The sequence below is a fragment of the Mytilus californianus genome, unplaced genomic scaffold (assembly GCF_021869535.1).
Source record: "Mytilus californianus isolate M0D057914Y unplaced genomic scaffold, xbMytCali1.0.p SCAF_15, whole genome shotgun sequence".
NCBI lineage: Eukaryota > Metazoa > Mollusca > Bivalvia > Mytilida > Mytilidae > Mytilus > Mytilus californianus.
In genome coordinates, this window is record NW_026262637.1 from 26658481 (window position 1) to 26883894 (window position 225414).

Sequence of the window (225414 nt, forward strand, 5' to 3'; positions counted from 1 at the left end):
CTAGTACTGAAGTCGGTACGAAAGCGCATGGATAACGTAATACCCCATAAGCGCTTAATATTTACAAAAGGTCAGCAGCATTTCTGCATCTTAAAGGCGGTTATCCGTTTGGATCTTTCTTAGTCAAGAAGCAATAATTATCAAAAAACGACAAATATGTTACACTTTTAGAGCATCTGAGATCACCCCCAGTTTTTGATGGGGTCCGTATTGCCCCGTTTTTAGATTTTTATGTTGCGTTTTGTATAGACTATTGTTTGTATTTTGGTGGGTTTTCGTTTTTTGCCACTTCGTTCTAAGATTGTCTTCGACTTTTGAGTGAATATTTCGTATGTATATTCCGCCTCTCTTTGCATTTTGGTATAAGTTTCCTTTTCGGTTTTCCTGTTATAATTAGGCAGCTTCTTTTTCAAGTAATTTACATTTTTCTCATTTAATCGTACTTCCTGAAAAGAATATAACACTCAAAAAACTCAGTTGGTATTGATTTCAAGAGAGGCATTGTCAGTTCTTAATGTGTGAAATCAAGATAACAGTGGTTTAATGATGGTCTTGGGGTATACAATTGTTCTGTTTGCACAGACATCTACGATTATTTCAAATATACAATTCTTACTTAATGCTTTATTCTCTGAGGGTGCATACGAACTTCTCAATGAAAGAATAAGATATTTTATATCCTATTATTAAATATAAAACATTTCCAGCTGTCATGGTGAATTATGTGACGGTTGGTGAGTTTCATAAGTTTTTAATAAATCGCAGATCTGATAAACCACTTTCGAGTTATGTCCTTCACCGGAAAAGTTGGTCAATTATGCGCGCCTTTATGGCGTCATTTACCAGATAGAGGGGACCGCTTGTATCCCTGCACTATTAAAGTTCATCAAGTGTATTCGTGATCGTCATTATGCAGGATAAACTCGAAATAACTGTTGTTCCGTAGGTACTTAATCACAATTTCCTAATGACATAAGTACTGATTATCAATTATAAGAATTTAATTTGCCGAATAATTCGTGCAATATAGCATCATACTTTTTTCAACCGCTCGCTCAACATGAGAAGGAAGTGACGATGCCCCAAAACGCATGAATGATGTTCACTAAAACTCAAAGTTTTTGACGGAAATGCAACGAACTCGAAAGTGGTCTATTGACATTAAAGAAGAAAAAAAAATTAATTAAGAATAACAATTAAAATAATTTGGAAATTTTTTTTTGAAATATCAGTTTTCTTCCAAAGATTATTTTTCTTTTTTTTTCTTTTCCACAAAAATTTGGGATTGACCTTGACGCTGGGCATAAAAATTAGACGGAAGATACCTAGAGGACATTTAACACTGATAAGTTGAAGTTATTACTGTAAACGCCATGGCAAAAAAAAGACGAACGACAACAAAAAGACAAACAAGTACACCAAATAAATACATAGGTAAAGAAAAATGAATGGCTTTTTAAGTTAGGTTATTAGATTCATAAACCATCCTGGATTTTTACCAAACTTATTTAAAAATTATCTTCTTTATCATTTGTTCATTCAATAAATTTATGTTTCAACTCTTTTATAAATCTATAGATTTGATTGCATACTGTATTCATTTTTTACAAGCATAACTTTTTTCATACATTTCAAACGTTTTATTTCATTAACTGTAAATCTATTATGTGCATTCCCCTGTCACATTGAAAACATAGACAACAGCAAAAGTAGGCATAACACTGGGTTCCGCGGAACCCTTACGATTTTTTTAGTATACAGGGTATTCTTCGATCTTCCTGATTCGATGTCTGAAAAATAGATACAACTCATTTTACATTTAGATATATGTTGTAAACAATATAAAAGAGGACGTATGATTAGGACCAATATTTGGCCCTGAAATCGCAAAACAGTAAATTTTTTCAATGGTATGAATATTATGTTTATTTCATTTTAAAATAAATGAAACGGTGATATGATCTGGACACCTCCGTCGAAACTGACATATCTTCGGTAAAACAGTCATTTTACATAGTTTTTGGGTGAATATTGGTATAAGCAACGGTCTCAACTAAACAGATATTTTTCATCATCAACATTTCGTATAGCAGAAGAAATTGTTTTTTTCCAAATTAAAGGTCCGCCAGGGGAAGCATTGAATATACAATAAAATAAAGATGAAGAAAATTACTAAATGATGGACTTAGTATACCATATTGGTAGAATGGTGAATATACACACAATCCTAATAAATAATTTGCATACTTTATATTTTATATCTCATACAAAGATTTATGCATCAATTTTTAAGGCCAAGGGATATGTGTTTTAGTATAATTGTTCTTAACTGTCCATGACTCCATGACACATCAACATATTAAGAAATAGTTTACGCCTTCCATACTCTTGTAAAATAATAAAAATACCGAACTCCAAGAAAAATTCAAATCGGAAAGTCCCTTATCAAATGGCAAAATCAAAAGCTCAAACACATCAAACGAATTGAAAACAACTATCATATTCCTGACTTGGTAATCCTACATATTCTTTGACATCATTTACAAAGGATCAAATTTTACAAAATCACAAATCTGTTCTTCTTTCTTTTGGTATTAACATCAAAGAAAACGAAGAAAAATCTACCGTCATTATACTGGATACCAAATCTTCACAAAACTCCGTATAAAGAACGATACATAGCTGGATCATCAAGGTGTTCGACTAAACATATTTCTAAAGTGCTGACTACTATCCTTTCTACAGTAAAAGATTGCCTTGAAAAATATTGTGATGAGATATATTCAACCAGTGGGGTCAATTAGATGTGGATTCTCAAAAATTCTAAAGATCTACTGCTAAATCTTAGATCACAATCTCTGCAATTTTGCAGCAACATTAAGACCTTTGATTTTTCTACGCTTTACACTACTATTACCCATGTTCAATTGAAAGATCGACTTCACCATCTCATTAAACAGAGCTTTTTCTATAAAAATGGGAATTGTAGATATAAATTTCTTGTTTTGAGTTATGATAATTCTTATTTTGTGAAGAACCACACTGATTCTATCAGAAAATACACCGTAGATGATATTATCAAAATGCTGGACTTTTTTATCGACAATATATTTGTTGAGTTTGGAGGATTGATATTTCAACAGACAGTCGGTATTCCAATGGGTACTAACTGTGCACACCTTCTGGTCGACTTGTTTTTGTACTCGTATGAAGCAGAATTCATCCAGAACCTCCTAAAAGACAAAAAGAAAAAGCACCTTGCAAAATTCTTTAATTTTACTTTCAGATATATTGATGATGTCCTATCACTGAATAACTCATATTTCAGTCAGAACTTGCATCTCATATATCCCAGTGAACTTGAAATTAAGGAAACTATTGATACTAGAAGGACTGCTTCATACCTTGATCTTTTCCTCAATATTGACACAGATGGATGACTTCACACTAAAATCTATGACAAACGGGATGATTTCAACTTCCCAATTATCAATGTCCCATTTCTCAGCAGTAACATACCCTCTGCTCCGTCGTATGGTGTTTACATATCTCAATTGATACGTTATGCTCGTGCATGTTCACACTATACGGACTTTATATACAGGAGTGTGCTCCTTACGCAGAAACTGCTCCAACAGAGTAATATGAGGGGGGAAAGATTAAGAATGACACTTCGTAAATTTTATGGACACCATCACGAATTGGTTGATCGATGTGTCTGTGTCTAAACTAACTAATGACATTTTTGCCACGTCTTAGATTGTGGTTTAACATCTATGTCGTCTGTCTTCTAAGTACCGAACGTGACCTATTCCCGAATATGACTGTTTTGCCGAGTGTGAATTTGCATTGCTATACGACGTGTCTCGGTATTTATACGTCCAACATTCATGTATTTATTTATGATGTTTCTGTTGTGGTTTCGGTTGGATATTGTGTTATCGTTTTTGGTTTGAATTCTGTATTTTCGGTACATTTTCACATATGTCTTATTTGTCAGTATAGTCGAGTTAATTTCCATTTTCCATGGATAAAGTATTGTGTTAGTCCAAATAATTATGACGTCGTCACAGCATTTATTTGAAATAGCCTTTCAATACCGTCATAGTCATGATAATTATTTGGACTAGTATTGTGAAAATAATTGTATGAATTTCAAGATTATATATTCGTTACAAAAATACACCACTGTTTGTGGTGTCCTGTGCTGTCGTTAATGGAAGATGTTCGTTTTTATTCTGCGGTTTACATGTTGTAACGAATATTATATTATTCATTTGTGCGTTTCTCTGTGCTGGGTGTTCTTGCGCTTGTTTGTGTTGTATTTCTGTCACGAAGTGTTGTCATTTTAGAGATATTTTTTAACATTGGCATATAAGCGGGAGGTTTGGCTAGCCATAAAACCAGGTTCAACCCACCATTTTTTTCTTATAATGTCCAGTACCAAGTCAGGAATATGGCAGTTGTTATCAAATAGTTCGTTTCTATGTATGTTGGCGTTTGTTTTTGTTGCACTTCAGTGTTTCTGTTGCTCCGTTATTTTCCTCTTATAGTTGATGTGTTTCCCTCGTTTTAGTTTCTAACCCGGATTTGTTTTCTCTCAATCGATTTATGACTTTTGAACAGCGGTATACTACTGTTGCCTTTATTTATAGCTAGCTAAACCTCTCACTTGTATGACAGTCGTATAAAATTCCATTATATTGACAACAATGTGTGAACAAAACAAACAGACATAATAGGTAAAAATGTCAAAAATAGGGGTACAGCAATCAACATTGTGTTATAATCGTAATCACTATAAAAAAAAAAAAAATATGTCAACAAAGAAAAACAAAATGGCATATAGACAAAGCACATAATCAAAAATGAATGACAAGATTACAAAAAATGACCACAGCACAACAACACAATGGCGGGATGCAAAGGAAAATGTAAAGGAAAATGACAATTTATAAACTTGCTGCATCTGAAACGCTTTTCTAGATTTTAAAGTTCATCGGAAAAAGTCAAATTCTAAAACTTCGAAGCCAATGATACTTGAATACGGGAGGAGATATACAAGCTAAAGGGACATAACTAGAGGTTCTTAAGAGCCTGTGTCGCTCACCTAGGTCTATGTGCATAAACAACAATGGACTCTCTCCAACATTGTAGACAAGAATAGAATTCATGACACACTATTTTTTGATGATCTTGTATTGCTGATCATTTTGTCTGTTTAGTTTCTCTCTATCTTCTTTAGTTTATGCTCTAAACACATATGAGGGTAATAAAATCCTCAAGGGCAACCACTCCTATGAAGAGTGAGTCTACTAACTTTATCTGCAACATTTGACTTGTTTGTGGATCTTGCCTTGCTGATCATTTTTGTAATTTAAAGTTTCTATTTATCTATTGTAATTTTTATCATATAAGGCAAAACGCAAAAACATTGATAAAAATCGACATTAAAGGGCAATAACTCCAATAAGAAGTCGTTGTAAAATTTCTTCTATAATGTCTCTAAAAATGTAAATCTTGTCTTGCTGATCATTGTTGCTTATTTAGGTTTCTGTTGCTCCGTTATTGTCCTCTTATAGTTGATGTGTTTCCCTCGTTTTAGTTTGTAACCCGGATTTGTTTTCTCTCAATCGATTTATTGTCAGTTTTCTATTGTCTGGATTGTCATTCGACATCTCAATGACCAACTGTTTCATGTCATTATCAGAAAAGTGTGAAAGCCATTACAACGCACATAGAACCTTTGAAGTCAGTGTTGAGCTTCATCTATGGGTTTATACATTAATGATCTAGCTTAGTTCACCATGATTAGCTGTTTGTTCAGCTTCTTCTGCCAAATTTTCTTTGTGCTTTCTTCGATCTTTCCTTGTTCTTCTTTTAATTTCTTTGTCTTTAGCTTTATGCACATCATGTAGTTGGTCTTGAACTCTTTTTGATTTTGTGCATTTTTGTTTGGTGATTGTCCTTTCCCGTATCTTTAGCTATGTCCCTGTGTTGAGCCACTACTTGTTCAACATAACTAATAAAATTGAAAATGGAAATGGGGAATGTGTCAAAGAGATAACAACCCGACCAAAGAGCAGAAAACAGCACAAGGCCGCCAATGGGTCTTCAACAGAGCGAGAAAATCCCGCACTCGGAGGCAGGCTTCAGCTGGCCCCTAACAAAACTGTGTACTAGCTCAGCGAAAATGGACGTCAAACTGAACTCCGAAACATATAAATGAGCCAAAATAAAACAAAAAACAAAAAAAACATACAAGTCTAACAAGACTAATAAAAGCCAGAGGCTCCTGACTTGGGACAGGCGCAAAAATGCGGCGGGGTTAAACATGTTTTGTGAGATCTCAACCCTCACCCCTATACCTCTAGCCGATGAAGAATAAACAAACACACAGCAATACGCACAGCAAAACTCAGTTTAAAAGAAGTCCGAGTCCGATGTCAGAATAGGTAACAGAAGAAACTAAGCAAAATGGCACATATAAATGAGCCAAAATAAAACAAAAAACAAAAAACATACAAGACTAATAAGACTAACAAAAGTCAGAGGCTCCTGGCTTGGGACAGGCGCAAAAATGCGGCGGGGTTAAACATGTTTTGTGAGATCTCAACCCTCACCCCTATACCTCTAGTCAATGTAGAATAAACAAACACACAGCAATACGCACAGCAAAACTCAGTTTAAAAGAAGTCCGAGTCCGATGTCAGAATAGGTAACAGAAGAAACTAAGCAAAATGACAATGATATATAAATTAACAAAGGACTATAAGCAGTTACTGACATGCCAGCTCCAGACCTCAATTAAACTGATTGAAAGATTATGTCTTCATCATATGAAAATCAAGCGCAATCCCTCCCGTTAGGGGTTTAGTAAATCATACCATCATACAATATACGAGAAGAACATAACCCGTATCATGCCAACAACTGGTTTTAGAATGAATGTGTTTATTTCCGATGCAAAGACCATATGAGTGAATCAATATTAATTCCAAAAAATGCCATCTTTAATTACCTGGCAACATTATCGTAACTATATCCCTTCTGAATGAGTCTGTTTAAAGGTTTGGTGAGTTTTTGAGATGAATGACGACATTTTTGTGCTTTGTATAGAATATTACCATAAAAGATTGAATGCGAAATACCTGATATAAGATATCTGCACGCTGATTTATATTTACGAATGATGTCCTTGTACCGATGATAAGATTTAATAAATTTTTTGACAAGTCTGTGACATCGAAAACTCTGGCCAGTGTAATAATTTTTCAGTAATACAGATATTTCTTTCGCTAAATTCAAATACGTTGTTACATATACGAGCGAATCAAACAAGTTGAGATATATTGTTCATTGTTCGTATTAGCTTTATTTAAAGTCAATTCAGCAGGATAAATCTCTTTAGTTACATGGCCTAATGTTTTTTTTCTGCTGTTTCAGTATAGTTGTGCTTAGTGAGAGGTCTAGCTAGCTATAAAACCAGGTTTAACCCGCCATTTTCTACATAAGGAAATGCCTGTACCAAGTCAGGAATATGACAGTTGTTTTCTTTCGTTTGATATGTTTGAACTTTTGATTTTGCCATTTGATTAGGGACTTTCCGTTTTGAATTTTCCTTGGAGTTCGGTATTTTTTTTTATTTTACTTTTTAGTGGTGTTTCATTCCTCCTGTACATTATCTCTTCCGTCTCTCAGACTTTGAAGAACATTTGCAGAATTTAAGTTCAGTGCAGAAGGCTTTTTTGACATCACATATATTAATCTAGTAGTTGAATTCGGATGTCAAACTACCTACCTCAAGTGTTTTGACTCCGGATTCATTGCCATTTAATCCGGAATTTGTGTGAACGCATTAAACCTTATCTAAGTTTAATTGTAAATTTTGTCTGGCTTGTGAGTGATTAATACAGGTAACTAGTACGTGTTCTATATCCTCGTTAATGCCGCATGTATTGCATATTGGAGATACGTTGCGGATGTACTGTCCTAGTTGACCAGGTAGTAAAGTAGTACCCAACCTAAGTCTAGTTATGGTTTTTGCATGATATCGATTACCTTGATAAAAAGTAGTTTTTTTATTTACTGTATTATTCATCGAACGACTTCATAAGGAGCATGTGTTATCCCATCTAGCTTGGCACTTTTTCTTATATAATGCTGTTGTTATTGCAATGAATTCGTTTGCACTAATACTCATGTTAAGATCAATTTTATCATTACTTAGAGCTAGTTTTGCTAGTTTGTCAACCTGCACCCGCGGTTGTACGAACGTGGCATTAGCCTAATTGGTCATTAAATCTTCATTAAGCCTTTATGATGCATTAGGCTAATGATGACTTAATGACTCATAAGACTAATGACACGTTCGTACAATCGGCTGCTGTTCATTACCTAAGATACCAACATGCGCTGGTATCCATTCTATGGTAACTTCTATATTTTTCTGTTTGAGGCGGCAATTAAGCTAGTAGTTGAATTGGTTCTAGGATATCGGGTCTACTTGATACATCATTTTGTATAGATTGGATTGCACTATATGAATCAGTGAGAATAATAACTTTTTGCCCTGACTGTTGGTTGAAAAATAACCACTTTAATGATTGATAAATGGCCGTCATCTCTGTGGTGTACACGGAAAGATTGTCCGACGTTCGTTTATAACTTGCAATCAACTTTGAGGGTATAAGAAAGGCGTAACCAGTTTTGCCCGAGGCTTGGTCTTTTGAGCCATCGGTGTATATTTTTACCGTAAATGATTTTTATAAGCATTGTCAATGTACTCTAACGCTTTTGTCTTAATGATATGCGGATTTTCATTTTTACTGATGCTGTCTTTTATGTTACTGGATGTTATTGCTTGGCCTACAATCCATGGTGGTAGATCTTGAATATTTTTAGTTACCAAATTTATGTCTAGGTCGTTATCTTTAATTAGATTTTGAACTCTGAATCCATAGGGTATATTATGGTCATTCCATTTATGATTATAAATTTGATATTCAATACAGTCATCTACCAATTGATTGGCTGGATTTGTTGGATTTTGTTTAGTACGAGCATAATATTTTAGCGAAAGGTGGTCTCTTCTTAGTTGTAATGGCATTTCGCCTGACTCAGCTAGTATTGTTTCAAGCGGGGTCGATTTGTGAGCCCCTAATACTGGCTACTACCTCTATGTTAGCAGTATTAAAATTAAAATGATTGAGCGAAATTAACTTGAATCGAAACATAAATGGCTACTCCTCCTATTTTAGTTCTCTTTTTATTTTTACCTTGAGGTTGAATCGGTATCTTTCTATTCCGGATGATGGGTGGATGGTAGCCTTGTAGTTTTACGTACCTATTATCTTTAAAGTGAGTTTCTTGTACACAAATAATTTCCGGGTTATTACGTCTGTCTAAATAATGTTTAAGGGAATTTGCGTTCGCCTATATAAAGTGAGCGCGCATTCCACTGTAAAATGTGTAACCCCATTACGGTTAATTAATTGTTTTAATTACTTATTGTTTATTATTTCTTTATTTATTTACGTCGATCAATATGTCCGTGCTGAATTGATCTTTGAGAAAGTTTACAAATAGGTGCAGGATGGTAACAGAGCAATCACCTTCTTGAGCCAATATTCCGTATCCCCGAAATAAGGGTTTCCCAGTTTTTAAAATCATTTACGTCTTTGCCTGGTGGTTTCATTATAGTTTTGCCTATATCTGACTTATTTTTTCTATCTTTATTATGAATACTGGGTGTTTGATCTTCTATTTGCGTATTCTCAGTCTCTTTGTCAATAATTACATGTATTAGATACAATACAAAGGTAACAAAGAAACAGGCCGGTAACAACCGTTGCCGGATAGTTTTTCTGCACGAGTAGTCAGGTCAAGGTCCGAGGCGATAGCCGAGGACCTTGACCTGACTACAAGTGCAGACAAACTATACGGCAGGTTGTTTCCGGCCTGTTTTTTGTTACCTTTGTTTTGTATCTGACTTGTACGACGTTTCAAGAAGGAAGAAGTACATTTTGCATTTAGAAGAGGTAGCAAAACTAAAGATATTAGAAACTTAAATGGCCATATACCAGTTAATGTAAGTTACAGTTTAAACTCAATTTTTTTTCTCACTTCCCTTCAGCCGAGAGTTTTTTCTCAAAAAATTCAAGAATCTAATAACTTTATAAAAAGAACCATTTCAAGTTAAAGGTGAATGTTATACACATTTGAGACTTTTTGAAATACAACTTCGCAAGTAAGTAATGTATAAAAAAGATTTCAGAGGTAAGCAAGCTACCATTTGATTTTATTGGGGGGGGGTGTTAAAATAAATTTAAGATAAATAGGCTTCATCCTTTTTTTGTTGGAAAAATGCAGGATGTGCCATGTCCATGTCTTGTTATTATATATATATATATAGGCATATGTTTTGGATTCAAAAAAAAAAATGTTCATGCTTATAGGTTTTTATATGTCTCTGATAGTGTTGATCAGGATTAAACACGTGTCACTATATGATCCAATCAGAGCTTACCGTCCAAAATTGATGACATAAGTTGAATGATTTTCTTTACGATTTGCTGCATATTTGAACATGTATTACACGGACACTTTTTATTTATAGGATCAATCGTGCATTGGTGAGTTGATAGGGATTTTATCTTTTGATTAGATTTGATTTTTATATATTATATATTTCCTGTCTTTTTATTGAAATATAAACGTTGGTACCAGCATTTCTTTCAGCATTGTCCAGAATACTATTCATGTCCATATATTGAAAAAAAATACATTTACGGACCGACCATTTAGCTTCAAAAGGGGGTGTGTTCTTTTCTGAGTAAGAAAATTATTTAGTTTTTCAACGCTATCGCCCAATTATTTTTTTTTTTCGAAATCAGCACTTTTATATACGGTATTCGGAAAATCAGGAGCCAGAACATTATTTTCAGTGTCATCTGCTTGACCATTATATATTTTTTCTCAGAAAATTGGGGATCAAAATGTGTTTTTTTAGGGAAAAACCATAACCGGCCTTTTGAAGTTAAATGGTCAACCCCTTAGTGTACTAATATGAATAGTTACTGGAATTGTTTGAAAAAAAATATAGTTATTGATGCTAACGTAAATATTTTTAATTAAAAAGACAGGAAATATGTCGGTGAAACAAAAAGTTCAAATCTGATTGAAATTTAAAGTGCCCATGAACTCACTGATCATGCACGAGTGATTCTATTCATAAAAAGTGTCCGTGTAACAACTAAAAATTAGAATATAGCAAAGTGCTCTCGACCAATGAAATTGTAGGATTTGATGCCTCTTAATTGTGAAGAATGAATGTAAATCATGTTCTTAGTAAGAGATTATCCTATTATTTGGGTCTATTTACAGTTCAAAACAAAGAGTTTCTATAAATGAGTTACAACTGCCCCGAAGCACATTTATCAGCATGATCGGATTGAAAGGATTTATCACACAGTGATTGAAACTGACTTAAAGTTGAATTGTGAAACAAACAACAAACTTAAAATAAGTTGAAGTTTACTGGTGCAGTAAAATGGTATCATGAATGTAATAATGATAATATTAATAACCTCAAATTACTAAGTTTAAAATAAAAAATAACCTAAATCTTTAGCTTTCCAAAACTTTGATTACAGGATCAGCTGTCGGAAAGATTAGTTATTTCCAATAGTCCGATAAAATAAAAAAAAAGGAATTTAAGTTTTGAACAAATTACAAAATTTTAAAGGCATTTTATTTGAACATTTCCCTGACATAATGAAATAGTATTTGATGTAAAAAGCCGGACCAAAATATTGGCTGTGAAATAAAATTTAGTTGTAACTCAAATGTATTAATTGATTTAAACTGTAAATAATAAAAAAAAAAAAGGATAATTCCTCACTAAAATATTACGTGATTTACATTCATACTCACAATCAGTAAATATATACAATTCTCTTTTCTTTGTACTGTTGTGTCAACTTATATCTACAATGCATTTTTGTTAAAGATATTTCCCAAATGATAAGAAAGTCCTTACATCACTAAAACTAATCCATAAATGACATGCCGAAAAACACAGTCATGCATCAATTATAAACATTGCACTGACAAAGAAACTAATTCTTGAATAAAACCAATCAAGAGATCATTTAAGCATTGAGCACTTTACAATATTCTAAGTTTGTAAGAGAATGATAATCCCTTACTTCATGATAAGTACTCGCTAACGCTCGTACTTAATCATGAAGAAAGGGATTATCATTCTCTTACATATACGTGTCCGTGTAACACCCGTTAATGTACTGTTTTTCTATAGCTCTGCTGGGGGCAAAGTCGTACAACTTTGTTTATTTCTGGATTATCTACCTGTGACTCATTGGCTTCATTGTCGTAAATTATAGCGGTGTCATTATTAATTACTTTTGATATTACACTGTCTAATAGAACTTTATTAACACTCTAGACAGTTTACACTGTTACAAGAGGCAGACAAATGATGCAAATAATAATTTACAATGGTGAACAAGATAGAAAGAAATATACATACACAGTTCATTATACCCAATTCTGTCAGTATATGATTTACCAGGTGTGACATTTTGTGTACTAATTATTTTAGGTATGGTTTTACCTTTTGACACTGGGGAGCTAATTAATTTAGGTATGGATTCACCTTTTTGTTGTGCCTTTTGTTTAGCTTGTTCAAATGACATTTTATAACTGTACATACTTTCCTATACTTGTTTTTGAAATATGTATTGTGGGCATGATTTATCTATTGCCTGATGGTTACCGCCACAGTTGTTACATTTTGTTATTTTATCATTACAGTTTTTGGTCGTATATTTACCAGGACATTTAATACATGTATTAGTAGACATGCCAAGAAATTGCCTCCGTTGAAATTCTGCAAACACCCCATAGAGCAAATTACATGGATGATTAATATTGACCATTTGGTATATGGCCGTGTTCTAAGAGACACGTACATGAAGGTCATAAATTAATTTGTTGAATGAAATCAAATCTTTAGCTACTAATGGTCACTAATGAGTGCCGTAGGAGGTAGACTGGAATTTTTAGCGAGGATTTCTTGTCATGTTTTCTGCATTGTTTGGCATAGTGACCTAAACGCGCATTTAGTACAAAATTTAGGGTTAGGATTATATGGTAATAATTTAATTTTGGATGTAACACGTCTTCTGATTGGCTGAAAGTGTTTTGTATATCAGCTCATAGACATAATTTTGTTATGTGAACGTGACGTCACCAACGTTTTTTTTTCAAAATTTACTCCTTAAAAAAATGGAATTTAGAATTAAATTATAAGGAATGACTGTAATATTTTTTCTGTCTATTCGAAATAACCTAAAAATGTGGTGCACACTTAATAACCCGCGTACTCTTGACCCTGAGTGTTTAAGGGAATAGATTTAAGTTGGGAGTCTCTATCAGCTAGAGTAGCTAAAATTACCCAGCTTTACCTAATTGTTTTACAACTTTGAAATCTACCCCTGTTTGTCTTAGCATATTTTCCTGCTTTTTAATATTTAAGATTTCAGTATCAACAGGTTTAGGTATAACTTTATAGACTCTATTTTTATTAACATTATTTTCGGTTTTTTCTTTTGTACCTGCTGCTTGAATGGTTTTCTTTTTGTGGTCCGTATCAAATAATTTAGTCACCTTTATTTGAAATTTACCAATTATATATAGTTTATTCAAGCCTAGTATTTTCCGTCTTATTGCTTCAGATGGAGCGTAAACCAGCACACTATTCTTAAGTGGTTTGATCTCTATGGCTTGATCATTGACACTTCCTATCATGGTTATTATTAGATAATGTAATGCATTAAGCGTCAATAAGAGGAACTGTTTTGCCCTTGAAGTGATAATGAGTGTTTCACTTGGAGGAAACATTTTTTTGCCCTTTACATTGAGTGACTCGGGGCTTTTGACTTTAGTTTTATTTGGGCTTAACCCTTGCCTTTTTGCATTGTATTTGTGGCGAATTGCCTTCACTTTGTTTGTACAGATTGGATTCAGGTGATTCACCTTGTTGTGGACCTTTTGAGTCAATTTTCCTTTTATTGTTAGTCATATTGTTCATGGTCCTGATTATTTTTTTTTTTTCAACTTTTAATTCAATTTATTATAGTTTTTTTTTAAAGCAAAAATAATATAAACTTTTGTTTAACTTATTATAATCAACATATTTAGCAAAATTAAAAGTTTAAAACCTAAGGATTAATAAAAAATAAAATTATATAAACTTACTAAGACATACAAAGAGAAAAGGAAAAAAATCTTATGCGGAAATAAAATTATTTTATATGCTAACTAAACTTGTAACAATTGAACTAAAAAACAACAGACCGTAATCTTCTCCTGTAATTGCTTTGAAACCGACGCGAACGATGTGGACTCGACGATGGCAAGCGAAGGAATGATGATAGATAAAATAAATGCATCCAGATTATAAAGCAAACTGAGTGCTAAAATTTATATTGCAATTGGTTTGTGCAATTTGCATTAGACATCAGGTTTGTAGAAATTTGGATTTGCAAAAGGGTTATGAAAAAATGATGTATACTCCCAAGTAATAAATAAAATAGTCGAGCCTTAAAATGTATATTCAAATAGTAGCTGTATATATACACTTTTCTATTCACAGCTATCCAACATTGCTTTCAACTGACTCACGCAAGAATCTACAGACAATTACATATTTTTGATAAAGGTGTTTTACCATCGTCATTATCTATTTCTATTCACAGTCAATTATTTCAATTCAAAAGCAAACAAAAATTCAGCAACAATTTCTTGGTTACCAGTCAGCGGTCTTGGGTTCACGAATTGCTTTTCTTTTTTTAAAGAAAGCAACTTGTTTTATATATTCAGACACCCAAATCTGTCTTAAAAGAAAATGAAAACAGAAGTAGAAAAAATACAAAAACAAATGAAAAAAGAAATCTATCTGAATCTAACATGAAATTAATATAAATCTATCATTTAAAAAATGTGATTGGTTCAATGAAATCTCACTTTTATTCATCATCCGGGAATGTGTAATGGCTGCGCCCATGGAGCGATGGCTAGTCAAAATAAGTTCTACAAATTCATTGTGGTCGGAGGAGGAATAGCTGGTGTTTCGTGTGCAGAGAAGGTTTATATTCATATACAAATTACAAGTTCATGGCTTTTAACTAGTAAGGGGGTTGTCCAAATGGATGCATTGTAACCAGGGACAGAAATAAGATTTTTGGAAGTAAGACAACTCGCCCCACTGCCAAATCGCCACAGACCATCTCGCCCCACTCTTGTTCACCAACTCGCCCCAACTTAATGGAAAAAAGTTACATCTCGCTAAATTTAGTCCTGCAATCTCTCCCTACGTATGAAAAGGACGTACATCCCGCTGAATTTAGGCCTGTCAAATTGCCTCTCTAATAAAAATAATATCTTTCTGTATAAATCTATATGTTTCCTGTTCAATACACCTTATCGCCATTACTGGACATCACAAAAGTTCCCGTAAAATTTTGACGTCATAATAGAAAATATCTGACGCCACAATGGAAAAGTGATTGTTGTATGACGTCAAAAGTTCAAGCGGGACAGATTATCTGGTCAAGCGGGAATAGCGATAAGGTGTATTCTATATTTGAAAGCTGTATTTTTGTCTTTGTATTATAGAACTGTCATGACTGTACCAGGATTTTTTTCTCATTTTTTCCAGACTTAGTAATTTTTCAGTAAAGATTTCCATCCTAAAAAGCTATATGTATTTATATAAATTATAAAATTGCAATGACAAGCAAATGACAAGACTGGACTAATGAGCCATAGATTTCTGGGGAAGGGGGTGGGGGGGGGGGGGGCTGGTTATTGGCATGAAGCAACTAATGTCATTTTTTATCTATTTAAATTGACTGTCAAAGGGAGTCATCAAGTCAACTATTCTTTAAACAAAGTACAAAGTACAAAGTTACAAAGAATCAGGTAAAACTATATATATAATTATGTTATAATCAGAATCCGCATGAACAGGATAAATTTCCCTGGGAAGAAGTAGTTCTAATTTGATTTTGTGCACAGCTGTTGAATTAAGCTATAGTAGGGAATAAATAATATGCTACAACATGTACAATGTGTGTTTATTCAATTTCCAAAATTAAAATCTAGTTTGATGATTTGTTAGAAGTTAAAAGTGACATTCATCTGGGACTATTATTACTATTAGAATAATAGTCCTGGAGCATTCATACAAACACAAATTATATGCAAATTAAAAGAGAGTAAGTAGAGAGAAAATTTCTGGTAATTATTAATGTGAGCTCTTGTCATCACTTGGTGTCCGTTGTCATCCTTCGTGGTAGTCGTCATAATTTTTTTCAAAGATCTGCTCCTTTCCTCCTCTGAAATTACTGAACCAATTTCAACCAAACTTGGGGGGAATGATCATTATGGTGTCTAGTATAACGTTAGTGATTTTTATTCTGGTCAGTGAACACACATGGCCACCATGGCTTGAAATAGAACATAGTGGTAAAATGCAGTTTTTGGCTTTGATCATCAGCAGGTCAGGATCTATTAGTGAGAAAATTTTCAAACAAATCGAACAACCCAATTTGAAGTTGTGGCCCCTGAAATAATGATTTTTATGAAATTTCTCTATTTTTAGGTTGTTTGTTATCTTGAAAAGTATTTTAGATGAAGATAAATTTTAAACAGCAAAAATGTTCAGCAAAGTGAGATCTTCCAATCAGTTTAAGAATGGAATTCGTCAATTAATCCTTTATAGGAGTTATTGCCCTTGAAAGTCTATTTTTATTAAAAAAAATTATTTTTTCAGAAAATATTATATATAGACAGAAACTTCACACATCAAAAATATTCATCAAAGTAAGACCTACAAATAAGTCAATTTGACCAAAATTGTCAATTGATCCCTTACAGTACAATGTACATGTAGTTACTGCCCTTGAAAGATGGTAATATTTACCAAATTTTTGAGTTTTTCGTAGAAACTATGATAACTGGAGAGAAACTTCAAACAGCAAAATTGTAAGACCCACAAACATGACAAATAAGTCATTTTGACCGAAATTGTCAAATTTCCATTATACGAGTTATTGCCATTGAAAGATAATTTTGTAGTTTTTCGTACAAACTATGATAGATAGACAATGATAGAGAGAAACTTAAAACAGTAAAAATGTTCAGCAAATTAAGAACTACTAAAAAGTCAACTTGACCAAAAATGTCAATTGATTCCTTATGCAAGTTATTGTCCTTGAAAGATGATTTTTTTTTCCATTTTTAGCTCACCTGGCCAAGTGAGCTTTTCTCATCACTTGGCGTCCGTCGTCCGTTTTCTTTTGCAAAAATCTTCTCCTCTGAAACTACTGGACCAAATTAAACCAAACGTGGCCACAATCATAATTGGGGTATCTACAATGTAGTTTACAAAATTTGTCCGATGACCCCGCCTGCCAACCAAGATGACAGACATGGCTAAAAATAGAACATACAGTACAACCTGTGACTTCCTCTTAGTTATGTCCACCCTATTGTATGTTCACCATTTATTGGGGTATTCAATCTTGAGATGTTGGCCATTTATTGGGGTCATAAAACATAGGTTGATGTTTTATCTAATTATGTTACCTGTTGAAATCAATCAGGGTTGAAGTTTTCAGCTTGTATGTTTCATTAAAATTTACCTGTACAGGTACATGTAACTCAGGTTTCTTCTCAAATTGACATTTCACCTTTTCTTGAAAATGTAGAAAAGAATGTTTGTTTTAGTCTTTGTTAATTCATATCATTTGTTGATTTTTCTGTCTTTAAATTTACATATTTTCTTTTTTTTCTAACATTTTTATTTTTTTATGTTATTATTATTTTTTATTTGTTTTTTTGCTTCTTATTCTTTTAATTTCTTCTTGGAAAGAATCTTGATTAGAAATGACAAAAATTCAAAGATAAGTTATTGACTAGCATTTGAAAACAAAAGAGAGAATCCTTTAAATAATTATTTTTTCAGTTAAATAAAAGTTATTGTACATGATGTACATGGTATTCTATTGTTTGTTTGCATTATTAAATGAATTATTATTAATTATAACTTATAATCATGCAAATGATATGTTTAAAGGAACCATGAAGCAAGTAATTTAACAAGCCAGTTTATTCACAAATTTAAATTATCAATATCATGAATATCAATCCTTTTACAATAAATTTTGTTAACAAAGTTGTACAATCTATTATCATGATTATTATTCAGGAAAACTACAAATATCATTATATGGTATAGGAATAAACTATTTTTGTTTATCTTTGATATTTTTCAAATCTCAAAACGAGTTTTGCATGAAGAATCACTAACATGACTAAAGAGACTTACAAAGAAATTATTTATAGAAAAAATTGTCTTGCTTTTTGAAACAATTGTAAACTTATCAAATATGTTTTCTTCAGTTTGGCTAATTTTGTCAGTTAACAGTCAAAATTTGTCTCCAGAAAAAATAAAGTACACTTCTATATAGATTGTGACATTTTTATGGTCTATTAATTAAATCACTTTTTGTTCTGTGTATTATATTGTCGAAACTGCAGGACCCGGGCATATGCATGATACATATTCTTGGTATACATTTGCAATGAATATTTCATTCAACTCAGGCCTTTTAGATAAAGTTAATAGTTGGAGGGGCTTGAATGAATTCGATTCTTTAAAGCCCTTGATTAAAAATGAATTTTTAGATAAAAAATAAGAATATTTTTGAAAATAAAATAAAAACTTATGATAAAAACAGTAAACTCAAATGCTTCACTAAGTAAAGAATTAGTGGTCATAATTTAGAAATAGAAAATGGTGAATAAAAATTCCTATAAAGGATAGAATTGTTTGTAAAATTAACATAACAACTTAGAGATAATCTATTTGAAAGTTGTTTACCTTCTCATATTAATGTCTCTGACCAGTTTATGAATAAAATCTTGAATCTTATGAATAAAATCTTAACCAAGAACAAAAAGCGAAAGAAATGCTAAACCTCTATAACATGGGACATGTTTAAAATATTGGCTCCTTTATAAAAGAAAGTCATTAGAACTGAGGGCAGAAACCTAATAACTTTTTATACGACCGCAAAAATTAAAAATTTTTTGGTCGTATATTGGTATGACGTTGGCGCCGTCAGCGTCGTCCGAAGACACATTGGTTTTCGCACTCTAACTTTAGTTTAAGTGAATGGATCTCCATGAAATTTTACCATAAGGTTCAATACCACAAAAGGAAGGTTGGGATTGATTTTGGGGGTTATGGTACCAACAGTTAAGGAATTAGGGGCCAAAAAGGGGCCAAAAATAAGCATTTTTGTAACTTCCAGACAATAACTTGTGTGTAAGTGTATGGATCTCTCTGACATTGTACCACAAGGTTCCATATCACAAAGGAAAGGCTTTAATTGATTTTGTGGGTAATTGCCTCAAAATTTTAGGAATTAGGGGCCAAAAAAGGGCCAAAAAACAAGCATTTTTCTAGTTTCATGACAATAACTTGTGTGTAAGTGTTTGGATATTTCTGAAATTGTACTACAAGGTTCCATATCACAAAGGGAAAGCTGGAATTGAGTTTGGGGGTAATTGCCCGAAACGTTTAGGAATTGGGGGCCAAAATAGGGCCAAAAATAAGCATTTTTCTAGTTTCCAGACAATAACTTGTGTTCAAGTGTATGGATCTCTCTGAAATTGTACTGCAAGGTACCATACCACAAAGGGAAGGCTGGGATTGAGTTTGGGGGTGATGAATCATAAGGGGGTTCAAAAAATTTGGGGGGGGGGGATTTTTTTTTACTTTTTTTTTCTTTTTTTACTTTTTTTTTTCTTTTAAAATTTTCCATTTTAAGTTGGTTATTTCTGATTAATATTTAAAAGCAAATAATAATGATATGGTAGGAGATACACACCAAACAGGATGTGTAAATTATTATATAATAAGTATTGTGCAATAGCAAGAAATTTTCAATTGCACAGTATTGCACAATAGCAAGAAATCTTCAATTGCACAGTATTGCGCAATAGCAAGAAATCTTCAATTGCACAGTATTGCGCAATAGCAAGAAATATCCAATAGCACAATATTGCGCAATAGCAAGAAATTGTGAATTGTACAGTATTGCGCAATAGCAAGAAATATTCAATTGCACAGTATTGTGCAAAAGAAGATACTTCGTATAAATTGCTTATTTCTTGATCAATTTCAATGGGGTTTTATTCTTGAATTCTTGGGGTTCTTTAATATGCTGAATCTAAGAGTGTATTAAGTTTTTGGATTTTGGGCCCCGTTTTTAAATTGGTCCACATTGAGGTCCAAAGGGTCCAAAATTTATCTTTGTTTGATTTCATCAAAAATTGAATTATTGGGGTTCTTTGATATGCCGAAACTAACCGTGTATTTAGATTCTTAATTTTTGGTTCCGTTTTCAAATTGGTCTACATTAAGGTCTAAAGGGTCCAAAATTAAACTTAGTTTGATTTTAACAAAAATTGAATTTTTAGTGTTCTTTGATATGCTGAATCTAAACATGTATTTAGATTTTTGATTATGGGCCCAGTTTTCAAGTTGATCCAAATCGGGGTCCAAAATTAAACTTTGTTTGATTTCAACAAAAATTGAATATATGGGGTTCTTTGATATGCTGAATCTAACCATGTATTTAGATTTTTGGGCCCCGTTATCAACTTTGTCCACATTGAGGTCAAAAGGGTCCAAAATTAAACTTTGTTTGATTTCATCAAAAATTGAATTCTTGGGGTTCTTTGATATGCTGAATCTAACCATGTAATTAGATTTTGGATATTGGAATAATTGGACCATAATAGGTGAATGTCCAATTTAAAATTTTTAAGTTCTTAGACCACATTCATTCTGTGTCAGAAACCTATGCTGTGTCAAATATTTAATCACAATCCAAATTCAGAGCTGTATCAAACTTGAATGTTGTGTCCATACTTGCCCCAACTGTTCAGGGTTCGACCTCTGCGGTCGTATCAAGCTGCGCCCTGCGGAGCATTTTATTAAATATTACTGTAAACAATTCAAGCATTTGGCCTTTGTTAGTCTTGTATGTTTTTTTAGTTTTAGTTCATTTATATGTTTTGTAGTTTTGTGTGGGGATCATTTTCACTGAACTAGTACACAATTTTATTTAGGGGCCAGCTGAGGACCACCTCCGGGTGCGGGATTTTCTCACTGCGTTGAAGACCCATTGGTGGTCTTCGGCTGTTGTCTGCTCTTTGGTCGGGTTGTTGTCTCTTTGACATATTCCCCATTTCAATTCTCAATTTTATTTTTCTAGTTTCAGGACAATAACTTGTGTATAAGTTTTTTGATTGCACTGAAATTGTACCACAAGTAGAAGGTTGGGATTCATTTTGGGGGTAATTGCCCAATCCGTTCAGGAATTAGGGGCCAAAAAGGGTCTAAAACAGGCATTTTTCTAGTTTTCAGACAATAACTTGTGTCTAAGTGTTTGGATGTCTCTTAATTTTTACCACATTTTACAAAAAGAAAATTTCTTCAAAATTAAATAAATTTTTTTGGGAGGGGGGGACAATTTTTATACGACCGCAAAAAAGCGGTCGTATATTGGTATGACGTTGGCGTCGTCGTCGTCATAGTCCGAAGACACATTGGTTTTCACACAATAACTTTAGTTTAAGTGAATGGATCTCTATGAAATTTTACCATAAGGTTCAATACCACAAAAGGAAGGTTGGGATTGATTTCGGGGTTATGGTACCAACAGTTAAGGAAAAAGGGGCCAAAAATAAGCATTTTTTTAACTTCCAGACAATAACTTGTGTGTTAGTATATGGATCTCTCTGACATTGTACCACAAGGTTCCATATCACAAAGGGAATGCTGGGATTGATTTTTGGGGTAATTGCCTCAAAATTTTAGGAATTAGGGGCCAATAAAGGGGCAAAAAACAAGCATTTTTCCAGTTTCATGACAATAACTTGTGTGTAAGTGTATGGATCTTTCTGAAATTGTACTACAAGGTTCCATATCACAAAGGGAAAGCTGGGTTTGAGTTTGGGGGATAATTGCCCTAAATGTTTAGGAATTTGGGGCCAAAAAGGGGCCAAAAAACAAGCATTTTTACAGTTTCCAGACAATAACTTGTGTTCAAGTGTATGGATCTCTCTGAAATTGTACTGCAAGGTACCATACCACAAAGGGAAGGCTGGGATTGAGTTTGGGGGTGATGAATCATAAGGGGGTTAAAAAATTGGGGGGGGGGGATTTTTTTTTTCTTTTTTTCCTTTTTTTTTATACGACCGCAAATTTGCGGTCGTATATTGGTATGACGTCGGCGTTGTCGTCGTCGTCTGGCGTCGTCCGAAGACACATTGGTTTTCGCACTCTAACTTTAGTTTAAGTGAATGGATCTCTATGAAATTTTACCATAAGGTTCAATACCACAAAAGGAAGGTTGGGATTGATTTTGGGGGTTATGGTACCAACAGTTAAGGAATTAGGGGCCAAAAAGGGGCCAACAATAAGCATTTTTGTAACTTCCAGACATAACTTGTGTGTTAGTGTATGGATCTCTCTGACATTGTACCACAAGGTTCCATATCACACAGGGAATGCTGGGATTGATTTTGGGGGTAATTGCCTCAAAATATTAGGAATTAGGGGCCAAACAAGGGGCAAAAAACAAGCATTTTTCTAGTTTCACGACAATAACTTGTGTGTAAGTGTATGGATCTTTCTGAAATTGTACTACAAGGTTCCATATCACAAAGGGAAAGCTGGAATTGAGTTTGGGGGTAATTGCCCAAAAAGTTTAGAAATAAGGGGTGAAAAAGGGGCCAAAAATAAGCATTTTTCTAGTTTCCAGACAATAACTTGTGTTCAAGTCTATGGATCTCTCTGAAATTGTACCACAAGGTACCATATCACACAGGGAATGCTGGGATTGATTTTGGGGGTAATTGCCTCAAAATATTAGGTATTAGGGGCCAAAAAAGGGGCAAAAAACAAGCATTTTTCTAGTTTCATGATAATAACTTGTGTGTAAGTGTATGGATCTTTCTGAAATTGTACTACAAGGTTCCATATCACAAAGGGAAAGCTGGAATTAAGTTTGGCGGTAATTGCCCAAAACGTTTAGGAATAAGGGGCCAAAAAGGGGCCAAAAATAAGCATTTTTCTAGTTTCCAGACAATAACTTGTGTTCAAGTGTATGGATCTCTCTGAAATTGTACTGCAAGGTACCATACCACAAAGGGGGTTGGGATTGAGTTTGGGGGTGATGAATCATAAGGGGGTTCAAAAAATTTGGGGGGGGGGATTTTTTTTTTTTTTCATTTTTTTCATTTTTTTTTTCTTTTAAAATTTTCCATTTTAAGTTGGTTATTTCTGTTTTATATTTAAAAGCAAATAATAATGATATGGTAGGAGATACACACCAAACAGGATGTGTAAATTATTATATAATAAGTATTGTGCAATAGCAAGAAATTTTCAATTGCACAGTATTGCACAATAGCAAGAAATCTTCAATTGCACAGTATTGCGCAATAGCAAGAAATCTTCAATTGCACAGTATTGTGCAATAGCAAGAAATATCCAATAGCACAATATTGCGCAATAGCAAGAAATTGTGAATTGTACAGTATTGTGCAATAGCAAGAAATATTCAATTGCACAGTATTGTGCAAAAGAAGATACTTCGTATAAATTGCTTATTTCTTGACCAATTTCAATGGGGTTTTATTCTTGAATTCTTGGGATTCTTTAATATGCTAATTCTAACCGTGTATTAAGTTTTTGGATTTTGGGCCCCACTTTTAAATTGGTCCACATTGAGGTCCAAAGGGTCCAAAAATAAACTTTGTTTGATTTCATAAAAATTGAATTATTGGGGTTCTTTGATATGACGAATCTAACCGTGTATTTAGATTCTTAATTTTTGGTTCCGTTTTCAAATTGGTCTACATTAAGGTCCTAAGGGTCCAAAATTAAACTTAGATTGATTTTAACAAAAATTGAATTCTTAGGGTTCTTTGATATGCTGAATCTAAACATGTATTTAGATTTTTGATTATGGGCCAAGTTTTCAAGTTGGTCCAAATCGGGGTCCAAAATTAAACTTTGTTTGATTTCAACAAAAATTGAATATATGGGGTTCTTTGATATGCTGAATCTAACCATGTATTTAGATTTTTGATTTTTGGGCCTGATTATCAACTTTGTCCACATTGAGGTCAAAAGGGTCCAAAATTAAACTTTGTTTGATTTCATCAAAAATTGAATTCTTGGGGTTCTTTGATATGCTGAATCTAACCATGTATTTAGATTTTGGATATTGGACCATAATAGGTGAATGTCCAATTTAAAAATTTTAATTTCTTAGACCTCATTCATTCTGTGTCAGAAACCTATGCTGTGTCTAATATTTAATCACAATCCAAATTCAGAGCTGTATCAAGCTTGAATGTTGTGTCCATACTTGCCCCAACTGTTCAGGGTTCGACCTCTGCGGTCGTATCAAGCTGCGCCCTGCGGAGCATTTTATTTTCTTTAAAATTTTTCCATTTTAAGTTGGTTTTGTGGATTTATATATAAAAGCAAATAATAATGATATGGTTTGATTTCATCAAAAATTAAAATATTGGGGTTCTTTGATATGCTGAATCTAAACGTGTATTTAAAATTCTTAATTTTTGGTCCTGTTTTCAAATTGGTCTACATTAAGGTCCAAAGGGTCCAAAATTAAACTTAGTTTGATTTTAACAAAAATTGAATTCTTGGAGTTCTTTGATTTGCTGAATCTAACCATGTATGTATTAAGATTTTTGATATTGGACCATAATAGGTAAATTAAAATTTTTTAAGTTCTTAGACCACATTCATTCTGTGTCAGAAACCTATGCTGTGTCAAATATTTAATCACAATCCAAATTGAGAGCTGTATCAAGCTTGAATGTTGTGTCCATACTTGCCCCAACTGTTCAGGGTTCAACCTCTGGGGTCGTATCAAGCTGCGCCCAGCGGAGCATTTTATTTTTCCTCAAAAGAAAATTCTCTTCGAATATATATTTTTTAGGGGGGGGGGGGGGGGGGGGGTAAACAAATATTTATTGGGGGGAGGGGGTCAATTTTTTTTCCTCAAGATTTAAGAAACTCAATTTTGCAAAGAAAAAAATTGGGGGGTCACAATTTATTTTGCTAATTCTTTGTATATAGTCTGAAAACAGATTTACTAAGTATTGCACCCGCACAGTGTATTGCACAACAGCAAGAAATCTTCATTTGAATATAAATTCAAATCATACATTTGGATTCCAGACAATAACTTTAGTTTAAGTGTATGGATCTCTATAAAATATAACCAAAAGGTTCAATACCACAAAAGGAAGGTTGAGATTGTTTTTGGGGGTGATGGTCCCAACCGTTTAGGAAATAGGGGCCAAAAAGGGGTCAAAACAAGCATTTTTCTAGTTTCAGGACAATAACTTGTGTATAAGTATTTTGATTGCTCTAATATTGTACCACAAGGTTCAATACCATAAGTAGAAGGTTGGGATTCATTTTGGGGATAATTGCCCAAATTGTTCAGGAATTAGGGGCCAAAAAGGGTCTAAAATAAGCATTTTTCTAGTTTAACAATAACTTGAGTTTAAGTGTTTGGATTTCTCTTAATTTGTACTAATTTTTTTTTGGGGGGGGGCAATTTTTTTCCTGAAAAAAAAATTCTCTTCAAATATTATTTTTTTAGAGAGGGGGTTAAAAAAAAATTTTGGGGGGTTCATTTTTTTTCCCCCAAGATTTAAGAAATTGTCAATTGTCCAAAGAAAAAAATTGGGGGTCACAATTTATTTTGCTAATTCTTTGTATATAGTCTGAAAACAGATTTACTAAGTATTGCGCAACAGCACAGTGTATTGCACAACAGCAAGAAATCTTCAATTGAATATAAATTCAAATCATACAACCAATTTCAAGTTCTTTGACTACATTCATTCTGTGTCAGAAACCTATAATGTGTCAAATATTTAATTACAATCCAAATTCAAACCTGTATCAAGCTTGACTATTGTGTCCATTTTTGCACCAACTGTTCAGGGTTGTATCCAGCTGCGTTCGGCAAAGCAGTTTATTTTCATATTTGCCTATTATCATAAAAACTATAATAGATAGAGAGAAACTTTAATCTGCAAAAATGATCAGCAAGACATGTTTTACAAATAAGTCCATGGTTGAAATCTTCAGTCAACTCCTTATTAGAGTTATTGCCCTTTGATGACGATTTTTACCAATTATTTTGAATTTTTGCCTTATACAATGCATCTTAAAAATTATAATAGATAGAAACTTAAAAAGCAAAAATGATCAGCAAGACAAGATATAAAAGTAAGATTATTTGGAGACATGTTCTACAAATAAGTCTCATGGTCGAAATCGTCCGATGACTCCTAATTGGAGTTATTGCCCTTTAATGACGATTTTAACCATTTTTGTTTGCGTTTTGCCTTATTTGATGAAAATTATAATAGATAAATAGACACTTTAAATCACAAAAATGATCAGCAAGGCAAGATCCAACAAGTCAAATTTTGCTGATATAGTTAGTAGACTGTCACTCTTTTTAGGAGTGATTGCCCTTAAATGAGGATTTTTTTTTTACCCTCTATTGTGTTTTGAGCAGAAACTAAAGAAGATAGAGAGAAATTTAACAGACAAAATGATCACCAATACAAGATCAACAAAACAGATTTTTTACATGAATTCTATTCTCGTCTACAATGTCCTTTGTTGAATATGCACATAGACCAAGGTGAGCGACACAGGCTCTTTAAAGCCTCTAGTTTAAAGTTTATTGGAGAAACTATGATAGATAGAGCGAATCTTTGAAAGGCATGTTTGAACATGCATTTATATAAATTAAACAGCAAAGTTATCATTGATGCAAGATCTAAGTTGGCAATTCAGGCTCTTAGGAGCCTCTTGTTTTTAGTGAAAAATAAAAAATGCTCCCTGGAATTGGAATAAGTGATATTAGTAAATGACTGCATGCAAAGATATATATATATAGTGAATTTTGGATTTTCTGCATATTAAAACCTTGTAATATGTGGGGAGAATCTGAGTCTTCTTAGACTTGAAAAACTTGTCAAACATTTAATAGAGGAGCTGCAGCATCTTTTGAGAGTCAAACACATCTATTACAGACATCTATGATGTCTTTTGAGGACATAGAAACTGGCCAAATACATCTATTTATAACAACTTATTAAACATTTTTAGCTATAAGGTCATTTGAGAACTGAAAAAAATATATCTAACACATATATTTAAAGAACTTGTAGCATTCTTTTAATACTGATTTCCTTTTTATTTTAGTTATCATCATTGTGTCCTGAAGATGAAATACTGCTTATATCAGCATCAACTTTAGTGAAAACCATCACTAACTACAGAAAGGTACTACTAGTAAATTTTCATCCAGTAAAATATTTACAAGCAAAATACAAAGCTGTATCAAAGAAGAAAGTATGATGAGGCCACTTTTTTCCTGACTTCAAACTCAAAAAGTATTGTAGATCTATATATCCATCAGATGTTCACTGTCAGATATTCATATTATTTTTTTTAATATTGTGTCTTGAAGTTCAAATGCAAAACTGAAAAACTGCCAAAAAAGCCTCATCTGAGATCTTGTTTTAATATTTTGATTTCAGCGAAGACCTTAACCAAAAAGATATTTTGCTACAAGATGTCTCATTCAAAGATGTTAATGTAGGTAAACTATCTTTAGGATAACACCTTTGCTTATTTTATGTTTTTTTGCCAAAAAAATGTGGAAGATGGCAATTAAGTTAATGTTTATTTTGTCGCAGTAACATCACAACTGACATTTCTGTCCTAAAGTGTCAAGAAAATATTATATTTGTTAATCAATAAAACTAACATAATTTTAAAACGATTGCACATTTTTACTGTCATGACTGTTTTTTGTCCAGCCTGCAAAAACATTTTGTTGCCGGTGAAAGACATAGCAATCCTACAATCTGTTGTACATGTAGGTGGCATCAATATTAAGGTTCAGTCTGTCTTTACATTTTAAGCTTGCTTGGTCTAAAAGGCCATGTAAGCGTTTGCCATCACTTGGTTCCGTCATCTGTTGTCGATCTGTCTGTCAGTCCGTCCCTCGTCTTTAACTTTAAAATAAATATTTTCCTCTGGGCCAAATGTAACAAAACTTTACCTAAATGTTCCTTAGGGTATCTAGTTGAAAATTTGTATTCAGGGCTATGATCCATCAAAAAACATAAGTGCAGTTTTTGGTTGATATCTCAAAAATTAAAGCAGGTAGAGCAAAACTGACCATGGTCATGTGATGATTAAAATGATCAGCAGGTCAAGGTCTATCTCATGAAATGAAATGTTCAGAAAAATCACAACCCACTGACCCCTTGTTGGCCTTTGAATGTTGATTTGTACCCATTTTTCACATTTTTTGCACATACTATAATAGAGAGTAACTGTGAATAGCAACAATGTTGAGATCTACTTTTAATTCAACATGGCAGAAAGTGTCAATTTCCCCTTATAGCATGTATAGGAATAATTGCCATTGAAAGATGGATTTTACTAAATTTATTCATTTTTGCAGAAACCATAATAGGTAAAGAGAAATTGTAATTATCAAAGATGTTTATAAGCAAAATAAGTTCTACAAATATCAACATGGTGGAAATTGTCAACTGGCTCTTTATAAGACTTTTTGTCCCTGAATAACCAGTTTATGAATCTTTTGTAGAAACGATAATAGATAGACAGAAACTGTAAATTTCAACCCAACAAACATTTTTCCCTCAAAATAAATAGGATCATTTTTGTTTACTATTTTGTATGAAGATGTAGCTACGTGTGTGAAATAAACTATGTACTGCTAATTATATATTTCAGATTACAAAGACTTTGGAAAGTTTTGATGTAGAAGAACGTCCAATGCTATCTGTCGAGACAGGATGTCCAAACGTTAAAGTTGTTCAGAAATATGTGTCGTTATTAGAAGCTGATAAGCATGTAAGCTTTTAGAATTTAATATTCTTTGAAAGGTGTTGGTTTTTTTTCAAATTATGTTACAAATGTCAAGAAAAAATCTCTCAGGCCTTAAAATTATTATTTTATTTTTACCCATGATGTTTTCCAGTTTGATATTTTTCTTTAAAAATACTTTTCGTAAAATTCTTTTTAATATTAGTGAAAATAAAAAAAAGAATTAAATTCTATCAACCCTCCATCCATTTTTGTTGGGAAGACATATAAAGGTCAAACAATGGTCTAAATCAATAGACACATGTCTCTACAAAATGTCAAGCCCAAAACCATTCTTAGTCTAAAATACTTTCTGTAATCAACACCTAATTCCTTTTTGGAAATAAAACTTTTAGATATACTGATGACTAATAACAACTATGTAAGGGGTTACTGACTATAGACAGGAGCATAAATATGTTGTTAGGTTGAATAATGAATAAAATAGGGTAAGGAGTACATCGTACATGAGTTAGTTTTATCTAAAAGATTTGTGGGGTTTCCTATATCTATACACATGATATTAAGTATGTGAGGTTGCTCTCTGAATTTCCTCAATGGTTTAGGCCAAGAGATATCAATGCTGCTTTCTCCATTAGAAATGTTGAAATGTAACTTGAATAATATGAATATATGAAAATGTTCTTTAATTTGCCAAAAGACCAACGATAAAGATAAAGTAGTCCAATTTACATTTATTCTAGATTTTACACACAGTAGATGGAACAAAGTATCAGTATGGAAAGTTGTGTATATGTTCTGGTGGAAAACCTAAGGTAACACATACATTTAAATGTTCATATGAATTCAATTTATTAAAGGAAAAACTAAATATAACATCACATACTGCAGTATAATGTGATTTAATGATTTGATTGTTGGTGGTTGCTTAACATCCAGTGGCAAATATTTCATGTATGTTCAGGATGATTGATGATTTGAGAAAGGTTTTCTGTTTGGTTGATGCTTTTATCAACATGCCTTACAATATGTATTCTTATAGAGTACATATACATGTATTACAAGTAGTTTGGGATCTCCATGTTATAATGGCCCACCACCATCGTTAAATTTTCTTCCGCCATTGTCAAATCATCCCCGCCATCGTTAAATTATCTTCCGATTTTGTAAAATGATCCCGCCATTGTTAAATAATTGCACTATAATTGAAAGGTGTAGTCAAAATTTGATTTTGTTGCCCTAGCTGCAGCCATTTTTGTTAGCAATTATAATCAATTGCATAACCCCTATTGTATTATAATCCAAAGGGTCCTCCTGATTGCTGTCTTAAAGCCCTGAGGGATATCCGGCTAGCCATCACTAATCACTTGTACAGGTAGTTCGAGACACCTGACAGGAGAACACTTGATTAAGAGAGATGAGTAATTGCATTATTTAATTACTTTCAGCAAATGCTGATGAAAATTCAGATTAAAAAATCAAATTTAAATTCAATTATGAAGAAAAAAGTTTAACAAGTCAAACATGTGCTTGTATTGATTTACACAGTCAGCATCTCCCTTTTTAGCTCACCTGGCCCGAAGGGCCAAGTGAGCTTTCCTCATCACTTGGCGTCCGTCGTCCGTCGTCGTCGTCGTCATTAGCTTTTTACAAAAATCTTCTCCTCTGAAACCACTGGGCCAAATTTAACCAAACTTGGCCACAATCATCATTAGGGTATCTAGTTTATAAAATGTGTCCGATGACCCCGCCAATCAACCAAGATGGCCGCCATGGCTAAAAATAGAACATAGGGGTAAAATGTAGATTTTGGCTTATATCTCTGAAACCAAAGCATTTAGAGTAAATCTGACAAAGGGTAAAACTGATTATCAGGTCAAGATCTATCTGCCCTGAAATTTTCAGACAAATCTGACAACCTGTTGTTGGGTTGCTGCCCCTGAATTAGTAATTTTAAGGAAATTTTGCGGTCGTATATTGGTATGACGTTGGCGTCGTCGGCGTCGTCAACCGAAGACACATTAGTTTTCGCACTATAACTTTAGTTTAAGTGAATAGATCTCTATGAAATTTTACCATAAGGTTCAATACCACAAAAGGAAGGTTGGGATTGATTTTGGGGGTTATGGTACTAACAGTTAAGGAATTAGGGGCCAAAAAGGGGCCAAAAATAAGCATTTTTGTAACTTTCAGACAATAACTTGTGTGTAAGTGTATGGATCTCTCTGACATTGTACCACAAGGTTCCATATCACAAAGGGAAGGCTGGAATTGATTTTGGGGGTAATTGCCTCAAAATTTTAGGAATTAGGGGCAAAAAAAGGGGCAAAAAACAAGCATTTTTCTAGTTTCATGACAATTACTTGTGTGTAAGTGTTTGGATATTTCTGAAATTGTACTACAAGGTTCCATATCACAAAGGGAAAGCTGGAATTGAGTTTGGGGGTAATTGCCCGAAACGTTTAAGAATTGGGGAGCCAAAAAGGGGCCAAAAATAAGCATTTTTCTAGTTTCCAGACAATAACTTGTGTTCAAGTGTATGGATCTCTCTGAAATTGTACTGCAAGGTACCATACCATAAAGGGAAGGCTGGGATTGATGATGGGGGTAATTGCCTCAATTTTTTAGGAAAAAGGGGCAAAAAACGAGCATTTTTCTAGTTTCAGGACAATAACTTGTGTGTAAGTGTATGGATCTTTCTGAAATTGTACTACAAGGTTCCATATCACAAAGGGAAAGCTGGGTTTGAGTTTGGGGGTAATTGCCCTAAGCCTTTAGGAATTTGGGGCCAAAAAACACATTTTTCTAGTTTCCAGACAATAACTTGTGTTCAAGTGTATGGATCTCTCTGAAATTGTACTGCAATGTACCATACCACAAAGGGAAGGCTGGGATTTAGTTTGGGGGTGATGAATCATAAGGGGGTTCAAAAATGGGGGGGGGGTTCCTTTTTTTTCTTTTTTTCCTTTTTTTATTCTTTTAAAATTTTCCATTTTAAGTTGGTTATTTCTGATTTATATTTAAAAGCAAATAATAATGATATGGTAGGAAATACACACCAAACAGGATGTGTAAATTATTATATAATAAGTATTGTGCAATAGCAAGAAATTTTCATATGCACAATAGCAAGAAATCTTCAATTGCACAGTATTGCACAATAGCAAGAAATCTTCAATTGCACAGTATTGCACAATAGCAAGAAATCTTCAATTGCACAGTATTGCGCAATAGCAAGAAATATCCAAGAGCACAATATTGCGCAATAGCAAGAAATTGTCAATTGTACAGTATTGCGCAATAGCAAGAAATATTCAATTGCACAGTATTGTGCAAAAGAAGATACTTCGTATAAATTGCTTATTTCTTGACCAATTTCAATGGGGTTTTATTCTTGAATTCTTGGGGTTCTTTAATATACTGAATCTAACCGTGTATTAAGTTTTTGGATTTTGGGCCCTGTTTTTAAATTGGTCCACATTGAGGTCCAAAGGGTCCAAAATTAAACTTTGCTTGATTTCATAAAAAATTGAATTATTGGGGTTCTTTGTTATGCTGAATCTAACTGTGTATTTAGATTCTTAATTTTTGGTTCCGTTTTCAAATTGGTCTACATTAAGGTCCAAAGGGTCCAAAATTAAACTTAGTTTGATTTTAACAAAAATTGAATTATTAGGGTTCTTTGATATGCTGAATCTAAACATGTATTTAGATTTTTGATTATGGGCCCAGTTTGGTCCAAATCGGGGTCCAAAATTAAACTTTGTATGATTTCAACAAAAATTGAATATATGGGGTTCTTTGATATGCTGAATCTAACCATGTATTTTGATTTTAGATTTTTGGGCCCCGTTATCAACTTTGTCCACATTGAGGTCAAAAGGGTCCAAAATTAAACTTTGTTTGATTTCATCAAAAATTGAATTCTTGGGGTTCTTTGATATGCTGAATCTAACCATGTATTTAGATTTTAGATTTTTGGGCCCCGTTATCAACTTTGTCCACATTGAGGTCAAAAGGGTCCAAAATTAAACTTTGTTTGATTTCATCAAAAATTGAATTCTTGGGGTTCTTTGATATGCTGAATCTAACCATGTATTTAGATTTTGGATATTGGACCATAATAGGTGAATGTCCAATTTAAAATTTCTAAGTTCTTAGACCACATTCATTCTGTGTCAGAAACCTATGCTGTGTCAAATATTTAATCACAATCCAAATTCAGAGCTGTATCAAGCTTGAATGTTGTGTCCATACAAAAATTGAATTCTTAGGGTTCTTTGATATTCTGAATGTAAACATGTATTTAGATTTTTGATTATGGGCCCAGTTTTCAAGTTGGCCCAAATCGGGGTCCAAAATTTAACTTTGTTTGATTTCAACAAAAATTGAATATATGGGGTTCTTTGATATGCTGAATCTAACCATGTATTTAGATTTTTGATTTTTGGGCCCATTATCAACTTTGTCCACATTGAGGTCAAAAGGGTCCAAAATTAAACTTTGTTTGATTTCATCAAAAATTGAATTCTTGGGGTTCTTTGATATGCTGAATCTAACCATGTATTTAGATTTTGGATATTTGACCATAATAGGTGATTGTCCAATTTAAAATTTTTAAGTTCTTAGACAACATTCATTCTGTGTCAGAAACCTATGCTGTGTCAAATATTTAATCACAATCCAAATTCAGAGCTGTATCCATACTTGCCCCAACTGTTCAGGGTTCGACCTCTGCAGTCATATCAAGCTGCGCCCTGCGGAGCATTTTATTGGTTATTATCTTGAATATTATTATAGATAGAGATAAACTGTAAACAGCAATAATGTTCAGCAAAGTAAGATCTACAAAAAAGTTGTTATGACCAAAATTGCCAGTCGACCCCTTTAGGAGTTATTGCCCTTAATAGTCAATTTTTAACAATTTTTCGTAATTTTTTGTAATCTTTTACAAAAATCTTCTTCTCGGAAACTACTGAGACAAATTTAACCATACTTGGCCATAATCATTATTAGGGTATCTAGTTTAAAAAATATGTCCGATGACCCCGCCTTCCAACCATCATGGCCGACTTGGTTAAAAATAGAACATAGGGGTAAAATGCAGTTTTTGGTTTATATCCCTGAAACTAAAGCATTTAGAGCAAATCTGACAGGTGGCAAAAATGTTCATCAGATTTAGATTTATCTGCCCTGAAATTTTCAGATGAATCCGACAACCCGTTGTTGGGTTGCTGCCCCTGAGTAAGTAATTTTACAAAAATTTTGCAGTTTTTTGTTATTATCTTAGATATCATTATAATGTCTAATATCTAATACTATTAATTATGATTTTTACCTTATTTTACATGATTTCCAAAGCATCAGTAAATACAGGTGAGCGACACAGGCTCTTGAGAGCCTCTAGTTAAACGAGTAAAAGGTTATTATCTTAATCGTGAAACAGAACATCATTTCATGCCAAATAACAACAATTATCGATCATAATGAATCACTTTAGTAGTTTAAAAATAAATACTCAAATATTAATTGCAACTTGATAATCTGAAGATATTTTGTATCGTTATTTGGAATTCATTTCGTAAATTACAATCAAATTAATACATCCGGTTTACATTCAGAATCGAAAGATGCATGTTGCATGGTCTACTACTGTGAAATTTGCAATTTTAAGTCAGTAAAACCGTTTCAGTTTTAAAATTTTGCCCTTTTACCCAAAAATGGGTACGAAACTTCTTGTTGTTGACGCTAAAAATCATCAATTCCGGTTTGTGACTTCTGAATTGAATTTGACACTTCTACTACAGGGTGGTTGACAGTGAGAAAAATGAATCCCATTTTTAAGTCCTAACAAATTTACCAAAATAGCGAGAAACCATCTGGAAACCTTCTGACAAGAAAAATTTTGACGTTAACTACATATGAAGGTTAACAGGACAGCTGAATTTTGGTTATCCTTCATTAAGAGGAGCCATGCAGGTTTGACATTGGAATTGTTACAAATAACAATTAAGAAAAATATTGGTTATTCTATAATGAAATGAATGTAATAAACAATATATCAGTTTTCCTTACAATGGTATGTAGGAATGAAATATTTTTGAACACGACACGTGGGGTTTTGTCCTGGTGAGAGCCTCCTCCATTGTAAGATTTTCATCCATGGAGATCCCTGAGTAATTACTAAAGAGAAAACATAAATGCAGTTTGGGCATGTTATTGTAGGTTTTCCTTGAAGGGGAGAAGCAGATATTTATGATAATGTATACTTAACAAAAAAGTTAAGGACAGTTAACTACCAATTACCAGTATACAGGTGAAAATTGGTCAAGTATTGAAATACTTGGGTCATTTAATACACAGACATATAATTGAAACAATTTGATTGTTATCAAATTGCCCAGTATGATCTGCCAAAATTGCATCAATTGACATTTTACTTCTCAATTGTTTAAAGGTATTATTTGAAATTGTGCTGAACAATTGCTTAAAGGTATCATTTGAAATTTATCTTGACTACTCAATGCTAAAATGGAGGCAAATCTGGCCTTTGTTTGTGGGTGTTCAAAATTAGTTTGTCTATTATTGCTTATAAAAATTTGTTTATCTATAATAGCTATAAACCTGTCTTATAAGATCTAGCCTTTGATTGTATAGTTGAACATGAAAATATTATGTACCTTGTTGTTTGTGGGCTTTTGCACGAAAACCACCATTTACGTAAAAGTACTTAAGTGTTTTTGTATAAAAAATGCTTCATTTACAAGTTTATCATGAATATAACTTTTCTGTTTGTAGTTTTATAGCTGGATTCATAATATTTCTCCAACACAGAAGATATAAAAATGAAATTAAAATATTAATCATATTGATCCATGGATTAAACTCAGTGATATAGATTAACATATATATATCTTTCATATGTCATGTATGTCTACAAATTAAAAAAAAGGTACAAAAAGGTTATATATTAAAAAAAAAAACGTTGGGTGTAAAGAAAATTTTGATACTTCTGTTTTTTAACGGAGTATGTGAATTTAGAGCCCAAGTTGCCTTATTAAAAAGTATTTCAAATTCACATGAGTTTTGAGGAGAAGTACTTGAAAAATATGCACAAACTGTCAATTTTAAGGTGTTAATTGGTATGTTTTAAACCGCAAAAGGTGGGACATATTTGATTTTCATGGTAAAGTTGCTATATAAATTTAACATATACTTGAAATAATGAAAGACAGAGCACATGCAATGTGTGGATCACTTATATACCTTTAAATACTAATTACTGGAAGAATGAATCAAGAATATTAGCAGTCAGGGGCGTTACTTAAACAAGTTATTTTTTAGTTACTTATAAGGGTAATTTTTGTTTTAAAAAATGATTCAATTACTTGATAAAGTTATTTTAAATTTCAATAGAAACATGGACTAAATGTGGTTTTTATGAATTTTTACATTGTTTTATTACTTAAAATTAAGAATTTATCAAAATTGAGAAGAGTATAGAGATAAAAGGTTACTTTAAAAATAATGACAAAAGTATTACTTGTATAAGTTATTTTATACATCTTTGAAATAATTAGTCATTACAATTATTCAAGGAACATATGTAATTGTTTTGGGTTACAAATTATAAATAACTTCAAGTTTTAATTAAATCCCAAGTTTCCATCTATTTATATCTGTCTACCTTTAAGAATTTCAAGGAAAATGATATTTTAATAGTCCCAAGAGACCAATCATTGAGCCAGAAGAGTTGATATGAAATGTAAGTGTGTCAGAAAGGCAATTAGTGTTTCAGGAGGATTAGTATTTATATTTCATGGGGAAAACAACCAGATGTCTGTGAAAATTTGTTAAAGCTAGTAAAATATGTATGAATGGACACCTATCAAAATAATATTTACAAAAGTTACTTATATAAGTAATATTTAAAATAGCCTCCTTTTAAACATAAGTTGTATAGGTAATTTAGAAAGTTACCTGTTTAAGTTAATGCCCCTGACTGTTTAGTATTTACATCTTTGTGTTTTGTTTTTCATATTTATTTCAATAATTTTTGTCTTGCCTACCACTCAAGTCTCAGCATGCATATACCTGGATGCTTGGTATACAGATGCCTTATGTTATGAATTTCCTGTCTGTCATATGCCCATTGTTCATGGCCTCATTTTCATGTTTCAGCAACTCCTTAAAAACTGTATAGTTTTTTGTCATGTGCATTTCTCACTTATTGTGAGTAATAAGGATAACTTTATTTTGTATATGGGATCCTTGCAAGGTCAAACAGGGTTAAACTGACCTCGACTTAATTTCATGGATCAGTGATCAAGGTTAAGTTTTCATGATATAGTAAGCATCTCAGATACTATAAGAAATAGGTCAACATTATTTTGTGTATGGAATCATTGTAAGGTGTACAAGTCTGTCTTGCAGGTTTCATCTGTCCTTAATCTCATTTTCATTGTTCAAAAGTCAGTGTTATGTTTTAATGGTTAAGCCTATTTCTCAAAAAGTAAAAGTAATTGGTTGACTATTTGTGCTGTATGGAATGACTGCAAGGTGAACATGTCTGCCTGGCAGAATTCATTGGACCTTGGTCTCATTTTCATGGTTCATTGGTTTAGTGTAGTTTTCTTGGTTAGGTCTGTTTCTCATATTTATACTACAAGTTAACTATATTTGATGTATGGAATAATTGTAAGGCTTACATGTCCCTCTGATATGGTTCATCTGAATTTGACCTAATTTACATGGATGTGTATAACCTTTTTCTCTAAATAAATTCAATTATGATCAGTAAAGCAGGCAAGACATTTCCGTGTGTCCACTCTTGTTTTAAGAAAGTCTGATACACAGTAATCAAAATAATGCATGGTTTATATTTGCAGCTAATTGCTAAGGATCACCCTTATGTTCTAGGAATTAGAGATACACAGAGTGTAAAGGTAAGTATTCAGGGGTCACCGCTTTTCAGAACTTTAGGGAGAAGTGACCTTGGTTTTTTTTACAATTAACAGTCCAAGGTTAAAGTTTTTCTGTCATTAATAACTTTGTCAAACCTTCATAGAAATTTACTGTAGTTGGGCAGATGCTTTTTATGAGCAAAGTATCCAGAGCAAAATAATTAAAAAAAAATGTTTTTATTTTTCCATATTTTACTGATAAAATGACCTAGTTTTTTGCAGTTAACAAATTGACACAGTTTAGGTTTGTTACACATCAATTAGTTTGTCAAACTTTCATAGAATTTTATGAAACTTTAGCAGAAGCTTTTTTTTTTTTGTAATAGATAATGTCTGAATCAAAATTTTAAAAACATTCTTTCATTTTTGTCGAGCCTACGACTTTAGTCGAAAAAGCGAGACATAGCGATCCTACATTCCGTCGGCGTCGTTGTCGTCGGCGGCGTCCACAAATATTCACTCTGTGGTTAAAGTTTTTGAAATTTTAATAACTTTCTTAAACTATCCTGGATTTCTACCAAACTTGGACAGAAGCTTGTTTATGATCATAAGATAGTATCCAGAAGTAAATTTGGTAAAAATAAAATTCCATTTTTTCCGTATTTTACTTATAAATGGACTTAGTTTTTCTGCCGGGAAATATTACATTCACTCTGTGGTTAAAGTTTTTAAAATTTTAATAACTTTCTTAAACTATCCTGAGTTTGTACCAAACTTGGACAGAAGCTTGTTTATGATCATAAGATAGTATCCAGATGTAAATTTTGTAAAAAAATAAATCGATTTTTTTCCATATTTTACTTTTAAATGGACTTAGATTTTCTGCCAGGAAACAACACATTCACTCTGTGGTTAAAGTTTTTAAAATTTTAATAACTTTCTTATACTATTTTGGATTTGTACCAAACTTGGACAGAAGCTTGTTTATGATCAAAAGCTAGTATCTAGAAGGAAATTTGTAAAAAAATAAATCCATTTTTTCCGTATTTTACTTTTAAATGGACTTAGATTTTCTGCCAGGAAACAACACATTCACTCTGTGGTTAAAGTTTTTAAAATTTTAATAATGTTCTTATACTATTTTGGATTTTTACCAAACTTGGACAGAAGCTTGTTTATGATCAAATGCTAGTATCTAGGAGGAAATTTTGTTTTCTTCCAGTTAACATTACATTCAGTCTGCAGTTAAAGTTTTTAAACATTTATTAGATTCATAAACTATCCTGGATTTTTACCAAACTTGGACAGAGGCTTCTTACAATCAAAAGATAGTATCTAGAGGAATATTTTTATTGATTTACTTCCTCATTTTTGTTGAGCCTGTGATTAACAGAAAAAGTAGGCGAGACACTGGGTTCCGCGGAACCCTTACAAATTTTTATACGACCGCAAAAATTGAAAATTTTTTGGTCGTATATTGGTATGACGTTGGCGTCGTCGTCGTCGTCGTCGTCGTCTGGCGTCGTCCGGCGTCGTCCGAAGACACATTTGTTTTCGCACTCTAACTTTAGTTTAAGTGAATGGATCTCCATGAAATTTTACCATAAGGTTCAATACCACGAAAGGAAGGTGGGGATTGATTTTGGGGGTTATGGTACCAACAGTTAAGGAATTAGGGGCCAAAAAGGGGCCAAAAATAAGCATTTTTGTAACTTCCAGACAATAACTTGTGTGTAAGTGTATGGATCTCTCTGACATTGTACCACAAGGTTCCATATCACAAAGGGAAGGCTGTAATTGATTTTGGGGGTAATTGCCTCAAAATTTTAGGAATTAGGGGCCAAAAAAGGGGCAAAAAACAAGCATTTTTCTAGTTTCATGACAATAACTTGTGTGTAAGTGTTTGGATATTTCTGAAATTGTACTACAAGGTTCCATATCACAAAGGGAAAGCTGGAATTGAGTTTGGGGGTAATTGCCCGAAACGTTTAGGAATTGGGGGCCAAAAAGGGGCCAAAAATAAGCATTTTTCTAGTTTCCAGACAATAACTTGTGTTCAAGTGTATGGATCTCTCTGAAATTGTACTGCAAGGTACCATACCACAAAGGGAAGGCTGGGATTGAGTTTGGGGGTGATGAATCATAAGGGGGTTCAAAAAATTTGGGGGGGGATTTTTTTTTTTCTTTTTTTTTCTTTTTTTCCTTTTTTTTTTCTTTTAAAATTTTCCATTTTAAGTTGGTTATTTCTGATTAATATTTAAAAGCAAATAATAATGATATGGTAGGAGATACACACCAAACAGGATGTGTAAATTATTATATAATAAGTATTGTGCAATAGCAAGAAATTTTCAATTGCACAGTATTGCACAATTGCAAGAAATCTTCAATTGCACAGTATTGCGCAATAGCAAGAAATCTTCAATTGCACAGTATTGCGCAATAGCAAGAAATATCCAATAGCACAATATTGCGCAATAGCAAGAAATTGTCAATTGTACAGTATTGCACAATAGCAAGAAATATTCAATTGCACAGTATTGTGCAAAAGAAGATACTTCGTATAAATTACTTATTTCTTGATCAATTTCAATGGGGTTTTATTCTTGAATTCTTGGGGTTCTTTAATATGCTGAATCTAACCGTGTATTAAGTTTTTGGATTTTGGGCCCCGTTTTTAAATTGGTCCACATTGAGGTCCAAAGGGTCCAAAATTTAACTTTGTTTGATTTCATCAAAAATTGAATTATTGGGGTTCTTTGATATGCCGAATCTAACCGTGTATTTAGATTCTTAATTTTTGGTTCCGTTTTCAAATTGGTCTACATTAAGGTCAAAAGGGTCCAAAATTAAACTTAGTTTGATTTTAACAAAAATTGAATTTTTAGGGTACTTTGATATGCTGAATCTAAACATGTATTTAGATTTTTGATTATGGGCCCAGTTTTCAAGTTGGTCCAAATCGGGGTCCAAAATTAAACTTTGTTTGATTTCAACAAAAATTGAATATATGGGGTTCTTTGATATGCTGGATCTAACCATGTATTTAGATTTTTGATTTTTGGGCCCCGTTATCAACTTTGTCCACTTTGAGGTCAAAAGGGTCCAAAATTAAACTTTGTTTGATTTCATCAAAAATTGAATTCTTGGGGTTCTTTGATATGCTGAATCTAACCATGTATTTAGATTTTTTATTTGTGGACCCGCTATCAAATTGGTTCATATTGAGGTCAAAAGGGTCCAAAATTAAACTTTGTTTGATTTCATCAAAAATTGAATTATTGGGGTTCTTTGATATGCCAAATCTAACTGTGTATTTAGATTTTTAATTTTGGGTCCCGTTTTTAAATTGGTCTACATTAAGGTCCAAAGGGTCCAAAATTAAACTTAGTTTGATTTTAACAAAAATTGAATTCTTGGGGTTCTTTGATATGCTGAATCTAAACATGTGTTTAGATTTTTGATTATGGGCCCAGTTTTCAAGTTTGTCCAAGTTGGGGTCCAAAATTAAACTTTGTTTGATTTCAACAAAAATTGAATATATGGGGTTCTTTGATATGCTGAATCAAAACATGTATTTAGATTTTAGATTTTTGGCCCAGTTTTCAAGTTGGTCCAAATTGGGGTCCAAAATTAAACATTGTTTGATTTCAACAAAAATTGAATATATGGGGTTCTTTGATATGCTGAATCTTACCATGTATTTAGATTTTTTATTTGTGGGCCCGCTATCAAATTGGTTCAGATTGAGGTCAAAAGGGTCCAAAATTAAACTTTGTTTGATTTCATCAAAAATTTAATTATTGGGGTTCTTTGATATGCCAAATCTAACCGTGTATTTAGATTTTTAAATTTTGGGTCCCGTTTTTTAAATTGGTCTACATTAAGGTCCAAAGGGTCCAAAATTAAACTTAGTTTGATTTTAACAAAAATTGAATTTTTGGGGTTCTTTGATATGCTGAATCTAAACATGTGTTTAGATTTTTGATTATGGGACCAGTTTTCAAGTTGGTCCAAGTTGGGGTCCAAAATTAAACTTTGTTTGATTTCAACAAAAATTGAATATATGGGGTTCTTTGATATGCTGAATCAAAACATGTATTTAGATTTTAGATTTTTGGCCCAGTTTTCAAGTTGGTCCAAATTGGGGTCCAAAATTAAACTTTGTTTGATTTCAACAAAAATTGAATATATGGGGTTCTTTGATATGCTGAATCTTACCATGTATTTAGATTTTTTATTTTGTGGGCCTGCTATCAAATTGGTTCATATTGAGGTCAAAAGGGTCCAAAATTAAACTTTGTTTGATTTCATCAAAAATTGAATTATTGGGGTTCTTTGATATGCCAAATCTAACCGTGTTTTTAGATTTTTAATTTTGGGTCCCGTTTTTTAAATTGGTCTACATTAAGGTCCAAAGGGTCCAAAATTAAACTTAGTTTGATTTTAACAAAAATTGAATTCTTGGGGTTCTTTGATATGCTGAATCTAAACATGTGTTTAGATTTTTGATTATGGGACCAGTTTTCAAGTTTGTCCAAGTTGGGGTCCAAAATTAAACTTTGTTTGATTTCAACAAAAATTGAATATATGGGGTTCTTTGATATGCTGAATCTAACCATGTATTTTGATTTTGGACATTGGACCATAATAGGTAAATTAAAAAAAATGAAGTTCTTAGACCACATTCTTTCTGTGTCAGAAACCTATGCTGTGTCAAATATTTAATCACAATCCAAATTCAGAGCTGTATCAAGCTTGAATGTTGTGTCCATACTTGCCCCAACTGTTCAGGGTTCGACCTCTGCGGTCGTATCAAGCTGCGCCCAGCGAAGCATTTTATTTAGTATTTAACTGATAGATGGACGTAGTTTTTTGCAGTTAACATCTACAGACAAATTTGGATTAAATTTTTTGACATGATAAATTTGTAAACTTTCATGAATTGTTTTGAAACTTGAGCATAAGCTAATCTTCAAGATCATGAAATAGCACCTAAAAAAAAGTTAGATTTAAAAAAAAAATCTGTATCTTACTGATAATTGGACTTACTTTTTACAGTAAATATTACACTTTTACACTAACAGCAGCAATTGTAGTGGAGATGCATAGAACCCTTTAAGAACTGTTAGTTTCTTTACAGTTCCTTCTCTGTTTTCCAGGAATTCCAGAATCAGTTATCCACTGCCAGAAGAATTATAGTAGTTGGGAATGGAGGAATAGCTACAGAATTGGTGTAAGTTACAGATGGTAATTTTAATGAAGTGTGTTTCCTTTTCATGTTCTCAATTATTTTTAATGCCCCCGCAACTGAAAGTTATGGGGCATATTGTTTTACCCCTATCTGTCTGTCTGTCCGTCCAATTATGGGTATAGAGTTATTTCAGATAACTCCTCCTACAGTTTGAATGCTAGGAAGTTTTCACTTTGCTGGCTGTTTGTACACAGGGTTTCAGCTAGGATTTTGAGGGCTTTAGTAATTTTTTTGCGAGATGAAAATCAACCTTTTTTGGGTAAAAGCAATGGACCAAAGATATGTATTACTAGCTATACATCTTTGAAGGACTTAGGCATGCTCAGGCAGTTATTTCATAATTTGATAGATGTGGTGCTTAAATATGAAGATTATAATAAGATCTAATAAGGATCCAGATTTCTAGTTTTCAATTTCACTTCAGTTATTTTCAGGGGACATTACTGATCAACAAAATTTGGGTTCCTTTTTTTTTCAACCAGGAATCACAGCATAAATGAACCTGTAACGACTATTTCACTGCATAATCATTATCCTTGTAAAAACGGTTAAATCCATCATTTCTATAAACTTAGAACCAAGGATTTGTACAAATCCTTGTTGGAACGATTCTAATGACTTTATATTGTAAATTGATCAAGAATAGATCACGTTTACTTTCAATTATTAAACGAAATGAAAACAGGAAGTGACAGGAGGATAATAAATTCAGAATGAATCAGGATTCATCTACGGATTGGTTCGTTTTTAACAAAAGGCAGGAAACTATCATATTTCTAAATCTCCTTTTATTTTGATACTAAATGATTTCATAGTTTACGTTTTAATGTCTAATTTATAAGAATACTTTCACGCATGTGCAATACATGTAAAGGAAGCACCTGTTTGACTCGTGGAAATATTTCTGAACATTTTGAATGAATTTCTTTACTCTTTAATCGAAATTATTAAAAGTTTTTTATGAAAAGTTATATAAAAGATGACGAAACTACGACAAACGAATTACAAATTGTGATCGTTTGAGAAATATTGAAATTAAAATGCGAACTGTCCGCGGGGGGAAACATTTTGTTCAAATGACAAAACTATGATATAAACGAACTGCAAATTTTGGTCGCTTGAGAAATATATTGAAATTGAAATGCCGCCTGACCCATTTTACTGGGAAAAATAATTATGATGGTCAATAATTTATGAGATTTATTAATGAACGAATTAGTAGCCCATCCGATGGCTATAAGCGGATTACCTGTAATCACAACTTATAACACCTGTTGTAAACATTAATTAGATGAGGTCATAAACTTGTCAAAAACGTAGAATTATAGTATTTTCATGCGAAAATATTTTTACACTTTTCAAATGTAAGTGACGAAATTGATTTGAAAAACTTTTGTCATTTTGAAAACCTTTTCTTAAATGATGAAAAATGACGAGCACTGTGTACATATATTGAAGGTGTGCATGTGGTCAGGGTTTTGATTTTTATTAATATTTGCTCTTTTGGGAGATAGTTGAACTTTGTCATTTTTATATGCCCATTTACGGGATGTATTATGGTATACCGTTGACCGTCTGTCCATTTGTCCGTCCTTCCGTCTGTCCGTCCGTCCGTCGTCAACATGTCGGACATTAACTCAAAAAAGCTTTAACCAATATGCATGAAACTTTGGTGAATTGTTTATATCTATTGACGTGAGCTCCCTTTCATTTTTTATAAATTTCAGATTTACCGTTTCTGAGTTTTGGGTTTTTTTTCATTAAAAAAGGGGGAATTTTCCAGTTTTCTGACAATAACTCAAGAATGCTTTCACCAACTTGCAAGAAATTTTGGTGAATTGTTTATATCTATTGACATGAGCTCCCTTTTGGACTTTTATAAATTTTAGATTTAATGTTACAGAGTTACAGGGTTTTATTCATAAAAAAGGGGAATTTTCCAGTTTTCTGACAATAACTAAAAAATGCTTTCAGCAGTTCTCATGAAACTTTGGTGAATTGTTTATATCTGTTGATGTAAGCTCCCTTTAGTATTTTATAAATTTTTGATTTTACATTTCTGAGTTATGGGGTTTTATTCATTAAAAAAGGGGGGATTTTTCCAGTTTTTGGACAATACCTCAAAAATGCTTTCAGCAGTTCTCATGAAACTTTGGTAAATTATTTATAGCTATTGATGTAATCTCCCTATTGGTTTTCATAAATTTCAAATATGACGTTGAGAAGAAATTGAACTTTAATTGTTTATAGTCTGACAACAGATTTACTAAGTATTGCGCAACAAATTCAATTCATATAACTTATTTCAAGTTCTTTGACTACATTTATTCAGAAACCTATAATATGTCAAATATTTAATTACAATCCAAATTCAGACCTGTATCAAGCTTGAATATTGTGTCCATTTTTGCCCCAACTGTTCAGGGTTGGACCTCTGCGGGCGTATCCAGCTGCGCTCAGTGAAGCAGTTTATTTGGAGTATTTACTTGCATAAGAGATGCATAGCGTTTCCGGATAACTCCTCCTACAGTTTGAATGCTAGGAAGTTTTCGCTTTGCTGGCTGTTTGTACATATATTGAAGGTGTGCATATGGTCAGGGTTTTAATTTTTATTAATATTAGCTCTTTTGGGAGATAGTTGAACTTTGCCATTTTTGGAGTATATACTTGCATAAGAGGTGCATAGCGTTTCCAGATAACTCCTCCTACAGTGAACCATAGACCTATATGCTCCAATGCTCAACTTGTGTATTTTAAAATAACACTTTGCATCTGCGGGGGGATCATTTGTGTCTCCCAGACACAATAATATCTCAAAGAAAGTCCTTCATTGACTTTGTTATAATACAGTTACTTCAGAGTGCAGTGCGGGGGCATCACTTTGTCTAGTTTAAACTAACATCACATACATACTTTTGATGAATATTCTGAAATTCCTGTCATTTTTGATATATTTTTCATTCATTTAATTTTCATTTCCTACCATATATTTCTGACAAAAAAATCCAGAAAATTCTTTTCCAATAATTTTATTTTTGTTTTCTATCTTTTATTCATTGAATAATGTTTTGAATAGCAATAACTATGTGTAAAAAGTAGCCAAGGTTGAATACGTATTGGGTTATAATTTTATGTCTTCAACAAGGGGTACTATTTTGCATAGTCAATGCTAAACTACATTATTTTTACTGACTGTCAATTTTTAACCAAACCAATATATAAAATAATCTAAAAACATCCAATATTTGAACTAAAGCATGAAGCAAAAGAAAAATTCTTAAATTCTTTGAAGGTATCATGCAACATTTTATCCCATGCAGACTACAATGGTTAAATTTTTTTACACCGATTGAACTGCATTTATTCCTTTTATAGAGCACTTTGAGGATCCCAGGTTTGTCACAGGGTTTGTTTTGTTCAGTCCTCAAAAGGAAGGTTGGGATTGATTTTGGGGGTAATGGCCCAAACCATTTATGAATTAGGGGCCAAAAATTTAGAATTTTCTGGTTTCTGAACAATAACTTGAGTATAAGTCTATGGATCTCTATGAAATTGTACCACAAGGTTCCATACCTCAAAAGGAAGGTTTGGATTGATTTGGGGGTTATGGCCCAAACATTTTAGGAACCAGGGGCCAAAAAAACAAGGATTTTCTGGTTTCTGGACAAAAACTTGAGTATAAGTCTATTGATCTCTATGAAATTGAATCACAGGCTCTTTAGAGCCTCTAATTATTGCTATGAATAATTTGGGGGGTGTGACAGGATGGTAGGGCTCAAGCTATTTCCATGCAATAACTTAAGAACTGTTCAAACAATGCTTTTCAAATTCTAATATGTTATACAATGGATTCATTTTTATTTGTTGGATATCAATTTTTGTGGATGCAGGTGTATTACAAATTTAAGTGTTCAACTTACTAATTACAAATTTTCTATAGGCTTGTATGCAGACTTTGGCAACACCACGAAATCAAATATCTGCGAAGTTTCCCTCAATCCAAGAAATTATGAACCCACAAAAATAAAAGAATCCTCAGTATATGATAACAAGTTGGAGGTTGAATACGATATTGTCTATTTGCTGTTCGTAAGTTATTGTTCTTGATTGATTGGGAAATTGCACTTTATGTATTTTGGTGCAATGAAATAAAAACAGTGAAGGGGTGTCCATAGCTCCAATTGTCCCTGTGTAGCAGGGGTATATAATGATATAATAAGCTAGGTATATAAACACCTTAAGATTGGGCCAAAGGAACATCAGTGTCCATAAAAAGGAAAATTAACATTAGATATTAAAAATCATCCCTTTTGTCATAAATTTTTGTGTAGAGTTTCCGATGTGATTGTGAAACTGTATAAAACAATCTAGGCTGTTTATATTTAATTGTTTACAGATAGTTCCTTGTGGTAAATTTCGGTAGTATATTAAGGGAATTCTTGATTATTAAACGAAAAAATATCATTAAGATTACGGTAAGTGTTGTTGAATTTATCAAGCTTATTATGACAAAAATAATAATTTATTTGCCTTCATCAATGTCTAGATTTTAGCTCACCTGGCCTAAAAGTCCAAGTGAATTTTTCTCATCACTTGGCGTCCGTCTGTCCGTTGTCATCCGTCGTCGACGTTAACTTTTACAAAAATCTTCTCCTCTAAAACTACTGGACCAAATTTAATCAATTTTGGCCACAAACATCATTGGGGTATCAAGTTTAAAAAATGTGTCGGATGACCCGGCCCGCCATGGCTAAAAATAGAACATATGGGTAAAATGTAGATTTAGAGCAAATCTGAAAGTTAAAATTGTTCAGCAGGTCAAGATCTATCTGCCCTGAAATTTTCAGACAAATCAGACAACCTGTTGTTGGGTTGCTGCCCCTGAATTGGTAATTTTAAGAAAATTTTGCAGTTTTTGGTTATTATTTTCAATATTATTATAGATAGAGATAAGCTGTAAACAGCAATAAAGTACAGCAAAGTAAGATCTACAAACAAGTCAACATGAAAAAAATGGTCAATTGACCCCTTAAGGAGCTATTGCTCTTTATAGTCAATTTTAATAATTTTTGGTAAATTTTTGTATCTTTTACAAAAATCTTCTCCTCTGAAACTACTGAGGCAAATTTAACCAAACTTGGTCACAATCATCATTAGAGTATTTTGTTTAAAAAATGTGTCCCATGACCCCGCCTACCAACCAACATGGCTAAAAATAGAACATAGTGGTAAAATGCAGATTTTGGCTTATATCTCTGAAACTAAAGCATTTAGAGCAAATCTGATAGGGATAAAAATGTTCATCAGGTTAAGATCTATCTGCCCTTAAATTTTCAGACAAATCAGACAACCTGTAGTTGGGTTGCTGCCCCTGAATTGGTAATTTTAAGGAAATTTTGCAGCTTTTTGTTATTGTCTTGAATATTATTATAGATAGAGATAAACTGAAAACAGCAATAATGTTCAGCAAAGTAAGATCTACAAATAAGTCAAATGACCAAAATAGTCAATTGACCCCTTAAGGAGTTATTGCCCTTTATAGTCATTTTTCTGTAAATTTTTGTAATCTTTTACAAAAATCTTCTCCTCTGAAACTACTGAGGCAAATTTAGCCAAACTTGGCCACAATCATCATTAGGGTATCTTGTTTAAAAAATGTGTCCGATGACCACGCCTACCAACCAACATGGCCGACATGGCTAAAAATAAAACATAGTGGTAAAATGCAGATTTTGGCTTATATCTCTGAAACTAAAGCATTTAGAGCAAATCTGATAGGGATAAAAATGTTCATCAGGTTAAGATCTACCTGCCCTGAAATTTTCAGACAAATCAGACAATCTGTAGTTGGGTTGCTGCCCCTGAATTGGTAATTTTAAGGAAATTTTGCAGCTTTTTGTTATTATCTTGAATATTATTATAGGTAGAGATAAACTGAAAACAGCAATAATGTTCAGCAAAGTAAGATCTACAAATAAGTCAAAATGACCAAAATAGTCAATTGACCCCTTAAGGAGTTATTGCCCTTTATAGTCAATTTTTTGTAAATTTTTGTAATCTTTTACAAAAATCTTCTCCTCTGAAACCACTGAGGCAAATTTAACCAAACTTGCCCACAATCATCATTAGGGTATCTAATTTAAAAAATATGTCCGATGACCCTGCCTACCAACCAACATGGCGGACATGTCTAAAAACAGAACATAGGGGTTAAATGCAAGTTTTGTCTATTAATTTTTGAACCGTCATAAATAGAGAAAATCTGAAAGGAGCAAAAATGTTCAGAATAATGAGCTCTACCAATTGTCCATATATGTCAAAACTGTTACACAAATTCTTATAGAAGTTATTGCCCATAAATGACAAATTTTACCATTTTTGCCTATTGTCATGAAGACTATGATATTTAGAGAGAAGCATTTTTTTCCCGTTATGCCTTATATGATTTTAATTATAATAGTTAAATAAACACTTTAAATCACAAAAATGATCAGCAAGTCAGGATCTATTAAAAAGTCAAATTTTGCCGATATAGTTAGTAGACTGTCACTTTTCATAGGAGTGATTGCCCTTAAATGAGGATTTTTTTTACCCTCTTTTGTGTTTTGAGCAAAAACTAAAGAAGATAGAGAGAAACTAAACAGACTAAAAGATCAGTAATACAAGATCAACAAAATAGAGATTTTTGTCATGAAGTCTATTCTTGTCTACAATGTTGGAGAGTGTCCTTTGTTTGATATGCACATAGACCAAGGTGAGCGACACAGGCTCTTTAGAGCCTCTAGTTTTGTAACCGAGATATTTTGATAAAAGTTCTCTGTCCGTACGGTAAATTATGTTGACAGTTAAGCCTGGATTAATTCCATATTTAATTTTGTCCCAGATGAACTTCTTAACCTAAAATATCAAGGAATATTTTTAATCAAAAAGGAGTTTAATGTTAGGCTGATTAATGAATAAATAACTGAATAAATTTCATTCAAGAGGATTGTCTGAATATTGATGACATTTAATGATAGAAATGATGCCTCTTGCATTTGTGTTAAATCTAGCTCAGTTCTGATTTGCCATTCTGCTCATGAAATCCACATGAGAATCAGTTATAATTGGAAATAAATACGTTTTTTCTGTGTTCGTATCATTGTATAAATTGATGCTGTCCATCTGTACGCATTTTCAGTTTTTTTTATGATAAATTTAATCACATATATCCTCTTAGTCTAACAGGCTTGTGAGATATGAAAATAATTTGACTGAATTTTTTTCTTCATGTTTTAATTCCTTTAATAGGTCATCTAGATTTATAAATTTCTTGAAAAAATGCAATGTCTACAGAAAAAAATTTTTTTCACACTATCGTGAAGTGACAAGAAAAATGTGAAATAGCTAAAAATTATGAAACATCCCTGATACATGTATATCATTGTCTTGCAAGACTTTAATATATCAGGGATGTTTTTGTATTTTTTAGCTATTTGACATTTTTCTTATCATTCCACTTTAGTGTGAGTACATTTTTTTTCTATCTTCTGCAGACATTGCACTTTTTCAAGAAATCTATATATTTAATTATCCATCAGAATGACCACCGTAGACTGCTGATGCTCTAACAACCAGATATAAACATAAATATAAATAAATAGACAAACAAGCACGTGCAATGGTATAATAATGATTTTTCTAGGTCTGTTTGTTTTTCGTGTTATAGATTAAAAGTACATTTAAATCGTTTTTACCTGTATGAGAATGATTTCTTGAGGGCCAGATAAGGCAACAAAATAGTTATTCCTGGTGGCTCCCTTGTTTCACTTTTCAATTCTTACATTCTTTTCTTTTTAATGAATGAACACGCTGAACGCATGTTTAAAGCATGCACAACCCAGATTCACTAAGGTTCAAATTAAAGTTTGCATGAATAAGGATTCAAATGAGGTTCAATTATTGATTTACAAGCCAATCATACATCAGCCATTTTTTATGCCCCCGCGTAGTGGAGGGGGCATCAAGATTTACCCTCGTCCGTCCGTACGTCCCAAAATTTGTTTCCGTTCTCTAACTTTAGTTTGCCTCAACCAAATGTTATGAAACTTATACACAATGCTTATTACCACAAAACACAGATCAAGTTTGAATTTTGGTGGCTTCACTTTTACCGTTCTAGAGTTATACCCCTTTACAAATGCGTTTCCGTTCTCTAACTTTAGTTTGCCTCAACCAAATGTTATGATACTTATGCACAATGCTTATTACCACAAAACACAGATCATGTTTTGATTTTGGTGGCGTCACTGTTCTAGAGTTATGCCCTTTACAAATGGAAAAATTGCTGAATTTTTCGTTTCCATTATCTAACTTCAGTTTGCCTCAACCAAATATTATGAAAACATTTTTGATTTCCCTTAGGTTTCATAGGCAGCTCTTATAGCCTTTCTATGTGTAAGAATGTCATTACAGGCTACCTTTGAAAGTACTACACACAACACTGCCCTTATTTGTATACAGTTCAATACTGTTGGCCTTATTCTATCAAGTTTTGAAGAAGAAAAAAACAATACATTTCTAGATCTGTCTCTTGCATATTTAGTCCTCTACCGACGAAGTTGAAGGGGACTTGAGGTTTGCACACCGTCTGTCTGTCTGTCTGTCCATCCGTCAGTCCGGCAAATCAGTTTTCCACACTTTTTTCTTCGTGCTTGAAGATATTGATTTGATATTTGGTGTATTATTTTATAATGACAAGTTACAGATTAAGTTCGAATTATGTTCTGGTCTGATGATTTTGTGCAGAGTTATGGTCCTTGGACTTAGAAAATTCACTCAAATAATCAGTTTTCCGCACTTTTTTTCGTCATGCTTGAAGATATTGATTTGATAATTGTTATATAGTTTTATCATGACAAGTTACAGACCAAATTCGAATTTTGTTCCAGTTTGATGATTTTGTGCATAGTTATGGTCCTTGGAGAAAATTCAATCAAATAATCAGTTTTCCGCACTTTTTTTCGTCATGCTTGAAGATATTGATTTGATAATTGGTATATAGTTTTATCATGACAAGTTACAGATCAATTTTCAAATTTTGTTCCGTTCTGATGATTTTGTGCAGAGTAATGGTCCTTGGACTTAGAAAATTCACTTAGATAATCAGTTTTCCACACTTTTTTCGTCATGCTTGAAGATATTGACTTGATATTTGTTATATAGTTTACGCCATGACAAGATATAGATCAAGTTAGCATTTTGTTCCAGTACAATGATTTTTTTACTGGTAGGGGACTATGTATTGCCATGCAATACTCTCAGAATGCTTGTTTATTCCGCTGTCTTTCTGTGACAATTATTTGTTAGCTCACAGTTGTCTGCAATTGACATTGGAAAAGAATAAAATTTCAAAGATTTACTTACATCATGTGTTGTTTTGCACCTTCATTTTTATTTTTAAAAGCTTCCAATACAATTCATAATATTTCAGGAGATAAAAAGTAAAATGATAAAAATACTGAACTCCAAGGAAATTTCAAAACAGAAAGTGATAAATAGACGGTTTAACCAATTTTGAATGAAAATAGATATTGATATTAAAGGTACAAAAACAAAAGATTAAATGCAATTAAAAGATTAAAAAACTTAAAGATTACACACAGATAAATTTGCTCTTTCCACTAGCTCTTCATTGTCAATAAAAATTTATATGGCCCTCCTTAGGGAAGCAACTTCTAATAACAGAGTCAAATAGGTTATTGGCAAATAGACAAAATTTTACTGGGTTTGTACTTACATGAGCAATTAATGCAACAGGTGCCACATGAGGAGGAGGATCTGCTTACCTTCAGGAGCACCTGAGATCACCCATGGTTTTTGGTGGGGTTCGTGTCTCTCAGTCTTTAGTTTTCTATGTTGTGTTTTGTGTACTGTTGTTTGTCTTTTGGTCTTTTTCTTTTTTTGCCATGGCGTTGTCAGTTTATTTTTCGACTTATGAGTTTGAATGTTGCTTTGATATCTTTTGCCTGTCTTTTACTTCACCATGTTGTTGTGGACCTTAATATTTTTTTGGGTTCAGATTTCTTTTAGTTTTCCCTTATATTTAACATATGTATTTTTTTACATTCTTCCTTATAGTTTTTCAGTTTAACATTTTTGTAAAGACAGAATAAAGAGTGTGCTTATATTGGAAATGTGAAGTTTTGTATAGATGATATAATTGCTGTCCTTAGTAATTTGGAAAACAGAAGACATTTTTGGCATTAAAAAACAAACTTTGATTTGTAGTGAGTTTAGAGGAACAGTGTTTTGCAACTGATCCAAAGTGATGACACTGAGATTGTAAAAATGCAAACATACACATTTTGAGTTTCTATATAGAGTGCTTATATATCCAAAACTTTGGCATATACATGTATACACCTTTTGAATATATAATTAACAGAGGCCTGAAAAGAACAGATGAAACCACATGTCACCTTTGTTACCTTAGCAGCAGTTAGTAATTGTAAAGACTTCAATATTTATTGTCGATGAATTTATTGAAGTCATGGGAATTGCCTTTAATTCAAAGCACTATAATTGTAATAATAATAATAATAAATTCTTTATTTTAGAGGGTAAACACAGTTAGTTCCAACAAACTAATCTTTCCTGAGGCCCTCACATACAAATTACAATACAATCAAAAACAGATATTTACATATATATATATTTAATTAACAGTCAAGTAGTTCAATGTATTATTATAAACAAGATAACAGATTAAACTCTTCAAGAGGTACATGTAGTAAAAAATAAAAAAAATGAAACAAAATAAAATAAAAAATATACAAATTAAAATAATACATTGTAGAAAACAGAATCTTATTAGGACTGTGTCAAGTACTTCTTGATACTTTGTTAAAAAGTAAAAGTGTTTTGGGCTTTACGCATTTTGTTTGGTAGTCCATTCCATAACACTGATCTAGAATAAACAAAAGATTTCTTAAACAGCTCAGCTTATGGCTTAGGAACTATCAGATTACCTTGAGTAACACCTCTCAAGGAGTAAGGATTATTATCTGATTTCAGTTTAAACTTTTCAAAATTCATTATTGTCGAAGAATTTATTAAAGTCATTGGGTAATGCTTAATTCAAAAGCACAGGCGGTACTTTGACAAGGCTTCAATATTTATTGTCTAAGAATTTAATAAAGTCAATGACAGTATTTTGACAAGCTATATATATATATAAGTCTATCCTAAATTGAGGTAAATTATATGGCCTTTCAAATACCGTTTCGATTCCTAACATCACTGAAGAAACATTTATTGTCGAAATCCGGATATGGTGTACACATTTTTGCACCTCATGTTTGCGGTATATCATCTTTTTCGCAAGTTTATTGTTTTCTGTTTGGTATTAAATTATAATAAAGATCCATTTGGTTACATCTTGTGATCCGTTTATTTGGCAATCGCCAATGGCAGTCAGCAGGGTTTAAGAACATCCGTTGTTCGACCTGTTAGTCAAATGCATTTTGTTTAAATATACTTTTTCACTTTTTTGGTCTTTTGGAAAATGTTGTTTGTGCTGTATTTAGACCCCTCTACCAAGAAATTTGTTTTGCATGCACACATATAAAAATTGCGGTTTTTATCCAACGCAATCATAGGTTTGAACGTTGTTTTCAATTTAGACTTATTTATAAATGCTTCTGTATACAATTTACTTATTGTAACCAAGAGATCTCTTTTAAAAGTTTCTGTCAATTGAGAAAAAATAGTGCTGTTTTGGTTGTTCTTAAATTAGTTTAAATTGGTCTTAATCCTGTCATCAAATTTGTTCTTGTTAAACTTATTTAATCATATTTAGAACAATGTATGCCAAGGAATAAAAACTATTAAGTACATGTAGGCATCTAGATTTGAAGCTGAATATAATAAAATTATGAATACCCCGGTATATGTAGATAAATTTTCCTGGATACTGTAAATTCAGAAACTATTGCGATGTTTATATTAATGCAAAAAATGCGACAGTATCAGGTTCGCAATAATAAAAACTTGTATCATAACTTCAGTAGAGAGTTCTGTCTAAATATTTTTGCAATCACATTAATTAGATTTTGCATTTTTATACGCCCGTTTACGGGACGTATTATGGTATACCGTTGTCCGTCCGTCGTCAACATGTCGGACATAAACTAAAAAAACGCTTTAACCAATTTGCATAAAACTTTAGTGAATTGTTTATATCTATTGACGTGAGCTCCCTTTCGTTTTTTATAAATTTTAGATTTTACGTTTCCGAGTTATTGGGTTTTATTCATTAAAAAAGGGGGGATTTTCCAGTTTTCGGACAATAACTCGAGAATGCTATCACCAACTTGCAAGAAATTGTGGTGAATTGTTTATATTTATTGACATGAGCTCCCTTTTGATTTTTATATATTTTAGATTTTACATTTCCGAGTTACAGGGTTTTATTCATAAAAAAAAGGGGGATTTTCCAGTTTTCAGACAAAAAATCAAAAATGCTTTCAGCAGTTCTTATGAAACTTTGGCGAATTGTTTATATCTATTGATGTTAGCTCCGTTTAGACTTTTATAAATTTTACATTTTACATTTCTGAGTTATGGGGTTTTATTCATTAAAAAAGGGGGGATTTTCCAGTTTTTGGACAATAACTCAAAAATGCTGTCAGAAATTCTCATGAAACTTTGGTGAATTATTTATATCTATTGATGTAAGCTCCCTTTACATTTTCATAAATTTTTAATATGACATTGAGAATTAATTGAACTTTAATTGTTTATAGTCTGACAACAGATTTACTAAGTATTGCGCAACAGCACAGTGTATTGCACAACAGCAAGAAATCTTTAATTGAATATAAATTCAATTCATATAACCAATTTCAAGTTCTTTGACTACATTTATTCAGAAACCTATAATATGTTAAATATTAAATACAATCCAAATTCAGACCTGTATCAAGCTTGAATATTGTGTCCATTTTTGTCCCAACTGTTCAGGGTTGGACCTTTGCAGGCGTATCCAGCTGCGCTCAGCGAAGCAGTTTATTGACAGTGTCAAGGATACTCAAAAATAAATGCACACATTAATTTCTGAATTTACAGTATTCGATGGAACAGGTTAAATTTATTTCAAAACATTTTTGTATAGCCTACAGCATTCTGTCATGGGAGGCAGACATGCGATCCTACATTTTTGTCTGTGGCATCAGCATTTAAGTTCAGTCTGTGGGTGGGGAAAAAGTTACATACATATCATGCCTTTTACTAATTAACGTATTTAATTCACGAAGAGCGTAGCTTTGAGTGGATTACCGGTAAATATGTTAATGAGTAGGATGTGGCTATATATAATTTGTAACATTAATGGGCGATGACACATGTCAAAGGTATAAACTTAACTGTACTTTTCATGAATTAAGTATGTCAATCAAATAGTGGAGCTTTCTATGAGAAAACGTCTCTTATTTTCAGAAAATGAACTCATGGATCAGATTTTTTAGTAGGATTTGATTTAATGATAGGTGTATATATATATATATAGGTTAGTATAAAATATAGAAATCAGAAGATGTGGTATGATTGCCAATCCACAAGAGACCAAATGACACAGAACTTAACAACTTACAAGGTTTACAAGTTTGGCTAGTGTTCGGGTAACCCTCTCTCCCTTTTCCTGAATTTATTTTTTGATATATTGTTGTGGACGCATTTTGTTTAAATTTAATATGACATTTTATGGTCATTTATTTTTTTATCAAGGTCATTGATTTCATTGTTTACTAGGCCAAGGAGGCAGAGCTAGACAGTGAAATAACAACTTCTGAGATGGAAATTTGAGCACTGATCTAAGCTCCTCCGATTCTTTGCTTTTCCTATGAGAAGCGACACACGGCGGGACCGGAGAGTGCAATAACTAATAAATCATTCAGTGAATGCACTCCTCTAAAAATAACAGAATTTAACTCACTCGAAGATCAAAGCAAAAATTACCATTCATGTTACAATGGGTACCTAATTTTTGCAATCAACTTCTCCTACAGTTTTCAACCCAGATCCTTGAAGCTTCACATTAAGATTGCTCATAGGTTGAAGTTGTGCAGCTGCTATAAAAGGAATTGGTTGAAGATTTTTTTCCATTTTTCAAGACTCTGGAACTTTATGGAAAAAATTTATGAAGGAGGGTACATGTTTTGTGTAATCAACTCCTCCTACAGTTTTCAACCTAGATCCCTGAAATGTCACAGGAAGATTACATATATATTGATGTTGTGCACCTGCTTTATTATGGAATTAGGTAAAAAAAAATGTCTCCTACAGTTTTCAACCAAGATCCCTTAGACTTTACAGAAAGATTGTACAATTGTTGAAGTTGTGCACCTGCTATTATAGAATTGTAAGAAGAATTTATGTCATATTTTTCCTGATTTGGGAACTTAGTTATTTTCCAGCAAAATTCCCCTTTCCCTTCATGTAATTGCAACTACATTGTAAACATTCTACATTAAATTGTCACAAATATTACAGCCTGGCCATTTTAGACTTTTATTCATTTTTTCTTAATATATTTCAATATTTTACAGATAAATGGACTTAGTTTTTTCGGCAGTTAACATTGATATATATTTTAAGGTTAAAGTTTTCAAGACATCAATAACTTGTTAAAATTTATTGTAGAATATTATGAAACTTTAAAATCGAGCTTATTTTATGAGAAAATGTTAAAAGCAAAAAATTATGAATATTTTTTTAATCATTTTTCAGTATTTTTTATTGAGCCTGCGACTTGCAGAAAGCGAGTCATAGGGATAGTGATCCCGCGGCAGCAGCGTTAGCTAACTTCTTAAAAGCCTAATATTTCAGAAGGTAGAAGACCTGGATGCTTCATACTTTGTATATAGATGCCTTATGTTATGAAGTTTCTGTCTGTCATATGTCCATTGTCCTTGACCTCATTTTCATGGTTCAGTGACTACTTGACAAAAAAGTTAAGATTTTTTGTAATCTTAATTTCTCTCTTATTATAAGTAATAGGATAACTATATTTGGTATGTGCGTACCTTGCAAGGTCCTCATGCCCGTCAGACAGTTTTCACTTGACCTGGACCTCATTTCATGGATCAGTGAACAAGGTTAAGTTTTGGTGGTCAAGTCCATATCTCAGATACTATAAGCAATAGGTCTCGTATATTCGGTGTATGGAAGGACTGTAAGGTGTACATGTCCAACTGGCAGGTGTCATCTGACCTTGACCTCATTTTCATGGTTCAGTGGTTATAGTTAAGTTTTTGTGTTTTGGTCTGTTTTTCTTATACTGTATTCAATAGGTCTACTATATTTGGTGTATAGTATGATTGTAAGGTGTACATGTCTAGCTGGAAGATGTCATCTGACCTTGACCTCATTTTCATGGTTCAGTGGTTATAGTTAAGTTTTTGAGTTTTGGTCTTTTTTTCTATTACTGTATGCAATAGGTCTACTATATTTGGTGTATGGAATGATTGTAAGGTGTACATGTCTAGCTGGCAGGTGTCATCTGACCTTGACCTCATTTTCATGGTTCAGTGGTCAAAGTTAAGTGTTTGAGTTTTGGTCTTTTTTTCTAATACTGTATGCAATAGGTCTACTATATTTGGTGTATGGAATGATTGTAAGGTGTACATGTCTAGCTGGCAGGTGTCATCTGACCTTGACCTCATTTTCATGGTTCAGTGGTCAAAGTTAAGTGTTTGAGTTTTGGTCTTTTTTTCTAATACTATATGCAATAGGTCAACTATATTTGTTGTATGGAAGAATTGTTAGCTGTACATGCCTGCCTAGCATGGTTCATCTGACCTTGACCTCATTTTCATGGTTCATTGGTCAATGTTTAGTTTACTTGGTTAATGTTAAGTTTATGTGACAGTTGTAATAAAGCTTTATATTTAGGACTATCAACATAATATCAATGATTAGTAAAGAAGGCGAGACATTTCAGTGTGTGCACTCTTGTTGAGTTTTGGTCTTTTTTCTAATACTATATGCAATAAGTCAACTATATTTGGTGTATGGAAATATTTTATGATGTACATGTCAGTCTCGCAGGTTTTATTTGACCTTTACCTCATTTTCACGGTTCATTGGTCAATGTTTAGTTTTCTTGGTAAAGTCTGTTTCTTAGAAACTATAAGCAATAGGTCAACTATATTTAGTGTATTGAATGATTGTAAGGTGTACATGTATTTCTCGTTTGGTTTATATGACCTTGACTTCATTTTCTTGGATCATGTTAAGTTTATGTAATAGTTGTAGTAAAGCTTTCATTTAGGACTATCAACATAATATCAATGGTAAGTAAAGAAGGCGAGGCATTTCAGCGTGTGCACTCTTGTTGTGTTTTGGTCTGTTTTTCTAATACTGTATGTATATTTGGTGTATGGAAATATTTTTTGATGTACATGTCAGTCTGGCAGGTTTTATTTGACCTTGACCTCATTTTCACGGTTCATTGCTCAATGTTAAGTTTTTGTGTTTTGGTCTATTTTTCTAATACTGTATGCAATAGGGCAACTATATTTGGTGTATGGAAATATTTGACGATGTACATGTCAGTCTGGTAGGTTTTATTTGACCTTGACCTCATTTTCATGGTTCATTGCTCAATGTTAAGTATTTGTGTTTTGGTCTGTTTTTCTTAAACTTTAAACAATAGGTCAGCTATATTTGGTGTATGGAATGATTGTAAGGTGTATATGTCTGTCTGGCAGGTATCATCTGACCTTCACCTCATTGTCATGGTTCATTGGTCAATGTTCCGTTTTCCTGGTTAACTTTGTTTCTTAGATACTATAAGCAATAGGTCAACTATATTTGATGCATGGAATGATTTTAAGGTGTACATGTCTGTCTGGCAGGGTTTATTTGACCTTTACTTCATTTTCATGGTTCATTGGTCAATAGATATCTAAATTCTGTGTATGGAATGATGTATTAAAGGTGTACATGTATTTCCAGCTTGTTTTTTCTGACCTTGACCTCATTTTCTTGGATCATAAATGTTAATGTGATACTTGTAGTAAAACTTTATATTTAGGACTATCAACATAAAATCAATTGTCAGTATAGTAGGCGAGACATTTCAGCATGTGCACTCTTGTTTTTTTCAGTTGACATTTAGATACAGTCTGGGATTAATTTTTTATTTTAGACATAACTCACTTTGTCAAATGTCATGGAATGTTATGGAAGCTTAGACAAGTTTTTTCAGAATCAAGAAGAAGAAACTGAAAAAAAAAACGTTTGCGATATCACCGGCCGCGCGGACACCGGGGACTCCGCTGTAATTTTTCTAGACGTTTTGTAAAATTTTTCCTTTTTTGTGATTTTAGATCAAAAACAGATCATTTCAGAATCTCTGTAGCAACAGTTTCTGTTCATTTTTTTATTGTCTAAACCTCTTCATATCTAAATTTTTTGTCAGTATAGTAGGCGTGACCTTCACCTCATTTTCATGGTTCATTGGTCAATGTTCCGTTTTCCTGGTTAACTTTGTTTCTTAGATACTATAAGCAATAGGTCAACTATATTTGATGCATAGAATGATTTTAAGGTGTACATGTCTGTCTGGCAGGGTTTATTTGACCTTTACTTCATTTTCATGGTTCATTGGTCAATATATATCTATATTCTGTGTATGGAATGATGTATTAAAGGTGTACATGTATTTCCAGCTTGTTTTATCTGACCTTGACCTCATTTTCTTGGATCATAAATGTTAATGTGATACTTGTAGTAAAACTTTATATTTAGGACTATCAACATAAATTCAATTGTCAGTATAGTAGGCGAGACATTTCAGCGTGTGCACTCTTGTTTTTTTCAGTTGACATTTAGATACAGTCTGGGATTAATTTTTTTTAGACATAACTCACTTTGTCAAATGTCATGGAATGTTATGGAAGCTTAGACAAGTTTTTTCAAAATCAAGATGAAGAAACTGAAAAAAAAGTTTGATTTTTTTTATATTTTTCTGGAAAATGGGATTAAGTGTTTGGCATTTAATGCTTGAAGATATATTGATTTGATATTTGGTATTTAGCTTTACCATGCATGATAAGTGTTGTAATGTTTGCATGGTAAACCTTCTAAAACAATATAAATCACACTGTCTGTCAATCTGTCTATTAATCTTGTTGATACAACTCCTTTAGTGAAACTTTATTCACAAGAAAAACTTTTCATATATTTTAGTATAAACAGATTTAGTGTTCAATATTTTCACCAGGAGATATTTGGACTTATTTTTATTTAATATAGAAAATATTACAAATTACTGATTAAGTTATCATTTTGTACCAGTATAGTGAATTTTTAAACGGTAGGGGACTACGTATTGCCATGCAATACTTTCAGAATGCTTGTTTTCTTGCACTTGCTCAGGTCTTTAAAAAAAAAAGTTTTTATATAAGGATTTTTGCTAATGAGATCTACTCTACTTTACAGCCACTGATATTACAGTGTGAACACGACAACACGATTTTGTATCAGCAGGTTAAGTACCATGTGTTTGCTCTCTGTAATCATGACCATTCTATTAAAAAGTTGATTTTAAAGTTGTTCATTTTCAAACTGGCAAATGAATAAATGGAGGTATAAAGTACATGTATTGAGACAGCAACCATGCAACACAAGGTAATCAATATATTACATCTGTACAAACTTAACAGATGGATATAACCTGCAGGTTTCATTTTGAATGAATTATTACCTGTTTTCTACATTGCTTTTGTGGGCATGCAAGTACTTTTAAGTGATATAAAATTAATTCTATTTTTAGCTCACCTGGCCTTTTACCTAGCCTAAAAGGCCAAGTGAGCTTTTCTCATCACTTTGCACCCGTCGTACATTGTCGCTGTCGTCTGCCGTCGTTGTTAACTTTTACAAAGTACTTGCTCTTTAATGATGATTTTTACCAATATTTTTAAGTTTTTGCCTACTATCTTGAAAACTATAAAAGATAGATAGCCACTTTAAATAGCAAAAATGATTAGTAAGACATGATCTGCAATAAGTAAAATTTTGCCAAAATTGTAAGTTTACTCTTTATAGGAGTGATTGCCTTAATTGATATTTTTTTACCATTTTTTGTGTTTTGGGCAAAAACTAAAGAAAATACAGAGAATCTGTAAACAGAAAAAATTATCAGCAATGCAAGATCAACCAAAAAAAGTTTTTTGTCATGAATTCTATTCTAGTCCACAATGTTGGAGAGTTTCCATTGTTGAAGATGCTCATAGACCTAGATGAGCAACACAGACTCTTTAGAGCCTCTAGTTTTGTTGTTAAATTCCTTTGATAGTCTTTTCAAATACTATAATCCTTTGAAGTATGGAACTTATTCTTTTTGTCGAGCCTTCGACTTTTGTCGAGAAAGCGAGACATAGCGATCCTACATTCTGTCTGCGTCGTCCACAAATGTTCACTCTGTGGTTAAAGTTTTTGAAATTTTAATAACTTTCTTAAACTATCCTGGATTTCTACCAAACTTGGACAGAAGCTTGTTTATGATCATAAGATAGTATCCAGAAGTAAATTTTGTTAAAAAAAAAATTCCTGTTTTTCCGTATTTTACTTATAAATGGACTTACTTTTTCTGCCAGGAAACATTACATTCACTCTGTGGTTAAAGTTTTTAAAATTTTAATAACTTTCTTAAACAATCCTGGATTTGTACCAAACATGGACAGAAGTTTGTTTATGATCAAAAGCTAGTATCTAGAAGGAAATTTTTATTAAAATTTTGCACTTGTTTATCCATATTTTACTTATAAATGGACTTAGTTTTTCTTCCAGTTAACATTACATACAGTCTGCAGTTAAATTTTTTAAAACTTTTATTAGATTCATAAACTATCCTGGATTTTTACCAAACTTGGACAGAAGCTTCTTACAATAAAAAAATTGTATCGAGAGGAATATTTTTATTAAATTTTTTCCTCATCTCATTTTTGTTGAGCCTGCGATTAACAGCAAAAGTAGGCGAGACACTGGGTTCCGCGGAACCCTTACAATTTTTTGTTGTTGTTGTTGCTTTAACTGCATTGGTACTTTAAAAGAAAATTGTCACAAAATGTAATAAAAAAATTGTACTTTACATGTACTGTTTATAAATGTATTGCCATTGATTTTAGATGTTTATGTTGTGTCGCTATTTGAGAACAATGATACATAACCTTGGCATAAGCTCTATTGTCCTGATTTTGCAGGTTTATTGTCCTGATCTGATCATCATGAGCCATATGTCCTTGACAGTATTGTCTGTGATATATAATTATATTTATCGTTAAAACGACTATAAATGTCAAATTGATTAGGTTTTATTTATGATCGTGAACAGTACATTTATTATGTGTCCTTCAGTTGTTGATGCCATTGTTGTTACTACCAAAAGTTACCATTAGAAATTGATATAGAGTTTATCATTCATCTAATACTTTAATTGGTTTAAAAATACTTTACAAGGATTGTCTGCAGTCAGCATGATCAGAGCAGAAATGCTAAAAGCACAAACTTCAGCAATGTAAACAGTAAAATCACAATGTACAAGCCACTGCTTTATTATCAAAATTAGAAGATGTGTATGTATTTTTTTTAAAGATCTTTTGAACATTCAATTTCATTTGTATAGCAGAAACAGATTACGATTGGATTTAAAAGATCCCCAATTAACTACGGTAATGTGATAAAATTTGCTTCAATTATTGAAAACGGATGCATGGTGGCAGCGCAGATAAATGCCCGATCGGCGTGTTATCACATTCTTGACAAACTGAGTCAGTATCTTTTATTTCCTTGACAACTCAGTAGGGATAAGAATGTGCTAATTTCTCGTTTAAGTTTCTGTTAATATAATACATAGTAAACACATCACATGATGCACTAGTCTCGCTGAAATTATCAAATCACGCGGTCTGCTGACTGCAAGATTTAGGCCGTACCTGTTTTGTTAGTGTAAAGATAAGTGAACACAACAGGGGTCCAGTTTAGGTTTATCACTACCTTTGATAGTTAAAACAAAATAGTACAATGAAGTGATCATTCTTTAGATCCTATCCAGTCAATGTCATGCAATTTATTTATGATATGTTATACTAAAAGATATTAAAGTTACAATATTATGTGTATTTGAATCAATACTTGTCAAGAAAACTTTTTATGCCCCCACCATGGCAGAGGGGGCATTAAGTTTTACCCTTGTCCGTCTGTACGTCCATCCGTCCGTCCATACGTACGTCCCAAAATTGGTTTCTGTTCTCTAACTTTAGTTTGCCTCAACCAAATGTTATGAAACTTATACACAATGCTTATTATACCCCATGTAACGGGTTGCGGAGGGTATAATGTTTTTGACCCATCCGTCTGTCCGTCTGTCCGTCCGTCTGTCAGTCCGTCAGTCCTGTTTCTTGTCATCGCAACTCCTCTCAAACCACAAAACAGAATTTCACGAAACCTTTTTAGATAATAAGGACATACTATGTAGTTGTGCATATCAACAGGAAATTGCGATTTAAATTTTTTTTCTAGGAGTTACGCCCCTTTGAACTTATTTGCTTCAATGTACTACTGCAACAGTTTGTCATCGCAACTCCTCTGATACCACACAACAGAATTTCATGAAACCTTTTTAGACAATAAGGACATACTATGTAGATGTGCATATTGACAGGAAATTACGGTTCAATTTTTTTTCTAGGAGTTACGCCCCTTTGAACTTATTTGCGACAATGTACTACTGCAATAGTTTGTCATCACAACTCCTCTGAAACCACACAACAGAATTTCATGAAACTTTGTAGATAATAAGGACATACTATATGTAGATGTGCATATCGACAGGAAATTATGATTCAATTTTTTTTCTAGGAGTTATGCCCTTTGAACTTATTTGCTTCAATGTACTTCTGCAACAGTTTGTCATCGCAACTCCTCTGAAACCACACAACATAATTTCATGAAACTTTGTAGATAATAAGGACATACTATGTAGATGTGCATATTGACAGGAAATTATGATTCAATTTTTTTTTCTTATACAATTTTTTTTTCTTACACATATTTTATTTTTCCAATGACAATGTGGGGACATGGGGTATGTGAGCGCGCTCACTAAGGTTCTTTAATTACCACAAAACACAGATCAAGTATGAATTTTGGTGGCGTCACTTTTACCGTTCTAGAGTTATGCCGCTTTACCAATGGAAAAAATGCTGAATTTTTTGTTTCCGTTCTTTAACTTTAGTTTACCTCAACCAAATGTTATGAAACTTATACACAATGCTAATTACCACAAAACACAGATCAAGTTTGAATTTTGGTGGCATCACTTTTCCAGTTCTAGAGTTATGCCCCTTTACAAATGGAAAAATGCTAAAATATTCGTTACTGTTCTCTAACTTTAGTTTGCCTCAACCCAATGTTATGAAACTTATGCACAATGCCAATTACCACAAAACACAGATCATGTTCGGATTTTGGTGTTGCGTCACTTTTACCATTCTAGAGTTATGCCCCTTTACAAATGGAAAAATGGCTGAAGTTTTCATTTCCGTTCTCTAACTTAAGTTTGCCTCAACTAAATGTTACGAAACTTAAATATTAGCAATGTCTTTGACGAGTTCGAAAATCAGTGCTGATTAATAATTTTTGAAAGAGTTATGCCCCTTGGAAATATTAATTATATGGAAAATTGCCTTATAAATGCTCTAATGTGTACAATTCTGGCCAGATTTTTATGAAATTTATATTATAGGTTTATATCATCAATGTCTTTGAGGAGTTCAAAAATCAGTGCCGATCAATTATTTTTAAAAGAGTTCTGCCCCTTTGAAATATTGATTTATATGGATAATTGCATTGTTAGCGCTCTCATGTGTTCAAATATTGCCAGAATTTTATGAAACTTATACCATAGATTTATATCAGCAATGTCTTTGACACTTTCGAAATAAGTTCTGATTAAATATTTTTAACGAGATATGCCCCTTGGAAATATTGATTATAATGGAAATCACATTGCATTTGCTCTAAAGCCTTCATTTCTTTAAAATATTAAAGGGGCATTAGCTGTCAAATTCATGTTCACCGATTTGACTCAAATTCTCATATTTGATTTATAACATACTAAAACGTATATCCAAATAACAATAAGTCTGAAATAAACAATGAACAATGCATGGGCCTGATAATATATATCAGCATTTCGTGTGTATTTTAGTCTAGACGCCATCTAATTAACTATCGCGATGACCTCCGAAGACTGCCGACGGTCACATAACCCGATATAAACATAACTATAAATAGATAGTGACCTCGTATAATTGGACTTTTCTAGGTCTGTTTGATTTCATGTTATATGTTAAAAAATGAGTTAATCATCGTTTTTACCTGAATAAGAATAATATTTTGTGGATCGAATCAGTCAACAAAATGGTTCACCTTTGTTTCACTTTCAATGTTGACATTCTTTTTCTTTTAATGGCTGAACACGACTTATACATGCGTAACCAATCTCGAGCTAATGGGTTAAATTGAAGGTCACATGAATACGGATTCAATGAGGTCGAATTATTCACTTGCAAGTGAATAATTCATCAGCGATGTTTCTTAGCTTATTTTGACAAAATTGTACTAAACTGGCTGCTAAAAGCGAATTATTATTTCACTATTTCACTTTCATTAATGATTGAACCAAAAAAATCATATTTAAATGTCACATGTTGAAAATGACTTAAAGCAAATTGTCCTTTGTTTGACTCACTGGTACATGTGTAACAATCTTGACTTAATTTTTGGTTATATCTCGTAGCTAATGCCCCTTTAATAAAAAGTTTTAAAGAACAACAAAAAAGTGCTTTCTTTAGTTATTGCCCTTGTACCTTGGGTAGATAAAATATGTGCAACGCGGGGGACATTGGAACTCTGTTCTTTTATAAAAATAGGTTCAACTACAAATGTACAACCATGAAAATTGAACAAAGGTAGATATCTCCAACTAAAATTTATATTTGCCTAGCTAAATATAATTCAATGTCACAAAATTGCAAAATGAAAGCAATCTTTACCCTTCAGTGCTCACAAGCACTTTGATTATACTAAATGCCTATCGGGAGGGATTGTGAGTGATTTTCATATGATGAAGACATAATCTTTCAATCAGTTAAATTGAAGTCGGGAGCTGGCAATTCAGTAACTGCTAGAAGTCCTTTGTTAATAAATGTTTATCATTGGCACTAACAAACTAGTTTAACCCTGCCACATTCTGTATGTGCCAAGTCAGGAGCCTGTAATTCAGTGGTTGTTGTATATCATATTTGTTTTTCGTTCATTATTTTGTACATAAATCAGGCCGTTTGTTTTCTCGTTTGAATTGTTTTACATTTGTCATTTCTGGGCCTTTTATAGCTGACTATGCAGTATGGGTTTTGCTCATTGTTGAAGGCTGTACAGTGACCTATAGTTGTAAACTTCTATGTCATTTGGTCTCTGGTGGAGAGTTGTCTCATAGGCAATTATACCACATCTTCTTATTTTTAGGGTGAGCTTTAGCCATCACTTGGCGTCCCTTGTCGTCCGTCATCTTCGTAATCCGTCTGGTGTAAACTATTTCAAACATCTTCTCCTCTGAAACTACTGAATAAATTCCAACCAAACTTAAGCTGAATAATCCTTAGGGTATCTAGAATAAAGTTTGTGTTTTATTTTCTGTTTCGTCAAAAAACATGGCAGCCATGGCTAAAAATAGAACATAGGGGTAAAATGCAGTTTTTGGCTTATATCTAAAAAAAAAAAAAGGAGTTACAACAAATCTGACATGGGGTAAAAGTGTTCATTAGGTGAAGTTATTTCAGCCCTGAAATTATCAGATGAATCTAATAACCCATTGTTGGGTTGCTGCCACTAAATTGGTAATCTTAAGGAAATTTTGCAGTTATTATACGCCCGTTTACGGGACGTATTATGGTATACCGTTGTCCGTCTGTCCATCCGTCCGTCTGTCCGTCCGTCGTCAACATGTCGGACATTAACTCAAAAACGCTTTAACCAATTTGCATAAACCTTTGGTGAATTTTTTATATCTATTGACGTGAGCTCCCTTTCGTTTTTTATAAATTTTAGATTTTACGTTTCCGAGTTATGGGGTTTTATTCATTAAAAAAAGGGGGATTTTCCAGCTTTCGGACAATAACTCAAGAATGCTTTCACCAACTTGCAAGAAATTTTGGTTAATTGTTTATATCTATAGACATGAGCTCCCTTTTGATTTTTATAAATTTTAGATTTTACATTTCCAAGTTACTGGGTTTTATTCATAAAAAAAAAAGGGGGGATTTTCCAGTTTTCGGACAATAACTCAAAAATGCTTTCAGCAATTCTCATGAAACTTTGATGAATTGTTGATATCTATTGATGTAAGCTCCCTTTAGAATTTTATAAATTTTAGATTTCCGAGTTATGGGGTTTTATTCATTAAAAAAGGGGGGATTTTCCAGTTTTCAGACAATAACTCAAAAATGCTTTCAGCAATTCTTATGAAACTTTGGTGAATTGTTTATATCTATTGATGTAAGCTCCCTTTAGAATTTTATAAATTTTATTTGTTTATAGTCTGACAACAGATTTACTAAGTATTGCGCAACAGCATAGTGTATTGCACAACAGCAAGAAATCTTTAATTGAATATAAATTCAATTCATATAACCAATTTCAAGTTCTTTGACTACATTTATTCAGAAACCTATAATATGTCAAATATTTAATTACAATCCAAATTCAGACCTGTATCAAGCTTGAATATTGTGTCCATTTTTGCCTCAACTGTTCAGGGTTGGACCTCTGCGGGCGTATCCAGCTGCGCTCAGTGAAGCAGTTTATTGGTTACTTTCTTGAATAGTATTAATGATAAAAGATAAACTGTAAACAGCAAATACAAATATGTTCAGCAAAGTAAGATCTACAAATAAGTTTATATGACCAAAATTGTCAATTGACCCCTTAAGGAGTATTGCCCTTTGAGGACAATTTTACACAATTTATTTATCATGTTTTCTAACTTTAAAAAATCTTCTTCTCTGAAACTACTATACCAATTCCAACCAAACTATTTGGTAATTTTAAGGAAATTTTGCAGTTTTTGGTTATTATCTTGAATAGTATTATTGATAAAGATAAACTGTAAACAGCAAATACAAATATGTTCAGCAAAGTAAGATCTACAAATAAGTTTATACGACCAAAATTGTCAATTGACCCCTTAAGGAGTATTGCCCTTTGAGGACAATTTTACACAATTTGTTTATCATGTTTTCTAACTTTAAAAATCTTCTCCTCTGAAACTATTGAACCAATTCCAACCAAACTTAAGCTGAATGATCCTTAGGGTATCTAGGATGAAGAATGTGTTTTATTTTCTGTTTCGTCAAAAAACATGGCCGCCATTGCTAAAATTAGAACATAGGGGTAAAATGCAGTTTTTGGCTAATATATCTCAAACACTTAAGCAATATCTGATGAGAGGTTAAAATGTTCATTAGGCCAAGTTCTATCAGCCATGAAATTTTTCAGACGAATCTAACATTGTTGGGTTGCTGCCACTAAATTGGTAATTTTAAGGAATTTTGCAGTTTTTGGTTTTTATCTTGAGTATTATTAATGATAAAGATAAACTGTGAACAGCAAAAATGTTCAGCAAAGTAAGATCTACAAATAAGTTTATATGACCAAAATTGTCAAATGTGTCCTTAAGGAGTTATTACCCTTTAAAGACATTTTTTCACAATTTGTTCATCTTGTTTGCTTACTTTAAAAAACTTCTCCTTTGAAACTGCTGAATCAATTTCAGCCAAACTTGGGCTGAATGAGTTTCAGAGTATCTAGTATAAATTTTGTATTTTATTTTCTTGTACGTCAAGAAAACTAGCCACTATGGCTAAAATGGAACATAGGGGTAAAACGTATTTCTTTGCTTTTGAAGAAAATATGACAGATACAAAGAACATCTCAATGGAATTTTTAAGCCACTCATTAATATATATTAAAAAGCAAAAATAATCATTTATGAAAGATTTAAGCAAAAAATTACAGGTGAGCGATTCAGGCTCTTGAGAACCTCTTGTTATATTATATTATTTTTTTGATGAAGCGATCCCTTTTAAAACTTAGCTAATATTGTCAATTAATAAATAAATTAATTAAATTCTTCATGTACTTGGATATGCTGTATCTAACTGTGTATTTAGATTTTGGATATTGGACCATATAGTTAAAGTCCAATTTCAAATTTTTGAGTTCTTTGACCACATTCATTCTGTGTCAGAATCCTATGCTGTGTCAAATATTTATTCACAATCCAAATTCAAATTCAGAGCTGTATCAAACTTGAATGTAGTGTCCATAGACTCCATACTTGCCCCAACTGCTCAGGGTTCGACATCTGTGGTCGTATCGAGCTGCGCCCCATCAGGCATTTTATTATAATTTTGGGATATTTGTGTGTTTCAGAGTTTAGCTTGCCGTCCATTTCGCTGAACAAGTACACATTATTGTTTAGGGGCTAGCTGAAGCCTGCCTATGGGTGAGGGATTTTCTCGCAAAGTTGAAGACCCATTGGTAGCTTTGGGGTGTTTTCTGCTCTTTAGTTGGGTTGTTGTCTCTTTGACACATTCCCCATTTCCATTCTCTTATTTTATTACAAGGCATTATGACTTCATGGGATAATACCTGTTATATTCTTAAAAAATAATTTTGAAAGTAATTTTTGTCCAGATTCTATGACTGAAATGATTATTTATAAAAACTATTTTGGCAAAAGTTGATAATCTACAATCCTAATGTTTGAAAATGTTCTACACTTCATTTCACCTTACAAATTGTCTTCTTCAGCTTGGAGTCCTATCTTTTAAAAATAATTTTCAATGTATTCAGTTCTTTCAAGTTATTGTTTACAATTTCAAAACTGAAGTGATTTTTGTCTCTAACAGTAAACAGTTTTGACAAATGTTTGTATATTTTTCAGGTATGAGGTTGAAGGATGTGAGGTGATCTGGGCCATTAAAAATAAAAGTATATCCAGCACATTTGTAGATCCTGGGGCAGCTGAATTCTTCCTTTCACAACTGAATAAAGACAAATCAAAAGAAGAAGCTCCCTCAAAAAGATTGAAATACACTCTTGAAGGTACATGCTTTTCACATGATTTTTGAAAGAATGATTAAAAGTTTTTGTAGAAATAGGAGAGGGGAATGACATGCTTTTAGGTGTAATACAGTACCACCAAATCATAGTACGTCATATCCGGAAAAAGGGTCGAAAAAAAATATTCCCTTGAATATGCCTGTTTACAAATGGAAAAATTGCTGAATTTTTCGTTTGTGTTCTCTAACTTAAGTTAGCCTCAAACAAATGTTATGAGACTTATACACAATACTTATTACCACAAAACTCAGATCAAGTACAAATTAGGGTAGCGTCTCTTTTACCATTCTTCAGTTATGTCCCTTTATAATTTTATATGACATGCAAGCGGGGGCATCATCGGTGTCCCATGGACACATTCGCCATTTATTTTATTTGGTGTTTCTATAGAATATTTTGGAAACTTGAGGTTAACATGGTTACTAAAGCTTGTTACACAGGAAAAAAAGGGGTGAACATCTGATTGGTTAACTTCCAGTGATGGTTATTTTCTTATATGCAATAAAATGTTATGTGAAATTTTGTCTATAGTACTGGGCAGGATAAAACTTGACTCATGCCAAGTATTTCTTTATTTGAAACAAAGATAAATTCTGCACAATTTTTTGAAAAGTGCAAATTTAACAAAGACTAATAGGGGAAAAACAATGGTGGTATTACACCTTTAGGATGTGGAATATTCTTGCATTATCATTATCATCCCATGTTTAATTTTCTGATATGGTATGTTTATTTTTGAGTTCACTAGATACACAATTGTTATTAAATATGCAGTTATTTTAAAATCCATACATGTCAATTTCATGTAGTATATAAAGCCCTAATCCATCAGTAATGCTTACAGAAGTTTTTCCTCGTGTGTTTCAGATGACAAATCATCAGCAAGTTCCACAACAAAATTAGGAGGAGCTCTTGGTCCAGACTGGTCAACTCATTTACATATGACTGGTTCAATGCAGGTTTGCTTGTTTTATTGGACTCTGAAAAAATTATGAATAAAAAGAGTTATGGGCTTTAGTCCAATAACCTGAAGATACAGAAGCAAACAACATCCAGAGGTCGACATACAGTTATCAATAGACAAGTGTATATGTACAGTATGTTCAGAGTGGTGACATACAGTCTTAAATGATAGACAACTGTCTATAAAATATGTTCACTGAAACAACTGAATTTAGTTTCTCTTGAAACAAAAAGAATTAAGAATCATGCAAAATGTGATTCATAGGTGGAAAGTCTTCAAATGAAATTATTTTATTTCATATTTAGGGTTCGAAAGTCTGTCGAAAGTTATGCATATTTTTCTATATTAACCCATACCAGGTAAAAGATAAAATTCTATAGAATGGATTATAAAACTTATACTGAAGGAGATATCTCCTATCTTATCCTTTAGAAAGTATAGTAAATGCAGGAATCTGATGATCAGTAGTTGTCGTTTGTTGATGTGGTTCATAAGTGTTTCTCGTTTCTCTTTGTTTATATAGATTAGACCGTTGGTTTTCCCATTTGAATGGTTTTAGACTAGTAATTTTTGGGGCCCTTTATAGCTTACTGTTCGATGTGAGCCAAGGCTCCGTGTTGAAGACCGTACTTTGACCTAAAATGGTTTACTTTTATGAATTTTGACTTGGATGGAGAGTTGTCTCATTGGCACTCATACCACATCTTCTTATATCTAATGCCATTTATCTGTCCTGGGAAGGCAGTAAATGGAAAAAATTTATTCATTCTTTTCATTTACACCCATATTTAAACTGATTGACAAAAATAAACATATGTAGACTAACATGAGTTGTATCACAAAATTTAGATTTTGTATGATTCTTATATGGACTTTTACTGTACCAGTATTTTAAAAGACAAAAGTGTGAGACGAAAATTTGATTTGAAAATCTGTTTTCCTAGGCCTGTTATGGCAGACAAAAAGAAGTTAGATTTATTATGCTTACCTGAACAATTTTAAAAGGGAAAGCATGGATGATAACTTGAGAAAGAATCCTTTGAATAGGATATTATAACTTACTATCTTCCATGAAATACAGGTCAATATGAATTTTAGATAAGGACATGCATGTGGGGTATATCTTATAATTTATTATATTACTATCAAATAGAAGATCAGATAAGTTTACAATGTTACCATGCAACACATTAACCTTGCTAGAGGGTTTTGCCCCTCAAGATGGTAAAATTTATGGTTTCTGCATGATATTTTGCTTATGGCTTATATAATGAGAGTATTTTTATGCCCCCGCCGTAGCAAAGGGGGCATTAAGTTTTACCCTTGTCTGTCTGTACGTCCGTACGTCCCAAAGTTGGTTTCCGTTTTCTAACTTTAGTTTGCCTCAACCAAATGTTATGGCACTTATACACAATGCTTATTACCACAAAACACAGATCAAGTTTGAATTTTGGTGGCGTCACTTTAACCGTTCTAGAGTTATGCCCCTTTACAAATGGAAAAATTGCTGAATTTTTCATTCCGTTCTCTAACTTTAATTTGCCTCAACCAAATGCTATGAAACTTATACATAATGCTTATTACCACAAAACACAGATCAAGTTTGAATTTTGGTGGTGTCACTTTAACCGTTCTAGAGTTATGCCCCTTTACAAATGGAAAAATTCCTGATTTTTTTGTTTCCTTTCCCTTACTTTAGTTTGCCTCAACCAAATGCTATGAAACTTATACACAATGCTTATTAGCACAAAATACAGATCAAGTTTGAATTATGGTGGTGTCACTTTAACCGTTCTAGAGTTATGCCCCTTTACAAATGGAAAAATTGCTGAATTGTTTGTTCCGTTCTCTAACTTTAGTTTGCCTCAACCAAATGTTATGAAACTTATACACAATGCTTTTTACCACAAAATACAGATCAAGTTTGAATTTTTGTGGTGTCACTTTAATTTAGTTTGTCTCAACCAGATGTTATAAAACTTATACACAACGGTTCTAGAGTTATGCGTGTTTACAAATAGAAAAATTGCTGAATTTTTTGTTTCTGTTCTCTACCTAAGTTAGCCTCTACCAAATGTTATGAGACTTACACACAATGCTTATTACCACAAAACTCAGATCAAGTTCAAATTTGGGTAGCGTCACTTTTACCTTTCTTCAGTTATGTCCCTTTATAACTATATGATATGCAAGCGGGGGCATCATCTGTGTCCACATGTGGACACTATCCACATTTTCTTTAAAGCTTTAGATCTTGCACTTATTCAAAGTGAGTTATTTATCAACTTCCACAAAAAGGAGGTTAAGCAAGCACTGTAATGTCAATTAAACCTTAATGGCATTTTCTTCATAACTCCCACTGAAAAAAATAATACTATTTACTCTGAATTATCTTACAGCAGTGAAATCTGAAGATTTTTTACCATTTTTAGCTGACCTGCTATGTGAGCTTTTCCCATCACTTGGCATCCATTGTCTGTCGTCGTCATAGTTGTCTGTTAACTTTTACATAGATCATCTCCTCTGAAACTACTCGCCCAAATTTAACCAAACTTGGCCACAATCCTCAATGGGGTATCAAAATGTGTCCAATGACCCTGCATGCTGGCAAACATGGCCAACATGGCTTAAAATAGAACATTTGGATAAAATGCAAATTTTGTCTATTATCTTGAAAACCACTATAGATATAGAAAATTTGACAATGCAAAAATGTTAACCCTTTCAACGCTATACACGGCATATGCCGCGATGAAGTACGCCGCCCTCCACTGCTGTTCGCAGCATATGTTGCGATTACGATGGATTTTTCATCCAGACTCGTAACCATTTGGTATTCATTTGGGACCTCTCTAATTTTTCCTTGTATGAATCGAGGATATACAAGGTCCCGTTTGCGCTTGAAAACGTGGGAATTTTAATGGTAAAAGCATGCAGTAGAAGAAAAATTAAAAAAAATATTTTGACAACTGCAAATGGCGGAAATCGAAAAAGACGCTGTAAATATGGAAATATTTCAGCATTTCTTTGGCGAAACTGACAACGAGGAATAGTTAAAAGGTTTCCCGTTATTTCAATGTGTTAATTTCATTCAATTTGTGTGGGAAATATGATTTGGTCGATCTTTACGAGACGTAGAAAAAGGGGGGGAAACGGAGGTTGATTGAAAATTTTGAGGACGGAGCCACTTATTTGCGCCACATTTACATTATACGTTGTGTATGGTGCAAATACGCTACGGAATCGAGCAACTGGTGTCGTCTTAATTATATGGCAGATAAAACATCAAAATAAATGAAGATTAAAAGTTGTTTTTATTCAAAATTCAACACAAATACAATAATTTACACCTTTTACCTGTTAATTACCTGAAAATGCAGGTAGCTTGATGAAAACTTTACTAAAATAATTGCATAACATTACAGTTCATGCTCTCCTGAGCATTTTTCATGCACTAACTTTGTCTGTATCTCTAATAATAAAAAAGATACAGCAGTCTGAAAAGGAATATAATGTTCTAATGAATGAACACAAAAAAAATGCAGCAGCAGCAGCCATTTTTCTATTTTTTTGTGTAGCGTTGAAAGGGTTAAGAATGATAAGATATACCTAATGTCTATTGACATCAAAACTGTCAGATGACTTCTTGTAGGAGTTATTGCCCTTAAACAACAAATTTAACCATTTTTTTTTTAATTTTGTCTATTGTCGTGAAAATTATAATAGATATTATTGGTGTTATTACCCTTTAATGAAGATTTTTATATTTTTTTTGTGTTTATGCCTAATATCTGAAAAACTATAATAGATAAATAGATAAATAGAAACCTAAATAAGCAAGAATGATCAACAAGACAAGATCTACAAATAAGTGAATAAGGTTGAAATCATTTGACGACCCCTTATTGGAGTTATAACCCTTTGATGATGATGTTTTCCAATTTGTGTGTTTTCGCCTAATATCTGAAAAACTATAATAGATAGATAGAAACTTATTTATGCAAAAATGATCAGCAAGACCAGATCTACTATACATCTTGTGGATAATTTTCAATTGCAGTTTTATTTGACAAAAAACTTATCTCCACAATGTCTTAGATTTCAACTAAGTATAGACTTTGTTCACACGAGCTAAATATTGAATATGGTAGATTCATAAAAAGAGCAAGAAATGAAAGATTATGTATTTAATGTAACCGTGGTGATATCGAAGATGAACTCATTTTATTTTAAAATGTCCAAAATATGACAATATAAGAAAATTGTATATTGAAAGGTATTATTATACAAATGCATCCGTTTTTAAATTGGTTCAGATATTGTCAACAAAGAATGTATCCGAATTGTCTAATTTAGGAAATTATTTAAAATATGCCACAGATATTAAATTTTCAGGACAATCCTTTGAATGATTTATACTATGTAGTCTTGCCTCTGATTGTATTTAAAATGTTCTGTTATGATATACACGCATATATTTATGATATACTTATAAGCTGTATTGCTTCTGGTTTGAAATAAACAAACTAACTAAACTAATAAGTCTACTGGCCATAATTATCAGTTCACTCCTTATTGGAATTATTGTTCTTTAATGGCGATTCTTAGTGTTCTGTTCTGCTGATTATCTTGAAAAATATTATAGATAGATAGCCAATTTATATAGCAAAAATGATTAACAAGACAAGAGATTTTTGTCATGAAGTCTATTGTTTGAGAGTGTCCATTGTAGAAGGTGCACATGTATAGACCTAGTTGAGCGACACAGGCTCTTAAGAGGTTCTAGTTTAATATGACATATATAAGAATTCATAGTTTATTAATAAAATCTTAAAGGGTATATGAAAGTTTTATTTGTAATAAAAGTATAATTTTTGATTAATATCAATAATCCTGTATAGAGAATATATGACCTTTATAAACTATATTAACAATGTGGATTAATTTATCATTAATTTTGACAGATAGTGAATGTGGTCAGCTTTTATGAACAAATTATTCTCTTTGCAATCCTCAATGTAATCTTTTGTGTCTATCCCACATGTTGAAGACTTTTATCCTTTGACAAAGTACAAGGTATGATGAGACCCTTAAGTAATGAAAAGTTTAAAATATGTTCATCTTTTTGAAATTATATATCTGTTTGATTGCTCCAAAAAAATCTGATGACCTGAGCAAATTTAAAAATGTGAAATTTGATGTCACAATGGTGGCACATGTATCTCTTAATTGACATCTAAATTATATTGATTTAAAATTTATTGATTTAAATTATATTAATTAAACTTATTTTGATTTAAATTCCATTAACATACTTGGAAAATCTTCTTATTGCATATTATTTGTTAGATAAGGCTTAATATATCCTTCAATTATTTTGAGGATCACAAAATGAGGCAATTTCTAGCTTACTTTGGGGTTATGCGGTTACTGTTGTCACAATATGTCAGTCAAATAGCATCCCTTTAATTTTCACTGAAACCACTCATTCAATTTCAATTAAACTTGGCAGGAAAAGATTTAAGGAAGGTCCTCTACATATAATACTCATTTGGTTTCAATCAGATAAAAGACATGGCCACATGATGCAATCCTTGATTCTGATAGGCCAATTTTCAAAATATTCTGCTATGCTGCATCAAGGCAAAATGTTTTAACACTTTAAATGAGATTTACCATGGGGACCAAATGTGCTCCTCTTTTTACCAAATTTTAGTTTAAAATCTACAAGAAAGACTCAAAACAGTGAAGAAAACTGTTACATGTGCTTTACTTTAGTTAAATATTTTAAACAGACAATGGCCATAATTACCAACTGTAAACTGTAAAAAAAATGTGTTTGTTGAAAAAATACCATTTTTTAAGTTCCATTTGCCTATTATTTCTAAACAAATTTTTAAAACACTTTTTTAAGTTTTATGATTCATTGTTGATATTTTTATGGAACATCAATATAAATAGCATCTTCGTAGTTGATATTAGTTTTATAATTACATGTATCTGATAATGATGAGTTACAGATAACCTATGAGTTTAGTTTTGGTTGACCTTATTATGGACATTAGACCTAGAAATTTCAATTAATTATTAGTTTCTTCTCAATATTATCCTTCTTTGTTCATATTGAGCTGGTATTTTGGTTATAATTGTATAATGATCGGTTTCATATTACATGTATGTTTCAATCATCTGGTTGACTTACTCTTTACTTTCGACATAGAAAAATCGTGAAAATAATAATTTTCTTTTCCTTTATGGACTTCCTCAAAGATAATGAGGTGAAATTTGGCATATTAATGTATTTAGAAGTTGCAAATTATATTTGTGTTTTGCTACTGTTACATCTTTGAACCTAATTAGGGCCATTGGACTTGAAAAATCATGAAAATAATAATTTTCTTTTCCTGTATGGCTTTCCTTGAAGAAAATGAGATGATATTTGGCATTTTTATTGTATTGAGAAGTTATAAATTATATTTGTGTTTTGCTACAGTTCCTTCTTTGGACTTAATTATAGCTATTGGATTTGGAAACTTTCATGAAAATTATAGCTTACAGGAGTATTATAATGCTAAATAAGTATTGTAGGTGCATTTATTTTTTTGATGGTTAAAGAAAAATTGCTATTTATAATTAATGTTTCGTTGTTTGCTCTTATCAAATTAAAAAAACAATGATTTGAAGGGTTTTCTTTCACTCAAAGAATTGTGTTCAGCATTCAAATGCTATAATAATAGTATCCCCTAGTGTAACACTGTTGGACAATAAAAGTTTGATATGAAGAATGGCATTTCAGAAAAAAGTAATAAAATCAATGTTTTCAACATATTACTACAGTACTACAGTACTTCAGTACTTCCATGCAGCAGACAAAAAAAATCTGTTGAACAATGTCACCAAGTTTTACTGAAAAAAGAATTTCAAAAATCAGATTAAATTTAATCATTGTAACCTTGGTAATCTTAATGATTGTTTTATTTCTGAAAAATCATGAGATATTAGATTAATTTTGCCTTTTAAGGATAAAAGATACATAAATGTTAAGATTTATCAGACTTAATGAGCATTTCAGAGTAAAAAATGTCGTAGAAAATGACCTTATTGAATTTAAACAATAGCAGACAGGGAAAAATAAAGGATTGTCCATTAACTGGAAGATCCTGTTCAAAGGTTAAAAAATTATAAAGCAAAAATTGATAGTTATCTGTTCTTTTAGGAACAATGTACAAAATATTCTTTTATTTTCACTGCTGATGAGACCCAAACTGCATACATGTATTTTTGGAATGCAAAATGAGGAAGCATGTATTAATAGGTGTTTCTTCCATTATGAAAAAATAATTGTAAAAAAATCAATTCTTAAATCAGGAAAAGAAAATTATCAGAAAAAATTTGGTGCACTATGGTTAGGTATTGGTAGATGAAAAAGATCAGTATATTAAGCCTTTAAAAAGGCAAACCTTAATTCAGTTATAAAAAATCAAAACAACACAATATAAATTTCATGAGTTCGAGGTACTTTTCTGAATTTCCCTACATCAGGAACTCTCAAAGCCGAATATTTGAAAGCCAAGAATGTATATGAGCTTAAACAGTTGAAGAGCTGCTTATTTGACCTCAAAATTGCTGGCAGTAAAATGGCTATCCATTCAATCTGCTCAGATAAATACAAAACAATAGATAGACAAATAAGTGTGTAAGATACAGTAAACCTTAGATACATAAATAAGAGTGTAGGAAACAGCAAACCTTAGATACATAAAGAAGTGTGTAGGATACAGCAAACCTTAGATACACAAATAAGTGTGTAGGAAACAGCAAACCTTAGATACACAAATAAGTGTGTAGGAAACAGCAAACCTTAGATACACAAATAAGTGTGTAGGAAACAGCAAACCTTAGATACACAAATAAGTGTGTAAAATAAGTAAACCTTAAAAATTATATTCATAAATAAGTGTGTAAGATACAGCAATCCTAAGATACATGAATAAGTGTGTAAGATACAGCAAACCTTGATTACACACATAAGTGTGTAAGGTACAGCAAACCTTAGATACATAAATACGTATGTAAGATTGATTTCTATATGCAGCCACTCTATATTCTTTCATGTTGAAGATAGTCATGTCACCTGTGTAAAATTGATCATACACTTTCAAAGGTTAACTATAATTAGAAATAGAACATTGGAATACCATAATACTGACTACAGTTACAGGTTATTTTAACAAATATTTGTGAATCAATCCTATAATGGTAAAAAGGTCCGATTTACCCATTTACTAAAATGGCTGCCATATTTGTAAATATAAATATTTTGTATAAAATTGTTCAACTCCTCCTAAGCAGCTAAACAGACTGATCAAATTGTATACAGTTGTCAAACACTACATGAGGATAGTCATAAAGGAATTTAGTCACAGTCCTACATGTTGAGTGGAGATGATCAAACTTCCTTACTTCAATATTGTAATATGTGGTAATTGTAGTTCTTTAGTACAACTCCTCCTAAGTGGCTTGACAGATGTTGATGAAGCCTTGCACAGTTGTAGAACACTATCTGAGAAAAGATTTAAGGAATATAATCATGGTCCAGTTTGTTAAAGCCTAAAGGGGAGGTATCTTTTGTGAGTTCACTGAAATTCTAATTTCAATTTATACTTGGCAACTGAGGAATAATTCCTAACTGGAAACCATTAGAATGATGCCTGCTGCTACTTAACAGTTTCACAGAGGGCTTGTGAATGATACATTGAACAAATCTTTGTCCTCACAAACTGCTGGGCCATTTAAAACTAAACAGATATGATCAGTCTAAGGCTTTCTTTCTTTTATTTGATATTCCAAGCAGCTAATTGTCAGTTCCTGTTTCAAAGAGTATGAATGGAAATTCAAAATGGCCACTTATGTTGAACATGTTTTGAATGGTAGAACCTAATGCAAAAACACATTCTCACTGAAATCATGAGGGACAAATTACAACAAACATATTAAAATCATTCATGAGGAGAAGTTAAAAACAATTGATTCAATCTGACAATGAAAACTTGGCTTGTAGGTAAATAAAAAACTTTTCAGTGGAACCTTGTTATACTCATAGAAAGAATTATTCCCAGAAAGACATTAGCTATTCATAGAAACATTTAAAAATGTCAGTTATTCATACTTAGCAGCAAACTAACCAGTCATCAATGAAACAATTAAACAACAAGTTGCAACAGTCAATCAGATGATAACTTTTGATATAATATGTCTTGTGTTACAGACCTCACATCAAGTCCATGTGGAGTATCTTGTAGAAATTCAGAAACTATTTAGTCCGGAAGAATTTGAGTCAGCTGGTCTGTCAGAATCTGAGGTACCAGAAAGTTTTATCTGTGGTGAGTATCCATCCATGACACAAAATCAGTATGTGCATAACAAAAAACACAAAAAGCAAAGGAACAGCACTTTTATTGCTGTTTTTCATCTCAAAGTCACAGTGAGGCCTTCAACACAGAGCAAAAAAACTCTCACCTCACTGCATATCATGCCACAACTGTGAATTGAAGAACAAAATTATGGAGTAATATCAATAGAATAAATCTGGCAAAGAAATCAAACATGGACTGATATGATAATAAATGTTTATTTCTCAAAAAGAAGCATAATTTTTTCTGTAATTTTGATGTCTTATACATTTAATTTATTTTTATACGACCGCAAAAATTAAAAATTTTTTGGTCGTATATTGGTATGACGTTGGCGTCGTCGTCGTCGTCGTCGTTGTCGTCGTCGTCGTCATCGTCGTCCGGCGTCGTCTGGCGTCGTCCGAAGACACATTGGTTTTCGCACTCTAACTTTAGTTTAAGTGAATGGATCTCCATGAAATTTCACCATAAGGTTCAATACCACGAAAGGAAGGTTGGGATTGATTTTGGGGGTTATGGTACCAACAGTTAAGGAATTAGGGGCCAAAAAGGGGCCAAAAATAAGCATTTTTGTAATTTTCAGACAATAACTTGTGTGTAAGTGTATAGATCTCTCTGACATTGTACCACAAGGTTCCATATCACAAAGGGAAGGCTGTAATTGATTTTGGGGGTAATTGCCTCAAAATTTTAGGAATTAGGGGCCAAAAAAGGGGCAAAAAACAAGCATTTTTCTAGTTTCATGACAATAACTTGTGTGTAAGTGTTTGGATATTTCTGAAATTGTACTACAAGGTTCCATATCACAAAGGGAAAGCTGGAATTGAGTTTGGGGGTAATTGCCCGAAACGTTTAGGAATTGGGGGCCAAAAAGGGGCCAAAAATAAGCATTTTTCTAGTTTCCAGACAATAACTTGTGTTCAAGTGTATGGATCTCTCTGAAATTGTACTGCAAGGTACCATACCACAAAGGGAAGGCTGGGATTGAGTTTGGGGGTGATGAATCATAAGGGGGTTCAAAAAATTTGGGGGGGGGAGATTTTTTTTTTTTTTTTTTTTCTTTTTTTCCTTTTTTTTTTCTTTTAAAATTTTCCATTTTAAGTTGATTATTTCTGATTTATATTTAAAAGCAAATAATAATGATATGGTAGGAGATACACACCAAACAGGATGTGTAAATTATTATATAATAAGTATTGTGCAATAGCAAGAAATTTTCAATTGCACAGTATTGCACAATAGCAAGAAATCTTCAATTGCACAGTATTGCGCAATAGCAAGAAATCTTCAATTGCACAGTATTGCGCAATAGCAAGAAATATCCAATAGCACAATATTGCGCAATAGCAAGAAATTGTCAATTGTACAGTATTGCGCAATAGCAAGAAATATTCAATTGCACAGTGTTGTGCAAAAGAAGATACTTCGTATAAATTGCTTATTTCTTGATCAATTTCAATGGGGTTTTATTCTTGAATTCTTGGGGTTCTTTAATATGCTGAATCTAACCGTGTATTAAGTTTTTGGATTTTGGGCCCCGTTTTTAAATTGGTCCACATTGAGGTCCAAAGGGTCCAAAATTTAACTTTGTTTGATTTCATCAAAAATTGAATTATTGGGGTTCTTTGATATGCCGAATCTAACCGTGTATTTAGATTTTTAATTTGGGGTCCCGTTTTTTAAATTGGTCTACATTAAGGTCCAAAGGGTCCAAAATTAAACTTAATTTGATTTTAACAAAAATTGAATTCTTGGGGTTCTTTGATATGCTGAATCTAAACATGTGTTTAGATTTTTGATTATGGGCCCAGTTTTCAAGTTGGTCCAAGTTGGGGTCCAAAATTAAACTTTGTTTGATTTCAACAAAAATTGAATATATGGGGTTATTTGATATGCAAAATCTAAACATGTATTTAGATTTTAGATTTTTGGCCCAGTTTTCAAGTTGGTCCAAATTGGGGTCCAAAATTAAACTTTGTTTGATTTCAACAAAAATTGAATATATGGGGTTCTTTGATATGCTGAATCTTACCATGTATTTAGATTTTTTATTTGTGGGCCTGCTATCAAATTGGTTCATATTGAGGTCAAAAGGGTCCAAAATTAAACTTTGTTTGATTTCATAAAAAATTGAATTATTGGGGTTCTTTGATATGCCAAATCTAACTGTGTATTTAGATTTTTAATTTTGGGTCCTGTTTTTTAAATTGGTCTACATTAAGGTCCAAAGGGTCCAAAATTAAACTTAGTTTGATTTTAACAAAAATTGAATTTTTGGGGTTCTTTGATATGCTGAATCTAAACATGTGTTTAGATTTTTAATTATGGGACCAGTTTTCAAGTTGGTCCAAGTTGGGGTCCAAAATTAAACTTTGTTTGATTTCAACAAAAATTGAATATATGGGGTTCTTTGATATGCTGAATCTAAACATGTATTTAGATTTTAGATTTTTGGCCCAGTTTTCAAGTTGGTCCAAATTGGGGTCCAAAATTAAACTTTGTTTGATTTCAACAAAAATTGAATATATGGGGTTCTTTGATATGCTGAATCTTACCATGTATTTAGATTTTTTATTTGTGGGCCCGCTATCAAATTGGTTCATATTGAGGTCAAAAGGGTCCAAAATTAAACTTTGTTTGATTTCATCAAAAATTGAATAATTGGGGTTCTTTGATATGCCAAATCTAACCGTGTTTTTAGATTTTTAATTTTGGGTCCCGTTTTTTAAATTTGTCTACATTAAGGTCCAAAGGGTCCAAAATTAAACTTAGTTTGATTTTAACAAAAATTGAATTCTTCGGGTACTTTGATATGCTGAATCTAAACATGTGTTTAGATTTTTGATTATGGGACCAGTTTTCAAGTTTGTCCAAGTTGGGGTCCAAAATTAAACTTTGTTTGATTTCAACAAAAATTGAATATATGGGGTTCTTTGATATGCTGAATCTAACCATGTATTTTGATTTTGGACATTGGACCATAATAGGTAAATTAAAAAAATTGAAGTTCTTAGACCACATTCTTTCTGTGTCAGAAACCTATGCTGTGTCAAATATTTAATCACAATCCAAATTCAGAGCTGTATCAAGCTTGAATGTTGTGTCCATACTTGCCCCAACTGTTCAGGGTTCGACCTCTGCGGTCGTATCAAGCTGCGCCCAGCGAAGCATTTTATTTTAAATAGATATCATTGATGAAAATGTTATTTGGAATTTTAGTATCAATAAAGTTTGTTGCATTTCATAGTAATGATTGATGTATTCACAACGTTAAGAGTAACTTTTCTTCCATGCTTAGTTACGACATCTGAATATATTGAACTTTTCTTTTACACTGAATGTGATCATCTTGTTTTCATTTAAACGTTTTATGAGACATGAAAAGTAAATGTTCTGCACTTAAGAAACCTTTTGTCGGATAAAGTTGTGTTTGAATGGCCTTAATATATTACAGATTATCCAATCTTCTACAAGATCAGTTTTTATACGACTGCAAAATTTTTAATGCCGTATAATGATACGACGTAGTCGTCATCATCTTCCTGGTCCTAAGACATTTGGATTCCGGAATATAACTTGAGTATAAGTGTATGGATCTCTGTGAAATTTTACTACAAGGTTCCATACCACAAAAGGAAGGTTGGGATTGATTTTGGGGGTTAAGGCCCTAACTGTTTAGGAAAAAGGGTCCAAAACAATACTTTCTATAAATTGCTTATTTCTTGACCAATTTCAAAGGGATTTAATTCAAAGTCTTGAATTGCTGGGGTTCTTTAATATGCTGAATCAAACTGTGCATTTAGATTTTGGAATGTGGACCCTATTTTTGAATTGGTCCACATTGAGGTCCAAAAGGTCCAAAATTTAACTTTGTTTGATTTCATTAAAAAAACTAAATTATTGGGGTTCTTTGATATGCTGAATCTAACCATGTATTTAGAAAATTGATTTTGGGTCTGGTTTTCAAATTGGTCCACATTAAGGTCCAAAAGATCCAAAATTAAACTTTTTTGTTTGATTTTAACAAAAATTGATTTCTTGGGGTTCTTTGATATCCTGAATCTAACCATGTATTTAGATTTTGGATAGTGGTCCATAATAGGTAATGTCCAATTTCAAATTTTAAGTTCTTAGACCACATTTATTCTGTGTCAGAAACCTATGCTGTGTCAAATATTTAATCATAATCCAAATTCAGAGCTGTATCAAGCTTGAGTGTTGTGTCCATACTTGCCGCAACTGTTCAGGGTTCAACCTTTGTGGTAGTATCAATTTGCCCTGCAGAGCATTTTATTGTTTTATATTTTCTGTAAAAAGTTTAAGACTGCCTTACTGACTCATCTTACTTGATCGATGTTTTAAACTTTTATGAGGCTCTTTAAAAATATGTTTTTCTGTATAAATTGGTCAAATGCCATTGATGCAATAACAGACGGGTTGCACACTTAATACTTGTCTAATCTTTAGACAATTACTTATACTTTATTTGTAAAAAATCATTTTTGTGTAATTCAGTTTAGGCAAGTAAATACAGAGTTTTTTTTTTGTCAATTGAAGCGAAGCCAAGGTTGACAATGTCTTTTCGAGGGGTAACAATCTGCTCTATCACCCTCTCAGATATGTGTTTTTAATTTATTATACTGAATGTTCTGTTATTACTGTCTATTAACATGATTAAATTTCAATTTCAAAGAAAAAAAAATATGACGTCTTGTACATAACAACCATCAGAACTTAATAAAGCGCACACTTGATCAAGTGTCTCCATGAAGGGTAATAGAGTATTTGCCATGGATAGAGTCGTATTTAATAAAGCGCACACTTGATCAAGTGTCTCCGTGAAGGGTAATAGAGTATTTGCCATGGAATAGAGTATATTATCTCCCTCATATTAACCAATCAAAATCTGGCATTTTGACCTGAAGTATAACAAACTAAATTATCTCCCTCGTATTAACCAATCAAAATCTAGCATTTTGACATGGAGTATAATAAAAGACGTTACTTGATGTCATTATGGTGCTAAAAAATCACTTTTAGTAAACCTTATTATGGAAAAGAGTATTTTCAAACAGCTTTCTTGTAAAAAATATTCAATAAAAATTGTAAATGTCTAATGGGAACTGATTCTCGACCAGTAGCCTAAGTTGTAATATTAGTGATACACACAGTACAAAGAAAGATCACTCCAGTATGTAAATGATGTGATTGGAAAAAAACTAAAGTGGAACCTGCATGGGACCAATATATTAAACTATTGTCCCGGAAGTGAGACACAGGCACGTGTCTTTGAAAAAAATTTCCTATATACCTTAATATGACATGTTATATTAAGGTATATAGGAAGTTTTTTTTCTGTCTGCTTTACTTGGTATTTGGGGAATAGCAAAATAGAAAATGGGAAAAATTTTGAGAACAGAAATGGATAGAATTATTTTAACAACAAAGTACTTTGGTAGGTGTTTAAATAATGCTATTGTAGTGAGCAAGCTTTATGGATCTAGAACAAATAATTGTAGATGAACATTGAACAAACACATGATTCTCTTGAAGATGATATAAATTATGACATTTGTTCAGTGTTGTAAGAAATAATTACCATAGGTTTTGTGAGTGCTTATAATGTTAAAAAATAAATTAGTTTGATTGATGCATTAGTGGTAATAAGATATAGTTAAACCTGTAATATAAAACCTATTTACGCTCACACACTCTAAAATGTCAGGATTGTTAGTTATTTAAAAGTTTTGTGTTTGAGTCTTTTTTTCTTTCTTTTTTTTTTTTGGTCTTTATTGTAATACACATGTTAATGTTTATTACAACACTTTAACTAAGTATAAAATTCAAATCTGGTCGTGAAGAGTAGCTTGTCTAACTATTTTTGTCTATGCATTGTTTATTTTAGATAAAAGTTGGCCTGTCTATGTACAGTTAACCAATGACAAAGTTTATGGCTGTGATTTTATTGTGAGTGCTACAGGTGTTACACCTAATACAGATCCCTTCTTGACAGGTAATCAGGTAAACAATAGTGTGTATTGTTGGTGACCTAATCCTATCCTTTCTTCACAAGTATCATTTTAAAAGCCCAACATGACAAAGTGTGATACAATTTAAAAGAAAAAAGCAACTACCTAATCTATGAAATAACAATAAACACAAAACAAATGTGACAGACAGCAACCGACAGCAACCACTGAATTTCAGGCTCATGACTTGGGATGAAACATCTTTTTATCATTATAAAAATAAGAAGATAAGGTTTGATTGCCAATGAGACAACTCTCCACCAGAGATCAAATGATGTAGAAGTTAGCAACTATAGGACACTGTACAACCTTCAACAATGAGCAAAACTCATACCACAAAGCAAGCACAAATTCAAATAGTGTATCAAGTATAATCTTTCCTGTCTACAGTGAAATCTTCAAGTCATATTGTTTCCAGTTTATCATTCTTAAGATATTGCTGGGAGCATCACTGTATTTTTTCCCTGGATATTTTGGAAATTTCCCGCAGATGATCAATCTCTTGACAAGGAGTTCACATCTCTCATTTTGGCCAAAAAGGTCTTCCTATTTCTCCCTCTTTCAATATCATTTCATTAAAAGTAAATAGTTCTTTGTCTTGTAAAAATTTTATAAGATTTATTTGAATGTTGATTATAATGAGCATAAATAATCGAATTTCAAAAAGTGCATAATGATTATAAGAAATCTTTCTTAGACAAAGATCTTCCATTTTGAGAATTTGAAAAGTTTTGAAGAAGTGATTTTTTTTCACATTTTATTTTGCATTTTTTGATAGTACATGTACTATTACACGTGAATTCTAAGCACTAAAACTTACAGATTTTTAGAAGATGTCAAATTTATTTTTAGTTTTCAATAGCTGAAGATGGAGGATTCAAGGTAAATGATCATATGCAGACGACAGTTCAAGATGTTTATGCAGCAGGTGACATCTGCTCTGTGTCATGGGAACTTTCACAACACTGGTTTCAGGTAAGGCATTTGCTGAAAATATATTGAAGGCATAATTTTTGTATTTTTTTTTTGTCCTAGGAACTAAGAACTTTTATCTTAAATGACTATAGGAATTGTTATGCAAGGGAGATAACTAAAATTTTATGTTTCATATGTTTAATATGTGCTACTATTGCCACTTATGGTACACATATTGCAGAATAACAATTGCATTGTTTTGCATTTCGAGCATTTCATGGAATATTCATCAATACTGTCTGAAAAACTAAAATTATTTATTTTCTTGGCTGAAGTTATGCGTATTTAACTGCTGAACAATCTGATATCTGCCTGGGATATATTCTGATTAGACAATATAATGTTTAGCTCTCTTCATTTTCATAGGCAATGCATATGAATATATGGCACATACTGTATATAATCATAAATTAATGTGAAGTTTTTATTATGTAATTGAATTAATTGTCCCCAACAGCTCGGGCTACAGGGAATATAATAATAGTCATCATCTGTCTACCTGAAACACAACAAAACTCAGAGACTGTTACTTTATAATGAAATATATGTTCCTGTTGTACATTTTTATACCGTAAACACAATGTTATTCCTAATTTACACAAAGATGTGGGCCATTTTGTGTAACAATCTTGTTTTAATTATGTTTTAATTTTAAAACATAATGAACATCAAAATGATCAAAACTCACATTACCTTTTAGTAACATTTGTAACAATATATGCAAGGAATGCAGTAATTTAGTTTTACCAGATGTCAGAGCAATTTTTGAATGGCAGTAATTGATCTTGCAGTATTGTCAGCTGTTAACATTGACCATAAAAATGCACATGTATTAAATCATAAGTTTTATTTTGCCATGGACATAGTTTCACAGGATAATATTTTGTTTTAGATGAAACTGTGGTCACAAGCAAGACAGATGGGTGTATACTCTGCAATGTGTATGGTAGCAGATGGTCAAAATGAGGACATTCAATTAGATTTCTGCTTTGAACTTTTTGCCCATTGTACAAATTTTTTTAATTACAAGGTAATTTATGAAAAAAACATGTTCTTCCTTGAATAATTTCAATTATCAATGCAATAAACACTGCATCTTTATTAATTTCTGAAACACCACAATAACATTAAACTAATAACCATACAATACGATATAAAAAAAAGGAGACAACTATCCACCAAAGTGTGAAATGATGTGGATGTAAGTCAGCTTTAATTTCCAAGGTCTTAGCTCTTACAGATCAAGAGTTACATTCCTTGGCTTATGAAACATGAACTGTGAGTGAAGTCATAAAAGGATACTGTCCACCCCACAATACTATTAGTATATTGAAGAATATAAATTAGATTATCTCCCCTTTAACATGTTACACCTCATGTAGTGTTCTACAAATGTAAATTTTTTATTAATATCCATATAGCTGTATAGGAAGACTTGCACTTACAATACATGTACAGAAAAACAGACAGATAGAATTAATTTCGCACAATAAGGCATCTGTATACAATATATGAATTATCCAGGTCTGTATTTGAGAATAATCAGATTTTTATGCAACCACAGAATTTGTTCGTTCGTATATTGGTATGTCATTTTCTTTGTCGTCGTCGTCCAAAGGCATTTGGTTTCCAGACAATAACTTGAGAATAAGTGTATGAATCTCTATGAAATTGTACCACAAGGTTCCATACCGCAAAATGAAGGTTGAGATTGATTTTTTGGGGTTATTCTCTTAACTGTTTAAGAATAAAGGGTCATAAACAAGCATTTTTCTTGTTTCAGGACAGTAACTTGTGTATAAGTGTATGGATCTCTATAAAATTGTAAAGGTTCCATATCTCAAAAGGAAGGTTGGGATTGATTTGGGAGTTATGACCCTTACTGTTTAGGAAAAAGGGGCCAAAAACAATACTTTTCTAATACTTTGTATAAATTGCTTATTTCTTAACCAATTTCAATGGGGTTTTTGAATTCTTGGAGTTTTCTGATATGCTGAATCTAACCATGTATTTTGATTTTGGATATTGGACCATGAAAGGTAAATGTTTAATTTCAAATTTTTAAGTTCTTAGACCACATTCGTTCTGTGTCAGAAACCTATGCTTTGTCAAATATTTAATCACAATCCAAATTCAGAGCTGTATCAAGCTTGGATGTTGTGTCCACACTTGCCCCAACTGTTCTGGGTTTGACCTCTGCTGTTGTATCAAGCTGCACCCTGCAGAACATTTTATTACCATTTATTTATTATTTTACAGGTGATTTTGTTAGGGAGATTTAATGCTCAGGGATTAGGAAATGATTATGAACTGTTATTACGAGTAACCAAAGGTAAGATAAGTAGATACTAGTTTGTTTTTTCGTAATCTAAAGGACAATATTTGTATCATTAAATAAAAAGGACATTATGCCATTGGTATTCTTTGTTTAGGATATTTCGATAATTAATCAGTATTTTGAAGCACCTGTTTTAAACTACTTTCCAAAAAGATTGACACACAAGAGCTGTAGTGTTTAGTTTGGAGGATGAAAAAGCCTTATGTGACATTATCTATGTATCTACATGCCTAGTCTTTCTCACAAACTAAACAAATGGAACAATTGTAAGAGTTTAAAGTCAAAAATTCAACAGCTATTGTAATTTGACCCACTCACTCTACTAAAAAAACATAGTTTGGTGACATAACCCATGGCATGATATTTCATGCAGACAACATGTTATTGATCCCAACTATGCCTGATATTTTCTCATGAGTGATGTGTGTAAAATGAGATCGCACCTAAAAAAACTTGGAACTTACATATTGAGGACATGTTCAATTTGTCATAACTGAAACCCTGCTCTCCTCTTCTAGTTTATAATTTCTGTAAACCAAAGGGCCAAGTGAGCTATTCTCATCAACTTGTCGTTGTCTGTTAATTTTTTAACTTATTTTCTTCTCTGAAATTACTGGGCTAATTGGAACCAAACTTTGGCGATTTTGCCTATTATCTTGAAATCTGTAATAGATAGTTAGACACTTTAAACAGCAAAAATGATCAGCAACATGCTCAAAGTCATCGGTCAACTCCTTAATTGAGTTCTTGCTCTTTAATGACTATTTTTGGCAGTTTTGCCTATTATCTAGAAAACTCTAAAAGATAGAAAAAATTTATCAGCTAGACGAGATCTACAAATAAGTCAAAATTTTGCTGAAATCATTCGTAGACTCTTTATAGGAATGATTGCTCTTAAATGACAATTTTTCTACCCTTTTTGTGTTTGGGGCAAAAACTAAAGAAGATAGAGAGAAACTGTAAACAGAAAAAATTATCTGCATTGCAAGATCAACAAAACTGAGATTTTTGTCTTGAATTATATTCAAGTCGACAATGTTGGAGAGTGTCCATTGTTGAAGATGCACATAGACCTAGGTGAGCAACACAGGCTCTTTTAGATGTATAGCTCAAAAATTTTGTAATTTATGAATCCTAGTTGCTAATGACAAGAAGACGTGTCATGAATAAGGTTGCTTTAATTATATTATGTATCCCATATTCTAATCTAATATTTAACGTCCAGCTTAGAACTTTGAAATGCCTCAATGAACAATAGCAATAATTGGCATGTCAGTCACTTAACTTTGGAATGTGACTAAAGAATAGTATTGAGGATGGAGCTCAGCATCCATGTAAATTAATGTCATTTTGACCTACTTTTCGTGACCTTAAAGCGATGTCTGAAATTTACATCAAACCTTGTATCTTTTGCACTGTAAGTGGTAGATTCATCCAAACTCTCTTACAGGTGCTTGGTAATGAGTTTGTAATCATCCATCCAAAAATAGTTCAGTTTTCATGTATTACAGATATTGCATCTTGTTTAAAGATGAAGTAGAAAAACCAAGGTTAAAGGTCATGGTTTATTTTACTTAATAGCGGTACATGTATAAAAAATCAATCATTAAAGTTATGTTGAATTGTGATGGGTTGATCATCCTTTACTTAATAGGACCATGACTAACTTATTCTATTTTTAACATTGGACAAAAGTTTATGTTTTGATGGAAATTATTCAAATTATCATATACAAAAACAACTTGGTAAAAAAAATGAAGTAAGAGAGAGGTACTGGCTAACTCTTAAAATGTTATGTTCACCCTGGAAGTCAAACAACAAAGTTATTGAGGGTGACATTTGCCACTTTTCATAATGATATATCTCTACTTTTTGTCATACTTGATTTTAATCAGGATTTTAATTAATTAGGTAAACATTGTGAAAATAAAAACATTGTTTTGGAGAATTTGATAAATTATGTCATTAATTAGCAGTCTTTTCTTGAAGATAGATTTATATAGAAATTTGAGGAATGATTCTATTAATTACATATACTATTAATTAAGCCTTTGTGTTGATGATATCATGACCATTATGACAGATGAAAGATAAAGGGTCAAGGTAATTGTTTGTGCTTTAATTGACATCCTCCCACAAATGACCTACACTTTGTAAGAGGTGACAGTCTTTCTTAGTACATATTTAATTGTCTTGAATGGAAATTTTGTTTCCTTATCAAAAAACAAAAACAAAATTAAAAAAATAACAAGCTCTATGAAAATTGTTTTGTAAGATACACTTGATAAACTTTGTGGTACTAGATGTAAATGTCATTTTATATTATTGAGATGAATTAGCATAGGAATGGACAGGCTGTATAATCTTTTAAAAAATCAAATTTTGAACTGAGGCGAAATATGGTGCAGTACAATGTGAAATATAAACCACAAAGAAATAGACAAAAAATTAGACAAAAGAAAAACTGAATTACAATATCAAAAAGATATCTTCAATCAAATGTGGTTATACTACTTCATCTTAAAATATATTTACATCAGTTTTTCACAACTTCAATTATTATGGATTACAAGCCAGGAAATATCATCAGAAACCTTACAGTCATGTACACAAAATGTCAGTTATTGTCATTCATCATGATACTGGGCCATGTTTTGTCTAGTTTCTACCATCATTTATAAAACTAATTTTAGTCTTTTTCTCTTTACAGATTTGGAGTACATCAAAGTAGTGTTACAAAATGGCCGATTGCAGGGAGCTATTTTGATTGGTGAAACAGATTTGGAAGAGACCTTTGAAAATTTAATCCTTAACCAGATTGATCTGACCCCATTCAAAGATCATTTATTGGAACCCGATATTGACTTAGAAGATTTCTTTGATTAGAATTTAACACTAAAATATATTCATTGTTTTTATCTATGTTTATCTCGAATTTACTAACTTGCTTACAAGTAAACTATATTTCCATTCTCAATTTTATATTTTCTTGACTAGGGATCATAACCAATGATGTTTAAAGAATCTGATGTTTGTTTCCCTAGAGATAGTTTAGAGAAGATATCATTAGTGGTCAGTCTTCATTGGAGTCCTTTTCCATATGCAGAGCCAGTTTTTACGAAACTATATATATATATAGATATAAGTACGTCTAAACAAGTGACAACTCTACGACAGATCCATTCATTGGATCACCAGTGAAGGTGATACACAGCTGAAAACACATTATTATATTCATAATTACTCTAAATATCAGTACAACAATGTTAAATCTGCAAATTTGCGGAAGCAAATTTTTGTTCTTCCCTTGCCGGGATTCGAACTCATGCTATTGGGATATCGAGACACTCTAGACCACTCTGCCACCTAGACTGAACTAATAATTCAGCTTTCGGTGGCCTAGTATAATTTCTGTGACTGTATCTTACGATCCTTTACGATAGATATTTAGCTAATCTGCAATCAATTCCATCTTCATGCCTAATATATCATGTACTGTGTTTCAATTCTAGATTCTACTGACAAGGAAAGGTAACACTAGGCCACCGAAAGCTTAATTATTAGTTCAGTCTAGGTGGCCCAGTGGTCTAGAGCGCTGGACACAGTACAGGCGGTGTTGTCACAATATCCCTATAGCATGAGTTCGAATCCCGGTGAGAGAAGAACAAAAATTTGCTTCCGCAAATTTCCAGATTTAACATTGTTTTGCTGATATCTAGAGTAATTGTATATATATATATACAAGTCTGAAAATTAAACCCAACATTGTTAGAATTAGATTTTTATGCTAAAAAATTTTGTCCCTCAACGCCTTTGATACACTACAACACCAATCGCTTAGCCTCATGTCCAGCGCTCTAGACCACTCGACCACATCCCCTATATTAAAATATAACTTCAATTGTCGTAGTGTTACCTTGTCACGTAAGGAGAATCTAGATGTGGTATGATTGCAGATGAGACATCCATCCACCAGAGGCATGTTGAAATTTTATTACAAATGGGATGAGACAACCATCCACCAGAGACATGTTGAAATTTTATTACAAATGGGATATCAAACCTAATTTTTTTGGTGATATTGTTTATAGAGTATGTAAATTTAGATATGATCCAATTAAACTTATTGATCCTTTAAATATGCTTATTTTCATAGGTTATCAATTTAACACAGTAGGAAGATCATTGCATATTGTCTTTATCAGTATTAAATTGATTTTATTTGCAAATAAATTAAAACATAACAAAATATTTTTGGTGCTTTGTGTTGCTCAGATGACTCACGCTTTTTATACGACCGCAAAAATTTTGCGGTCGTATATTGGTATCACGTTGTTGTCGTCGTCCTCCGAAGACACATTGGTTTCCGGACAATAACTTTTGTTTAAGTGTATGGATTTCTATGAAATTTTTCCATAAGGTTTATGACCACAAAAGGAAGTTTGGGATTGATTTTGAGGGTTATGGTCCTAACAGTTTAGGAATTAGGGGCCAAAATGGGGCCCAAATAAGCATTTTTCTAGTTTCCAGACAATAACTTGTGAAATGGTGTATGGATCTCTCTGAAATTATACCACAAGTTACCATATCACAAAGGGATGGTAAGAATTTGCTTTGGGGGGTTATGGCTCAAACTGTTTAGGAATTAGGAGCAAAAAAGGGGGAAAAACGAGGGTTTCCAGGTAAATGGACAATTACTTAAGTGCAATACATAATTTTAAAGCAGTGTAAGGGAGGTATTTCAAACACATATTGTCAAATTACCTCTCTTACACTGCTTGTAAATTATTTATAAAGAAATGTATTGTCTTTAGGTGATGAGCTGTCAATTAATTTTTAGAATTTACTATTTTAAAAATGTTTAATAAAGGTAATTTAATTATAGCCATGATTATGTATGTGAAGGAATTTTATTTTTAGATATTACTATTTAATGTTGCTGATGGAGGTTTTAGTTCCCTACGGACGAAGTCGAAGGGGACTTTAGTTTTGCACTCTGTCTGTCCATCCGTCAGTCCGGCAAATCAGTTTTCCAGACTTTTTTTCTTCATGCTTGATATTTGGTGTATTGTTTTATCATGGCAAGTTACAGGTCAAGTTCGATTTTCACGATTTTAGCTTTTCTCCTTGTTCGGTTAAAGCCTTTTTCCTAGAATTAAATTTTTGATGAAATACTTATTAATTACTAGATTTCTGTTCAAAGGGAATTAACTCATTTTTTAACTTTCCCTAGAATTAAATTTTTGATGAAATACTTATTAACTACTAGATTTCTCTTCAAAGGGAAATAACTCATTTTTTTTTTTAAAGATTTGTAAATGACATTTTGGATTTTTTTCCTTTTCTTTAGTAAATTGTTTGAAGAATTTAGTGGTAGGTTTGCTCCATTACAATGAATTTTTAACCGGTAGGGGACTATGTATTGCCATGCAATACTCACAGAATGCTTGTTTAATTTTAAAAAAGCATTTTTCTAGTTTCCAGACAGTAACTTATGATTAAGTGTATGGATCTCTCTAAAATTGTACTACAAGGTTCCATACTACAAAGGAAAGACTGCAATTGAGTTTGATGGTTAATGGTAAAAGGGGGATTCAAAAAGTTTGGAAGGGAAGGGGGGTCCCCCTTTTTTTTTTAAAAGGGTTCATATTTTTTTTTCTAAATTTTCAAAATTTCAAATTTTTGAAAAGTTTCTAGAAGAAATCTTCAATTGCACAGTAGTGCGCATTAGATTTGTAAGATCTTTGACCACATTTTTTTTGTGTCAGAAACCTATATTATGTCAAAAATTTGATCACAATCCAAATTCAGATAGTATCAAGCTTGAATATTGTGTCCAAATTTGGCCCAACTGTTCAGGGTTCAACCACTGCGGTCATATTAGGCTGCGGTCATATTAGGCTGCGCTCAGCGAAGCATTTTATTCCAATTGATTTTAACTGGGTTTTCCAAAGGAAATAAAAAGAGTTATTTAATTGAAGTACGGCTGGCAGGTCGCTGCAAACAGTTTCGTGCAATAACTTAATATGAACCATTCAACCAATGTTTTGCACTTTATGTTGTTTCCATGCAATAATTTATGAACCGCATGACCAATGCTTTTAAAATTTCAGTATGTTGTTACTGATGAAAAAATGGGTGGTCAAGTTCAATTTCATTGATTTTCACTTTTGATGTCTAAGTTTTATGGTTCCTGGTATATTGAAAAATGGCACTTTATGTCGTTTCTGTGCAATAACTTATGAACCATTCAACCAATGCTCTTAAAATTTCATGCTATGGTCCTTGATATATTGGAAATTTGCACTTTATGTTGTTTCTTACTCTGTAAATTTTAATATGCTGTTACTAATGTCAAAATGGTGGTCAAGTTTGTTATTGACATTTTTTATTTGTGCTATTCAGGAGTTGTGGAACTTGATAGATTGGAAAATAGGCATAGAATGTGGCAGGTCAAAAAAGCCTGAAAGCACCTTTCAGAATACAGAAAACCCAGTTTGACAGCTCATTCCTTGTTACAGTTTGCTCTCATGTTGTGTTGTTACACTGCTGTCCCAAACATGTTTAAGCTCATTGTTGAAGGCTGTATGGTGAGTTGATAGTTGCTAACTTCTACATCATTTGGTCTCTGTTGGAGAGTTGAATCATTGTCAATCATACCACATCTTCTTATTTTTATATTCACCCTGTCACATTCTTTATGTGTCTTTTCAGAGTCAGGAGCCTGTATCTAAATGGTTGTTGCTGGTTGCTGTCTGTTATATTTGTTTTAAGCATACTACACGGTAAGGGTTTAAACCATTGTTGAAGGCAGTGGTATGACTTGTAGTTGCATACATCATCATCCTTTTGTCTCTGGTGGATAGTTGCCTAATTGCCAATCCTACATCATTGTCCTTTGGTCTCTGGTGGACAGTTGCCTCATTGCCAATCTTACATCATCATCCTTTTGTCTCTGGTGGATAGTTGCCTCATTGCCAATCCTACATCATCATCCTTTTGTTTCTGGTGGATAGTTGCCTCATTGCCAATCCTACATCATCATCCTTTTGTCTCTGGTGGATAGTTGCCTCATTGCCAATCCTACATCATTGTCCTTTGGTCTCTGGTAAAAAGTTGTCTTATTGCCAATCATACATCATCATCCTTTTGTCTCTGGTGGATAGTTGCCTCATTGCCAATCATACATCATTGTCCTTTGGTCTCTGGTGGATAGTTGCCTCATTGCCAATCCTACATCATTGTCCTTTGGTCTCTGGTGGACAGTTGCCTCATTGCCAATCCTACATCATTGTCCTTTGGTCTCTGGTGGACAGTTGTTTCATTGCCAATCATACATCATTGTCCTTTGGTCTCTGGTGGATAGTTGTCTTATTGCCAATCATACATCATTGTCCTTTGGTCTCTGGTGGATAGTTGCCTAGTTGCCAATCATACATCATCATCCTTTGGTCTCTGGTGAATAGTTGTCTTATTGCCAATCATACATCATTGTCCTTTGGTCTCTGGTGGATAGTTGTCTTATTGCCAATCATACATCATTGTCCTTTAGTCTCTGGTGGACAGTTGTCTCATTGCCAATCATACATCATCATCCTTTGGTCTCTGGTGAATAGTTGTCTTATTGCCAATCATACATCATTGTCCTTTGGTCTCTGGTGGATAGTTGTCTAATTGCCAATCATACATCATTATCCTTTGGTCTCTGGTGGACAGTTGCGACATTGCCAATCATACATCATTATCCTTTGGTCTCTGGTGGATAGTTGCCTAATTGCCAATCATACATCATTATCCTTTGGTCTCTGGTGGATAGTTGCCTAATTGCCAATCAAACATCATCGTCCTTTGGTCTCTGGTGGACAGTTGTCTTAATGCCAATCATACATCATTGTCCTTTGGTCTCTGGTGGACAGTTGTCTCATTGCCAATCATACATCATTGTCCTTTGGTCTCTGGTGGACAGTTGCCTCATTGCCAATCATACATCATTGTCCTTTGGTCTCTGGTGGACAGTTGTCTCATTGCCAATCATACATCATTGTCCTTTGGTCTCTGGTGGACAGTTGTCCTATTGCCAATCATACATCATTGTCCTTTGGTCTCTAGTGAATAGTTGTCTTATTGCTAATCATACATCATTGTCCTTTGGTCTCTGGTGGACAGTTGTCTTATTGCCAATCATACATCATTGTCCTTTGGTCTCTGGTGGATAGTTGTCTTATTGCCAATCAAACATCATCATCCTTTGGTCTCTGGTGGACAGTTGTCTTATTGCCTATCATACATCTTTGTCCTTTGGTCTCTGGTGGATAGTTGTCTCATTGCCAATCATATATCATTGTCCTTTGGTCTCTGGTGGACAGTTGTCTTATTGCCAATCATACATCATTGTCCTTTTGTCTCTGGTGGATAGTTGTCTTATTGCCAATCAAACATCATCATCATTTGGTCTCTGGTGGACAGTTGTCTTATTGCCTATCATACATCATTGTCCTTTGGTCTCTGGTGGATAGTTGTCTCATTGCCAATCATACATCATTGTCCTTTGGTCTCTGGTGGACAGTTGTCTCATTGCCAATCATACATCATTGTCCTTTGGTCTCTGGTGAATAGTTGTCTTATTGTCAATCATACATCATCATCCTTTGGTCTCTGGTGGATAGTTGTCTTATTGCCAATCATACCTCATCATCCTTTGGTCTCTGGTGGACAGTTGTCTCATTGCCAATCATACATCATTGTCCTTTGGTTTCTGGTGGACAGTTGCCTTATTGCCAATCATACCTCATCATCATTTGGTCTCTAGTGACAGTTGCCTCATTGCCAATCATACCTCATTGTCCTTTGGTCTCTGGTGGACAGTTGTCTCATTGCCAATCATACATCATTGTCCTTTGGTCTCTGGTGGACAGTTGTCTCATTGCCAATCATACATCATTGTCCTTTGGTCTCTAGTGAATAGTTGTCTTATTGCTAATCATACATCATTGTCCTTTGGTCTCTGGTGGACAGTTGTCTCATTGCCAATCATACATCATTGTCCTTTGGTCTCTGGTGGACAGTTGTCTTATTGCCAATCATACATCATTGTCCTTTGGTCCATGGTTGATAGTTGTCTTATTGCCAATCAAACATCATCATCCTTTGGTCTCTGGTGGACAGTTGTCTTATTGCCTATCATACATCATTGTCCTTTGGTCTCTGGTGGATAGTTGTCTCATTGCCAATCATATATCATTGTCCTTTGGTCTCTGGTGGACAGTTGTCTTATTGCCAATCATACATCATTGTCCTTTTGTCTCTGGTGGATAGTTGTCTTATTGCCAATCAAATTTCATCATCATTTGGTCTCTGGTGGACAGTTGTCTTATTGCCTATATACATCATTGTCCTTTGGTCTCTGGTGGATAGTTGTCTCATTGCCAATCATACATCATTGTCCTTTGGTCTCTGGTGGACAGTTGTCTCATTGCCAATCATACATCATTGTCCTTTGGTCTCTGGTGAATAGTTGTCTTATTGTCAATCATACATCATCATCCTTTGGTCTCTGGTGGATAGTTGTCTTATTGCCAATCATACCTCATCATCCTTTGGTCTCTGGTGGACAGTTGTCTCATTGCCAATCATACATCATTGTCCTTTGGTCTCTGGTGGACAGTTGCCTTATTGCCAATCATACCTCATCATCCTTTGGTCTCTAGTGACAGTTGCCTCATTGCCAATCATACCTCGTTGTCATTTGGTCCCTGGTGGACAGTTGTCTCATTGCCAATCCTACATCATCATCCTTTGGTCTCTGGTGGACAGTTGTCTTATTGCCAATCATACCTCATCTCGTTGTTTTCATATTATAACAAACATTAAAATTTATTTTTTGGTCCAAGTGAATAGTTGTCTTATTGCCAATCATACATCATTGTCCTTTGGTCTCTGGTGAATGGTTGTCTCATTGCCAATCATACATCATTGTCCTTTGGTCTCTGGTGGACAGTTGCCTCATTGCCAATCATAGCTCATCATCCTTTGGTCTCTGGTGGACAGTTGCCTCATTGCCAATCATACATCATTGTCCTTTGGTCTCTGGTGGACAGTTGCCTCATTGCCAATCATACCTCATTGTCCTTTGGTCCCTGGTGGACAGTTGTCTCATTGCCAATCATACCTCATCTCTTTGTTTTCATATTATAACAAATATTAAAATTTATTTTTTGGTCCAATGAAGTGAAAATTCAATCATCATGCCTTCATCATAATACATGTAGTTTCATCAGCTGTGTAAGTTTCATCAGCTGTGTACTATGGTGAATCATCTGAACTAAAAAAAAATACATTGATAATATTTACAATTGGCAGAAACCACCATCTTCGCTAGCCAAGGGTTATGATCCAGTCCCCTCCTCTCCGGGTTACCCTTGGCTAGCAAAGATGGTAAACCACAACAGAGCAAAATCTTCATCAAAGGTCTTTTATTGAAGATAATTGCCCTGTCAATTTTTTTTACATCACTGATTGATCTGTAAATTTTATTTATTATCCATTGCCAAGTCCAAATATAAAAATTAAAGAAATATTAAAATTTATGTTTCATTGCAAAGTAACCTTTTTTACGTGGGATTTTAGATTTGTTTAATAAGTTTCGTTTGTAATATACTAACTATCCACAATATAAGGTAATTTGAGCATACCAGTACGGCAGTCTGTGTTGTCAATTGTTTTGTCAAAATTTTCCGTTTCTTTGCTTCTTCTTTTTTTCTTTAACAAAGCCATCTTACACTATTGTGCAGATAAGTTACAAATATTTTGTAGATATATTAAAGAAAAGTCTTAACATTTTTTGGACAAATTTGGTACTGATTGAAAATAGAGTTATCTTTCTTTATGTTATAACCACATCATGTATCACAGGATATTTTTTTATCCTTTTTCTTGTAACATACAAGGTTTGAATGACCTTAAAGAAAGAAAGGTGTTTGTTGTCATATCCTGATAGCAAGTGAAAAATATGGCTTCAACACCAATTACACATTACACCTTTTGGTGTTTTTATTTTTGTCAATAGGGCACTTCATTCAGTAAAAAATAATCATACTTTAAAATTTTAATGGTGACTTTGATATTCATTATCTAATTATCTCTCAACTTCCGTACATTGTTAGGATTCATAATATGTGCTTGTTAATTGGATATTTTTTTGTGAAATATGCCTTTTTTTTCAAATATCAGGTTCTACCTAAAGTTTGTGTTATAAATTGTTTCCTCTATAAACAGTCCTTGATCATTAAAGTGTTTATTTTGAAATTTTTTGAAGTTGTTGTGTAGACATTGAACCTTATTCTCTAAAAGAAGACAATTTTTATAAAGTCAGTTTCTTACTCAAATTTACTAACACCAGGTTTTTGTCTTTGTGACAATGCTGCTGGCAGCAATACAAAGTTGTTATTTTTCAGACAGTGTGTTCTGTTACAAAAAAAATGTTGTTCATTTATCTGTTTATGTCCATTTCAGACTAACAATTTTTTGTAGTCATGACAAATTAATATAAATTGTAGAGTTGATTATCCAAGCTCACAAAAACTGTTACAATCGATCATTTCATAATATTACGGAATATTGCACAGAGAGATTTGGTAAATGTACTTGTATAACTTTTTTTATTTAAAGAAAACATTGATTAGAATATTAAGTTCAACACAATTGTTAATTGGGGGTATATATGCCTGCATTTTTGGCTAAAATGTCGATAAAAATTGATTTTTCTCTCATATTCTTCTTACATGAAGAAGAAAATTAATTCATTGTATGCATATTTATGAAAAAAACATTTAAGAAAACATGGTAAACATTTTTTAAATATTTGTGTGTTTAAATAATATAAAAATGCTTTGACCGGAAATTGGAAGTAATCACATCTTTTTATTTTTTGAATTTTACAATTTGCACCTGTTAAACCTTGATTTTTAATCCATCTTTTTCAAGATGTGTCACACAAAACCAATGCTACATTTAAAAATCTATCAACTGCAATTAATTTTCATGTACAGGTTTATTTAATGTTCAATGCACATAGACCGCATTAACTGGGGTCACACACATACACACACACAAGTTTCAACATCAACATGATGCATTTTTCAAATGACTAGATTTTTTGAACAGATGTCTAATGAAATGTTTGCACAATTTTAACACCCATGAATATATTCTGCCTTTTAACTTTGCACAAAATACAATTTTTATGCACCTATATTTTATAACAATCTTATGCCAAGGAAAGCTTATTAAAATCTCTCTTTCAATTTTTGATAGTTCTCAGAGTATTGGAACAGGAATTTGGGACTTTTCTGGTTAATAAATAGGGAACACTAAATGTGCTAATGACACAGCTGAGTATTTGTAAATTGTATAAATTATAAGCAAATTTCATGCAAATTACATTTGTGGTAACAGTTTTCTTCATGTTTTAGCTTATTTAGTTTTGTGTATAAAATAATTGTTACAAATCCACTTTTCACCAAACTTCCTGTTATCATAATTTATAATGTTGAGCATTGACATTAAAAACACACTATCAGACAGAATCATAGTCTTTGAGAAAAACTATCATTTCTGAAAATAAAAGCTGTACTAAGACCATTTAATTTTTCAAGAATATCAAACATGTTGGATAAAATTGGAAGACAAAAAATATGGAATAGTATATAAAAATCGAAAAATTAATAAATAAAAAAATGCAGTATCATAATTTTGAAATCTTTTTTCTTAATTTAATGGGTTTAATATATTTCATTGATTCCCTTTTATTATGGTAATAGATGATAATTCTTACCACTGCCAATCAAGGTTGTCACTAAAATTTAAAAAAAAAAAGAACACAAGAAATTGGATATAATACTGAACAGATAAACTTGAGTAATACTGAATACATAAACTTGAGTAATACTGAATACATAAACTTGAGTAATACTGAACACATAAACTTGAGTAATACTAAATACATAAACTTGAGTAATACTGAACCCATGAACTCAGGCAAAACTGAACTGAACACATTGAACAGATGAACTTGGGGAAACATTGAACAGATGAATTTGGGAACTAATGAATACATGACTTTGGGGAAACACTGAACAGATGAACTTGGGGAAACAATGAATAGATGAACTTAAGAAACAATGAACAGATGAACTTAAGAAACAATGAACAGATGAACTTGGGAAACAATGCACAGATGAACTTGGAATACACTGAACTGATGATTTTAAGAAATACGAAAAAGGTGAACATAGGTAAAATTGAACAGATGAACTTTGGAAAAAAATAAACAGATGCACTTTGGGAAACAATGAACAAATGCATTTTGGGAAACAATGAACAGATGAACTTTGGAAGCATTGAACAGAGGAACTTTGGAAGCATCGAACAGATGAACTTGGGAGACAATGGAAAGATGAACTTGGAAAACAATGAACAGATGAACTTGGAAAACACTGAACTGATAATTTTAAGAAATACGAAAAAGGTGAACATAGGGAAAATTCAACAGATGAACTTGGGAAACAATAAACAGATGCACTTTGGGAAAAAATGAACAGATGAACTTGGAAAACAATGAACAGATGAACTTGGAAAACACTGAACTGATGATTTTAAGAAATACTAAAAAGGTGAACTTAGGGAAATAATAAATAGATGAACTTGGAAAACACTGAATAGAGGAATTTTGGAAACATGAACAGATGAACTTAGGGAAACACTGAACAGATGAACATGTGGAAACAATGAACAGATGAACTTGGGAAACATTGAACAGATGATTTTGAGAAATACTAAATAGGTTAACATTAAAATCTAAACAGGTCAATTAAGACAAAACTGATGAAATGAACTCAAACATACTGAACAGATGAACTTGTAAAATACTAAACAGATGACTTAGGAAAATATGAGAAGATGCATGCATTTTAGAAATACAGAACAAATAAACTTAGCAAACACCAAACAGATGCACTTTAGAAATACTGAACAGATTAACTTTGGAAACACCAAACAGATTAACTTTGGAAACACCAAACAGATGAATTGGGAAATACAGAACAGATTAACATAGGAAACACCAAACAGACGAACTTTAAAAATACAGAACAGATGAACTTTAGAAATACAGAACAAATTAACATAGGAAACACCAAACAGATGAACTTTAGAAATACAGAACAGATTAACATAGGAAACACCAAACAGATGAACTTTAGAAATACAGAACAGATGAACTTTAGAAATACAGAACAGATTTACATAGGAAACAATAAACAGATGAACTTTAGAAATACAGAACAGATGAACTTTAGAAATACAGAACAGATTTACATAGGAAACACCAAACAGATGAACTTTAGAAATACAGAACAGATGAACTTTAGAAATACAGAACAGATTTACATAGGAAACAATAAACAGATGAACTTTAGAAATACAGAACAGATGAACTTTAGAAGTACAAAACAGATTAACAAAGGAAACACCAAACATGAACTTGTGATTGATTGAATGGTGTTTACTATATGCTGCCTTAGCACAGAAAATCTATATTATGGTGAGATGAACTTAGGAATCACAAAGAAGAATCTTTTAATTTATGAAATTAGTGAAACACCACAAATTACAGACATTTACTTTGTAGTTCAAAGTTGAATGACGAAAGTAATCAGAATTATGATGTTGAATGGACAGGGAAAGAATGGGCACTCCTTTGTTATACTCTAAAGATAAATACATTTTCAGTCGAACTTCAGCTGTCTTTTTGTTGTTGATTATTCGTTAGAATAATAAATGTTTATATTTATCTTACTTGTAGCTATTGACGACCATGTTATGCCCTGTGTCAAACATTGTGGCATAAAGTTTGATATTTGTGTCTATCGGTCCTTTGTGTTCAGTTGTTCTAAAGATTTAAGAAGACTTATCAAAAAGCATCTTTTCCACAGAAAACATCAAGATGCATAATATCAAAATTTAGGTTCAAGAGATGGTGTGACCTCAGAGTAGTGGTTCAGTAACCGTTGTCCGTTTCATGATTTTTTTTTCACAGGTAGTTTTGCTATCACAGTTTTGATTCAGAGCTGAATACATCAAGCAATCAACAACAAATATAGAGGGGTGCTTATTTCCTAAATCCCGCTTTTTTTGTTGTTGTTATTTTCCCAACTTCCCACTTCCCCACCTTTTTATACCCCCTATATCCCATATCCCCACTTTTTTATCCCCTATATCCCACATCCCTAAAGCGTATCAACTCCTCAATATTGGCCAAATGATGGTCTGGCTGTGATTTCTTGAATTTATTAGGATTTTGTTACTCTCAGGTTTTAGTTATTTTGATGAGATGCAGAAGGGATGCATGTATATCAATGTAAATTCAATAAAAACACAAAATGAATTATTAAAGATACAAGTCCAAAGGACGATAAAATGTCTGACCTGAACATGGTGTGGGAACGTGACGTTATTTCATCAAAAGTTATTTTGGATTATGCATCATATGCAGAAAATAAAAATAAAAACATTATTCAGTGATATATAAAAGAGGCAAAACTTGTATTCTACTGATGGGAAAAACAGCATGTCTGCTCATGGTGTTCATTAGTAACAATATAGTTCATGTTTGAATATTACCATGTGGAGCAGGATCTTCTTACTCTTCCGGAGCACCTGAGATCACACCCAGTTTTTGGTGGGGTTCGTGTTGATCAGTCTTTGGTTTCTATGTTGTGTTTTGTGTACTGTTGTTTGTCTTTTTCTTTTTTTTAGGCCATGGCGTTATACTTTTTTTTTTTTTTTACTTATGAGTTTGAATGTCCCTTTGGTATCCTTCGCCTCTCTTTTAGTAATGATGAGTAATATACTGGTGTTCTTTAGGTTCATATAAGTAGAAATATTATACTCTGTTGTAGCCTCTTCAAAACAGTCTTATTACTCACGATGCTCTTGGCAAGTTAGTCAGATGACATGCGGTTTTTATGACTCTATGACTTTTCAGATTTATATTCAAGGCTTTGTCAAGTAAAGACATAAGGCTAATTGTGTTTTTTTTTCCCCCTAATTGACATTTGACCAAATAATCATTCCATGATAATAGATATAACATTACAAAGTTTATTTCATTGGTTGAAAGTAATGAAAGTCTCCTGAAATACTAACAGTTTGTCCAAGGAGGTTGTATTTAAAAGAATAAGACTACTGTGATTTAGAATATTCGTTTCAAATTTCAGCAACTGAAAATCATTGATTTTTTTCGGCTCGAAGATCAGTGATGTGACATCAGCTTGTTAAAAAATGAATAAAAAAATGTCATTAATCGGGGACTAAATACTTAAATACTATTAGTATAGAAAGTCCCTACATTAATGTATAATTATACATATCAGTGTATCTTTATCTCAAAACACCCCAAGATATATCCATGTATATACCATCCAAAGTGAAGGTCGATTGGATAGTGTAACTTTACTTTGATGGTTCGGTGTGAAGCAGTTGTGATACATATACTACAATGTAACAATCAATGGAGACGACATCAAGAATGTAGTTCACCGTGATCATGGTTAAAATAACTTGCATTCAGTGACAACAAATTGTTATTTACATGAAAATATGAAAGAACTGTTCAATATTGCGGTTCAGAGGATGATTGAATGGTAGTGTTTAGGTGCCTGTAGTTTATTGTGAAGTAGCTGGCAGATGTATATTATTCAAAGAATATTTCAGGGGAATCTGTATTTCTTTTTATGTCCCGTAGGAATGTGGTTTCATTTTTTGTATAAATATACTTCATATTCTGATAGCTTATCCTTTTTGTATCATGTGAAAATTAAGAAAAAAAAAGAGCATAGAAAATTAGTCATATATTTGCTAATGCTAATACTTATTTTTTAGAGGGTATACTTGCATTGGACGCAGTTAATACAATTATACGGATTGGATATTAAAATGTCTTATCTTTCAACATGAACAATTATCGCCTTTTGAATTTCCACGCAAGAAAATCGTTATGCCATAAAACTTTCTATTTAGTACATATTAAGTGCTACCGTTTCACGAGTGGGTGCTTAGAACATCGAAGGAGTACAATAAGAACTAATAACACGTCAGATTTTATGCTGCTTAATCCATATTTTGCAGGAGGGTGGAAAATATATTTATGAACATCTGCATTTGATTGGTTATAGTTATGTTATATTCTTTGGAAGATATTTTTCTGCAGATTTAAAAAAAAAATAATTTAAAACTTGTCTCAACGTCAGTATCAATTATTTTGGTTGAAATGTCGGTCAAAACTAAGAGATCGAGTTTTTAGTATTAGTTTCGGCGCGGGTGTCCTTGTCTGATACAACTGTCGTGGGGTGGACGAGATAAGTGTTATTTCATATGTCTTTGTATGCGACAATTGTGAGATGATAATATTAAATTTTGTTAAAGGTGTCTTTGTCTGAGAAAAAAATCGTAGGTTGACGAGATAGGTGTTAGCTTTAGGTGTCTTTTGTCTAAGACAATTATCGTGGGACGGCGAGATAGGTGTTAGGTTTATGTGTCTTTGTCTGAGACCATTGTCGTGTTGTCTGATACAAATGTCTTGGGGGGGGGGACGAGATAGGTGTAAGGTTTAGGTGTCTTTCTCTGAGACAATTATCGTGGGACGAGACAAGTATTAGTTTCAGGAATCTTTGTCTGATTTAATTGTCTTGGGGGGGGGACGAGATAGGTGTAAGCTTTATGTGTCTTTGTGCGAGACAATTGTCGTGGGATGGCGAGATATGTGTAAACTTTAGGTGTCTTTGTCTGAGACAATTGTCGTGGGATGGCTAGATAGGTTGAGCTTTAGGTGTCTTTGACTGAGACAATTGTCGTGGGATGGCGAGAACTGTGTAAGCTTTAGTTGTCTTTGTGCGATACAATTGTCGTGGGATGGCGAGATATGTGTAAACCTTAGGTGTCTTTGTCTGAGACAATTGTCGTTGGATGGCGAGATAGGTGTAAGATTTATGTTTCTTTGTCTGTGACAATTGTCGTGTGATGGCTAGATAGGTGTGAGTATTATGTGTCTTTGTATGAGACAATTGTCGTGGGATGGCGAGATAGGTGTAAGCTTTAGGTGTCTTTGACTCAGACAATTGTCACGGGATGGCGAGATAAGTGTTAGCTTTATATGTCTTTGTATAAGACAATTGTCGTGGGATGGCGAGATAGGTGTAAGCTCTAGATGTCTTTGACTTGGATCATTATCGTGGGATGGCGAGATAGATGTTAGCTTTATGTGTCTTTGTCTGAGACGACTGTTGTTTGATGGCGAGATAGGTGGTATCTTTAGATGCTTTTGTCTAAGACAATTGTAGTGAGTGGCGAGCTAGGTGTTAGCTTCAGGTGTCTTTGTCCGAGACAATTGTTATGGGATGACGAGACAGGTGTTAGATTTAGGTGTCTTTGTCTGAGACAATTAAATCTTCGTTACTGCCCATTTTTGTGATTTTACTTTTTTCTACACGCCAATGGCGTACAAGGGCAGTAAGTAAGTCTGAGACAATTGTCTTGGTATGGTGAGATATGTGTTGGTTTTATATGTCTTTGTGTGCGACAATTGTCATGGGATGGTGGGAAATGTGTTAGCTATAGGTGTTTACGTCTGCGACAACTGTCTTGGGATGACGAGATAGTTGTTTATATCTTATGTCTATGGTGGGATGACGATATTGTTGTTAGCTTTATGCATGTATCTTTGTCTGAGACAATGTTGTTGGATGATGAGATAAGTGTTAGCTTGAGGAATCTTTGTCTATGACAATTGTCATGGAACGGCGAGCTAGGTGTTAGTGTTATGTCTTTATATGAGACAAATTTCATGGGAGGACGAGATATCTGTTAGCTTTTTCTCTTTCCTTTTTATCTATATTAACGCGAAGAAGGGTAAATAATAATGGAATCTCTTAGGTCTATCCTAGAGACTTAACTGTCAATCTTTCTCTTTTTATCATCAGTCCCTTTAAAATTATTTTTTACTGTACGTACTGTAAAACCTTTTGATGCTGCAAAGCGCCAGCGACAAATTAATTTATTATTTCAAACTTAGTACATGGAAGTTAGTGGAATGACGTATTTCTGTAAAATATTAGATAACAACATAACATTCTTCGTGTGTACTTACTATTTATTGAAATAAAACGGTTTGAATATAATTACGAACTTTTGTCGTCGATCCTGTTCAGTTGATAAAGTTTTAATCTGATTAAAATTCAGATCTATCTTGACTCACTTACTCGTTGGTACTTTTTATAAGCATAGCGAAATCACAGATCTTATTTTAATTAGGTAGAGAAGTTTTATGTTATTCCGAGGAAGTCCGTGAATTCCATAGCTCTGTTTGTGTTGCATGTTTATGTAACATTTGTGAAGTATCTCAGACAATATCGTATAGATTTTAGTATTGATTGTTTGTTAATACAAGGCTTTATTTTTATCTTTCGAACAGACACTAAAAATGACAAAACAGTCCGACTAAACCTCAGTGTTGACATCTGTGTCACAAGTTGAAAATCGATTATAACATTTGAAAAATTTTATGGTTGAAATTTGAAATCGACATGGCTGTTAACTGCAGACTTGTTAAGGCTATTGCAATGTCATGCTAAATCGTGATTTATAAAACCTTTTATGGTCATCCACTCAATCCAAAGCAAAGAAACCTGGCAATGAAACAATAATGGAATAGGGCTTTAAAGTGACACTTAAACATTAAAGGTTTTAATGTTTAGACGGCGACACTTTGGGTTTCTGATTTGATGACTTATTTACCACACTTGCGGTGTGTTCAAGAATAGGGTAATAAAAATTATCGCGCAATACATGTAGGCCTTGAGTATTACAAATAATTCTATTTTCACTTTACATGCCTACTTGAAACAAATGCAACCATCGTAAATCTGCAATAAAATTTAACAAACAAACTTTGAAGTGTTTGAAGAAAAAATGGCAGCCATTAAACAGTCTTATTAAAACTCTTGTCTTCTCTTCCAGTATGTACCTTTATCTTCTTCAGTCTTGTGTCTTTTCAACCGGATTTATGTCTTCTGCAAACAAATACAATTTTTGATGGTTTTTTTTTCAGCTTAAGATAAGACTTATGTCATCTCTTTTTGACTTCCAACAGACTAGTTCATTCTCCTTTAGACTACATGCACGTTATCCTGTCGGCTAGTATCTTATTCTTTAGACATTCAATTTATCCTTTAGGCTTGTACCTTCTTCTTTAGACATACACTTTTTCTTTTAGGCTTGTAAATTCTGCGATAGGCATGCGGCTTGCACCTCCTAATTTAGACGTGCGTCTTGAACCTTAATTCTTAGACATGCGGCTTGAACCTTCTCCTTTAAGCATGCGGCTTTTTTTTGTACCTTCTCCTTAAGATTGGCGGCTTGAACTTTCTCCTCTAGGCATGTATCTTCTCCTAAAGACAGGCGACTTGAACCTTCTCCTTAAGGCTTGTCCTACTCCTTTAGACTTGCATTTTATGTTTAAGACGTGTGTCTTTTTCTTTAGATTGGTGCGGACTTTCAGACTTATTTCGTCTATTTCAAAACTTTGTCCTACATTTTCTGTTAAACATTTTTGTTTTCTAAAATATAGTACTGAGTATTAGACAAACAGATGTATAAATGCCAGTCTGACATACATAAAAAAGTTAAAGCACAAAGGTGTGTACGTTATAGGCATAGAATAAACAATAACGCATCGACCATTTATCTTTTTGCATCGGGATGGGGCATGGTTTTTTTTTTCATTTCTTGAAAAAAATTAATTGTTTCAGAAATGAAATAAAAAAATCAGATTAATTCTTTTTTTTAAATTTTATATAAAACACATTTTTTTCTTTCTTTAAAAATGAAATGTTTGCTCTAGCAAGTAGTTGTTAATGTGCAAAATAAGAATATGAATAATTATCTTTTATTAAAAAAAAAATGTTTCTGGCACTTTGTTCATGATATCAAAATATTGGTTGTCTAGGTGGTATAAATTACTACATTTGTTTATATTATACTTTTTATTTGCAAGTTTTGGATTTAACATTTAGTGCAAGTGATATAACATGACGTTAAAAAGCTTCCATTCTGCAAATAGTGTTTAGCTCCTAAATCCACAAATGTTTAACATTGGTTAAGACTTCGTGCCATTCCCACAAAATATTATATTAGCATATAACCTAGACTATGCAATATTATATAAATTAATCCTGAATTTACACTTTTCAGGTGTGATATGATTTGCATTTCGATAAATCTAATACCTTTCTGTCCTGTTTTTTTCTTCAAGTTAAGGCGATTATAGTGAATTTAAACTTTCATTCTCGTTAGAACTGACATGTCTTCTTCTCGTTCATTTCCAGGATCTTTGGTCTAGCGCCCTTTCCTATGGATGTACTTTCGCTCTGTTGGTCTGCAGAACTTCATTCTTCAAAATTCAAATTGTGTCCAATAACCTGCCAATCAACGTTTAGTGCACTAAATATGTTAATTGTCCCATGAGAGAAAAATGGCGACTTTTACTATAAAAATACCTGCATCAAGGAAACTATTTTGATCTGTTTTTATGATGTAATTTTGCAATTTTGCACCATCATTTTGAATATCCTTCTGAATAGGTCCAAAAATATACATGAACTTTTTGCTACTGAACGTAAAAAATGCAAACAACAAATAAATAATTATGAGAAGTCCCCTGTCAGAATTGCATATCAATGATCCTGTATGTTTTCATGCAATGTAGCAACAGCAACGAGTTGATAGATGTAAATTAAATTATAATTTATATTATCATTTTCAAAACAAATGCATAAATATATGTTTCAGAAGTTAATATTCATATTGCTTTCTACTTATTATTTTATTGTCTTTTAGTTATATCTTTGTGGTGCGAGACTGTACTTTAGCTCAGTGTGCGAAGTGTACATCAAGATTGACCTTTGAATAACTTTTGACACGATTTGTTCATTTTGATTTATTCTCCCATCACTAGCTTAAGGCAAAAAGAACAAAATATACAGAAGCTATGTTGCTTCAGATGATTTCATATATCCTAAGTAAAAATTACAAAGGCGTGGATGCATTTCACCATTAACTGTTTGTTGATCAAAGTATGAAAATTAGATGCTTTCCAGTGATAGTTATGTGTTACATGTAGGGAACGACCATGTGATATTCTGGGGGAGGGGAGGGGGAAGGAGGACTCTTCCGGAATAATCCTTTATACTCATCTGTTGCTACGCATGCTTATATTTTTCCGCGGATTAGCCGCACGGAAGTATATGTTAATTTTTGTGCACATATGTTTCCTGCATTTTTTTGGCAGAATATTAATGTTCATCCTATCTTCTGCAAAGTTATTTATTTTCAGTTCTTACTCGGCCAAGTTATTCATATTTAAATCATATGGTTTTTCCCTAACAGGAACGTCGATGTTTTTTTTTTAAATACCATACACTATTAAAATTCTTGGTAACATTTGAACAATTCGACTTTCCATTCCTTGTTAGTATATTGGTATTCCGTCTTTCTGTCAAAAACAATTTTAAAATATAAATAAAAGAAACTGAACACAAACATGAAACTTACCCCCCCCCCCCCCTTTTTTTCCTTGAAAAAAAAAAACGAAAACAAACGAAAACAAACAAAAAACAACTACTACCAAACAAACAAAAAGCATCCCAATCTAATTCAAATATATATCTCTAATTTTGCTATTTTCACTTCGACGACTAACCGAGTCCGAGTGAATTATTTTTGATCTTTTACTACTATTTTCTTTGTGTTCTGCGTAGAAAATATTTCTTACTAAAAAATTCCGATGAGCCACAAGATAACCTTGCAAGAAACAAACACTCTAATCATCCTACTCCTACAAAAATTCCCCAGAACCTAACCAACAAATCCTAAATAAAACAAATAAAAAGGGGGGAAATTACCACATAAAGAATAAGGCTTAAAGCAAGTAACTCCTTCTCCCACCCCCTAAAATAGAAAAGAAAATGAAAGAAAACTTACTACTTTGGTTTTAGAAATTCCTCGAAAATAGTGAAGATAGTAAATAAAGGATATCAATGTGCACCAGATTATTTGAGTCGTAAATGGACAGACAATACTTTGACAAAAGAAAAAAAGATGCGAAAAGACAAAACATGTGGAAACAAAATATTGAGAGCAAGAGCTTTGTCAAAAGTACAGAAAATAATGATAATATAATATTAATTTTAGAATATGTTAAAATATTAATTTTATAATAAGCAAGTATACGTATACGTCCTTGGAATAAGTTATCATAAAATATATTTTACCCAAATTTATTGCAAACCTGTAATGTTATGATTTTGGTTATTACTAAACCGGGCATACTGATGGAAATGACAAACAAACAATGACAAAAAATATTGATACAAAAAAATAAAAAAATATTCACCTGTTAAATCTAAATAAGTAATTTACAATGAATGCTCCGAAATGAATTTGTATATACATATATTCATTGTATTTATTCTAGCGTAATATATAGAAAATTCACAACAATAAAATAACGATATATACAAAATATAATTATGGAGAACAAAATAATTTTCTAAATGAATGACTTTCTCATTTGAAAACAAATAATTCAGATTTTACAAAAATGCATAAATGAATAAAATCTTTTTATGTTTTATACATTTATGATAAAAAGCAACTGTCTCGAATTGTTACACCTATCTAAGTACTACCTTGTAATTTCGGTTTTAACTAATACATTTTTGAGGTTTCATTGCGAATCTCTTTTCACGTTTGTAAGAGGTGAAAGCTTTTAAAAGATCTTTAAATTGAAACTTGAATAAATATTGACAAACTGCTCTTGGGTCACAGTTCATCGAATATAATGAAATTTGAGCATGCGCGCGGAAAATACAACTACCGGACGAGTTTCATTTTAACTGGAGAAAGCGATGGACCAGCTTGTAAAAGAATGGACTATATTATTTGTTTGACAAGTCTCTGGGCTTTGGTTCTATACCTCAACACGCTCACAGCTGATTTTGCGTACGACGACAGGTAAGCGAGATGTGTATTTCACACCTGAAATTGACAGTCCGATAAGATCAAACGAAAGCCGGTTTGTTGACATTGTGTGACACATGTACTGTTATAAGTCCTTTTTTTCGACTAAAATTTCACCTTATAGGTTACCTATGTATGTTATAGTTTTTTAAGATCATAGATTAGATGACAAATATTTTTTACAGGTATACATAAGATTCGAATGACAGTGTCAATTACAATTAACAGTGTGTTATTATGTAATTATCAGTTTAAACAGGTGCCCCTTTGGACTCTGCATTGGACACCTACAATGAAGTGTTTATTTTCACTTTTAGTTATTATAAAAGGGATGTTTATATATACTATATGTGTTCACAATTATTTTTTAACTTGAATAGAAATAGTGTGGAAAAAATAGACTAAAGATAGATTGCTTAAACATTCAAAATTCAGTTTGGATAATTTGATGGAATTTAAATGTAATATATTTTAATATATTTTCCAATTTCATAGTGGAGGGTTTTTGTTGAAAAGATGCAAATTATCACTGAAAGTGCAACATTGCCTAAACATGAACATTAAATCAGCTGGTTAAAGTTTCCTTCATCTTTTGGTGTCATTTTAAAGCTTTCCAATCTCTATTTAGTTGAATTAAGGAAAATTCTTGTGCACAAGTAAATGTTCTAATTTGAAATGCCAGATTGCAGACTGTATAACAAAATTCAGAATTTTGAGAAAAGAATTGGAAAAAAATTGTAAATGATTAAATATTGCTATATAGCAAAAACTGTGGATGCAATTTTTATTCCTAATATTTTGTTGCAGAAAAAGGTATGAAACCTTTTATGTCAAAAAATGAAAACTCTAATTATGGACCAAGATATATTTCAGATTTTTAGATTTAAATTTCACTCCATTGTTAAAGGCAAAGAAATCAGGACATTTGTATTTATAGTAAGATTACAAAGGACATTGGGAATTTTTAATAAAAACATCAATTAAATCATTGAATTTATTGAACACAAGACGATTTTGATCTATTACTAAAATTCACTGTGACCCTGATGTTTGGGTTTTTAACAATACCTGATACTCTCCCTAAAGTATAAATGAAAACATGTTAAATAAAATAAAGTTGTCCAGACAAATGATCCATTCAAATCAAGATTTAACTGAAGTATTTTTGATAAAGATACTCATGTTGATAGTTTACATGTAAAATGTCTTTACATGTTCAAGTTTGAAATTGTTTTTACAAATGTTGCATAAATCCTTAGGTTTTCAAGTTCATTTTAAGGAACAGCTGACAAAGTATACCATGGCTTTTTATCCAATCATGTGGTATATGACATTATTCAGACCAGACAGATTTTTTCTCAACAGAAAAAATTTTGAGATCACTTTTTGAGTTTCTTTATTGTGAAAAATCAAATATATTATTTAAAAAAAACCCAACACTTTGCTTGCATTATATGCAAGCATTTGACCAAACTGTGCACCTGGCCTGTGTTTCACTAAGAATCTTAAGACTAAAATAGATCGTAAGTATACTAAATTGTTCATAACTTACGATTGGTTTTAGACGTAAGAATTTTTGTGAAACGCAGGCCAGAATAGATAAACTCAGTTTTTGTCAATCATAAATCCACATAAACAAGATTCATTATAAACTATCTGTGATCATTGAGATTTATTATAAAATATCTGTGATCATTGAGAACTATAAGTGAATTAGTGAAAACTTGTATTACATATTAGGCCAGCCAAAAATATATCTATGCATGTGTTCTGATTCAGAAAAATAGGAGGTGGCCAGGTATGAAGCATATTTTTGTTTTGTTTGCTCAATTTGTTTTACCTTGAGTCTATACAGAGACTATTTAGGGACATGGTTATTGAGGGAAACCCTAAACCTAAGTATACTGTATTATGGCCTAATAAAATAGAAGAAGAGTTTCAAAACTGAGAAAAAAATGAACCAGCATTTCAGAATTTAAAAATAAAATAAAAATAATCTTTCTTGAAAGTTTGGAAGACCGGAGTTCCATAAGACACCCTTACTCTACGAAAAAACAAAGACACATTACAGCCTATTCCATGGGCCCCCGGCTGGGTGCCAAATGGATCTCTTTCCGTTTGGAATTAAAGTGGATTCTTATAAGAGCTGACTCCACTGTTGTGGTAATTTAAAATGGCAGTAGAATATAATATTAGCATAACAATTCTTGAGTAAAAGCTCACACATATTATTATAACGTTACAGATGTTACAGAAAAATCCTCCACAAATTTAGAAACATGTTAATTTTTACAGCGGATGACCTTGAGGCATTCCGGTGTTATGTTGCCGCAGACATTTCTACCCACGTGACTTGCGTTTTTGACTGATAACTGTTCGAACGTATTTCGTATAAATACGCGAATATTATCGATTGCAAAATAACATTCTCTATCGCTTGTTATAAATTCATTTCTTCAATGAATACTCATGAAAATATTTTTTAAGAACATATAAAATAAATAATATGAAAATGTTTTGTCGTTAGAAATATATATATATAAGTGAAAAAATCATTAATATCTATGCACACGTACCGAAAAAGTGTTTGTGGATGAATATCTCTTATCGATTGTTATATATTAATTTCATTCATACATATTCATTAGTGGGAGAAGTATGAATGCCTACTCAAATCAAACCCATTCATATAGCTTGTCTAAGACTTTTCATGATTGATAAAAACAATATGATAACCCATATCTTATTTGTAAAATGTTGTGTTGGGTTGCTGTTTCATTGATTTAAATTTAAACCTTAAACATCTCCTTTTCTTCATATACATGACGTTAAAGAAAAAATCAAGTCACTTATATAAAAATTTCCTATCAACAAATTTGGGTTATGAGACGCCATAATTTCATTACTTTTGTATCAGTTGTTTGTGTTTACTTCCATTTTATCTCTGATCTATACTTTTTGAAGTGTAGAAAGTTTATTTTGCAGAAACAAGTTCTTACTATAGAACAATATGCCAGAAAGTAAAATAAACAAACTTTTGTAGATATTTTTGTTAATGGATTTCTTTATACCAGAGATATACTGATGATAACCCTATGATACCGTCAGAATCGAGATGAATTTGAAATACCAGAGTTCTTGAAATCTTTTTTAACCTGATGGTCCATGAAGAAAACCTGCTGGTCCTCACAATTATTTCTATTGCAAAATATCAAAATTGAATAGTTCCTAGTAAAATTTTGGTGGTCAAAACATTTTGACCAGAGGGGGCATTGAGTGTTACCCTTGTCTGTCTGTATGTCCGTCTGTCCGTACATACGTCCTGAAATTGGTTTCTATTCTCTAACTTAAGTTTGCCTCAACCAAATGTTATGAAACTTATACACAATGCTTTAATTACCACAAAACACAGATCTAGTTGAATTTGGGTGGTGTCACTTTTACTGTTATGCCCTAAATAACCTTATATGCAAGCAGGGGGATCATCTGTGTCCCATAGACACATTCTTCATTTATCTTTATATGCCTCAAAATACTACCCTGAAGTTTTAAATTGGCACTTTTAATAGTGAATCTTGACAAAGTTACTGGTGGTCCCTCATGGTAAAAAAATGAAAAATTAACAAAAATCCTTAACCTATCGTATTTTCTGAAGGAGCAGACCCTGAACCCAAACATCTATTTTGTTTTGCCATATTACATGGTGGAGGTGTTGAAATATGAATTGCTCAAGTATAACTTGGGTGAAACTTATGTAAAGGCCGCTTAAGGTTAAAAAAAATTCACTTGAGTAATTTTGATTTTAATATCTAGCTAAATTTCTTATAGCTGTAGATAAAAGAGTAAAAACTTGACATTCAAAAAGTGCCATGGTCAAAAGATATAAGACAAAAAGACAACAATCCTCAAAACTTAAAAATTGAACAAAACTTCTCATCTAATATATAAACCCCACCAGCATTAGGGGTTGATCTCGTGTTCTTTTGAAGAAGTAACACTTCCTGGTCTATTTGTGACAACTCATGTTAAATTTACTAGTCCGTCATAGGGATCATTATACCATAGTAAAGACCTGACTTTATGAGTCTCTCCATGTGTTGTCAATATCATTACCCCCACCCCTCCCTATAATTATGCAAAAATAGCAAATAGGTAAATGGGTGAATTTGTATTACCTAAGACAACACCAAATTAATAAATCATGAAAATTCTCCTGCTGTAAAATCAATTTGAACTGACCAGTTGCCCAGTACAGTTTTTTGAATCTGTATTATAATTTGTGTGTAAAGCGAAATTATACAATTATTATACTGGTTAAAGTTTGACTTCACTGTTTGATTGACTTTGATGAGCTTTACTTGAACTTCAGTTTTAGGTTTCATACAATATTTTTATATCATTTTCTGAACCTGCAGCAACCAAACCCCATGTTCATTCTATAAAAAAAACAACAAAAAAAAACGCACTCAAAAACAGAAAAAAATGACATGAAATGGAGTAGAACATTTCGAAGATTATTTGTTGTGGAAATTAGGGAAGTGATTGAGTAAATAGAATTTCACACGTAAATGGCTAAATAAAGGGAGACAGTGAGCAAACAACATGTCTGGTAGTAGTGTCATACTGTTTGTAAACCTATTAAGGGGACATAACCTCTTTTAAGTGTTCTAAAATTACCAGTTTACGTGTACTTCACATAGTATAGAACCTTTTCAAAAATGCTTATTTCAAAGAAGACATCCTCTTAAATTATAGCTTATTTATTTTGGAAAAGCCTGTTCAAACATTTCCATGAGTGTCAATATTTTTGGACATTTTTTGTCTAATTAAAATGGGTGTTGATGTAATACGAGCCTTTGTACATATGTGTGGTCATATTTGTATTTCACTTATTCTAAGTCCAGAAAGCAAACATTGATGTTAAAACACATTCAGGACTAAAATCTAAAAATCAATTGTAAATTATGTCAAGTATTGTCTGATGTTTAAAAATAAAGTCTACTGGATAATGTTCATGTTTGATATTCTAATTATTGTTGACCTTGGGATTTAAGCTGAAGGGTAATTGGTCTTGGTAAATTTATGAAAATTTTATTTAGATTACTGGAATTTTGATATCAATGTAATATAGTAAAAATTATATTATACAGTTGCCTTTTCAAATACCATTATTCTTATGTGAACTTACAGTGTCTTTTTATGTTCAGGTGCTTAGGTAGAAACAGTCAGAAGGTGAATAAAATGACTAAGATATTTCTGGCCTTAAGGAAGAAAATATGTGTTTAAATTTAGAAAAAAGAAACTTTTGTGATGTTTAAGCACCTGAGTGTGTTCAAAGTTTTAATAAATTTCTAAGTGCAGTATGTGTCGGTGTGGTTATGCCATTTATTTTTACAATTATTACATTGCACTGCAATCAAATAAAGTATTTAAACCAATAGATGGAAAGCCTTCGGAAGATTATCCAGGAAAAGGTTAAGTAGAAGTGTATGTAATTACTGTACATTTCCATCGTAGAATATGTTAAATGAATTTGCATTTGTTTTAGAATTTAAATTTAATTTGATATTCAAGTAAAATTTATTGAGATCGGCGAAGTTAAGTCAGATTCGTGCAGATTGAACAAAACAGAAGTATTTGGTTATCTTGAATTGGTGGCATTTGTCAACATTAGTAACTTGACTGAGCATGGGGGATTTACTTATGGTGATCTCCACTAAGAAATTATTGTGGTTTTTAAAATTTATCATAATTTATTTTGACAAGCCCACTAATTCTGATATAACTGAATTATTGATACTTGGAATTATAGAGATTTTAAATATTAGTTTTTATAATCTTCTCTTTTATAGACATTTTTTTTTTAAGTAAGCAATGAATTTTAAGTCAGATAGTAAAATTTGCAACGTCAGGGAGGTTGACACAATGTATAGGGCTATATTCATGTAGAAATGGCCTTATTATTTCCAGCTTTTTTTGCAGTAATGTAGAAATGTTATAGTTAAGCCCTGTTTTTGCCCCTGCTGTGGCAGAGGGGGCATTAAGGTTTACCCTTGTCCATTCATATATCCCGAAATTTGTTTCCGTTCTCTTACTTAGTTTGCCTCAACCAAATGTTCTGAAACTTTTACACAATGCTTATAACCACAAAACTCAGATCAAGTTCAAATTTTGGTGACGTCACTTTTACCTTTCTGGAGTTATGCCCTTTATAACGTTATATACAAGCAGGGGCATCATCTGTGTCCCATGGATACATTCTCCATTTATTGTTTTTTAATTTATAACTTTTTGCATAAACTTTCCTGCTGGTAACTGCCTTCACAACCATATCAACTAGACAATAAAAGATAGCTTTCAGATGTGGATCCAAGATATGAAAAGGGCTGACGCAGCCAACAAGGCTATGTTAGGAGTTGGACTTGTAAAACATCTATGCATTGACCATATATGTAGCTCAATAAACGGCTGGATCCACCTCTGGCTCAACAGTTATATATTTACAAAATAAAATTTTATTACACCATAGTTATATGCTTTTTATCTTTTAAGAGAAAATGCATGACTTTCTGCTAAAATTTCTGCTTATCAACTTGTTGTTTTTCAACAGACTACCACAAAAAAGTACTCAAGGGTAACCACCAAAACCCCTGGGTGCATATAAAATTTGTATTAATACTGAGTTAATATGGTAGCCATATTGTCTGCTTTATTTACATATGACTTAATAAGTTTTAACATTGATCTGAACTCTGTTCCTGAATTTTTGCATATTCAATCGAGATTATAATGCAATCACAGCATGCCCATTAATTGCTTACTGCGACAGTATGATACATAGACATTAATATTCAAGCCCGGATAGCAGGATACAAATCCATAGAGACCACATTTTCATAATTTTATTCAAAATTTTGTCATCTTTTTTAATAATTATTAAAATTTCTTTTCTTTGCTAATTGAAATCAAGACACAAAGTCATATCTGATTTTAATGGATACAAAAACTATTTATTTTACGGTGAAAATTTTGTCGTTACTGGAAACTAAAGTTTTGTGTACCTTAATGTGATTTTTTCATCAGTTCATTCAGGCATTTATATATGAAAGTAAAGTTTATAAAATCGTCATATTCATCCAAGGTTGTTTTGATTTATATATTTCATGCATGACTTTATCGGACAATATATAAAAGAAATCTTAGTTCATTTTAAGATCCTACAGGGCGAAAGCAATAGATGGGTATACACATTCTAGTTGCAGTTCTATCATGCATACAATATCATTAACCTTCAGAATAGGTATTAATAATTTGTGTACTGTGTCAAGATTTGTGTAGATTTTTCATTTCTCAGTCAATACTTTTTTAATTCAGTATAGCCAAATTGTCATTTTATAAAATATTTGTTTATTGAAATTTAACTTCTCTTCTTGCAAAGGAGTTTGAAATTGTATATATTGAAAACTTCTCAGATAACAATTATCCTGATTTTGTAGCTTAATTCACAGAATTTGTATAGAATTTGATGAAATAATAAAAGTCACTACAATATTTTTTTATTTGAACACATGCATGTACATTTTGTACTAAAAAACAGTCAGTTACCTGTACAGTGAACACCCCTGTTGCAGTGCCTTTGAATGAAATACGTTCATAATGTTGGCTTTTTTTGCCTTTTTTGTGTAATCAATGATTTTTTTTGTAATTGTGTTGCTCTAAAACTTTAACCTTCTATAGTTTTTCTTAATGTTCCATGTAAGCAAGTTTTAATTAACCAAATGATATTGCCTTTTTAAAAAAACATTCAGTAAATTATGTATAAGTTAGAAGATGATATTTTAATTTGATTAGCTGTGTAACACATGATCATGTCACCTATGTATGGTTGCCAAACAAGGAGAGTCACCGATCGTAATTGACTTCTTCTCTAGACTATTTTCCTTTAAGATAAAATCTAAATGGATACACACTTCAATAGACACCAACATTTCTAAATGCATTTCTGATGCATATTCCCTTTGATGTGTAGAAATGATGCACACGATAACACAATTTTCATTTTCTTTGGTTAATTTACGCGTTACATTTGTGATGAATTTGTTTGAATTTTTAAGGTCTTGGTTTGTTTATGTGCTTATATTTTCTTAAATTAGGTAGAAATTATTATGACACTATTATTAAACTGTACAAATTGAGTTATTTAAAAAAAAATATAAAAACAGACTGCATTGCCAGGGGGGTTGATCAAAAAGTTTTCATAATTCCTGAGAAAATAATGATAATATCAGTTATTTTCCCACATGAGGTTAATAGAACATGTTTAACAACTTCGAAGAATAATGTAATAAAACATTTTTAACATCTTAGAAGAATAATGTAAGATTTTTTATTAATGTAAGGAGACGTGTTGTAATTACTATCTGAATGAGACATCAACCAAAATGACCCAAAAACTAAAAACACATCTCAAACTTGCCTAGGTCAACTTACATAATATTCAGTCTTCAACAATACACAAATGTCTATACAATATGCCAAGCTCATAAAGGTCTAGAGTGTAGAATAGTTGTTGATACTGGTAAATTTAATAAAGACTATCAATGACAAAGAGTTATCTCCCTTCAGTCTGTTAAATAATCAATATTTGGCATGTTCTCCATTAAATGAAACTTAAAAATAACCTCTAAAAAACATATAATTGAAAAAGTCATGACAAAAAAAGTAAAAGTAAAATCGTTTTCTCCTAATAAAATGTTTTAATACGTAAACATTAGTTTAGTATCATGCTTATTTATTAAAAATTTTATCCAGGCTATATTGCAATGACCTTGTCCCACCATCAACTTGTCCAACAAACATTTCCATCACACTACTGCAGAATAAAATGACCTCATATGATTTGGTCAGCAGTTTGAGTGGTGAGTTGTAATGTGTGAGCACTGTTTGGAACAGTCGATGCCAACTTCCTGTTTGCAGATACTTTGGAATTTCAAAATTTTGAATGAACTTGAAATAATTTTGTCACGCATCTCTCCATTTTGACTTCATATTTGGCCAACAGCTCAACAGTGATAAGTTGTTACGTGTGAGCAATTGTTTTAGATCTGTCAGACACCTACACCCTCATTTTTCAGATACTTTGAATTAATTAACAGTGGATATGAGTGGGATATATTTTTTTTATGCTTAGCATGACAAAGCTTGCATTCTTGTTGTTTTGAATTCACAAAGTCAATTCCCTAGCTGTAATTTGTCTAATGCTTTTGATGCTTATCAAGCACCTTCAATAGGATGTTATTTTGACATACACATTTGATTGATAAAACTGCACAAATATTGTGCAACAATCAATACAACCTGAACTTTACATGTATAAATTGTTGAGATCATGAAAAAATAACAATTATTATAGATTTTTTTACGGGTAATAATTTTTCTTTTTATCTTTTCAACTGTACATAAACATGCAGACATAACTTTAATCAATATATTTTCACAGGCACAATAAATGACTATTTGTATTGACCATTTACATGAAAAATGGTTAATCTGTTGAGTTTTAGTTAAAATAAAAAATGCATAGCTTTTGAGTAGCTAAGATTAACATCAACAAAAGTTACTTGATTCTGTCAATCCATTTTTGGAATTATTTGCAATTTTTTTGTAAAAGATGTATTAATTTTTTACTTCAAAATATTTTTTACACAAAAAACTTGCCTTCCTTTTCCATTTAAAAAAGAGAACATTTTTTTTTTTAAATTAATCCCTTACTGATCTATAAAAAAAAAACAAAATTCATACTTTGGCATGTGAATATCTTGTTCATTTTCTTATGACTCAATTTGTCAGTTGATCTGGGTTGCTTACATAAAATAAAAAAAAACATTATGTACCTTTAAAGATCATATACTATAAGAAATTATATTGTGTGACCTTATTGGAATTAAAAACAGTAAGTTAATTCCTCTGGATGAAATATTTGGATTTTTTCTGGTGTTGAATTAGGGAATTAATTAAGAAAGATAACCTTTTTTCGTGTAGATGAAGGTCAAACTTGGATTGATTCAGTCTTCAGGAACTCCTTTCTGATAAATAAGAACTGTGATCCTGCAGCCTTTAATAATTAATGGTGTTGATAAGGTTCAGACATATATGGAGCCTTATAGATCTTAATTTTTGAGTTAGTCAAGCAAGATGATAATTGGACCAAGAAACAGCTGTTTATAATCTGTTGTCTGATGCATGTTCTTGTTGCTTGGATCCCCTTCATTTGATTTAACGCTAGGTCACTCCTTTAAAAGCAATTTTCATTATCAGAAAAATTAAATAGGGGAACCTTTTTTGGTGGGGGAGGGGATTGCACTAAAATCATATACATACCATTTCTTTGTCTTGAATGAGTTTAAATATCAGAAAAAAATAAATGTGAAAGAATTTTTTTCAAGAGGACTTCCATGAGTTCAATTACTTATATGGTAGGTATGTAGTATAGGGATATTTTAGATGATTTTATTCTGAAATTAGTTGTTGCAATATATGAATTATGGGTGATGTGGGTTGTACTTGAATGAGACAGAAACTCAACAACACAATAAAATCAAATATAAATATTTATCCTGGTACTGTCCTAGTCCTTATAATTAAGCTTAAAATCAAAATGTTTTTTTTTTATTTTCATAAAGATTGTTTACTAAAATTTGGTGCAGATTTTATTTTTTGGAAATCCTTAACAATTTTTATTCATTTATTTTGATGTAGTGTGCAGTAAATAATGTTTATTCATTTTCAATTTAAATAAATGAATAAAAATTTTATTTATGGGGGAAAATAAAAGATAGATAGTCACAGGTGGATGAAAATTTATCAAAAAAGTTACAATATTGTTAAACTTTTATAATGGATGGGATGTGTACTGATTGATACTTCACTCAAGGAGAACTTTATTTTTTTATTAGTTGTAATTTGCTTTGAAAAAGCTTTCAGCAACTGCATGTTCTCTTATATCTGTGATTTGTGTCTATTATTTATGTTAGCTGTTTTTGTGCTTCGTAATGATCTATTGCGTTAAGCAAATTGCAACTGATTTTTATAGATTGTTCTTGTGTTGTGCTGTTACACCACTGTCCCAGGTTAAGGGGAGGGTTGAAGGCTCACAAACATGTTTAACCTAGTCACTTCTTTTGAACTGAATTTTACTGTACATATTGCTGTGTGTTTGTTTATTCCACATTGGCTAGAGATATAAGGGGAGGGTTGAGATCTCACAAAACATGTTTAACCCTGCCATATTTTTGCGCCTGTCCCAAGTCGGGTTCATTTGTATGTTTCAGAGTTTAATGTGACATCCATTTTCGCTGAACTAGTATACATTATTGTTTAGGGGCCAGCTGAAGCCCTACTCTTGGTGAGGGATTTTCTCGCTGTGTTGAAGACCTATTAGTGGCCTTAAGTTGTTTTCTGCTCTTTTGTCAGGTTGTTGTCTCTTAAAAGTTTCGATTCTCAATTTTATTTTTATTTATGTAAGAACATTGTCATGCTATTTTTTTTCTACAATATCTGTTTGTCTTGTCATGCATTTAATAAAATACTGAAGCAGTGTTGAGTAAGAACTATTTCTTGGTGTACATTAAGTAGAATTAAACCAATGGGTAAGAATCTTCTTTGTAGATAATCACGGTTAATAAATCATAACTGTTTTATCTGGTGACATATAGAATGAGTTGCATAATATGTTTCTGTCATAGAAATGGATGAAGTTGTCATAAAGTTTCTTTTGGTTTTGATAATTTTATTTACGTCATATCATTTTTCACCGACCAGGACAAAGTCACATGGGGAGGATTGTCAAAAGGTTTGATTTGTCAGCAGGGAGCAATAATTTGATAATTAACCAACCTTGATTTAATTTAGCGATCTCTCCTTCAAATAAGAGAGAAAATTGTTCGGCACAAATGTCCTAAAGATAATATCTAACTTGTTTGGCGATGGAGAACAGTATTATATGTTAAATTTAAAATTAAGAATAAAGTTTTTTATGCATTGAGTGACAAGTTACCTGATAGATCATTCGATAACATTACAAATTATACCAAATCATAAAATATTTGTCTCGTCAAGTTTAGATACAGACTACTATTCAGTAACCATACAATAATTACACATTTCTTAGTCATTCCAATCAATACTTCAGAATCAAAATTTGAATTTAATAAGTTAATTTGACCATTTGTCACCTTTTTCAGGTAGTGAAAAGGATAATTTTAAATCTTGAAATGTCATAAATATTATATAACTTTATTGACCATTATGTAATTTACAAACTTGTATGACACAAAGACTGTCATTTTAAAGCTGGTTTGCCTAATTAATCTAAGAAATTTTTACAAAAATCTTTAAAAATGAACTAAATTGATCCTAATTTGTGCTGCATTTTTAATAACCAGCAAATAAATTAGATTTTTGTATTTTGTTTGTGAAGATGACTTCTGCACTTTGTTTTTAAAGTCATCAAATTTTCAGCAGTTAATGCAAAAAAAATTACAGTCTGACTTTAGATGATGATGATGAAAAAAAAACACCACGACAATGGATTTCCATATTGCAGTCAAAGTGGGTCTAATCTTTACCAGACTGTTGCGCCACAAAAAATATCTTTTACACATGTACTGACCAAAAGTGAATCTTAGTTCAAAACTCTCGAAATTCAGGAAATGATTGATTGAAAGTGTTCATGGAAAATCCATGTACAAATGATTTATATTACTATACTAGTACCATCTACTTCAGAACACGGACCAATGTTTTTTGTTTGCCTATAAGTAGTGTAAATTGGCTTTTCTTTTCATCATTTTGACAGTGGTTAATGCATGTTATGACAAACATTCACTTTCAAGAATCATTTTGGAGTGCTCTTGTAATTTGTGTTTTATCCCATGTAATAGTCCACGATCCTGATCTTGGTTCATGTATGTTGACCCATACTTAAAGAATTGCTTTTAATTGATCTGTTTGTTTAACTTGAAAGATATATCATTTTGTTCCCGACCTTCAGTTGAACTGGATATTTGTGATTTTAAATATTTATTCTTACATACAAACATTACATTAGAGCACTTTACTGTAGTATATAAACTTAATTCCTAATTTGACTTGTTGTAGACTTAAATGAACACTTTATGTCATTTACATGTATACTTAAACATTACAAACTGAACTTGATGTTCATGATTCTATACTTAATGAGTATTTATTTGTTGTTTTTATCTCACTAATTATTGTCTAGACATATTTAAGGTTAAATTTTCATCAAATGGAAAATAAAAGATTTTGATTTAAAAAAAATAAATTATCACAAATTAAGTTTAAGCAACTGCAGTGCATTGCCATTAGTATTTATCACCTACAATCTATTTGCCTTATATTTCATATTAAACAGATTTTTTCCCAAAAGTATTTTGAAGGCATTTATGGTTAGGTCTTGAAGAACCAGGTGTTGAAAGATGCAGAAATATTGAAAGATTTTTTCGTTAATTTGATCATAGTAGTTTTCACCAGATGCGAACATATGTGATAATTTTTTATATTTGATTTGGCTGAAAAATATAGCAAATTTCTGGATAAATACAACGTTTTATATGAAATATATAGCTGAAAATAGTATACAACCAATACTTAAGGCCATGTACTGTACATTGAAACACAATCTGGGTTTTTGAAGCATTGACACAAGCTCTAGTCCAATTCAACAGAAAAAAAATCCTCCGCAATTTAGTTTTATACGGCCTTATAGAAGCTGATTCAAATTTGACCTGGTACCTAATATCCATGCAGTTATATTCGGTCCCAGTTTTAACAGACCTCTAAAATTGTGCTAAAATTATTAAGACTGCTAGTAAATTGTGCTAAAATTATTAAGACTGCTAGTAAATTGCAGGAGACCAACTTATTAGTCATCTAACTGTCAGAGGTCTCTCAGTTAGTATAGAGGGATCTAGAGAAAGTAGCAATCACTAAAACAAAACATGAAAAACCAATTGAAGCAGTGCAATTAAAAAGAAATGTTAAATTGAGGGGAAATAACTCACGTTTTCATATGTTAAAGATTTTGGAACCATGTCATTAGTTCTACTGTTATTACTGTAATAGTAAAATCGTGTGTCTTTCAAAAATGTTTATAAGTCTATGAAGATATAAAAAAAGACAAGAAAATCATTTAGTTCTGTATTTTAAAAAATTAAAGACATATTAGTGAACACTTTTTAGTCTATACCAGAACTAACTTGAAATATTAATATCCGATGTGGAGTTGTAAGCTTTAATATAGCAAAGATAAGATTTTCACTTTTCCTGATTTTTTCTTTAATAGCAATAAGTGAATAGAAATAGAAAAAGATGAAATCGCAAATTCTTCAATGTGATAAAAATAAATCTGAACATTTCAGCAGTTAATAAAAGCAATAGCATTTTAAAAGAATAAGCAAATATTATGCTTCCGAATACAAAAAATGGTGTCTTTTATAACAGGAAATTCAGAAATTATGGCGAGATTTTTGTTAATGCGAATAATGGGACTTGGTTATTATCACAATAATAAGAACTCTCATTCTGATATCTGATACGTATATCTGTATGCAGATTTTCTCGAAATCACAATTATTAATCTTCTTTCTTTTTTTATCAAAAATCGTAATAATAATGTAATTTCTGAATTAACAGTCACCATCTTGTTTTAGATTTTAAATACAAAGTCCTCATCAATCAAAACATTTCCCTGGTCTCCATTATAGTTATTTTTTTAAACTGAAATTTTACACCAAGGACAGTAGATGTCATAGAAGAAAGTTCGTGTTTATTTGAATGTAATTTTTTACACCCTTTGTAAACCGTCTGTAATGAATATATATTTGACCCTTTAAGAGTCTTTTTAAGACAGAAAATTATACATAATTAGGGTATAATTCAAATATATAATGTTTGTTAACAAACAAAACCAAAGTATCAGGTTTTGTCCCATAATAACTAATTAGGTTCGGCTGCCGACAAATCGATTTTTCATGTTTTTTTCAGTCTCCTTATTTGAAATTTTAACTCTGTTAGATAATTCAGCTTTATTATAAAATAGACCACAAATGACATGATTTATATAATTTATCAATGCACTGTATCTTTTTCCAAAAGGTCAAAACAAATCTTTTAATCGTTTAAAGCATTGAAAGTGCAGTATACAGTTTATATTTCAAGAAAGTGATTACACTTTGATTGATGAAAATCATTCTGGTTTTATTTCTTATTTCATAAATCAGAAGTCCAGTTCTGAAAAAGATTACATATAACTTGGTATTAATTATAGATATAGTTGTAAAGGCTTAGAAATCAATATAGATCTTAATTTATTGTATCAGGCAATTTATTAGCAGGTGGTTATAATGTCTTTGATCCTTGTAACTATAATCCTATCTGAGTCCTTGATTCACTATAATTTCAGTTAGTCTATCTAAATTTTCCAAATTGTCAGAAATGTCTATGTAGTTTATGGACCCACCAGATTAAATTGATCCCTAAAAACCGATTAGTACTTGTATCCTTAAAAAATAGTTTGAAATCTAGTAAATTGTCTGGATTACCATAGAGAAATTGAAAGAGATTATCTGTTTTTCATTTTTCTGTCATTTTTTTCTTTTTTACCCTATTTTGACTTCCGGGAAGCCATTTTTTTTTTTTTTGTCGGAGACCAATTTCATCCCTGGTTACTGCTGTGTTTAAGTGAAAATAAATGTGGAAAAAGGTTTATTAAAACACAAGGGTAATAGGTAACTAAAAGTCCCCAATAACAGTAAATAAAACAATTAAAAGAAACATCAATATAAAAATCATTAATATACTCATGAATCTTAAAAATCATTATTTTACAATATTACCCTGTTGATGGAGGTTGCCTTTAGGTTAAAGTATACATTTCCCCACAAATTTAATATTTGATTACTAAAAGTATCAAGAATATGTTTCAGACTTTGACCTCTTTCACAGAAAATACCTGCTTCATATTAAAATAATAATGTCACCATGGATGAACAAGGTTATTATAAAGGATCTGAAATTGAAAAAACAGAAAAAAATCATGAATTACCGGTAATAAATTCAAGAGTGAGTATCATTATAATAATTATATCTTTTATTTCTTTTCAGTCGTGCCATCCTGAAGAACCAAGATTTGCTACCAGATACACCAATCATCAACATAATATATGATGACTTTTGGGGCACACCTTTGACCCATAGTGGTTCCCACAAATCATACAGACCAATATGTGTTCTATCATTTCGTCTCAATTATCTCCTTGGAGAACTGGAGCCTTTTGGATACCACCTAGGAAACATCATTCTTCATGCAGTAGTGACAGCATTGTTCACACATTTTGCTCGGATAGTTTTACAAGAATCATTTCCAACGCTCATTGCTGGTCTACTTTTTGCTGCACACCCAGTCCACACTGAAGCAGTTGCAGGAATTGTGGGAAGGGCAGATGTTGGTGCTTGTCTTTTCTTTTTACTTGCACTCCTAAGCTATATGAAATATGTCCATTATAGAGATGAAAATTATAGCAGTGATGGTGGAGGTCTGGGGGATAATAAAAGGAAGATTTTATTTTTTATAGTGACAGCAATCTGTACTACATTGAGTATGTTGACCAAAGAACAAGGTGTTACAGTTATTGCTGTGTGTGCTGCATATGATCTCTTTGTACAACATAAAGTCAAGATTACAGATTTGTTAACTATGAAATGGGTAGGTACATGTAGTTTCTTCTTGTAAAGACCTATTTGAATGCATGCTTTCAAACTCTTTTTTGAGAAATGCTTGACATATTTTTTGGGGATGAAGTTATCCATATGTAGTAGATGTAATGGTTCTACAATTTCAGCAAAGTTTTGCAATTGAGTATTTAAATTTTATAATTTTATTTAATTGTCATTTTTTTCTTCAGATTGGCTTAATTTTTAATTGCATGAAAGGCCACTTGAACTGTACCAGGATTTCTCATTTAATACATTTGTGATATATTTCACACTACAACACAACTTGTAACAAATTGTGTACCTGTTGTTTCTCCCTGTAGAAATAATAACAGCTGTCATTTTGTTTTGCCCTAGCCATTTTTTTATTGCTAGCTATCATAAATTATCTTTTTTTTTTGTAGGACATTGACATTGTGAACTGAATTTTAACAAGCTTTTATTAGAAAAAAATGTTCACCTTAAAAAATAACCACAGCTATAATTATTTTTGTGATAGTCTGACAAATTAATTAAAGGTGTTTTTAAAATACAGGTGAAAAAGTTAAATGATTGATCTCCAGAAAAAAAACCTCCATGGGCTATAAGGGGTACTTATGGGTAACTTTTGATAATGTTAAAAAAAGGTTTTGATGAATAATAACATTCTATTTTATATCATGTGTGTAACTTTTTTTAAATTCAACAGAATAAAAAGTTATTAAGACATCTGAAAGAAGAATAAGTATTTTGATGTCCTGTAATGCAAAAAAAGCATGTAATTAACTTTTAAATATAACAAACTTCTATATTAAGCAGATTTTTTTATTTGATTTTGATCAGATAATTGGTATAATACTCAATATATTTCTTGTTATACCAGCTCAACATGTCATTCAAAATTAATCAGATTACCTCCCCTTTATGTAGCACCAGATCACATGTTTAGATGGCTTTTGTCTAGCCTGACTGGTCCTTCAAGTGTGATATGTACCTAGTTTTATTTTGACTTGCCTGTTCATTCTGATGCAACAGTATTTAAGAATATATATTTCAAGTCGGTTTAAGAGCTCTGCAGAGCTCATGTTACTATGTTTATTTGCTCATATCCTCTAGTACTCTTAATGAAATTAACTTACTTACTTACTTACTTACTTTAGCAACGCTGAATCCTATAGCTGAGTCTGCAGTATTTATTTGTGTTAATCAGTTTATGTATGATTTGGGTGTGTGCAGACCTCCACTGGTTGATTTGTCAATCAAAGTTAAATCTGATTAAAATTTATACTAATTGATATGGGAGGACATATCGGTGCATGGCACAATGTGACACATGTAGGATAATATTTCTTTGGGAGGACAATGACTGTCAAACATTTCCTTGGTCTTTTATTAACTTTTTCAAGCACTGATTTTAAGCAAATAGCATTTGCAGTTAATATCTGTTACTGTTGTATCGGTTGTAACATAATTTGTATTGATAAAGTAAGGTTGATTGATTGCTGTTTGCTTCTGTTCAATGGTTATTTCTGGAGGAGAATATCTATTACATAGAGGAAAACTCTAAGTTATATAACTTGTGTCAATTTGTCACTTATTATATCTGCAATAAAATATGTTTTTATTTTTTTAAATCTGAATAGATTACACTATTAATAAATAAGGTACAGCCTAGAATTTGGTGGATGGCCTTGGGAGGCCCAAACCAAACTGCATACTTGCAGAATGCTTGTCACAAGCCTTCTGCATGCAAACTTCACAAGTTTTTGATTGCAAGATGTTTGCTGCACTGTATTGATTACCACTTATAAGAATATGACTAGACCTACTTTGAAGGATTTTAATTTTACCTACAACAGATACCTGCTTGACTCTGTAAAGACTTATTCTATCAAATGTATACAAATAGTAAAAGCATTTTTGGGGGATCAAAGTTAATATTTTTATGATTTTTTTTTGCTGTAGGTATCATATTCTAAAATTTTCAATTTTTCCTGGTCCATGTTTGATAAGTTAGTTGTATAAATTTGTGACAATATTAAGTTAATTCCAGACAGAATTTGTATATATATTTAAATATTATTGATCATTTTATGATAATGATCAATCATGGTGTAACATATTGTTTTAAAATCTTTTACTTCTTCATACTCCATTTTAGAAAACTATGTTTAGAACAAAGCTTGCTTATTAAAATTCAGTACTATTATGCATTTTATGATGGATTTGCATAATGCATTATGAATTATTTTGCACCTAGTTTTTGCATTACTGTAGATTTCTAACACGAGTAATTACATATTATCATAATTTATGTAAAGAAGTATTTATGGCGTCACAGTAAAAATCTTTCTTTTTATTTTAACCTGAATCTTTCAAATTGAATTGTAAAAAATAGAAAGAAACATGGCATCTGGACAAAAAGTGGAAGGTTTAAAGAAAATTGTTGTAGAATTTTCATTTATTGTGGGTTTAATTGCAAAAGACTGGTACATTGGGTGATGTTTATGGGATCATTTAGGATTCTTAACTTCTATCAAATTTTGTCAAAGTAAAAACCCCAAATAAATAATGATCAAATTCAGACATGTAACTAAGGCTTTGACTTTAGTAGTTTTTGGGGTGGACAAGGGATTATTAAAAATCACATCATCCAGGTTATCAGGTTTATTTTTAATATATCTATTTTTGCACAATCTGTGATTAAAAAACAAATTATAAGGGAGAAAATCCTGTGTGCTAAGGATTCAGTGCACCTCTTCATATGTTTCATATGTAGAACAATAAATTCCTACTTGAAAAATGTCTGTTTTAATTACATTTTGTACATTGTTTGATTTGATCATGCTGATTGTTAAGATATTCTCTGTCATATTCTTAAGTTATAAATTTCCTTGTATGGACAACCATATCATCACAATTTAGATTCAACAACATGCAGAAAACATTAAATTTATTTAATACTTTGATTGTGGTTAATCACTTGGTTCCCGCCCCTAAGTTTCCCAAAGGCAAGTTACTTAACCTTTCCTCCCATCGTTATGAACAGATGTCGATTTTAACTTTACGATCGTGATATTTCAATAACTACAGGTATCAATTTGACTTGTTGAGGTACGGAAATGGTCTTTTGGTGATACCTGTATTGTTGACAAAAAGACGTTATAAATCTGGTTATGTCTCCCAGGTTGTAAGTAGTCATATAAAAATCCAGAGTAAATTTATGTACTTGTACGTAATTGTTCATTGTAGTTTCTTGTTAAAACACAGGAACACCTCAAGTGTATCATAGAAATTTATTATATGTAATCGTGTAATAATATATTGTGGACTATTTACTTAGGGGTCAAGCATACATCGCACCTACTGGTACGCCAAAAAAGAAAAACTGCTCAAGTCAAAGTAATTAATTTTACGTAATGTAAACAGCTGTTTTAATTTAGAATATACTATTATTTGTCATAGTAAATACTACATTTACCTTCTGCTATACTCGTTTTTGACCGTACACATTCTGATGTGATGATGGGACTAGAGTGCTCACATATAACTCATATAAGATAATTATAAGACTTTATTTAAATACAATTAATGGCATAATGCCTCAGATTTTTCTATATACATGCACATGGATGGTTATTATCAGTGTTCAAGAGTTATCTCCCTTAAAGTAGATGTAAATTGCAATTTTTTACTTTAAGAATGCAAATTGCTGAAATATTCAAAGTTTTATTAAGTAATATAAAAACTAGAAAACAGCAAACTTGTGTTTTTAAAACATAAATCATGTTGATTGTTACCTTTTATAATTTTTTACAAGAAAAAAAAATGCTGACTTGAGAAATAATTCTTACCAGTATAAGGGAAACAGGATTATTTGTAAACTTTTTTTGCACTGACTGAGAGATACTTATAGTTTTCAGGCTTTTAAGATTTGATAGATATATTCACAGCAAATCATTAGTTTTTTTTTGTAAAATTACTTATTCATCATGAGTTCTATTTTCCTGACTATAACATGGTTGTTATTGGGAAGAAATATTTAGACCTCCCAAATTAATGACTGTGAATCATGCAAACTTTGCACAGAGCTCCTCTATGTACATACCTTTTCAAAAGTCATTTTGCACTTGCAGGTTTTTGAAAACAAAATAAACATGCTTCAAAGACTGAATTTTTTTATTAAAAAAATGTCATTTTCACATTGAAATTTAAAACCAGACACTTCGCAAATACTAAATTGTAAAGAGACTTTTGACAAATGTGAATTTTTATAATGCAAACATTTAACACTTGCATTACAGTAGAATTCGTTTGATCTTGGTGAAAATTTTAGTACAAATAAAGGCAGAAATTATTTGAAGATTTTGTTAAATAAAGACATGATTTATAGCACTACAAATTAGGCCCAAAACCATTTACTGAAGGGTTTATATTACATGCTTAACAAGTCCTATAAATTACATCACTTGAATATGACAGAATTGAAAGAGAGATATTATTGTCTAAAAGTAAATAAAGTTCTGTTGGCAATCAATAGGAAATCAAAGTATTGTTGATTTAAATCTCATTATATATTGCTATGTCTTCTTGTGATTTTTTTCTCAACTTTGAGTTAAACATGAACGTACTTTCTTACTTACTTAATTTAGATTTTAATATTTATACTGTGGTTTATTGTACAATTCATACTTTAGCAAAGAGGATTTGGGCTAATATTTAGAAAAGAGAGTTTGGGCGATAATCTTTAGCAAAGAGGATTTGGGCTAATATTTAGGAAAGAGAGTTTGGCTATAATCTTTAGCAAAGAGTGTTTGGGTCAATAATCAGCAAAGAGGTTTTGGGCTATTCTTTTGCAAAGAGAGTTTGGGCCTCTTCTGTTTTGGCCCTTTTTAGCTCACCGGGGCCCAAAGGGCCCCATGTGAGCTTATGCCATCACTTGGCGTCCTTCATCGTCGTCGTCTGTCGTCATAAACTATTTAAAAAATCTTCTCCTCTGAAACTACTGTGCCCATACCTTCAAACTTTAACTAAATGTTCCTTAGAGTATCTAGTTTATAAATTGTTTCCGAAGTTTTGATCCATCGACAAACATGGCCGCCATGGCTAAAAATAGAACATAGGGGTCAAATGCAGTTTTTGGCTTATATCTCAAAAACTAAAGCTTTTAGAGCAAATCTGACATGGGGGTAAAATTGTTCAGTTGGTCAAGATCTATCAGCTCTGAAATTTTCAGATGAATCGTAAAATCCATTGTTGGGTTGCTGTCACCGAATTGGTAGTTTTAACAAAATTTTGCAGTTTTTTGTTATTATTTTGAATATTATTATAGATATATATAAACTGTAAGCAGCAATAATGTTCAGCAAAGTAAGATCTACAAAAAAGTTAATATGACCATAATTGTCAATTGACCCCTTAAGGAGTTATTGCCCTTTAAAGACAATTTTACACAATTTGTTCATCAAGTTTGCTAACATTTAAAAATCTTCTCCTCTTAAACTACTGGGCCAATCACCTTTAAACTTTAACTAAATGTTCCTTAGGGTATCTAGTTTATAAATTATATCCAAAGTTTGTATCCATTGACAAACATGTCCGCCATGGCTAAAAATAGAACATAAGGGTCAAATGCAGTTTTTGGCTTATATCTCAAAAACTAAATCTTTTAGGGCAAATGTGACATGGAGTAAAATTGTTTAATTGGTCAAGATCTATCGGCCCTGAAATTATCAGACAAATCGAACAACCCATTGTTGGGTTGCTGCCACCGAATGGTTATTTTTAACAAAATTTTGCAGTTTTTTGTTATTATTTTGAATATTGTTATAGATATATATAAACTGTAATCAGCAATAATGTTCAGCAAAGTAAGATCTACGAAAAAGTTAATATGACCAAAATTGTCAATTGACCCCTTAAGGAGTTATTGCCCTTTAAAGACAATTTTACACAATTTGTTCATCAAGTTTGCTAACATTTAAAAACCTTCTCCTCTGAAATACAGGTGAGCGATTCAGGCTCTTGAGAGCCTCTTGTTTATTAGATGCCCTGAAATGTTTTATGGATCTTGTTTTCTAAACTTTTATGATATCTGTAGTGTGATTTTATATTTATATTGCCCTTAATAGATTTAAAATGATCACTCAACTTTTTATGACACTTAAAAAGACAATTAAAAATATTACTTTAGTCCTTAATACTACCAGAGCAGACAAAAACAGCTAATATATCTTGTCCAAGTTATGTAATATAATTAAAAGTATTTCTAGATATGATAGGTAAAGAAGAAAAGGTCCAAACTCACCATTTTTCTGGACAGTTGCACTTATCAATTGTTGAAGACAGACTGTTGACATCTACATGTGGATGTCTTTTGGTTTGGTTGCTGTCTCATTCATGTATACTCCACATTTCCTTATTGTTCTGAATTTTAATGATAATTCTATGTTTGAATTGAAATAAACTAATCCCAAATCTGAATTACAGTTAATTCAAAGTCTGAATACAATCTTAAAATTTAGAAAAAAATAGCTTAAATATTGATTTACATCTTTCTTTAAAACTGTTTCGATGTACAGCTTATAAAAATGATTATCGCACATTAGTGCATGATTTGACTTTGAATTTGTTATAATTTATAATATAAAAAATATACATGTTAGGAAAATTTAAGAGGTTTTAAATACACAAAGAGTAAACAAACATGAGTCAGGAGGTTTAGATACAAATAGATGTTTTTTTTATAATATATCACTTTCATAACATGATGATTATATTTCAAATTTGTTAGGTATAGACTCCACAAAGGTTGTACAACCATATAAAGTATCCTATATCGGTGTTCAGCGCTAGTTTTATTTTTGTCCTAATCCTGCATCATTGAAATGATTTATTTCAATAGTACGATACCTTGTTCATCGAATACTCTATAGCGTTTAAGTTGTGACTGAATATGAGATTTGCTGACATGAAGTTAATACTTTGTATAGGTGTTAAAGTAATTCATACTAGGCGTTTGATATAAAACACTTTATTTCAAAAGTTTTGTCAAAAAGTACAATGAAATATTTGCTAAGCAAACAACCTTCTTTGCTTGATCTCTATGTTGTTTCGTAGCCCTGAGAGGAATCCAATTTGTTATGTTTGATTTTTATCTTTAGATTGTTTGAAAATATTGTTCAAATAAATAGAAATCATTAGATATATTGAACGAGTATTACATGTACATGTAAAATTCATATTTACCACTGGGTTTCAGATGTTCAGAAAAATTGATGAATTAATAAAACATCATATCATCTTTTGAGTGACATGCAGTCTGGTGCACACAAACTGATATCATTGACATTCTTATATTGATTGAGAAATATTAAATTTCTACACAAGTATGGGTTTAGTAATTCAATGGATAAGTAATGCACACAGTTGTTATAACATAATAATAAATATTAGTGAACAACATTTCTGTATAGACTTGAGGTTCTAATTCTAAAAACAAATTCCAAGATGACTTAACTAATATTTACAGTATTTTCCTTTTATTCATATTTTTCTAATAAAAAAGGTTTACAGTTACAGTAAAATGTAAACACCCATTGGAATAGTCTTAAAAAAAATCCTAACTATTCAAATTAAGTACCTGTTTATCATTAGTTCCATCATCTAAATTTGAATAAGTGAAAAACAGAAATCAGATAAATTATTGCAAAAATATGAAAAGCTATCTTAAAAATGATCATGATCATGATAAATATATTATTTCATTGCAGGATCTCTACAAGAAGGAGATGGAAGGATTATTCCTGCTTTTTATACTAGGAGCAGCTCTTGTAGCATTCAGATTTATGTTCATGGGAAACAAGACTCCAGAATTTGCTCCTTCAGACAATCCTGCCGCTGATTCCAATAATTTTCTAACAAAGTTTCTGACGTTTACTCTACTTCCTGTGTATAACTTCTGGATTTTGTTATGTCCAAGAGTTCTCAGTTTCGATTGGTCAATGGAAGCCATTCCTTTAGTTGAAAAAGTTTTAGATGCTCGTAATTCTTTAACTCTTTTATTTTATACAATTTTAGGATATTTTTCAATTTGTTTATTAAAACATATACATAGGCCCAGATTAAAGAAATATTCACCCCATCTAAATGGGAATGGTATAGCACATCATAGTCATTCTACAAAACATGTGATTCCAAAACCCTATAAAACGAGAAGGAGTTCAAATAGTTCAACGGACAGTGAAGAAGAAACAATAGCAGTAATGAAGTATAGTTTACAAGATATTTCAATCATTTCATTATCAATTCTCATATTTCCATTCATTCCAGCAACAAATATATTTTTCTACGTTGGATTTGTGATCGCTGAGCGAGTGCTATATATTCCTAGTATGGGATTTTGTTTATTTGTTGCTTATGGTGCTTATTTATTACACAGAAAATATTTTAGTGATGTGTGGAAGAAACAATGTGTGATTGTATGTGTGGCTGTAACAATTTTATTAATGTCTGGACGAACAGTGCTACGCAATGATGTATGGGACAACGAGGAAAACTTGTACAGATCTGGAATTCAAATAAATCCTGCTAAAGGTAATTAACTCATCCATTTCAGAATATGAAGAAGGGATACTAGTTTTAAATGGAACACTAGATAACAGAAATTTTTTTTAACGTTAAGAATACATTATTATATTGAAGCTTCAAATACAAACAGTTACAGTAGAAGAACAAATTTTTGCAAGCATCATGTATTTATTTAACTTCTTTTATGAGTAGAAATATTTCTTTAATATCTTCGGTTTCATGAAAGCATCAACAAAATTAGGAAGTAGGGTAGGGAATAAACGTGAAAATATATATCCGCAAAATTACAGTTGTCTTATATAAAACCATATTGCTGCTTCACCTTCATCATTAATTTTCATCTTGAAGACAAAGAATTAAATTCAAATGATAAATAAATACGAAAAAAAAAATTCATGCTGATTCTTTGTGTCTGTAGACGGGGCAATAACCTATACCTGTATAACTTATCATCCAAGTTATTTTATCTTTCAAATGGGAAATTGACCAGTGTTTTAGCGACCAGTGAATTTTATAATTACTTGAGATAGAGTTGTCACTTACATAGAATAAATACTCCATTAAATATCATTTACTTTTCCAAGCTAGTTCTCATCAGATTAGATATTAAAGTTGAATTTGGAATGTGTACATATTATAAAAAATTATAAATGAAAGTTGCCATGATATTAATAATATCTTTTTGCTCAATTTAAATTTTGTTGCATAACACATTCCTATAGAATCGAGAGTTTAAAGATTGTAAGTTATTTTTGTGCAGTTGGTGGAAAAAACGAAGACAACAAACTTTAACATTTTAAAAAGTTCTATAGTCATCACACATTTAACTGTAGCAACACAAAATGACTTACCGATAACAAAAAAATGAACCCCCAGAGCATGTGGGACAGTTTTACTTTCTGACAAGTCCTGTGCTTATTTATTAAACTTTTTAAATTTCAAAATATAAAAAAATAAGAATCTAAAAAATTCCATGAAATGTTAGCATATTGGAGATGGTTCATTTCAGTTCAACATTTTCTCATAGTTATGGCATGCAAAAAACTTTTTCAACAGAATTTTTAATAAATGATTTATATAGATATGATGAAACATAACTCGCAGCAAGATAAACCATTTTACAATTATCTACATCCTCCAAGAGATAACCTATAAAAAATTTAAAATCTAATCATTAAGCAAGTATTGCATGTAACCAGAATTTAGTACAAGTATTTATAATTTGATGAAATTTAGAATTATATGTAACTATATATGGAGAGCATACCAGCTTAATTAGAATTGAGCTGATAATCTTTTCTGCACCTACATTTGCTATTTTTCATTAAAAAATTTAACAACTGCCTCCTCTTACGCCACTGTGAACATAACCCTGAAGAGTTTTTTACAGAATATACAAACTTACAATAACAAATAAATGTATTTTTGGATAATTTTAAGACCAGCATATTGGTAGCAATATATATCTATATATATTAAGATCCATTTATTACATCGGTGATCCGTTTATTTGGCAATCGCCAATGGCAGTCAGCAGGGTTTAAGAACATTTGTTGTTCGACCTGTTAGTCAAATGCGTTTTGTTAAAATATACTTTTTCACTTTTTTAGTCTTTTGGAAAATGTTGTTTGTACTGTATTTACACCCCTCTAACAAAAAATTTGTTTTGCATGCACACATATAAAAATTGTGGTTTTTATCCAACGCAATCATAGGTTTGAACGTTGTTTTCAATTTAGACTTGTATCTATATATATATATATATATATATAATTCACTGGCAGCCTACACCACAAAATGTTAAAAATGGTGTAATTTCCATGAAAACAAAATAAATTTTAAGTCCTCATGACATGAATTGTTTAATTAGAAGATAAATTTATTAAAAATTGACAGGTGAATGAACATAGATATGAAGAGTTATCTCCCATGAATAGATAAAACTGTTTTTATCAGTTAAGAATAGATAAATACTGTTCAATTGCATGATAACTGCTAGTGTAAAAATATTTTTGTTGTTCCTTTCAATTTCTCTTATTGCATATGTTGAAAAATAAAATAAAAAGTTTATTTGTTTATTCCATGATACATATTTGTGAAAAGATTATTTTATGTTCAAAAAGTGTAAATTAGATAGAATAGTGAAAGGAAATGCAGAATTGTTGCAAAAAATTGACAACTGATCCCAATTTAAAAGTGATTAGTTTTACATTATTTTGAAAGTGTTTACAATAATTATTCTAATGGTTTTATTGTAGACAAATAAATCAGACACCACATTAAAATGTCACGATTTGAAAGTTTTCAGCATGCATACCTTTTGCAATTTTACATGTATCAGTGTACTTGGTGTATTTTGTTACAAATTATTTTATAAAACTTCTTTTTCTGTGTCAAAATTTACTTAATTGATTCAAAATAAATCTGATATAGTTAATGTAAATATACATACCTGTTCAAGTAATAAAGCATTTATTTATTTTTTTTTAAAACGAAAGGAAACCAACTCTGTGTAAAATTGTTAAAGAGTTAAAGTGGGATATTCAAATATTTTAATGTAAAAACTTGTAAATTTTTGATATGCATCTCTTTCTCCTTGATAGATTGAAAATTCATTCAAATCTTAAACAGATATATATACTTATCAGTATCACATTTTACACATCAAATTACATGTATAAATATATATTCACATTAATCATTTTGACTAAAGTACACTTAACATTTATTTAATGTATAACTTGCATCAGACCTAAATACAATATTAGGTCAATGTCAGAAAAATATAAAAAAAATTTTATGACGCTTAGAAACAGTGAAAATACTTGGTTTAACCAGCCAGGTTCAACAGTTTCCTGCTGAAATCAACATTGCAGGAGATATCCCTTTGTTACTATATTTAATAGATAAAGACAACAGGAAGTTTTCTAGCTGCAGGTATACATTCTGGTTGTTTGCACCAGTTTTTATAACTGTAATCATACAGAAACTTACATGAAGAAAGTACCAGCTTAAGAATTTAAAATACAGATTTTTTTTTAATCTAAAGTGGTAGATTACCTCAACCCATCTATCTTAAGAAATTTTTTGCTGCATTTTTCTAAGAAATAAACCTGTACACAAATCAGTGCTTCTAGAAATTTGGTAGGTCACATTAAATGCTCATATCAATGAACATACCGGTATGCAATTTCTTCCAAGTAATTAATGGCCATGCAAGAAACTTCTTTACATTTTCTCTCAGAAACTACAAATCAGAAACTACATTTGAGGAAGCAATTCTTTGTGATGAGTTTTCACATTAATTACTCATCAACATACTTAAAGTGGAGGTATCATTTGTGGGCGTTTATCTTTTTTTGCCTTACAACTGAAAGAGTAACAAGTTTACTTACTTCCTTGTATTCATACATCTACTGGAATTCCACAGTTTGATTGACTACAAGTTTAATATCTTCCGTGTGTCTACACATCTTTGGCTTTCCAGACTTTAAGCTCTAGATATGTTTTGATGAGCTCTAAGTCAGGAGATATATGTATCATTGAATTTATTGAGTTTGGTATTTTCTACTTTTGCCATTGGCAAGTCAGATGATAATTTAAAAAAATACTTAAAAACACATAAGAGGGTAGTGAAAAAAGTTATGTGTAGGGCAATAATACCTTGGCCTGAATATACATGAAATATTTTCCACTGGACATTAACTATTCAATATTCAATCAATCAAATTTCTTTTTTTTCAGCCTGGGCAAACCTAGCTAATGTATGGAATCAACAAGGAAAACTTACATCTGCAGAATATGCCTATAAGAAAGCTCTGACATACAGAGGCAATATGGCGGACACTCATTATAACCTGTAAGTCAAGTCATGGTAGACTGTTGGGTAAATCTTTCGACTAAATTTTACGACTATATCCATTACAGGGACTTGAGATATTGTAATTTAGTCTCTAGATTTACAGCCAATCCTTTTTGTTTTTACTTAAATGTTAGTCCTCAATGTGCTATAGCCATTGGTGCTAACACAGTCAATATAGTTTGGGTGATAGCTTGATTACAAAGTGATAGATTATTATTGTTTTGATGTCAAATTGTAAAGAGAGGAATGTAAGGTTTCTGAAGAAATTTGATTATTGACAGGCAATTTTATTTACGTAAATAACTTGTATGTAAATATGAGGGGATGTGGTATGATTGCCAGTGAGACAACTGCCCATGAACATCTCTCTCCACTGGCATGTATTTGATTGGCCAATGAATGTATAAGGATATGCTCTCATGTATTTATATATCTTTTTATTCAACAATACATGGTTTCCTTTAATCTTAAAACACCTGTTTTGTACAGATCAGCATTTCATTAGAAGTTATATAAGTTATATATCTGCTTTTCAGGGGGATACTTTATCAGGATACTAAAAGATATGATGAGGCTATTGAAAGTTATACAAGAGCTATATCTTATAGACCTAAGCTTTCTAGTAAGTATTGTATAGACACACTTTTTACTTAGCAGAAAAAATATAACCTAGAGGAATACATTATTTATGATGACCGTCACTACTGTGTCCCATTGTTTTACACAGTCACTACTGTGTCCCATTGTTTTACCCAGTCACTACTGTGTCCCATTGTTTTACCCAGTCACTACTGTGTCCCATTGTTTTACCCAGTCACTACTGTGTCCCATTGTTTTACCCAGTCACTACTGTGTCCCATTGTTTTACCCAGTCACTACTGTGTCCCATTGTTTTACCATTGTCGGTCTTTCTGTCATTCTAAACTCTAAAAGTTGTGCCTGCAGCTATTGATCTAATTTTGATTCAATAGTGTATTATGAGTTTGTGTTTAATTCCAGTTGAATGACTTTTCCCAACAAGGCAGCAAGCAGAAGAATTTATGTTGTACTGATATATATTTTTATTTTTAGTTCAAGAATAACATGGTAAAGTTGTATGCAAATCTATGACATCACCAATTTTCTGTTTAATTGATATCACCCAAAAGTATACAATAAGAAAACCTCATTAGGCAGGTCATGAGAGACAATATAACAAATCTTCTTTTTTGAATATTTGAAAGAGGCTTGACAGTCCAGTGGTCTAAGTAATCTACAGTTATCACTTGCTCCTCAACTCTAAGGTTGTTAGTTCTAACCCCACTCATGTTGTATTCTACTCCAATCTTAACTGACAAGGATTGCCTGCCAAAACAGTCTTCTCAGAATACTCCAACTTCCTTCAAGTTCACCATCAAAAAGACTGGCATCCATGATTTAGCCAAGGGTACTGACAGCAATGTTAAACACCAATAAACAAACAAACAATATATTTAAACTGGAGAAGTTGTATAGAATAGTCCAACTCATATAGCCAATATAAATAGTTTCAATTTGTGTGCAACTTTTATTGTTTAGTTTGTAATGAATTAAAAAAAGATTTAAAATGGTTTTGAATATTTATTTCCTTAATGCTAATTGCATTGATATTTTCACATGCAGTGCCGCATTTATTACATGTCAAATAAAAGAAGACAAAATTTGTAAAAATTCCAAGACATCTGTGTGAAATAGTGGGTAATGGGAGATAACTCTAATTTGATTTTTTTTTTAAATTTCAGTGGCTCATTTAAATCTTGGAATTCTGTATGCAAATAAAGGGAAATACGAAGAGGCAGAAAAGGTAGATTAGTTAATCTAGAGTTTAAATGTTAAAATATATATGCATGAAAAAATGAATAGAATGAAACTACTTCGGATAAGTATCGGTATGAAAGTATGAAAATATATTGTTAAAATTATTATTAAGTACCAAGAAAAGATAACTGTCTCACAGGTCATTGTTATTTTTTACTTTGGAATTAGAATCAAAATTTAAACATTTGTGAGAACAGTATACAAAATCTTAATGAAGCCAACAAATAAGAGCAATTGTTGCACTAAGTTTTCTTTTTAACTTATTAACATAAACACAAAGACAACAAATTTGCTTCCATAAACAAAACAAAAAACAAAAACAATAAGATCACAAATAAAATAAAAGTTGGTATATCTTCAGACCTGCCAACTATCCCGATTTTGGCGGTATTATCCCGATTTTCATGCCTCAACCCGAATCCCGATATCGGGTTCCTAAAACAAGCAAAAAACCTGATTTTCATAAATTCTACCCGAGAAAATTTTATTCTTACCGATTTCCGGTAATGGAGGACAACATAGAGATATTATCCAATCAAATTCATCGTAGTATCTGATATTCGGGTCATGTTGATTTACCTGAGGATTATCGATCTGTTTTGACACTAAGTATTATGTAAACATATACACGTGCCTCAATAAATTCAATGATTTGTCAAAGTTTTATGGGTCTTAATTGGTAATAATTTATTGATCTTTGTTATTTATACGGATCAGCTTGGGAGTTACATAATTAACTGTTTTAATTTTTTTACTTATCATTTAATTGAGATTAATTATATTATAATCAAGTTAACTAGTTAAAAAAATTCTTTAATCAGGTGAACATAGTTAATAATTATCTTAATTATAACTGATCAAAGGAATTTTGCAAATTAAACGTAAAGGCTTGGATGCTGTTTGCACATTGAGACAATTGTTATAAAAGGATATGAAAAATGGAATTGAATCATAACAGTTCAAACTATCACAATGGTTGTTACTCCACCCAGCAAGAAGAAACGTTTGCCATGCCGTTTTCTTGAAAAATGGCAGAATGACCTGAAGTTTTCAGGATGGTTGACCAAGTCCAACAATGGAGACTCCCATGCTTACTGCAAATTATGTAATAAAGACTTCAGAATAGACCACGGTGGCCTTAATGATGTTAATAAACACACCAACACAGCAATGCACATTAAGAACCTACAAGCACAGAACAGTACCAAGTCTGCCTCCAACTTCTTCACCCGCCCAGATGATGATGGTGTGACAAAAGCAGAAGTCGTCTTCGCCTACTCTATAGCAGAACACAACATACCCTTCTCTTATGCAGACCATTTCACCAAACTTTGCAAAGTGATGTTTCCAGACAGCTACTTAGTGCAAAATGAACATTAGTAGCTTTTATGTTTTTTTGCTCCTTGTGTATTATTGTTTTGTATTGTTTTGTATTGTTTTTATCTCCTTTAAATGCTACTGAATAAATATTATTAATATGACATTTACCTTGTTTATCTTTTCATGACATAGTTTGCAATGTATAAATTAATGAAGCAACCAAGTCATTGTTTATCAATTTATTTTAAATAGATACATTGAAAATACAAATAAAACACTGAAATAAAACAAATATAACACTGAAATAAAACAAATAAAACAAATGAACCAAATGAAAGAAACATCTTTACACAGAATGATACACACAGCATCAAAACAATCTCAAGAGTTCAAGAAACAAACCAAAATTGATCCTAAATATACATGAAATACTTTCTACTGGACATTATAAAAAAAAAAACAGTCACAAGATGAAGCGATACATTTGAATTTTTTTCCCCGGGGAAAATCCCCCATGGAGGTTTTCAAAAGTTGGCAGGTCTGTATCTTCAATTTGTGAAATCTTCATTTTCCTAAGATATTAAAATGTACAGTTTGTATAAAAAAAAAACAAGATTTATTATGAATGCCAATGAAACAAATACCAAAAAATCAATGGACAAGGATTAAAGCAACTACAGGTCATGTATGACCTTCAATAATGAACAGAATCATGCCATATAGTAAGCTATTAAAGGCCCCATAAACAAATAACAATTACAACAGAGGCCAACCAATGACAACCACTGGACCACAGGTTCGTCGCTAAGGACTGACACTTAAAGAATGTAGCAGGGTTAAACATGTTTGGTTTGTTTTGATTTCTTTGCAATCTTTTTAAAAACAAATCTGTATATAGATTTAGTATTTTCAGAAATTTTTGCTTTTTTCAGGTGTATAAACATTGTGCTGATTTGGATACATCAGGGTTAAAAGATCCTCGTCTCCATGCCAACACCAAGATCTCAGCTCTTTACAATCTGGGGCGTATGTATGCTGAAATGAATAGACATCAAGAGGCTATTGATACTTACAAAGAAGCTCTAAAGAGGAGACCTAGTCATTATGCACCACAAAGTATATATAATATGATGGGTAGGTACCTTAATATTAGATAAAAGGACACTTCCTTCAAATATATACAAATATTGAGACAATGGAGGTGATATTTATAATAATCATTGTTGTGCTATATATAGCCACAGAATTTTTGTATATGTAACACTAATTTAATAATTTCACACATTAAAATACATTACAAGATTGACAGACATTCTGTATCACTAACATAATCATAAGATTTATATAATTATTTTCCTTATCTGAGCAGTATCGCCTATTCTAGACGATCCTGTACATATTAAATTTGCTGGTTGGTCCTTTTTATAGATTATATTTATATAAATATACATACATAACACAAAACTGAAAACTATCTGCTTTTGTGTCTAAAAATACAATATTTAGTTTATATTATGTTATCAAATTTTTTAGGTGAAGTTTACACAAAATTAGGAAAATTATCAGAAGCAGAACATTGGTACAGAGAAGCTTTGAAATCCAAACCAGACCACATACCTGCTCATCTTACCATGGCTAAACTCTATCATAAACAGGTAAATATCCTTTATATCTCATCTTACTATGGCTAAACTCTATCATAAACAGGTAAATATCCTTTGATGTCTCATCTTACTATGGCTAAACTCTATCATAAACAGGTAAATATCCTTTTGATATCTCATCTGACTATGGCTAAACTCTATCATAAACAGGTAAATATCCTTTATATCTCATCTTACTATGGCTAAACTCTATCATAAACAGGTAAATATCCTTTGATGTCTCATCTTACTATGGCTAAACTCTATCATAAACAGGTAAATATCCTTTTGATATCTCATCTTACTATGGCTAAACTCTATCATAAACAGGTAAATATCCTTTATATCTCATCTTACTATGGCTAAACTCTATCATAAACAGGTAAATATCCTTTGATGTCTCATCTTACTATGGCTAAACTCTATCATAAACAGGTAAATATCCTTTTGATATCTCATCTGACTATGGCTAAACTCTATCATAAACAGGTAAATCTTACTATGGCTAAACTCTATCATAAACAGGTAACTATACTTTTGATATCTCATCTGACTATGGCTAAACTCTATCATAAACAGGTAACTATCCTTTGATATCTCATCTTACCATGGCTAAACTCTATCATAAACAGGTAACTATCCTTTATATCTCATCTAACTATGGCTAAACTCTATCATAAACAGGTAAATATCCTTTATATCTCATCTTACTATGGCTAAACTCTATCATAAACAGGTAACTATCCTTTGATATCTCATCTTACCATGGCTAAACTCTATCATAAACAGGTAAATATCCTTTTGTTATCTCATCTGACTATGGCTAAACTCTATCATAAACAGGTAAATATCCTTTATATCTCATCTTACTATGGCTAAACTCTATCATAAACAGGTAAATATCCTTTATATCTCATCTTACTATGGCTAAACTCTATCATAAATAGGTAAATATCCTTTTGATATCTCATCTTACTATGGCTAAACTCTTATCATAAACAGGTAAATATACTTTGATATCTCATCTTACTAGGGCTAAACTCTATCATAAACAGGTAAATATCCTTTTGTTATCTCATCTCACTATGGCTAAACTCTATCATAAGCAGGTAACTATCCTTTTGATATCTCATCTCACTATGGCTAAACTCTATCATAAGCAGGTAAATGTCCTTTTGATATCTCATCTCACTATGGCTAAACTCTATCATAAGCAGGTAAATATCCTTTTGATATCTCCTCTGACTATGGCTAAACTCTGTCATAAACAGGTAAATATCCTTTTGATATCTCATCTGACTATGGCTAAACTCTATCATAAGCAGGTAAATATCCTTTTGATATCTCCTCTGACTATGGCTAAACTCTGTCATAAACAGGTAAATGTCCTTTTGATATCTCATCTGACTATGGCTAAACTCTATCATAAGCAGGTAAATATCCTTTTTATATCTCATCTGACTATGGCTAAACTCTATCATAAACAGGTAAATATCCTTTTGATATCTCATCTGACTATGGCTAAACTCTATCATAAGCAGGTAAATATCCTTTTGATATCTCATCTTACTATGGCTAAACTCTATCATAAGCAGGTAAATATCCTTTGATATCTCATCTTACTATGGCTAAACTCTATCATAAGCAGGTAAATATCCTTTTGATATCTCATCTTACTATGGCTAAACTCTATCATAAGCAGGTAAATATCCTTTTGATATCTCCTCTGACTATGGCTAAATTCTGTCATAAGCAGGTAAATATCCTTTGATATCTCATCTTACTATGGCTAAACTCTGTCATAAACAGGTAAATATCCTTTTGATATCTCATCTGACTATGGCTGAACTCTATCATAAACAGGTAAATATCCTTTTGATATCTCATCTTACTATGGCTAAACTCTATCATAAGCAGGTAAATATCCTTTTGATATCTCCTCTGACGATGGGTAAACTCTGTCATAAGCAGGTAAATATCCTTTGATATCTCATCTTACTATGGCTAAACTCTATCATAAGCAGGTGACTATACGTTTGATATCTCATCTGACTATGGCTAAACTCTATCATAAGCAGGTAACTATACTTTTGATATCTCATTTGACTATGGCTAAACTCTGTCATAAGCAGATAAATATCCTTTTGATATCTCATTTGACTATGGCTAAACTCTATCATAAGCAGGTAAATATACCTTTGATATCTCATCTTACTATGGCTAAACTCTGTCATAAGCAGGTAAATATACTTTTGGTATCTCATCTTACTAAGGCTAAACTCTATCATTAGCAGGTAAATATCCTTTGATATCTCATCTTACTATGGCTAAACTCTATCATAGCAAGTAAATATACTTTGATTTATAGGCCCAATGTTCTGATGGTTACATTCATCTTAATTGAAAGCAAAATTCATATAAAACAAAGAGCACAAAAAAGGAATGTACAATATTGGCAAATCTATAATTTTTATTATTAGGCGAGTTCCTGGATTGTTGTTTCAATGTGGAGATTGGATAAGTCATATCATGTGATATTTTTCCATGCACATGCCTAGATTTTTACACAGGCAAATTCAGCAAATGTAATGATTTAAATAGTTTTTCTCCTGGAAAAGTCGACCACCCTGTTCCAGTTTGACCTCCGCATCCTGATGAAAACCTACCTTTCATGACATCTTCCATATGTTGATGTTTTCATGCAGACGGTGTTGTATTAATCCAAACCGGGCAAAGATTTCTGACGTTATCACATGACTTTTGTGTGTAAAATAAAATCTGGCACATAAAACAAAATATCTAAGAACAAAAGTATGATTGGGAATTTAGTTTCTTTGGATTTATAAGTTGATTATAAAGAAAATGACACACCTTAATTTTTACATATATTGAATTTTCATTTGTGTTTCTAAGTGATTTATTTATCATCATCATTTACTTTATAGTAAGCTTTCAGTGCAAGTTAGAAACAATGCGTAATTTCCTGTTCACTAAAAACTTAACGCATCTGTGTCAGTCTTCAATACACATTATCCACACCTATCTAGGCATTATGTTTACACTGGTGCTAGAACTGGGGATGTCTTGAACTTGCAGTGATGTGTAAGCTATTGCTCTGTGTTGAAGGTCTCATTGTTATTTGACAAGACCAGCCATTAAAGTCTCGTTCCTTTTTTTAGGGGTTTGCCAAATTTGCGTAGAGATTTTGTGTCCTGAATTTAAACAGCATACCGCTTCTTGTCCATTTTGATGGATCATTTATATTTTTATGAAAAATTGCCACATTTGAAAGAAATTTTATAGTGTCCGAGAAGCTAAAAATATTTTAGAAGGGGAATAAATCTATTGTCAACAAAAATATAACAGTCTAAAATGAAGAAGTGTTGTGGAGAGAATTTAATTCTCAGTTATGGTTAAAAATAAGAATACATTTTTTTTCATTGCAGAACAAAAATACAGAGGCAGAAGAATGGTTTAAGAAAGCTAAAGAAGTTAGTCCAGATGACCCCTCAGTCGACCATCATTATGGTAAATATGTGTATTTAATTATACCCCACCTAATTTTGGAGTTGGAGCTACATGGCATTCACCTTTTCAGCTTATCCTTTTATCCAACAAATCTTTTTGTCACACTTTTATCAGAAACTACTGGACAGAATGACCTCCTATTTGCATACCTGCTTGGCAGTGAGGAGTTAACCTGTGATCAGAAACCTACATTCTTTTTTCCAATATGTTGAATTGCAAGTTGGGGTAGGCTTAGCATGACAAAATTTACATTCTTGTTTGATATAAACATGAGGTGGTTGTATAAAAATGAAAATCACATTAGAAATGAGGAAAATACTGTTTGAAAACTATGAATTTCATTTTTGATTGTCATATTTTATAGACCATAAAACTTTCACTGAGTTGCAATTGTTTAAGCAATATAATATAAATGGACATGAATAAAAACAAATAAATGTTTTCATATAAAAAATAATTATGTCTCTGTGATATTTACAGCACATTTTCTGAGTGAGACAGGAAGACTAAATGAAGCAGCTCAGCTCTATGAACAAGCGATCATTAAGTCTCCTCAGGACTTTGAATTAGTCTTTAATGCTGCTAATACATTGAGGTAAAACATATTATCTAAGCTCTAAGCTGTTTAGAAAGTTATGTCATATTCCACCATTAATTGGTCAGACTACTTAAAAAATATCATTCAGCAGACATCACTGATTGAAATGGTTGTTAAATGATGTCAGTCTGGAATCTAATCTACAATTTTCTACAGATTTCTTTAATGATTGAATAAACAATTGACAAGCAGTTGACATTGACATGTGATTTTGCCTCGTGTTGAAGGTCTCATTGTGACGTTAAGATGCAGAACAGCAATAAGAGTGCTGTTCCTTTGTTTTGTGTTTTGTCAAGTGCATGTATTTGTAATTTGTAAATAAATAAATTATTACTTGCATTTATTATTGCCATTTTTTAAGAATGATTATAAAATGTGAGTTTGATTATTACGAATTTATGAAAAGCTTCATACAGATATGTGTATCAGATATCTGAATGTGAGTTCTTATTATTGAGATACTTGATAAGTCGCATTTTTCACATTAATAAAAACCTCACAATAAATTCTGAATTTACAGTAAATAAAAGAAGGTGTGTGTCATGAATTAATATACCATTCCTTCTTCACATTTAAAAGCATATCTGACTTTATTTGAACTTACAACAAACATTTTTGTAATTTATTATTTCAGACAAGTTGGAAATAATGAGAGATCAGAACAACTGTATAAGAGAGCAACAACTATAAAACCTAATGTAAGTATAAAGGGAGATTACTCTGGAAGCTTTAAGTGATCATATATATTCATCCTATTTATTGATTGGAAAATGGCTCTTTATGTTGTTACCATGCTCAAACTTGAGAGAACTCTTGAACAATTGCCTTTCAAATTTTAAAATGTTGCTACTGATGACAAAGTTCAGGTCAAGATAAATATTGAATATTTTCTCTTTTGATGTTCAGGAGTTATTGTCCTTCATAGATTGGAAAAAGGTACTTTCTGTTGTTTCTTTGCAATAATTTGAGAACCTTTCAACCAATGCATTTCAGATTTTGAAATGTTTTACTGGTGAAAAAATGGGACTTTGACTTTGACTATAACAATTTTTACTTTTGTTCAGGCTTATTTTATAGCAGTTAATTGCTTAAACAATGACTAGTAAAAGTTCATGAATAATTGAAATCTGTTGATCTTGAGAGTCTATTATAAAGTGTATGTTTGTATGTTTTACAGAGTGCTACAGCTCATATGAATCTTGGTGCCATGTATCATATTAACAGTAAACACAAAGAGGCCGAAGCCAGTTATCTACGAGCCTTAGAACTCAAACCTGATGATGTCACAACACAACAAAATCTTGTCAAGCTACGTAATCTGATGTCAAAATCATAAAACTAAAGGAGAGATCAGCAGTTTGTCTCTGAGTGTAAAGGTCAAATAGAATGATGTCACCACATAATTGAACAGAACCATTGTAATCAAGCTTTGTTATCTGATGGTTTAGTCACCAAATGATTTGAAGATTTGCAGCAGATAACACAAGCTGTTTCTTAGCCTTATAAGTTAAATTTAGGATTTGAAAAAAACAACCAAAAAAAAACAGATAGCTTTATAGAAATTTACTACTATATTTTGCTATTTCCCCGAAATTCACTGTTTAAAATAAAAAAAAAAAAAGGAAATATAAAATGAAATAATATCTTGAAGATTCCAAAAGAATTTCATCAGATGCCATATTAGTCAAGGCTAAATTATGACCCTTTACCAAAAACAAGGGTAAAATTGTAAAGCAACAAAGCCTTGAACAATAAGATACTCTTTAACTGGTACCTAAATATTGTATGTTAGTTTTCTGGTTATTGCAGTTTTTCACTCCTGGTCAAGACTGCTACATCTCTAATTTGGATAATATGTTCAAGAGTAAAAATTTACATAAAAAAAAGTGACAAGTTTCAATATAAATGAATGATATTTGTAAAGTAATCATATAATAAGATTTACACAAGGAAGCTAGTCTCTTATAAAAAGCAGGAAATCATTACATAATAAAGTGAAAATGGAGAAATCCAGAAGAAAATCCTTAACATTTGTAAAAACTCTCTCAAAATTGGTTCATATTAGGAACTTTATGTTCATCAGTCTTTGCTATTGTATCGTATAAGGTTAATATTGCAATTTATTGTTTAAAACAGTAAAAGTATGTATGACGATCATGTATGCCCTTATAAATAAATTACCCATAATTTAAAAATTGCAGGGCATCAGTGATTTTTTTTTAAATTATTCTCTTGTGGTTATTAAGTGGGTTTAATCATTTTTAGCATATCAGCAAGTCATTCGGGGACCATCTATTGCCATGTGTAAATGCATCATAAATATATCCATCTCCATTTATAATTGCTAGTTGATCTATATCCATGTAAAGCTTGCTTAAAGTGAGCAGTTGTAAAAAAAATGTGCTTTATTATATATAATATTTAAATATATGCTTAGCATGTGTGATAATTTTTTTATTATTGTATATATTATTTTTATTTGATAAAGGGATGTTATCCATAAGATAAGGGGAGGTAATTCTAATGTAGTTTGTTTCTAGTCAAATAAGAACTATATCTCATGCATGTGGAAGAATGCTCAATTTTTCTGATTTTATGACAAATGAAAACATCGTTACAAGATCTTTCTTTAATGTATAGGTAGCAGCAATGATAAAAATATATATAAAATGATGAGAAAACTGTATGGTTAATGATGTATAGATATGATTCATACGCAACAGAAAACTACAATTAGTGATGTATAAATAATATGATTGATACACAACATATAAGTTGAATCAAAACAAGAAAAAACAACACAAAACACTGATATGATATTATAACAATGGTTATTATAAACATTTACATTCATTGCTTGTTATCTTTGGTGAATGATCGTCTGACTGCATCATTATATTTATACAGGGACTTTGCTTTTTTTTTTTTTTGGGGGGGGGGGGGAATTCTCTAAGGACAATTTTGGTTTGGTTAGTCATTTTTTTTTAAATAATAACTGGTACTTTTATGCAAAGTGATCTTCATTATGGAGGAATGTTTACTCATTTTGGATGAAGAATATCAAGTGAACAATGATATTTATATGTTATCTGTAGTTGTGTTAATTACTGGTTTGTTTTGTTGTAGAATGAATTGAATAACTTACTGTATATTTATCATCAATAATTGTGCTGTATTTATGTAACCTCATTAATTAGTCGGTGTCTCTGCTTCCAAAGCTAGTCAGAGTATAAAATTGCATTTAAATCGGTGCATGGTTTTATAAAATTTGATGTTATTTTTTTAGTCCCTTTAAAAAAAAGAAATAATGAAAAAATAATGATTCAGGTTTACACTCTTTGATAATCTTAGGAAAGCAATTCTGAAATACATTTTGTGGATTTTGTTTACCTTTTAAGAATGAAAAGTCGTGATAATGATTCTGCTCAGTGGTCTTAGTTGCTAACCTTCTACATCATTTGGTCTCTGGTGGAGAGTTGTCTCATTGACAATCATACCACATCTTCTTATTTTCATATTAGTGTCATATGGGTAACTGCCTCAGTCTGCATTTTATTTTGATGAAAGTGCTTTTTAGAGGATAGATACTTTATTTTCAATATTCTTTATTTTGGTATTATCCAGTGCAATGTGTTGAGATATTCCTACTGAATGAGAGGGGACCACTGAACTTAAATTACATTTATATTTTATATTATACACCTTATGAACAAACATTCCAGAACTGTTTTGATACATTTGAATTTAAAACTATATTGTTATTATTTATACTTTTAAATTCCACATTCCAGAATTTGTTTTGTTTAATGATTCCATTATGATTTGCTTGTTAATATATATTATTAGTTAGATAGTTTAAAATTTCTGAAATCCTTACTTCCTTAGCAGAAAACTCTTCTGTATTTCATAGGTGTTTTTTTCATTAAATGCAAAAATGAACTAGTCATATGATGGTGATGAAATTAATTTCTTCAACATAAAGTTTGAGAACTTGTATTCTAAAGCTATTGATTTTTTTTTTTGTATAATAACCTTTAATAATTTTTTTTATTGGTACACATTAATTATTCCTTTTGTTTGTTTTGAGTACTGTATAAAAGATTTGAATTTGGATCTAACACATACCTGTTTCATTGTATTTCCTTAATTATAATAATGTTTAGTAGATACTTAATTGATATTATGGAATTGAAATCTTGATCTTCATACTAGCAATACTGATAGCTATTCTATTTCAAGCAATATCTGTTCTTTTTAGTGAAGTAGTTTAAAAATCTTGATCTTTATCATTTAGCAATGTATTTTCAATAATTGAATTATTAGAGGTCTTGATCTTGATATTTTTATTGATACAAGTTTTTGATGATTGAATTGTTGAAATTTTGATCTTTATATATTTAGCAATATCTTTCTTTGTTATATTGTTTTTGTTTTTTGAATACATTGATTTATTTTACATTTTTTGTGAATTGTTAATGCTCATTTTGTTAAATATGATGAATAAAGTTGTTAAGAAATGCAAGTTGATGTTATTTCTCACCCAAGAGAGTAGTGAAGGAATATAACACATTATAAATTTTGTCTGAAGTTCTTTTGTGGATTTATCTTCACCAAGAATGATCAAACCTAAACATTTACAAGACGGGGACATAAAAATAGGTAGATATGTATAGAAGCAGTTACAAGCATAGGATGCTCTGCACTAACAATTACACAAAATGAATTGAAATTGTGCACCTAGAGAATTACAAAGCACTACAACAATATTGACATATAGCTGAGATTGTTCACCTTGTAACACTTTGAATAGTATATGTAAATCTAGGTAATGGTACAAGATTATACACCTCGTTGTGAGAATGAATGAATTTTTCCCTATTTGCATATTTTATAAATTTATCCAAAATTGGATTAAATAAAAACGAGGAAATCTCTGACAATGCTAGAAAGTTATGTATGTTGCTTCAATCTATTAGTATTGGATAAGATTAAACCCCTTCCCCCCAAAAAAAACAAAAAAACTGTTGCTTATTTACTATATAAAAATGTAACTAAATATTCTGTAATATTTTTGGCAATTATAGTTGATATTTAAAAAACAGCAGTAAGCACAGTATGAAGAATGTACCAATTCATTAATTTACTTTGGCAGATGTTACTTAGATGTTACTTTATGGTTGAAAAGATCAAAAGGTTGGGTTTATGTGCAGCTTTACATCCAATTGAATTTACTGTTTAGTAACAAGTCATATGATTTCAAAATTGACAACTTTATTGAACACATAGTAAAATACAAGGTTATTTAATAGATAATAAGCTATGTCATGTAATCATAGTTGAACTATTGCAAGGTCAAATTTCTGTCCCAACTAATCACACCCTCTGCAATAGCAGTGCAAGTTTCCTTTACTACATTCCAGCTGATCACTTTACAGAACCTGGGATATGATATCACAATTTGTACGGTGATGTTGTTTATAGAGCCGGTAAATTTAGATACGATTCATTAAAACTCATGATCCCTTGGATAAATATATTCTTGAAGGGTATCAATTTAGCACCATAGTGAAATCTTTAAACATAAATATATTTATATGTAGAGTTATGAATACTCATGATCCTACAACCAGTCGATACTGTTTACTTATATTTTGGTTCTGCACAAGGTCATGTGTTTCTCAGACTATTGATGACGTCTTTACACTAAATCCGCTGGATGTGTACTTCAAAGATTGATACTTTAGTCTGGGAGAACATGATTTATGTATTAGTTACAATTAGCTTAGAACTAGCTTTCAGTAACTGCGGTGCTTTGTGTCTATTATTTAATGCTAGTTGCTTTTTGTGCTCCGTACCGGTCTATTGGGTTGAGCCATTTGCAACTGATTTTACAGTTCATTCTTATGTTGTGGTGTTACACCACTGTCCAATGGTGGGAAGGGTTTATCACTCACAAATAAATTACATCCCGTCACATACTTTGTGTGCCTGTCCTAAGTCAAGAGCCTATAAGTCAGTTGTTTTCGTTGGTTCATGTCTGTCATATTTGTTTTTTTTTCGTAAATTGAATTATCAATAAGGCACTTAGTTTTCTCGTTTGAATTGTTTCACATTTTCCTTGTGGGGGTCTTTTATAACTGATTATAACGGTATGGGGTTTTTGTCATTGTTGAAGGCCGTACGGTGACATATAATTGCTTACTTTCCCCTCCGATTTGAACTCTGTTGGATAGTTGTCTGATTGGCAATGATACCACATCTCCTTTTTAGCTCACCTGGAACACAGGGATAAAATGCATTTTTTAACTATTATCTTGAAAACCACTATAGATCGAGAAAATCGGACTACCGTCTATTTGCATCTACTTTGTCAGACCAAGGAGGTTATATGACCTCCTTGGTCAGACTACTATTTTCAGAGTTACTGCCCTAGAATTGCGAATTTTTACATTTTTTTCTTCATTTTTGTCTATTTTCTATTTGAAAATTATGATAGATAGATAGAAACTTTAAAATGACAAAAATGTTCAGCAATACAAGATCTACTAGTATGTTGACACAGCCGAAATCACCAATCAACTCCTTATTGAAGTTATTGCCTTTTACTGACGATTTTTTACCAATTATTTGCGTTTTTGCCTATTATCTTGAAAACTGTAATAGATATATAGAAACTATAAGAAGATATAATGATCAGCAAGACAAGATCTACAAATAAGTCAAGTTGCCGACATCGTCGCTTGACTCCTTGTTCGATCTTTACCTACTTGTGCCTATCATTTTGAATCTATAATAAATAGAAACAAACTTTAAATAGCAGAAAAGATCAACAAGGCAAGAATTTCAAATAAGTGGATAATACTGAAATCGTTGGTCAACACTTTATAGGAGTTATTGCCCTTAAATAACAGTTTTTACCTATTCATTGCATATTTGCCTTTTATCTCGAAAAATATAATAGATAGATAGGAAGAATGATCAGCAGTGACAAGATTTGCTATTAGGTCCGCAAAGATGATATCGTCAGTTGTCTTCCTTTAGGAGTTATTGCCTTGAATGACGATTTTTACCCCTTTTGTGTTTTGGCAAAAATTATAGAAACTGTAAACAGAAAAAAAAAATTAAGCAATACAAGTCCCTGAAATGTTTGAACCATTGGTCAGCTACACAACATGCTCAATGTGCCCATTTGAACATTGATGAACAATTATGTGATTTATGGGGATAGGATGGCTTGGGTCAGCGACAAAATGTAGTATCAGCATTGATCAACCATTTGATTTCGGGGATTGAGGTTGCTGGGATGAAGTTGACAATTGATACATAGGACTGGTAACATAATTTTTCCAAAGACAAAATGGAAATGAAAACCATCCATTATGTAAGAATTTTATGCAGGAAAGTATTGTGTACACAATCATAAAAATAACTTTCCCAACAATTCAATACAAATATCGTCCCTAAGGCAGGATGAACATTAATATACCTCCAAGCATGTAGATCTATATATATAAGTAAGGAGATGTGTTGTATGATTGCCAATGAGACAACTATCCACCAGAGTTCAAATGACGTGTATATATATTTATGTATGTTTGGGAAAGCTTTACATAGATAACCTTCATTAAGACAAGATGAGATGAATCTCCCTCCACATGTGAATTTATGTTTTGTGCGAAATATAATCATGATAATTGTAAACAACATCAAAAATATTTTTTTGCGCAGTAAAGCCTTTCAAAAGTAAATATCTGCATTCATCAACCATTTGATTCCGGGGAGTGGGATTGCTTTGATGATTTTGACAATTAATATATTGGCCTGGTAACATAATTTTTCAAGTACCGGTATGTGAAAATGTATCTGTTTCTACTGTAGATTTAGTTTATATAAAACTAGACTTATAAGTGTTTCAACAAATTATTGACACCGAAATGGCAATATTATATAAAATACGAGTTAGTGGCCATTCCTTGGAAATAGAGAGGGGGTAGATACAAAAGAATTTAAAGAGTAAATAGAATTTGTAAACATTGTAATATTAACGAGGTTGAAGATGAAACCCATTTTTTCTTAACATATGAAACTAATAAATCTGTACGTAAACAGCTTGAAAAAGATATAAAAATATTCATCCAGGATTTACAGAATCATGAAAAAAAAATAGATTGCAATTACTTCTATCGTCGATTAAAGGGTCATTAGCTACGAGATATTTTTTTTATTCAATCATTAATGAAAATGAAATAGTGAAATACTAATTTGCTTTTAGCAGCCAGTTTGGTTCAATTTTACCACAGTAAGCTAAGAAATGTCGCTGATGAATTGTTCACTTGCAAGTGAATAATTCGACCTCATTGAATCCGTATTCATGCGACTTTCAATATAACCCCTTAGCTAGAGATGGGTTAGGCATACACTAGACGTGTTCAGCACAGGCACTTGTCTCTGAATTTTTTTCCCTATATACCCTAATATTAAAATATATAGGTATTTTTTTCAGAGACAAGTGCCTGTGGTGTTCAGTTATTAAAAGGAAAACAATGTCAACATTAAAAGTGAAACAAGGGTAAACCATATGGTTGAATGATTCGATCCAACAAAAAAACCTCATTCTTATACAGGTAAAAACGACGATTAACATATTATTTTAACCTATTATATGAAATCAAACAGACCTAGAAAAATCCAATTGCACGTGTTCGCTATCTATTTATATCTACATTGTATGTTTATATCGGGTTTTATGAACGTCGGTAGTCTTCGGAGGTTACTTCGATGGTTAATTAGATGGCGTCTAGACTAAAATACACACGAAATGCTCAGTGATATATATTATCGAGTACATGCATCGTAAATCCGTTATTTTAGACTTTATATAATTTTGATATACGTTTTAGTATGTTTAATATATATAAATATGAGAATTTGAGTCAAATCGATGAAAATGAATTTGACAGCTAATGCCCCTTTATTATTATGCAACTTACTGTTCCGTTCATCAAAAAGCCATTTACACCGAGGAGAGTGGACACCACACCTGCATAACTATAGTCTATTACTTTTTTAATACCAGTGTATGATATTTTAATATTTTATAATTTTTGCCTTGTGTAACGTTATAATACCCAAATTGCACCCATTTAGAAAAAAGAAGGCAGCGGAAATCTTACAAGTTCCTTAGAGACTAATTTTTATGATTTGACATTATGCACGTCTTTCAACATCGCTAGATATATAAAAATATACACAAAACGGTCGATTTTTACGGGGATCGTTTCTAACCCATTTTTCTATGATACAATATGGATTCAAAATGAAATTAGTGGAACTACATAGTAAATAATGATATATCTACAATGAACACATAATGGACATTTTTGTCTGGATCATAAATAAACGTAGATGAGAAAACTGTCAAAATAGGTGCAATGTGGGTACTCTCACGTTATATTGTTCATATTATGCCTTCAACCCCTCGGAGTATAAATGTGCATTTCTTAAACAAATAGATATTATCATATATGTGTTACGAAAACATTGGGTTTTGCATATGTAATAAGCGCTGATTTGCTCATAGATCATTACATGGCATCATCCCTCGACCCATATTGGGACCTTGGGCTAAAGCCCTTGGTCCGAAACTGGAGTCTTGGGCTGATACTAGGGCCGATATGGAAAAATGCCATGTTATAATCTATACATATTTCATTTGATTGCTACCACGTCGTCATCATTAGTGTTGATGGTGTTCTGTCTGTACCCAAAGGCATCTTTCTTAATGTATCCAGTGCTCCGGTACTGGAATAACTTAAAATGTTCTTTTAATATATACTATTTAGTTTCATAAATACATAAGGTTTACAGCTTCCTGGCAACGTTAGCCTTAGATTGTCATGGTTGTTCTGCTCTATTACTTACTGTTTTTGATGCATCCAAACTTTTTCAAGATTTAGATTCCAAAATTTCTAAACGTCACGAACCTACCTGAATTTTTTGGTAATTTTTTGGAATTCAGTTCTTACAATTTCATTTTACAAAGAGCTGTTGCTTTTATTACTAAAAATGTAGAAAACAAATTAATAAGAAACTTCGGACGTGTATAATCTTTTAAATATATATAAAATAATGCAGAGGGATTCTTTTGGGCTAAAGGATACTTTAAAATATCTGCAAAACATTTGATAGAGGTTGCATCTTGAGTCAAGTCACAAATATAATAAGTAAGAAATACATTGGTGATTCTTACCGTGCAATTGATTCAAGTCATGGACATACTTGCTCAAAGCTATTTTATTTTTATACTCAAAGAAAAAAAAATTGTAACAAGTAAAAGGGATCTCGATTAACTGAACAAATCGTTTCGCATAACCCCTAAAAGTCATAAAGACAAACTTTAGAATAAACTACTTGTAAATTAACGTTTACTATATATATACGTACTATGAGGACTTTAAAGCATATGCGTTCCTACTAGCAGAATGATTTTGAGAATACTTTTGTGTTGCTGTACTTTATGTAAATTCATTATTCATTTAATAAAACTGTCTGCTATCTAATTTGATAAAATGCACTTTTCGCTTTTTTTATGCTAACAAAGTTGATTAAGGTTGCTTCTGATTTTATAATACGTTTAATCATATAACTATGTGTAACATTTTTACTTGATTCATTTTTAATTTGATTATATTTTTTCGTTAAAGTTGCTAAACATTTGGTTTTTACATCATTCGCAACAGATGAGACGATGGTATCAACGTATTTTGTCATTTTTTGTTTGTTCTTTTCCCTTGTTTATTCCAAATCAATACAAAACGATACTGAAAAGTCTACGGATGAACGTATTGAAAACCTGGAAAATGTAGTAAAATCATTGACAACGACAATTCATCGTCTAAATACAAGCAGTAATAAAGGTAAGACTGTTTTCCTTTTGTGAAGTGTCTGTTGTTTTCTCTAGTATAGTTGGTTAATACAAAATTCTATTAAAACAAAATTATTGACATTTTACCGGTAAATTTTATAAGCACCAATGTCCATGTCTAATGAAATTGGATACACTGAACAAAGGTAAACATTGCATAATTGGTCTGTTATTCAGAGACTGTAGTTTTTGTCGAGCCTGCGACTTTTGTCGCAAAAGCGAGACATAGCGATCCTACATTCCGTCGTCGGCGTCGGCGGCGTCCACAAATATTCACTCTGTGGTTAAAGTTTTTGAAATTTTAATAACTTTCTTAAACTATCCTGGATTTCTACCAAACGTGGACAGAAGCTTGTTGATGATCATAAGATAATATCCAGAAGTTAATTTTGTAAAAAAAAATCCTGTTTATCCGTATTTTACTTATAAATGGACTTAGTTTTTCTGCCAGGAAACATTACATTCACTCTGTGGTTAAAGTTTTTCAAATTTTAATAACTTTCTTAAACTATCCTGGATTTCTACCAAACTTGGACAGAAGCTTGTTTATGATCATAAGATAGTATCCAGAAGTAAATTTTGTAAAAAAAATCCTGTTTATCCGTATTTTACTTATAAATGGACTTAGTTTTTCTGCCGGTTAACATTACATTCACTCTGTGGTTCAAGTTTTTAAAATTTTAATAACTTTCTTAAGCTATCCTGGATTTGTACCAAACTTGGACAGAAGCTTGTTTATGATCAAAAGCTAGTATCTAGAAGGAAATTTGTAAAAATTTATTTCCTGTTTTTCCGTATATTTCTTATAAATGGACTTAGTTTTTCTTCCAGTTAACATTACATACATCTGCAGTTAAAGTTTTTTAAACATTTATTAGATTCATAAACCATCCTCGATTTTTACCAAACTTGGATAGAAGCTTCTTACAATCAAAAGATAGTATCTAGAGGAAAATTTTTAATATTTTTTCCCCCATTTTTGTTGAGCCTGCAACTAACAGCAAAAGTAGGCGAGACACTGGGTTCCACGGAACCCTTACGAATTTTTAATTAAACCGCTGATTTGTGGCAAAAACACGAACTTTCTTAGTTCCAGTTTTATTGATTTCAAAAGACCTTTTTTCACCTAAAATTTAGAAAAAAGAAATTGAAACTAGCAACTTAAACATAAACATGGTCTGATTAAAATTGTGAATGCCTTCGCAGATATTAGAATACTAAAATCTAATATTAGAAATTAAATGCCGATTTTGTCATAGTTTTCCACAAAATTAATTGCCCCCTGTGTCCAATAAATAACACGGTATTTCCTCAATTTCTAATTTGGTAAGATTTTAAGAATCATATGAGTTTGCTTTGTAAATTAATGTTTTTTCATAGCTTCCTCGTTCCTAAAAAAATGCTGAACGCTTTTACACCCAAATAAAATATAAAAAGAACCATTCAATTCTTAAATGTCTATGAATTACCTTCTATTAAAAATATATTAAATATAAATGTGTACTATTAGAAAGTACAGCGAAGACAACTTCATTATAGTACATCTGTTTACCAATACATGTTTGAATTTAAAGCTTATTTCGAAAAGGCTACGTTACATTTTCAGTGAAAGTGAATCAAAACTAGTAAATAAGCTTGCTTGTGGTTATGCTAATTTTGTTTTAGCAATAAATGCAAGAAATACAAATGGGGAAAAAAGACAGAATATACAAAAGGACAATCATAAATATATGGATGAAGGATAGACAAAACCAAACATGGACAAAAGAAAAAGAACAAAAGCTAAAAAAAAAAAAAAAAAAAAAAAAAAACAGTGTACAAAACTACAAGGAAAATTTTAAGACTGAGAAAATGTTTAATGTAAGATCAGTACTCTAGATCTGACATAATTTAAATGATACGCTTATCATTTTTTAGAATTATCAAAACTATGTACATTATTGTTATCATATTAAAACTGAATTTGTTAGATCGGCCGTAATATTTTTTTTTAATTTTTATTTTTGTTCGAACATCCCTAAAACATGTTAAACTAAAATTATTTGGCGGTTTGGCTGTTTTCACTCTTTTGGCTCGAGTATTCTTAACATGCACATTCACGAATCTGCGTTTACAAAAGTTTTGAAATTACTTTAAATTAAGGAATATATATCCCTCATGCAAAGCTCTGATTCCTTGGTATCATGATTTGAGCTTCACGTAAAAAATATCCATCCACTTTTTTAGTTATTTAAATTGAAGTTGTCTCTTAATTGTTCCTATATGAACATCCACTTCAAGATATGCAGTGCACAGTTGATTGAATTGCATTGCATAGCAAAATTAGCATATGAATTTTGTTTTTCAATATAGTGCTTTTGCTTTCAGCTACATTGGAGGAAAAACCAGTGATGTTTTACGCACTAACCGCTAGATCTTTTACACTTGAAAAAACTTTCGACAGTAATTTTTGAGAAGACAGTGATCAACACTGGTGGACATTACAACACATTTGATGGAGTTTTTGTAGCCCCAAGGACAGGGACCTATTTCTTTTCTTGGACTACCTGCACACACAATGCTAACTATGCCTTCACTGAGTTGATGGTAGAAAATCAGCTCATAGCAACGGCAGGAGTATACGAACATGCTGGCAGTTATCACTGTGGGTCAATGACATCATTGTGTAAAATGAGCAAAGACGACCATGCATGGATATCGGAACACACCGCGCTCCACTTTTCTTGGTATGCGAGTGAGCAGTGAGTGACATTTTATATTTCCACAGAGAAACTTTTTTTAACCAAAATAAAGTTGAAATATAGAGTCAACACTGCTGACACTTTAGTGACACATGTTGTTTTGTTGTTTTGTTGTTAAAACATTTTTCTACAATTTTTCATTGAACTAAGACGAAAAAACACTCTCTTTTTATTGAGTTAAAAAATCATCAACCATTGGCGAAAATCACATATTTCCGTTTACATTAAAAGTTGAAGAATAAAATGTTCGCCATCACAATTTGAAATCAATTGGTGTTAATAAAACTTTCGACATTACAATTTGAATTTGGAATCCGTGTCAATAAAACGACCAAATGCTTTTTCTTTGATCAGTGAAACAAAAGTCATAACCTCTAGATGTTTTTAAGATTTTTGTTGTCCGTTGCTCGTGCTGCACTTAACATACACACCCCTTTATCCATTTATTTTAATTCGACATATATGATTTTGTATGTAGGTGTCATGCCCTCGATGTTTTAAATTCATCATGCAATCGACCTTTCTACTATACAGAAACTGGTGCACAGAAAGATCGTAAATTTGTTTTCCAGTCTTTTTAATATTTTTACAAATCCGAAAATACAAGTATTCATATCGTCAGATATTTGGCGAAGAACGATACTATGGCGTTTCCTTTTTTTGTGACCACTTTTAGGTCCAGCTTTGTATTTTCAAAATGCAGCTGAGCAGCAGAGTTTTTTTGATACTTGTAATTGTGTATTTTGGCAATTTAGATTTACATTGTTTTGTTCAGTGCTTAAAACATAATGTTGGCAAGAATGTCTTGACATACTTTTAGTGCTCATCTGTTGTTGGTGGTCCGTAAATCTTTTTAGGGCTTTTGATTTATGGCGGTCTCTGTTCTTGTATATATATAATAAGATAAAAACATATGTCATATCTGTTTTGCGATTTCTAAAATATTACAATTAGATTTATTATACTTCACGTCAAAATGCCAGATTTTGATTGGTTAATACGAGGGAGACAATTTACTCTATCCCATGGCAAATACTCTATTACCCTTCACAGAGACGTTTGCTCAAGTTTGCGCTTTAATAAATACGGATGATTGTTATGTACAAGACGACATAGTTTATTACTTTGAATTTGAAATTTAATAGACAGTAATAACAGAACATTCAGTATAATTAATTAAATAACACATATCTGAGAGGGTGATAGAACAGATTGTTACCCCTCGAAAAGACATTGTCAACCTTGGCTTCGCCTCAGTTGACAATGTTTTCTCGGGGTAACAATCTGCTCTATCACCCTCTTAGCTATGTGTTATTTATATATTATGTTTGCTTCACTGTGTTGATATGGAATGCAGGTATATATTACAAAAATGATCAAGATAAAATTGAGAATGGAAACGGGGAATGCGTTAAAGAGACAACAACCCGACCAAAGAGCAGAAAACAGCCAAAGGCCACCAATAGGTCTTCAACTCAGCGAGAAAATCCCGCGCTAGGAGGCGGGCTTCAACTGGCCCCTAAACAGTAATGTACACTAGTTCAGCGAAAGAGTTATAAACAAGTTATTTTATTTTGAAGCTTTAAATCTTACAGATCAATGTTTAAAATATATCCAGTCAATATGACTTTTCATACAAATAATATTGTCTTTTATCAAAAGCTTTGTACATATTGTAATTTTGAACATCTTTATCCAAACAATGGTTATTGGAAGAACACGGAATAACATGTGTACTTATAAACTGGAGATAAAAATCATATTCTCCTACTTTTAATGAAAATATCTGAAAACAGATCACAGCAATAAGAGAGAAAATAACATTATTACTGCTAGAACAAATTATCTATTCAAAACCAAACGCAGTTTTAATTTGTGCCAGGGGTTATCAGAAGAATGTTGGTCTTCCGACCATTCAATCAAACAAACACTATGCCAGATAGATTTAAACTCAGCAGGCACCTCGTTTACAGCAACTCCAAGGTTTAAAACAGTAATCTGAACATGTTTACACACTTTTTCATACTTTGCTCTTTCTATTTCGTACATGATCCACTGTCTCTCGAGTAGCCCCGGTGTCAATACAAATATAACTTGTCGACAAGATCCGATTGATTTAGCAATGGAATCTACATACGACTGTCCACCAAGAAGATCACGGTCTTCGATGAATAATTTAAGTCCCCATTTGCCTTCTATTTTATGTACTAAGTCCTGGTGAACCCAGTCTCTGGCATCATCCGAATAAGAAACGTATGCATCATAGGTAAAATTCAAATTCATTTCGGATTCGATTACAGTTTGGAATGTTCGATAGATGTAGTATGCTATGCGCCAGCGGAAGTTGAAGATAACCGCGAATATAAAAGCAAATACGGTAAATGTTACCAGTAGAGATATACCAAATCGTAACCATATTGCAGCATTACAGTCAGAATATAAATCATGGTAGTGATCGTATATTTCAGAAGTGCCTTTTATGTCACCATTTGATAATCTACACGAATAGTTTTTGTTCGAAATGTTTTGATCGTCGGGGTCTAAGTGTACGTTAGTGTTAAATAACCAACTGATAAACTGTATATTTTCACACGAGCAGGAAAAGACGTTTCCAGCCAACAAAAGAATAATGTCTTGCTTTCGAGATAAAGAATCGAACCAATCTGTTATAGATTTACTGATAGTCACTAGATTATTGTTCTTCAAGTTTAATTTTCTCAATTGTTTTATTTCCAATATTGCGGCGGGGACTTTGTGCAAAACGTTATGTGATAAGTCCAGTTCCCTTAATTTTATATTTTGAACAAATGAATCATTTGGTAGTGTCAACAAACTGTTATATGATATATCTAGAACATGTACTGAAGGTATTAGTGTAAATAGATGCTTAGCAATTGTCTCATTTTTTCCGAGTTCCGCATATCTGAAAAATGCCTCTTCAACATTTGTAAACAGTGGTACACAATTCTTATGTAAATACAAAGACGAATCTATCCCAGACATATTAAGCCATTTTAAATTATTCTCTCCTTCTATAATTAGATCTGGAAATCTCTGAAACTGAAAATATGACATATCAAGTTTCTCTAAAGACGCACCATTTCTAACTATTATACCTCTGCCACAGCTTTCTCTTACGAAATGTGAAAATCTCAATATTTTCAATTTTGGAGGAAGGTATATATATATACTAATATTTAGTTTCACTTCATCCTCACCGAAACACTCGGTGGCCTCGTAATTGAAGGTTTTGTTGCCATTCGGAATGCGTAAGTATTTTTCGTTGATATAATGTATCGGGTTGTATGACAAATCAAACAGAACAATATTTCGTAATTTAAAAACCAGTACAAGGAGCTCATGTCTTTTTCGTGCAGTATGGAAAGTGAACCTGTTTCCAGAAAGTACCATATTTTCAAAACATTCTGGGTGGTCATACGAAAATAACGAATTATCGCGAAAATCTACAATACCATTATCTGCAAGATTTAATGTCTTGACACAAATTGTCCTGATATTTTTCATCATCTCACTTGTAAGAACGAGTGCGTAGGGAAGCATGCTAGATTCTAAAAGCTCATCGCTTACTCGTTGCAAGTTGATCACATCCATGGTTGAATTATTCAAAGAATGTAATAAATGAAGTGCTCGTGTTAAATGAATATGAGTATCCGCTAAATTAAGCACCTTTAAATGTTTAAAATATTGAAGAAAACCGTATTGTACCTTAGCACCTAGCACATCATGGCATCGCATTAAATGTAATTCCCGTACTTTCATTTTAAAGTATTTGAACGTGTCATTTGTCATTGCTGCTAGGAAACAATAATCAAATCCCAACACTTCTAACTTTACCAGGCTTTCAAATTCTGGTCCAAATTCTGGTTGCGGAACGAGGTCTAAATATAAGAATTTTAAATTAACAAGCAATGATAACGCAGCTCCTGGGTAAGTATAAACACTCTGATTTCTTTTTGCGTCTTTCATATTCCGGCGAATGTCCAGCTTGTAGAGATTGCTTGAATTCTGAAACATATTTTGATCGAACTGGTCTGAAATCCCCTCGATATTATTTTCCGACATATCTAAAACTTTCAGCTGTTTCAGTTCATGAAATACTTGCTTTTCGATACGACTTATGTTATTGTTACTTACTAGTAATTCTTTCAAGTTGTCAAAATTTTCGAAAGAATCGTTTTTCAATACGCTTAGATCATTATCGCGCAAATCTAGCACGTCTATATCTCTCGATATATCTGACGGTATTGTCTTTAATTGCAACCTTCGACAATCGGCCTTTTTATATCCTTTCACATCAGTTATTTTACATTGATGGGCATACACCTCTACCAAGAGTAAAAATACAGCACACATTACATCAAATAGTGCCATAATCTTCGTTATTTCTTTGGTCGGTTTTTAAAACATCCGTGTATTGCAAAAATATGTGTAACCGTGTTTATTCGTGCTTTTTTATTGCAGTTTTTATAATATAAAAATTTCATTTTCACTTGTTAAACAAATATAGCTCAAGTAAACTAACAAAGATAAGGAAATTAAACCGCAACAAATCCTTATATATATCCGTATTTAAGGACAGCGCTTGATTATTTCCGTATTTACTGGTAATGATCGGGACACATCATGACATATCACAGTACATTTATAGAAACTCATTTTTTGAATTATCTACATAGAAGAGTATTCAGTTAATATAAGACAATAAGGTTTAAAAGCGATTTGAACAGGTAAATGTCTCATTTTTATATAATGTCTCACATTATCATTTGTGAAGAAAGCACAAATGAAAATTGAATTTTCATATTCGTATAATCTACATTTTTTTTTATTTGCATCCCAATTTTCTCTTTCAAGTTCATTGTTATAAATACTTTAAATGAAAAAAAAATCGTTTGATCAGTACTTAATTTCCTCTTTGATACGATTATATCTAATTATTGAAACAGATGAAATGGAAAATGTTAATACATGTATCAACAATTCAAGCGTTTCCTGAACAAAATTAATCTGCAAACTTAATTTTTTGAAAATTATAATCAAAATAAAACAGAATCAAGGTTCATTTGAAAATATTCAATTAACAATGCAATCGGGTTAGGAAAAAGCTTAGGTTGACGTAATATAAATGAGACAGCAATCCACAACATGCAACACAAATTAACAAATAAACAAATAGATATTAGTGGTAATTGATATATTAATCAATTGATAAGGTTCCGCACATATACTCTGCATTACTCGGTATCTAGAAAACCTGTGAATTACATCAACACTTATACAACTAAATGTTATCATCATAAAACAAGAATTATCATCCGAATTGGAAAAGACCCCAAACAATTTAATAATTATGATGAAAATATATTAAAATCAAATTGTAACGGATTATGAAGAGACTACTCGACAAGTCATTGTCATGGTAAATTTGTTCATTTAAACAATTATCTTTTATTTATTTTGTGAATAAATCTTTAAAATTAGATCCGTTACTATTTTTAGCAAACATTCAAAAATAAATGGCCAGAGCTCGTTTATTATAAAAGCAAATGCACTGCCTAAAAAAAGAAGAGAAACAAATATCCCTCCCCAAAAGAAGCAATACAAAACCAAACCAAACAATCCCCCCTCCCCCCCCCCGCAAAAAACCTTCGTTTTCGTAAACTTTCATTTTGTCACCAAGAACATGTCAAGTTTTCTTTAGAGAAGATGAAATTAAGCAATAAACGTAACATTTAATGTTTAATTTTTGAATTTAAAATGAAAAAAATCTAGAAGCTTTGGTTTTTATTTACAACACTTTCAGGAAGTATTTTTCTCGATAAATAGTTCTTTATACAGGCAATCAAGCGTAAATTCTGTCAACTTTAGAGTAGATTATCTATAGATTTAGTTCCTTTCACGGAAATATTTGGTTGCATTAAAACTAACATTTATCCTGCAATCAGCCATTTTACTATTCAAATAGAGGTGTTTAAATAAACTTATACAAGTATATTACGGTCGTCTTCTGATGATGTTTTTTTGTTCTCCTCTACCCAGGATGGAGTGGTGTTAAATGTCTAATGGCAAATATCACATGCATATTAGAACATATTGCTATGAACAGTCCGCAGCAAGTCATGTTAGTTTACTAGTACCAGAAACATTATTCTGGCAGTGATCCGACCAATCTTAGCTCTTCCTACTAAACAACACATGCCTGATTAATAAATTAGCAGTAACTTCCAATTTTCAGCAGCCAGTTGTACGAACGTGGCATTAGCCTAATGGGTCATTAAGTCTTCATTAAGCCTTTATGATGCATTAGGCGAATGAAGACTTAATGACTCATTAGACTAAAGACACGTTCGTACAAAAGGCTGCAGGTCTTTGGTATAAGCCGACCACTATTCAACAATACTGCATTTGCATCTTACTTAACTGTTTAATATAGGTACAAATATATATTTTCATATCAAACGTTTTATACATCACTATTGATATGAGTACAAGGACATGTGGGGTATACGTCAATGAGACAGCAACCCAACAACAAAAAAATAACCAAAAAACATCTAGAGGGAAACATGTTTTTATTGTCAAATATCAATTTCGTTAGAAACATGTCATTTTAACATCTCTAAAATAAAATCAGAGTATAAACACAATATGATTCTCGTAAATTAAAGTATCAGTTTTCTTAAGCAATTTTAAAATCCTCGCGCACTGTCTTAGTGGTATAGCATCTTTATATATAATGTAACACAAAACGTTAAGCTTAATTTGATTTTTAGAAAGATGCGGAAGATACCAAGGGCACATTCAACACAAATAAGTCGAGATATATAGATTTCACCACTGCATCAAGTGTGTTACGATATTTCTTCACTCAAGACAATAGAATTTTCATATCAAAAGCGCGAGGCTAGCCGAGCTTTTTAAATAATTAAAATTTAACTGTTGAGAGTGGAGAAATATCGTTATAGTGGTAGAATATGTTTCTCTAAAGATTTTTAGACGATATCTAAACAAAACGTATCAATCATTTGCCGAGAACAAAGTTTTCTCTAGAGATGAGAAATATTTTTCTCACACCGATCGAAAGATGTGAGTAATAAATTATAAAGTGAAAATATTGACATACAATCTATCAAAATTTTACTACGGAATAAACTCATTATACTGGTTTAAATAAGAAGTTAATTTTGTTGTCAATATTTTCGACAGATATCTTTGTTTTGATATATATATATTTTTTACCCTTCATTCATTATATTTATATACTTTTAGGATGTGATTATTGAGTTATGCCTCTTTGTTAAAAAAATATTCTACTATAATAGTTGCTGATAATATGACCGAATACGGCAGTCATAATGAAATGTCGCGAGAATCGCATGAGGAGTAGGAATACAAGGGTTACCAGCTCCCGCTCTGCATAAATCTCCAGTTATGTGATTCCATAGGCTTAATTAATAGCAGGAATATAAGAATGTCACGTGGGATCTATTACCTAGTGACAAATAATAAAATATTAGAGTAAGTCTGTCTATATAAGAGTCCCGCATTACACGAACAGTTGCAACGCGGAAGCTGTCGAATGTAATCAAATGTTTACATTTATCGCATAGTGACATGGCTTTAATAAATGAACAGTGTAGTCAGTTTTTGGAATAAGAATGCATCATCGCTCGTGTATGTAACAACGTATTAGATTTTAGCGAGAGAAATTTATGTATTACTGAAAAATTATTACACCAGGGTTTTCGATATCATAAACTAGTCAAAACATTTACTAAATTTTATCATCGGTATAAAGACATCATTCGTAAATATAACTCAACATGCAGACATCTTATACGTTCGGGTATTTCACATCCAATCTTTTATGGTAATATTCTTTTCAAAGCACAAAAATGTCAGTATTCACCTCAAAAGCTAACAAAACCTTTAAACAGACTTATTAAGAAGGGATATAGTTACGATACTGTTGTCAGGTCATTAAAGATTGCATATTTTGGCTTTAATATTGTTTCACTTATAGGGTCTTTGCATCGGAATTAAACATATTTATTCTAAAACCAGTTGTTGGCATGACACGGGTTATGTTCTTCTCATATATTTTATGATGGTATAATACTAAACCCCTAACAGGAGGGATTGTGCCTGATATTCATATGATGAAGACATATAATCTTTCAATCAGTTTAATTGAGGTCTGGAGCTGGCATGTCAGTAACTGCTAGTAGTCTGTTGTTATTTATGTATTATTGTCATTTTTTGTTTATTTTCTTTTGTTTCCTATTCTGACATCGGACTCGGACTTCTCTTAAACTGAGTTCTACTGTGCGTACTGTTGTACGTTTGTTTTTTTACATTGGCTAGAGGTATAGGGGGAGGGTTGAGATCTCAGAAAACATGTTTAACCCCGCCGCATTTTTGCGCCTGTCCCAAGTCAGGAGCCTCTGGCCTTTGTTAGTCTTGTATCATTTTTAATTTTAGTTTCTTGTGTATAATTTGGAGTTTAGTATGACGTCCATTATCACTGAACTAGTATACATATTTGTTTAGGGGCCAGCTGAAGGACGCCTCCGGGTGCGGGAGTTTCTCGCTGCATTGAAGACCAATTGGTGCCCTTCGGCTGTTGCTCTATGGTCGGGTTGTTGTCTCTTTGACACATTCCCCATTTCCATTCTCAATTTTTTCAGCTTTAGACCACCAAAAAAGTAAAGCATGATAGATTTTTTTAATTAACTAGTTCAAGAATCTGCGCTAGATAGATCATATACTGCATTTAGTGATACATTATAAACGTAAGACACTTATCTATCATAACCTAAAACTACTTTAAAGATTGCCTTATTATACCTCTCTTGATTGTTCTGTCTTCAGATTATAAGATGACCTCCCTTAAACTCAACTACCCTTAATGTAACACAAACTGCCTGAAAAGATTGCAATGTTCTATCAAAAATGTTTTCATCAGCAATGTGAATCGCTTCATTACTTTTTGATTTTATGGGTATTTGGAAAGTAATTACAAAATACTTAAAAGTATTTTGTTTAGATTGTTTTATATTCAAATTACTATCCTAGGTGTTGTCAACTTTCGAATTTTGACCTAGTCAGAAAAACTGGTCCTACCTCTTTTCGTTTCAAGTTACAACCAAAACCTTATTATTTATTTTAACAAGTTTTAGAGAGGTGGAAGTAAGTTGACATCTTTCTAGGAAAAAATGTTAAAAAAGATAATTATATCGTTTTGTTATAATTATGTTATTATCTCATTTTGTCAGTTGTTTTTCTGCTTAGTTTTGTTTGTACATATTAATCTGATTAGTAAATCCCTTTTCAAATGTTTTAAGTTTAGTTTAACACACCGTACAACCGAATCGTATCATTGCAATCAAAACCGTCGGACATGGTCAAACCGTTGTTGAAAAGGACAACGTGACAGAAAAACGGTAGGTAATTTTTATTCTTTTTTTATTTTCGCAGTTCTTCTATGAAAAAAGTTTCTGTATTGTGGGATGAAGAAACCTGGTACCTTTTGTTAGCTATTATTCGTATGTTTCTCTGTCCTATATGTTCTCCCATTTATTTGTATTGTAGTCCTGTCATGTAATGTTGTCATTGTAATGTTATATTTAACATTGCCATAAAAGCGGGAGGTTTGGCTAGCCACAAAAACCAGGTTCAACCCACCATTTTTTTCTTAAAATGTCCTGTACCAAGTCAGGAAAATGGCCATTGTTATATTATAGTTCGTTTCTGTGTGTGTTACATTTTAATGTTGTGTTTCTGTTGTGTCGTAGTTCTCTTCTTATATTTGATGTGTTTCCCTCAGTTTTAGTTTGTAACCCGGATTTGTTTTTTTCTCAATCGATTTATGAATTTCGAACAGCGGTATACTACTGTTGCCTTTATTTGTGATCTTTTTATATAATACTTTTAAAGAATCTACGTATATGTAATGATAACATGTCTTCGTTGTTTTTCAATTGATCTTGAAAACACAAATTTTTAACATTCACGAGTTATTTTATCAGCCATGAACTGCCAAAAGCATAGAAATAAGTGAATTCCAATAAAATAGCCTTATATCTATCCAAACTTAACAAAAAAATAGTGTCAAAGAAAGCCAGAATTAATAGAAATATTTCGAAAAATTTACGAGGTAGAATTGCGTAAGATAATGTCCCTGACCGTCGTATGATACTGTCAAACATCAACTTTTGTGATAATATGATACAGTCAAAACCCACCAGTAAGGAAGGTTTTTGTTATACCACTAGACAGTTTGGGGAGTGTTGGGATCCCACAAACCGGATTAAGCAAGCTGCATGTAATAAGCCTGTACCAAGCAAGGAAGATGTCTAGTGGTAGTCTTGTCAATCATTGTTTTGTGTTCAATTTTGGAATTAGGATGTCTTTCAGATAACTGGTGGTTTTGTATTAAATTGTTCACTTTTTAATTTTCAAGGGCCTTTAAGAGCTTGCCGTTTGGACTGTCTGTTGGTTTTAGGGGGGGGGGGGGGGGTCGTGTCACAGGCATTTTCCCCAAACAGCAAAACTACTTTGCTATCGGAAGCCCCAACGTCTTATATAGGTGGCGCACAATGGCATTCTTACATGTATAACGAATCTGTGAAAGTTTCATTTAAATTCATCCACTGGTTTCGAGGAGTTGCAGATAAGCGATGGATACTTCATGATACTCAAAAATAAAATCCCTTATTCGATAAACAAACCCCACAAATGGAAATATATTTTAATGTACAATAGGGGGTACAAATCTCTAATATATATATATATTAGAATATCTGATGTTTTCCTTGAAATCCATTAACCGGTGTAGGAGGAGTTTCGTATAAGAGATAGGTACCCCTAATGTGTGAACAATACAGACCATTTTTGGATAAGTGAAACCCCAAAAATGGAAATATTTTTTAATTTAAGTAAGAGGAGCACATGTCTTATTTATATGTAAGAATTCTGAAGTTTTCATTGAAATTCATTCACATGTTGAAGTATCAGTGAGTATTCGCCGTGCACCATCCGCGTGTACCATATGTTACCTGGTTTGGGTAATAAAACTCTTACATGCCAGGAAAGTGTTGACTGTCTCAAGCCAGTATATGTCGTATAATGTGGTACAATTGAAAATAATTTTTCATTACTATTTTCATCGGAAATTACATCTTCTAAATCAAACCACTCACACAGAAAATTACATGGAAAAAAGTATGTAGGGTCATTTAAAAGAAAACAAGTTGCTAAAAATGATCGCACATACTCATTTTTTATTCTATTTTGCACGAATGAATGTACAAACTCACATATTTCAAATGAACGTACACTTCCGTTTATACAATGTGCCTGTTTATACGTTTTATGCTCACGTCGTACTATGAAATTTACCAATCGATTTGCTAATCAATTTGGTAACCCGAATAATCCAGTCACGATATTGAATTCCGCTCACTTCGATAACTCCTCGACAGCTGGAGAAAATTCAAATTCTTGAGGAATCTAACGTAGAAAACCTTTCGCAGATTTTGAATCGACGGTGTATGAATGTGTCATATAATGTTTTTGATGTATCATCGAGATACAAAAGGAAGGTCAGTGATGCATCATCCATCTCTACATATTGCCGTATATTAATCTATTCTACATATTCACACTTGAAGACCAATGATTTATCTACATAATTCCGATTTTGATGAAATTAAACAATCGTGTTATGGGAGAAATTTCAGCTAGAAAAACACAAACTTTTTATTTTCTCACGAAATTTCGTTAACAGATAAGTTAGTGATAACATTATTCTTAAGTAATGTATTAACAATTTATATGATATCGTATCTAGATATGATACAATGCATGATCAGTTTTATTTCAAGAATTGCAAGAGCAAAAGAAAAAATCGAAATTATCTACGGTTTTTCTGTCACGTTGTCCTTGTCAACAATGGTTTGTGAACATGTCCGACGGTTTTTCATTGCGACACGATTCGGTTGCACGGTGTGTTTAATGTTCTAATGTTTTACTATAGTAAATAAAGTGGTGTTTTTGAGCAATTTTTAAAATTTGACCACGCTGGATTAGTAGTATATCATATTTGTATAGGTCAAACAAAACGTTAAGCTAAATTTGGTGTTTAAAAAGAAGCAGAAGATACCAAGTGAACATTCAAAACTAATAAGTCGAGATAGGCTGACAACGACATGTACAAAAATACTACGAAAAGACAGCAAGTCAACAAAACACTACATACTGAATGATTAATTATAAAGTGAAATAACAAATATCTTCGTTTAAATATATATTTCTACCCTACAATTTAAATATTCCATTCATTATATTTATATTGCACAATTTCTTTTGATAATCTGATGATTTTTAGAAAGTGATTATTGAGTTATGCCGCTTTGTTCAAAAATTATTATGCTATAATAGTTGCTGATGATACGACCGAAAACAGCAGCCATAATGAAATGCCTTTCAGCCTGTTGATTATGAACCATCACGGTAAAATATAAGGATTCAAACTCATTTCACAATGATAACATGTTCTTGTCCTGAAAATGAGTGAACGATTTTACAATGGACATTCTACATCAACCCATACATCCACTTAATGTCAGTTAAAACATTATAAAACAAAATGTTAACTAACCCACATGGGAGTGAAAATAGCGAGAATCGCATGAGGAGTAGGAATAATAGGGTTACAAGCTCCCGCTCTTCATAAATCTCCAGTTATGTGATTTCATAAGCTTAATTGATAGCAGGAATATAAGAATGTTACGTGAGATCTATCACCTAGTGACAAAAGCAAGTCTGTCTAAACAAGAGCCCTGCAATGCAATGCCGAAGTTGTCGAATGTAATTAAATGTTTACATTTATCGCATGGTGACATGGCTTTAAGAAAATTGGAAGTCTAGTCAGCTTTTGGAATAAGAATGCATCCGCTTCAGACCACCAAAAAAGTAAAGCATTATAGATTTTTTTTAAACAAACTAGGTTCAATAATCTACGCTAGATAGATCAGATACTGCATTCATGAAGGATTACTAGTGATTGCCAGGCAGATCGGGTCGAAAAAAATAGTCTTTGAAATGATTTGCATTGAGTTATACAATTTAAATGTAAGACAATTATCTATCTTAATCTAAACCAAATTTTACGGATTGCCTCATTTTGCCTCTTTTGATTGCCCTGTCTTCAGATTATCAGATGACCTCCCTTAAACTAAACCTTAATGTAACATAAATTGCATAAAAAATTTGCAATGTTTTATCAATATGAAAATAAGAAGATTTGGCATAACTGCCAATGAGACAACTCTCCACCAGGGACAAAGACGTTAACATCTATAGGTCACCGTACGGTCTTCAACAAAACCCATACCGCATAGTCAGGTATAAAAGGCCCCGAAATGACAAATATAAAACAATTCAAACGAGTAAACTAACGGCCTGATTTATGTACAAAATAATGAACGAAAAACAAATATGATATACAACAACAAACGAACAAACGACAACCACTGAATTACAGGCTCCTGACTTGGGAAAGGCACATACATAATGTGGCGGAGTTAAACTAGTTAGAAGGCGCAAACCCTCCCCTAACCTGGGACAGTGGTATAACAGTACAACATAAGAACAAACTATGAAAATCAGTTGAAAAGGGTTTAACTCATCAGATCGGTACAAAACAGAAATATATCTAACGAAAATACAGACCGGACTTGGCAGGGTACTTATACATCCCCACAACAAAAAAAGACACTAAGTACAGATATGAGATTACTCTACTTTACTGACAGCTAATTCAAAGCCAATAACAACTAATAAAAAAAATCATGCATCTAGGACAAAATATCAATCAGTACACATCCAACATCCGATGGATTTAGTGTAAAGACGTCATTAACAGGCAGGAAAAAAACACGACCTTGTGTAATGCCAAGATACAGGTATCGACAGATTGTAGAGCCATGGGTGTGCATATCTATATAAAAATGACATGTAGTTTGATTTTAATTTACCGATAACAAAATTAATATTAACACCAATAAAAACAACATTTAAAGATCTAATTACAGTGTTGAATTAAAATGTTTTCATCTGCACTATGTAACGCTTCATTACTTTTTTGATGTTATGTGTATTTGGAAAGTAGTTGCAAAATCCTATGGTATTTTGTTCAGATTGTTTTATATTTAAATTACTATCCTAGGTGTTGTCAACTTTCGAATTTTTTGTCTCAGTCAGAGAAATTGGTCCTACCATTATTCTTTTCAAGTTACAATCAAAACCTGTATTATTTTTTATAGATAATTTCAGAGAGGTGGATGTAAGTTGTCAACTTAACATCATATTCTTTCTAAGAAAATAACATAACTAATATATCGTTTTTTAGTGTGCTTTATCTCATTTTTTAGTTGTTTTTCTGCTAAATTTTGTTTTGTTTGCATTGTTCATATTAATTTGATTAGTGAATACCTTTTCAACTGATTTATAGTTTTGTTTAATGTTCTAACTTTTCACTACTATAAATAAAGTGGTGTTCTTAAGCAATTTTTAAAATCCGCCCGCACTGGATTAGTAGTATATCATCTTTGTATAGGTCAAACAAAACGTTTAGCTAAATTTGGTTTTTAAAAATAGACGGAAGATATTAGGGGACATTCAAAACTTATAAGTCGAGATAGACTGATAACGACATGTAAAAAACAATACTACGAAAAAACAGCAAGTCCACAAAACATTACATAGTGAACGATTAGTTATAAAGTGAAAATATTGACATTCAATTTATCAAAATTCACTACGAAAAAATTTATTATACTGGTTTCAATAAGAGGTGATTTGTTTGTCAATATTGTTGACACGTATCTTCGTTTAAATAAATATTTTTATCGATAATTTAAATATTCCATTCATTATATTTATATTGCACAATTATGATTTTTAGAAAGTGGATATTAAGTTAGGTCAATATTATTCTAGAACATTGACGATTTTATTATAAAACAGCAGTTATTTCAGCCTGTTGATAATGAACCAGCACAGTAAATCCAATCGCACCATGCAGACCGAGTACATGTCAGGGTTCATATTCATTTCACAATGATAAAATGTTGTAGTTCTGAAAATGAATAAATGATCACAATGCAAACATATTTGTACGTTTATCAAACTTTATAACCAATTTTCATACAATAAGGTTATTAGCCATGCATTGATATGTTACACTGAAACCACTCATTTAACAATTAACCCATTAATGATAGGGATTGACCAATATAAATGCTCATTTTCGAAAGGATATTCTTATTGACACACCGATTGTGACTAACGTGATTTAAATTTTTATTGCCCGTTAATAACATTTTAATTCTGAAATATATCTCCCTCATGCAAAGCTCTGATTCTTTGCCCGGCTTCGAATATTTTTTTGTCTTCTTTGATTTATACGCTCTTCATCTTTTTAATTAAGTTTGAGATTCAAATCGAGCAGACAAAGACTCAAGCAATAAACTGTTTTATATGAAAAAGTCACTGTACGAATTTCCTATCAAACGAACATGGGATTCTCAGATTTAGAATCCCACTTTTACATATGCATCATTCATGAAAAAAAAGAGGCAGAAAATAACAATGTGACATTCAAAACCAAAAAGTCGAAGAAAAACCGACAACGCCATGGCAAAAAAAGGAAGAAAAACGATGAAAGACGAACAAATAACAAACTACATTGAAAACTAAAGATTAAGCAACATGAACCCCACCAAAAACCGGGGGTGAACTCAGATGATCCTGAATGGTAAGCAGTTCCTGCTCTATATGTGACACCGTCGTGTTGCTCATGCAAGTACACATCCGATGATAATTCTCATTTGGGGATGTCACAATCGAGGAAAAGAGGACGGTATTGTGGTTATGACAGTTAGAACATATCTGTTGTCATCTGTGAGACAGATATACAATAATGGTCATTCAACCTCGTGATGTCGTCCCTAAAACTTTCGAAGGAATGAAGGGAATTCATCATAGGAATCGCGCTTCCGAAACATCGTATCGATTGGGAGATATATAGTCCATATGAAGGCGCTTCTAAAATTGTCTACATAGAAAATGAAAAATCACAATTGGGAAGATGAAATCGTTCCTTTGTCACAGATTTGTTCTTCATTGCCAATTTCTAGATGTAAGGCAAGATATGAGGAAGACATAACTGTATCTGTGGTATCCTTTATTTCAAGTTCGATGGGATAGCTGCGTTTTACATAGTCACCAAACTTTGGATTGTTTAGTGAGAGGACACCTATATCTATATAGCGGAACGTAAAATTAAAGGATAATGTAAGCTTCGTTTCATTCTTCCCGAGAAGCTCCTGTATGAAGTGTGTCTCATATGAATAAAGGAACAAGTCGGAAATACGAGGGCACAATTAGTTCCCATAGGAATGCCAAATGTATGTTGAAAAACACGTATTCAAACGTAACGAATATGACGATGGGTGTCAATAAAAAATTAAGCATCTTGATGATGTCAGTGTTATAGAATGTTTTGTTTGAATCGAATTAGAGTGTTTTTAACAAAGGTATGATTTATCCCTTTCTATAACAAGATATTTGTACCTAAGTTGATATTAAAACATTAAAGGATGATGAAAAGCTCCCTTCTTTAAATTGTCAACTTAAACTTCACAAACATGCTTATAATAATAAACGATACATAAGAGGCTCGTCTTGATGTTCCACTAATAGTTTTTTCTTTTGTCATTAATGCCATTATTCATGTACAGTTAAATAAAGTCGTTAAATGTGTTAAGATTCAGTATAGTCTTAAAATGGTGTCGATCAGATTTGGATTTCTAAAGATTCTACAGATCATTATCAACACCTCCAATCACAATTAATTCAACTTTGCAATACTATCCATTCTCTCGAATGTTCTACACTTTATTCTATTATTTCTTATCCTCAATTGAAAGATAGACTAAATTCTTCCTTTTCTACAAAAGCGGGAATCTTAGATATTCCTCATGCTCAATTGAAAGGCAAACTACTTTCTCTGATTAAACGATGCCTTTTCTACAAATATAGGATTATTTGATAAATATTCCTTGATTAAAGGCAAGAAATGGTTTACTTTGTGAAGAACCACCATGACTCCAACAGCAAATAAAGGGAATACAATTTCTTCGAAATACCGGACTTGTTGATTTATAACATATTTGTCGAGATTGGTAGATTGATAATTCAACAAACAATAGAAATTAAAATGGGTAACCATTGTGCACCTATCTGACCAATTTGTTTTTATACTAAGTATTTATTTTACCAAAATGTATACAAAACCTTTTCAGAGACAACACAAACAAATCTGTAGTTTTAATTTCAGATATATTCTTTATGTCCTGTAAATAAGTGACCCCCAGTTTTAGGAGTCCTTGCAACTAGTATATCCAAGCAAAGTATGAATTGAACTAATACCTAAATAGGTAGGTGAGTCTCTTATCTTAATTTATTTTAGATTGACACACATGGACAACTTCAAATTAAGATCTATCACAAACGTGACTATTTCAGTATTACTACTGTTCACTTCCGATTTAACAGTAGTAACGTATCCTCTCTGGCTCTGCCGAAACTGATGGCGTTTACACAAATAAATCGATCTGTTCACAATGTTCGGACTTCATCAAAAGGACTATGCTTCTAACGCAACATATCATTTTGCAGGGTTTCGAGGAAGAACGACTTAAATCTACATTGAACACGTTTTACGGTCGCAAACCCGAATTGATAAACCGATACGCAATGTTGTCGTACAGAAAGGACGCCTGATCTGAACATTTATCGATTGTGTTGTTAACCTTTGTGAAAATACGGATATTGTTTTATTTAACTTTGCTGTTATAAAATTTCGAAATCATTATAAATTAATGAATGGATCTCCCTCATGCATAGCTCTGATTCTTTGTTTGGGTTCAGCTTTACTTTTGGTCTTTTTAAGTTCAATCAGGTCGTCAATAATTGTATCAATTTTGGATTTTAAACATTTTCGCCCGAGCATTACCGATGAGACATTACTTGTCGAAATGCCTATTTGGTGCAGTAGAAGTGGTACCGTTACTGTTACTACTAACACTGGGTCGATAAATCTGCTGGTAGACTGTTAGATCACAAGGGTATCATAACCCTTGTAGAAAATACGGATATTGTTTTATTTAATTTTGCTGATATAAAATTTCGAAATCATTATAATTTAAGGAATGTATCTCCCTCGTGCATAGCTGATTCTGTGTCCAGGTATGGCTTTATTTTTGGTCCTTTTTTTGGATTTTATCAGCACTTTGATGTTTATAGTATTAGGTCTTGGACTTTAAATATTTTCGTCCTAATCTTCATCGACGAGACATTACATTTCGAAATTCGAATCTGGTGTAGTAAAATTGTTTTTAACCTGATTTGATATTGTTTTATCGAGTCCAGATACGCAAGGAGGCTGATGGGTAGAAGGAGACGCTTGACCTGTCGACGTACCTGGTCTCGCTCCAATTAAAGCTTATTCGATTCCCTCATCTTTTTTTTCAAAAATGAGTTTACGAGCTAAGGACATTGGTAATCTCGGTATTTTAATAATATTTTTATTTGCTTAGAATCTGCGAATTGAATGAAATAAAGCAAGGACACATTTAGATAATTCTTTATTCTTACTCAGGTTTGATTTCTTTAAAAAAAATTAGAACTGACCTCCAAACGAATGACAAAATATACATTTCAGACTGACCCTAAACGTAAGTATTAACAGGGGGTCTTATTGTTAATGTAGAAATACAATTCTCTCTAAAAAATATGATAAAATTTTTAATCTAAAGCTTTTTCGATCTTACATGGGACACCAAAATCTCTTTCAAGTATTTCCAATAGTTTTGATATTAATATCATGTGATGGATAAACAAGTGATTTTGTGTAAGTTTATTTATCACACTTTAAACAATATTATATATCATCATTCATTATAAATAGCACAATGTTCTGAAATAATGTTGTTTACAACATTCACAATTAAGCACACATAATTATCATTTATTTTATTATCACTAAATGTCCTATAAAACATCAAGCTTATTGACAAGACCATTCATTTGTGGCGGTCGAGATTTTTGTCTAGTTGAAAATATTTCATCGTCGTGTTCAAATGTCTGATACGACACCAGATTTCCTTCCTGTTTCCGGTTGTTGGTATTCGTTTTCGGCATTGTGACGTCTGACCGAGGTTGGACTTCCAGTAAATTTTTCTCCTTTGGCCTCTTCGTAAGAAATTGGAGGAATTCCGTTTACTTCGTACACTGGTGGTGGAACACCAATTGTATAAACGTCAAAAAGTTTTGGTTTCTCAGTTTCTTTCTCTAAATATATCTTCTTTTGTAAACGTCTTCTATAGCAGATGCAAAAGATGGCCAAAAGAAGAACGAATATTCCCGCCACTCCTATAGCAGTTCCAATCAATATCGGCAAGTAATATTGTTCTTCTTGTAATTCCATCATGTGTACCTCATGTTCACGGTCCTTATCATCGTCATGGGTATGTGCATGGGCTGTACCTATAACATTTTGACTGTCTTTGTGCTCGGAAATAGTAACATCAGACTTTGTCTCAATTACATTCTCTGGTACTGGTGCTTCAGGTAGAATTCCTTGATATTCATCAATCTGTGCTACTTTTTCTACAAATACCATTAGAATGAAATAAGAAAGTGCATTTTTAGAATGTAGAATTTTTTGGAAACATCATATTTTATTCTGCAATTTCAATTTTTCGATTATTGAAAAATATAACCTCTAAAATGATTATTTTGTTTTTGAATAAAGCACGAAAATCACACGGTTAGTCGTAATCCATGAATAAATTATATTTCAATTACGAATCAACTGAACCACTTTTTTCAAAACTAAAATAACAGAAATACCGAACTCAAAACGGAAAGTTCCTTGTCGTTGGCAAAATCAAAAGTTCAATCACATCAAACAAACGGAAAATAACTGTCATATTCCTTACTTGGTACATGCATTTCCTTATGTAGAAAATGGTGGATTAAACCTGGTTTAAATGTATCCTGTAAAGATTACCAATATGCGATGTGGTGACCGCGCTGAAGTTGAAATTTTTGCTGTAGAACAAATTCCACGAATAGATCCTTTACTTTTGTTATTTTCTGTGTACATGTTTTTTTTCTCAGATAATGCCCATATAGACTTGTGGGTCAGCACAAAATCCGTAGCTTTGGTAGACACACAAAAAAGATGATTTCTGTCAACGTACTAAGTTAATGTGCAAGAGAATTTAGAATAAATGTTTACGATTTACTCACCTTTATGTGCATGAAGATTAAGAGTATGCTGTCCTAGTGAAATAGCATGGTGGTCTTCTGGTATGATAGGAACTTCCTGGACAGGTTCTGGTACTGGATCAACGTTGTCCATTGGTTGTTCTAGATGATCAGGATTCATTGGAACACGTTCATCTCTTCCACCCATTCTCTCTTCTATTCCATTTACTAAAATAAAAAGTACCTAAGTAATATTTGTAACGCATAATGTCCAAAGAAAATAAGTATAGGCTGTCAGTCGATTTCTTTCTCCGTCCATCGTACTTTCTTATGACATTAACTCATGTTCTTCATTAATTTGTTCGTTCCTTTTATGATTGACTCCATTGATAGAATGTCTATCTACTATATATCTAACTGCACATACAATATGTTTGGCCCACTCCCATCCCGAATTTATTTCATTTTATTAAGTGGTAAAGTTGAAATCTTTCTTTTGTTTGTAAGTTTAATGAACGCCATCGTGATTTCGTTGACCGGTATGAAATATCTGTGTCACAGATGACCACAGATACGTTCCGCTTAGTTTTTCTGTATAATATTTTGTTTTTGTTGTTTGTCTTTTCAACGTTTTTTATTTTGGCCATGGTGTCGTCTGTTTTTATTGAATTTCAATTGCCTCCTTGGTATCTTCTCGCTCTTTTTCTACAAAAAAATGTCTAGAAAATTTTCCTGATTTAGAAAAAGATTATCAAATACACCAAGGTTAAAATTCCGTACGCGAGACGCTCGTTTCGCCTACATCAGACTCATCAGTTGTGCTCGTATCAAAATAGTTTAAAGGTCGAATCAAGTACGAAGTTGAAAAGCAAAAATTAATCTTATGTGCCAAATACGACTAAGGCAATTCATGCCTGCGATTAGAAAAATCTCAGTGTTTTTAATAAGCTAACATTTCATGGACAGTAAATTTATCGAAAATGAACTAATCAATGATATTACATGTCAACACAAGAGTGCTGACTACTGGGTTATTCACATGTTCCGTATATTATTTTAATTGCTATCAAATGCATTCATTATGCAATTAATATAGTATCTCTGAAACTATCATTTATAATTTGGATTTATTGTGATTTATTGTCACAGATTGTTATTATATTAGAATACGAATACTAAGTAGTTTAAACTGTACTTAGTCGCGAGTAAATAGTTTATTACTTATTTTACCTATTTCATTGCGCTGTAAATTAAGGTGGTGACAGTAGTTTACCGATGTTCAAATCTCGTAAATCGATCAGGAAGAGACAAATCAAGGTAATAAACAAAAACCGAGGAAATCGCTAAAAAAATATACAAATTATCTATTGCTTATCAATCGGTTAAAACGTTTAACTAGAGATTCATGCAACCTGTATTCATATATGATACATGAATTGTTTATTTTTTTAACATTCATAAAACTGATAATTACAAGTTAATCTACTTTAAATAATTTCATTTAGCAATAAAATAATAAATTGTGTTTAGTTGTTTTAAAACTATCAAAGTAAGAGCGAAATTAAACCTTTGCAAAACCGATAAATAATCATCGACTGAGTCTGTTTTGCTCACAAAGAAGGTATATCTAGAATCACATACTTTGTCCAATTTGACAGAATCTATTCATTTCATCCACAGTATGTCCAATTGTAGCTTTGACAAGATGTTGTTCTTGGGGTGAGTTGCATGGAGAAAGATGGTTGAATATACATGCGATGATCATCTCACGATTCCTAAAAAAAGACAAAAATAACCCTGTCTGAAAACAGCAATGCAAATAACAGCCAAGGGAACTAAAACAGAAATATCATACCCTGTTAACGTCAGTAAATAAACTCATCATAGATATTAGGCTTAACATTTTGCACGCCAGACGCGCGTTTCGTCTAAGTTCTTCACTCATCAGTGACGCTTGAATAAAAAAAGTAAAACTACGAAGTTGTAGAGCATTGAGGACCCATAATTCCGAAAAGTTTTGCCAATTACATCTAAGGGAGTCTATTCCTGGGGTAAAAATCCTAAGTATTTCGAGAAATTCAAATTTTGTAAACAGTTAATTTATAATTATGACCATATCAATGATAATTTATGTCGACTCAGAAGTGCTGACTACTGGGCTGGCGATAAAAGACTGCACCAAATCAACAGATGTGGTTACTAGTAATGATATATTGCTATGGAACTGGACATGTCTTGCTAAAACTATGACCCTAGCGAAATTATTTCAATTTTTATAACTACAATGTAGTTTATCAATCATAATAAAATTGAGAATGGAAACGGAGAATGCGTCAAAGACACAACAACCCGACCAAAGAGCAGAAAACAGCCCAAGGCCACCAATGGGTCTTCAAAAAAGCGAGAAAATCCCGCACTCGGATGTGGGCTTCAGCTGGCCCTAAACAATAATATATACTAGTTCAGCGAAAATGGAAGTGACACTAAACTCCAAAACATATAAATGAACCAAAATTAAAAAAAACAAAACAAAAACAAACAAAGGCTAGAGGTTACTGACTTGGGACAGGCGCAAAAGTGCGGCGCGATTAAACATGTTTTGTGAGATCTCAACCCTCCCCCTATACCTCTAGCCAATGTGAAATAAACAAACACACATCAATACGCACAATAAAATTCAATTTAAAAGAAGTCCAGGTCCGATGTTAGAATAGGTAACAGAAGAAACTAAGCAAAATGACAACAATCAACATAAATTTACAAAGGACTAGTAGCAGTTACTGACATGCCAGCTCCACACCTCAATTACTTTAGTAAACTGATTGAAAGATTATGTCTTCCTCATATGAAAATCAAGCACAATCCCTCCCGTTAGGGGTTTAATATCATAACATCATAACATATACGATATAAGAACATAACCCTTATCATGCCAACAACTGGTTTTAGAATAAATGTGTTTATTTCCGATGAAAAGACCCTATGCGTATAAATATTCAATGAAAGTTATGAATAATAGATCTGCATTAATGTGAAAATGAATCATCGAATCTTTGATCATACAAATCATCCAATAGTGCAAGAAATGTATGGTAAATATAATGTAATATACTGATGTTGAGTTAATATCTCTTAAGAAGACGTGGTATGATATCCAAAGAGATAAACACCGGACGGCCATCAACAATAAACCATAACGAGTTAAGGAGACGTGGTATGATATCCAAAGAGATAAACACCGGACGGCCACCAACAATAAACCTTAACGAGATAAGGAGACGTGGTATGATATCCCAAGAGATAAACACCGGACGGCCACCAACAATAAACCTTAACGAGTTAAGGAGACTTAACGAGTTAAGGAGACGTGGTATGATATCCAAAGAGATAAACACCGGACGGCCACCAACAATAAACCATAACGAGTTAAGGAGACGTGGTATGATATCCAAAGAGATAAACACCGGACGGCCACCAACAATAAACCATAACCATACCGTAAAGCAAGCTATAAAAGGCACCGGGCCACAAAACGCAAAATCAAATCAAAATAGAAAACTTACGGCATAATTTATGCTTATAACAGTACAGGAAAACAGTTATTAAAAAAATTAACCAACGACAATCACTGGATTACAGGCTCCGGATGGTTCGAAACAGTTACATGGAGAATGCGGCGGGTTCAAATAATTTTCTGAACGCTCAACCCTCCATGTAACCTAGAACTGTTTAATCGCACAAAATTAGAACAAACAGCAACTTACATAATGATACAAAGATATAATGTACTGATCTAAGAGTACTCGTAGTTACTGAAAGCTAGTTCAGTTCTAAGCACATTTCAACTAATAAATAGACCATGTTAAAGCATACAAACGTGGCAGTGAAAATAAATGTAACCACATGAACTACACAAGTAGTGTAACTCAAACGTAGTGAAATAATGTGCGTTGTCAGGGTAAGCGTTTTTTGCAATGCATGCATCATCTGTTACATCATTCCAAAGTCGAAACCAGTATTAAGTTTTTAGGTCTAGAACAAAACCGGTTTTGATGTCAGATTGACAGTGAACATGCAAGATTTATGACAGAGTCAAATTTTCACAAATGAGTTTAGAAACCGAGAAACTGTAATGGTCAACAATTTCATAATTAAAGCTATAAAATTTGTGACGTGATAATTTCAGTCGTTTTTCTACAACCTTGCTGAACTAGAGCATTAAGTATTTAAAGTATTTACTTTGTCACACGCTGTGAAATTACGAAATCAAGCTCTACAATATTTAATAAACTGAGATATGCAAGTGCCATTGGCAGGAGCAGAAGGTATGTTACTACTAAAGAATGCCCGAGGAAGTGAAAGCACCGTGATTTTCATGAATTTTCAATTGTCAACAATCATCAATTTCAATATTGAAGAATAGTTCAAACGATTAAGACTAGTATAGAAACAAGTGTCCTGCGAACGCTATAATCTAGTCTATCGGATACCTCCATTAAATAAACTCATCATAATTACAAGGATCGAAATTTTGTACGCCAGACACGCGTTTTGTCTACAAAAGACTCATCAGGGACGCTCGAATCAAAAAAGTTAAAAAATCAAAATAAAGTACGATGTTAAAGAGCATTGGGGACCCAAAATTCATAAAATTGTTGCCAAGGTTTTTACAGCTAAGGTGATCTATTCCTTGGATAGAAAATCCTTAGTATTTTGGAAATCCAAAGTTTTGTAAGCAGTTAATTTATAATTATGACCATATCAATGATAATTCATGTCAACACAGAAACGGACACCTGCTTATAACGGGCAGTCAAGGACCCTTCCCCAAACGTATTTCGGGTACCCTTTTCAGTTGCTAAATTGACTGAAAATTGTATTGCCATAAAAAAATCACTCCAATGCATAATATGCAATCCTAATATACCGAAACTAATGTGGTGCTTGCAAATATTTTGAAAAATTCACACGTTGGAAATAATACGAAAAATGAAGCAAATGTTAGTTTATGAACACATGTTAATCAGTATGATAATGTTTAAAAATATCACATTAGTGACAAATGAAAAAGTTCTCATATATAGATATAAAACGCATGTCATGCAATTATAAACCACTGGTTACCTGGATTATGATACATTACAGGACTTGATAGGGGATTTCCATAAAAATATGCAATACAGGATTTTGATAAAAGATTATTACGGTCTTCTCATATGATATATATGATTAACTACATACTTACTGACAAACGCCGTTGTAATTATAATTTACATTGAACATATTATGATCAAGTGGAATCTGTATGTTAGCCTCCTGGAAACATTTCTTCACAACCATCATGTACTGAGAGAAACATTCTGGTGGAGGATGTACGCCTGTCAACAAAAAGTGTTAGTTAACAGTACTGAGAGAAACATTCTGGTAAAAAATGTACGCCTGTCAACAAAAAGGTCTTATATTAACACTTGATATATTCAGTTAGATTTTAATAATGTGCGCCAATTATTGATAACAATAACTTGGTAGTAAATTACTTTAAAATGATCCAAATTTATCAAATACTGCATGTGATTTAAAAGATTGCCTACAAATTCCAGCGTGATTTTACACCTAGTACAGTCTCATTTTTAAACACGTTATTAGTAACTGTTTTAACAGTAAAAAATACGTCGAATATCTTTCAAATATCATGCAAAAGACGGTTAGTAGTGAGCGAACATTGGCAATAAGAACGGATATGTTATGACACAAACTGTTGAAGTTAATAAATAAAAGTTTGTTTTATACAGTTTGCGTTTGAAATAATTTCAATATATTCATCTTTTGTAGTATATAAACAATAATAATGAAAATACTCATAATGAAAAAAAATAATCAGATCACTTTTCATATAAAAACAGATTTGTGTTTTTTTTTTGTTCATTTTGTTAACAGCTAAATATTATCTTTAAAAGTTCAAATGCTGAAGACTGCAAGGGGTAACTGGGGATTTGGAAATATGGTCTTCTTAATTTCTCCTATCCGGTCGTAAAACCAATGCCTTAGGGGCGTCCGTTTTGCTGTCCAGGGTATATAGATAAGCAGTGATGTTCAATGGAAATGTGAACGAAAGTTAAATCCGATGCCTTTGGTAGGGAGAATGCAACTCTCTCTGTAAGTTGAAAAAAAAACTTAGCAAAGATACCAGGCTTATAATTTAGTACGGCAGACACGCGTTGCGTCTAAGTTGAAGAGGATTAAGAACCAAAAATCGCGAATCTTTGAAGAGTTCATAGATGGCATGTTGCAAGGAAAAACTGTTTGATCCTATCCAACCTAATCTCTGTTTCCAGTTGCATTTGAAATTTCCCTTCATAGATCCCAAATTGACCCACTTCGCAGAACCTACACATAGAATTTATTAATTTGTTCTTGGCCTGAATATGCATGAAATATTTGTAACAAGGCGCTAATCCAAAACATCAACAATCAATCAATCAAACGATAACAAAATACAAATGTATTTAAAATTTATAGATAAGAAATCAATAAAGCATTTAAAAGCAGTTTATATAACAAAAACTACCAAGCCTTCACATTTACAATTACATCAGGAAATAGTAATGGAAATTTATGAAGTATGCATTGATTCCGCTTTAAATACTGAAGCGAATACATATATGGGTTAATTGTGATAAAGGTCGGACCAATTTCCCCGAATATGTTTATTTCACACTAGGGTCTTTAAAAAATAGATAGTTGGATGGGGTAAAAATTTTAGAACATGTGAATCTGCCAGAATGTATTATCATTGTTTTCAACAGCAATGCACAGTTTATTTTCGACTTATGAGTTTGAATGTCCCTTTGGTATCTTTTGCCTCTCTTTTAAGCTTTATAACATTTGATTTTATAATACACGTAGACTTGAAAATGTATCGTTTTAATTCTGTAATATTCAAATTCTGTCTTGTTTCATCACCTTACCTATTGTGACCCTCTGAGTTAAACACTGAGGAAACTTTCAAAACTAAATTGAAATCATGATTAAATCGATAGTTTTAAATGTATAGTGAATTATATAAAACCTAAATTGTTAAGATGTTAAAAAGATCTTTATGGTGACTATATTCTATACTGTTCTTTAATGTTAGCGTTATTACTTTTTAAAATTAAATGCGCAAATGAGCTAAAAAATCAGTTGATGCTAATACACTACATTCCTAACTACCTCAATTGTTTACTTCGTTTACTTCGTTTAGTTTTTTTAGATTTTGATAACCAATTACCTTGGCAGAATTGCAAAAATGTTAAAACACGCCCGCTCCAATGTCAAGTCAAAAGCAGCAAAACTTACTAATAGCTGTATCTATTTCCGGCTGCGCTCTGTGGTGATGGCAATTCCAATCTACTTGTAACAAACAGAAATAGAGAAACTTACTCTATGCAGATGTTAAAAGTAATACTTGTTGAAAATCGAAAAAAGTTATCACCATTATTTGATCAGAAGAGAGTCTTGAACTATTGTAGTACAAAATGTTCAACTTACTGAATGGGGAATTTGGTCCTGGTCTTATGCTAACTGGAGGTGTTTCTACTGGTATCCTTGGAAGTTGAACAGGATACCTGTTCATATGATGAGTAGGAACTTTGGGGAAACCACGGACAGATGTCTGTTGGAAGAAATGCTGAATTGCATGTGGACTAATAGCCATCATAACAGACGCGCGCATCTGTGGGACATTTGGAAATTGTTTAGCATTACTAACGTACTGCCGACGAATAACAAAGGGTGGTATTGTTTGTCTCTCGTTATGGCTTTGCTGTTGTGTTGGAATAACTGGCATCTGACGGTGGCCTTGCTGAGCATTATTTTGTAGTTTTTGCATCATCATGTGTTGATGTCTTTGCGCTTGGGCCTGTTGTAGCATCCGTCTGTGATGAAGCATTCTTTGACGCATATCCATTGCACGTTGTCGTTGTTGTTGAAGCTGGAACAGTTGTTGCTGCCGTGTCATCTGCATTTGATTTTTGGCCGACATTTGCATATTCTGTTGATTAACAAAGGCATTATTAGATTTTAGTTGGTTCGCATGCATTTGTGGGTTACCTTGCTTATCGTGTTCATGTGGGATATTATGTTTATGGAGGGCAGAATGGAATGCATGCGACATATCATGATGCATTTGATTATGATGTTGATGCATAGGTTTCTGCTGTTGATGATTTTTGACAGCTTGCTCAGGTTGTCTTGGGATTTCGGGAACAGACTTCGACTGTTGCTGACCTAGCAGTCGGTGAGGACCATCAGGGAATAATCCATTCATTAATGAAGCTGGTGTCAGTTGTTTTTGTGTTGGTTTTGTCATATCCTTCTGCATTTGACGAAGGAAATGTTGACGTTGTTTTAAGATGGCGTCAATGCGTCTCATTATCATTGGATGTGGTGCCCAGTGTTTTGGCTGGGAGAGAACTTTGTTCATTGTTTGCTGACGTTTCTTTTCGTATGATGCTGGATATTCCTCCAGATCTTCTAGACGTTTTGGACCTTGTTGTTGGTCTTGATGGTGTTTTTGGTTGGTTTCCGTCATCAACATATCGTTTCCTGAAAAAGAATAATATGATTAGTGATGGCATTTTTGAAAGTTAAAGGTGAACGACTGTATGCCAAAACTGGTCCCAATTGAAATCTAAATATTAATTACTTATTATAACTAGGAAAAAGGAAACTAATATCAATGCAAATTAATTTAGGTCTATGTAGTTTTTGGTGAAGACTACAGAATGTATCAACTGATACTGTAATTGTTGTATGAAAAGTACTCGGAATAGGCTATTTCTGGAATCATGTCTTTCACCGGAAAAGATCGTCAATTTTGCACGCCTTTATGACGTCATTTACCAGAAAGAAGGCGCGCCTGTATCCCTGCTCTATTAAAGTTTCAAGCACTTTCAGAATCGTCATTCTGCAGGGTAGTCTAGAAATAATTTATGCTCCATATGTACGTAATCTTAATTCCCGTACGACTGAAGGGATGGTGACCAACTTATTAGATTTTAATTTCTCAAATAATTTGTGCAGTATAAGATCAAACTGTTTCACCCGTTCGCTCAACGTGTGTTGGAAGTGACGATGCCTACATTTTGGTCACGTGGTGATGGAAGTCACATGACAGATTCAACTCTCTACCGTATCCCGGAACTGACGTATTACAGCCATCAATATAATGATGTATGATTTCTTATAGGCAGGTTTAGAACTTTGTGCTTGTTTTCATTGAGTCCAATAATATGTTGTTGTTTCTTGGCTGCGCACGATGTTTCCACCAAGGCAATTTGGATAGAAAACCGCTTTTAAATTCATCAGTTTTTCTCGTTTTCATGAAAAAGATGCATATTATGACTTTAATGTGACGTCATAACATAAAAAATCTTGTGTAATTCATTTATATTTCTTGACCGTATACATTACCAAACACAATGTGCGAATTTGAACAGTTCTCAACAACGTTATTTCATGGACCAAAAACTGGCCTTAATGATCCTCACTTTAATACGGTTTTTTATTTTTATTGTCCATGCATTGGTTTTATCTAGTATACCGCAATTACAGATTACTCTAGTGAGTGCTTTTCCTGTACTGACTGTTAATGTGCATTCTTTTTACGTTTTACTGCACTAAAATTAGAGAGTGTTGTTCAGATCTCAAATAATTAGTTTAACTCAATTTGATTTCAAGTGTAAAATATCGATAAGACTCTGGTCTGATAGCTTTTGTGTCGTCCGGTTGCTGTCTTATTGCATCTCTAATATTTTATTTATTTGTAAATCCAGTAGAGCACCAACTTATTGCCTTTTAAACGAATGATTATTTCTGGAATTTTCAGCTATCTTAAAACGCAATGTATTTGGTCGAAAAATAAAATGAAATCCAATTTTTTTTTATATTGCATTCTTTATGAACTATAAATGAGCAAGTACGTTTATGGCCAAAGATTTTCAAGAAAAAAAAACGTTGAGGCAATGAATTGAAAATGACCCCCTCCCCAAGAAAAAACAAACAAAAACTAAACAAACAAACAACAACAACAACAACAACAACAACAACAACAACAACAACAACAAACAAAACAACATCAAAAAATAAAATAGAATTAAATAATAAAAAAAAAACTTGTGATAAATGTTTTTGGGATTTAGTCAGCGCTTGCATTACCTCCCACCAAAAGAAATATACATTAGTGTAATACTCACGTCGTATACAGTGACCATGTTTATCAGGTTGGAATCCTGGACAACATGTAGGTAATCGTATATATTGTGTGGAGGGACTGTTAGTATATCCTCTACATACTAATCCCATTGGTCTAAATTGAAAAAAATAAATCTGTACTGAAATATAGTAGATTACCGTGTTTGCTAACAAAGTTTGGTTTTTATATATATTTTCAGGTTGCAATGTTGTTTTTTAACAATAGCTGATAGGATGGTTTCAAAAATATAATCAATACCTGGTTTTATCAAATGATAACGCATCTTTGTAAGTATGAACACAGAAATTGGCACTTTTTTACTTGATAAAAGTGAATTGAAAAGATGTCAAAATTGACAAAGGCACCAACAATTTGTCTTTTGTTAGGGGGATATGGTTTTTTTTCTTCTCTCGGAACAAACATTGTTTCGACTCTATCAAAAACCAACTAAATTTTTCAGTAAAATACAGGAACAATTTTATTCTAACTTATTTCTTCTACATAATACTCATCATTGGTGCTCGAATCAAAACAATTGAAGGCCACTTCAAGTACTAAGTTGAATAGATATAAGAAGATGTGGTATGAGTGCCAATGAGACAACTCTCCATCCAAGTCAAAAAAGTAAACCATTATAGGTCAAAGTACGGTCTTCAACACGGAGCCTTGGCTCACACCGAACAGCAAGCTATAAAGGGCCCCAAAAATTACTAGTGTAAAACCATTCAAACGGGAAAACACTTATGAACCACATCAACAAACGACAACTACTGAACATCAGATTCCTGACTTAGGACAGGTGCAAACAATTGCAGCGGGTTTAAACGTTTTAATGGTACCAAACCTTCTCCTTTTTTCTGGAACAATAGTGTAACATCACAACATAGAAAGACACACTATAAAATATCAACTGAAATGGCTTAACTCAATCAAAGGACATATTAACACCAGTGAACATACACTGAACAAATGAATTTGATCTATGATACAATGTAAATACAAAATAAATAAACTAAGGGAAGAATAATAAAAGTAACATGTTAAACCGCTATGAAATGTTAAACAATTTAAGAAATTTTTTTTTTTATTTATGCTCGAACAAAAATATCAGCCATTTGCAATTACTTTAAACACAGGTAAATGAAAATAATTGTGTTGTTAGGTATACGTGTACATTTCAAATAGAGAAAGGAAATGTTTTTACAAAATGAATAATTTTGATGTTCATAGTATGAAGTGAAAATTTATAGTAATACCATACACTTATCAAAGCTGGTATATAGACCAGATATAACCCTGAATAACATTAAATAACAAAAAAGCATTACAATTAGTATCAACAGGTCAAATAAACAAGAAAGTACGATTTGAGAGTACTCGCAGTTACTGACAGCTAGTTAAAAGCCAAAAACAATTAATAATAAAATATCAGAGACTAAAATCAACTAAAACACATCCCAGGGATTTAGTATTTTAATGGACAGTCAAAGAAGACATGACTTGTGCAATGCCAAAAATAAATGTATCGACAGGCAGTAGGATAGTTAGGAGTTTAAGCCCATTAAAAAACAGAAATTCTAAAAAGACAAACGTCTTTTTGGCCGGAAGGCTATGATCACCCTTACAGGTTTTTTTTGTGTCTTAGGTTGCTGTCTCATTTACGTATATACCCTTATCTTTCTTCATTCCTAGAAAGAATTAAAAAAAAAATGAATTAAAATAAAAGAAACCTTACGTTTGATGTGCGACAACAGGAACAACACCTGGAACTGGATGGAAACATGGGTAGGTCAAAAGTTCTTTACGAATTACCGTCCTTCGTAACAATGCCATGCATTTGTTGTCATCTTTATTTTCTGGTACTTGGACCATTGACTGCTTGGTAACGATCATTTGACTGAAAATGAAATTGGAAACGTTTGTGTAATACTCCTTGTGTCTACATTCCAAAAGCAAAACCTAATATCTAAACATATTTTGTGTGATACGTCTCCCTTTATATTACAACAGCAGGTCGGAATCTTTACTAGAGGGTTCAAGGAACTGGTATCGTTCACCTATTATTGTTGCATAAAATTGATACAAAAAAGAAAATTTGTGTTGAATGGAAACTATGTTGAGTCGAAATCTTGGCTTTTTGATGATTTCTGATGGACAGAGTTTCTGTCCATCCATAATAGTTTTCAAATTGATAGGTAAAAATGACATAATGGGTTCAATTTGTCATTTAGAGGGTAACAAGTCCTGTAAGGAGTTGATTGACAATTTCATTCATTTGACTACTAGTAATTGTAAATCTGATTTTGATGACCATCTTTTGCTGTTCATCTATTAATTATATTTTTCAAGATATTAAGAAAAACACAAAAGTAAATCACCAATAACTCCAATAAGGAGTCGACTGACGACTTCGGTATTGTTACCTATTTATAGATCTAACTTTGCTAACCATTTTCGCTATTTATAGTGTCTACTATAGTTTTGGCCAAAGTATGCAGATATGATATACAAATAAAAAGATGTGGTACATTTATCGTATCAAACAAAGACCTAAAGAGATCATAAAACTTGTCTGGTCAAAATTCTTCTTTTTAGTGAAGTAGTAGACTTGCAAACAATGAGCGATTCGGTTAGTAAAATTCGTATAGTCAATTCAGAAACATAATAATGATTCCAGTCATGTCTTCATAGTTTTTTTTCTTTTTTCTTTTCGATTCTCCAATTTTGTTCTTGTAATAAAACATCCCATGATAGCCCCGATGATAAGAGTGAGTCATCGGCAACATGTCAAACAAATCCACTTAACTGTGAAAATACATCTTGTTTATACAATTTGACGTATTAGCATCTATGAAGATAAAAAAGATGTTAAATCTGTAATAAACAGTTAAAAACTGTGACAAACCTTGATGACATTGTTACAAATAAGTTTTTGTTAACGATTGATTAATTTCAATTATTTTATAGGGGGTGTTTTCTCTTTTTTACATTTTTCAAGAACTCAGAACCTTCACCAATATAAAAAAAATAGAAGATGTAGTATGATTGCCAATGAGACAACTCTCCACCAGAGAACAAAAGACGTACAGGTTAGCAACTACGGGTTACCTTACGGTCGTTAACAATGAGCAAAACCCATACCGCATAGCCAGCTATAATAGGCCCCGACCAATATCTACTGCCAAGAACTGTTACAATATTTAGAAATATTAATGTCAATGCTGAATGTTATTCCTACCCATAAGTTTTTCTCATTATAATTATCAATCCGCATTTGTTACAACTATCCTTATTCTAAAACAATGGCTGTCTTTTTCATTCTACCTTTATCTTTATTCGCCTGTTGTAGTACGAAAAGTGTTTTAGTGTAGACAATTTGGTGTATCATGTTAGTACCTTCCCCGGGTTATCCAGGAACACATGTAGTGCGACGTTTGCACGATTGAACAGATCGTTTTGGTCATGTTTATAGATATATCAATAGTGTGGAAAAGTGACTATAATGAACTATCGTAGACTTTATTTTTGTTTGCAATGTAATGTATATAGGATTAAGTACTTTTTTCATAATGATTGAACATCTAAACGACAAGGTTGATAATAATAGTAAGATCTACGCAATAATCTATCATTGTGTTGTACATGTTTAACTGTATAAACGTTGAACTATCTGTATTAATATTGCTTGAACCGTAGTGTGATTTATTTCACGCAGAATTGGCCATGACAAACCAATTTAGTCCATACTAATGTTCAACATATACATTTTGGAGAAAAGCCCCTCCTTTATTTCCCTTGACTACATTCTGCAGTTTCAAACAGTTATGGTCTTTTCCTGTGGTCCAAACAGATCTTACCGCATCGTGTGTGATCCCCGGCCGTGTTCTTCATAATTAGTATTTGCTATTTTCCCACAAAGCATGCGTCATTTAGGAGTAAAAGCAAAGACTGGTCGACTCGGAGTCCGAATAATGTGTCTCATACAAGAATGTAAATGTGGGTAACATATCTTTTTGGCTCATAACTGATTTACCAAAAACTATTAGTAAAATGAAAGTAACATTTTGTAAATTTGATTGATTCGAAGCGCTGTTCTGGATTTACCTTCACAAGGAACGCTCAAATAAAAACATTAAAAACCATAGTTGTTATTAATAAAGATAAGTGAGGAAACCAAAAAGAATGTAAAATGGCCTTTAAATGAGACCAAATTCACAACTTTCAACATGAATCTGACGTCATATGCATTTCAGAATAGAATATTCTGAATGGAAGTGTCCAGGTTATATAGCACCCTATTCATTTATCAGCATAATTAACATGATGTTTAAATGAAATTAAAGAAATATACTATTTGTTTCAATTTGAGGGGTACAAAACAATGCTCTTCCTTATTGAATCAAATTTTGGTGTTCTGTATTTTGTGTTGTCATTTAGGAGGCAACAACTACTGTAAGGAGTGGATTGCCTATTTCATTCATTTGACCAATTGTAAATCTGATTTTGATGACCATCTTTTGCTGTTCAAGTTTCAGTCTATCTATTAATTATAATTTTCAAGATATTAAGTTAAAACACAAAAGTAAATCACCAATAACTCCAATAAGATTTCGACAATGCTTCTTATTTGTAGATCTTATTTTGCTCATCATTTTCGCTATTACAGTGTCTAATATAGTTTTGGCTGAAGTATGCAGATATAATATCCCATGAAACAAGTCTCCACCAGAGACAAAATGACGTAGAAGAGCCTGGTTGCCAATTTCTTTCATTTATGTCTTTTTTAGAAAGGGTTTTAATTGACGATCGAATGTACAAATATAAAAAAACTTCTATTTTCTTCTTAAAAGCGTTTAATTTGAGATCGCATGTACAGATGTAAACAAAATCATCGCTTCTCTCCTCAATACTCATCATAGATAGCAGGCTTATAATTTTGTGCGCCCGACACATTTCGACTACATAAGACTCATAAAAGGCCAAATCAAATACGAAATACAAGAGCACTGAAAACAAAAAGTTCCAAAAATTCTTCTAAATATAACTTAGTCTATTTATGACTAAAAATAGAAAAAAACTTATTATTTCAAATAATTCACCATTTTATGAAACCGTCAATTTGCAGTAAAATGGGGTTAAATACATAAAAAGATAAATACATGTTGAGTCGTAAAATCAAAGATGTTATTAATATAAGAATAAAGTATTACGCATTAGACAATGAACAAAGTATGAACAATAAAACTATTCCATTACATTGATGGATAGAAGAAAGAACAACCCTGGAATTAATTACTGAAGTGACTCACTATAGAAATTGTTTGTCTCGTTAACGGCTATTTACATACAAATGTATCGGCTATAAATTAGGAAAACAATGTTCAACGTGTTTACAGAAAGCAAAAGTGCAAAATAAATAAATAATAAGAATTTGTGGTATGATAACCAATGAGAAGCTCTCTTCCAGAGACCAAATGGTGTAGAAGTTAGCAACAATAGGTCACCATACGGCATTCAACAATGAATATATCCATACCGCATAGCAAGCTATAAAAGGCCCCGAAATGAAAAAAAGTAAAACAATTCAAACGAGAAAACTAACGACCTGATTTGAGTACAAAACAATAAACGAAAAATATGATACACAGCAACAAACGATAACCACTGAAATATAGGCTACTGGCGTGGGACAGGCACAGACAGAATGTGGCGGGGTTAAACATGTTAGGGCGTCCAGCCTGGAACAGTGGCAAAACAGTACAACAGCAGAACAAACTGAGCAAAACAATAAACGAAAACAAATATGATAAAAAGTAGAAAACGACAACCACTCAATTAAGCTTATCTTTTGACGAATTATTTTTGCTTTCGTAGAGTTTTACAGTTCAAATACTGCCGTAATGCGGTTTTTGGAAGCATTTAAAAATAGTCACAAGTAAGATGTATAGTTTAGATATAAGAAGATGTGGTATGAGTGCCAATGAGACAACTCTCCATCCAAGTAAAAATTTATAAAAGTAAACCATTATAGGTCACAGTACGGTCTTCAACACGGAGCCTTGGCTCACACCGAACAGTAAGCTATAAAGGGCCCCGAAAAAAATTACTAGTGTAAAACCATTCAAACGGGAAAACCAACGGTCTAATCTATATAAAAAAAAAAAAAAAAAAAAGAAAAAAAAAGAAAAAAAGGCATTTATATCTATCCCCTCTATTCAAGATTAGAATAAAAAAAAAAAAACTAGTGCTTAACTCATAGCTCATTGAAACATGTTATTTTCTTACATATGTATTGCTTATATGTAGATTGTTAGTGTTTCGTCATTATAACGTGTGAATGTGATGTAATATCTGTGCTTGAGTGTTTTTAAAAAAAGATTGAAATCTTGAATGTTCTTTTTTCACTGAAAAGGTAAACTTGTGTATCGAAACTAAATGTAACAAAAGCTAATTTTTATAAGACTAAGATTGTGGAGAATTTTTAATTTTTATGTTTTTTTTCTCTGACTGATTAATCAGTATTTACTTTTAACTACTAAAGGAGCTAACAGAGAAGATGTATGTTCGGGTTTTTTTTTATTCGAGCGTCACTGATGAGTCTTCTGTAGACGAGACGTGCGTCTGGCGTACACAATTTTTATTTTGATATCTATGGTGAGTTTATTATGTATCTTTTGTTAGCCAGTTGATCGAGATTAAAAGGGAGTAAGTTGAATTTTGAAAAAAAAAGAAATAGTTTAATCTCGCCAGATATTTATACGCCTGTCTCAAGTAAGGAACCTTGTCAGTGGTTGTCTTGTGTCGTATATTTTTGTAATTTGGAGAATTAGATATTGATGGCGCATCTTTTGATAGTTTCTATTAAATTATTCACATCTTTTTGGAGCTTCATACATTGTATTTTATATAAAAAAAATGGTATGATTGCCAATGAGACAACTATCCACCAGAGACCAAATGACGCAGATGTCAACTATAGGTAATTGTATGGCCTTCAACAAAACCCATAACCATACCAAGCTATGAAATGCCTCGACATGACAAAATGTAAAAAATTCAAGAGAAAACAAAGAGATTTATTTACAAAACAATGAAACCCCAAAAGTTGTATTCAGTAACGACAAATGACAGCCTGCGGCCGCACCCTGACTTAAGACAGGCACATAATTTATAGAATGTGGCGGGGTTATAATTTTATTAATAGACTTGAGACTATAGATTTCTGTCTATTGTTTTAGACTGTCATCCAGTATATATCTTTTGATTATTTGTATCGTTTGGTTGCTATCTCACTGACTGGTACCCCATATCTGTTTTATTCATTTCTATAACAACTAGCTGTATTAAGGTTATTACGGTGTACTTGAATCGTGCAAATTACAATGGAACAGAACTCGATGTTTCGTTTAACAAATCCAACAAACTAATGGTATTGTAATTGTTTATTCATGAATGATCAGGAGACGTAACTGACAGTTTGGTGGTGTGTACCAGGAATAAACTACAGTTTATGGCCTTCCTGTCGGAAATCATATTTCTGTCAAAACTGATGTACATTGGCCCGAACTGTCATTGTGTCTCTTTCGATAAGATATTATTTGAAATGATTAATTTACACACACAAGATAAAAATATATTATATGTTAGTGTGTGAACATCCAAATTAAAAACATCTATATCTTTGTTGACAATTATGTAAATGGAAAGAAAAATGTATTGGCAAAAGAAACCAATAAACAATTGAGACACATCTACAGTGTATCATACAATTCTTCTAATAGAATTTGTGTAAATTTGACATATTGATATGTTTTTCTTTATAGTAATTCAGTCACATGTTATCTGTTTCATGTCTTTGATATTGTTTATTTTACACAGGTATCAGATAGAAGAGAACCTATCATGACACAACCATTTGGGATGAACCCGTATTTTGAAATATTGGATGCTAATAACGTTCGTTTAATAAAAAAAGGGCGCACTTTATATTTTCATTTTTTTAATACATATGTTTGTTTTTATGCATGTATATAAGAATTGTATTCATTTATTTGATCCCATAACATTTCCCGAGACTATAAATTATCAAAGATTATGTGCAGCTTATTTCCACATTTTAAGAAATATATTGTACAGATACTTCATTTTATAAGTTCTAGATTTTTATGGTAATTTATGCCAATGCATTGCTATATCTCATTGACGTTTAACGCATATCTTCTTCGTTCATATTAAATGATTTTTCCACAATTCTTCAAATGTCCATAAAATCAAAATGTTATTGAGCACTACTTATTGTTGTTCAAGACAGTTTTGATACAAATTGAATGACTGCAAATTTTTAGGTTGTTGATTATTTGTGTATATCCCGAATGACACATAAATAGTTTACATCTAAAAGACAATAAAGAGCTTGACTTCTGATAGAATTTAGGTTTGGTGAAAAAATTTCCTTTCAAGAGTTTTTTGGATATATACTAAACGATTGCTAACTCTATCAAAATTGATGATTTGGGCATCCGTAATTTGGTCATATACTTAAAGGTACATCATAATATTAATAAAACTTCAAAGTACACACGTATAGCTGTTATGCTTAGAATTTTAGTAAACGGATTTAAAGACATAAAACATATTTCTTTGTGTGAAACCTATTCATGGGAAATTGGCCCACTTCTTTGAATATATTTGTTTATAGTCTTGCATTTAATATATCTTAACATAATTCTTAGAATGCACATTCTATGATAACATTGTATTATCCCGATTACTCAGTATCCCAAATAATAGTAGCATTATAATGAATTAAATAATTATATACTGAAATTTTGGGTGAAACATCATATGAATATGTTTACAAATATTATAAAACAAAGAACCTAATAGGTTAGTTATCCAATCCAATATATACATTATTAACTTTTAAACATAGAAGATCCTTGTAACTTGTATTATTTCACCTTTAGGGCTATTAACCTGAAATGTACACCTCTTGTCCTACAACAAATGCGTGTTACACAGTATAATGCATTCTTATCATTTTGGAGTAAACGATATTTTTGTTTCCAAACGCAGTTACAATTTTAAAGATGAATTCACTTCTAAATCAACTATAATTTTATTTCAAACGTGTCCGGTTCAGTATTCGACAATATTTCAACAATGGGTTCAGGAATTTGTCAGGGTTGTACGTTTTATTATCTTTTCTTTCATTTTGGATATTGATTGTCGGATAATGCTTTAGATATGATAATGTTGTAATATGATTTATGTTTTTTAAAGCGATGTAAGACAATTATTTTTGGAACAACCTTCATCAGGAATGCGCGAGACCATGTGTCTAGACTGGGACTATTTTAGTATAATAGTCCCAGGTCTGAAAAACGAAATAGATAAACAAGTATCAAAATTGAACGTGGCCTTTAGAGAACAGTCATATTCGGCTAGGTTAATTTTATCTGAGAGATTTGTAACCTTTATATAATAGTTCTAGTAAAATTGCATAGGTAACTTAATTTCTTAATAGTCATTTATTTATTCATATATTAATTCAATTAGTAGTTGAATACAATAAGACTATTATGCAAATGGTATTCCACCCAAAATTGTCACTTTACGGCTAATGATGTATGTTATGGATATTGTTTACAAAGGATGAATTGTTATTTAATGACAACATTAGTACCAAAAACATTAACTACACCTGCACCGCCGACACAAATAATAGACATAAAAACATGCATTATATATAGTTATTCGATCAGATAAACTACCTAAATAAAGACAATACTTTTTATTATCGCCACCTTGTGTTAACTTGATTGAAGGTGGTTTGTGATTGATAATATTATTAAACATATCCCTCTAGTGGTTACTATGAAAATGATTAGTAAAAGTCGGATTGATTGTTCTTTTATTAATCCCTTTCCTAATATACACGAGATGCATAAAAAATACAACCAAAAACATAAAACATATAAGGCTGGAGAGAATCGTTATTATTCTTTTAGTGTTATTAATGATGTGATGTATGTTGTTGTTGTAATTAAGCGTTCATCATTCATTTATCAATGCAAACGGTTATTTGAAAGATTCGTTATGAGTAAAATGTGAAATAAATTAATATGGATGTCTTATTAAATAAATATGTGGTTTTAAATGGTAAAAATAAGGAGATGTTGTATAATTGCCAATGAGAAAACAAAAGACGAGGATTCAAGAAAATGTTATTCTATAGGGCACTGCACGGTTTAAAACAACGACCAAACCCATATAGTAAGCTATAAAAAGCCATTGCATGACAAAATGAGGACAAATTAAAAAAAAAAAACAAAAAAAAAAAAACAAAAAGCAATGGTCTGATTTAGTGCTAAACGTAATATACGAAAAAAAATAAGGCAGACAGCCACCAACGAAAACCTCTGAATTACAGGCTCTTGACTTGGCACAGGCACTAAAATGTATACTTCAATAAGAAATTACGATATACCGTACCTAAGTAAGGCGTATTCCAGACATATTTATCACAGACTTATTTCTTACTTATAGTGTAGGTTTAAATCACCGACTTTTATTTTCAATTTCAAATTTTTTGGCAAAGGGAAACAACTCTTAGATAGGCCACGCAAGCTAATGAGAAGAACATCATCTATTATGCGAGATTTGAGAACACCACATTTATGGTTAAAAGGGGATTTCAAATTAAATAGATGATTACGGAATGAAAATTATTTACTGCTAACGTACAATAAAACAGGCTCCTTCAATACGGTTTGAACTTATATGAGACATACACAGATTGTCCCATTTAAATGTTGTCTCCCTTTGTTAAAAAAATTCTAAAATTGGAACCAAAGTCGCTAATTTGAAAATGCACTATTAAGAAGGACTAAAGCAATAAGAATGTATAAGAAATATTTTGGCTAAGATCAGTTTTGCCTTGGGGTTTATTGCAACATACAGTTCCTGGTTTTTATGACCAATCGATATTGATGTTTACATTACAGAGTTCACAATAGGTCACATATGAAGGTAATATACCGCTGTCAGTTCAAATATTCGAAATCTTGAAGAAAAAGAAGCAAACTTTGAGTTAAAATTCGCATCAACTCCAAACTGAGTAGGTCTGGTGCATAGAGTCAGTTGTAAATTTTATGCAATACATGTATCCTCACTACTTTGATTCCTAAGACATATCTAGTAATAAATTACGTCCTGACCTCTATAAAACCTGTATGCGTACCAGAGGGACTAGAGTGGACGAATAGTCAGTTTAGTTTTGGACCAACACATTTGTAGTACAATGTGTAAATTTACTTGACAAGCCTAGTGATAAAATCACCTTTTATTACATGGGTTTTATTTTTATTCAATTGACGTTAATTCACATATTTTTTTAATGGTTAATAAATGATGCAAATAAGAAGTTAGATCATGTAAAAGGAAAACAAAATATGTTTAGTTGATGTCACGTTCTTCTGAAATATGTATACAAGTTATACAAAATGTAGTACTTGTATGTTTATTAGGGAAGAAATCTTATATTGATAGTCATATGATGATAAATAGTTTTTTTTTGCCTGTGAACCAAGAAACTCTTTATTGTCATTTGTGTTCCGTCATTGTTAACACAGCCATTGCACGAAAAGTCAAGTTTTTGTATAAAACTAGTAACATAAATGGGCGTAAAATGTAATAATATACATTTATTTCACTTCATCGTGTTGACTTGGAAGTCAGTTTAAACTGGATCCATAGCAAAAGTTTTGGCAGCATTTTGCAAAAAAACTTTAACAGCAGAAATGATATCAAAAACAGCAATAACAAAATAATCCCATTAGAAAGAAAAAACCTTAAAAACCGTAAATAAATCAATTGTCCAAACTAGTATATGTTAATTCTTATTTATTCTTAAGTAAACTAAATATAAAGAAAATGAAATATTCCCCAAAAAACATGATTAATTGACCTTCCCACAAAATATTTAGACAATTAAACAAAAGACTAAATAAAACGACAAATGTCTCATGAATAATGCATATTCCTTCTAAATTAGCCTAGCCTCATTATTAATTATGTAATACACATTGTACGTATATGGGGATTTCTTGTTACATGTCCGTTAGTTGTCTCTACATATGTTTCATGGTATACTTTTTATGATTTACATGTTTTTTAAAAAAAAAGTTTAGGAAACGATAATATATTTAAAAACTATAGCAAGTTTGATTTTCACAACATGAGATCTTGGAATTGGATTTGTAATAGCAAAATATTGAACACAGTGTTTTAAAATGACTGTATCCACTGTTTACATTACTAGTGTTATCTAATGCAAGTAAATTATCATTCATTTTTGATGATAAACTCTCATTTGAATATATAATCCAGCTCAGTAGTCAGTACTTCGATACTGACATCATTTATAACATATACTAATTTAAATTCCTCGTTCACAAATTAAGAAATTATTTAGAAACTAAGGTTCCAACTCATTCATGCAAAGTTGATTTTAGATGAATTTGACTATTCTATTTAAGTCCAATTAGGTCACGCATCCATGGCTTTCGAATGTTAAAGCTTTCAAGAGCGTTCCTGGTGAAGGTACATCCAGAAAAGCGCTTCAAAAGGATAAAAAACTGAAGTAAACTTTAAGTTATCATCAATCATGTCTAAGGATATGAAAACATATGTTCTTTCATCAGAACAAAACAGACTTATACTTTATTAATTCTTTAAATGCGTAAATAGGATATCAATCAAAACAAAATCTATAGACCGGTAAAATCTATTACTAATTTTTGTTTGGTAAATTCTACTTTTAGTATATATACATTTTCAAGGTAAATGCACTTCAATGATGGAGCGGGAACACAACTATAAACATGTTATTCGCCAACTTATTACAAGTAAATGAAAATATCTTGAGACATTTTCAGAAGATATATGAAATAACATGTCAATAAAAGTCTAGTTGTCGTCATGTTGTGTAAAAAGACACAGTATACCTATCTTATTAGTATATTGTGTGTGAATTTTAATCGATTGTTGTAGTATTAATGAAATTACTCTTTATAGTTCACACTTTGACGACAATTTCTATTGTAAGTAATTCGGTGTATTCGCGTATAAAAAAATGTGTCTTTTATGATTGTATTGTGTATTTGTATGCTTAAGGTCAGACGTAAATAAATATAATGTTGAATAGTGTTTTTGAAATGTTATAAAAATATAGTCAGAGACATATATATGTGTATATGTCTCTGATATAGTTAAATACATATCAACTGTAGATGGATTGAACTATTTCAGGGAAGATTTATATGCAGTACCCCTTTCGAATCGATAAGTTGGTACTGTCGTTATCGATGAAGTTTATATCATATAGTACCATCTTTTTGTTAAAGAACTCACACAATGAAACCATGATAAATGTATTCACAAAAATGGCGACTTCAAAAAGAGGCAAGTCCATAAAAACTGAAAAAAATCGAACGTTAAACTATGTCAAGCAACGGAACGAATGGAAAACAACTGTCATATTCCTGACTTGGAACAGGCATTTTCCGAAGAAAATGGTGGGTTAAACGTGGTTTTATGAAACCGTTAGCGACTCATCTTGAAAATAATGAATCTGTTTTAGTTTTTGTTTTCCATTTTCATTGCGTCTAATTTCTATGACAGGTCTGTGACTGAACACTACAAGATCTCATTTTTTTTTTAATTTTAAATTCACCGCATTTCTGTGATTATCTTTTTGACATTGAATAAGCTACGTATGTACAGGAGTTGGTAGAGTGGTGCCGGGTTCGATCCCCCGCTGTTACAGCAGTCATTTATAATGAACGTCACGCTCTAATATTAAAGCAAGTATACAGATGAACACCCCAGTTTTGGTGTTTGAGTGTAAGTACTGGTGGTAGGTTCAAACTTGTATGACAATAAAACGAAATTATTTGAAATGAATGGGTTTTGCTCATTGTTGAATGCCGTACATTGCAGCCTATAACTGTTTACGTACTCGTCCTCCGGATAATAGTTTTCTCATTGGCTATCAAACCACATATCCTTATTTTTGGCAGATGAATTGTGCAGTTGACATCTGTCTATGGCTTTAGATTTGTTCTTTGAGTTTACCAATTGATAGTAGATTTGGTGAACTATTTTCACTTTGTAAATTACTTGACATCATAAATTATTGGTACACTAGCCTTAGTAGCCATTGTAGAGACTCTACTTACCCTTGATGAGCATTGCTGAGATCAGTTAATACAGTCCATACAGAAATAAGAAAAATAACAGAAAATGATATCCGTATGCCCTCCATTTTCAATACATCTGTTAACTTAACGTGGAAATGTCTTTATTTTGCCCGTTTAGTATGATCCCTTGTCTTAAGGTTGTCAGTATTTACCCGCAGGCACATGTAAAATGGCAATACATCATGTGCGACAGAACCAACTTGTAGACATAAGTTTCTCATCTAGTGTCACGTGATCACTTACGAAAGGAACTATATTGTCATTACCATCACAATATTCAAATGTAAGCAAAATACAGGAAACGTCGAAAAAAATATTGACAACAGTTACATGTATTTAGGTGTAGGCTTCAACATTTTATTATGGAAAAATGGAAATTTGATTACAATTTGGTTAATTGGTTTCCTTGCACTTGAAATTTAACATCCATAGATAGTGACTAAACACATGACAAGGAACCACTGAATTTACAAATAAACCTACTAATTTCATGATAAATATTTGTCCATAGCAAAGCAATGGATAAAAACAATACAGAGGTGGAGTTAGCCCCTCTTTATGGAGCTACATATATGGTTAATACATAGGCTTTTTATAAGTCCCACTCCTAATGCCTTGTTCTTGGGCAACCACTTTTCAAAATCTTCGATCCGCATCTGCGATAATATGCACAAGTTCTTGCTTTTAAAATAGTATTTGCTAAGTATCTGAAAAAGAGGATGGGGAAGGACATCTTTGTCGAATTCCAATCCTAATATCATATGATTTTACTTAAAGTTAACTTTAGAAAATTGTTTTCATGTTTTCTTGTTTGATGTAGTTAACCACGATGATGGCGTCATTATATGTCAAAGATGCCATTTTATTCAAAGGTAAAGAAAAGAACATTTTGTTCGAACTCCTTTATGTGAGTGTTGTTGTTAGTGAACATGTCAATTTTGACATATTAACTGGATAATAAATTGTTTATTATAGTTGTATTATGTCATAAATGTGTAAAAAGAAGGAACTTGGGTTAAGCGATCAACACGGATCGTACTTAGCTGATATCAAACTGTGATTTTCAATTGAGAAGAAACATTTGTATACTATACTTTAAAACAAATAAAAAATAAAGTCCCTCAATAATCCCTCAAAACTTTTTGGTTGATTTGGTTTCAATATGAGACAAAACGGTTCTGCAATTTTTAACAAAATGAAAATTTAACCCAAATCAATCGCTAATTTTGTTTGTTTGTGTGTTTTCAGTAGGAAAAAGTGAAGTGCGACAATTTTCAAAAATATACTGACGAATAAACTTAAATTTAAGGAAAAATACTGACGAATAAACTTAAATTTAAGGAAAAATACTGACGAATAAACTTAAACTTAAGGAAAAGTTGTTATTACAGATCATGAAGCTCACTGAAAATTATTTACTGATGATTAAACAAATTCATAAGACGAAGACGCCTCCTACATGTAGCATTGACTTAGCAGTACTATTCGATATTTACCGATTACTGCTACTAAATGTCCCAAATAATTCTTTATTTATCAATAAAGCTTACAAGAAATTGATGTGACCTTCCCACAAGAACTTTCATTCGTTGCCTGATAACATGATAACGTTCATTAAGACCATTGCAGGCACCAACAAGATATTTGATGGAAGACTTGTCTATTTAAACGGGTGGTCAAATAACTAATAATAATGGTCTGAATAATAATAACCACATGTAACGGAAACAGCGCTGAAATGACTATTTCTTCGTCTTTACAATTACTAGTTGTCTTCAACAAATTCAGAACATCACATTCTTATTGTTACGATGATGTTGATTATAAAGCCCGTAAATTTAGACACGATCCATGTAAACTAATTGATCTTCCGAATAAACTTACTCTTAAAGGTTATCAATTTAACACAGTAGCAAAATCTCCAAATATTGTTTTATCGGTACTATCATTGATTTTGTTTTTTTGAAAAATTAAAACTTAACTAAATATATATTTCTATATATGTACAGTTATGCGAACTCAAGATTCTACATCCATTTGCTACTGTTTACTTATATTTTGGCATTGCGCAAAGTCATGCGTTTCTCAAACTGTTTGTGACGTCTTTTCACTTAAACCGTTGGATGTCTACTGATTCATACTTTAGTCTGGGAGAACATGTTTTTTTATTAGTTGTTATTAGCTTTGATCTAGTTTTCAGTAACAGTGAATACTCTTATTTCGGTGCTTTGTGTCTTTGAATGGTTTTTGTGCCTCGTACCGATCTTTTGAGTAAAGCCAATTGCAACGGATTTTTACAGTTTGTTCCTATGCTGTGCTGTTATACCACTATCTCAGGTTAGGGAAAGAATTGAACGCTCACACACATGTTTAACCCTGCCACATTCTTTATATGCACTTAATGTGCCTGTCCCAAGTCAGGAGCCTGTAGTAAATTGATTTTCGTTAGTTCATGTCTGTCATATGTGTTTTAAGTAAATTGTTATGTTATAAATTAGGCCATTAGTTTTCGCATTTCACATTTTTCAAGTCGGGGCCTTTTATAGCCGACTATACGGTATGGTTTTTTTTTCATTGTTGAAGGCCGTGCGGTGGTCCAGAATAACTTACTACCAATTAATTTTAACTCTAGTGGATAGTTGTCTCATTGGCAATCATACCTCATCTCCTCATATCAGTCATACTTAACAACGTTATCACGAACAACCCAAGTGTCAAATTGAGCTGTTACAGTATATAATTCTTCAATCCTTCCTCAGATAGATAAAGACCAAACAGAAAACGAACTATGCAAACAAACGAACGAGACAAAAACAGAAAAGAAGAGAAAAAATCAACAAAAAATAATTATGATAAACAAAGTCTGTTTTCAATATCTTTCTCGAAAATAATCAAAGGTGTAAAAAGTGGTGAGATTACAAATGTTCAAAAGAACTTAAAAAAAAAAGCAAGGCACAACTGAATATAACGTTGTTTGCAGTAGATGATTTTCAAAGGACAGCTATTTAGGCAAACAGATATAACTGTCCTTATTTTTGGTCCTCAATGCTCTTCAACTTCGTACTTTATTTGGCCTTTTTAACTTTCTTTTATTCGAGCATCACTGATGAGTCTTTTGTAGACGAAACGCGCGTCTGGCGCAAATACAAAATTTCAATTCTGGTATCTATGATGAGTTTATTTATGTGTTTGATGTTAGGAGGGCTTGCATATAATCGCCAAACTTTTCCCTCGTCGATAACTGTTTATAGGCCGGTGACCAAAGTCGGAATTATAAAAATTTAATCGTCAAAAATAGTACACGGCTATATCATATACCATTCGATTCGAAAATATGTGTACTTTGAGATTAATTTGGTCGTCAAAAGAAAATATGGTGCAGATTTTCAGAAATCAAGATCAAAGGTCACATGTCGTTTTCAAGGAAAATCAAAATTGAATATCTAATTCCAATTTAAATACTCTTTTAGCAGTAGAATGATTGAAATCTTGAATCTATCTTCTTCCTTATTCAAATTTTCATCAAAACAGAGGAAACTCATCATTAAATGAGAATTCCGAGTAAACGTATGCGACTTTACAAAAAGGGGGGTGATTTTCAATTTAAAAAGATGTATCTTTTTCAAATTATAAGAACAAAGGCCGTCAAAACTTTACAAAATGTAAAGAAAAATATGAAAAAATATGAATTTGTTAATATAACTATCTATTATACCCCAATGAAAGTGGAAACTTGAGTTTTGGGCATATACGTTGAATTCGGTACATGCAAAACTGGCAACAAAAATTATTTCAAAACAGACTTATAATTTAATTTAAATAATGTCATGAAGTTTTGTATGAAATAAAATTTATTAATAGGAATGTAAATTATTACAAAATAGACTAACAACTTTTTAATGATAGAACCGCCTTTTATTCGTTTAAATATTGAGAAAGTTTCGGTTATTCAATCCCAAACTAAGTGACACCAGATAAGAAATGTACTTCTATGCCGGATGGTTTAACATCGCCCTAAACATAGTAACTGTAATGAGTAATTCAGACCTCAAATGACTTTTGAATTATGGGAACGTTATTACAAGGTTCTGACTTTTGGCTGGAATACATATGTTCGTACATGGAAGGTTTAGTAAATCTCGAGTATCAATATTGGTCCAAAGTGGTTAAAGAACACGACAAATTTCTTAAACCACAAATCCTATAATAATATTGCGAACATGATGTTAAGCTTCGGACATTTAACCTGTTGTGCATTGGAATAGAGTGGTGGTCAAATGTTTTTGTACCACATGTAGCGTGCTTTTATCCAGCATCATTGGACATTTCAAAAACATTTCGTATTTGCAAAATACACTTTGGCCATATCAATCTAAAATTGGGGGACATAAAACAACAGTAACAGTAACTAGGACAAATGTCAAATGAACCCTGTCCAGAAAAGAATGGTTTGTCCTGCTGTTTGCAACTCTAGATATCTCTCAACAAAAGTCAAGAAAAAAAACCATCTCTGATCGACAGTATACACTTGCTATGATCACATGATTATAGTCTGTGGAATGTTTCCGATTGTCTGGTCTGTATAATTGATTTAATTTCTGAACTAGAGTTAGCATTGATATCGCACTGCTGGTGGTTAAAAACTTGTTTCTGTAAACTTGTCTTTGTAATAAATGAATAAAGTTTTAATCCCCGTAGAGGTTTATAGTGGTTGTATGAAAAGTTTGCTTACAAAGCCTTTACTTGAATATATTGTTTTATAGTGTTTTATCCCTTGCCTTTGTTATACCTTTTTTATTACAATATATGCAAGCATATAAAAAAAACATAAATCCATTTCAAAGAGAGACGAACGATACCAGAGTGACATTTAAACTCATAAGTCAAAAATAAACTGACAACGCCATGACCAATAAAAGAAACACAACCACAGACAAACCATAGTACACAAAACACAACCTTTGATATCCGTGACTTCGATTTCTTGACTTAAACCGACTGCTATTTTATCTGTATGTCTCTAAGAAACATTAAAGGCAACAGCAATTTACCGATGTTCATTTTTACAAACAAAAAAAATTCCAAGAACTTCAAAAATAGTTCAGATCGATTGCGTCACCAGCATGCATCACGTGCCATGCGAATCATAACTATCAACATGTTACAAACAGGAATGGGACACAAGTCAAATGTCAAATTTTCAGATCTGATCTGATACTTAGTATCTAAAGATCTCCAACCGCGAAAAGATGCTGCTAGTGCGTTGGGACACGGCAGAGCATGAAGGGAACATTATTATTCGTGATGGTGACCTAAAAACTTATTTTGTGTCTATTTCAGTCGCCGGTTCTTCCTCAAATGTCAGTGCGTATCACCAAAATCTGCATTTTCACGTTCGACACTCAGGTGTCAAATGTGGAGCAGAATCTGCTACACCTTCCAGGGGCACCCGAGATAACCCCCGGTTTTCAGTAAGGTTCGTGATGATCTTTAGTTTTCTATGTAGTGTTTTGCAGAATTTTGTTTAATTTTGTCTCTACGGCGTTCTTCGACTTTTGCCATGACGTTGTGATATTGTCGTCGACTAATAAGTACAGATTATCGGGTTTTCTACACAATGCTATCGCTAGATATCAGCCGCTAGCCACAATGTGAATTTTTTGGCGAGTGAGCGCAGCGAACGAGCTAAAAAACTTCACATTGTGTCGAGTGGCTGATATTTTACGATATCTATATACGAAGAAAACCCGATTATCTGTTTATCGTTCTATTACTGGTCTTTTTCTCCTCCCTAGATTACTTCTCCTCAGACATTGTGACGTCTCTGATAATGCCTGCTCTCGTCTCAAAGCCGTGATACGAGAATAACGGGCGACTGAGCAGGGTGATATAGACGAAGGGAAGGACGATAAGTTTGAGTATCCCTTTGAAATCTGCGGCCATTTTTAAGCAGTTAAATGTTAGGAGTACACCCCTGTTCATTAAGTCACTGACTCAACATGCATGTGCGTAAGACATCAATTGAGACATGTAAACACCATACGATGGCGCAAAGGATATAGTACTATTGAGACATGGGGAAATTGACAATTGGAAAGTTAAAATTGTCATCAAAAGTTTGTCATAGGTTTTGTTTGAAGTCGTCAATCTATGTCAATATCAAAGAAAAGTTCAAGATATGAAGCAGACATTCTAGTTTCTGTAGTATCCTTTATCACTAGCTCACTGGGGTATATGAATTTAAGTACTGACTGACATGTGGATTATAGAGAGACAGGAAATCTTCAATATATCTGAATTTGAAATCAAAGAACTAAGCAAAATGGTTTTCTTTAGGTCTTTGAAAAGGTTCTGCATTTCCAATTGCCGTATGGACTGTAAACACTGTTATGTTATGTTGACTTGTGCATCATTAGTGTCCACTTTTATAATAAACAATTTCCAAACGAATTATCAATTCACAATCATCCGCGCACTTTCGGGCAAATTTCATCATTACACCTATCGACAATCAAAATACCGGGGTTGATTGTAAGTGAAATAAAACAATTATCCCACTTCTACTTTTATAAAAATAGCACTATTTAAGGGATTAAACTTAATGTTTGCTTCATTGAAATGTTAAAGCCAATTTTCAACGGACTTCCCAGTCTTGTCATCTTTGGGGATTTTGTCGGATCCCCATTCCTTAAATAAACAACCGAAAAACGCATTTTGCCTCTTATTTGAATAAAACTATATCAACACAACCTCAAAAATAAATTACAGACACCCAAATAAATCAACGAAACAATAACACATCGACATAAACAAGTAATATCAAGTCCTTAATTTTGGAGGAAAACTATGTATTCAGCCCAATCAGGGACGGGGCACAACTTTCCGGAATGTTTTTAAAGATAATGATTGAATAGTAGAAATTTTTGAAAGTTTAAAAAATATCGTTTTAAAAAATCTTACCTTATAAAAACTTGTGTATATGAAAAGAAAAATTGCAGCTTTATTACTTTTTAGTAGTTACGATATAATTCATTCATTAGCGCTTTATTGTATGATGTTGGAATACGGTGAAAGACAAAATGTCACCCCGTTTACAGTAATTTGTACCTTCATAATTTGTTATCAAAAGGCTTTTACGATTATCTTTTTCACATAATGAATAAAGCATTATGTGTTTTGTTTGAACAAATCAAAAATAGACATATATTTGAATGCAGCCTTTGAATAAAAAGCCAAACTGTATGCCACTCATGATCTGCATTTGGTCCAAGGACACAGTTATATAGTCCCTAGTGTGAACAGTGTATAACTTGCATTTTTTTTTGATACACTTTCCCAATTTATTTCTTGATATTTTATGCACGAAATATTAAGTAAGGGGATGAAATTACATGTTAAACGAATTTGGGTGCTGAATCTTTATGTTAAGTAGTGATTTGGTCCAGTTAAAAAAGGTCTCTTTACATTTAAAGTACATTTAATATATATGGAAGAATAATGTATGGTTAAAAACCTTCAAAAACTTCAAATTGATTGAAAAAAATGCATGTTTATGTAAGGCTCCCCTTAATTCGAAAATCTCTATTTTCAGGCACAGGCTCATAAAAATTTGACTTTTGAATAACTGTAATAAATCTGATAAATCAAATGAGTGTTCCGTTGTTTTTAATACTTATTATATTAAATTCAAGAGTATTTAAATAGCAAATTTTTGCAATATTTAAATTTTTTAGGGCAAAATCTTGACAGTTGAAAATATTTGATTTAAACGTCAAAAATAAACATCCAAATTTCAATATTAAAATGGCCTTAGTTTCTATAATATATATCCTATGGCCCTGAAACTTGGCCAACTATCTTAAAATTGCCCAAGCTTAGGTCATGCAAAGTTTCATTAAAATTGGTCAAGTCTTTCTATCCTATTGGGTCCAAGGACACAGTTATCCTCCTTTGGTTTTCGTTGACGAATATAGTCCCTAGTGTGAACAGTGTATAACTTGCATTTTTTTTTATACACTTTCCCAATTTATTTCTTGATATTTTATGCATGAAATATTAAGTAAGGGGATGAAATTACATGTTTAAAAAATTTGGGTGCTTAATCTTTATGTTAAGTAGTGATTTGGTCCAGTTAAAAAAGGTGAAAAATTAGAATGTCTGAAGCTGTCAAACTGAATTTTAGCCCCCCTTAACACAGAATTGTCAATATTCTGAGTTAGAGCTGGTAGAAGTTTCTATAATTTTGATATTATTTGTATCAATAGTAGTAAACTACACTGTCAAAATCTTTTTGAGATAGAGCAGGTGCGATTTTTTTAATTTGAATTTATTGTCTAAAAGAAATGCACTACGAAATAACTGTGTTCTCGGGCCTAAGAGATGAATTCCGTAAATGTAGATTCTGTACTTTGGCAACTTTCCTGAATGGTTTGCTGGTTTCAATTTGTCAAACTCAATAAAAGTAAAGGATTTACATCTTTGTTTGACAGAAATTCTGTTAAAATGTCCCATTTTGTCATTATACGGCTAAAATAAGCATTTTAAAGCAGTTTCCATTTTATGCCTAAGAGCCATATGCTGACTTTCTATCTGACAGCTTTTTATGTTCCTGATATTTGTGGTTCTATGCTTAAATCAAATTTAATTAATCATTTGTGAACTCGGAATCTAGAGAAAAGTAGATTATCACAGAAAAAATGTGCAGAATATTTGTATTTATGTCCCTGGTTAAACGGCCTGTTTGATGTATGTGAAATGTGAAGAGCTTTGTACATAAAATCTGTAGTCCGTCACAAATATTTCACTAAATCTTAAAAAAAACCACTTTACAATGATCAGTACACCCTATTCATTTCATATGCTACCATAATTTTCTTCTTTAGGATAGTAAGTGGTTCAAATATATGCCAAATGAGACTAAAACTACATGCAAGTTTTCCATTGAAAAGTGAAAAACTGGTCATCAGACCATACTGTCTGCAAAAAAAAGTTAAATTCAAGAGTCCTTTTGCAATTAGACTTCTTGTATCATGACATCTTAGCATAGAAATGAGCGAAACGTAACAAATTTCAATTTCTTATAGCCTCTGTGTGCATTTTTATATGTAAATATGGGCTACGGCCTAAATCGACTCTAAATAATTCTCAGTCTTACATGGCCTAAGACCATTTCATACTCATGTGGTATGCTTTTTTTTTTAACTTTTCTTTACATTTAAAGTACATTTAATATATATGGAAGAATAATGCATGGTTAAAAACCTTCAAAAACTTCAAATTGGTTGAAAAAAATGCATGTTTATGTAAGGCTCCCCTTAATTCGAAAATCTCTATTTTCAGGCACAGGCTCATAAAAATTTGACTTTTGAATAACTGTAATAAATCTGATAAATCAAATGAGTGTTCCATTGCTTTTAATACTTATTATATTAAATTCAAGAGTATTTAAAAAGCAAATTTTTGCAATATTTAAATTTTTTAGGGCAAAATCTTGACAGTTGAAAATATTTGATTTAAACGTCAAAAATAAACATCCAAATTTCAATATTAAAATGGCCTTAGTTTCTATAATATATATCCTATGGCCCTGAAACTTGGCCAACTATCTTAAAATTGCCTAAGCTTAGGTCATGCAAAGTTTCATTAAAATTGGTCAAGTCTTTCTATCCTATTGGGTATCGTCCTTTGGTTTTCGTTGACGAATATAGTCCCTAGTGTGAACAGTGTATAACTTGCATTTTTTTTTATACACTTTCCCAATTTATTTCTTGATATTTTATGCATGAAATATTAAGTAAGGGGATGAAATTACATGTTTAAAAATTTGGGTGCTTAATCTTTATGTTAAGTAGTGATTTGGTCCAGTTAAAAAAGGTGAAAAATTAGAATGTCTGAAGCTGTCAAACTGAATTTTAGCCCCCCTTAACACAGAATTGTCAATATTCTGAGTTAGAGCTGGTAGAAGTTTCTATAATTTTGATATTATTTGTATCAATAGTAGTAAACTACACTGTCAAAATCTTTTTGAGATAGAGCAGGTGCGATTTTTTTAATTTGAATTTATTGTCTAAAAGAAATGCACTACGAAATAACTGTGTTCTCGGGCCTAAGAGATGAATTCCGTAAATGTAGATTCTGTACTTTGGCAACTTTCCTGAATGGTTTGCTGGTTTCAATTTGTCAAACTCAATAAAAGTAAAGGATTTACATCTTTGTTTGACAGAAATTCTGTTAAAATGTCCCATTTTGTCATTATACGGCTAAAATAAGCATTTTAAAGCAGTTTCCATTTTATGCCTAAGAGCCATATGCTGACTTTCTATCTGACAGCTTTTTATGTTCCTGATATTTGTGTTTCTATGCTTAAATCAAATTTAATTAATCATTTGTGAACTCGGAATCTAGAGAAAAGTAGATTATCACAGAAAAAATGTGCAGAATATTTGTATTTATGTCCCTGGTTAAACGGCCTGTTTGATGTATGTGAAATGTGAAGAGCTTTGTACATAAAATCTGTAGTCCGTCACAAATATTTCACTAAATCTTAAAAAAAACCACTTTACAATGATCAGTACACCCTATTCATTTCATATGCTACCATAATTTTCTTCTTTAGGATAGTAAGTGGTTCAAATATATGCCGAATGAGACTAAAACTACATGCAAGTTTTCCATTGAAAAGAGAAAAACTGGTCATCAGACCATACTGTCTGCAAAAAAAAGTTAAATTCAAGAGTCCTTTTGCAATTAGACTTCTTGTATCATGACATCTTAGCATAGAAATGAGCGAAACGTAACAAATTTCAATTTTCTTATAGCCTCTGTGTGCATTTTTATATGTAAATATGGGCTACGGCCTAAATCGACTCTAAATAATTCTCAGTCTTACATGGCCTAAGACCATTTCATACTCATGTGGTATGCTTTTTTTTTAACTTTTCTTTACATTTAAAGTACATTTAATATATATGGAAGAATAATGCATGGTTAAAAACCTTCAAAAACTTCAAATTGGTTGAAAAAAATGCATGTTTATGTAAGGCTCCCCTTAATTCGAAAATCTCTATTTTCAGGCACAGGCTCATAAAAATTTGACTTTTGAATAACTGTAATAAATCTGATAAATCAAATGAGTGTTCCATTGCTTTTAATACTTATTATATTAAATTCAAGAGTATTTAAAAAGCAAATTTTTGCAATATTTAAATTTTTTAGGGCAAAATCTTGACAGTTGAAAATATTTGATTTAAACGTCAAAAATAAACATCCAAATTTCAATATTAAAATGGCCTTAGTTTCTATAATATATATCCTATGGCCCTGAAACTTGGCCAACTATCTTAAAATTGCCTAAGCTTAGGTCATGCAAAGTTTCATTAAAATTGGTCAAGTCTTTCTATCCTATTGGGTATCGTCCTTTGGTTTTCGTTGACGAATATAGTCCCTAGTGTGAACAGTGTATAACTTGCATTTTTTTTTATACACTTTCCCAATTTATTTCTTGATATTTTATGCATGAAATATTAAGTAAGGGGATGAAATTACATGTTTAAAAAATTTGGGTGCTTAATCTTTATGTTAAGTAGTGATTTGGTTCAGTTAAAAAAGGTCAAAAATTAGAATGTCTGAAGCTGTCAAACTGAATTTTAGCCCCCCTTAACACAGAATTGTCAATATTCTGAGTTAGAGCTGGTAGAAGTTTCTATAATTTTGATATTATTTGTATCAATAGTAGTAAACTACACTGTCAAAATCTTTTTGAGATAGAGCAGGTGCGATTTTTTTAATTTGAATTTATTGTCTAAAAGAAATGCACTACGAAATAACTGTGTTCTCGGGCCTAAGAGATGAATTCCGTAAATGTAGATTCTGTACTTTGGCAACTTTCCTGAATGGTTTGCTGGTTTCAATTTGTCAAACTCAATAAAAGTAAAGGATTTACATCTTTGTTTGACAGAAATTCTGTTAAAATGTCCCATTTTGTCATTATACGGCTAAAATAAGCATTTTAAAGCAGTTTCCATTTTATGCCTAAGAGCCATATGCTGACTTTCTATCTGACAGCTTTTTATGTTCCTGATATTTGTGTTTCTATGCTTAAATCAAATTTAATTAATCATTTGTGAACTCGGAATCTAGAGAAAAGTAGATTATCACAGAAAAAATGTGCAGAATATTTGTATTTATGTCCCTGGTTAAACGGCCTGTTTGATGTATGTGAAATGTGAAGAGCTTTGTACATAAAATCTGTAGTCCGTCACAAATATTTCACTAAATCTTAAAAAAAACCACTTTACAATGATCAGTACACCCTATTCATTTCATATGCTACCATAATTTTCTTCTTTAGGATAGTAAGTGGTTCAAATATATGCCAAATGAGACTAAAACTACATGCAAGTTTTCCATTGAAAAGAGAAAAACTGGTCATCAGACCATACTGTCTGCAAAAAAAAGTTAAATTCAAGAGTCCTTTTGCAATTAGACTTCTTGTATCATGACATCTTAGCATAGAAATGAGCGAAACGTAACAAATTTCAATTTCTTATAGCCTCTGTGTGCATTTTTATATGTAAATATGGGCTACGGCCTAAATCGACTCTAAATAATTCTCAGTCTTACATGGCCTAAGACCATTTCATACTCATGTGGTATGCTTTTTTTTTAACTTTTCTTTACATTTAAAGTACATTTAATATATATGGAAGAATAATGCATGGTTAAAAACCTTCAAAAACTTCAAATTGGTTGAAAAAAATGCATGTTTATGTAAGGCTCCCCTTAATTCGAAAATCTCTATTTTCAGGCACAGGCTCATAAAAATTTGACTTTTGAATAACTGTAATAAATCTGATAAATCAAATGAGTGTTCCATTGCTTTTAATACTTATTATATTAAATTCAAGAGTATTTAAAAAGCAAATTTTTGCAATATTTAAATTTTTTAGGGCAAAATCTTGACAGTTGAAAATATTTGATTTAAACGTCAAAAATAAACATCCAAATTTCAATATTAAAATGGCCTTAGTTTCTATAATATATATCCTATGGCCCTGAAACTTGGCCAACTATCTTAAAATTGCCTAAGCTTAGGTCATGCAAAGTTTCATTAAAATTGGTCAAGTCTTTCTATCCTATTGGGTATCGTCCTTTGGTTTTCGTTGACGAATATAGTCCCTAGTGTGAACAGTGTATAACTTGCATTTTTTTTTATACACTTTCCCAATTTATTTCTTGATATTTCATGCATGAAATATTAAGTAAGGGGATGAAATTACATGTTTAAAAAATTTGGGTGCTTAATCTTTATGTTAAGTAGTGATTTGGTTCAGTTAAAAAAGGTCAAAAATTAGAATGTCTGAAGCTGTCAAACTGAATTTTAGCCCCCCTTAACACAGAATTGTCAATATTCTGA

At 32.1% G+C, this 225414-nt stretch overlaps 4 protein-coding genes and 1 long non-coding RNA gene across 6 annotated transcripts; 3 read left to right on the plus strand and 2 right to left on the minus strand.

Moving 5' to 3' along the window:
• Positions 1-15067: 15067 nt before the first annotated feature.
• Positions 15068-94173, plus strand: LOC127725773 (pyridine nucleotide-disulfide oxidoreductase domain-containing protein 1-like). The gene is made up of 14 exons (XM_052233044.1): positions 15068-15169; positions 27434-27514; positions 29003-29122; positions 29839-29910; positions 37984-38040; positions 43161-43234; positions 71304-71464; positions 72350-72441; positions 81715-81829; positions 87765-87880; positions 88741-88863; positions 89756-89893; positions 91123-91195; positions 93912-94173. The coding sequence occupies exons 1-14, from the start codon at positions 15068-15070 to the stop codon at positions 94085-94087; spliced, it is 1500 nt and encodes a 499-aa protein (XP_052089004.1). The 3' UTR covers positions 94088-94173.
• Positions 94174-115154: 20981 nt separating this feature from the next.
• LOC127725772 (protein O-mannosyl-transferase TMTC2-like) lies at positions 115155-158001 on the plus strand. Its single transcript, XM_052233043.1, has 12 exons — positions 115155-115324; positions 131516-132116; positions 139876-140698; positions 144437-144551; positions 145091-145176; positions 146315-146376; positions 148643-148844; positions 149244-149365; positions 152800-152881; positions 153362-153476; positions 154114-154177; positions 154657-158001. Exons 1-12 carry the CDS (start codon positions 115239-115241, stop codon positions 154813-154815), a joined length of 2517 nt encoding a protein of 838 aa, XP_052089003.1. The 5' UTR covers positions 115155-115238; the 3' UTR covers positions 154816-158001.
• A 6225-nt stretch (positions 158002-164226) lies between these two features.
• On the plus strand, positions 164227-167485 carry LOC127725922 (uncharacterized). The gene is made up of 2 exons (XR_007993277.1): positions 164227-164395; positions 166771-167485. It is a non-coding gene; the product is annotated as an uncharacterized LOC127725922 (long non-coding RNA).
• A 1206-nt stretch (positions 167486-168691) lies between these two features.
• LOC127725775 (toll-like receptor 3) lies at positions 168692-171620 on the minus strand. The gene has a single exon (XM_052233045.1). The coding sequence runs from the start codon at positions 171534-171536 to the stop codon at positions 168987-168989; it is 2550 nt and encodes an 849-aa protein (XP_052089005.1). The 5' UTR covers positions 171537-171620; the 3' UTR covers positions 168692-168986.
• A 14241-nt stretch (positions 171621-185861) lies between these two features.
• On the minus strand, positions 185862-212212 carry LOC127725776 (uncharacterized). 2 transcript variants are annotated; one of them, XM_052233046.1, is made up of 9 exons: positions 211980-212212; positions 199475-199636; positions 197741-197853; positions 195036-196091; positions 194844-194894; positions 192751-192883; positions 189147-189280; positions 187548-187733; positions 185862-186902 (listed from the first exon to the last, which is right to left on the minus strand). In XM_052233046.1, exons 1-9 carry the CDS (start codon positions 212063-212065, stop codon positions 186370-186372), a joined length of 2454 nt encoding a protein of 817 aa, XP_052089006.1. In that variant the 5' UTR covers positions 212066-212212; the 3' UTR covers positions 185862-186369. The 2 variants fall into 2 exon arrangements, with proteins under 2 accessions (XP_052089006.1, XP_052089007.1); XM_052233047.1 differs by lacking the exon at positions 194844-194894.
• Positions 212213-225414: the final 13202 nt, after the last annotated feature.

Coding starts and splice junctions, on each gene's coding strand:
- LOC127725773 (XM_052233044.1), top strand. CDS start 15,068: ATGTGTAATGGCTGCGCCCATGGAGCGATGGCTAGTCAAAATAAGTTC. Junction 43,235..71,303: donor GGAATAGCTACAGAATTGGT/GTAAGTTACAGA, acceptor TATATTTTTCAG/GTATGAGGTTGAAGGATGTG. Junction 81,830..87,764: donor ACCAGAAAGTTTTATCTGTG/GTGAGTATCCAT, acceptor TGTTTATTTTAG/ATAAAAGTTGGCCTGTCTAT.
- LOC127725772 (XM_052233043.1), top strand. CDS start 115,239: ATGGACTATATTATTTGTTTGACAAGTCTCTGGGCTTTGGTTCTATAC. Junction 152,882..153,361: donor CTCAGTCGACCATCATTATG/GTAAATATGTGT, acceptor TGATATTTACAG/CACATTTTCTGAGTGAGACA. Junction 153,477..154,113: donor AATGCTGCTAATACATTGAG/GTAAAACATATT, acceptor TTATTATTTCAG/ACAAGTTGGAAATAATGAGA.
- LOC127725775 (XM_052233045.1), bottom strand. CDS start 171,536: ATGGCACTATTTGATGTAATGTGTGCTGTATTTTTACTCTTGGTAGAG.
- LOC127725776 (XM_052233046.1), bottom strand. CDS start 212,065: ATGGAGGGCATACGGATATCATTTTCTGTTATTTTTCTTATTTCTGTA. Junction 196,092..197,740: donor ACATGGTCACTGTATACGAC/GTGAGTATTACA, acceptor ATTCTTTTTCAG/GAAACGATATGTTGATGACG. Junction 186,903..187,547: donor TAATCTTCATGCACATAAAG/GTGAGTAAATCG, acceptor TGGTATTTGTAG/AAAAAGTAGCACAGATTGAT.